This window comes from Balaenoptera ricei, chromosome 3 (assembly GCF_028023285.1).
Source record: "Balaenoptera ricei isolate mBalRic1 chromosome 3, mBalRic1.hap2, whole genome shotgun sequence".
NCBI classification, from domain to species: Eukaryota; Metazoa; Chordata; class Mammalia; order Artiodactyla; family Balaenopteridae; genus Balaenoptera; species Balaenoptera ricei.
Genome location: NC_082641.1, coordinates 177,094,972 through 177,383,329, shown reverse-complemented (window position 1 = coordinate 177,383,329; position 288,358 = coordinate 177,094,972). Strand labels below are relative to the sequence as shown.

At 44.7% G+C, this 288,358-nt stretch overlaps 3 protein-coding genes across 6 annotated transcripts; 2 read left to right on the top strand and 1 right to left on the bottom strand.

Moving 5' to 3' along the window:
• The first annotated feature begins 5,547 nt into the window (after positions 1-5,547).
• ADGRE1 (adhesion G protein-coupled receptor E1) lies at positions 5,548-54,041 on the top strand. The gene is made up of 22 exons (XM_059919860.1): positions 5,548-5,578; positions 8,780-8,842; positions 16,755-16,901; positions 20,538-20,693; positions 20,817-20,936; positions 22,615-22,761; positions 24,912-25,061; positions 25,958-26,098; positions 26,184-26,330; positions 27,042-27,130; positions 28,405-28,488; positions 31,548-31,725; positions 32,369-32,488; positions 34,461-34,660; positions 35,121-35,291; positions 38,280-38,474; positions 40,679-40,914; positions 44,282-44,348; positions 46,624-46,715; positions 50,574-50,742; positions 50,856-50,960; positions 54,011-54,041. Exons 1-22 carry the CDS (start codon positions 5,548-5,550, stop codon positions 54,014-54,016), a joined length of 2,814 nt encoding a protein of 937 aa, XP_059775843.1. The 3' UTR covers positions 54,017-54,041.
• A 27,244-nt stretch (positions 54,042-81,285) lies between these two features.
• INSR (insulin receptor) lies at positions 81,286-216,047 on the bottom strand. 4 transcript variants are annotated; one of them, XM_059918609.1, is made up of 22 exons: positions 215,492-216,047; positions 197,574-198,125; positions 133,805-134,126; positions 126,933-127,081; positions 126,114-126,258; positions 124,665-124,879; positions 123,594-123,720; positions 122,201-122,451; positions 119,816-119,983; positions 114,253-114,454; positions 112,475-112,510; positions 107,559-107,833; positions 105,822-105,961; positions 100,837-100,996; positions 97,465-97,564; positions 95,970-96,037; positions 93,161-93,405; positions 92,017-92,127; positions 91,769-91,928; positions 89,392-89,521; positions 88,930-89,064; positions 81,286-86,337 (listed from the first exon to the last, which is right to left on the bottom strand). In XM_059918609.1, exons 1-22 carry the CDS (start codon positions 215,589-215,591, stop codon positions 85,983-85,985), a joined length of 4,146 nt encoding a protein of 1,381 aa, XP_059774592.1. In that variant the 5' UTR covers positions 215,592-216,047; the 3' UTR covers positions 81,286-85,982. The 4 variants fall into 4 exon arrangements, with proteins under 4 accessions (XP_059774592.1, XP_059774591.1, XP_059774594.1 ...); XM_059918608.1 differs by having other exon boundaries at positions 97,465-97,567; positions 215,492-216,046; XM_059918611.1 differs by lacking the exon at positions 112,475-112,510.
• Positions 216,048-258,831: 42,784 nt separating this feature from the next.
• LOC132363491 (rho guanine nucleotide exchange factor 18-like) lies at positions 258,832-282,804 on the top strand. Its single transcript, XM_059919178.1, has 12 exons — positions 258,832-258,943; positions 263,793-263,945; positions 270,998-271,119; positions 277,481-277,746; positions 278,678-278,828; positions 279,491-279,605; positions 280,293-280,350; positions 280,680-280,724; positions 281,024-281,101; positions 282,010-282,112; positions 282,256-282,397; positions 282,755-282,804. The coding sequence occupies exons 1-12, from the start codon at positions 258,832-258,834 to the stop codon at positions 282,802-282,804; spliced, it is 1,395 nt and encodes a 464-aa protein (XP_059775161.1).
• Positions 282,805-288,358: the final 5,554 nt, after the last annotated feature.

Genomic DNA, 288,358 nt, shown 5'->3' with positions numbered 1-288,358 from the left:
GGGGGCCATGGGGGGTTTTAGAGTACAGGAGGAACACGTCAAGTTGGGTAGGGTTGCCCTGGAACCACCCTCCCTCCGACACACTCATTAAGAGTGAAGATGAGTAATGGATAAAGAAGATGTGGTACATATATATAATGAAGTACTACTCAGCCATAAAAAGGAACGAAGTAGTGCTGCCATTTTCAGAGATGTGGATGGACCTAGAGACTGTCATACAGAGTGAAGTAAGTCAGAAAGAGAAAAACAAATATTGTGTAATATCGCTTATATATGGAATCTTGAAAAATGGTACAGATGAACTTTTTGCAAAGCAGAAATAGAGTCACAGTTGTAGAGAACAACCTTATGGTTACCAAGCAGGGGGAAAGGGGGGTGGGATGAACTGGGAGATTGGGATTGACATATATACACTACTATGTATAACATAGATAACTAATGAGAACCTACTGTAGAGCACAGGGAACTCTACTCAGTGCCCTTTGGTGACCTAAATGGGAAGGAAATCTGAAGAAGAGTGGATATACGTGTACGTATAACTGATTCGCTTTGATGTACAGCAGAAACTAACACAACATTGTAAAGCAACTGCACTCCAATAAAGAAAAAAAAGAGTACAGATGAGTGACGTCTCTGGGGCTCCTCCAGACTGACTTCTGGAGTCTTGCGTGTCCCTCAATTTCCCCTTTGCCGGGAAAGTCACAATGGTTAGTCTTCCACAAGCCACTTGACTAGAATTGTGCATTTCCTTCCCTTTCTTCTCCCCCTACACCAGCCCTCGTCCCTGGAGGATCTGTGCCGTCCAGATTTCATAGCCTCGGTCACTTCTTTAGCGTTTGAAGGGTGACTGGCACCTTGCATCCTCAGTCACTCACCAGGACCCCAGACCCCATCTGCGGTCAGTAGAATAATGAGGCTCCCCCCAACCCCCACCAGGTTGGCCATACCCTAGTCCCTGGAAGCTGTGAATATATGACCTTCTACCGCAAAAGGGACTTTGCAGCTGTGATGAAATTAAGGATCTTGAGACGGGAGATTATTCTGGATGATCTGAGTAGGTCTAATGTAATCACAAAATCCTTTTAAGGGGGGTGGAAGGAGGGTCAGAGAGAGGAGACGGAGAGAGAGAGAGGGAGAGAGACTGCAGACAGAGGGAATGAGACAAATCTATCCATCTATCGCCTATCTATCTATTGTCTATCTATCTACCGTCTATCTATCTATCTATTTATCTATCTATCTATCCATCTATCGCCTATCTATCTATCTATCTATTGTCTATCTATCTACCGTCTATCTATCTATCCATCTATCGCCTATCTATTGTCTATCTATCTACCGTCTATCTATCTATCTATCTATTTATCTATCTATCGATTTATCTATCCATCTATCACCTATCTATCTATCTATTGTCTATCTATCTACCGTCTATCTATCTATCGATCTATCTATCCATCTATCACCTATCTATCTATCCTCTATCTATCTACCGTCTATCTATCTATCCATCTATCGCCTATCTATCTATTGTCTATCTACCTATCTATCCATCTATTGCCTATCTATCTATCTATTGTCTATCTATCTATCTATCTATCTATCTATCTATCTATCTATCTTTCTATCTATCTACCCATCCATCCATGGAGTGAATGGGTGTGTGTGTGAGAGAGAGAGGGAGAGAGAAAGAGAGAGAGGGATTTTGGAGATACTACATTGCTGGCTTTGAAGATGGAGGAAGGGGCTTTGAGCCTAGGGATGTCGGCTGTCTCCAGAAGCTGGAAAAGACAAGGAATGGAGTCTCCCTTAGAGCCTCCAGAAGGATCGCAACCCTGCTGACCTCTTGATTTCAGCCCCTGTAAGACTCATTTGGGACGCTGACCTCCAGACCTGTAATGTAATAAATTTGTGTTGTTTCAAGCCACTACGTTTGTGGCGATTTGTTTTGGCAGCATCAGGAAACTCATTCACCACCTCATCCCGCCCCCAGGCCCCCTGAGGAATCTGGGCTTGGTTGAAAAACCTTACCTCCAGAGGTCAATTCCTCCTTCGGTCCCAGACTCCCCACCTACATCCAGACATCCCCCCATTCTGCCGTTCCTGCGTCCTAAATTCCTCTTCGTCTCCACAGCCCTTGCCCTCCTCCAGGTCATCACACTTTTCTTCTCTCCATTTCCCCAACCATGACCACATCCTGTCTGACACCCATGCTACACAACACAAGTGTTGTAAAACAGCAATGTGACCGTTACTTCCTCGCTGAAATCTCTTTTATTGCCCTGCGGAGACGGTCTAAACTCTTTCACGTACAATGGAAGGTCCTGCCTGAAATGGACTTGCTGACTGTTCTAACTGAGTCACTGCTGGCACCATGCCTCCGATGAGTAGCTGTGACCACTTATTATTGACACAATGTCAATAATAACTGATAATATTGAGTATTAATTTTGCCAGGCAGGATTTTATGGTTTTATCACATTAAACCTCAAACCCTATGAGGTTATGATGATCCTTTTTTTTTTTAACTGACAGGGACAATTGCTTCTAAGTGTATCAGTTGTCTCCTGCTGTGTAACAAATCACTCTCCAAATGTAACAGCTTAAAACAACACATTTTTAATTTTCGTACAGTTTCTGAGGGTTGGGAATCTGGGGGTGGCTTAGTTGGGTGGAGCTGGATCAGGGTCTTCTCAGGAGGTGACAGTCAAGCTGTTGTCTGGAATCTGAGTTCCCCCTCATGTGGGCTTCTCCATGGCACTGCTTGAGGGTCCTCACAACATGGTAACTGATGTCCCTTCAGTGAATGATCCTGGAAAGAAAGAGGGAGGGGAAAACCACCATGATGCTTACGACCTCAGATGTCTCAGATCTCACACAAGGTCACATCTTCCTTTCTCTGTTCCTTAGAAACAAGTCACTAAGTCCAGCTCATACTCAAGGAGAGAAGAATTAGGTTTCCCCCTCTTGAAGGGAGGACTATCAAAGAATTTGAGTAATAGCCAAGCCTTGGAGATTTTCCTGTGTGTCAGGCTCTGTTCTAAGCATGTCACATACAGCCATTCCTCTGATGCTCGCCTCAAACCCATGAAATATGTCCTGCTTATCAAGCCCATTTTACAGATGGCCACGTTGAGGCATAGAGAAATTAATTGCTGGAGAAGGTGTGGAGGAAAGGGAACCCTCCTACACTGTTGGTGGGAATGTAAATTGGTGCAGTCACTATGGAGAACTGTATGGAGGTTCCTTAAAAAACTAAAAGTAGAGTTACCATATGATCTAGTAATCCTACTCCTCAGCGTATATCCAGAGAAAAACATAATTTGAAAAGATACATGCACCCCCAATGTTCACAACAGCACTGTTTACAATAACCAAGACATGGAAGCAACCTAAATGTTCATCGACAGGTGAATGGCTAAAGAAGATGTGATATATTTATACAATGGAATATTACTCAGCCATAAAAAAGAAGGAAATAATGCCATTTGCAGCAACATGGATGGACTTAGAGATTATCATACTAAGTGAAGTAAGCCAGACAGAGAAAGGCAAATATCATATGATATTACTTATATGTGGAATCTAAATAAATGATACAAATAAACTTATTGACAAAACAGTAATTGACTCACAGACATAGAAAACAAACTTATAGTTACCAAAGGGGAAAGGGAGGGGAGGGATAAATTAGGAGTTTGGGGTTAACAGATACACATTACTATATATAAAATACATAAACAACAAGGACCTACTGTATAGTACAGGGAACTATACTCAATATCTTGCAATAACCTATAATGGAACAGAATGTAAAAAAAAAAAAAAAATATATATATATATATATATATATATATATATATATATATATATATATCTGAATCACTTTGCTGTACACCTGAAACTAACACAACATTGTAAATCAACTATATTTCAATAAAAATTTTTTAAAAACTTGCCCAGGACCACACATAACTAGCAAGCGGTGGAAGACAAGATTTGGACCCCTGGTGACCTGGTGCTATAGAGTCTGTGTTTGTCCTCCAGAGCGTCTCTTAACATAGCTCCATTTATCTTCCTTCTTGGTGAACTTTACTGTATTTCTGTGCTGGCTTTTAATTGCAGCCTCACTGGGTAGGGTCTCCTGATGAACAGACGGAACCACTGATGAATCTGCTTCAGCGATCATAAGTCCAAAGTGGATATTTTGCCTTGCACAGAGCAAAAAAGAATATAAAAACAAGTGGGGCTCTTCTTCCCAAGAACTTGGGGCTGGTCTTTGCACCTAAGTTTTGGCTTGGAGCAGGTGTTCTTGGTGCCCGCCCACACGTGTGACCTTCAACTCTTAGGGCACACTAGACTGACATGTGCCAGCCACTGCATTTTGTTATCAACAGGGTTATGAACTGGACCCCATTCTATCTGCTTGGAGGCGAGGTCTTGGGTTGACACAAGCCTCAATCAGTGACTGACAGTGACTGGTGGATAAATACCCCAACTCCCTCCCCTGACATTTGGGATAACTCTGAAGAGTGTGCTCTAGGTTACCTTCCAGAGGCTCCCAGCCACATTAAGTTTCAGTTTCTTACTGGGTAACTTGCTTGATAACACTCACTGCAGGCTCTTTCCCTTCCCTCTCTCACTTCCCCCATCCCCAGCTGGAGTTTTGTAGGGTCAGCTCCCTGATGAACTACTTTCACGAGAATCCTTGTCTGAGCATCTGCATCTGGGGGACCCTAACTAAGACATTCCTAGACCACCGTGTTTATGAGATGGCACGTGTGTGTGTGTGTGTGTGTGTGTGTGTGTGTGTGTGTTGGATTGGTTTGGGGGCAGTGCTGGGAATGGGGTGTGTCACTGTCCAGTGATCAGATATCGTGGGGAGCTAAAGGCAAATGAAATGGTGAAAGCTCTAGACCTTGGAGTCAGAGGGTCCCGGATTCAAAGCTTGGGTCCAGGTAATCTTGGACAAGTCACATCTCCTCTCTAAGCCTTGGTTTCCATTTTAATTGTACTTTTTTGGTGAAATAGGTGAGGGTAAGAATCCCTAGTATACGATGTTGACATGACAGTGAAATTAAATTTTATTGGAAACGTGTTTAGCACACTGCCTGGTACCTGAGGGCTCTGATGATGGTTTGTATGGGGCAGGCTGGGAGGAGACCATTGAGTTTGGGGCTTGCTTCATTGGGTAGTGGAAGCTTATTTATCATTGGGTGCAATAAAATAAGGTGATGAGAGATGGGACATAGATGTTGCTGGGGGAAGAAAAAAGTGAGTAGGAAGGAAGGAGAGAGAGAGAGGGAGATAGACCCACACTGGGACCCATCAGCCAGACAAACTTCTCTTCACTGTGGAGAAAGGAGAGGATGAGAGGTTTGTCAGGCTGTCCTTTATGAGTGGAGGCGACTCAGCAAAAAGGACCACGATGCCCTGGCTGTGTTGAGCAATTCTGGCTCTGCCCTTCCCCTCTCCCCACACCCCCTGTTACTGAAAACCCCGGGAACAGCGAGAAAGTGCTCTTCACTGAATGACAGAACCTGCACGATGTGGAGCTTCCGTTTTCTCCTCTTTTGGGGTGCGTATGAACCTGAATAGGGGGTCTGGGGAGAGCCTGCACTGGAAATAGACTGCAAGGAAAAGGGAGGGCCTCGACCGTCCAGCCAAGAGATCATAATTCTAGGCTGGACACTGCAAACATCTTCACTGGGGAACCTTTGACCAAAATCAGTCGGCTCAGGGAATTCATCTGTCAAGGAAGAGTTTCGTTATAGTCATTCAGTTGACATGTATTTCCTGAGTACCCACTGTATGCTGGGTGCTGTTTTAGGCACTGAGAATAGAGCAGTGAACAAACAGACAAGGTTACTGCCCCTGTGAGGCTGACATACCGGCGGGAGGAGATACGAAGAAAGGAAGCCACTAGCAACCTCCCAAGTAGCACCGTTCTAAGTTCCTCAAATAGAGAATGTATTCAATCTACACTAAATGCCTCTGATATTGGGTCATTAATAGTCCCATTTTCTCAGGGTAGTGGGATTGCTGGGTCATATGGTAGTTCCATTTTTAGTTTTTCAAGGAACCTCCATACTGTTCTCCATAGTGGCTGTATCAATTTACATTCCACCAACAGTGCAAGAGGGTTCCCTTTTCTCCACACTCTCTCCAGTATTTATTGTTTGTAGATTTTTTGATGATGGCCATTCTGACCGCTGTGAGGTGATACCTCATTGTAGTTTTGATTTACATTTCTCTAATAATTAGTGATGTTGAGCATCTTTTCATGTGCTTCTTGGCCATATGTATGTCTTCTTTGGAGAAATGTCTATTTAGGTCTTCTGCCCATGTTTTGATTGGGTTGTTTGTTTTTTTGATATTGAGCTGTATGAGCTGTTTGTATATTTTGGAGATTAATCCCTTGTCAGCTGCTTCATTTGCAAATATTTTCTCCGATTCTGAGGGTTGTCTTTTTGTCTTGTTTATGGTGTCCTTTGCTGTGTAAAAGCTTTTAAGTTTCATTAGGTCCCATTTGTTTATTCTTGTTTTTACTTTCAAAATTGGGTCATTTGTAGAGACGTGGATGGACCTAGAGACTGTCATACAGAGTGAAGTAAGTCAGAAAGAGAAAAACAAATATCGTATATTAGCGCATGTATGTGGAATCTAGAAAAATGGTACAGATGAACCTATTTGCAAAGCAGAAATAGAGACACAGACGTAGAGAACAAACGTATGGACACCAAGGGGTGGAAAGGGTGGGGGTGGGATGAATGGGGAGATTGGGTTTGACAGATATACACTACTGTGTATAAAATAGATAACTAATGAGAACACTCTGCATAGCACAGGGAACCCTACTCAGTGCTCTGTGGTGACCTAAATGGGAAGGAAATCCAAAAAAGAGGGGATATATGTATACATATAGCTGATTCACTTCGCTGTACAGCAGAAACTAACAACATTGTAAAGCAACTATACCCCAATTAAAATAAAATAGTCCCATTTTACAGAGGAGAAAAATGAGGCAAAAGAGATTAAATAACTTGCCCAAGACCACTTAGCTAGTAAGGGGTAGAGCTAGGATTTAAAAACAGGCATCCTGGATCCAGAGTCTGTACATCTCTAAACTATGCTGCTCCAAATAACAAATAAACAAAAGCATTTCAGGGAGTGGCAAGCGCTATGAAAAAAATTGTCCCAGAGTGTGACTGGCGGTTACGTAGAAGAGGGAAGTCAGGGGAAGGTATTTCTGAAGAAGTGTTGTTGGTGCTGAGGCCTGAACAATGAGATGGAGCCATCCTGTCTGTTCTCTTAATTTTTTTTTTCTTCAGGTGTCAGTTTTTCTTGGTTTTGCTTATCTTTCATGTCATGGTTTCCCTCACGGGTCTCGTGAGGTTTGGTCTTTGGTTCAAATCTAAGAATGGGGGACCTTATCTAAGCAACAAGCGTGGGTTTTCTCTGTGTTGTACATTGGATCCGTTTCCCTTATTTCACTGAGGAGAAAATTTGGTCACAAAGAGATTAAGTAACTTTCCCAAGGCCACGTAGTCTGTAATTGGTGAAGCCAGATTTTTAAGCCCAAGCATTTTGACCCTGGCGCTGGTATGCTTAAACACAATGTTCTGTTGCCTTTAAAATAATGAAAGAGCAAGAGAATTTCAGTTAGTGATAATAAGAAAGTTGGGAGTTTGGGTCTGTGGGACTTGTCGACTGGCAGGTTTCATTAGAAGGAGCAGGTAATTTGTGGACCTCAAATGCTAAAATGCAGACTTGTTTCTTTGGGCTGTCAGCACTGGTGCTGGCCATTAGCACTCTATTCTGCCCTTAATAAGCAAAGAGTGGTGATGACGACATTGATGGTGGTGATGATACTGTTGGTGATACTGAAGATGAAGATAATATGATGATGATGATGGTGATTATGATACGATGTGATGATGGTGAGAGAGGAGCTAAATGCTGGGGGACTGCACTGCCTTTTAGATGTTAAAAAAATTGTCTTACCCTCCGATAAAAATTTAATACTACAGATATACTATATACTTATTTATATATTATATGTATATCTGTATGTGTCTTATACATGAAGAGTAAGATTTTTTTCATCTCTCCCCAAGAACCAAGTTTTGCTTTTGGGGGGAGATATCATTTCTTTTGAGAATGCATGTTTCAATGTATGGGGTTTTTTTTTTTCTTCTAATATTTATTGGGGTATAGTGGATTTACAATGTTGTGTTAATTTCAGGTGTACAACAAAGTGACTCTGCTATACATATACATATATCCACTCTTTTTTAGATTCTTTTCCAATATAGGCCATTACAAAATATTGAGTAAAGTTCCCTGGGCTATACAGTAGGTTCTTATTAGTTGTTTTTTTTTTTTTTCTTTTTGGCCGTGCTGCGCGGCTTGCGGGATCTTAGTTCCCCGATGAGGGATCGAACCCATGTCACCTGCAGTGGAAGTGCGGAGTCCTAACCACTGGACCTCCAGGGAATTTCCTCAATGTATGTTTTTGAAAATCATCTGGAACTCTTTGTAAATGAAAAAAAAAATGAAGATAATACAAACAAAATGGAAAATGAAAATGAAGTGCAGAAAAGCAGGAATGGTGGCTGTGAAGGTTATATAACATAATGTAAGCTTGTCATTCACTTGGGGCTTTCATCTAAGCTCATCAAACCTGTTTCTATGAGGCTACACCAAGAGTAATTTTTCAGGTTGAGTCCAAAGAGCTTCTTGATGGGTCATGGTGTTTTTTTCTTTTCTTTCTTCACAGGGTGTTGTGGTATATACACCTGGGGAATGTTCACATTACCCTCACTGGAACCAATGACAAGACGTAAGTTGGGGAATCTATATGCCCAGCATGGCGGGGAGGAGAATCTTCTGACCCAGGCAGCTGAGCCACAGGTGGACACTTGCCACAAACTAGTCCGTGGCTGAACAAGGGATAACATCCAGGTCTCCCGCTTCCCACCCAGGCTTTTTCTCTTGTGCCTTAAACTTGCTGTGTGACCTCAGGCAAGTCACACGACCTCTTTGATCTTCAGTTTCCTCAGCTGCGAGATACAGGTAACGAGGGTTCCTATGTCACAGGGATGTTGTGAAGCTTAAAACCAAAGAGGTAACGTTGTATACTACCTGGCGTGTGTGAGGAGAGCTTCATGAATGATGGGGCAGTGGAGATGGGGATGGGATTTATTTAAACTACAACTCAACGTGGGGGAAAAAAAGTGCATCTTTAGATGTTTCGTTCAGTATTCTCATCTTCCACACAAGCTCCTGCTGGATCCAGGAGGAGAAACATGGCCAGTTCTGTGTTCTCAGTGTCTCAGTTTCCTGGCTCAGCCTTATTTGGGAAACTCAGTCTTTATGGTACGAAGAGTTAATCTTTCAAATCTCCTCACCCTACTCTCGTTCCTCCTGAGATGGTGTGTGGGTGTTGGTGTAGGGGCAGCTTATGGCATCTTGCAGCAGTGAAGTGTGGGCTCTGAATGGGGTGTTTTGTCCACTGGGGGGAAAAAACATGGTAACAACTTGGAATAAACTAAATGTATGCTTACACCAGGGAATTGGCTGGATAAATTGTCGCATTTGTGAGACCAACCCAAGCTACTGTAACAAATAAACCCCAAACTGTCAGTGGCTTAAGAAAAAGAAATTTCATTCTTGTTTAAGAGTCCAATGAGGATATTTCTGGCTGGTGGGTGGTTTTCCTACGTGTGGTGATTCAGGGACCCAGATGCTTTCTGTTTTGTGGCTCAGCCATACTGGTATCTCAGAGACTCTGCAGACAACGGCGAAGCCACATTATTAAAACCCAGGCTCGGCAGTGACACACGTCAACGGCCGTGCATGGTCACATGACCACACCTGGATGCAAGGTGAGCTGGGAAATGTAGTCCATGGCAGGGTAGTTGCCTCCTACTGTCAATTCTACACCATGGAAAGGAGAGTGTGAAGTTTTTGTTCGATCTTGGGCTACCTAGCTATCTCGGGCACAGTTAGAGCCCATGGATATAATGGAATGCTATACAGCTGATAAAAAGCTTAAGTTTGGTCATGTGAACTGACTTGGAAAGTTGCCCCAAACATTATTTTCTTAATTTTTTTAATTATAGAAATATTTAAACGTTCAAAGGTAGGGAGAATAGTATAACAAACTCCCATGTACCCATTGCTCACCTTCAACACTTGGCAAATTTTGCTGCTCTTGGTTACAGGAGAAAGAAAGTAATAGTGGAGGGTGGGAGGGAGGGAGATGCAAGAGGGAGGAGATATGGGAACGTATGTATATGTATGGCTGATTCACTTTGTTATAGGGCAGAAACTAGCACACCACTGTAAAGCAAGTATACTCCAATAAAGATGTTAAAAAAATAAATAAATAAAATAAAATATTGCATATTTTAAAAAAAAGAGAAAGTAATAGTAGGACAGAGGTGTCCAAAAGAACTTTCTATGACAATGAACATGTTCTAGATCTACAGTAGTCACTAGTCAATGGAGCTACTGAGAACTTAAATGTGGCTACTGCAATTGAAGAATCAATGCTTCATTTTATTTAATTTTAATAGATTTCAGTGTAAACAGCCATATATGATTAGTAGCTACTGTGTTGGACAGCACAGCGGACTGTATGTTGCGTGATACCATTTGTGTTCAGAAAATTGTGTGAATTGATAAATTCATTTATATTTAATGTTATATTTACATGATTGAGTTTGTGAATAGGACCTAGCCTTGAAGGAGTCACTCTAAGCTTTTGACAGTAGTGACCCCTGGGTATAACGATGGGGCACAGGGAAATCTTCACTTTTAATTTTATATACTTCTGCATTGTTTGAATTTTTTTTACTATAATTATTACCTTCTTAAAAAAAGATAAAGACAAATGAAACAACAGATACACAGCACTATATATAAAATAGATAAGCAACAAGATCCTACTGTATAGCACAGGGAACTGTATTCAATATCTTGGAATAACCTATAATGGAAAAGAATCTGAAAAAGAATATATATATATATATATATATATATATATATATATATATATATATATATATATATATGTATATGAACTGAATCACTTTGCTGTACACCCGAAACTAATACAACATTGTAGATCAACTATACCTCAATAAAAAAAAAATTTTTAAAAACCCAAAGAAACAAAAATAAGGATCACCACCTGCTTTTGGTTAATTTCTATAGAAGCAGAGTTTGAGGTGAGGATTCTTGTGTGAGTAATTTATTAAGGAAGGGCTCTCAGGAGACACTTGTAGGGGAGGGAGGGAAGCAGGATTGGACAGGGGAAGAACTAGCCACTCAGAAGGTGTTTCAGGAGAGTTTCAGCCACAATCTGATCCCAGGGGGAGCTCTGGAGTGTGAATTACACCACAGAGGTTCACCTGCTCAGAGGCCATTACACTCCTGCATCTGTCAGGCAATACTTCTAGGCCAGCGAGACGTGGGGGGGGGGGGGGGCGGGGGGGGGGGATGCGATGCCAATCAGGTAAATTGGATGGGGGTAGGGCCGAGAGCGGCTGCTATCCCCCCTCCACCCATATTTTTAAAACTTTTTTTTTTTTGGCCTCACCGCGCAGCATGCGGGATCTTAGTTCCCTGACCAGGGATTAAACCCATGCCCCCTGCAGTGGAAGCGCGGAGTCTTAACCACTGGACTGTCAGGGAAGTCCCCCCTTTTTCTTAACTGTTTTTAAAAATTGAAGTATAGTTAATATTCAATGTTGTGTTAGTTTCAGGTGTCCAGCAAAGTGATTCAGTTTTATACACACACACACACACACACACACGTGTATATATATTCTTTTTCAGATTCTTTTCCATTATAGGTTATTACAAGAAATTGAATATAGTTCCCTGTGCTATACAGTAGGTCCTTGCTGTTTACCTGTTTTATATATAGTAGTGTGTCTATGTTAATCCCAAACTCCTAATTTATCTCTTCCCCCCGCCACCTTTCCCCTTTGGTAACCATAAGTCTGTGTTCTATGTCTGAGTCTATTTCTCTTTTGTAAATAAGTTCATTTGTATCATTTTTTAAAATTCCACATATAAGTGATATCATATGATATTTGTCTTTGATTTACTTCACTTAATTTGATAATCTCTAGGTCCATCCATGTTGCTGCAAATGCCATTATTTCATTCTTCTTTATAACCGAGTAATATTCCATTGTATGTGTATGTGTATATATATCTATCTCACATCTTCTTTATCCATTCATCTGTCCATGGACATTAGGTTGCTTCCATGTCTTGGCTCTTATAAAAAGTGCTTCCATGAACATTGGAATCCCATCCTTTCTTACTTGGCAAGGTGTGAAGAACTCGTGAGCTGATGGTGGTAAATCCCCAGGAAGAGGCTGGGTTTTCCTCTTCACATCCTCACTCCCTCTTTCATAACTCACCACTGTGATCATTGTTACCCACAGAGAAAGGGAACCTGGTTTGAAAGGATGGGTCATGGCCAGATCTCAAAGGGATCCATCGACTTCTCTTTCCTTGCAGGTGAGCGGACGCGGCGGTTGTCGACACATTTTGGTAAGAGACTCCCCCACCTTGGGCAAATGCCTCTGTCACTCGGTTTTGTCACCTGATTAATGACAACCCCTACCTAATGGAGTAAAGTAGTGATGACTCAGTTCCATGTGGAGTTGTTATGACGTGGGCTGTGGAGTCACGCTTCCTGGGTTCGAATCTTGGTTCCAGGGCTCATCGCCATGGGGACCTCGGGTATCTCGGTAAATTACCCAAGGCTTCAGTTCCATGAAAATGAGTGAGGGGAGTTAATCCCACAGGGGTTTAATGAGGGTGGAATGAGGGAAGATATAGGCAGTGCTTAGTCGATACTTGGAACATAGTAAGTGCTCAATTATGTTAGCCCTCTTCCTACTCCTCCTCCCCCTTTCCCCTCCCCTCCCCCTTTCCCCTCCTCCTCCCCCTTTCCCCTCCCCCTCCCCCTTTCCCCTCCCCCTCCCCCTTTCCACTCCCTCTCCCTCCTCTTCATCCTCCTCCTCCCTCTTCTCCTCTCCCTTCTTCCTCCCCTCCCTCTTCTTCCTCCCTGTCCCCCTCTTCCTTCCCCCCTTCCTCCTCTCTCTCCTCCTCCAAGCATCACAAATTAACTGGTTCTTCTTGGCTCAGCTGCAGCTGCGCCAAAGCTGGTAGCCAGTGGTGGAGCACAGCCAGGAGGATGAGCTGGTCTCCCCCCTAACATCCGTCCACTCTGCTTGGCTCTCTCTTGCATTCTGACTCGTGGTGTGACCTGGGAACGGTTTTACAAACTCTCTTGGGCCTCCCTTTCCACATCTGTAGAAAGGAGTCCTAACGTTTACCTTGAAGTACGGTGACCCACTATCCTGGCTTGCCCCAGACTGGAGGGAAGGGGTGTTTCCCAGGATGCTGGACTTTGAGTGCTAACACCAGGAAAGTCGTGGGGAAACCAGGATGGCTTGGTCATCTCGCCTCAAAGCATTATCGTAAGACTGCAGAACATCTAAGGGAGGGGCTCAGCACATGGAAGACACCTAGGAAATGGTAGTTGTAGTTAATATTTTTTAAAGTCTCTTTGCCTCCTTGAGTCTCATTTTCTATGTTGGTCAATTAAGTGACCATCTATTAAGATGTTTTGCTCACGGTTGAGGATCATGTGTATGTCTCAGTTGGATGGTTGACGTGGCTTCTGCCCTGGTCTCCTGTTTCCTTGCCCTTCTAAGAATGGCCAGAGGGCGCCTGTGAGCCCCTGAGTCAGGTCCCGCCCCACCTCTGCCCACAGCCCTCCAGGGCTCCCTCCTCCCTCAGGGCAAAAGTCTGAGTCCTCCCTGCTGCACACAAAGTCCTGCATGACCTGCCCTGTCTCCTCCCTGCCCTCCCCTCCTCCCTCTCTCTCCCTTGCTCACTCTGCTCCAGCCACCCGGGTTTCTTTGCTGTTCCTGCAACACGCCAGGCACTGTCCTGCCCCAGGGCCTTTGCATGTGCTGTTCCTTCTGCCTGGAATCTTTTGCTCCCTATATATACATGGCTTCCTCCCTCACCTTCTGTATGCTTCAGCTCATGAGTTATCTTCTCAGTGATTACCCTATTTTTGACATTGTATGCCTCATCAGATTATCATCTCCGTGAAGGTGGGGAATTTTGTATGTCTTGTTCCTCTGCTGAATCCACAGGGCTTAGAATATTGCCTGGCATATAGTAGGTGTTTGTATTTGTCAGGGTTATCCAGCGAAACAGAATCAATAGAATGGATAGCTACATATAAGTATACGTAAATATTTATTGTAAGGAATTGGCTCACACGATTCTGACAAGTCTCAAGATCTGCAGGCCAGAAAGAATTTGGAGAACTGAGCAAAGGTGAGTGTGGCTGGTGGGACCAGGTAGAAGATGAGCCAGAGAAGCTGGCAGGTGGCCGGTCACACAGGACTGTGTTGCTATTCTGGTTTGGGGTGGATTTGAGTCCTGAGAGATTGAGCTAGAGGAAGAAAGAAAGTAATGGGAAACTCAGAGTTGAGAGATCACAAATGGTAATACACAGTAAATCTGCAAAAAGAAATGTTGCCTTTGTAGAAGAAAGAGGAAGCTGGAAATGAGAAGAGAGTTACAATCTGAGGCATAGGGCAGGGAAGGGAAATAAACAAGGCAGAGTGCAGGCAGCTAAGAGTCTGGCTCTCAAGACCTTAGTAATGAAAATCTGTCCCTTTAGTTTTTGCAGCACTTTATAAAGAGCTTTCCCGTGATTTCCCATCCCACTAATAAGATGGGGGCACTTTTGTTGACTTCTCTCTTTCTATTACATCCCACATCCAATCCATCGGCAAATGCCGTTAGCATTACCTTCTGAATAAACCCAGAATCTTATGCGCGCCACTGTTCCCACCTGGGCTGTATCCACCATCATCGCTCACCTGGACAAGTGCAGTTGCTTCCTACCTGGTCATCCTACCTCTGCTCCGATACAGTTCATCCTCCAACCAGTGGCCAGAAGGATCATGTTAAAACCTAAGTGATGCTGTATTCCTCCTCTGCTCAAACTCTCCCATGGCTCCCATCTGTCTCTGATAAAAAGCTGAAGTCTTACAATGGTCCAGCAGTTCCTACATGATTTTGTCATATCACCTCCTCCTACGCACCCGTCATCGACTCTGCTCCAGCCACACCCGTCTTGTAATTCCATGACATCACTAGGCATGGTCCTGCCACAGGACCTTTGCACTTGCTGTTTCCTCTGCCTTAAATAGTTTCATAGCTCACTCACTCAGCTCCCTTAGGTCTTTGCTCAGATGTTACCTTCTCAGTGAGGTCTTCATTACCGAGCACCCACTATGCACTCGGGACACAGCAGTAAGTGAGACAGACACAAACCCCTGCCTTCTGGGAGCTCCCAGTCCGTCAGGACAACAGACTTGAAACAACCAATTGCAAAAGTTTTTGCGTAGAATTGTCTTAGAAATTGCCTGAAGATTTATTGCGTTTCCAGCCAGACCCACCTCTTCTTGCCTAGCAGTAGTGAAAACCACGCGCTTTGGATTTTGACAGGCCTGCTGCCGCCTCTCACCAGCTGTATGTCCTTGGGCAAGTCACTGAACATCTCTGACCCTCAGTTTTCCACAGCTGTATAATGGGAACTGGATTCGTTTTCTGTGGCTGCCTTAACAAATCCCCATAGACTTGGTGGATTAAAATAACAAAAACATTATCTTACGGCTCTGGAGGTCAGAAGTCCGAAATGGGTCCTACTGGGCTAAAATCAAGATGTCAGCAGGGGCTGCAATAAAATCAGTTGCAGGGCTGTAATGTTCGCTCATAACTCTTCTGTCTAGAGCTCTGATGCTCATTCAGGGACTTGTTAAAAATGAAGAATCTTAGGTCCATCCCGAGACCCGAATCAGCATCTGATTTCCCAAGATCTCTTGGGGATCCCAGATGAGGCAGATGCTACTGGTCTGTGGACCCCACTTGGAGTAGCAAGTATCCAGGGCAGCGCTTCTCATACTTTCATGTGCACACAAATCACCTGAGGATCTTGCTCAGATGCAGCTTGTGATTTAGTAGGTTGGTGGCGGGGCCTGGGATTTTGCATGTCCATCAAACTGCCAATCAATGCTGCTGCTGCTGCTGGTCTGTGGACCACACTTGGAGCAGCAAGGGTCTGGGGTCTATAAGGTCCTTCACTGAGCTCCCTTGTTGGCTGTATCAGTTTCCCAGGGCTGATGAAATTACCATAAACCAGGTGGCTTAAAACAACAGAAATGTATCCTCTCACAGTTCTGGAGGCCAGAAGTCTGAAATCAAGGTGCTTTCTCTGAAGGCTGTAGGGGAGAATCTATTCCAAGCTCTCCTAGCTTCTGGTGTTGCTGGTCAGGCTTGGTGGTCCTTGGCTTGTAGATGCATCCTTCTGATCTCTGCCTCCATCATCACGTGCTGTTCTCCCTGTCTCTGTGCCTTGCTTCTTGTGCTTAGAAAGACACCAGTCATATCAGATTAAAGGACCACCCTGCTCCAGTATAATCTCATCTTAATTTAGGTCTTAATTACATTCACAAAGACTCTATTTCCAAATAAGATCACATTCTCAGGGACCAGTGTTTAGGACTTCAATAACTTCAACATTTTGGGGAGGGGGGACACAATTCAACCCATAACAGTCACCTTCCTTCTCTTGCGCTGGCTTCCCTTGCAGCCCCACTCGGTGCTCTAACCCAAATCCTTTCTTCTCCATTGCCTAGATACGAATGGATGTGCAGATACCACCATGTGTCCGGCGTACGCAACCTGCACCAACACTTCAACAAGTTACTACTGTACTTGCAAAAAAGGCTTCCTGTCCAGCAATGGACTGAAAAAGTTCAGGGACCCACGAGTGGAATGCAAAGGTGAGTTCATGCCCCCTCAAAATCCCCTAGCATTTGGTTGGAAAATCAGCTGGAAGCTGGTTGGGCAGCAGATGTAGGCACTTTTTCTTTTTTCCCAAGCGTTATTTCCTCCCTCCTTCCCGCCCTGTCTCTCCCTTTCTTCCTTCCTTCCTTCCTTTCTTTCTTTTCTTTCTTTCTTTCTTTCTTTCTTTCTTTCTTTCTTTCTTTCTTTTCTTTCTTAATCCCTTCCTTCCTTCCTCCCTCCCTCCCTCCCTCCCCCTCCCCACCCCTCACTCTCCCTCTCTCTCTCTCTCTCTCTCTTTCTTTCTTTCTGTTCCTGGTCACAAAAACCTCCAATGATTAGAGACAAGTGTTAGAATAAAAAGAACAAAATTATGTTATTTGTCAATATCCAGAAATAACCACTGATTTCCTTCTGGTCGCCTCTCCATGCAAATCACAAGAATTTCTGCATGTATTGAGTGCCAGGCCCTGTGTGAAGGGCTTTATGTGCATTTTCACATTACGTCAAGTGTAGTCGTTGTGATGATCTCCACCATACAGGTGAGAAGACCGAGGCTTGGAGAACTGAAATGACTTCTTTAGGATCAGTCAAACTGGAATTCAAACCCAGGTCTTTTTGAGTGTAACAGCGATCTCTCAACCACTTACCTATTTGCCACAGTCCAGTTGTGAAGCGTTGGGAAATTGTATTTAATCTCTCTAAGCCTCACTATTTCCATCTGTAAAATGGGAGTATAAGAGTACCTACATTAAAGGATATTTGAGATTATATGCAGTAGTGTATGCAGTGTGCTAGGCACATGTACAGTCCCAAGAGCTACTATTAACATAAATAATAGAAACTAAAATAATTCCCAGAATAAGCTAAGTTTTTGGTTTTTAGTCCTTATATTTAGACCCAAACTCTCCTCTTGACTGTAAAGATCTGACTATGCCTCTGACATAGTTTGCAGGGGTCTGCAAACTTTTTCTGTAAGGGGTCAGATAGTAAATATTTTGGAGGTTGCTGGCTGAATGATCTCTCTTGACTACTTAGTACTCCAGCTGTAGTGCAAAAGCAGCCATAGATGATACATAAATAAATGAGTGGGGCTGTGTTCTAATAAAACTTTATTTATACAAACAGGTGGCAGGCTGGATTTGACTTATGGGCTGTAAATCATTTGCTGAGCTCTGAACAAGAGAACTGATTTGTATTATTATAGTTCCCAGGGAGCCCCAAACATACTTTTTATTAATTTTTTTAAAATTTTTGGCTGTGTTGGGTCTTCGTTTCTGTGCGAGGGCTTTCTCTAGTTGTGGCGAGCGGGGGCCACTCTTCATCGCGGTGCGCGGGCCTCTCACTGTCGCGGCCTCTCTTGTTGCGGAGCACAGGCTCCAGACGCGCAGGCTCAGTAGTTGTGGCTCACGGGCCTAGTTGCTCCGTGGTATGTGGGATCTTCCCAGACCAGGGCTCGAACCCGTGTCCCCTGCATTGGCAGGCAGATTCTCAACCACTGCGCCACCAGGGAAGCCCCAAGCATACTTTTTAAAAAAATTATTTTTTATTGAAGTGTAGTTGATTTACAATGTTGTGTTAGTTTCTGCTGTACAGCAAAATGATTCAGTTATATATATGTATATATATGTATATGTGTGTCTGTGTATATGTGTGTGTGTGTATATATATATATTTTTCAGATTCTTTTCCATTATCGTTTATTACAGGATATTGAATATATTTCCCTGTGCTGTACAGTAGGACCTTGTTGTTTATCCATCCTATGTGCAATACTTTGCATCTGCTAATCCCAAACTCACATTCCATCCTCCCCTCCACTCCCTTGGCAATGACAAGTCTGTTCTCTATGTCTGGGAGTCTATTTCTGGCTTGGAAATAAATTCATTTGTGTCATATTTTAGATTCCACATAAAAGTGGTATCATACGGTATTCGTTTTTCTCTGTCTGACTTCACACAGTATGATAATCTCTAGGTACATCCACATGTTGCAAATGGCATTATTTCATTCTTTATCATGGCTGAGTAATATTCCGTTGTACATATGGACCACATCTTCTTTATCCATTCATCTGTTTATGGACATTTTGGTTGCTTCCATGTCTTGGCTACTGTAAACAGTGCTGCTATGAATATTGGGGTGCATGTATCTTTTCAAATTATGATTTTGTCCAGATATATGCCCAGGAGTGGAATTGCTGGATCATATGGCAACTCTATTTTTAGTTTTTAAGAGGAACTGCCATACTGTTCTCCATAGTGGCAGCAGTGATTTACATTCCCACCAACAATGTAGGAGGGTTCCCCTTTCTCCACACCCTCTCCAGCCTTTGTTGTTTGTAGACTTTTTATGATGGCCATTCTGACTGGTGTGAGGTGGTACCTCATTGTAGTTTTGGTTTGCATTTCTCAAATAATTAGTGATGTTGAGCATCTTTTCATTGGCCATCTGTACAAACATACTTTTTAAAATCTTTAGGCTACAGTTCATGGGTTATTCAGTAAGCACAGTAGTCTTGTTGGTCCCTTGTTTTTAAATAAGGGGTGAGAGCATCATTCCCCGTCTACAAAATTGTAGATACTACAGCAAGGATCTTGTCTGCTCTATGTCTTTGACCTGTGGTACCTAACACATTGTGAATATTTGATAGATATTTGTCAAATGAAGGACCATGCTACCTTATTCTTTATGTCAACTCCAGACCTAATCACCCTGCAATTGATGGACACTAGGTCTTTCTAATGTTTCATTACTTAAAGCTGGAACGAACATTCCTATGATCTTATCTTGATATATAGTGGCAGGTACAGATTTCTCTCTAGGAGAGGCACAGTTTGCTGGGACGGAGCTATAGGATACTTGCCTTTAAGTTCTATTTGCACGACAAGTGCATCGTAAGTGTTTATTTAGGGTGACTTGACAGAGTAGGGCTGAAGGAGATTAGGGGAGGACCACCCCATGGTACCATGACTGCACAATTCTATGGGTGCTTCAATGAGTAAACACCTAGAGGTGGGTTTGGGAACTGTTCTGGTTATCTATTGCTGGGGAGCAGCAAACTTTGTGTATTAAAACACCAGCAATCATTTATCTTGCTCATGAATGAATCTTCCATTTGGACTGAGTTTGCTGAGGATGACTTGACTTTGTTCTACATGTCGTTAGTTGAGTCGGCTCAACTGGGGGCTAGAGGATCCAATTTGCAGGGGGCTCACTCAGAAGGCTGGCAAGCTGGTGCTGGCTGTTGGCTGGCTGCTCTGCCAGGGCTGTGGGCTGGAGGTCTTAGTTCCTCTCCACGTGGGCTGCCTTTTCATGGCTGGTTGAGTTTCCTCACAGTGTGGTAGCTGAGTCAAGCATGAGCATCTCAAGAGAACAAGGTGGAAGTGTGTGACATTTTTATGACTTACATGGTATATTTAGGACCTAGTGTCACCACCACCATAGTCACAAGCATGCTCAGATTCAAGGGGAGGAAATATAGACCCCAGGGCTTGATGGAGGGAATACCAATGAAAGGGCATTGAATTAAGGGCATATGGGATCGAAGACATTGTTTCAACCAGCTTTGGAAAATACAAAGTGTTTCACAAGATGAAGAAAATTTGTAACACTCTGACTCTTTTTCTCTCCAGATATAGATGAATGTTCTCAAAGCCACCCACCATGTGGTCCTAACTCAATCTGCAGAAACCTGCCAGGGAGGTATAAGTGCAACTGTTTGCCTGGTTTCTCTTCTCCCACTGGAAATAACTGGAACCCAGGAAAGCCAGGTCATTTCACCTGTACAGGTAATGCGCTCAGGATCTCAGGCATGCGTCTTTGGTGGACAGCTCCTATTGAGTTCGGTACCTGTGTTTCTAACCATAGACACCTAATCTTTTGTCTCTCCAATGTCCTCCACTGCTCCTCAGACATTAATGAATGCCTCTACAGTGGGGTCTGCCCAGAGCACTCTGAGTGTACCAACTCTTTGGGAAGCTACAGGTGCAGCTGCCAAGTTGGATTCACCTCTAACAACTCCATCTGTGAAGGTATAGAGAACCTGATCTTCTTTACCTACTCGATTAATTAAGAACTTCATATAGTGATCCTATGTGGCAGGGATTATGATCCTCATTTTAGAAATAATCCAGTCGAGGCTCAGAGAGGTAAAGTCATTTGTCCAAGAATACACAGCTATTAAGAAGAAGAACCTGAATTTGAACTCCCGTTGAGGGCCTACTATGAGTTAAGCAGTGGGTCAGGCAGTATTTGAGAGTAACGGGGAGCTCTATCCTTAGAGTGATTCACTCACCACCCTGTGGGGGGGAGATATTGACAACGTCTGGAGACATTTCTGGTTGTCACAACTGGTGGTGGAGGCGAGTGGTTTGTGTTACTGTCAACTGGTGGGTAGAGACCAGAGATCCTGCTGAACATCCTCCAATGCACAGAAAAGCCTCCCCACAGCCGAGAATGATCTGGTCCGAAGTGTCAGTAGCGCTGAGATAAACTCTGTCCTGGGGAGAGCTCAGACCCAAACTTCAGAACTTTTCCCTGAAAGGTATTTGAATGAAGACCTGAGAGTTATTCTTGATCCTCCCTCCCCTTCCATATTAAATCAGTCATCATGTCGTTGGGCAAAATTCCTGCTAAATATGTCTTGAATCTCTTCACTCTTTTCCATCCTTGGTTTAGGTTTCATCATTATTGCAACAGCCTCCTCACTAGTCTCTCCCTTTTTCTAGTGTTGGTCCCTTGAATCTATCCTCTGCACTGCAGCCAGAATATTCTCACCAAGAGACAAGGGCCCCATCTTCCTGAGTTTGCTGCAGCACTATTCTTTATTTAAAGGGAGGGTGACTCTATCAAGCAAGGCATGGAGTGATCAAGCCCTCGACATACCCCCTTGGTTTGGAGTTAGAGACATTTGAAGTCATGTCTGACTTTTCTGATCTATTTGTAGCAGTTAGCTATTGCTGAGTAACAAATCATCCCAGAAGTTGGTGGTTAAAACAACCACCATTTGTTTAGTTCTGGATTCCACATGTTGGCAGTTTATGTTGGGCTCTGCTGATCAGTTCTTTGGGTCTCCACTGGGCTTGTTCATGTGTTTGTGGACAGCTGTGGGTCAGCTTTGCTGATCTTGGCTGGGCTGTCTCACATATCTGGGGCTCATCTGGGATGATCCAACTCTCTTGCACCTTGTCTTTTTTTTCTTTTTTTTAAAATTAACTTGGGGTTTGTTCATATGGCAGAGGCAAGGGGTCCAAAGTATGAGCAGAAGCAAGTAAGTTTCTCGAGGTCTAAGTTTGGAACTGGCACCACATTGCTTCTGCCATATTTATTGACCAATGCAAGTCATAGAGCCAGCTACAGTCAAGGGCTGGGGAAACAAACTCCACATCTTAAAGAGAGGAGTGGCAATGTCGCATGGTACGGCACAAACCTCATCCGAAGTTGTGGACACAGGGAGGAGTAAAGGATGACAGCCATTTCTGCAATCTATGATCATTGTGGCTTGAGACTATTTGCCACCCTTTTGCTTGCATACGGTTGACCAGCATTATTCTCAAGACCATGCTTACCTACAAGGACGTTAGAGAGAAGGGAAAGTCTGGGTGTTGGGGAGCATCAGGTGGAGAACAGGTGGAGTGAATCTCCTGATTGCAGTCTCCTGTCCTCGCTGCTTCCTCTGCCTTGACCGGAGTTTCCATTTCCACTCACCAGATGTGGACGAATGTGCTGATCCCAGAACTTGCCCAGAGCATTCAAGTTGCCACAACAGTCTTGGAAGCTACTCTTGTGTCTGCAACCCAGGATTTGAATCCAGCAGGGGAAAGATGAGTTTCCAGGGCCTGGGAGAGACTTGTGAAGGTAGGTTCATGGGTCTCTTGGGGAATCAAGTCCAATCTGTTTGCAAAGACAGCAGTGGTGGGGGAGGATTTGAGGTGGGTCTCAGCTGAATTCAAAGCCCTCATCTGCAAAGCTGAAGCCAATAATCATTCATTCATTCATGCATTCATTCAACAAACACTTCCTGAACACCTACTACATGCCAAGCACTCTTCTAGGGATGGAGGATACAGCAGTGTGTAATGCAGGCAAAAGTACTTGTTCTCATGGAACTTATCATCCAGTGTGGGGAGAGATAGGGAGAAAACAAAGTACGTTCATGGACATATTGTGGGTCAGGGATAGTTAAAGGAGATGAAGACAAAGAAGGCAGGACAGGTGAGTAGGGAGTACTCGAGGGTGAAGTTGTAGTTTTAATAGCGTGGTAGGGAAAGGCCATGCTGAGAAGTTGATATTTGAGAAAAGACCTGAAGGGAGTGAGATACGGGTTATCTGGGGAAGGGTGTTCCAGGAGGGGGGAACAGCACGTACACAGTCCTGAAGGTAGGATCCCAGCCAAGGCACTAAGCTCTTCCATATATGTGCTCATTCAGTCGTCCCAACAACCTGATGCTATCAGTGGTACTTTATACCCATATTATAGATGAGGAAACTGAGCCTCCATTGTGGTGGAATCACCTCTCCCGAGGTCAGATAGAAAGGAAATAAGAGAGTCATGGTAGAACTATGCCTAGTGTGACTTCATACCTCAGCCACCATGATCTGCTGCCTCTGAATGAGGCTACACCTGCTGGTAACTCAGGGTGGGCTTGTGCAGGACAGATATCAATTTAATCACCAAATTTCCAGTCTCTGAGACTCAAGACAGCCTGGAAAGCTGTCATGTAAAAATTCCAGAGCCAGACAGAACCTGAATTTAAATCCCGGTTGTGCCTTTCACAAGCCATGTGACTTTGCACAATTTTGAAGCCTCAGTTTCCTCCTCTGAAAAATGGAAATATTAGTTTACACCTCACAGGGCTGCTGTGAGCCTTTGTTGAGTGGATGCATGTAAAGGATCTTCCTCATTGCCTGCCACAAAGAAAGCTCAACACGTTTGCCATTAACTTTTTATTTTAGTTAACGAATACTTAACATAGTACGTGCTCTGTCCCAGGTTCTGTTGTGAGTTTTTAAACATAGTGTATCATCTTATGTAATCCTCTGAACAACACTATGGGGTGGGTTCTACGATTACTTCCATTTCACAGAGGAGGAAACGGAGACACACGGAGATGAATTCTCTTGTCCAGTGTATTAGTCAGCTCAGGCTGCCATAACAAAGTACCAGAGACTGGGGGGCTTAAACAATAGAGATTTATTATCTCACAGTTTTGGAGGCTGGAAGTCCAAGATCAAGGTGTCAGCATGGTAGGGTTCTGGAAACAGCTCTCTTCCTGGCTTGTACACAGCTGCCTTCTTGCTGTGTTCCCCCATGGCAGAGAGAGCTCTTGTGTTTCTTCTCCTTCTCCCTCTCCTCCTCCTCCTTCTTCTTTTTCATAAGGGCACTAATCCCGTCATGAGGATCCCACCTTCATGACCTCATCTAAACCTAATTATTTTCCACATCCAAATACCATCCCACTGGGGTGTAGGGCTTCAACTTATGAATTTGGGGGGGTGACGTAATTCACTCCATAGCACCCAGTAACATGCAGATTATAAGGGGGCAGAGCCAGGCTTTGAACTCCAGATGTCCATGCTCTCTACCCCTCCACTCTGATATAGTGATTTCTTGGAGAGGTATTGAGATTCATCAACGAGTTTGAGGCTGAGGGAACACAGGTGAGAGAGAATGAGCCTTTGTGAACCTACAGGTAATTGATGAATCCAGATCATGAATTATGAAGAGATTAGAAGGAAAGGATGAGCTCAGCTGGGAACAGACTCTCAGGGTCTTACATAGTCTAATGAGGAGTATGTATTCTATCCTGAGCTGTGGGGAGCCTCATCAGAAGATTTGCATGGGTCATACACATGCCTCTAAATGTTTCCTTTTCATAGTGATGCAAATGTGTTTAAGAAGGTGAGCCCGGAGGAGCTGGGGAAACCCATTGTCTTTAGGTCAGTGGTAGGGCTATGAACTGCTGCTGTAACCTCAGCATCCTTCATCCTTTTGATTTTCTGCTTAGACGTGGATGAATGTTCCAGGAATTCGACACTTTGTGGTCCCAGTTCCGTCTGCACCAACATCCTGGGAAAATACAGTTGCTCCTGCCTACCAGGGTTCTTTTCACCTGATTTGTGGAGCCCTGAGAAACCTGAGGCTTTCAAGTGTACAGGTAACTCTTCCAGCCATTTTGGGGACTTCTCAGCGGATGTCAAACTACCCTGAAATGTAGTGGCTTATATCAACAATCAATTGTTCTTGCCCATGATTCTGTGGGTTGACCCTATGGTGTTTCCGGGGCACTAGGATGGTTGGCAGGTCCAAGATGACCTTGCTTACATGGCTGGTAGTTGGCACTGGTCTCTGGCTGGAAGCTCAGTTGGCCCTTTAGTTTTCCTTATGAACTTTTCCTCATGGCTGCTTGGGCTTCTTCAGAGCATGGCAGCTGGCTCAGAAACCCTCTGAAGGAGATTAGTTAGGTCAGGGTTCCTCAACTTTGGTACTATTGACTTTTGGGGCTGGATAGCTCTTTGTTCTGGGGGACTGTCCTGTGCATTATAGGATCTTTTGCCTCAATCCATTGGATCCCAGCGACCAACAAAAATGTCTCCAGACATTGACCAAGGTCCCCAGAGGGGCAAATCTCCCTCAGTTGAGAACCACTAGTTCAACATAATAGAAATTTCTTACTCTCATATGAATCCAATATGGATATACTTGGCCAAAGGGCAGCTTTCCTCCACAAGGTGATATAGGTGTCCAGTCTCCTTGTATCTCTTGGTTCTTCTATCCCTTAGGGCATTAGAATTCCTGGTTCCAGCCAGCGGTGGGGAAAGAGAGAAAAGGCACACCCACTTCTTAACCACCTTGGCCCAGAAGTGACATGTGTCATGTTCCCATAAGTGAAAGCTAGTCACATGATCCCAGCTAGATGCAGAGGGTTCTGGGAAATGTAGTTCCTGGTTGGGATGCCATGTTTTAGCGACCACTCTCTGCTTTGGAAGGCGAAGCATGATTTTTGTTGGCTTGGTGGCCCACTCGGCCTCATGCCCATTCTCTACTCCACAGATATTGATGAGTGCCTTGATAAGTGCCTTTTCAATGCGACATGCACCAACACCCCCGGGAGCTACTTTTGTACCTGCCACCTTGGCTTTGCACCAAGCAATGGACAGCTCAACTCCATAGACCAAAAAGGGGACTGCATAGGTGAGCGGAGGGTTTGCTGGACATCCCTGGAAAGAAGTATCTCCTTACTCCTCTGAGTTGTTTGATATTCTTGAGTTCTTCGCAGATATTGACGAATGCCTCCAGGATCCATCACCCTGTGGCCCAAATTCTGTCTGCACCAATACCCTGGGCTCCTACAGCTGTGGCTGCATGGTGGGCTTTCATCCCAATCCAGAAGTCTCCTGGAAATATGGCAACTTCAGTTGCAAAAGTAATCATCTCCTTGCATGTCTTGGCAATGGAATCTGTGTCTTGCTTTGGTTGTAGAATCCTCACTTTTCCCAACCTCTGGACCCTCTTCTTTTTTTTACCTCATCCACATATTCTCTCTTTTTCTGTTCATTTACTCATTCATTAATTACTCATTCGATAAATTATTTTTGAAGCATCAATCCATGGGGAAGTTTGAAAGGTTTAAATTTTTTTAAATTATGGATTATTTGATATATTAAAAGTATAGATAACTTATATGGAGGCAATGAAGTATAATAATAAAATGAGTATATCTGAGGCCCTTGGCAACATAAGAACTAGAGCATCATCAATGCCATTGCGTTTCCTACATGCTTCTTCCCTGCTCCGTATCCCTGACTCCTCCCCAGAGGGAACCACACGGAACTTTGTAATTCCCCTACTTAAAATATTCCCCCTCTAAACATTCCTTGCTTAGTTTGGTTTGCTTTGGAGCTTTATAACAATGGTATCATATTATGTATAGTCTTTTCTGATTTGCTTTTTTCACCTACTATCATGCTTCTCAGAGTCGCTGACGTAGCGTGTAGCTGTAGTTTGTTCATTTCCACTGTTGTATAATATGACAATGGATGGATTTCAAGCAGCGGGTGAAGAAATCAGACTTGCCTTTTAATCATATCTTGCTGTGGTTAAGTTTGATTTGGTTGTTTTTGTTTTTTCTTCTTAGGGGTTCCCTTCAAGTGTAAAGAAGATGTGATACCCAACAATGAGTGGGTCCAGCTATGCCAAGTGGGAGCAGCAGTGGAGCCTGAATATGTAAGTATTTTTGAAGGTTCCTAGTTCTTGAAGTTTTCCCAGAAGGCACTTAGGTAGAATGTTGTTTTGCAGCTTTAACAAAGTCAAAAAATACGGTGGCCTAGACCAGATATAAATTTATTTATCTCTTTGTAACAGTCTGAGTATAAGCTGCTGAGAGCTGACATGATGGCTTCATAATACTCTGCCATCACCAACACAAGTCTCCCTCATTTTAGTCCAAAATGGCTGCTCCAGCTCCTGACATCAAGTCTGCAATCCAGCTGGTGGGCAGAAGAGAAGGGGAAGTGAAAGGCACAGTCCTTCCCTTTAAGAGTATGACCCAGTATCACTTTTGCTTACACATAGCTTCAAGGAAAGCTGGAAAGGAAGGACATTTGTCTGTCTAAAACTTGGGGATTTGTTTACTACAAGAAGAAATGGTATTGGAGTCTCACTATTAGTGAAGGTGTATGTGCTGCATCTGTGTGATATGGGATGGGTGATACACAGCCTCCAGGCCAGGCAGAGGAATTTGGATGTCTTGATTCTCTAATGAAGTCATTCTAGTAAGTAAAGACTCCAGAAGCATCTTCAGGTATTGATGTCACTATATTAAATATGAGTTTGTAAATTAGCTTTGGAATTCCCATGCACTTTGGTTCACGGTTGTTTTCCTTTAAATTGTGAAATACACATAAAATTCACCATTTTAAAGTGTACAATTCAGAGCCATTTAGTACACACACACTGGTGTGCAACCACCACCTCTATCTCCAAAACATTTTCATCACCCCCAGAAGAAACCCTATGTACCCATTGACAGTTACTCTGTATTCTCCCCTGGCATCAGCCCCCGATAAACAGTAATCTAATTTCTATCTCCATTGATTTAACTATTCTGGATATTTCATATAAATGGAATCACACACTATATATCATTTTGTGTCTGGCTTCTCTCACTGAGCATCATGCTTTCAAGGTCCGTCCGTGTTGTAGCTGTGTCAGTGTTTCAGTCCTTCTCATGGCTGAATTATATTCCACTTGGACCACTGGTCTTTTCACCCCACTCAATAGTTTTGCTGTTGGTTGATGTTTTCTTTTCTTATTTATGGAAGAGAAAGATGCTATGATTCCAATTCTGATCAAAAGGTGAGTTTTTATCTCCCTGAGAATTCTAGAGACTTGTGACACATCAGGAATTCAGGACCACCCCATGTGGTGGGCTCGATGGCTCAGTTTGTACACTGCACACTTGACCTATGCTCACAAATGCTCTTCCCTCTGGGATACAGGTTTCCTACTGTGCACTGATGAATGCCACCTTCAGCATTCTGGATGATGTCTGTAAAAACAAAACCACCGTCGTCTCTCTGAAGGTAACAATGAAGTCTTCATAATCATGTTTCGAGTTTCAAACATATTGGGGGCACACTTCGGGTGCACAAAATCCTCTTTATCATGAATGGGTTGTGAGTTAACATTTAATCTACTCCAGTTGTAAGGTCTGAAAAATGAACATGCAGGACTATTGCCCTTTACTGTACAGTTTTGTGAGTTTTATTACCTGAGTAGGTTTGTGTAACTACCACCACAGTCGGACAACGGAACAGTTCCATCCCTCTCCCCTGACCCTCCTCTCCTCCCTCCACCCCCACCAACTCCACTGGGCTTCCTCTTTTTTTTTTAACTTAATTTTTTTTTTTTAACTTCTTGGCTGTGTAGCGGGGCATGCGGGATCTTAGTTCCCTGACCAGGGATCGAACCCGTGCCCCCTGCAGTGGAAGTACAGAGTCTTAACCACTGGACTGCCAGGGAAGTCCCTGGGCTTCCTCTTTATAGTCAGATATTCACTCCCTCCACCATTAGCTCCTGTGAATCCCTGATCTGTTTCTCTGTCGTTATTGTTTTGTCTTTTCAAGAGTGTTTTGTAAATGGAATCACACAATAAGTGGCCCTTTGAGTCTAGCTTCTTTCACTTAGCACCATGTTTTCAAGCTTCAGCCACATTGTAGCGTGTGTCAGTGCTTCACTCCTTTTCATGGCTGAGTAGTGTCCCATTTTCTGGATGGACCACAGTTTGTTTATCCACTCATCTTTGAAGGATATTTGAGCTGTTTCCACTTGACCAAGATGTCTTCATTCCTCCATCCCCACCCCAGCTTTTGGCGATTATCAATAGACCTACTAAAAACATTTATCTGTGTGTGTGTGTGTGTGTGTGTGTGTGTGTGTGTACTTGAACTTTCATTTCTCTAGGGTAAATACCTAGAAGTGGGATGACTAGGTGATTACAATTGCAGATTTTAAAAAATAGTTTCTCTTAAGACTTTAAGTTGCAACTTACGGATGTTGTTATTTCATTTATAAATCTGTATGAAAATAAGAATAACACTTTCATTTGTATTCTGGTGAATTTTAAATTAATTTATTAGTATAACATATTTATTCATGAAGTGTACACTCATTCACAGGGTTTTCAGATTAAATTTGTATAAACAATGAACCCTTTCAACAAATTTATTTAAATTCCCTCAAACATTTTCTACCATGTTTACAAATATTCTCATTTCTCCCCAGATTTTAAGGACTTAATGAGGAAGATTTACAAACCTAAAAGGCAAGGTCACTATGCCCTTAAGGGATTCATAAATCCACTGAGTCACATGCATAAATATAATAATTCAGAGTTTTTAAAAAATGTGTAATACGGTGTATCAACAGTCATGTTCTCTTAAATTGTTCATATTAAAATCACGTCTAATTGCTTTTTTGCCATGAAATCATGTGGTTAATTGGTCTGCTTCTCTAATGCGTCAAATTGTTCCAGCCCTTTAAACAACAGATTTCCAAATTATGCCAAAGATTACAAAACCTTCTAAAATTAACACAAAAGTATTACCACTATGAAGTTTTAGCTTGCTTGCAATTTTTTTTTCTTTCCTGAGGATATAAAATAAACTTCCTAGCTAAGAAGAATAGATTTAATGTCAAAGGGGATTTTGATGACATTTCATCAGCCACAGAATTGAGAACCACAGGTTTTCAGGATGATTCTAGCTGAGATTTTTCTGCTCTGTCGGTGGCGAGGGACCCCAAACTCATGACTTTCATTTGGGATATGGTTACAAAACTCAGTGCATCCTGTTTTTCCCAGACAAACATCTCTCAAGTTTCACTCTGATCCAATTTTTATTGAAATTCGTTTCATCTTCTTATCATCAAATTTGGATACATAGAAATTGATTTCCCTGCTAAGATTTCAGTTAATTTCCTTCACCATTGGATTGGATTCAACTAATTTCTTCCCTTCATTTATTAGGTTGTGAGCTTGTGAATTCTTTTCATATTTTTTTGTTGGGATTACATTTTTATAGTCAGTTTATTGACAATAATCAATAATCAAGGAAACAGTATCAGCATTAATATTAATATTATTATTGCTAGTCTTTCCTTAACTCTATTCCTTAGACATAACCAATGTTAATATTTAGATGCATATTTTTCCATATCGTTTTTTACTTTGTGAATGCTTGTATAACACACACACACACACACATTGAAACACACATTGAGTACCTACTGTGAGTGGTTTAGAGCAGTGATTAAGGATTCCACCTCTGATACCAGACTGCCAAAGTTCAAATCTTGGTTCTCCCACCTACTAGATATGTATCTCTGTTTTCTCATCCAAAATGGAAATAATAATAGCTTCTATTTCATAAGTATCTTCATAAAATTAAATAAGTTAGTATATATAAGGCACTTAATACTTGGCTCATAATAAGTATTAATTATATTTATTTTAAAATCTCAATTAGTGCCAGAAACATAAATACCATAAATATACAATTTTAAATTAAAGTACTTGTTCTTTTTAAACGAAAGGAGATAATATAGCATGTGATTCTGCAATTTGCTTTACTTAATCGTAGCTCATGGACCTTTCTGCTTGTTAATATATATAGATATACTAAGTCATTCTCTTATTAACAGCTGTATACTATCCCATGATTTGATTTTATCATCTTTTATTTAACCAATCCGTTGGACCTTCAGGCTTTCCGAATTCTTGCTATCACAAACCACACTGAAATGAACATCATTAGACAAGATCCTTGCACAATTTTTAAGTATTTTTTGCAGGAGGGATTCCTGGAAGGGAAATTGCTGAGTCAAAAGGGTATGTGCAATTTGTGCCATGACAAGTGCTGACTTACTGCACGCCATGAAGGCTACACCAATTTGCATTCCCAGGGGGGCTTCTTGAATCAGGAAAAGGAGGCTGAGTGAATGTCCTTTTACATTCTTCATTATCCTAGACTGTCAACCCATTCTCTTGATGAGAGAGGGGACAGCTGCTGTTTCATTGATAAGAGAAAGAGAGAGAGAAAGAGAGAGAGAGCGCGAGAGCGAGCAAACACACGTTTCCTTGCAGAGTACGGCTGAGAGCTTTGCCTCTGTGATTGAACAAACATCCACATGGTCCAACTTCACCAAAGAGAAGACATCTACCCTGGCCACAGTCTTACTGGAGAGCGTGGAAAGCACCACTTTGGCAGCTTTGCTGAAACCCTCAGCGAATGTCAGTCAGACTATTCAAACGGACTACTTAGGTAGGACATATCCTTCGTGTCAAGGTCACACCTAGGGGCTGATTTAGATGGGTGACTGTGGCAATGTGATTCTCCATGGCTTTCTCATATACCATTTCCCCAGCTGTTTCAAACCTCTGAACGTACAGCAAAGCAAGTCCAATTATCTTAACAACATCTCCCATTTATCGAGTGCCTGGCATTGTGTTAAGTCACTGGTCAAGTTTACACAGCTGGTGAGTGGCGGAGCTGGACCTCCTAGTTAGTGACTGTGGAACCTGGACCCTTCTTGTCCGCTACTCTGGGCATGCTCCAGACTCTTTCAATTTCCTCTGGCTTTGGAAAACCTGTCTAAATTTGGAGTAGTCAGAGGGTCATGACTCTACTGCTTTCCGTCATTGTTGACTTCAAACCCATCTTTCCCTGATGCATCCCCTAAGATGGGAGCCCTCACTCCTAGAATTACAACTGGGTTTCTCATTTATTTGCTGCTACCATCCTCCTGTCATTCATCAAGGGCCTCAGGATCTCTCCCATGACCAATCGTTCTGTCTGTCCTTTCCTTCTCTTGCAACCAGGGATGCGTCCCTTTCTTGGCCAGAAACCAAATTCAAGACCCACTTTCTGGGTGACCTCCTGCAAATTCTCCCTTTCTCCCTTTTAGACATTGAGAGCAAAGTTATCAACAGAGGATGTACTGAAGAGAATGAGGCCTTTCAGTTGAAAGCGAAAGGGGATGAGATGAGGATTTGGTGCTCCACAGTCGAACAATCTGAATCCACAGGTACAGACCCACTCCTGAGAATCAGAGAGGGTGGTTATGGTGCATTCAAGCAGCAAATATTTCTTTCTTTCTTTCTTTATTACGTTTTAAGCCTTTTTTAAATTAAAAAACTTTTTTTCTAACAGTCCCTTGTTGGTTATCTATTCTAAATATAGCAGTGTGTTCATGTCAATCCCAAACTCCCAATCTATCCCTCCCTGCCCTTCCCCCACCCCCCGTAACCATAAGTTCATTCTCTAAGTCTGTGAGTCTGTTTCTGTTTTGTAAATAAGTTCATTTGTACCATTTTTTTTTTAGATTCTGCCTATAAGCGATATCATATGATATTTGTCTTTCACTGTCTGACTTACTTCACTTAGTATGATAATCTCCAGGTCCATCCATGTTGCTGCAAATGGCATTATTTCATTCTTTTTTTATGGCTGAGTAGTATTCCATTGTATATATGCACCACATCTTCTTTATCCATTCATCTGTCGATGGACATTTAGGTTGCTTCCATGTCTTGGCTATTGTAGACAGTGCTGCAATGAACATTGGGGTGGGTGCATGTATTTATTTTGTTTTTAATTTTAATTTTTTTAGCAAATATTTATTGATCACCTCCTAGGTGCCAAGACTGTGCCAAGAAGTGAGGGAATCAATGATGGTAGAGGGAGACTTCCCTGATGGTCCAGTGGTTAAGACTCCACACTCTCAATGCAGGGGGCACGGGTTCGATCCCTGGTCGGGGAACTAAGATCCCACATGCCGCAAGGCGTGGCCAAAAAAAAAAAAAAAAAATGATGGTAGAGGCAGAAATAGCCCATGCCCTCAGGGAGTTTTCCATCTGCTAGGGAAGTCAGACATTAAATAAATAATCTCTGGGAATGGAGTCTAGAAGAGAGTGGATATATGTATATGTATGTTTGGTTCACTTTGCTGTACAGCAGAAACTAACACAATATTGTAAATCCACTGTACTCCAATAAAATATTAATTAAAAAAAATAATCTCACAGTACAGGAGTGCCAAGATATTTCCTGTCCAATCCAGCAGCCATTGGTCATGTTTTGTTATTGAGCACTTCAAGTGTGGTTAGGCTGTGAGGGTGACATACATACTGGATTTCAAAGTCTTGGTGCCAAAGATGAAGGATGTAAAATATCTTATTAATAATTTTTTATATTGACTACATGTTGAAATGGTAATATTTTGTAGCTATTGAGTTAATATATAATTAAAACGACCTTTTTTTTTTTTTTACTGTTCTGAAATGTGGCTACTGGAAAATGTAAAATTGCATATGTGGCTTACACGATATTTCTAGCAAACAGTGCTAATCTGTATCAGGGATTGGCAAACCTTTCCTGTAGAGCATGGTTAGTAAATATTTTAGGCTTTGAGGGCAATACAATCTGTCGCAACGATTCAGCTCTACCTTCGTAGTGCAAAAGCATTCATAAGCAATATGTAAATGAATGGGTGAGGCTGTGTTGCAATGAAACTTTTATTTACAAAAAACAGGCAATGGCCAGATTAGCTTGTAGGTCATTGTTCATCACTCCCTGATCTATATGCTCTCTGGAGGGCACAAGGAACAGGCTAGGGCACATCCCTGGAGACCACCAACATTGAAAGCGGAAGCCCACCAAAGAGACTGAACAAGAATAACCATAAATGTGGGAGGGGAACTTATTTCCCACTGCTGAGTTGAATTGTCCCTTAAAAACACAAATTCAAATTTATTTTTAAATGTAGCCAAGATTTTTTCCAGGTGATAGCACCTCGAGATTTTTTTTTTTTTTAAAGGTTCTGGTGAGGCTCACCTACCTGGAAGTCCACTGGTGTTTCAATTCTCAGAGCAAGCCAGTGGTGCAGAGCTGTGTGGGATATGAAAGTGTGTATGTGTGTGGATGGGGTGGGTCATCTATAATAACTACTGAGCAAATGATCCCCCCCCCCTTTTTTTTTCTTTTGGGGGAAATTGCAGGGATCAACGGGGTGGCTTTTGTCTCCTTGGCGGGTATGGAGTCCATTTTGGATGAGCGCTTCTTCCAAGACCCTCAGATCCCCTTGGCCAACTCCAAGAGGAAGTTGAAGTTGAATTCTCGCATTGTTGGGGGCATCATAACAGGAGAGAAGAAAGATGGGTTCTCTAAACCAGTCATCTACACCCTGGAGAACATTGAGGTTTGTGAAGAGGTTTCCATTGGACCCCCATCTGCATTCTGAGAATTCCTCATCCTCAAGTGGGCTTAACTCTCATTTTTGATGGGGACCCATTAAAGCAGCAAGTGTGAACAATTTCTGATAACTCAAGCCACTTCCCAAAATCCACCACTAGAAAAATGAGCTCTCCTATTTCTATGTGGCATTTTCCCATTCATCAGCGGGCAAGGTTTAGGCTACATTAAGTCATGTTGATGCAGGAACATTTACACGGATATTTACATTAGTTATGACCAAGTTAGTGGTAGAGACAGGTCTGGCACCCAAGACATTTCTTTTCCTTACTGCACATTGAAATATCAGCATTTTTCTCCCTTCCCTACAGAACATACCCACATCTTCTTGAGGTTGATCAAGTTGAATACTGAATGGATTCTTGAATAGAGGGATTCTCAGGTAACCAAAGCCTTTGAATTTTCAGCCAAAGCAGAATTTTGAGAGTCCCATCTGCGTTTCCTGGAACACAGATGTGGAAGGAGGTAGATGGACACCGTCTGGCTGTGCGATCCTTGAAGTTTCTGAGACGCACACTGGCTGCAGCTGTAATCGAATGGTGAACTTGGCCGTCATCATGGCTGCTGAGGAGCTCACGGTCAGTACTGGTACTTTGTACTCTAGCTCCCCAGATCCAATGGGAAAATATTGACTAAACATCCATGGTATGCCTCTCGTGGCACTGGGTGTTGTGGGAAGGGGTTATGGGGGATAGAAGGGGTGTGTGCCATACTTCTGCCCTTAGAGAATTCATGGTCTGGTTGGGAAGCCATGACTCTCGTATATAAAATGATAAATGACCCTAAACAGGTGCAGGCACGATGACAATCACGGACCCCACTTACTGAGCACCTCCTATGGGCTGGACCCTTTATTTATTTTTTATTTTTTTAATTATTTTTAAATTTTTATTTATTTTTGGCTGCGTTGGGTCTTCGTTGCTGCGGGTGGGCTTCCTCTAGTTGCGGCGAGCGGGGGCTACTCTTCCTTGCGGTGCGCGGGCTTCTCATTGCGGTGGCGTCTCTTGTTGCAGAGCACGGGCTCTAGGCGCGCAGGCTTCAGTAGTTGTGGCACGCGGGCTCAGTAGTTGTGGCGCACGGGCTTAGTTGCTCTGCAGCCTGTGGGACCTTCCCGGACTAGGGCTCGAACCCGTGTCCCCTGCATTGGCAGGCGGATTCTTAACCACTGTACCACCAGGGAAGCCCTGAACTCTTTGTTTTAAGTGTTTTTAGACCCATTTTGCAGGATGGGAGACTGGAGCTCAGCAGCCAGTCTAGTCATGAAACCTCGTTTTATTGCACTTTGCAGATACTTTTTTTTTTAAAAAACAAATTGAAGGTTTTTGGCACCCCTGTGTGCACTGAGAAAGTCTACTGGAGCCATTTTTCCAGCAACATTTGCTCACTTCATGTTCTGCATCATATTTGGGTAATTCTCACAATATTTCAAACCTTCCACCAGCAAAAAATTACGACTCACCGAAGGCTCATATGATGGTAGCATATTTTAGCAGTAAAATATTTTTAAATTAAGGTATGTACATTTTTTCGACGTATGCTATTGTACCCTTAATAGAATATGGTGTAGTGTAAACATAACTTTTATAAGCACTGGGGATAATAATTCGTGTGACTCACTTTATTGCCAATATTTGCTTTATTGTGGTGGTCTGGAATTGAACCTCCAATATCTCTGAGGTCTGCCTGTAAATGGTGCAAGAATTTGTGCTGTAGGAACTGAGAGTTGTGTCAGTGAGAACTGGGGATAGATCAGGGAGGAGATGGAACCTGAAATAAGCCTTGGTGAGGGGTTAGATTCGGTAGAGAGAATAGACATTAGTGCTGTGGTGAGTATCCTTGTCTATATTACCAGGTGGGAGGTAATCTCCCTGCCAGGGAGGTCCTAAATGCTATTTAGAGGAATGTAAGGCTTAGAACTTAAGAATATTGGATCCAAAGCAAGACTAGTCTAGTTTCAAGCCCCATCTCTATCACTTCCTAGCTGTGTTTCCATGGGCAAGTCACTCAACCTCTCTGAGCTGAGCCCAGTTCTTTCACCTTAAAAATGAGAACAAGAAGGACTTCCCTGGTGGCAGAGTGGTTAAGAATCCACCTGCCAATGTAGGGAACACGGGTTTGAGCCCTGGTCCAGGAAGATCCCACATGCCACAGAGCAACTAAGCCCTTGTGCCACAACTACTGAGCCTGCGCTCTAGAGCCCGCATGCCGTAACTACTGAAGCTCGTGTGCCTAGAACCCATGCTCTGCAACAAGAGAAGCCACAGCAATGAGAACCCTGCGCACCGCAGTGAAGAGTAGCCCCCACTCACTGCAACTAGAGAAAGCCCACGCGCAGCAACAAAGACCCAATGCAGCCTAAATAAATAAATAAATAAATAAGAACAAGTAAAAAATGATGATGTGAGAGCTCCCAGGCAGTCCACTGGTTAGGACTTGGCATTTTTCACTGCCATGGCCTGGGTTCAATCTCTGGTCAGGGAACTAAGATCCCACAAGGTGCAACCAAAAACCAAAAATAAAAACAAAAAATAAAAAGCATCAACATTTCATTAAAAAAAAAAGAAAAAAGAATGATGAAAATTAACACTTATATCATACATGTTTCCTGCACTGTTGTGAGTACTTTAAGTATTTTCATTGAATCCTCCTAGAACAATTCCATAAGGTGGTTACTATTAGTATCCTCTTTTTAACAGATGAGGAAACTGAGACACAGAGCAGTTAAGTATCTTGCCCAAGCTCAAACAGCTAAAACTGTAGTCAGTTCTCTTAACTGCTACATCACAATATCATAAAGAAGAGCTCATGAGATGGTGCCTGGCATATCTTTAACACACAGAAAGCACCCAAATAAACTTAAAATTAATTACAAATTATGGCCTAGAGAAGGACTCAACTTGTCATTTCTACTCCCAGAAGTTGGGGCATCTCTGAACACCTATTATCAGTCCTGGTTCAGAGCAGGAAACAGGAACCACTCAAGGTATTTCAAGCAGAAAAGTATTTAATACAGGGACTTGGATGCTCACAGAATCACAGGAAGGGATGGAGGACTTGAAGTCAGGGGGCTGCCATTTGGATTTTGGCTTCAAGATCACCCCTCTGCAGCCATAATCCAGAGGTCAGAAATTGCAGCTGTCATTTCACCCCACATCCACGAAATTAAAGATTAAAGATCGGATAGTCGGAAGGTGGAGTCCAGCCACAGCTCACTCCTGTCTGCAGAAAGCTGGTCTCTGCCTCCATCCTGCCTTTCAAAACCTTCATGCATACATCTCACTGCAGAACCTAAATGACATTCAGGACCTTAACCCCAAGAGATTATGAGAAATGTCATTCGTAAATGTCCTGCCCTCCTGGAACGGCGCATAGGACAGGGGTGAGAATGGGTGCTGATGGATGCCAAAGAATAACGATGAACAATATCTAGTTCACGCTGAGTGTCAGAGGGAGGAAAGGCCTCCAAGCTCTATATACCCAAGCCAGGAGTCTAGATAATTCTTTTTCCTGCCTGGGGGGTATGTTGGTCCTTCTCTGACACCAACAGTGTATCTCTTTCCTGACAGATGGAGTTCACCTTGTACATCATTAGCCACGTGGGCATGATCATCTCTTTGGTGTGTCTCACCATGGCCATCATCACCTTCCTGCTGTGTCGCACCATCCGAAACCACAACACCTACCTCCACCTGCACCTCTGCGTGTGCCTCTTCTTGGCCAAGATTCTCTTCCTCACCGGTGTAGACAAGACCAGCAATCAGGTCTCATATCCCCCTCAGGCTGTGTCCCCATCCAGCCCCATCATCTCCGAATCTGCCTCTGCTCATCCTTACCTAACTCCCTCTATGCTAGTTCCCACCTCAGGACCTTTGCATGTGCTGTGCCCTCTTTCAATACTCGTCCCCCAGCTTCTCACCTAGTTGACTCCTTCTTGTGATAGGTCTCAGTTTAAAATCATTTCCCTGATCATGTTATATATTGTAGCGGTCCCTCCTACTACTCTTTAAGCCATTAGTTCTCACCTGGGATGATTCCACCCCCGCCCAGGGGACACTTGGCAATATCTGGAGACGTTGTTAGTTGTCACCCCTGGGAGGGGATGCTGCTGGCATCTAATGGGTGGAGGCCAGGGATGCTGGTAAACACCTTACAATGCACAGGACAGCCGCCCCCCCCTGCCCCCAGCAGAAAATAATCTGGCAGTAGTGTTACAAATATCAGTAATGCTACAGTGGAGAAATTCTTTTTTCTTTAAATTGAAATACAGTTGATTTACAATGTTGTGCCAATCTCTGCTGTACTGCAAAGTAACTCAGTTATACACATATATACATCCTTTTTTATATTCTTTTCCATTATGGTTTATCACAGTATATTCAATATAGTTCCCCGTGCTGTACATTAGGACCTTGTTGTTTATCCATTCTATCTGTAATAGTTTGTATCTACCAACCCCAAACTCCCAGTCCGTCCCTCTCCCTCCCCTCTTCCCCCTTGGCAACCACAAGCCTGTTCTCTATGTCTGTGAGTCTGTTTCTATTTCGTAGATAAGTTCATTTGAGTCATATTTTAGATTCCACATATAAGTGATATGTTATTTGCCTTTCTCTTTCTGACTTACTTCACTTAGTATGATAATCTCCAGTTGTCACTCTATTTTGCTTCCTTTCTCAGCACCTATTTGAAACCATATTGATTTTTTGGGTTCTTTTACTTATGGTGTATCTACCTCCCCCACGAGACCGTGTGCCCCGTGAGAACAAGAACTTTGGCCAATTTACCCCCAGTAACTGTGCCAGAAACGGTAGGCTCTCAGGGTTTTTCCGAAGGGAGCGCTACTGACATTTCAGGTGGGGTGATCATTCTTGATGCAGAACTACCCCTCTCACTGCGGGATGCTTCGCTTTCCAGACCCCTTGAGAACTAAAGGCTAGTGGCGCACCACACTCTCATCACGTGACCAGGGGTGGGCAAACTTTTCCTGTAAAGAGGCAGATATAAATATTTTTGGCTTTGCAGATACTATGGTCTCTGCTGTGACTATTCAGCTCTGCTGTTTTAGTGTGAAAACAGCCATAGAGAATACATAAATGGGGGTGGCTGTATGTCAATGAAATGTTATTTACGAAACAGGCAGCCAGCCCATGGCTGTAGTTTGTGGACCCCTTCCCCTCCCCCATATCTTCAACCATCCCCTAAAGAAGGGTGATCATATATCTGTTTCCCCCCAAATTCTCCCAGTTTTAACACTGAAAGTTATACGTCCTGAGAAAACCAGGCAAAGCTGGATGATTGGTTACCCTACCAAAAGGATGGAACCACCTTGCGGAAGAATAAGTATTTGTGGAATGAATGAAGGGGCCGTGTTTGGGGAACTCCAATCAAAGCAGCTTCTCCTGATAATGTATACAACATCAAGTGCCAGTTACAAAAGATTTGTTGAGATTATGGATGTATTAGGAAATTTTGGGAAGAGTCCTTAGTACATTACCTTGTACTCTTGGTACAAGGTAAGTTTGTTTTGCAAAACTAGTTTCCTAATTTTAGTCATCTAGAGGAGGTAGCACTCATTAAAGCAGCTTCCACTGTTTGTATTATAACTAAGATAGATTAAATAGGAGGTGAGAAGAGACAAATTAAGTAGCCTATTTTTAAAATTTCTGCTCCTCTTCATGATACAGACAGCTTCCAAGAACAGAGACATGATAAAGAATTTAGCTTACCTCCATTTTCTGAGATTTAATTATAAATTAAAAGTTTGGGAATGCTTGTTCTGATGACACCTATTATAGCACCAGAAATAAACACCATATCACTAAACATTATCCCTTATGTGTGTTATCAATAAGCACCATAATACAATGATAAGAAAAAAAAAAAAAAAGGTAGCTTCTCCTTTGCCCTCTTCCTCTGAACCTGCTCTCAGGAGTAGGGGATCCTGAACGTGCCTGATTCTTCCCTGCAGGTGGGCTGCGCCATCATCGCGGGCTTTCTGCACTACCTTTTCCTCGCTTGCTTCTTCTGGATGCTGGTGGAGGCTGTGATGCTCTTCCTTATGGCCAGGAACCTGAAAGTGGTGAATTACTTCAGCTCTCGAAACATCAAGATGCGGTATCTCTGTGCCTTTGGCTATGGGCTCCCGGCGCTGGTGGTGGCTGTCTCCGCCATCATACAACCACAAGGTTATGGGATATATAATCGGTAAGTGACATCCTTCTCTCTCCCTGAAAATTATTATTAATTATTATTATTATTATTAATTATCCCATGATGATAATTATATGAACTCAAGAAGAGCAATAACAGGAGCAGTAGTTGTGACTCCCATTAATTGAGCTCTTACTTTATGTACTGTTGGTCTCAGGGCTGCCATATACAGTAGCACAGGTTGTGCACTGCACAAATCCAGGAGCCATTGTTTGCACTATAGTATCAGCGGATGGTGGCGATGTAAACAATGAACTTGATGGCACAGGTTTCAATTTGTGGACTCTGGAGCCAACCTGCTTGGGTCTGAATCCTGGCTCCACCACCATGTTACCTTGGGCAAGTTACTTAAACTCTGTATGCTTTCATTTCATTATCTGTTAAATGCAAGCTAATGACAATGCCTGTATCATAGTGTTGTTGTGAGTGTTAAGTGAGTTATTATCTGCAAAACATTTAGACAGTGTTGGGCACAGTGTAAAGCATTATACGTGTTATTTTTACCACCATCATTATTGCCATGGACTGTTTTAAAGTGAGGTAGGTTTATCACATGATTCTATGTGAGAAGATTTTAGGTAGTATGCTAGTGAGCCCTAATTAAACAATATTTTTGTATTTATTTTGTAGGGCATTAGAAAAAAATTGCTGGCATATCAAACTCATGATTTCATAGACATGATTCCATTGTATAGACATGATTCCATTGTATAAGGAAAAAGTTGAGTCAATTTTGAGGGAAAAAAATTAGGTAAGTGACAGGACAAGTAGTATGTGGTTAGGGTAGAGACTGTAATTCAGTGAGTTACTTCATTTCATCCTAGGATGGAACCTTGTTATTGTAATTTACAGATGAGGAAAGTGAGTCTCAGAAGGGTGAAAAGACTTTCTCACTATCACACAGTGAAAAAGTGGCAGGATGAGTACTTGAATCTGGGTCTTTCCAACCCCAGGGCCCCTGTTTATCAACCTGGTGCTATAGGCACTTTGCTGAGCTGTGTTTGGGGGATTAAATATCTAGGTTTCCTCCCTGCCTGCTGATGGCTTATACTTCAGGTGAGGTCATGAGATAAAGGGTGAGGGAATGGAATTCATGTTAAAGGAGTGTCCTTCGTAACCTAAACCCTGTAAGCTTTACAAACATATATTATCTCTGGTATTTCTCAAGAAAATTCCTATGTTTCCACTGCATACAGCAACACCATTCAATGACACTACAGTGTTAATAGTGCCCTCTAGATTTGTGCAGTGCACAACCTGTGCTGCGGTACATGGCGGCCCCAAGACCAACAGTGACTGAAGTAACAGCTTAATAAATGGTAACTACGGAGGAAACTGAGGCTCAGCACAGCTGCAGGATTTTCCCAGGGTCACATATCTAGTAAGTGTCCAAGTTGAGTTCAGGTCTGACTGCATTTTAAAAAAATATTCATTTATTTATTTTTGTTGAAGTATAATCGATTTACAATGATTCAGGTGTACAGCAAAGTGATTCAGTTATATATAAGGATATATACGTATATTCTTTTTCAGATTCTTTTCATTATAGGTTATTACAAGATATTGAATATAGTTCCCTGTGCTATACAGTAGATCCTTGTTGATTATCTATTTTATATATAGTAGTGTGTACCTGTTAATCCCAAATTCCAAATTTATCCCTCCCCCCTTTTCCCCTTTGGAAACCATAAGTTTGTTTTTTATGTCTGTGAGGTCTGACCATCTTGTCAGGAGATAGTGGTGACAATGCAAGGCCACCATGATGAAGTGCCTGATGTTGGTGTGGGTAGTATAAGCCCTGACAGACCAGAGAAGGATGAGGGCATATGGGAGCTGGAAAGTTCATGGAAGCCTTCCTGGAGGAGGTAGAGTTTGAATGAGCCTTGAAAGCTCTGCTGAGATGTACACATAAGTGAGGACAAATCTTGCCTAAGGGAGAGCTCAAGCTGTATTTGGAGAATAGATGGATTGGAGTGGAAGAAGAGGAAATTGGGGGGGGGGGGCATGGAATTTGGTGAATACCTTCTAGGTGGTAGGAACCACAGAAAGTTTTGGAAGAGAGGAGTAGCATTGGCAAGGATTTGAAATGATCTCAGGAGGCACTAGGGAGTAGAGAAGTGAGACAGGGAAGAGAAGGAGGAAATACAGGGTGCATTCCTGAGCAGGTCCTGCTGTGGGTAACTGGGGCTCAATCCCAGTAGGTACCTCTGGGGGACTGTGTAGGGCACATACCACAGTTATCCCACCCACGAGGTGAGGGAGCTGGCATATTTATCCAGCTCCCTCCCATCAGCCATTGGTTGAGGGCTGCTCCCTGGGGGAACAAATTTTCTAAAGCTTTTAGTCTGATGCCCTCAGGCAGAGATGCAGATGCTAATGAGGAAATTGGCCCGTATTTACTGAAGTAGTTATCCTTGAAAGGATATGGGCAGCATTTTCTCATGATGCAAACATTTTCTTGCCTTTTGATCACTCTACTACTGGTGACTTACATTCCAGGTAGAGAACATCTGGTTGGCCAAACTTGATTATTTTCCTTCTCTTGCTGGGGAAGGCACACTTCTGCTAAAGGAATATTGGGGTGCTGTTACGAAACATGGCGGAATAGTTGTCAGGTGGTGAAAACAGCAAATATCTACTAGAGGCATGATGGAAAAAGGCAATTAATTCTCCCTCCCTCCTTCCTTTCCCTTCCTCCCTTCCTTCCTTCTTTCCTTCCTTCCTTCCTTCCTTCCATCCTTCCTTCCCTCCCTCCCTCCCTTCTTCCTTTCTTCCTTCTTTTTCTCCCTTCCCTCCTTCCCTCCCTCCCTTTATTGCTTCATTCCTATTAACAAATAATTATGGAATGCCTCATCCATGCCAGGATTTGCACTGAGTGCTGGGTATTCAGAGATGAATAAAACGTTCAAAGTCCAAATTCTCATGCAGCTCATAGTCTAGTAGGGAAAGATGGACAATTTATAATAAATAAACAACTGAACAAGATAATTTATGATAGGTGCTATTAAAAAAGCAGCAAGCTCTGTTAGGAAAGGACCAGGGTAGTGGCTTTTCAGAGGTGATGTTCGAGCTGAGATTTGAATGACAAGGTATACTAGTGGAGAGTTCTGGATAAAGGGGTTACAGAGGTTATGAATTGAGAAATGAGCTCTACACAAGGTATTAAGTGAATATTTCAGGAACATTCACCCAGGAAGAAGGTCTGAAAGAGGAAAACTGAAATGTGACCTGGTCCATCATGAAAATTTTTCATGTCAGTCTCACCTCCCAATATTCTCTCCCATTAGCACATCTGGCAGGGTGTGAGTAATTTTAGGGTCAGGACTCTGAGACAATCACTGACTCCTGTTTTTCTCCATAGCTGCTGGCTGAATACAGAGACAGGGTTCATCTGGAGTTTCCTGGGGCCAGTGTGCACAATTATAGTGGTAAGCTGATTGCTTGTTGCAGTGTGTTTTGGAGGAAGATCAAGGAGACCCAAGGGATCTAGAAGTGCCAGTGGATATTGCAAAGCTCTGGTCACTTATTCCTCAAAAACGTTCTCCATTCTGATCCTTGATTCCTGAGATTTCCAAGTTAGAGTGTAATTTCTTTGATTTGTAATATATTTTTTTAAATGCCACCATGCAAATCCCCTGGAAGGGACCACAGTCTTATCAATCCTTTGTGTTTCAGTAAGAATGGGTCTATTGATCTCTTCTGAGTACAGATGTTGAATAAGAGAAAAGATAGGAAGAACTTAAGAGCAATTGGTTGGTGGGGGGGGAAGGGTTGGAGAGGGAAATGGCGGGAAAGAGGCAAAGGGAAGCCTGGAGATTTTTTTTTTTTTTTCTGTGTTGGGTCTTTGTTGCTGCATGCAGGCTTTCTTTAGTTGTGGTGAGCAGGGGTTACTCTTCGTTGCGGTGCACAGGTTTCTCATTGTGGTGGCTTCTCATGTTGAAGAGCATGGGCTCTAGGTGCACGGGCTTCAGTAATTGTGGCACGCGGGCTCAGTAGTTGTGGCTCGCGGGCTCTAGAGCACAGGCTCTGTAGTTGTGGCGCATGGGCTTAGTTGCTCCGCGGCATGTGGGATTTTCCCGGACCAGGGCTCGAACCCGTGTCCCCTGCATTGTCAGGCGGATTCTTAACCACTCCGCCACCAGGGAAGCCCCATGGAGATTTTAAAAAAAGTTTTATGGGGGTTTAATCGACAAAAACTATATATATGTAAGGTGTACAACTTGATGTTTTGACGTATGTATACACTGTGAAATGATCACCACAATCAACCTAATTAACAAATCCATCACCTCACATACTTACCATTTTTTCCCCTTTTCTTTCTTTGTTGTGAGAACCCTTAAGAGCTACTCTTCTAGCAAATTTCAAGTATATGATACAGTATTGTTAACAGAAGTCACCATGCTGTACATTACATCTCTAGAACTTACCTTGCATAACTGAAACTTTGTACCCTTAGACCAACATCTTCCCATCCCCTGGGAGCCACCATTCTACTCTCTGGGAAGCCTGGGGAGGTTGAGTACCATCTCCTTGCTTCCTTGCCTCCAATCTAGATTCTACAGTCCCGCAGGATGAGAGTCTTCTGACTCTCACTCATGGTGGCTTGTTTCCTTGAGTCATTTGTAATTGTTAATTGTGAGCTCATATTTGACTGATCTAAATCTTGGGAATTCTTGAGGTTTTATTCCTCCAGAGGGGTTTTGCTTACTTCTATCAGGTTTTGGGGGTCCATGTGTTAGTTTCCTAGGGCTGCCATAACAAAGTATCACAAACTGGGTAGCTTAGAACAACAGAGTTTTATTGACTCACAGTTCTGGAGGCTAGAAGTCTGAAATCAAGGGGTCAGCAGGCCATGCTCCATCTGAAGGCTCTAGGGAAGAATCTGTTCCCATCTACTCTCCAAATTCTGGTAGTCTCAGGCATTCCTTGGCTTGTAGATGTCTGTCTTCTCCCTGTATCTCTTCACATTGCCTTCCCTCTGTGCATGTCTGTCTCTATGTCCAAATTTCCCCTTTTTATAAGGACACCAGTCATATTGGATTAGGGCCCACCCTAATGACTTCATTTTAATTTGATCATCTCTGTAAAGACCCTATATCCAAATAAGGTAGCATTCTGAGGTCTTCGGGGTTAGGGCTTCAACATATCTTTTTTTGGGGGGGGGGACACAATTCAACCCATGATGGGGCACTGGTCTTGATACTAACTTCCCAGATGCATCCAGTGGAAATAAACCAAGATCATCCAAGAGCAAGCAAAGGCTGTTTATAAGGAGATTGCTATGGTAAAGGAGTCAACCACTTGCATTTGTCAAATCTCTTGCATTGGTCAGAGACTAAAAAGCAGGCAAATGAGTGGGAAAGCTTTATAGAGGAAAAAAGGGAAGGTTTCATATGTGCCCTGCTTGGAGGCTGCAGGCATGGGGACCCTATGGGTAGGCTAACTAAAAGCAAGGCATTCTATGTGATTGGTTAGGGTTACATACTGGCTTTCTCCTTGTGGCCCTAAATTGGAAGCAGGGGCAGAAATGAGGGAGGCTGTCAATTATTAGTCAAGTCCTGGTCATTTGGGGTCAGGTATTGTGTGGCTTCCTGCAGTGGTTACTGTAGACTGTGGGTCAGAGTTCTATTTTTATAGATGGTCTGGCCATTATCTGTTTTGTATATCCAATCTCTCCATCCCTTCTGCTTGACTCTGTAGATCAATTCCATCCTCCTGACTGGGACACTGTGGATCCTGAGGCAGAGGCTTTCTAGTGTCAGTGCTGAAGTCTCCAAGCTCAAAGACACCAGGTACCGTCCATCCTTCCTTTCCCCTCCTCTTCTAGTCTCCTTTCCTTCTTTCCCCAAAGGTTCATTGATTACCTTTTGTAAGACTGGTCCTGTGCCCCAAATGGAATAGCACAGTGTCTAGATCAGGCCGTCTCAAACCTCAGCACTGCCACTTAAAAGCTGTGTGACCTTAGGCAAGTTACATAACCTCTCTGAAACTCAGTTTCCTCATCTGTAGAACGGGGATGCTAACACTGCCCATTTCATGTGGCCTACGAAGCATTTAGTACAGTTCCTAGGAGGAGTGAGTGTTTCCTGTATTAGAACTATTAATATATTCTCTAATTCTTCTACTGTGCATACTTATATGTACATATTTACAAAACCAGAATCATACTATTTTGTTTTTATAACCATTTTTCTCTTAACAACATGAAATGAATATTTTTCTATTTAATTAGAAATTTGTTGACAATATCTTTTTTTATATATATAGTGTTTCAGTGTAAAGACCTAGCACAATTTATTTAAATCATCCCTTATTTATGGACATTTAAGTTGTTTCTTTTTTTTTTTCTTTCTTTCTTTTTTTTTTTTTTACTATTATAAACCATCCTATCTTGAAATACCCTTGTAGGCAAATCTTCTTACACATCTGTTGTTATTAAATACAATAATAGTATGGACAACAGTATGGAGGTCCCTTACAAAACTAAAAATAGAATTACCATATGACCCAGCAATCCCACTACTGGGCATATACCCAGAGAAAACCATAATGCAAAAAGACACATGCACCCCAATGTTCATTGCAGCACTATTTACAATAGCCAGGTCATGGAAGCAACCTGAATGTCCATCGACAGATGAATGGATAAAGAAGATGTGGTACATACATACAATGGAATATTACTCAGCCATAAAAAGGAACGAAACTGGGTAATTTGTAGAGACGTGGATGGACCTAGAGACTGTCATACAGAGTGAACTAAGTCAGAAAGAGAAAAACAAATATCGTATATTAACGCATACATGAGGAATCTAGAAAAATGGTACAGATGAACCAGTTTGCAAGGCAGAAATAGAGACACAGATGTAGAGAACAAAAGTATGTACACGAAGGGTGGAAAGTTGGGGGGGGGGGCGATGGTGGTGGGATGAATTGGGAGATTGGGATTGACATATATACACTAATATGTATAAAATAGATAACTAATAAGAACCTGCTGTATAAAATAATAAATTCAAAAAAAATACAATAATAGGCATGAAATTGCCTGAGCAAAGAGTAGGTTGGATTGTAACACTGTTAGTATATATTGCAAATCATTTTCCAGAAAATGTTTCCATTTACAATAGTGCTTGTTTACCTGCAGCTTTGCCAACACTAGTGTTTATCATTTTTATTGTTCTGTTGAATTAATATATGAATTTTACAAGCTCATTATTTTAGTTTCAGATATATATTTTTTATCTTACAGATGTGGGACTTTTTCATATTCTTATAGGCCATTTGTTTTCTTAACTTCATCATTCAACTAAAGTTCGTTTTAAGAACCTACTAAAACCAGACATTGTCTAGCTTTTATCATCAGTAAACTGATGACGTCCTTTACTTATTTTCCTGTCAGTGTCCAATCCCTCACTCATCTTGAATATTTTTTTAAAGTTATTTTTTAAAAGTGCAAAAAATTAAAACAAAGTTAATACATACAATGGTAAGAAAAATTAAGTAGTGAGAAAGGGAACACATATAAAGTCATTCTCTATCTCTCCCCTGACCCCCTGGGTCCCCAGATCCCTCCAACCCTAAGCAACCATTATCACTTAAGTTGACCTTCCTTCCAGAATATTCTATACTTATATATCCATTACATAAATGATAGGATACTGTACGTATTATTCTGCACTTTGTGTTTTCCACATATTACGTAGCTTACATCATATCAATACTTAAGGTTAAAAACAACTAACAAAAGGGAATTCCCTAGTGGTCCAGTGGTTAGGACTCCATGCTTCCATTGCAGGGGGCACGGGTTCCATCCCTGACTGGGGAACTAAGATCCTGCAAGCCACATGGCATGGCCAAAAAATAAAAACAAACAAACAAACAAAAAACAACTAACGAAGATATTTATTTTGTGCCAGACACTGTTCTAAGCACCCTTAGTGTCTTCCCATCTCATTATTTAATCTGTAGAGCAAGCAATACCCCTGTATAGGTATTGTATTATTATCTCTATATCACTTTGAGGAAACTGAGGCACAATGAAGTTAAGTAACTTACAAAGGCCATAAAGTTAGTGAATGGATCAGTCAGAATTTATTTGTGGGCAGTCTGACCCAGAGCCTGTATCCTTATCCACTCTAGTACATTGTGACTCTCATCTCATTTAACAATTGTTTTTATAATCTACTCTTTATCTCTATAGATTTGCTTATTCTGGACATTTCTTATCAATTGAATCATACACTCTGTGGCCTTTTGTGTCTGGCTTCTCTCACTGAGCAACATGTTTTCAACGTTCATCCACATTGTAGCAAGTGTCAGTGCTTCATTACTTTTTATGACTGAAAAATATTCCACCATATGGATGGACCACATTGTGTGCCTCCATTCATCTGTTGATGGACATTTGGGTTGTTTTAGTTGGGGGATAAGTAAATAGGGAATGGCTGCTTGATAGGTACATAGTTTCTTTTTGGGGTGATAAAAATGTCTTGGAACTGGATGGTGATGATGTTTGTACATTGTGAATGTGCTCAATGCCACTGAATTGCACACTTTCAGTGGCCAAAATGGTTAATCTTATGGTATGTGAGTTTTGCCTCCAATAATAAGGAAGGCTTCATAGTATTTCATATGATGGCTTCACGGTTCATTTAATGTGTCCCAAATTCTTGGACAGGTAGGTCCTTCTAGCCTTTAAAAAAATTTTTATTGAAGTATGGTTGATTTACAATGTTGTGTTAATTTCTGCTGTACAGCAAAGTGACTTAGTTATATATATATATATATATATATATATATATATATATATTCTTTTTTCACTTTCTTTTACATTGTGGTTTATCACAGGATATTGAATATAGTTCCCTGTGCTGTACAGTAGGACTTTGTTGTTTATCCATTCTATATATAATAGTTTGCATCTGCTAATCCCAAACTCCAAATCCATCCCTCCCCTGCCCCCCGCTTTGGCAATCACATGTCTGTTCTCTATGTCTGTGACTCTGTTTCTATTTTGTAGATAAGTTCATTTGTGTCATATTTTAGATTCCACATGTAAGTGATATCATATGGTATTTGTCTTTCTCTTTCTGACTTATATACTTTATCATACTTAGTGTGATAAAAATGGCATTATTTCATTCTTTTTAACGGTTGAGTAAATATTCCATTGTGTGTGTGTGTGTGTATATATATATATATACATAGAAATGTACACATATATACATATATATACAACATATATGTGTATATATACACATATATGGGAGATATATATGTATGTATGTGTATATATATATATACACAAACCACATCTTCTTTATCTGTTGATGGACATTTAGGTTGTTTCCATGTCTTGTCTATTGTAAATAGTGCCTTCTAACCTTTTATTATTACAGACAATATTGCATTAAATACATGTGTCCACACATCTTTGTGTCCATGTGTATCTGTAGGCCAGTTGCCTTTTCAATGTCTGTAGGATTTGATTTTCCTACCTCTAGGCTTGGAACCTCTGTTCCATGTTTATTCTCACCCAGGTGACGGGTCACATGGTGGCAGCCTCAGGCTAAACCTGGGAGAGTGGTGGCCCATGAGGACAACAGCCACCTCCTAGAACCTTATCCTCTGCAAATCTTCCCCTCCAGGTTACTGACATTCAAAGCCTTTGCCCAGATCTTCATCTTGGGGTGTTCCTGGGTGTTGGGCATTTTCCAGATTGGACCCATGGCCAATATCATGGCTTACTTGTTCACCATCATCAACAGCCTGCAAGGAGCCTTCATCTTCCTCATTCATTGTCTGCTCAACCGCCAGGTACGTAGCTACTGCCCTCCCAGTCCCCCTCCTTCCAGGGCTCATACCTCTGCCCACACATGCCCCTGCATGTAAGAGTGATTCATCTCCCCATGATGTGTCTCCACCTTCAGGTACGGGAAGAATACAGGAGATGCATGACCAGGAAGACCAAACCCAGCTCCCAGTCCGAGACCTCAGGGATCGTACTGTCATCTGTTCCCTCCACTGCCAAAACGGTGAGAGTCTGCATGTTGTACGCACGTTCTGGTCAGACAAAATGTCTGCTTCTTAGCAATACTAGACAGCGCTGTATGTTGAGTACCTACTGTGAGCTAAACACGTACACGGGTATTAACTCATTTGATAAAGTTTGGGGTTTAAGGGTGGGAGTTCGGAAGCCAGGCTGCCTGGGTTTAAATGCCAGCTCTGCCCCTCAGTAGCTGTGCAAACTAAAAAAGATAAAATCATGACTCACAGATATAAAATAAGCATTTGTCAAGGATTTTATTCAGCTCATTAATCAGTGAGGGAAGTTTAAGTGCCAGCTCTGCCCCTCAGTAGCTATGTAAACTAAAAAAGATAAAATCATGACTCACAGATATAAAATAAGCATTTGTCAAGGATTTTATTCTGCTCATTAATCAGTGAGGGAAGTTTAAATGCCAGCTCCGCCCCTCAGTAGCTGTGCAAACTAAAAAAGGTAAAATCATGACTCACAGATATAAAATAAGCATATGTCAAGGATTTTATTCTGCTCATTTATCAGTGAGGGAAGCAGCAGATGTTATAACTGGTTCGCAAGAGAACGCAAAGAACAGACGTGTATGTGTATTACATCATACATATAATGTGTACAATGTATATAATGTACACATAATACATAGCACACATATAATGTATACAATGTTCACAATGTATACATAATACATAATATTATTACTTTATATATATGTATGTTCTTTGTGTTCTCTTTTGAACCAATTATAACATCTGCCTGGTTTCCTCATTGATAATTATATGTAATATATAGAACATATAATTATATATTATATAATTATACATATAATTGTAAATATACAGACATTATATATAATTATTCACATTATAATATATGAATTTTATATTATATAATATATAAATATATAATATATAAATTTCATATATAATATCTATAAATTATACATAATTATACATAATTGTTTTTATACATAATTGTATTTTATACATAATTATATACAGCAATTATATATAATTATTAACATTATATAATATAATCATACATATAATTATAAATATACAGACATATATAATTAGTAGTATTATATAATATATTTAAAATTCATATATGTGTATTATTTATGTATTAATATGTGTGAATTAAATACATATATAATATCGATAATATTGAAATGAGAGTGCAAGTAAAGGAAAAACAGATTTTTCCATGAAATTATTTTCCATCACTGTCAGTTATTTAAAATTTACAGAATTGTAAAATAGCTCCACCATAGATCAGATAATACCCAAAGGGGTATCCTCTAACAACGCATCATTTTTGTTTGAAGCGCACATTTTCCTCTACACAATGGATCTCATCCAATCTCATGGCTACAAACACCATCTATTAGCAATGACCCCCAAATTATAAATAATGTGCAGTTTAGCCCCCTCTTCTGAATTCTAGACTCATATAACCTGCCACCTACCAAATGCCCCCACTTAGATGTCTGATATTGCAGACGTAACATGTTCCAAATGAGCTTCTGATTCCCCCACCTCTCATTTCCGCATAGGGTCCTCTATTTTTCTATTGCTCGGGAGTGAAGGTGTGAAGTTAACCTTGACTCTGCTTTTCTTCTCACTCTCTTCCATCTCTGATTCATCAGCAAATCCTGATGACTCTTTCTCAAAATGGATCCAGAGTCTGATCGCTTCTCTTTCCCTTCATTCCTTCCACTGTGGTCCAAGTACAAGTCTCTAGCCAGGATGATGGAAATAACCTCAAAAGCGTTCTTCCTGCTGCCTCTCTTGCCTTTTCCCTGCCCTACCTTTGGTCTATTCTCCCTACAGCAGCCAGAGGGCACTCGTGAGCCCCTGAGTCAGGTCACATTCCTTCTCTGCCTACAACACTCCATGGCTCCCACCTTAGAGTAAAAGCCAAAGTCCTCCTGGTGACCCACAAGGCCTTGTCTGATATGACTCTCTTTTCCTTTTTGACCTTGTCTTCTATTAATTGACCTCTCACTTCACTCTGCTCCACCCTCACTGGCCTGCTCAAGATTCTTCAAACATGCCAGGCTCACCTCCTCCTTAGGAACCTTGAACTGAATGCTCTTGAATGCCTTGAATGTTTTTGTCCTGATACCTGCATGGACAACTCCCTCACTTCTCACATCCTTCAAATCTTTGTTCCAGTCATTTCTTATCAATGAAATTTCCTCTGACACCTGTATTTTGTGCAGCCTCCTATTCCCCTACCCTGGTATTCATGCTTCCTCCACGCACCTTGTCTTGATTTTCTTTTCCATGCTTTCCACTTTCTAACACTATAATTTCCTTATTTATCTCATTTAATTTTTATGGTCTTCCATCCCCCATTAGAATGTCTTATTTTTTTTCACTGATGTATTCCAAGCACAAGTAACTAAGATCCAGTGGCTTAAATAAATAGGAAATTCTTTTTCTTGCAAGAATAGAAGCCCAGAGTTAGGTGTTGCTGGTATTGGTTCTGTTGCTTAGTGGTGTTGTTAAGGATCTAAGCTCTCCCTAGTTTTCCATTCCACTGACAGCATGTTGGCTTTTCATCAATTATTTTCATGGTTGCAAGATGGCTGCCATAGCTCCAGACATTGTGACCTTGTTCAAGGCAGGAAGAAGAGGGATGGGGCAGAGTGGTAAACTCTCCTTTCAACCTTCTCCCTTTAACAGGAAACAAAAGCTTTTCCAGAAGCCCCTTAGCAAATTTCCCTTTCACCTAGTTGGTCAGAACTGCATCACATGACCACTCATAGTTACAAAGGAATTTGAAAAAACAAGTATTCTGCTTTCTAGCTTCTAGAATGGGAATATCAATAGTAAAGAGGTTGAGAATAGCTTTTGAGTCTGCCAACAGTGCCTGCCACACTAGGCATAATCACTGTTAACATTTAAATGTTTATCCTTCTAGTTTTTGTTGCCATATTTATCTCTGTCTGTATTTATAAGACCCATGCCCACATAGATCTGACCCCTGGACTCACATTTGTACTAATCCTGCCACTGTTTCTGATTCTAATTTCTCTCACAGGGTTGAAGTCCTTTCTTGCTTTCAAATACACTATGAAACAACATTTCAGGAAAGCAGGTGCCTGCAGGAGCCTTCTCTGAAATTTCCTCTTCTCGACTTAATATGGAAATGCAGGATCCCGCCAGCCACAGAACTCTCTGGGAAATTCGGATCATGGATGGATATGTGGGATGGTCTTTCCATGGCTTCATGCCCTGCTGAGAAACAAGAGTTTCTGTTCCAGCTTACCATTTTATCTTCTGTGTTCTGCAACTCTTTGACTTTGCAGAGTTTTGCGGAGATAACAGATCGCAGTGCAATGGCTGGACCAAGAACTTCTGGCTACCATTTTGTTTTGTCCTAAGTCCATTGATGTGTGGCTTCAAGAGTGCCTCTCCAGCATCTATCACATGCTTGACACAGAGAGTAGCCCTCAATAAATGATGTGTCTTCCGACTGACTGGCTTACCTTTCAACAAAGAACCCTCCTGCTTTTATAGAAATGGTCAGTAAAATTGTAAGGAGAGCCTCAGGGGATAAATAAAGCACACACACTTATAGGCAGAAACACTTAAAAGAGTTATGTTGGTAAGTAGGAGCAGTCAAAGGGAATTAAGAGGTACAAACTTCTAGGTGTAAAATAAATGACAAAAATGTAAGGCTCAGCACAGTGAATATAGTCAATATTTTATAATAACTTTATAAGGAGTATAATCTATAAAAATATCAAATTACCATGCTGTACACCTGAAAGTAACATAATACTGTAAGTCAACTATACTTCAATTGAAAAAAAAAGAAGGAAGTGAAAATTCAACATGTAGATCTCCCCTCTGTGACCACTCTAATACCTCCCTAACCAAAGTGTGGTCTGTGGACCAGAAGAATCAGCCTCATCTTGTTAGAAAAGTAGGACATCAGGTGCCACCCCAGATCTGCTGAACCAGAGCCTGCATTTTTTTTTTTTTACTTTTATTTTGTTTTCTTTATTTATTTTTTGACTGCGTTGGGTCTTCTTTGCTGCGCACGGCCTTTCTCTAGTTGCGGTGAGTGGGGGCTACTTTTCGTTGTGGTGCACAGGCTTCTCATTGCGGTGGCTTCTCTTGTTGCGGAGCATGGGCTCTAGGCACGCGGGCTTCAGTAGTTGCAGCACATGGACTCAGTAGTTGCGGCATGCGGGCTCTAGGGCACGTGGGCTTCAGTAGTTGTGGCGTGTGGGCTCAGTAGTTGTGGCTTGCGGGCTCTAGAGCACAGAGAGCCTGCATTTTAATGAGATCCCCAGGGGATTTGTGTTGTACTCATGAATGTTCTAGAATATTCTAGAATATTCTTCTGTTTGCCATGCTGATAGCTCAGCTTGTCTTTAAAGCCAGAAAGGAAACATTTATTTTGGGACTTTACACCTGCCATTCCCTCTTCCTATGACATTTTTCCTCAAAATCTGATTCATTGTTATCCTCTCTTTGAGTCTCAGCTTAGTCATTATTTCCACTAGGAAACATTCTTTGAATCTCTCTTTTTTAAAAAAGTGAAGTATAGTTGATTTACTATATTATATTATTCTTTGAATCTCTTGAAGTAGGATTAGATATCATCTCTGTGTGTCTCCTAAGGCTTTGTTGAGCTGAAACAAATAGGCTGCCAGATATTTCTCCAGCAAAAATGGGTTTATTTGGTATCAGTGGAGAATTGCAATTCAGGGTCTGCAACATGCAACATGTGGTGAGCCACATACAAGTTCCTGTACGGCAAGGGAAAGAGAACTCTTTTAAAAAGAGGAAAAGGAAGTTAAGAGGGCTATAGTAAACAAAGAGTCCAAGGCTTTTATTGGCTGAGTCCTTGCCAGGGAAGAAGAGAAGTCTTTCTTCTTCTTGGGCTCTGCTATCAACACAGGACTTGAGAACTCCCTTTTCTTACCTCCCAAATCTATTTACTTTAGCTTTCTGTTTATTAATTTTTTTTTTTTACAACTTCATGCTTTCTAGCCCTGTACTATAATTTCCCTTTTTCTTGGGTGTCTCCAACAAACTCTGAACTCCATCCGTACAGAGAATTGTATTTAGTAGGTTCTCCATAAATATGTTGAATGAATGAGGGAATGAATGAATTCTCTCCATTTTGAAGCTGAGGAACCTGAGACCCAGAGAGCTTAAGTACCTTTCTCAGCATTACACAGGTGTAGGTGGCTGAGATGGGCTTTGAGCTCTTGATAACAGAGCTCCACTTCCAGACCCCTGGCCCCTCGCCTTCTCTTCCTTTGACCACAGGAATTCTTGGGGACACAGAGAAGAAACTAAATATTTACTTTGAATCAACTTACCACTTAGGATTCAATTAGCTCAGTAATAATCATGTGTTGGACAATTTGATAGCAACATTAAACTTGGTTGTCAGAGGCTTGGTTTTTATTATTTGTGGCAGCCACAACTTGGGAGGGAGCTGACACATGTTTACAAACAAGGGTTCATTTATGATAGGTGGGTCTTCAATGTTTGGCTTATCCAGAGTGTTCAGTACAGAGGTGACAGTTCTAGGGGGTGTTGAAATGAGACTGCACAGTTCTTACCTTTAGCCAATACAGGTAGATTGATTGCATCAGTGGCCTCAAGATGGGTCTCCATGTCTCCACACCCCTTCCCTGCAACTTTGTAACTCCTTCCCACTCTGACTCAGACTTGGCTTTGAGACTTGCTTTGGCCAAAGGAATATTAGCAAGTGTGACTCAGAGGTTTCAAAAGTGAGTGTGCCATCCTTTTTGCCCTTTATGTGATTAATCTTGCTTGATTTTGCATCCCTGCCTCTGCCATGAGGATATGCCCAGGATAACCTGCTGGATGTATGTGAGAAACATATGGAAGAGAGTTTAGTCATCCTATTATACCAGCTGAGGTTGTCCATAATCAGCCACCTAGCCAACTTGTAGCTGACTGTGGTCATATGAGTGAGCCCAGCCAAGATCAGCACACTGCCCCAGGCAACCCACAGACTTAGCAGCAACAATCAAGCCTCATTTTTTTCAGACACTTAGTTTCATAAGTGGTTTGCTATGAAACATTACTTGTGGCAATTGCCCCAACTGATACAGTAGCCAATGGGTTGTCAACCTTTTGCATTTGATTGCAACAACTTGAAATAGACAAAGAGAAAGGTTGGATCTCCATTTCCTCTTAGTTATTAGGATCTATAAATCTATACTGGTTGAATTAAAGTTCTTTCTGAAGAAGATCTGTGCAAGGATTTATCTGTTTCTGCAACAGTGTTACATGTTGGTCTAAAATACAGTCACCTTCAGGAATCCTATATTTCTAAAGTAAGTGGATAAAGTTGTGATCTCCACAATAGGATTTTTTCTTACTATAAACATCAAGCTTGGTGTATTTCTTCACCCCCATGTCTCATATGCCTCCACTAGAGGGAGAAAAGAGACTCAGGATAAAACCTGCATAGTTCTTAAATCCCATAAAGTGCAATAACATTGTCCTCTTACAATCCAAATAATTTATGGTGTTCCCCCCCCCCACCAAAATACAAATCCATCCAGTCAAGAAATATTTATTGACCACTGACAATGTGCCTTCCCACACCAGAACATTAAAGTAGTTGAAAAATAATTGAAAAGTTGAAATGTAAGGATATTAGAATGTAAAATATTATTTTAAATTTAAATATTTTATTTATCCCTTAACCAGAATTTATGAAAATTTTACCTTCTTTGTTTTGCTAGAGGCAAACTCATCAGTAATATTTTCAAAATCAAGTTCTAGGGAAAAAAATGAACCTTTAAAAAGTACATTTAAAAAGAGTATGTAAAAATACTTGCAAATGAAGCAACTGACAAAGGATTAATCTCCAAAATTTACAAGCAGCTCATGCAGCTCAATATCAAAAAAACAAACAACCCAATCCAAAAATGGGCAGAAGACCTAAATAGACATTTCTCCAAAGAAGATATACAGATTGCCAACAAACACATGAAAGAATGCTCAACATCATTAATCATTAGAGAAATGCAAATCAAAACTGCAGTGAGATATCATCTCACACCAGTCAGAATGGCCATGATCAAAAAATCTACAAACAATAAATGCTGGAGAGGGTGTGGAGAGAAGGGAACCGTTTGCACTGTTGGTGGGAATGTAAATTGATACATCCGCTATGGAGAACAGTATGGAGGTTCCTTGAAAAACTAAAAACAGAACTACCATACGACCCAGCAATCCCACTACTGGGCATATACCCTGAGAAAACCATAATTCAAAAAGTGTCATGTACCACAATGTTCATTGCAGCTCTATTTACGATAGCCAGGACATGGAAGCAACCTAAGTGTCCATCAACAGATGAATGGATAAAGATGTGGCACATATATACAATGGAATATTACTCAGCCATAAAAAGAAACGAAATTGAGTTACTTGTAGTTAGGTGGATGGACCTAGAGTCTGTCATACAGAGTGAAGTAAGTCAGAAAGAGAAAAACAAATACCGTATGCTAACACATATATATGGAATCTAAAAAAAAAAAAAAAAGGTTCTGATGAACCTAGGGGCAGGACAGGAATAAAGACACAGACGTAGAGAATGAACTTGAGGACATGGGGAGGGGGAAGGGTAAGCTGGGACGAAGTGAGAGAGTGGCATGGACTTACTTATATACACTACCAAATGTAAAATAGAGAGCTAGTGGGAAGCAGCCGCATAGCACAGGGAGATCAGCTCGGTGCTTTGTGTCCACCTAGAGGGGTGGGATAGGGAGGCTGGGAGGGAGAGGCAACAGGGAGGGGTTATGGGGATATATGTATGTGTATGGCTGATTCACTTCGTTGTACAGCAGAAACTAACACACCATTGTAAAGCAATTATACTCCAATAAAGATGTTTAAAAAAAAAGTCTTATGTCTGATTTAGCATTGGACACAACAATGACAAAAAAAAAAGATGTTAAAATGAGAAGTAAAAAGCAAGCTTAATAAAATTTTATAGCATTAATATTAAAAAATAATCTCTAGATTAGGTATCATTTCTTGCCTAAGTGTAAGCAATGTAAGAAAATATTGTAACTAAAAACATTAAGTAATCCCCCAGACTAGATTACCTCTGTAGAATTCAATAGAGAAATCCTGACAGAGATTGAAGTGTACAAAGATAAGGAAAAATCATTTTTCTTGCCACATGAAACCCAGTCTCTCACTCACAAAAACGTTTACTCTTGTCGTTTTTGTCTACCAAGAGTTTAATAGAGTACAATGTTAATCTAACAAAGCATCTCACTCCAGAAACAGGGTTGACACTTAAAGAGGCAAGTAGAACGGAGGGCTGTCCTGCAGTGAACCACTTCCCAGGGGCCGCAGCACTCGGCTTCTTCAGGACAATCTTCTCCATTTTTCACCTAGTTCTCAGGGCTCCTGGCTCTCTCTGTCTCCCTGACAAGCTTGTCTGCCCTCAAGGCCATATCCAGTCTCTCCCTTGCTCTTTTCACTTTCCGAGACTGTCGGCGAATATCTGCATATGTTACTCGTTGCCTGCAGAGGGTCTGTGGGAGGAAGAGACCCAATCCTGGGATCATCTCTGCCCCGTCTGAAAACTGGGTAGTGATGGCTTCAGGGCTGGTGTGCAGAGACCTGGCACCAGCACGACCCAGGGATTCACCTGCACCACGCAGGGCAATTACTCCGAAAATCATTGCGCTGTCCAACGTGCTGAAAGGTTCTCCTTCAGGGCTGTAGGCCTGGAGCCCCTGCAGTCTCCTGAATGCACAGACTTGCTGGGGCTTCTCCAAGGTCCCCTCGCATCGACGGCGCCTGACCGCATTGTCAGGATGAGAAGTTATCTTTGTGACTGGCGTCCTGAAAACGCAGCTGGTCAGCCTCATAGGAAGTGCAGTTCCGTCACGATGTCTCTGCTTGGCCTTGGCTAAATGGTCTTGTCTTTTCTTCTCCAACGTCTCAGGCATCATATTTCTTTTGCGCTTCCCCTATGAAAACGAAATGTAACATTTGAATAAAGTGGGGGATGAAACCACTGCCAGTCATGGAGAATGTTCTCAGCTCATTTGGATAACCACCCTCCTCTCTCCCTAGAGAAATGAATCTCAATTTACTCTGTGCATGACAGTCTTTCAGAGGGTTGTTAGAATTCAGATTTCTGGATCTCAATGCAAGTCAGTCTGGGGTGGGGACAAGAAATTGCATTTCTAGGTGATTCCAACTGATGCTGCTATTACAGGCACCACACATTGAGAACTGAAGCCTGGGACATCAAACAGATAGGAGTCAAGGACAGAAAGTTCCAGGTCATTACCCAGTATCAATTCCAGACTTTCTCCTCCACCATCCTCCTTTGAGGATGTTTTCCTCTTACCATCCCTGACACTGTCAACTCCACACATGCTGGTACCCCCTAATCCAACATTTTCTGGACAAAGAGATCACAGGGTTCTTTGAATACCAAGACATTAAACTTTTTGATATCTCTTTTTTACTTTGCTATCTCTTTTTTACTTTGCTTTAAGACATGCAATCACCTAGTTTTCATAGTTCTTTAGTGCCTCATCTTCAGTGAGATCATGTACCTCTCAATACTCTGATACTTTTCTTTCAAAGCCAAGTCCCATCTTCACTCAAATATTCTCCTGCTCATAACATAACTTAGAAAAACCACATTCTCATCATAAAGTTCCTTTTTTCCACTGTAAATGACAATTTTTACTCCCTGACTCCTGTCCTCCCCTCCTCCTACTCCTCTCTCTACTATCTCAACACAACAATTGATGCTTCTTAGAAGTCGGTCCTGCTCTCACATCTGTTCTACATCCAAACCTTCTTCTAGGCAATCCCATCCATTCCCTTGCCTTCAAATACCATTAATGAACTAGAAATGCTCACAGATTCGCCAATCTGGCTTCAACTCTAAGACCCAAATATCCATCTGCCTACCCACCATATCAGTGATAATATCTATGATTCAACTCACCGTGACCAGGTCCCAAGTTGAACCAGCCAATTCCCCAAATAGTTCATCCTTATCTCAATGTCTCCACAAACTCACTTGTTGGAACTAATATCGCATTTGCCCCTGAATGGCATTCTGGACACCCTACCACCCCACATTCTTATACCAATTAGCCATCCATTTGCCCTCCTGAATCCACCTGAAGATTCCCAACTTTTGAATAATTCTTGAGCACCTTTCATTTGACCTACAAAATGCCACAGAATGACCTTTCCTGTTCCCATATCAAAATTAATCTTACATTTTCTCTGTGTAAATTTTTTTAATTTTAATTTTATGTGTAATATTATCTACTTATTTGAGATTGCTTTTCTCACTAAATTGGGTACTCAATGAAGAGAGGATAATAAGAATTTTAATATTTCCACTGATATAGTCATTTATTGCTTTGGCTTTCCAAGGTGCTCAGATATCTTTTTTTAAGAGAAGTTATGCAAACTCCAAAAACTACTTTCCAAATTTTTCTAATAAATGCACACAACTACAATTATAAAATGAGATACTATCTTTTGTGGTGGACTGCTATCAATTGTTGCTAAGATTTCAATCCTTTCTCTCTGTGATCCATTATAAGTCTCCTCACAATAATCTGTTTAAACTGTAAACCTAATCAGTGCACCTTTCCTTTTAAATCTCACATTTCTGTCTTCCAAAGATATTTTTTTAAAGGGAAAACATAAAACTCACTTTATTCCTGTTGTCCTGACATTATAATTAATACTACCCCTTTCATTACTCAAAATGTAATGAAATGTTTGATAGAAAAATGACTTGATCTGCCTATTTATAGAGCAGCTGTTATATACCAAGTTGTGTACTAAAACACACTACTCGGAATTTAACTTAACAAAGTCATTGCCCTAGATTATTTTAATCTTGATGAGAGAAAAGGGTTATAGACTAAGGAATGTCTAGTAATAGCGTTAGGTATAATTAGGTGCTATGATAAACAGCAAGGCCAACACAAAGACAGAGAGGGAAGGAGCAGGACGGGAACAGAAGTAAGAAGGGAGAGTAGGAAAAAGAAATTAACTACAATGATGGATGACAAAGAAACTGGAGAGCCCTATTTGAAGCAGAGAACAGAATTTTTTTAAAAAGAAGAAAAAAAGACCAAACACATTGTGGGCAAATAATTGTCCATAGAGGAGAACGATTTAAACACTCTAGGGCCAAATACTACTTCCACTACCTAGTGATTTTGGTTAAAAAAAACATACACACACACACATTTCATCTATTATCCAAAATAAGCTTCATATACAAAAATATACACAATCTTGACTATTTCTTAAGAAACATTAAGACCTGGGAAATAACTTTCAATGAGATACCTTCTTGTTTTTAGAGCTAAATTCTGCTAACTTAGATTTTACAGAAGAAAAAAGCATCCTAATGGACACTCTTGCCATCAGTATGGATTCCACACTCACCAGAAGAGGCTGGCTTGGAAAACTGGTCCATTCAGGTTCCCCCATCTTTTGAGAGCTGTCCTCGGATCCACCCCTGAGATGCAGACAGCCTGTGTCTTGCTGGAAAGTGCAGTGACTTCTGCATCTGATTCCCCCTTTTATAGGGGAAGAGAGTGGACAACCCAATCAGGGGATAACCCAATCCAGAGGACGCACTGTATCTCAGATCAGAGGCATTGGAGAGATTCCCAAATCTTTCCACACAAACACAAGAATTTGGGGCTATTGACAATATTAGACACTATTGAATAATATGGAATACTATATGAAAAAATTTAATACATTTGTGAATGGGGGTGCTATTTGTACTTTCTATCAATAATTTAATGTTTCCTTTTTCACTTCTACAAAAATAGTTATGGACGTTTCTATATGCTAAAATTTCCACACAGCTTATGTTTTCATAGAAAAAACTACAGATTGTATAAACGTTTATCAATAAAAGAATGTCCAAAACATTTACTAACAAGTCTATGAAGTCTATATCACAGAATCATTGAAAAGAACTCAATGTTTTGTATATCTACATTTCACCTAATTACTGGTAAATTCGAGATTATTTCAACCATCTTACTCCTTCCCTACCCTCTGACATAAACAGTCTCTTTACTGTCTTTATTTCACTATAATTTAATTATTTTATTTTTACATTTTCTCTCTATAAACTTGCTAGTTGCAGTCATATACAGAACTTGTGAAGTTACTTTAGTGATCAAATTCTGACTCCTTTAATTAATATAGACTAATACAGTTAATTGCTCTTACCACCTCTCCCAAATGCTAATACCTTAGAACACTTTCCATTTCAGCTTTCCTGATTTTTCTGTTACTGTTGTCATGCATCTTAATTCTACATGTATTTTAATCTCCATGAGAGAGTTCCAGAATTGCTTTATGAAACAAACTTCACTTATATTTATTTCTAAATTATTCTTTCCTTTTCTCTTCATTTCCTCCTGCATTCCTGGCTTTTGATCTGAGATATTTTCCTTTGGACTTCATAACTCACTCTAGTATTTTGTCTAATTCAAGACCACTAACAATGAAATGTTTTACTTTAAGTTTTTAAAGAATCTTAATTTGGGGCAATATTGATGCTGGGTATAGAATTCTGATTTGATATGATTTTTGACCACTTTAAAAATGGTGCTCTGTTGATCTCTATCTTATTTATGTTTAGACATCCCCAATTAGCATTTTCTTGCTTATTTGGCCTTTGCATTCTCTAAAATCTTTGATATTCACTCTGATTTTTAGACCATAGTGTAGCTCATTATTGTTTCCCATGTATTTTCTTTGCTTAAAGAATGTTGAGTTAATTGCGTCTGTGGGTTGATGTCTTTCATCCGTTTGGAACATGCTTGTGTACATTTTTATTGTGATATCAATTCCTCATCAAATTCCCTCTGCTCCCCTTTTTAATCACATCCCACTTCTCTTTAAACTCTGTCCTGAGTTTTCCAATATTGTTCACACTGTGCTTTTGTTGGGATATTTGCTCTTGAACTCTCTTGCAGTTTTAATCCAGTCTCTTGCTGGAATCAACACCTTCATAATCACTTAAATGCTTAATTTCACTCTAACAAAAACAAAATATATAGCTTTATTTTTAAAGAAAAGATAGAGCAGTTTCACAATGAAGGGGTAAATTATTCCTTTTGATACAATTAAACGCAAATAGATAATAAAAAATTGTAACTTCCATCACGTTAAGCTATATTCGGAGTCAAAGTTCACCAAAATTTACTAGGAAGACAGAAGGGATGGAAAACATGAGTGGGAAAAAATTTTGAGTTCCATACATCTGGAGAGTCACATTCTTTTTTTTTTTTTTTTTGGCTGCACTGCACGGCATGTGGGATCTTAGTTCCCCAGCCAGGGACTGATCTCATGCTCCCTGCAGTGGAAGGGCAGAGTCTTAACCACTGGACCGCCAGGGAATTCTCTGGGTTACCCTCATCTGGTAAAGTACATCAAGACATTATATAAATATAGTAATTCTGTCATGAAACAGAATGCTAAAATTGCTCTAGAAAAATGAGTCAAACTCTAGAATAGACATCCATAAAAGAGGATTAAAAAATACTTTGTGTGAATCTTTCTTACTACTGGATATCTCATAAAATCTAGATACAGATCAAATTTAACTTTTGAACTAGATGGGCTGTAATGTTAAAATACTATTTCAAGGCTCAGAAACAAGAAAAGGATATAACATATCTTGTGCTTCATTCTGATGGGGACTACATTTTGGAATGATAATATTAAATTTCTTCAGTTAAATAAAAGGGTTAAAAAACAGTTTCCTCTATTCGTGTTTACGTTCCTCAATGTGTGTTCTACCAAATTTAAAATTATGTAGGCCACGTTGTTCTAATTCTATTGCTGTTGGCTGGATAAAACCTTGCGGTTCATCGCAGAGGTTATTTCTATATAGCATGTTATAAATTCTGTGCGCTCCTTATAACTCTTTCCTCTCAGTAAGATTAATTTCAACAGGGGCAGGGAGTCTCTTTAGTTTATTTCTGGGTCACAGATTTTACCCCAGAGTTTGCACATAATGTGCGTGCTCTATAAAAGGGGAGACCAAATAATTGTCCCTCTCAACTGGGATATATTGGGGAATGAAAAGGGCAGTATTAATAATTATGATAGGACAACAGGGTAAATATGTGTTGAAGACAGAAATGAAAGATTAAAAGTACACTGCTATATTTTAAATGGATAACCAAAAAGGACTTACTGTATAGCACAGGGAACTCTGCTCAAATATTATGTAACAACCTAAATGGGAAAAGAATTTGAAAAAGAATAGAAACATGTATATGTATAACTGAATCACTTTGCTGTACACCTGAAACTAACACATCATTGTTAATCGACTATACTCCAATGTAAAATTAAAAGTTTTTTAAAAGGATATTTAAGATTTTTTTAAAAAGTAAGGTAACTGATTAGGTTTTCATTTTAAACTGATGATGGTGTCTAGAATCTCATGATTGGATTACGGAGGGAAAGTTTGGAATCTTAAGCTATAATTGCTCATTTATTGCAGTGTATCTCTTAAAAGATGATACCTTTGAGACCTTCAAGATGGCAGAAGAGTAAGACGCGGAGATCACCTTCCCCCCCACAAATACATCTGAAATACATCTACATGTGGAACAACTCCTACAGAACACCTACTGAACGCTGGCAGAAGACCTCAGACCTCCCAAAAGGCAAGAAACTCCCCACGTACCTGGGTAGGGCAAAAGAAAAAAGAAAAAACAGAGACAAAAGAATAGGGACGGGACCTGCACCAGTGGGAGGGAGCTGTGAAGGAGGGAAGGTTTCCACACACTAGGAAGCCCCTTCGTGGGCGGAGACTGCGGGTGGCAGAGGGGGGGAGCTTCGGAGCCACGGAGGAGAGCGCAGCCACAGGGGTGCAGAGGGCAAAGCGGAGAGATTCCCGCACAGAGGCTCGGTGCCGAGCAGCACTCACCAGCCCGAGAGGCTTGTCTGCTCCCCCGCTGGGGCGGGTGGGGCTGGGAGCTGAGGCTCGGGCTTCGGAGGTCGGATCCCAGGGAGGGGACTGGGGTTGGCGGCGTGAACACGGCCTGAAGGGGGCTAGTGTGCCACAGCTAGCCGGGAGGGAGTCCGGGAAAAAGTCTGGAACTGCCTAAGAGGCAAGAGACCATTGTTTCAGGGTGCGTGAGGATAGGGGATTCAGAGCGCCGCCTAAACGAGCTCCAGAGACGGGCACGAGCCGCGGCTATCAGCGCGGACCCCAGAGACAGGCAGGAGACGCTAAGGCTGCTGCTGCCGCCACCGAGAAGCCTGTGTGCGAGCACAGGTCACTCTCCACACCGCCCCTCCCGGGAGCTTGTGCAGCCCACCACTGCCAGGCTCCCGTGATCCAGGGACAACTTCCCCGGGAGAACACACGGCGCGCCTCGGGCTGCTGCAACGTCACGCCGGCCTCTGCCGCTGCAGGCTCGCCCCGCCTCCTCCGTACCCCTCCCTCCCCCCGGCCTGAGTGAGCCAGAGCCCCCGAAGCAGCTGCTCCTTTAACCCCGTCCTGTCTGAGCGAAGAACAGACGCCCTCAGGCAACCTACACGCAGAGGTGGGGCCAAATCCAAAGCTGAACCCCGGGAGCTGTGCGAACAGAGAAGAGAAAGGGAAATCCCTCCCAGCAGCCTCAGGAGCAGCGGATTAAATCTCCACAATCAACTTGATGTGCCTGCATCTGTGGAATACCTGAATAGACAATGAATCATCCCAAATTGAGGTGGTGGACCTTGGGAGCAAGGATACATATATATTTTTCCTTTTTCTCTTTTTGTGAGTGTGTATGTGTATGCTTCTGTGTGTAATTTTGTCTGTATAGATTTGCTTTTACCATTTGTCCTAGGGTTCTGTCTGACCTTTGTTTTTTTTAGTATAGTTTTTAGTGCTTCTTATCATTGGTGGATTTGTTTTTTGTTTTGGTTGCTCTCTTCTTTTTTTCTTTTTTTTTAATTACTTTTTAATTTTTTTTAATAATTATTTTTTATTTTAATAAGTTTATTTTATTTCTTTTTTTCCTCTTTCTTTCTTTCTTTCTTTCTTCTCCCTTTTCTTCTGAGCCGTGTGGCTGACAGGGTCTTGGTGCTCCAACCAGGTCAAGCCTGTGCCTCTGAGGTGGGAGAGCCAAGTTCAGGACATTGGTCCACCAGAGACCTCCCAGCTCCATGAAATATCGAACGGTGAAAGCTCTCCCAAGATCTCCATCTCAACGCTAAGACCCAGCTCCACTCAATGACCAGCAAGCTCCAGTGCTGGACACCCTATGCCAAACAACTAACAAGACAGGAACACAACCACACCCATTAGCAGAGAGGCTGCCTAAAATCATAATAAGGTCACAGACACCCCAAAACACACCACCAGATGCGGTCCTGCCCATCAGAAAGACAAGATCCAGCATCATCCACCAGAACACAGGTACTAATCCCCTCCACCAGGAAGTCTACACAACCCACTGAACCGACCTTAGCCATTGGGGGCAGACACCAAAAACAATGGGAACTATGAACCTGCAGCCTGCAAAAAGGAGACCCCAAACACAGTAAGTTAAGCAAAATGAGAAGACAGAGAAACACACAGCAGATGAAGGAGCAAGGTAAAAATGCACCAGACCAAAAAATGAAGAGGAAATAGGCAGCCTACCTGAAAAAGAATTCAGAGTAATGACAGTAAAGATGATCCAAAATCTTGGAAATAGAATGGAGAAAATACAAGGAACGTTTAACAAGGACCTAGAAGAACTAAACAGTAAACAAACAATGATGAACAACACAATAAATGAAATTAAAAATTCTCTAGAAGGAATCAATAGCAGCATAACTGAGGCAGAGGAACGGATAACTGACCTGGAAGATAAAATAGTGGAAATAACTACTGCAGAGCAGAATAAAGAAAAAAGAATGAAAAGAATTGAGGACAGCCTCAGAGACCTCTGGGACAACATTAAACACACTAACATTTGAATTATAGGGGTCCCAGAAGAAGAAGAGAAAAAGAAAGGGATTGAGAAAATATTTGAAGAGATTATAGTTAAAAACTTCCCTAATATGGGAAAGGAAATAGTTAATAAGTCCAGGAAGCACAGAGAGTCCCATACAGGATAAATGCAAGGAGAAACACATCAAGACACATATTAATCAAACTATCAAAAATTAAATACAAAGAAAAAATATTAAAAGCAGCAAGGGAAGAACAACAATAACATATAAGGGAATCCCCATACGGTTAACAGCTGACCTTTCAGCAGAAACTCTGCAAGCCAGAAGGGAGTGGCAGGACATATTTAAAGTGATGAAAGGGAAAAACCTACAACCAAGATTACTCTATCTAGAAAGGATCTCATTTAGATTCGATGGAGAAATTAAAACCTTTACAGACAAGCAAAAGCTAAGGGAATTCAGCACTACCAAACCAGCTTTACGACAAATGCTAAAGGAACTTATCTAGGCAGGAAACACAAGAAAAGGAAAAGACCTACAATGACAAACCCAAAACAATTAAGAAAATGGTAATAGGAACATACATATCGTTAATTACCTTAAATGTAAATGGATTAAATTCTCCAACCAAAACACATAGACTGGCTGAATGGATACAAAAACAAGACCCGTATATATGCTGCCTACAAGAGACCCACTTCAGACCTAGGGACACATACAGACTGAAAGTGAGGGGATGGAGAAAGGCATTCCATGCAAATGGAAATCAAAAGAAAGCTGGAGTAGCAATTCTCATATCAGACAAAATAGACTTTAAAATAAAGACTATTACAAGAGACAAAGAAGGACACTACATAATGATCAAGGGATCAATCCAAGAAGAAGAAATAACAATTGTAAATATTTATGCACCCAACATAGGAGCACCTCAGTACATAAGGCCAAGGCTAACAGCCATAAAAGGGGAAATCAACAGTAACACAATCATAGTAGGGGACTTTAACACCCCACTTTCACCAATAGACAGATATCCAAAATGAAAATAAATAAGGAAACACAAGCTTTAAATGATACATTAAAGAAAATGGACTTAATTGATATTTATAGGACATTCCATCCAAAAACAACAGAATACACTTTCTTCTCATGTGCTCATGGTACATTCTCCAGGATAGATCACAACTTGGGTCACAAATCAAGCCTTGATAAATTTAAGAAAATTGAAATCGTATCAAGTATCTTTTCCGACCACAACGCTATGAGACTAGATATCAATTACAGGAAAAAAATCTGTAAAAAATACAAACACATGAAGGCTAAACAATACACTATTCAATAACCAAGAGATCACTGAAGAAATCAAAGAGGAAATCAAAAAATACCTAGAAACAAATGACAATGAAAACACGATGACCCAAAACCTATGGGATGCAGCAAAAGCAGTTCTAAGAGGGAAGTTTATAGCAATACAATCCTACCTCAAGAAACAAGAAACCTCTCAAATAAACAACCTAACCTTACACCTAAAGCAATTAGAGAAAGAAGAACAAAAAAACACCAAAGTTAGCAGAAGGAAAGAAATCATAAAAATCAGATCAGAAATAAATGAAAAAGAAATGAAGGAAACAATAGCAAAGATCAATAAAACTAAAAGCTGGTTCTTTGAGAAGATAAACAAAATTGATAAACCATTAGCCAGACTCATCAAGAAAAAAGGGCAAAGATTCAAATACATAGAATTAGAAATGAAAAAGGAGAAGTAACAACTGACACTGCAGAAATACAAAGGCTCATGAGAGATTACTACAAACAACTATATGTCAATAAAATGGACAGGCTGGAAGATATGGACAAATTCTTAGAAAAGTAAAACCTTCTGAGACTGAACCAGGAAGAAACAGAAAATACAAACAGACCAACACAAGCACTGAAATCGAAACTGATTAAAAATCTTCCAACAAACAAAACACCAGGACCAGATGGTTTCACAGACAAATTCTATCAAACATTTAGAGAAGAGCTAACACCTATCCTTCTCAAACTCTTCCAAAATATAGCAGAGGGAGGAACACTCCCAAACTCATTCTACGAGGCCACCATCACCCTGATACCAAAACCAGACAAAGATGTCACAAAGAAAGAAAACTACAGGCCAATATCACTGATGAACATAGATGCAAAAATCCTCAACAAAATACTAGCAAACAGAATCCAAAAGCACATTAAAAGGATCCTACACCATGATCAAGTGGGGTTTATCCCAGGAATGCAAGGATTCTTCAATATACGCAAATCAATCAATGTGATACACCATATTAACAAATTGAAGGAGAAAAACCATATGATCATCTCTATAGATGCAGAAAAAGCTTTCGACAAAATTCAACACCCATTCATGATAAAAACCCTCCAGAAAGTAGGTAGAGGGAACTTATCTCAACATAAAAAAGGCCATATATGACAAACCCACAGCCAACATCATTCTCAATGGTGAAAAACTGAAACCATTTCCACTAAGATCAGGAACAAGACAAGGTTGCCCACTCTCACCACTATTATTCAACATAGTTTTGGAAGTTTTAGCCACAGCAATCAGAGAAGAAAAAGAAATAAAAGGAATCCAAATCGGAAAAGAAGAAGTAAAGCTGTCACTGTTTGCAGATGACATGATATCATACATAGAGGATCCTAAACATGCTACCAGAAAACTATTAGAGCTAATCAGTGAATTTGGTAAAGTAGCAGGATACAAAATTATTGCACAGAAATCTCTTTCATTCCTGTACACTAACGATGAAAAATCTGAAAGTGAAATTAAGGAAACACTCCCATTTACCATTGCAACAAAGACAATAAAATACCTAGGAATAAACCTACCTAAGGAGACAAAAGGCCTGTGTGCAGAAAACTGTAAGATGCTGATGAAAGAAATTAAAGATGATACAAACAGATGGAGAGATATACCATGTTCTTGGATTGGAAGAATCAACGTTGTAAAAATGACTATCCTACCCAAAGCAATCTACAGATTCAAAGCAATCCCTATCAAATTATCACTGGCATTTTTCACAGAACTAGAACAAAAAATTTCACAATTTGTATGGAAACACAAAAGACCCCGAATAGCCAAAGCAAACTTGAGAAAGAAAAACGGAGCTGGGGGAATCAGGCTCCCTGACTTCAGACAATACTACAAAGCTACAGTAATCAAGACAGTATGGTAATGGCACAAAAACAGAAATATAGATCAATGGAACAGGATAGAAAGCCCAGAGATAAACCCACGAACAAATGGTCACCTTATCTTTGATAAAGGAGGCAAGCATATACAGTGGAGAAAAGACAGCCTCTTCAATAAGTGGTGCTGGGAAAATTGGACAGATACATGTAAAAGTATGAAATTAGAACACTCCCTGACACCATGCACAAAAATAAACTCAAAATGGATTAAAGACCTAAGAGTAAGGCCAGACACTATCAAACTCTTAGAGGAAAACATAGGCAGAACACTCTATGACATACATCACAGCAAGATTCTTTTTGACCCAGCTCCTAGAGAAATGGAAATAAAAACAAAAATAAACAAATGGGACCTAATGAAACTTAAAAGCTTTTGCACAGCAAAGGAAACCATAAACAAGACCAAAAGACAACCCTCAGAATGGGAGAAAATATTTGCAAATGAAGCAACTGACAAAGGATTAATCTCCAAGATTTACAGGCAGCTCATGCAGCTCAATAACAAAAAAACGAACAACCCAATCCAAAAATGGGCAGAAGACCTAAATAGACATTTCTCCAAAGAAGATATACAGATTGCCAACAGACACATGAAAGAATGCTCAACATCATTAATCATTAGAGAAATGCAAATCAAAACTACAATGAGATATCATCTCACACCAGTCAGAATGGCCATCATCAAAAAATCTAGAAACAATAAATGCTGGAGAGGGTGTGGAGGAAAGGGAACACTCTTGCACTGTTGGTGGGAATGTAAATTGATACAGCCACTATGGAGAACAGTATGGAGGTTCCTTAAAAATCTACAAATAGAACTACCATACGACCCAGCAATCCCACTACTGGGCATATACCCTGAGAAAACCATAGTTCAAAAAGAGTCATGTACCAAAATGTTCATTGCAGCTCTATTTACAATAGCCAGAACATGGAAGCAACCTAAGTGTCCATCATCGGATGAATGGATAAAGAAGATGTAGCACATATATACAATGGAATATTACTCAGCCATAAAAAGAAATGAAATGGAGGTATTTGTAATGAGGTGGATGGAGTTAGAGTCTGTCATACAGAGTGAAGTAAGTCAGAAAGAGAAAAACAAATACAGTATGCTAACACATATATATGGAATCTAAGGAAAAAAAAAAAAAAGGCCATGAAGAACCTAGTGGCAAGACGGGAATAAAGACACAGACCTACTAGAGAATGGACTTGGGGATATGGGGAGGGGGAGGGGGGAGATGTGTCAGGGTGAGAGAGTGTCATGGACATATATACACTACCAAATGTAAAATAGATAGCTAGTGGGAAGCAGCTGCATAGCACAGGGGGATCAGCTCGGTGCTTTGTGACCACCTAGAGGGGTGGGATGGGGAGGGTGGGAGGGAGGGAGATGCAAGAGGGAAGAGATATGGGAACATATGTATATGTATAACTGATTCACTTTGTTATAAAGCAGAAACTAACACACCATTGTAAAGCAATTATACTTCAATAAAGATGTTTAAAAACAAACAAACCAAAAAAACCCCACATGGTGAAGACAAAAGATAGAGGAAAATGCAACTCATCACAAAGGCTAATTTATTAATATTAATGAACTTATTAATTTAATAAGTTAATATTAATAACTTATTAATATTAATGAACCAAGCAATAAGAAAAAGACCAAGAATCCATGAGAGAAAAGGGCAAATTCTAAGAACACACACGTTCACCAAAAAATTCAAATGGCTCTCGTAAAAAGAAAAATATAAAGTGAAACACCAAAATTCCTTTCATCATTTATCAATGAGAATTTTTTTTAAGTTTAATAAGATCATGTAATGGCCAGGATGTGGGGGAAAATGGCACTCACATACCACAATAAGGGGGGAAGTGAATTAATCCAGTTCCCCTCCACATGGACCTTTCCCTGGGGCTGCTTGAGTATCTTCATGGCATGGTGGATGGCTTCTCCTAGAAAGGCAGCAACTTAAGAGACCAAAGAGTAAGCTTCAGTGTCGTAATAGGGAAGAACCTTTGTATTCTATTACAAAGGGATGTTGCCTATAAGCTTAAATTATACATAATGGCCCATCTCCGGGAACCCTGCTTCCCAGGTGAAGAGCAGTAAGCCAAAATATTCTACCTCTTTTTTAAGCTCACAGGAAACCTCCTGACCAGTCTCACCCGTGAATGGCTGCAGGAAGGAAGAAATTAACACATCCCCTCAGGAATCTGGCCAGAACCAGGAAACGTTGATATTTGCAACAACTTACTGCCTTTTTTTACTTTATCTCCTCACCTCCCACTCTTTGTTCTATAAAACAAACTAACATCCAAACCTGGGCAAGATGGTTCTTTGGGACATTAGTCCACCACCTTCTCGGTCTGCTGGCTTTCTGAATAAAGTCGCTATTCCTTGACCCAACACCTCCTCTCTCGATTTTTTTGGCCTGCCGTGCAGCAAGCAGTACGAGCTTGGACTCGGTAACACAAGAAATGAGCCCGGGGAATAACCACCTCGCCCTCCCTCTCCTCCCTCTCCCCACTCTCCACCCTTCCAGGTCTCCACCTTGGCAATGAGGGCAATGTTACTGTCAGAACGCACTGAAGCCAGAGGGCAAGGGTGCCTGTTGCAGCTCACATAGGTCGGCCTTTGTGGGCAGAGAACATGGTGAAATAGCATGGAGAGTGGTCCTGGGGAGGGACAAACAGAAGCCATCAGCTTAGCATTTGATCCAAATCCAAACTCCCTTCCTGATAAACAAACAGTGAATAAAATAGGAATTTGCACTACTTCCCCAATGTGATAGAAAAGCATATAAATTCATACTTCAATCACCAGGCATGGTGCTAAGGGCTTTCAGGTATTAACTCATTTAACCCTCTCAGGATCCCTATAAGGAAGATATCATTATCCCTGTTTTCAGCCGTCATGCGCTGCTAAGATCTCCCTTTTTGAGAACCTGTCATGGGGATACAATAAATTGACCACCTCCAGCTGCTGCATCTTCAGACCTGCTTCAGGGTTCACACCAAAGCCACGTTGTCCCTGGGCTGCTCCCAACTAATGCCTGAGCCTGATGCATGGGAGGACCAGAGCCAGGTCATTTCTGCCCAATGCAGGACCCCTCTGACAGGCACTCTTTGCCCTGGAGCACCCCATTGGCCTTACAGAGACTTTCTCAGCACTGCGCTGAGAGCTCCTTTTCCCATTTATCCACACATCTGAGTCTGTTTTGGTGTCCGCTTTTCAGAGAACCTGAGTTATGATGCAATTTTTCAGATGAGGAAACCGAGACAGGGAGGCACAGAGGGATTAAGTGACTTGCCCAAGGTCACGCAGCTCCTAAGAGATTAAAAATCTGACAATCTCACTCCAGAATCAGTACTCTTAAGCATTCTGCTACGAGAGAGAGACACAGACACAGAGACACAGAGAGAGAAAGAGAAAGAGAGAGAAACAGAAGAGAAGCAAAACATCTGAAAGTCTCCTTATCATCATGATTTTGTAATCTCTCTAGCCCATTTGAATTAGGATTTTCTGCCACTTTGATCCATTTTTCCAAAGGCTAAAAACAAAAACACCTGTAGAGCATCCTGCTTTTTAATTCCAAAATACACCCTGAAGATGGCAGTGTTTCACCACTCTAAACCCACAAACCAAAATGTTTCTAGAACCAAGGGTAGTAACCAGTGAGGCAGTACTTTGTTTTGTAACCTGCAGATACTGATTGTAGAGTACACATTGGTTAACTAACCCAGGAAGGAGTTTCTTTCTCTTTCAGCATATGTATCAACTAACCAGAGGACCCAAACCCAGAGCTACAAAATGCCAGATGAAATTGCCATCCCCCTCATCTCTCTGTGCACCAGAATACTGGTTGTGACTTTTACAAAATAGCAACAAAGTAAAAGCAAGAAATGGGAATGCTCTCTATAGTCATTAGTATGAGAGATGTTAATTCACATTTGTTTCGGTAACAGGTGGTCCCCATGGACATGGGGTGGCTAAAAAGAAATTGGGATCCTAGTATGGTGTCAAACAGCCTGGTTACAATGTATGAGAATCATCTACATTTCAGGCTCATTTCTTTGTTCACAACCCAGATAACAGAGCAAAAACAGTTAATGATTGCAGTGAACTGTCTGTTGGCGCTGGCCAGCAGAATCATCTTTTCATCTCTTTGTGGCTTCAAGCTCTTGTTAAAATGCCTCCCCTGATGACTAACATATGTCCATCCTCTGAAACCCACCATCACCAATTAGACATTTAAGTCAATTAGCGCTTGATTTCTTTCATCCTCCCATTTAGAACCATAAATTGATCTTCTAGAATCCAACTACAAAATGATTCACTCAGAACAAGGGAAATTTCTTAAACATCACAAACATGATAGCCTTGACATTTGTGAAAATCATGATCACTTGCCCAACAGTCACTGCTTCTGTGGTCATCTTATTTAAAACGGCAACCCCTCGGCCCCGCTGTAATGAACTGAATGTCTGTGTCCCCCCAGAATTCATATGTTGAAGCCCTAACCCCCAGTGTGGCTGTATTTGGAGGTGGTGCTTCTAAGGAAGTAACTAAAGTTAAATGAGGTCAGCAGGGGCCAAATCCTGGAGGATTTGTTTCCTTATAAGAGGAGACACCAGATAGCTCACTTTCTTTACCACTGAAAGGCCATGTGAGGATGCAACAAGAAAGCAGCCGTCTGCAAGCCCGGAAGAGAGCTCTCCCCAGGATCTGAATCAGCCAGCATCTGGATTTGGGACCTTCAGCCTCCAACACTGTGAGAAAAAAGATTTCTGTGATTTGAACCACCCAGTCTGTGGTAGTTTGTTATGGCAGCCCTAGCAAACTAATACGCTCCATACCCACTTTCCCTGTATTTTTCTCCTAGAACAGATCACTTCTAACATACTGTATATAACTTTCTTATTTCTGTTTTCATAGTCAGAAATGTACAACCTGAGATGCCTACAATTGAAAAGAAAAAAAAAAAGCTGAAAACAAATGAGACCAATATCCAGCTTAAGAAATTATAAACAGAACAACACAATAAACAAGTAGAATGAGGGCAATAATAAAGACGACAAAGCAAAAAATTTAAAACGAAGATACAGGGAGGGATAAATTAGGAGTTTGGGATTAACATATACACATCACTATATATAAAATAGATAGACAACAAGGACCTACTGTATAGCACAGTGGACTATACTCAATATTTTTTAATAACCTATAAAGGGGTGGGGGTGGGTGAAATGAGTGAAGGGGGTCAAAAGGTACAGACTTATAGCTATAAAATAAATAATTCCTGGGGATGTAATGTACAGCATGGTGATACAGTTAATGATACTCTTGTATATTTGAACATTGCTAAGACAGGAGATCTTAAAAGTCCTCATCACAAGAAAAAAAAATGTAACTATGTATGGTGACAGATGTTAACTAAATTTATGGTGGTGATAATTTCATAGTATATATAAATATTGAACCATTATGTTGTGCATCTGAAACTAACATAATGTTGTATGTCAGTTATACATCAATTTAAAAGAAAACTAGGATTCACATTTTTAAAAAAAAAGACTGGCACATGAGGATGCCTTCTGCCAGAAGCATCTTGACAATATCAACGTTGGTGATGAATATTAGCTAACACTTAGCAAGGACCCTCTATGCCCCATACACAAAATAACTCTTAATCTACACGATACCTCGAATCGGGTAACTCTGCTATTGTATTAGTTTTCTACTTTTTTTCTCAAGAAAATTTTTAAAACTTTTTATTGAAATAGAGTTGATTTACAATGTGTCAGTTTCAGGTGTACAGCAAAGTAATTCATATAGATAGATAATAGATAGATAGATAGATGATAGATTCTTTTTAGACTCTCTTTCATTATAGGTTATTAGAAGATATTGAGTATATTTCCCTGTGCTATACAGTAGGTCCTTGGTTATCTATTTTATGCATAGTAGTATGTATCTATGTATACACGCTAGGAATTAATCCCAAACTCCTAATTTGTATTAGTTTCCTATTGCTGTGTAACAAATTTAACAACTTGAAACAACACACACATTTATTGTTACACAATTTCTGTGGACCAGGCAGGAGTCTGGGCACCCCTTAGCTAGGTCTCATTGTCTCTCAACACTGCAATCAAGGTGTCCACCGGGCTGCATCCTCATACGGAGGCTCGACTGGGGAAGAATAGGCTCCCAAGTGCATTCAGGCTGTTGGTAGAGTTCATTACCCCCTGGTTTGGGGACAGATGACACCAGCTTTGTACCAGCTATTCGTTGGAGGCCACTCTAAGGTCCTGGGGCTGCCACAGTTCCTTACGAGTAGCCCTTTTCATAGCCTCTTCAAGGCCACCAGTAAAATCTCTCTCTCCAACTTGCTAAGATTGGACTCATACAATGTTCCATAAACATAAGAGAGATTGGACTCATACAATGTTCCATAAACATCTCATCACTTTTCCCACAGTTCATTAGTCATATATGCTGCCCATCCTCAATGGGAGGAGATTATACAAACTGTGGATACCAGAAAGTGGGAATTATTGATCGGAGGTCACCTTAAAGTGTGTCCATCACAGCTATAATCCCCAACGTGACAGGACACAGAAAAGGGGTGTCCTGGTGATGCTCTTTCAACTCTCTGAGGCTGGGGTCCCCCATCTGTGGAACACAGGGCTGTCCTGAGCATTCCACCATGGGCGGTTCATGCAACGACCCCACACACCATGGTACTCGTTCCCTGAGGCTTGAAAGTATGTAATTATCAATGATAGAAATGTGCTTAATGCCTTTTCAGTCTTATCCAATTTAATCTCATAACAACCCTACAGTGGAGGTTCTATGATGACCTCCTTTTAAAACATGAGGAAACTGGGGCTTAGAGAGGTATAATGAGTTGTCTAAGATCACCTGGTGAAAAAACCCAGGCAATTCACAGATCTCTGACTTTAAAGACTTGTGGTGAACCAGTTCATACCTCTGTGATACCCTTAACCATGGGAACCCTTCCTTTCCCTTCCTCCGTGGGTTACTGTTCAGCATTCTGTATTTTCCAGGACATCCAGGGAGGGGCTATGCTCAGAAATCTCACAAGGGTATCTCTTTGTCTCTCCCAATGCTGGAATGCCACGTTTACCCATAGGTGTATCAAACAGCCCAGTGTGAGACACAGTAACTTGCTGTGTGACCTTTGGGATTTCACTGTCCCTCTCTGTTTCAATTTCTGAATCTGCCAATGAGAAGAAGTTCCTTGAGGTCCCAACATCTCTGGTTGTGGTAGACTGGGTTCTCTGAGAAAAAGACTCTGAGATCTTTCAGCCTGCCATCATCTGACAGATGGGTAAATCATTCACCCAGCCAAGCCATCAGCTGACCCAAGAGATCACACACGGCAGTCTGGACTAAAAGAACTGCTTGGGTGGCTCATGGAGTAGTGAGAAATAATCACTGTTGCTTGTTTTAAGTCACTAAGTATTGGAGTGTTGGTTACACAGCAATAAAGAGAGATGGAGGTTTACATGGAGGAGGTTTGTCTGGGATAACTTGGGATCAACATAAGTAAGGGAAGTAAGTCTGAACGAGGGACAGATTAAACTTCGAAGCAGCTGCAACCAGCACCTTACCTGATCTCCTGCGGAGCATTAAAATGGTGGTGATTCATCAGAGTTGCCCCACATTGTACTAGTTTACCAGAGCTGCTGTAACAAAGCTCCACAGACCGGGGGACTGAACAGATGTTTATTCTCTCACAGTTCTGGAGGCTGGAAGTCTGAGATCAAGGTGTCTCCAGGGTTGGTCCCTTCTGAGGGCTGTGAGAGGGAATCTGTTCCTTGCTTCTCTCCTAGCTTGTGACTTTTTGCTGGCAATCTTTAGCATTCCTTGGCTTGCAGACCCATTACCCCCATCTCTGCCTTCATCTTCATGTGGTGTTCTCCCTGTGCGCATGTCTGTGTCCAAATTTCCCCCTTTCGTAAGGACCCCAGTCATATCAGATTAGGGGCCCAGGCTACTCCAGGTCCACCTCACCTTAACCAAATGAATTACATCTACAATATAATTTCCCAATAAGGTCACATTCTTTTTTAAAATTTTTAGTGGAGTATAGTTGCTTTACGATGTTGTGTTAGTTTCTACTGTACAGCAAAGTGAATCAGCTATACATATACATATATGCCCTCTTCTTTGGATTTCCTTCCCATTTAGGTCACACAGTACATTAAGTATAGTTCCCTGTGCTATACAGCATGTTCCCATCAGTTGTCTATTTTATACATAGTATCAGTAGTGTATATGGGTCAATCCCAATCTCCCAGCTCCTCCCACCTCTTTCCCCCTTGGTATCCATACATTTGTTCTCTACGTCTGTGTCTCTATTTCTGCTTTGCAGATAAGATCATCTTTCTGAGGTACTCTAGAGATTAGGACTTAAACGTATCTTTTTGGGGGGAGGGGGGCGCAATTGAACCCATAACATGCATTTAGGCACAGGGGTCAGGCATTTGTACCCCTGGCCGGTTGTCAGATGTGGCCGCCCCTAGGGAGGGGACATAACCTTGGACCAAGCAGCTCCCTTAAGCTGAGGAAAGTTCTGGCAAAAAGGACTCAGTTGTGAGCCCCCAGCAGACAACCTCCCTGCTAGCTGGAAGAGTGAGCCCCTGGGTTCCAAAGAGATGGCGTGGGCGGTACAGCATGGCATCAACCACGGTGGCCCCCTGTGAGTCTCTGATTATAACGAGGACTTCTAGAGGTGCCTGGGGTGGAAGATTCTGGGTGAGTCACCTTGAGGACCCAATCCCAGGCAGAACAGTCAGCTTCATGGGGCAGGGGGAGGGGTGAAACCATGCCCCAGGGGATTGGGTCAGCAGCCATCAAGGAGGTTGGAGATCAACAGCTAGAAAACTTGGATCTCATCACATCTCAGGGTCTAGACCACCCGCCAACCCTGTTATCCCTGATAAGAGTATCACCTCCCTCTTCTGTTGAGTATTTCAGAGATACCAAAGCTTCCATGTGCTTCCTTTTGCTTGTGTACTAAGATGGTGACAACTGTCTCATCTGTCATGCTGCTCACACTTGAGTCGGAGCCAGGGCCAGGGCCCCAGGGACCCTAAGCTGCATTGTCGTCACTTGGCCACAAGTTTGAGGAGTCTGTGTGGCCCACCTGGGCAAAGAGACCACCCACCCACCTGCTCACCTGAGGCTGAAGCATCCTTGAGATTCTTTCCTGGGCAGGAAAGCATTTTCCCTTTTCCACAAGGCTTCTATTGAATTTCACAAGCCCAGGGAGGCACAATTCAGGCTACCACCTAGCAGTGGCGTCAATTTTTTGGAGGACAGGGAACCTGGAGGGATATGGGGGGTGTGGGAAGGACACCCTGGAGGGAGCATGGAGGATAAACTTTACTTCATTTGATCCTCACTATGGTCATATGAAGGAAGGTCTATCATCCTCAATCATAGAAGGGTAAAGTGAGACGTGTGGGCAACTGTTGCAGGATTGACTCTCAGTTCATTCACGCTTCCCCCACCTCCCCGAATGTAAACCCTCAGGCAGTCCTCCCCTCCCCCCATGCTGACTCTGGGGTCATCTATGTGACTTCCTTTGGGCAACAGGACAGTAGCAAACACTGCACTGACCACTCACCCTGGGGGCAGGTCCATGTTCCCAGGATGACGTTTACAATACCTTAGCATCTAAGTCTCCAGCATGGTGGAATGCAGCAAGGTCTTGGGGGTCCCCTTGTATTCTTGTAGTGAGCTGCTTAGTATTTGGATCCTGGGGAGGTCTGGGGTCCTTGAGGTAGCAGTAACTTACCAAATAGTATAGAAATAGTTCAATATTTAAAGCATTGGTTCAGCTCTACAGGTGTGTATCAGTGTATCATCAGCCCTGCTGCTAACAATATTTAACCTCCTGCTTCACTGTTATGAAGAACCTGGAGGTTTGTTCCCTCTCAAAACAGATCCCCACAACATCCTGGGAGATTTCCCTTCACCCACCCCATAGTCACAACCCCACCCAGTTCATAGGTCCTCGCTTGGACACCACACAGAAACAAGACTATTCTCAGATAATTTATTCTGAATTTTCATATAAACAGGTAATTATCCCATATTTTACATGCAGAGCAATTTTGATATTCCAAAAAAAAAAAAAAAAAGGCAAATTCTGTACATGGTGCTACTTGGCTCTTGTAGGAAAACATTGAAAAAATAAGAATTGATCTCTTGGTGGGTTTTGCGTCTCCGAGTTGATTTCTGCATAAGCCGAGGCACATTTGATCCTGCATGGCTGACGTTGGACGGGAGGTGTCTGCCGCTGATACGCAGGGCCTGGGACCCCCAGGCCCACAAGGTAGAGAGTAAATAATCCATTCCTGTGTGTGTGGACACACACGCTTTGGGTTGGGGGAGGCTCTTCCTTTCTTCTCAAACGGGACCAAGAGCCCCAGATCCCTGGTCTGAGTTTTAACAAGGATTTTTAGGGCCCACACCCAGATTAAAACGCGGCTGGAGGCTGGTTCTGGACCTTGGCTGGTATGAGAAGATGACAGCGAGCTCAAAAAGTCATTGTTTCCCTCTGTTTCTGGGAGACCCCTAAGGAAACATTCACTTCCAGGCACAGCCTCTGAATGTCCATTGCATTCTCTCATGTCTTTGAAAGAACAAATGCCCATCTGTTCTTTCTATCCAACCTCAACTCTGGCACAAACCAATATTCTGAAGAACATTCCAGACGATTTTCTGAAGGGACACCATTCTACAGGTATCATTTATATACAATCAGCATGTCCCTGTTCCCCACTCCCAACAAAACCATCATTTCTGAATTGCCTATGTGCCAAGTGGCATCCGAACCCCAAACTTCCACCCGCCACAAAGTAGAAAAAAGATTGTCGTTTGGGGGACTACAGCACATCCCATCATGTACCCAGATGGCGAGCATGGGCCGAGCCCTGATGGTCTTCCTGCCCACTGACCAATGTTATGACGGCTACAAATAAACACCTCCCAACCCAACAAGCACATTTCATGGCAGACCATCCACTCTGGTTGGAGAAGAGTGGAAGACCTGTCCATCAGTTAGAGGCAGTCTCCAGTGGTCTCAGCGTTGTTGGTGCAGATCTTTGCACCAATTCCCACATTTTCTTTCAGTTGTGTTCAACGTCTATCCAGAGGACCAGCAGCACTTCTTGCTTCTTACTAGCTTAAAAGGACAGAAAATCACCCAGAACAGCTCCCAGAATACAAACATTTCCAGACGTGTGTTTGACATCACTGGTCCAGAGAGAAACAACTATGTGGATTTTGCCACATAAATAAAAAGGGGTTTTAAAATACTGAGACACCTTTCAACACAAACAACAAAAAGTGTCATCCAAAGCTGGCTTTGTTGCTTTTTTTTGTAACCCATCACTACAATCCTCCAGGACATCCATTTCTAGGACTAAAGTTCTGTTGTGACAGAGTCAACATTATCTGATGCAAAAGGAGGTTGTGACCCAAGCCTGCTTCCTCTTTCACTGCAGCAGCAGAGACAGCTAAGTGAAGTTAGGGAACTCCAGTTTACAACGGGCGGGCCCAGTACTCTACAGTACCTCTCCAGGGCAAGTGGAAGAAAGGTGACTCTGCAGGGGTGGTGCCTATAGGTATGGGAAGGGCAGCGAGGTTTGCTGAGTATGACACCACTCCTGCTGGCCCTGCCCAGACTTACACAAGGGTTATCAAAGTGCCCCAAGGTCAAACAGTATCAGCTTGAGGTCAACCGAACCAAAATACAGGGGGGTCCAAGGTTTTTGTTGCTAAAAGATGTGTTCAGCATCTTGGTGGGTTTGGGGTTGAGATTTCTCAACATGCTCCCTTCCCACTCAGAGAATAAAAAGAGACTCTGCATTGGGTGTTTGTGTGCGAGGTGCCCATGACAGTGATTTTTTCCACCCCCACCCCCCCAAAAAAGCATCTCAATCTGAAAGGAGTGGAAATAAACCATGGAGAGCCCAGGGCACCTAGGTGCTCACACCAGGGGGATGCCATGGGACCATGGGGACGCTGGCTCTGTACCAAAGCCTGTCTTTGCCCCAACAGGGGAACTTCCCTCACCAAAGAAGGGTAACTCAGGACTGGATCCCCCCCCTACGTCAGATACATCGTGATGGCCTGAAACTTGGTTCATTTCAAGGGCCACGGTATCAATGGATGGAACATCAAAAAAAAAAAAAAAAAAGGAAGATTAAATTCAGAGGAGAATATTATCAGCCAGAAAAAGGATCTATGCTCACATGAAAGCCATACTTCAGCCCAACTCCCTCCCTCAAAATTCTTACTGGTCCCTGGCATTCAGAATCAGCGGATACAAGTCTTCCCTGATTCAGATCGGATCCAGGCAGAATTCTGAAGTCTCAAAGATGTCCATTATTGAATCACATCCTAACAATACACTGAGGTAGATTGTGCTGGGAAAAAAAAAATCATTACCCCACATTCACCTGTTTATTTTTCTTTGAAAAAAAAAATTTACATGCACTCCATTTCTTACGAAAGTGATTTTTTACAGTGATTTTTATATATTAAAATAAATAATTTTCCCCTAATATAAGAAAACCTTTCTGAATTAGAAAAATGTGAAAATTGCTGCTAGTGTACTATATGGCCACTACAAATTTACTACGAAAAGAACAAAATACCTAGATCTACGTGTTTTGTCTTCTTTTTAATTTACGTACAGACCCTCTTTTATGTACAAAATAAATTTGGCGAAAATAATTTCTGTGCTCCTTGTACCCAATCACTGAGGCTCCCCAGAAATAGTCTGACATGCTGTCATTCCTCAAATCATATAAATAAGATAGCCAGAGGCAACTAGGATGTGTGTCTACCTGTGTTCTTCATCAAGAATTGAGAAGGTTCGGAGGTCACCATGGCATCTCTATCCTGTTCTTAAGCCCACAACTCTTAAGAGAAGAAAAGAAGGAAGCAATCAAAAACTTGTGAGAAAATGCACTCAATGGATAACCCATGGGTGATGATCTGGATGAACCAAAGTGATGAGTTCACCGTGGTCTTTATTTGAGCAGCTGTAGTTCTTTCCCCAAAGGGAAGCAACTGTGGCATCACGTTCCTTCGCAAGTTCTTGGTAGTGTGAAGGTCCTTAGCGGTTTCTCCTCCAGACTGTACTCTCTTAGGGACTGCAAGATCGGTAAGTACCTGAGAATTCAGCTCAGGCCCCACACCTGGCCCAGCTGAGGTCACTGGGCGCAAAGCAGCTTCTGGGAAGTCAGCTCTGAGGACAGTCAGATGCCCTGAGGGCGGAGGGGACCAACAGGCACGTCTTCAGATCGCTAGTGTTCTCCAAGTCCCCCTGTGCTGTCCCACTTTGGGATCTGACTGTGCTGTGTTTGCACGATCCCCGTAGGACGTGCACACACAGCTGAGGAAGCTCGAGAGGTACATACATACAGGGAACCAGAAGATTCAAGAGCCACAAGTGTGTTCGAAGGCAGGGCTCAGCTTACCAGAAACCAAACCATCCATCAAACACCATCACCCACATGCTCAGCGTGGCCTGATCACGACGTCCAGAAGGCTTAGCAGCTAACGTGGCTTTAGTCCCAGAAAAATGGATGCCTTGAAAACCAAGGAAAGAGGCCACTGGTGCCTGGCTCCGCCTCCCCACACAGGCAGACAAAGCCCCATGCCCTACCCGCCCCCCGGGAAATGGTCAATAACTTATGAGGCTGATGCTGGAGATTTTTTTTTTTAAATTAAATATGTTACAAATATATTCTCAAAACTCTTCATCATCTCAGTTCTTCTTCTTTTTTTTTTTTTTTTTTAATGTCCTGGCTTTGTTTGGTCTTGAAAAGATCCATTATCACTCCAAACGACTCCCATGTCTCCTGGAAAACATTTTTCACCAAAGTTAAGGGAGAGAAGACTCCTGAGGCTAAACTTGGGACTGAAGGAGAATCTTGAGGGCACAGTCTCCCAGTAGATAAGAAGGAAGGGAGCGGGGGGGGGAGCAGATCAGGGGCTCACACACTCCAGAAGAGCAGAACCTTCGTGGGCTGACCCCCAAAGCGGCCACTCAGCACGCATGATTTGCACACACACACACGCACGCACACGCACGAGTACACACGTGAGCCACACCCCAGGACTGCAAAACTATATCCAAAGTACAAAAGCAGCAGCTATTGGTCAATTTGAGGAACTGATTTTGTGAAGGAAAAAAAAAAATCCTTCTGGATGAAAAAAACTTTCCTGAAGCCCACTCTGCAAAGTTTGGAATTCTACTAGGACAGGGTTTTGGGGGGTTTTTTTGTTTGTTTTTTTTTTTTTGTTTTCTTTCTTTCTAACTTTTGTTCCACAAACAAGATTTATGTTTTACACTGTAGCTCAGACACCAGCAAAAAAAAAAAAAAAAACAAAAAACTTTGTAAAAACAGGTGCTTTCTTTCAATCTGCTAGGAAAAAAAAAAAAAAGGTAACATCCGGGCTTAAAACCTCGGTGGTCCAAAAGGACAGCAGCCGTGGAAACCCCTTTCCCATCTAGGTTCACAGTTAAGTTCTCAGATGACTAGTCAAATTGGCAATCAAACCAATGTGTTTTAAGTCAGAAGAGGAACAGAAATGGATGATAGGTATGATCTCTGAGCTCCGTTTGACACTGCGGCTGAGTCGTGTGAAAATCCTGAGTTTTCTGAAGGCCTTCAAACCAGAGGAAAGTGAACACAGGAACCATTCCCCCGAGCAGGGGCCGTTAGGAAGGATTAGACCGGGGCAGAGTCAGAATGCGTCCGTTTTTCTTGCCCCCGTTCATGTGGGTGTAGGGGATGTGCTCCTCATAGTTTCTCTTTAGCCCCAGCGCGGACCCTCCATCCCGGCCCCCGGCCTCCTCCCTCTGCGCATGTGACGACCGGTCCAGGGGGACACTCTCCATGTCCTCAAATTCCATCTCCAGCTCCTCGCTCTCGGGCACCTTGTTCTCCTCGCTGTGGAAGAAGGAAACTTCGGGGAAACTGGGGTGCAGCTCGTCCTTGAGCAGGTCGACAATCTCCAGGAAGGTCGGCCGCATCTTGGGGTTGAACTGCCAGCACATGCGCATCAGGTCGGTGCTGCAGGACAGAAGGCACGTGGGGGGGTGAGGCGCGGGGCCCCCCGCCAAGCGGCCCCCTCCCCACCCCTCGCCTGTGGCCCACACCCACGGGGACAAGTGCCCGGCACCGGAAAGGCGACAGTCAAGCAGAAACAGCGATTCTAGGGGCGCTGAAAGATGGTTTTCTAAAGAGAGTCAAGGGGGCTGTCTCATCCCCAAACCAGATCCAGAAGGGCCTCTCCTGATGTTGCTACATGCTGAAGACCATGGTTCATCGTGTTTTTTTCTTTTAATTTTTAAATTTGCATTATTTATTTATTTTTATGCTTTTGGCCGCGCCACCCGGCTTGTGGGATCTTTGTTCCCCGACCAGGAATCGAACCCGTGCCCGCTGCAGTGGAACCGTGGAGTCCTAACCACTGGACCGCCAGGGAAGTCCCCATCATTTTTTTAAAAATTGAAGTATGGTTGATTTACAATGATGTGTTAGTTTCAGGTGTACAGCAAAGTGATTCAGTTATATATATATATATATACACACACACACACATATATATAAAAGAATATATATATTCTTTTCAAGATTATTTTCCCTTATAGATTATTACAAAATATTGAGTATAGTTCCCTGTGCTATACAGTAGGTCCTTGTTGTTTATCTATTTTATATATGGTAGTGTGTATCTGTTAATCCCAACCTCCTAATTTATCCCTCCTCCCCCTTTCCCCTTTGGTAACTGTAAGTTTGTTTTCTATGTCTGTGGGTCTGTTTTCTGTCGGTTCCTCACTCTATATGTACATCCCTGCACCTGATGAGGGCAGCTGGGCGGACTGACCCTAGAGGGCCAGTTCTGAGTGGCGGTCCTGCAGGCCCAGCCCCCGCTCTCTGGAGGGTGGGGGGTGGCGGGCGGGTGGAGACTATGACTTTACCTAGGACAGGCCCCAAGGGCTTGGGATTTCCAGTTTACCTCCTCCTTTCCCCACTGTAACTTCTTCTAGGGCAGGGGTTGGCAAACTTCAGCCCTGGACCAAATATGGCCCCCTGAGTGTTTTTGTAAATAAAGTTTTATTGGCACGCAGCCACACCCATCCAATTATCCATCATCCACGGCTGCTTCCAGCTACAAGGCAGAGAGCCACCCAGCCCACAAAGCTGAAAATATTTACACTATGGCCCTTTAGAGAAAAAGTTTGCAGGCCCCCCACCCTAGGGTCTACATGTGATTTCCCTGGTCCTGAAACTACACCTAGCTGCTAATTGGCTTGGCAAGGAAAGGTCCTTCATGAAGAGATGCTTAAAAATATTTTACTCAGAGTTTCTAAGTAACTCTGCTTCATATATATATTTTTTGGCATACGAGGTTTCTTCAAACTACGTTTTCTAAACAGCTATCTTATTCTTTTGAGGATGAAGCATCAAAATGGCCTCCCTCCATGGATTTTTTTCAGGAGGGCAAAGTTTTTTCTTAAGAAACACTGATAAGGGAATTTATATGTAGTAAATGCTTATTGTAGAAAGTTAGAAAACACCCAAAAATATGGAGAAAATACAGCTTGCTCACAACTCTCCTTCAGATATAACCTCTTGTCTTTTCTATCTGGATACATTTGGAAATGTAATTTACACACATTTATTACACTTATTTTAACATAAGCTAATCCACTGAGTTATAAAATATATCATAAGCATCATCGGAAATGTCAATTTCTGTTTTGTATTATTTTATCAATTTACTTGGCAGTTCTCACATTGTTGGATGTTTTGATCATTTTTTTTTTTGAGATTTAAATAACATTGCTGTGAGTAGCTATGACAACAGGGTGATAAGAAAGATTATCTAACCATACCACTGACAGAATTGAATATTAAAACGCTCCCTTCTTTCCTGCCTCCCTCCCTCCCTCCTTCCCTTCCTTCCTTTCTTCCTTCCTTCTATTGCTAGTTTAGGAAGATAGTACTTTCTTTATTTTACTTTACATTTATTGGACTATTATGACGCTGGATAATTTGGTAAGTGTTTAATGATGTGCATTTGGTGTTTGTGTTGTACAGTTGTTCCTACAACATAAATTTAAGACAAATATTGGGAGGGGAATATGTCATACATACTCCTGAAAATTTTTTTTTTTTTAGTGTTTATGCTCAGTGATTTCTTTTTTCCACTCTTAATGAGATATAATTGACATATACCACTGTATTATTTTCCTGGCAAAAATGTTAAGTGTATAAAGAATAGAGAGCTAAACCTAAGTCTCCACTCCAGCTCCCCAGTTTCCTTCCCAAAGTAACCACTGCTGTGCAATTTCCTATACAACCTTCCAAAAATATGAAACGCAATAGAGCATACATCTAAAGATATAATGCACAAACACAAGCATGTATGTAGACACAATATGCAAACACAAGTGTGCATGCAAAGATGCAGCAGGCAAGCACAAGCACACATACAGACATCATAAATGGAATACAAACACAAGTGTGCGTGCAAAGAAAAAAATCTGCGAACACAAAGACATGTAGACACACGATACACAAACATGAGTATCCAGGCAAAAGGGCAAAGACTTTTGAATGAGCACCTCACACGCTGTACCCCATTTCTACACTTACACTCTCTCTGGACAATTGTCGGGTTGATCCAGATACCCTCCATCCATGACAAATTTTAACACCTGCTCGTTTGATAGGCCTTGGTAAGGTTGTTCCGCCAAGCTGGTAATTTCCCAAAGGACCACGCCAAAGGACCTGCCAATGACAGTCGAGAATAGTAACAAAGAAGCCGTTAAAATACACACAACACACACACACACCCCTTCTTGGTTTACTAGAACCTGGTTGGCCAGTTCACTAAACAATTCATGCTGCAGCTCAGAAATGCCTATAAGATTAGTGTCCACTGGAATGTCACAGTAGTTGTGCAAGGGTCCCCAGACATGCCATCCCTTCTTTTTCTAGATGGAGAAGCCCTGAGGGAAGGCAGTTTTTAAGTGACCCCTCTTGCACTGGTCATACTAGCAGAGCAACCTGGAATTCAAGTGCAGTGTTCTGTCCACCAACCCACACATGACTCACCACATGTCCGAAGAAGTGGTAAAGACCCCGTCCTTCAGGGATTCTGGTGCCATCCACCGCACGGGGAGCAGACCCTTTCCCCCTTTCCGGTAGTAATCCGTTTCGTAGATGTCTCTGGTCATTCCAAAGTCTGACAACAAACAGTAGTTCACATGTTCTTAGCCTTCCGCCTGTGGCCATCTTTTCTGCCCCACCCCTGGTAGAGCCCTCAGATGAAGGCACCTGCCCCAGGTGTGAGCTCACCTGCCTCAGGTGTGTGCTTACCTGGGTCACAGCCAAATCCAGTGAGAATGGATTCTGAGCGTACTCATGGGGATGTGGAGGGAGAGGATGGGCCACCATTTAAAGGGAAAGAAAAAGAACCACCAAGTAGCAAAGAAGTGATGTTCTGACCTGGAGCTTGGGAATGTCACCCTCAGCAATGCCTTCTTCCTACCCATGACCTCACAGGCATCCCAAACTGAACTTTTCACGCTCTGCAACCAACCTACTGTTCGCCACTGGATCTGGTCCCACCACCCACCCAGCTGCCCAGCCAGAAACCCAGTGCTGGGTCTTCCCTTGGCCACCCTCTTTCCTCACACCCCACAGAAAAGACAGTGGCGAGTCCTGCCCCCTCGCCCTCCACATCCCTCTCTAGTCTGTTCCTCTCCACAGCCCTGGACGCCCCCAGGCCCGCCACCATCTCTCACCTGCAGAACCCTCCCTCCATCCTGACCCTGACAGCCCACTGCCCAAGAGAAGCTACATAAATAGGATCATGTCACTTCCTGCTTCACACTGGCTATGTAGGATAACATCGAGATGACCTACCATGAGCGACAAGGACCTTCCCAGTGTGGCTCCTACTTCTCTCCTCAACCTCGCATCTCACACTGCTCTGCTCCCCTCTACGTTCACCTTATTCACACCACATCAGCCATCCTTCCAACCTCACAGCCTCTGCACGTGCTGTAGCTCCCCCTGAGACGCCATCTCTCAGGGCAACTTCTGACCCTGCAAGTCTTGGTTAAAACGTTGCCTCCTTACAGAGAGAGAGGCCTTTCCTCTCCATCATGGAACTGAACCCTTTACTTCCTTCAGCGCTCTCTTCCCAGTCTCCATCATCTTATTTACACGTCAACTATTTTACTGTTCATCCAGAACAGCTCTGCCCAGTAGAACTTTCTGTGATGATGAACGTGGTCTACACCACACTGTCCAATATTGTTCAAGGTTCCCAGTTCGACTGATGGACTTAATATTTTATTTTATTTTACTGAATTTAAATTAATGTAAGTTAGTTCACTGAATTTTAGTTACTTTATTTTGCTTTACTGAATTTATTTATTTATTTATTTTACTTAATTAATTTCATTTTATTTTACTATATATGGAATCTAAAAAAACAAAAAATTGTTCTGAAGAACCTAGGGGCAGGAAAGGAATAAAGATGCAGACGTAAATAATGGACTTGAGGACACAGGGAGGGGGAAGGGTAAGCTGGGACGAAGTGAGAGAGTGGCATGGACATATATACACTACCAAATGTAAAATAGATAGCTAGTGGGAAGCAGCCGCATAGCACAGGGAGATCAGCTCGGTGCTTTGTGACCACCTAGAGGGGTGGCATAGGGAGGGTGGGAGGGAGACGCAAGAGGGAGGAGATATGGGGATATATGTATACGTATAGCTGATTCATACTGTTATACAGCAGAAACTAACACACCATTATAAAGCAATTATGCTCCAATAAAGGTGTTAAAAAAATTAATTTAAATTATTTTACTGAATTTAAATTAATCTAAATTAGTTTACTGAATTTAAATTATTTATTTTTACTTAATTTCATTTTATTTCACTGAATTAATTTCATCTTATTTTACTGAATTGAAACTAACTTAAATTAGTTTACTACATTTTAATTATTTTATTTTATTTTACTGAATTTATTTTATTTTACTGAATATATTTTATTTGATTGAATTTATTTTATTTTACTGAATTTAAATTAGTTTAAATCAGTTTACTGAATTTATTTTATTTTACTAAATTTTATTTTATTCTACTGAATTTACATTAAACACAGTGGCCAGTGGCTACTGTGCTGGATGGTGCAAATAAGAACTGCAAGCTGCACAAGAGCAGAAAAATCACGGCGACTCATTCAACCTCGCCCCCGTAACACCTCCTGCAGCGGCTGGCACAAACGCTACTTAAAGAAGTGAACGAGTGAATTAATGAACCAATGCAATTAAATTACAGCATGAGGACTAGGTCCCCGACCGAACCCTGCCCCTTCCCAATATTAGAAAAGACTGAAGCACTTGCTATAGACAACTCCTCCTGAAATCGGAAGGCCTGGCCCAGACATTTCAAAGCAGAAAGGCAGACGCACCTCCAATTTTGACGGTAAAATCGTGGGCGACCATACAGTTTCGAGCTGCGAGGTCCCGGTGTACAAACTTCTTGGCGTTCAGGTATGCCATCCCGTCGGCGATCTCCGCAGCCATCTGAATCATCTCTTGCAGGGTAGGGGGAGGGCGGCCGGGGTTATTCTAAAGTCGAAACATGGGGCCGTGTTCAGCGACACCAGTGCCCGAGGCCGGCAGCGGGCACCCCACCGGGCACCTGGAGGCAGCTCACCTCGGCCTCAGGCCGCAGGGAACGGAGGTAGCTCTTCAAGTCCCCGTGAGCCATCAACTCCATCACCACCAGGGTCGGCTGGCCTTTGGACACCACCCCCAGGAGGCGGACCTGTGGAACAAGCATGGGGGGGGGGAGGGGCGGGGGGGGGCGGTTCTTGGATGAGAGTCTGTGGGAAGATGTCCACTCACCCGGGTCTCCCTGTCTGGGACCTACATCACACACAGCACCCTGCTCCTGAGTGGACTGTGGAAAGCCCTGGTCTGCCCGGCTAAAACACCAAGGTCCATGTCTTGTTGGGTTGGGGAGTGGGAGAATTCAGAACTCACAGTCTGGTGGGAGGCGGGGGAAGCAGGCAGACCTGCCCCCACACAGCACAACATGTCAAGGCAAACCCTCGTATCTCTGAACGCAAAGGCCCACTTCCAGGCCTTCGCATAGCTGTTTCCACTGCCTGACCCTCTGTCCCCTCGCCTGAGCTGACTGTCCTCAGCTGATCTGTCCACACGGCTCGGTCCCTACACTCTGAAGTCTTTGCTCAAATATACCTTCGCCCCTGCTGCATTCCCAGTTCCCCAACTCTGCCCTTCGCTCCCTTGTTGCCATAGTATCATATCCTTGTGGACAACATCATTAATCTACTGGGTTTAGAGTCTGTCTCCACCCGCGGGATTGAGAGCTCCAGGAGGGCAGACGTCTGCTGCATCCCGGAGAGGAGAATGCAGCTCAGTACAGAGCAGGTGCTCCTGGAATATGCGTGGGGCAAGGATGAAAGGATACAGGCTCAAGGAGAAATGAAGGGACCGTGGTGGGAGCAGAAAGGCAGGGAGAGTCTGTGTTGACTTGGGGGAGCAGGGAAGGGGTGGACCACTGTGTTTAAAGGTTACAAAGGAGCCAGGAAGAGGGAAGAGATGGAAGATTCTGGAAAGCAATGGGACAGTGAAAAGGGTCTTGCTCTGAGTGAGGTGGGAGAGGATGGGATTTGAGAAATGAGAAGGGAAGGGCCACCCTTGTTTTGGATGTTCAGCAGAGTCGGGGCTGGGCAGGAGGTCCACAATAGGACCTCTATTGCTCTATGCAATAGGAGGAAGGACAGGTATTAAAGGAAGACTTTTTCTGCTCCTGGAGCCAACTCGGGACTCACCACGTGGTGGCAGGTGAAGCCCTTCATGACCGAGGCCTCGTTGAGAAATTCGATCCGCTCTCGCAGGCTGGCGGACTCGTTGACCGTCTTCACCGCCACTCGGGTCTCCGCCTCGCCCTTGACAATGTCCCTGGCGTTGCCCTCGTACACCATGCCGAAGGAGCCCTGCCCCAGTTCTCGCAGGAGCGTGATCTTCTCTCGAGGCACCTCCCACTCATCCGGCACGTACACAGAGCAGGGAAACACTACACCTCACTTATCTACACAGTACCCTTGAAGGATCCCTCAGGGGTCCCTGGCCATCTCCCACCTGAGCTCCCCCTCCCAAACGTTCACTAAGTGACTTCTGTGATCCAGACCCTGTGCCGGGCAGTGGGCACAGAGCCAGGAACAGGACAGGCAGAGACTGGGGAAGGAGTCCAGGGTTCTGGCCAGTAAATGCTGAGCTGAGCCTGCATCCCCATCCTTTCTGTCTGATTTCAGAGCCCTGCTACCAAAGGATGCTAATTCCCATCTGAGCCTGTTCTTTCTGCAACGTACCAAGGGGATAGGGGATGACCCTATCTGACAGGTGAGTGAGCTCACCCAAGACCACCCAGTGCCAGTGGATCTGCAGATGGGATGCAGCCACATAAGTGAGAACAGAAGAACCACCCAGCCAAGCACTGCCCAGGTGGCGAACCCACCAAATGGTGTTTGTTTTAAGCCACTAAGTTTGGGGTGGTTTGTTACGCAGCAAATAATCTGCAGACAAATACGCAAAGTCCTCATAAGAAAAGCCAAGATGTTTTCTGCCCTCCTCTGCACCTGTTATGGGCTGAACTGTGTCCTTAGCAAATTTATATGTTGACATTCTAACCCTGGTATCTCAGAATGTGACTGTATTTGGAGATGGAGTCTTTACAGAGGTGATCGAGGTAAAATGAGGTCATTAGGGTGGCCCTAATCCACTCTGACTGGTGTCCTTGAAGAGGAGATCAGGACACAGACACACACAGAGGGAAGACCATGTGAGGACACAGGGAGAAGACGGCTGTCTACAAGCCAAGGAGAGAGGCCTCAGGAGAAACCAATCCTGCTGACCCCTTGATCTCAGAATTCCAGCCTCCAGGACTGTGAAGAAATCAAACTGTTTACTAAGCCACCCAGTCTGATCACAGCAGTCCGAGCGACACGATACGGTCACCAATGGCTCTTTCAAGGACATTGGATCAGACAAGCGTTCTGCACCCAAATGAACTCACAGATGCTCACTGGGGACCCCTCAGGGTTCCGAGCTTGGACCTTTCCCTGTGTGTATCCCTTGGCCCAGAACTTCCTGGCCTTAAAGACCCATGAGCCCCAATTTCTAGCTTTCACTTAGTACCCCTGTGCTCTCAGCCACTGCTGCATTCCCGGAAGGAAGCAGGACAGTAGCGCGGAGAGGTGGTCCTGAGGTTCAGCTTCCCCATCTCCGAGACGGTTAACAATGCCATTCTCAAACAGGCAGAGGAGGCTCTGCATCAACATTCGTCCCCCCCCCTGCTCCTGGGCTCTGTGCATATTCCCACTTGGAATAAACTCCTTGTCTAGTTTCTCTATTCTGATGCTTTGAGGTCTTGCTGAGCCTGCCAGGACCGCCCATCCCAGGGATGGCCAATTCCTACAGACAGTAAATGACGTGCCTGTGAGCCCACTTTTCATATGCAAACCGACCAATCCACAGCCCACACCCCAACCCCCTCCGTGATCAGCCTGTCACACTCTGGGCCACTATCCCCCTGCCCTGATCACCCCAGGGCCAGTTTGCAGACAACCAAGGACAGCCCCTATGCCCCAGACCCTGCTGAAACAGTTCAAACTAGCTCATCCTATATCTTACCCTGCCTGACCTCTCCTTTCCCATGGAAAAGACAATAAAGCCTCTTGCCCACGTTTTTCCCTCCTCTCCCTCTGCCGACCCTGGTGCTTCCCCATGTGGCCCTGCCTCCTGTTTCTCCGGACTCTGTGAGTCTAAACTTCTTCCTCACGATAGTCACTTGCAGGTCTGCATGTCTTTCTTATCAGACTTATTTAAAACAAATCCCAGGTACCCTTAAAAACACCACCCCTGTACCCCAAGGCAGCATCCTGCCAGGCGATGGTGTTCATGCCTTGAAAGTCGCTTTTTGAATTTGCTGCATGAAGCATTTTAGAAACTTGTAGTGCAACCGCTGCCTTCGCATCTGAAGGAACAGCCAAGCCTTTTCTTCAGGGGTCACTCACTGCCTTTTGGTACAATCCAGGGGAATACGGCCATTGATCCTGCCATATCAGCATCAGCGTCACACCCATGGCCAGCTGCCAGCAATAGCAGATGTGCCCCTGGTACACACCCAGCCTCCCACCTTCCCCATCTTGTCCCTGCTTCTTGCCTGCCCCATCCCTGATCCCCAGTCTCTCACCTTGGCTTCTGATTCCCACCTCTGAGCCTGGACGACCAGTTTGGTCACCACTTTCTGGCTCTGACCCTCGGCACTCTCTCTGGCACAGGATCCAAGCTCTATACCCCCACAGCTGGGGCACCAAGTTCATGGCCTCTCAGCCAAGCCCACGCATGGGTCCCAGACCAGCTAGATCAGCCCATTCAAACAAGTGCCAGACAGCAGGTGTCCGACTGCTCCCGGTAACAGGGTTTCTGCAGCAAGGGGCAGGTCTGCAGACTCAACTGAACAAAAGGACTCTTCTCAGCCCCCCAGGGTATCAACCCTTGACTGTCACTTGACAGTGATGGCAAAGGAAACTGAACAGCGGGATTCTGGTCACCCACAAGGGAGGGGATCATACTCACCATCACTGGCACTGAGGTACTCGGGGTTTGAAGAAGCATACAGTGGTCCCAGTGGCCCATCCGGCTGCCTGGATGAGAAAAATGGAGACATTCCATCTTGATATCCTCACAGAACTCTGTGGGTCATTAGCGGGAGGTTACAGCCTCCCCAGTGCAAACAGCCACCCTTATTAACAGCATGCACGTAATCCTGGATACAGTTTAGGGTGAGGATGGGGGACCCTTATTTTTTTTAGCAGAAGCCCATCAGATGGCTACTTAAGTGCATCACCATGGAACTGCTCACTCATAAACTACAATTTATGGTTGTCAATATAACATCTAAAAACTGCTCATCCGCTGCTGTTCTGGAACTATCTCGTTCCAGCTTATAAGAAACAACTGTTGAGTTTTCAGGAAATTTGCAAGCCAGTTGTTAAATACAACCACCATTTAAAATTAAATTACACAGGCTTACAGTTAAATACATTATATTCAAAGCAAAGGTAATGAATATTCAAAACCAATTATCATACTACCTCTTCCTTTGATGGACTGGACACTCTTCAGCCCTTCTGTACCTTATTTATTTATATGATTGCATCCATATGGCAGCAATACTATATATCTGTGATTGACTGCCTATCTCTTCCCAACTCTGCGTTCAGTGACAGTCATGTCTGTAGCTTGAAATTGGCCACGGTGGGAATATTCACAGCGGGGATAAATAGGCAAATGCTACGTACCAAGACCGATTTATTGTTCCGTTGTACATCCAGGCTTGAGAAAGTGAGGGCAAAAATGTCAGTGATGCGGATTTAGCTTAAACGTGTGTCATCTCTGTAACCATGACATTGCCAATGGCACGAAAATTGCGGAAATGTGCTTTCAGTATTTAAAAATTATTATCGGATTCTGCAAAAGTCATTCCTATTGTCGATGAACGTATATGCCTTATTTCATTTTTATTTTGCTCTTTAATGTAAACAAAAAAAAATCAACATTCATCTTGGAACTACAGCCGTTCATCAGTTGCACTCATAGGTTGGTTATAGATACAAAGGTTCAGGGGAAAAAAAATTGACAAAAACATTGGGTGAGGATCAACTGGCTGTAGGGAATTTATGATAGCGAGTATCGTATATTGTATTATGATCATTATCTGTAAATTGCGTGCTATGCATCCTTTAGATCAGTAAGATTTACAGTCTATTTATTTATTTATTTATTTTAAAAATATTTATTTATTTATTTTTCATTGCGCTGGGTCTTAGTTGAGGCAGGCGGGCTCCTTAGTTGCGGCATGTGAACTCTTAGTTGCAGCATGCGTGTGGGATCTGGTTCCCTGACCAGGGATCCTACCGGGGCCCCCTGCACTGGGAGCGTGGAGTCTTATCCACTGCGCCACCAGGGAAGTCCCTACAGGAAATTTAGATATAACTCTATCTACGTGTAGGGCTACTTTTCCCCGAGAGAGCTGGTTGTTAACCATTTACCAGAACACCTCCGTGCTCACCTCTTTCTCAGGAATAGATAAATACTTCCGATCACAACACTGAAGAGAAAGACAAAGATGAGGGGGCCGATGATAATTTTTGCAATATTTGATGGCACGTCTACTGAAATAGAATAAGAAAATATAGGTTTCACATCAAAATGTGTTCACATCAAAGGTCACACCGGAAAACACATCTACATGTCCAATGGGCCACACACACTTGTCCCCCTTCTCCATTCCCTGAACCCCTCCTGCAGTGACCCCAGACCACTGCCCATCACCAGCTTTTCTCCCTTCACCATCGAAGGCCACCTTCACGGGCACACAACCCAAGCCATCAGGCAGGTCCCCACACTCAGAAGGTTCTGCTCTCTGTTTAATGCTCTATTGTCCCTCTCTGGAAAGTCTTAATAATTTCTAAAGAAGGAGCCCTGCATTTTCACTCTGCACGGGACCCTGCAAATTAAATAGCTTATTTTAATCCCAACAGCACCTCTGGCAGATGAGAAATTCACCAGAAGTGCCCTGTGTTTGCTGGGGGTCGTCCCAAAAAACTAAACCAACTGAAGAAATGCTATGCAGCCTTAATTCTTTTTAATTCATACACAAGGCTGAGTTGTCTATAATTACAAATGCATCCACGTATTCCGACACTTCCAAGCCAAGGAAGAAAGTGAGTTCTGGGAAGCCAGAGAAGGAACCTCGTCCTTCAGGTCTTTAATAATAGTAGTTTACTGAACACTTGGGAACACGCCAGGCACTGTTTGAAGTGCTTTGCCTGGGAGATCTTAATTAATCATCCCATAAACCAGGGTGGGAGGTGCTATGACCAACGCCAGTTAACAGATTGGGAAACAGAGGCTCAGAGAGGTGAGGGGTCATGCCCAAGTCCAAGAGCTGATCCACGGTGGAGCAGGGATTTGAACTCGGGCCATCTGAGCAAGTTCTTGACCACCGTTCCATGCTGCCTTTGGTGGCCATCTCTATCCAGAGACATCTCATCCTCCTGGACCTCCCTGAATTGACAGCAAACTTCCTCCTTCCACCTCTGGTGGCTCCTGGCATGGAGAAAGCCTCCCTAAATATTTGCTGATTGAATGGGACATGAAAAATGGAAACCGTCTGGTCACGTGCCGTGGTCGGCAATGTCCCTCCTCCCCATCCCTTGGCAGGGGAAGCTGGAGGCTACTGATTGCTCGGAACCCAACACATCTCAGGGTAGAATCTGAGATCCATGCTGCCTGCCCCACCCCGTCTCTCTGTCCCAGATCCCACAGTCCTTAGATTCCAGTGGCCACCAGAATTAGGGTGTGGGAAGGGACGCACCCAGAGTGCAAAATTTGAGAGGAACTCTTGCGCTTGGCCATGCCAGGGCAGAGTCAGCCCCTGAGGGTGAGTGCCTCTTTAAATGTTGTACCCTAGGTGTCTTGCTTGCCTCCTTGTTATTTAAGAAAGAATTTTTTAAAGTAATCTAATGTGTCAAACATTTAATTCTCCAGATTTTTTGCTATTGTTAGTAAGCAGTGCTGGATTTCCTTGAACATTTATCTTTTTTGGACATCTCTGATCACTTCCTTAGGATGAATGTCTAGAGCCAGCACTGCTGGCTGAAATAGTAAAAGCCTTTGTAAGCTTTTCTGATACATACTATTAAAGGACTGCATTTTAGGACTCATCTACCATGAAACAGAATGTCCGTGTGTCTGCACTCTTGGACAACACTAAGTACATAATTAAAAAACAGAAACAAACAAAAACCTTGCCAGTTTGATGAGCTAAAAATTCGATCTCATTTTGCTTTGCTTTTTTTTCTTTTGGTGTGGTTTTGAGTGAGGTTGGACCTTTTTTTCCTTACATTCTGTATTTTTTCTATTTCTTTTTAAATAGGTTATTTACATCCTTTGCTTATTTTGTGTGAGGACATATATCTTTAACTCATAGGAGACATACATACATACTCATTTTGTATGAAAGATATTAACTGTTTGTCAATGATGTTACAAATGTTTTTCCCACTTTGATATTTTCCTTTGAATTTTATTCATGGTGTCCCTCCAAATCCTTGAAAACTCCTGAGTCTTAGGAATGTCTTTGTTATTGATGATCCCCTTGGAACATACCTCAGTTTATGCTAAGACATGAGATGGTTCGGGATGGGGGGGGGGGCTGGTCACCAGAAAACCAAGTGTGTGATTAGAGGGGTGGGGTGGCCTCCAGACAGGGGGAGGGGTTGGAGATGGAGTTCAATCATGTGGTCAGTGCTTCAACCGATCACATCTGTGTAGTGAAACCCCAATAAAAACTCAGTTCACCAAAGCTCAGAGGAGCTTCCTGGCTGGTGAACACATCAGTATACCAGGAGGTGACGTGATGTGTCCTGATTCCATGGGGAGAAGACACAGGAGCCGTGTCCAAGACCCTCCTAGCCTCCACCCTCTGTGGCTCTTCATTTGGGTGGTCCTGACTTACATCCTTTGTAATAAAACTGTCATTGTCATATAGCATTTTCCTGAGTTCTGTGAGCCATTCTAGCAAATGATCAAATCTGATGGGGCTGTGATAACACCCAAATTTGTAGCCAGTCAGTCAGAAGTGCAGGTGGCCTGGAGAACCCCCAAAACTTGCATCTGGCATCTGAGGTGAAGGCAGTCTTGGTGGGAACTATGCTCTTTTTAATTTGTAGAGTCTGTGCTAACTCCAGTGGAAAGCATCAGAATTGTAGTGCTATATATCTGGTTGGTGTCAGAACACTGACGTTCCCACCCAAGTTCCCACTCCTCCTGGTCTAGAATCTCCCTTCCTTCCAAGTGTCTGGTTTCCTACCACATGTCGGGCTGAACATCTTCTGCCCCCACTCATACATTCTTCCAGTTTCCGCCAAGATATCACCACTTCCAGGAAGCACTCCCTAACCAGCTCAGCTCTCCCCACCTCTCCTCACCCTACTGTCCACAGCGTGTCCAGCTCACCCAATGGCAGCACTTCCTGCCTGCAGGCCAAGAGCACACCCAAGGCTGAGCAGATAAGCGCCCACATCCTCCCTTGGAGGGCATGGCCTACCTAAAAACAAAGATGAAGACACCAGTAACAGGAGCTAATGTGTTTACCAGATATGCCCTGTGCCAGCCACTTGACATTCATGATGTCACTGAAACGTCCCTTCACCTCCAGAGGTGGTCCTAGTATTATATCCATGGTCAGATGAGGAAATGCAGGCTCAGAGAGGGCATGCCTCTTGCCCTGGTCACACAGCAGCAGCTGTTGGACCCAGGAGTCAAGACAGAGCCAGTACCCACAGCCTCCATGCTTCCCCAACCATCCTTTGAAATGTTCTGCCGTGTTCAGCACCAAGCACAGACCCTACCAGTCAAAGTGGCCATGCAGACTTACAATAGTCTGTGACGTAGAAATAGGTGGCTTCTGTCCAGGAGCCATTGCCCGCCAGGGAGGTGGCCCGAACTCGCACACTGTAATTCCCGGGTGGCAGACCACGCAGCCTGCAGCCCCGCTCCAGAGCAAAATGCTTGCGGGAGACGCAGAGGTGCAGCTCCTAGAAGACAAGGATCCCACTCAGAAATGACACGGACGGAGTTAGGCACAAACACTGCAATAGACAAGCGACTTTGAGACTCGAGGAGTTACAGAACCTTAGCTCTATGGGTAAGGCACAGAGAGAGAGGTTATCATTGATACATGATACATGATAACAGCCAATCTTCCTAAACCACAGCCAAGCATGTGGCTCAGATCATGTCATTTAATTCTTATAAACACCTCATGCTTAGCCTCATGTTAGAAACAAGAAAACTGAGGCTTGGGGTGGAGGTCTGGCAAACGTTTGCTGTAAAGGGCCAGAGAGTAAATATTTTTGGCTTCAAGGGGGCCAGACGGTCACTGTCACCAACTCAACCCGGCCATCATAGCTCGAAAGCAGCCAGAGGTGGATCCTGAATCCTGAATCTATAACATCCGTAAACAAATGAACGTGGCTGTGTGCCCCCAAAACACGGTGGATGCTGAAAGCTGAACTTTGTAGAAATTTACACATGTCAAGAGATGCTATTCTTCTTTGGATTCTTTTCAACCATTTGAAGATGTGGAAGTGATTCTTGGCTCACGAGCTGCACAAAAACAAGTTTTACATAAATAGTTTGCCCTCCCCTGATTGGGGAGCTGAAATGATTTGTCCCAGATCTCGTAGCTAGTAAGTGGTAGGGAAGCCCTTGAACCCAAAACTGTCTGGCTCCAAACCTCTCCTTGAAACCACCATGGGGTATTTTCACCAGGACTCCAGAAGGTCAGGAAAAAAGGGACCCAGATCACCTAAATCACCTAAGAGCCAACCGGTTGCATGGGCTTAATGTCTTAAGGACAAATTTTAAAACACCTTCCTTGCCTTTTGATTTATTTTACCATCATTAAAAGAGTTGGGATCTACTTAAATGTCTGGCAAGAAGAGAGGAGATAAGTAAAGCATACATGTCCCAGCAAGAAACACGTAAAAAGAAAGAAACCCAGAGCTTATTAGGAAAGGCGTGAGGCTCACTGGGAAATATGACCACGAAACCTGCGAACATCGGCCAGATTTTGAAAACTTTCCAAAACAGCTCCAGGCTAATAGTGCATGCAGAGAACTGGACTGGAAAATTTCAGGAAGGAGTGGAGAGACAGAGAAACATAAAAACTCCCGTGCTTATCATGTGACAATAACAGCAAGAAAACAGATCGTGCTGGCGGCAGGGGTGGGGAAGTCTAGTCCAAAGGTTCTTCCAAGTAGAATGAGTCACCAAGTGGAAAGGGACAAATAAGCAAATATAGAAACCAAAGGTAGCTGCTATCCGGGATAAAGGGGAAATACATCCTACAGTGCTGGTCATGTACCTCGAGGGGTGGGGACGGAGAAGGGAGCATGATGGAAGGATCTAGAGGCAGCTCTCTCCATAGACACCAAAAAAGCAAAACAAGAAGCAAATCTGATGAAGAGTGACGAAGCCAATTATAGAAGTTTGTGCAAACAAGAGAAAAAAAGAAAAAACAAACAGCTCAAAACTGCAAAAACGTACTGAAGCAAAGGATATAAGTTCACAAAAACTGAAAATCGGTTCTCTTTCCAGGATGGGGGTGGTCCCTGGTACCAGGGTCCCCCAAGGTGGGAAGGGAAGTGGTGAGGGGAAAAATGACTCTAATGCAAGGTGCAAGGAGAGGCAGAATCAAAAACAATGCAGCTAGAGGTGATTTTGGCTGTTAAACTAGCAAATAAGGGGAAAAACTGACCTCCCACCAAATGCTGGAGAGAATTTTGTAAAACTAGCAAAATCATATCCCAACAGTACAAACGGTATAAAAATAGTTTTTTTATATTACTTTTTACTTTATCAAAGTGATGTTAGACAATTATGGAAAATGGAGATAATCGCCCAGTTTTGCTTATAAGTTTTTTTGTCTTTTAACATATTGTAACCTTTCACTCCTAATTTTCCCTCTATCCCTCTGTTCCCCTAAAGAGCAAATAGGGCTCGTCTGTCTAGGATCAGGGTCGGGCTATGCAGGGCAGAGGTGATGGTGGACATTGGTGGTGAGGATTCCTACTGGCAACACTTGGGCTCCAGGAACGAGAGAGGCAGGCCAGTGAAGGCGGCTGCGAGAAGTTAGGGTTGGGTCCAATGCCAGTACGGTAACAACTGTCCCAGTTTACCCAGATTATCCTGGGATGCAGGACTTCAAAGCTCAAACCTGGGAAATTCCAGGCAAATGGGGATGAGTTGGCCTCAGTAGCAGAGACCTGTCTCCATGGAGACAGAAAGCAGATTAGTGATTGCCAGGGGCCGGAGGAGTAGGAAGCAGGGAAGATTGGGGGTTGATGGCTAAGGAGGTGGGCTTTCTTTGCTGGGTGACGAAAATATTCTGAAATTGTGGTGATGGTTGCACAACTGTGACTATATTAAAAATCACTGAATTGTATGTGTTAAATGGGTGTATTTTATGGTATGTGAATGTACCTCAATTAAGCTGTTATTTTAAAACCCTCATGCCTGAGCCAATCAGCACACAGCACTGTCATGGTCATATGATTGGGTGTCACGTGACCTCAGCATGGCTGGAAATGCTGGGACACAGACTCTCTCTTCCTCTAGGCTTGGCACTGAGAGGATATGAAGATTGGAACCACTAAAATCACAGGACAACCAGGAGCTGCTGGGATCACTGCAGGGACCCCTTGAGATGCAACAGATCCAAAGGAATTCTGGATCCAGCTCTGCCTGATCTCCTTCAACTGTTCAGTTATGGGAGCTAATAAGCTTCCCTTTTGTCATAAGCTACTTTGCATGGGGCGGTGGGGGGGGGGGCAGCGGTGTTTATTGGCTGCTGGTGGAAGATGAAGAATAACAGCTTGGAAGATCTAAAATCCAGAGCCTGTAATCTCAACCTCTACATTATACTGGACAATGGTCACCCCCAACATCATTTTAAAGGGCTGTACATCCACGAGTTTTATGGATATACCATCCTCTATGTATCCGTTCTCCAATGGACAGACATCTAGTGGCATGCACTTTTTGCTAGTGGTGAAAATCTTATGCATAAAGCTTTACCACCACCCCAAATTTGAATTATTTCCATAGAACATATGGGATTGATATGGGATAAGATATTAAATAAACTCTGCAAACTCTGCAATAATGGCTCCCGATGAATCGTGCCTCTCTTTATACACCCCTGAGGGCTCCCCTCCTATACTGATGCTGGGCTTGGCCACTGGACTCACGCTGGTGCACATTTTTCCTTGTTTCTTTTGACAACGCTCTGCAGGACATATAAAAACAGGCCGAGGGTCAGATTTGGCCCACAGATGATAGTTTGCAGATTTCAGTTCTAAATCATCATCAAAGCTGAATATTTGGACATCAAGAGATGTGGTCCCAGGAAGGATCAACAGAGAGAGGTCCATCTGTCCTCTCTGGCTTGGGGAAGCCAAGCTCTGCCCACCTGGTTACAGGATGAGTCTCCCTCAAAATTCCAAGAAGTCGGACGGTTTTGCTACAACCTCTGTTAGGGGTTGGCAAACTAGGGCCCGCAGGCTGAATCCATTCCACTGCTTGATTTTGTAAATAAAGTTTTATTAGCACACAGCTACTCCCATTCATTGTCGTATTGTCTGTGTCTGCTTTGGAGCTATTAACAGCAGAGTTGAGCAGTTGCTCCAAGACTGTACGGTTCCCAAAGCTGAAAATATGAACTCCCTGGCCCCTTACAGAAAATGACCTCTGATCAACGGGATCACCCTTAATTGCCGATGGCAGGCGCCAGAGCCCAAGGATCTGGGTTTGAGTGTTGGGTGTATGACCTTGAGAAAGTCTATTCAGCTCCCCAAATTTCCATTCTCTCAGCCGTCAGTGGAGACACTAGCAGATTTTCCCTTAGAGGGTCATTGTGAGGTATAAACGGATCATTGCAAAGGGCTCAATTGATGGCAGGGTACACCCTCTGGGTCAAACTCAGGAAGGTGACTTGACATCTGCCTGAAGTCACCCAGTAAAGGGGAGAAATATCCTTAATCAGGTCCAAGCCCCAGCAATGCCTCTCTTGACAGGTGTAGACCCCAAGCCCTTTCTGGGGATAGAGACCTGCCCCACAGTGGTTACAGGCTTAGAGCAGGGACCAGCAAATCCCAGCCTGCTTGCTGCCTGTTTTTGCAAATAAAGTTTTATTGGCACACAACCATACCCCTTCATTTACCTACTGTCTACACGGCAGCTTTCACAATGCAAAGGCAGAGTTGAGTATTTGCATCAGACCCCATCTCACCACAAAGCCAAACATGTTTCCTATCTGGCCCTTTACAGAAAAAAATTGCCAACCCCTGGATTAGAGCATCAGATAGTCTTGGGTTTGAATCCTGACTCTATTCTTATAAACCTTGGATGCAACTTAAATTCTGGATGCCTCAGTCAGTACCAAGCTCATTTGGGTTATTCTGAGGATTTATTGCACTTCATTGGTCCCGAGAGACATATTATTTTCACATTTTGACACTTCTGAAATTGGAACGCAACAGCTTTTCCTCTCTTAGCGGTCTATAAGAATAACAGGGCATCTTATCACATCTTAGATATGGTAAAATAGGATAAATGAGATACCGTGTATTAAGCATTTAGCATGCATAGGGCACACGGTAAGTCCTGGGGATAGTTTAGCTACAATAAAATTTGTAAGCTGGCATTTCTGACCCATCTCCCTGGAAAGTCATATATCAAGGTTTTGGGTCCTCATGACAAAGCACCTAATGAGAGAAGCACAAGAGCCAGAATTTAAGAAGAAGAAGGAGGTACCAATGACAGCCTTGAAGGCACATCCCCAGGCGTCAAGGATCTTACCTCTTCGCCGTATCGTCGATAACTCACTTCGTACAGCACGATCAGACCGTTGGGTTCCTTGGGCTCCTGCCACATCAAGTGAACGACGTTGTTTTCAAAGATTTCGTGGGTCACGGGGCCAACAATATCATCTGCCTTGGCTGTAAGGAGCAGTGGTTAGAGGCAGCGACCCGATCCCCGGATCAAATCCCACCTCCACCACTTAGCAGCTGAGTGACCTTAAACTGGGTATGTAACTTTCTTGTGTTCCGTTTCCCTTATTGGAGAACGGACATATAAAGCTTGTCTCATGGGATTCTCTACATATTTATGTCTGTCTGTCTATCAGTCGATTGATCTATGTCACACCCTGTTGAAACGGAGCAGGGCCCTATGGTCTGTGTCCCCCATGTCCTCCGCCTGCCTTTTGTCTGTGGACAAACTTTAGCCAAAGAATAAGTTTAATCAGAGAAGGGAGAAAATGCAGAAACAAAGGAAAACAGTCAAAGGAGACCAAATAATAATAGTTTAGTCATTAAGCAAAGTCAAGGACCTTTAGTTCCTTCTCAAGGGCTATAGATAATATTCTGAGCCATGTCCTGTGAGCGGTCGTATAGATACTGAAACCCTCACCAGGTGGAGACGTTGACTACATGATGACCAGACTGTACCCATGACATCAGCCGCCACAATTCCGAGAATTGGCCTCAAAGAAATGGGAACAAACCAACCCTGGAACTAAAGACTAACCATACTTAAAACAATCAAGATGATGCTGGTCAGACCACTGATGACCAATTTCAAGATGACTGTCAGAGCTGCCTGTGCTGTTTCTGCATGCGGCCCCCTCCCTCCGCCTATAAAAGCTCTTGCCCACTGACTGCCATTGGGAGGGAGTTGGCCTCCGGACAAGTGTCTGCCCGCCCCTCACCCCCAGTTGCCAGCATCCAAAATAAAGCAAATTTTCCTTTCCACCAATCTTGCCTCTTTATTGGCTTTTGAGCAGCGAGCAGCCGGACCCCCACTTTCAGTTACACTGTTGGTTCTGTTTCTCTGGAGAACCCTAATACGCTATATACGTATTCCTTAATTTTACTTTATTTTTCTCATGGCTCGTGTGTACTTTCTAAAGTTTATATAATGGTTATGATGACTCATATAATTACAAAATAAGATAGGTTAACACGGATGGACCTTGAGGGCATCATGTTAAGTGAAATAAGCCAGACAGAGAAAGACGCATAGTGTATGATCTAACTTATATGCGGATGATAAAAAAGCTGGACTCATAGAAACAGAGAGTAGAATGGTGGTTCCCAGGGGCGGGGGGTGAGGGAAATGGGGGGATGGTGGTCAAAGGGTACAAACTCCCAGTGATAAGCTGAATAAGTTCTGACGATCTAACGTACAGCATGGTGATTATAGTTACTGATGCTGTATTATATACTTGAAAGCTGCTAAGAGAGTAGATCTTAAATGTTCTCACCACAAAAAAGAAATGGTAATTATGTGCCCTGATGGAGATGTTAGCTAACGCTACTGCGGTAATGCTTTTGCAATATGCAAGTGTAGCAAACCGACACATTGTACCCCTTAAATTTACACAATGTTATACATCAGTTACATCTCAATAAAGCTGGGGGAAATGAAAAATGATTAAGGCAAATAAGTTAAAGTCACATATATGCTGCCTAGAGGGTGGAAGGCTTTTCCTTGGTCAGCCTGGGTCTCTTGGCCCCACGATGTGAGCTGACCCACCTTCGGGCATGGTCCTGGCACTGACATATGCAGCCACACTGCACCTCTCCTCGGGGGAATCTTGGTTGCAAGCCTGCAGCTCAATGCGATAGCCAGTAAAGTGACGCAGGCCAGAGATGACCAGAGACTCCTTGTTCACCACTTTCTCGAATGGTCTGTGCTCCTCTGAGCTCGTAGGTGCGCTGGTTGAGGACGTATTGGGGAATTCCGGAATGGTGGGCACGGCCGCTGTCACATTCCCCACATCACCAAGGGCCCTGCGTTTCCTCGATGGCCTGTCAACGACAGTAGGACACACACGGTCAGGCAATCACCATCTTTTAAAAAATGCTGCCGGAGAGTAAAAGGCTTAAAACCAAAGACTGCGGTGCAGTGAGATTCCAGGGGGAGTGTGGATTACAATGTTAATTTCCAGGAATTACAACCCAGAGCAGTTTTCAAGATGCCCTCATAGGCATCATGTCAGGCAGGTGCACCCCAAGAGGGGAGTGGGGGGGGGGGAGGGCTCCAGGACCATCCATAGGAGACACACCAATATTCCCCTCCACATGCTTGATTTCAGATTATCATTTTGCAGGTTAATAGCCCAGCCAGGGTCAGTGTTAAAAATAAGATGCCAAAAGCGTGTAAGAGTCTAGCTTTTCAGGAAGCCCTGCCAAATGGTCCAAGCTACTTGACAACATCACCAGTTTAATCAGGAGAAATGCTTCTTCTGATCCTATGACCCTTTAGGACACCTGCATAATCTAAGTGATTATACTTCAATTCTTGGTAAAAGAATCTTATCACTCAGGTTGCTAATGGTAACTCAAAAAATGTCTATGCGATTGGCACATTTTCCCCCTTAAAAAGATATGTGAAGAAAAACGTTAATAGCCTAAAAAATATATAAATCCAAAAAAAAGGTATAAAGAAAATTTGAATTTACTCATTATTCTGCTGTCCGCTGTGTCCTTTGGGCAATTATTTTTATTATGTATGGGTATGATGCGGATCAAGCTAGTTTTATAATCCACTTTGCTCACTTGTATTAGAAGCATTCTCAAATATTTTCCTGAAAACATAATGTTTGAAGTAGGACAGAATTTACATTTTTTCTTTTTCAATGTAAAGGTTTTCCCTCCTTGTTATGAAAGTACCACGTGCTCATTGCAGAAAACCTGGAAAACTGTAGAACATTCCATTTAATACGTGAGCCATAATTTACTTAGTCATCCTCTTATTTTTTAATGTAAGCACATTCTTAATTTTTTGTTATTATAAATATTAATTTGATCATCATCTGATTGTCTTATTAGCTCCTAGAAGTAGATTCTGAGAAGAGCAATCACTAGGTTATGCCTCTTTACACGTATGGCTAAACTTCTATCCTCCAGACCCTTTGTATTGACTGTGGTCTCACCAGTAACGCATGAAACTACACATCAGGATAATCTCAGCAACGTTGAGGGTTAAAAGGAGTTTTTGTTTTGTTTTGATTTTTCTTTTTCAGATTTTCAACCCGAGGAAAGAAATTTTTTAAGCATTACTCTACTGCTTTATTTGCACGTCTGTGTACTGCTGAGTGTAAAGTCTTTTGTCCTTCATTGATTCTTTTGTGTTTCACTAAGGACTTGTCCACCCTTTGTCTATCCTTTCTATGAAGTTCTAGGGCCTTCCTCATTCCTATTCCTGAGCTGTTCATTCACAAAGGACATTAATCCTTTATCGATTCACCCTGGTTTGCTGTGTGCCAGTGAGTTTTCTTGAAATGATTTGAAACAATCTTTCACATTTATCTATGTAAGTTTATATCTCAGCAATTTAAATAATTTTTTTTCCTTTACAGGTAATTTTAGATGGGATTACTAAGGTTTTAGGGCAATCATGAAAGGGACCTTTCCCCTGATTTATGTTTTAATTGTTGCTAGTATATATCTACTGCATTTTTGTTTCTTTCTATTGTACCTACTTTCCCAAACTCTCATTCTAAGAGTTTCAGGGCTGATTTTCTTAGGTTTTCAAGGAACATACTTGAAAAAGCGTCAGCAAACTCTTCCCATACGTGCTAGAGAGTAAATATTTACGGTTTTGCGGGACATGTGATTTTTGCCACAACTATTCAACTTCCAATGGCTTTCAAGCCATGGCAGCTTGAAAACAGCCACTGACACAATGTAAACAAATGGGCGTGGCTACATTCCGATAAAACTCATTGACAAAAACAGGTAGTCTGCCTACCCTTGCACTAGAATACCTGAAAATATCAATGATTTTATTTCCCACAATCCATTCCTTACAATTCTAATTTCTGTATGACTCCATTGGCTAGATACCCAGAGAAATGTTCCTTAGTAATGATGAGATTGGCTTCCTTCCAAAGCTAACAGGAATAGTTTTAAGAAAGATGTTAGCTTGGCTGTTGGTTTCATCTAGGTAATATTTATCTTGTTGCAGAAGTTTTCTATTCCTAGTTTTATAAAAGGCCTCTCCCCCTCCCTTTCTCTAAATTAGTAATTTTTAATAAATGTTATTGAATGAGATTATTGTGATTTTCCTCACTGGACCTCTTAATGAATTCGATTCTATTAGCAGAATGCCTGATCTTGAACCATCCTTGCACTGTGAGATAAATGATATTGCCAGCACAGTGTTTTATTTAGGACATGTGGATCTAAAATCCCATATTAGCTGGTCCTGGGTTTTCTTTCAACATAGCATCTTTGTCAGGTTCTGCTAAGGGGTTCTATGTTAGTTTTATCAAATGAACTGGGAAGACTTTCCATAGATTTCTATGCTCTGGAAAAGTTTCTGTATTACAGAAAATAGTTGCTCTTTGAGAGTGTGAAAGAACTCAACTATAAAACTCTCCAAGCCTGGGGCCTTGTTTTTTTTTTTTTTTTTGAAGAAATTAATTGACACTTTTTTTTTAAGTCTTTTCCCAAGGTTATTAGGATATCTTTCTGCTTCTTCTTGAATTAGCTTGGACAAGTTACAATTTCTCACCTCTCTGAAAGTTTCAAATCTAATAGCTCATGATTATCCATAGACTTCAACATAGTAAAATCTTTGTCAGATTTCAGTTTTACATCACCTTCTCCTAGTTATTTGTGGGTATCTCCCTTTGATTACATTTACCACAAGTTAAGCTATATTGATTTTCCCCTCCCTTCCTAATACATTATATCTTACATTTTAAAGCTTTTTCTTAATTTACCATTTAAGTCTACTAATTTGCAACAAAGTCCAGCTTTGGCAATATTCTACAAGTGAAGGTATGTGATGTTCACGTCTCCGTTATTTTCCAAATGGTTTTTAATGAAAGTTTCCATTTCGACTTTTACCCAACAGAAGTCTAAGTGATCCACTTTTAATCACCAGGAAGTAGAGTTTTCTGTTCAATCTTTTGAAGTTTACCTTTAGTTTTTTTCGCGCTGTAGTCAGAAATCAAACCCTACTTCGGGAGTACTCACTAAGATTTTCTTTGTGGTCTTTTTGTGTGAAAAGACCAATGACATTCTTGAATGGAAACCAAAGCTATTAAACCAAAGATGCACGCATATTAGCAAGGTTCAGAACATTTCTGTACAAGCACAGACGGGCCTTCCAAATATGACAGAGACACTGGGGCCTCGTGAATAACCACTGAGAAGTTGATATTTGAACAAAGGGAAACATAAATGGTCTCAAACAGGCTAAATATGCATACACCCGAAGGATTATACCCAAAAAGACCACGTGGTCATGAAAGACACCCCCCCATGACAAAGCACCAACTGACTTCGCTCTCTCCCTACATACACAGCACTTTATTATCCCACAATCTCTCATTAGACCAGTGGTTCTCAACCAGGAGTGACTCTGCTCATGGTCCTACCACCAAGGGGACATTTGGCCCATCTGGAGACAGTTTTGGTTGTCACTATTTGGGGTATGGTGTGACACTGGCTTCAAAGCGGTAGAGACCAAGGATACTGCTCATTCTACAATACACAGGGCAGTCCCCACAGCTGAGAATGATCTGGCCCCAAATGGCAAAAGGTCTGACATTGATAAACTCTCGTCTGGATCAAGGCCTCAAATTTCTAGACCTTTCTTTACTACAGATTATATTCCTAATGACCACTAGAGGGCAGATCGGGGCCGCATACGGCCTAAAAATAAATAAATAAACCCTCTGCTGGAAGAATAAAGTCCCTCCGCATGGCCCCTACCCTGCCTTTCCAGTCTCTCCTGTTCTTCCCAAGAGTCCAGGATTCTTTCCACCGACTTGCCTTTCCCCAAGTCCTCTCTGCCTGTACTCTCCTCCAGGACACGCCCCCCGCTTAATTCTTTTTTTTTTTTTCTTTTCTTTTCTCTTTTTTTTTTAATATTGAAGCATAGTTGATTCTTTAAGACACACGTCAAAGGCGAGCATCCTTGACTATCCTCAATGGAATTGAGGGATTCAGCACACCTGTGCTCACTCACACGTGTCATCCCGCACTTGTCACCCCCAATAAAAATGTTCCGCTCCCAGATCAGCCTTCCCCACTACCTGCCGCTAAGTAGTTTCGATTCTGGGTGCCGGGCACAGTTCTGCACACGCGGTAGGCTAGCTAAATAAATGTGTAGTTAGTAAATGCACGGAGGAAAAAATGGGCGGCACCTAGGAGGTGCCCAGAAAGTACGCCCTCGATTCTATGTTTTAGTAAGAGCGTGTTAGTTAGGATTTCCCCCCCCACATTCACGCCCAGATCCCATTTCAGGGTGAAGGCACTTAACGTGTGAATTTGTGAAGCGCCTGGTCGCGGCAGAGCAGCGCGATGCATGCATCGAACCACAGAAGGCCCCTGGGGTCTCAAAGGGGCACAACATGCTTCCTGACCCGCTGGCCCACTGGCCCCGCGCTGTGCAGCCACCGCGGGCCACGCCTACGTCCCACAGGTGAGTCGTACCTAGTGTCCTCGGCAACAGGGCCTGAAGAGGATTTTCTGTGAAAACAAAACCAGCCGCTTTGAGGACAGCCCTGGACCATGGACCACTTGTTCCCATCACTTGAACCACACCTTCCCCAGCAGATGCGGAGAACACAGCCAGGGGCTGGGGGGGCAGGGGGGAAAGCAGAGAAAACAGCCCCCAGAGACCTGGTCATCTGGGGTTCCCATGGGATGTCCAACTTAACACCACTTTTAAACCTCACAACTGACTCAGCCATTATCCTAAAGTCTGGCAGCGTTTTAACAGGTAAAACAGTAACTTTCTCCAGGCCTGCGCTGTGCTATTTAGTGCTCTTTTGGACTCGGGGTCAGATAAGAATGCAAGAAAGAGAAAAGAAGAAATGTTATATATTGATGGTTCTGGGGAAACCTCTACCAGGAGCACTGCTGGGCCTTTGAAGAGATGCATTTTAGAATCTTGTTTTATCCTGATGTAAATTTGGAGGGCGGGGGTGTGTCGATATACTTTGGAAATGGCCAATTGTATTGGACATTTCTGAGTAGCCTTCTGGTGAAGTCCGTGGCGGGAGGGGGAGGTCAAGAGTGGAGAGGGAGGGGCAGCTGAAACCCCTCAGCACGCATTTGATTAAAAACCTGGGCAGACTCATTCATAAGCAAAAAACAAACAAACAAACAAAACCACAGGCTTTGGACCCCTAAAAAGGAGATGGCAAGGGCTTCAGTGGGTTACTGTACAAATTCATGAACTCATTAAGATGCAGTGCTACTGCCACCTAGTGGCCGGAGGCCAGAGATGCTGCTCAACATCCTACAACGCACAGATGGTCCCACCCCAGAGAATGATCTGGCTCCAAATGTCAATAGCGCCAAGGTTGAGAATCCCCATATGACTCGTATAATCTCACAATCCTAAAAAACAGGATCTACTTTTCTCTCCACTCTTCAGATGAATAAACTGAAGGCACCGAGAGAGGTAAAATAACCTGTGACCCACAGAAATTTGCATTCTACCTAAGCGGCTCTGCTTGCGGGAAAGGTAAAGAAGTATGAAAAAACAGAATCAAAAGAAAAAAAAAAAAAACAGAATCATTTTTAAGGCAAACCCTCTCTGTAGATCAGATGGACATCAGCAAGCAAGCCCCTTCACTCACTAAAGGAAAAATATTTAAATAGGGGAAGCTCCGGAGTTTTTTAAGAGGTCATGGAAAGTTCTGGAAGGATAAGAAGGTTACACAGATTTTAAAAAGAGAATGCACTGAGCTTGAGACTCAGCCACAAATCAAGCATGGGGCCGGGCAGGCACTTCTCGGTCATCTAATCTAATAATTGAATCTATCGATTATTGATTATTATCTATAATCATCTATTAGATAATAATCAATTGTTGGTAATCTAATGGAGATCGTTTCAGAACTCAGAATGAGACCAGAGGCTGGGATAAAGAGTTCATGAGACATCAGAAAGCAGTGTCTTGAGGGACTTCCCTGGTGGTCCAGTGGTAAAGAATCCATGTGCCGCAACTAAGACCCAACGCAGCCAAAAATAAATGAAAGAAAGAAAGCGAACGTTGAGTTTTTTTAAAACACCCCCCCGCCCCGCTCTGCCTTTTTTGGCGATTATTCACTCTTCCTGGTACGGTACTTGTTGAAATCGCAAGATCTCTCCCTCCCTCCAGGGAAGTGGCTCAGCGTGGACTCTGCCCACCCTCTGTGTCTGCACTTCACCTTGTTCCCTAAATAAGGACCCCAGACCCCAAGCCAATGACAAGTGCTGACCTGGGGATGAAAACCACGTTGTGCAGGTAATCTTCGAACGTTTTCCGGAACGAGGACTCCTCCAGCTCCTTGAGGATCTGAGAGTCGGTCTTCGGGCAGGAACAGCATTCACCGGCAGAGTCTTCGTACTCACTCTGATTGTGCTTCTGGGACCCCTCAGACTCGAACGGTGGAGACCAGGTCCGGGAGGGCAGCTTCAACCCTGGAGAAAGCCAGAGCAGGGCTCAAGTTCCACCCCCCCTACCCACATACATACACGCAGAGCAAAGGGGGCCTTCTCAGAGCGGCCGGGCACAGGGGACAGAGCTCGGGGCCAGGGTCTTGGTTCAAGTTCTCCTGGGAAAAATAAGATCTCTCACTGGAGGGTCCTGACAACTGAGAAGGCGCCTGTGGATGTGCAGCAGGAAAATGTCAGACACCACAACCCCATAGGGCTGGATGCTGAAGGTGACCAGGCATGTCCCTGCCCTCACAGAACCTACATTCCAGTGGACGAGGTACGTGGTGGTGGGAGGAATACACAATAAACTAATAAATACATATGCCATGGGTCCGATGGTGGGGTGAAAGGACAGAGGGTGTCTGGTGGGGGGGGGGGGAATGTCTCAGAGAAAGTGACCACTAAGCAGTCCCCAAGGAAGTAAAAGAATGAGCCATGCACATATCTTGATGTAAAGCAATTCAGACAGCAAAGAGCGAGTGCAAAGGCCCTGAGGTAGGAATTTCCTTGGCATGTCAGAAGACGCCAAGGACCCAGTGTAGCTGGAAGGGGATACGGGAGAGAATGATGGGAGGTAGCATTAGAAAAGGACTGGGGACCAAGTCACAGTTGAATGAATGAATCATCAATCAACCAGGTAACTATAAAGGGATAAGAGGGCAGAGCAGAACTCCAGTGGAATTCTAAGGGGTCAGACTTACAGACCCACTGTTTATACTGAGCAACCAAACTCTGCAGCACAAATGAAAGAATCTACAATTCGTTCAGGAAAACGGAAGTCAGAGCAGAGCAGCGGTTCTCACCGGGGCAGGGGTGATTCAGCGCTGCACCCCACCCCCCTCTGCAGGACAACGGGCACGGTCTGGTGACATTTTGGTGTTCGTCAGGGATGCCGCTCAACATCTTACCTGACACAAGACAGCCCCCACCTCAGAGAATTATCTGGCCCCAAATGTCAACAGTGATGGATGAAAGACATGAAAGGAAATTGGGGGAAGAACTTTTTCCAAGAAGCACAGAAAAGAGAATTTTTAAAAAAGGAAAAAAAAGAACAACTTCTCAAGGTCATGGTCTTAAAAATACCACACTGTTTTTTCAAGTGCCACAGCTGGTGTGTCCTGACCCCTGAGGTCCAGTCCTGGGGATGCCTGCTGCCTGTCACTTCTGGTACAGCCTGGAGGATGCAGGCTACTCCTTAAGGGCAAAAAGCATGCCCCTGATGCTGGGTGCCTACTCGTGTCTATTGAGCAAGGGAAATTCCATCTCTTCCTCTCCCTTTCAGTGGCTCTGCTAGACAATGAGTTCAAAGTATCTTCCTGTGAATGGTGAGTACCCACTCGGAAGCTTTGCAAAATCCTTAAAAAATACTTCTTCTTAACGTTTATTAATAGACATGGAATAACCTGTGTGGGTTAGCTGTTAGAGGGGCTATTGATGGCATTATGGATAAAAAAAAAAAAAAAAAAAACACTTCAGATTTCCTTAGTAAAAGGGGGGGTGGGTCCTGATTTTTTTCTGGGGAGGAAGGGACTTTTGATCAGGCATGGACATAGCTCCTGACACCTGTCACCCCTTCTGCATGACACTTGGTGCCCCATGGATTTTCTGTGACTATAAAGTATAGTGAGGTATCTAGGACAGTCAAATGCATAGAGACAAAGTAGAAAGGTGGGCACCAGAGGATGGGGAAGGGGGTGGGGAGTCAGTGTTTAATGGGGACAGAGTTTGCAGTTTGGGAAAATGAGAAAGTTCTGGAGATGATGGTGGGGATGGTTGCACAACAGTGTGAATGTATTTAATGCTGCTGAACTGTACACTTAAAAGTGGTTCATATGGTAAATTTTATGCTCTATATATTTCACAATAAAAAGCCGTATAGTTGATAAGACTGTACTGTATAAATGAAATAAACGATTCAATATCAGAGGAGAAGCTAAAAGTTCTCACCAAAAAAAGAGATAAATATGTCAGGTGATAGATGTATTAATTAACTAGATGGGAAGAATCCTTTCAAAATGTGTATGTATATAAAATCATCACAATTTACACTTTAAATATCTTACCATTTACTTATCAAGTACACCTCAATAAAGCTGGGAGAAAAAAAAAAACACTCGTGATACTAAAGGAAGCTACTACTGGGCACGGTTAGTAAATTATTGATTTTGTGTGTGTTAGAAAGCTTATTAATTTGTGTGTGTATTTGGGTTTTTTAATTGTGGCAAAATATACACGACAAAAAAATTACCATCCTAATCATTTTTAAGTGTACAAGTCAGTGGCATTAAATACATTCACATTATTGTGCAACCATCCCTACCATCCATTTCCAGAACTTTCTCCTCTTCCCCAACTGCAACTCTGTCCCCATTAAATACTCACTCCCCAACCCCTCCCCCAGCCCCTGGCACCCACCATCCGGATTCCTGTCTCTGTGGATTTGACTCCTCTAGGGACCTCCTAAGAGTTGAATCATACGATATCCATCCTTAGTAAGTTTATTTTTTAATTACATACACTTTGGCATCATTACAAATAAAACCATGTCAAATTGTCATATTGTAATGATAGATTCAGACTTCCAGAATAAAAGTTGTTGCTCTAAAAAAGAAAGACAGAAAGAAAGAAAAAGAAAAAGAAGAAGAAAACATTGCCTATCCTGATGCTGCTGGCAGTTTCGGTTACTCAAATGCAGGGCCAACAGGTCACAGCTGAGCCAATGACTTCGCTTGCTCTCAAGTTATATAAAGCATCCAAGGAGATAAATCACGTTTGCAACTCTCTGCTCAGGCGGGGGATGAGGTCACAGGCATACATATAGCACATGATCTTAGAGCTGGGACAGCTCCCAGAGATTATCTGGCCTCCTGCCCCTTCTCCCCAAAAGGAGGCAGCCAGTGACAAGCTCAGTGACTTGCCCAAAGCCCTACAGCAGGTCAGAGAAGACCTCCGGCTCCCAACCTCAGCCATATCTCATCAGCGGTCCCAAGGTCTGAGGATACCAGTAACTCAAAACATCTAAAGAAAAATAAATACAGACCAACCAATCAACAACAACAAGACAACTAAAGGATAAATCAGGAGCTTGGGATGAACATACACACACTATTGTATACGAGATAGATAACCAACAAGGATCTACTGTATAGCACAGGGAACTGTACTCAGTATCCTGTGATAACCTATATGAGAAAAGAATCTGAAAAAGAATGAATCTAGGTATATGTATAACTTAATCCCTTTGCTGTACACCTGAAACTAACACAACATTGTAAATCAACTATACTCCAATAAAATTTTTAAAAAATAAAAATAGAAAAACAAAAGAGTCTAGGGATGGGGGGGTGGAAATACTTTATATAGACTCAAACAAAACAAAACAACTAAAGAAAAAAAAAAGACTTCTGTTTCTCCAGCCTGATGGGCTTTCTTAAAACCCACTTTTAAAATAATCTTAAACTAACTTATACACACTAGTTTGAGGCTTCAAATATTTTTCCCTTTTCCTGTAGATGGATGGAAGCCCATTAAGTAAATGAGATTAGAGACTGGAAAAAAATGTGTCATTACTATAAATTTTGAATGGAAAGCCCAGGAAGGAAGAGATGATCACTCTTTGCTTTCTCTGATCCTTACAACTTAAGGGTCTAAAACTAGGGGCGAAAATTCTTCCCTCACTTTGCCAATCACCGCTCCACACATCGGCTGTGTTTCTAGCTTCGGAGGGAAGTCTTGTGTGGGTTAACACGACTACACCCCTACCAGGGGAGGTGGATGAGGAAGGGGAGGAGGAGAAAATTCCAGAGGGAAATGACGCCAAGACATGGGGAGTGTCTGTTTTCGACAGGAGTCTTCAGAACGTGTCCTCACGCTGTGATGTTTAGCAATGCGAACAGGCAGGCAGACCTCGTCCTCTTATTGTGTTTTTCTTACAAATCGAAAGTTTGTGGCAACCCTGCGTTGAACAAGTCTATTAGTGCCATTTTCCCAACAGCGTTTGCTCACTTCGTATGTCTGTGTCACGCTTTGGTGATTCTCACAATGTTTCAAACTTCTTCATTTTTATTATATTTGTTACGGTGATCTGTGATCAGTGATCTTGGATGTTACTATTGTATCTGGGCATTTTTTTTAGCAATAAAGTATTCTTTAATTAAGGTATATGCATTGTTTGGGTTTTTTTTTTTTTTTAGTCTAGATTTCTTCTTCGTTAAATTTTTATTGAAATGGAGTTGATTTACAATGTTGTGTTAGTTTCAGGTGTACAGCAAAGTGATGCAGTATTTTCTTTTCAGATTCTTTTCCATTATAGGTTATTACAAGATACTGAGTATAGTTCCCTGTGCTATATAGTAGGTCCTTGTTGGTTACGTCACCTATTTTATATACAGTAGTATGTATATTTTAAATCATTTTTTAATTGGAGTATAGTTGCTTTACAATGTTGTGTTAGCTTCTGCTGTACAACGAAGTGAATCAGCTATATGTATATCTATATCCCCTCCCTCTTGGACCTCCCTCCCACCCTCCCCGCCATCCCACCCACCTAGGTCATCACAGAGCATGGAACTGAGCTTCCTATGTTTCACAGCATGTTCCCGCTAGCTATCTATTTTACGCATGGTAGTGTATATATGTCAATCTTAATCTCCCAATTCGTCCCACCCTCCGCTTCCCCTCTGTGTCCGCATGTCTGTTCTCTACGTCTACATCTCTATTCCTGCCCTGCAAATAGGTTCATCTGTACCATTTTTCTAGATTCCACATATAGGCCAGAAAGAGAAATACAGTAATATGTATATTTTAAGTATATTTTTTCTTAAACATAATGCTATCGCACACTTAATAGACTACAGTATAGTGTGGACATAACTTTTATAGGCACTGGAAACCAAAAAATTCACGTGACTCAATTTATTGCAACATTCGCCTCCTTGCAGGAGTCTGGAACCCAACCCGCAGTATCTCTGAGGTCTGCCTGTATGTGTGTTTTCGTCGGAGATAAAATGGAGTTTGTGTACCCATATGCACATGTTGGGAAGTGGAAGGGGAGAGATGCTTCCCCAAAAGAAGAACAAAGTGGATCAGATGTTATACACACTACTATGTATAAAATAGATAACAAGAACCTACTGTATAGCACAGGGAACTCTACTCAACATTTTGTAATAACCTATAAGGGAAAAGAACCTGAAAAAGAATATATATGTATAACGGAATCACTGTGTTATACACCTGAAACTAACACAACAGTTTAAATCAACTATACTTCAATTTAAAAAAATAATGTAAAAAAAACCTTGAAAAGAAAAAGGCCCCTCCCCCGCCTCTGCCTGCACTCACCTTTGAGGCAATAATCTAATTCATACAGTTCACCGTCTTCCTCCTGTCTCTCCCAGAATACCAAGTAGTGTGTGATGTTGCCATTGGGGTCAGAGGGAGGCTTCCACTTCAGAATAATCTGGGACGAAGAATTAGACACCGAGATGGGATCCAGGGGGACAGAAGGATCTGCCAAGGAGAAAGGAGACAGGTTCATTGTGAGGAGGAGGAGGGTGCAAGCCATCGGGTGGGCATGAGGGGGAAAAGCCAAGTTCGAGAAACCATGAGGATGTTCTCTGCAGTGTTATTTAACATCAGAGAAAACTGGCAACACGTGGAATGCTTGCCCAGTGAGAGCGTGGGTTACAAAATTACAATCCATGGGTACCAGAGACTATGTAGATTTCATGTTCCACCATTTTCGCAACAAACCTTTACGGCAGCAGTCCCCAACCTTTTTGGCACCAGGGATCAGTTTCGTTGGAGACAATTTTTCCACGGACTGGAGGTGGGGGTGGTTTCAGGATGATTCAAGCACATTACATTTATTGCGCACTTTATTTCTATTATTATTACATTGTAATATGTAATGAAATAATTATACAACTCACCAGAATGCAGAATCAGTGGGAGCCCTGAGCTTGTTTTCCTGCAACTAGATGGTCCCATCTGGGGGTGATGGGAGACAGTGACACCCGAAGTGTGTTGCTTATATCCAGTCTACTATGTAAAAGGCAGCTTAAGTGTCACTTGCCACTCACTGATCGGGTATTGATAGGAGTCTGCAAGCAATTGATTTATTATGGTCTCTGTGCAGTCAAACCTCTCTGCTAATGATAATCTGTATTGACAGGAGGCGGAGCTCAGGCGGTAATGCGAGTGAGGGGCAGTGGCTGTAAATACAGATGAAGCTTTGCTCGCTCGCCGCTCACCTCCTGCTGTGCGGCCTGTTTCCTAACAGGCGGCAGACTGGTACCAGTCTGTGGCCCAGAAGTCAGGGACCCCTGATTTACAGAGCTCCAACGACATGCCAAGCTTTCTCTGTTCTGGGCACTGAAAAGGCACTGGGGAAAAGGAGGATCGTGGGAATAGACAAAGCCACATCTTCTGGTTAACATTAGCCCCAGATTGAACCCAGTCCTGGGGCAAATTTCGGCAGTGGGATGCCATTCAATCTTATCACTGAGCTGGCAGCCCATCTAACATTCCCCCCAAAGGCACCACCTTTGGGCTCCACAAAAGCTTCCCCTCGAGAACGGAGGTGGCTGAGGGAGTCGGTGAGGGGTGGGAGTGGGGGGGGGTCTCAAGGCAGAGGACACAGTGTGTACAAAAGCCTGGAAGCTGGAAGTTTCCAGCAACTATAAGTCCTGCTGGAGGTATTGCTGCAGGATACAGGATGAGAGGGCGGTAGTCAATAAAGCTGGGGCTGGTTCATAAAGTTTGGACTCGATCCTACGGGACGGGATTTCTCAACTACTGACTTGCGGGGGCTGGATAATTCTTTGCCGGGGGAGGGGGGGCTGTCCTGTGCATTGTGATATGTTGAGAAGCATCCCTGGTCCCCAACCCCGCCTCCCCAGTCACGCCAACCAAAAATATCTCCAGGTATCACCAAATGTCTCCTATCCCAGTGGTTGGATAGGGCTTATGCTTTATGAAAATATAACTAAATTGCTATAAAATACTCCTCAAAAAATGGAGATGGGGGAACAAAAGATCAAGATGAAAAAAAAAATTAATTACATGGGACTGAGTGAACTGATGAGGATGAGTATAATTTTTGTGACTTTCTGTTTGAATTTAAAAAAAAAAATCCCACAAGGACTCAGAGGCAAAGAATATACAAATCAATTTTCACTGCAAAGTAAAGGAGCTGTTACAGTGGAGGATTACTGGACTGCATGTCAATATTATGACATAGTATGAGTGTGTTTCGTGTTGGGTAATTGCAATCATTGTTGCTTTTGTTGTGGTCATCCATGTACAATGCTTGGTGTCAGTCTATTTATCTCTTGTAAAAATAAAACACAGTGTGTGTGTGTGAAAAAAAAATGGAGATGGGGGAAAAGGCATAGTGATGAAACAAAAATGGCAAAATATTGATCATTGTTGAAGCTGAGAGATGGTTACAAGGTGGCGGTGGGGGGAATCTTTTTTTTTTTTTTCCTACTTTTGTAAATATTTGAAAATTTTCCATAATGGGAAGAAGAAATGTATGTTCCCCTCTGACGTCTTGTTGCTACTGCCTCATCTTCTGAAATTATAAACCTCAGTGCCTGGCTCGTTTAGAAGCCAATAACCATGCAAAAAACAAAAAAAGGCATTTCATATGGCATCACCGGGTCAGCCTGTTAAATGCAAGACGTCTGATTCACGCACAAGTTCATATCCACAAGAAATGCTTACTAGTGGCATCTGTCTGGACGTAGATGATGTCGCTCTTGGCCCCGTATGTGCGGCGTTCATCAGAAAAGGTGACCAAGGTCTTGACAAAGATGGCGTACTGGGTCCAGGGCTTGAGACCACGCATTAGCCACCCGGGGTGGTTCTGTGACTTGGGGTCGTTGGACCTCATAGGCGGGTCAATATCCACCACGGTCCAGCTGTTGGAGCCACACGCGTCCTGCCCATCAAACTCCGTCACGTTCTGATAAGGGCTTTCAAGACGAAATAGGAAAAAGGTGGTTACCATTTCTCAACTATAGCTCTGAAGACCAAAGAGATGTGGCCGGGCGAAGTTACCTCCTATAGGCTTGCACCCTGTTCACCAACAATCTTCTGCCACAAGGAACAAAGACACAGGAATAGCCAAAGAGAAAGGGACCGCTTCCCTTATGCCTCAATTTCCCAATAATAATTACAGTGGCCAGGATGATGATACCACCAGAGTTATTGATAAGATCACACGAGAGGATGTGTGTTGACTTCTCCACACACAGCCTGACACATAGTAAATTTTGAGGGATGGGGACTTCCCCGGTGGTCCAGTGGTTAAGAATCCGCCTTCCAATGCAGGGGACGCGGGTTCGATCCCTGGTTGGGGAACTAAGATCCCACATGCCGTGCAGCAACTAAGCCCGCGCACTCTAGAGCCTGTGGGCCACAACTAGGGAGCCTCCGCACCGCAACTAGAGAGGATCCCACGTGCCACAACTAAGACCCTATGCAGCCAAATAAATAAGTAAATAAATATTTTTTAAAAATCTTGAGGGATGCAACAATTATTCGTATTAATACAATCACCACTTCCATTGTCTTCCTTTAAAATTTCAGCACAGTCATATACTCAAAACGACTGGGTGTTATTGAAAGGCGACAGAGTTTCTATATGAGATGATGAATAAACTGTGGAGAGGGTCACACAATGTCATGAATGTACTTAATGCCACTGAGCTGTACACTTAAACGTCATTAAGATGGTCAATTTCATGTATGTTTTACCACAATTCTTTAAATGTTGGAAAAAATACAAAATAGATAAAAAATAAACTTTAAGACACCTACTAAGTAGACTAAGTGACTTTTTGTTGAGGATGTCTGGTGAGATGTACATATAAGAAACAAAATGGAATATTGCTATAGGAGGTTGCCCAATCTGGACCTCCAAAAGAAACCTGCCTGCTTCAGTTTCTGGCTTTTGACAATAGGGAATGTTATTGACGTCATACACCATCAACTGGTGAGATCCGACCAAGGAACCTATGATATTTATTCCACAAGTAAGGAGATAGAAAGGAACCTCAGAGGGGAGCCTCTGAGCACGTATGCAACAAACACACCTCTTTATCCTTCTACTTACGCCTCTTTGTAGAAGAGCATGAATCCCAGGAGGTCTCGGAAGTCGGGGGGCCAATACGGCTCCCATTTCAGCAAGATCTTGTCATAAGATGTCCGAATGTAAGAAAATTTAAGTAATTCATTTTCGCCTAGAAAGGTTAAAAAAAAAACCAGTATCAGAATTAAATAATTTATTTCAACCCAAAGCAGATGATGCCATATTTCCAAGAGTATCCACGAGAAGGAAGATGGCAACCTGCTATTCCTCTGAGAGGTCTTATTTCCACATGCCTCTCCTGTGTTCAGAGTCAAGAACAGGTCACGCAAGTTGGCCCTGACCGCAAGTCAGTTACTTGGCCAGATGTGCTCAACCAAAGAACCGCAGTCAGCACCAACAGAAGGACAAGTGGCTAATCGCTACTGGAAAAAGGGACTTTCAAGAATAGCGTTTGTCCTGACACAATTCTGTCTTGCATGTGGATTTTCATGCCCGACATGTCAGAACACATAACTCCAGTGCAAATGGACACATGCCAAGTGGGTTTAGGGAGCGTGCAGATCATTATACCTTGGAGTGACAATTCCTTGGAAGGACAATTCCCTCTGCCTGGATTGCAAGCCCTCCCTTAAGCTCCACCCCTTAAGTTCCAACCTTGCTCTCTCCCTCCCCTAAATTCTCACAGCTTCTGCCATAAGGAACCAACTTCGCATGAGGGCATTATGGAAGGCTTGGCACCTCAATGCTTCAAGAGAAAACCTGTCAGAGGAGGGCAGTCAGCTGGAAGTCTCCAGCTGTAGCAACTGTAGACCCTGCTGTAGCATTTGAGCCAAGGCCATATGTAAGAGAGGTGACATTCATTCATTCATTCAATGTTTATGTGGCATCTTCCAGTATCAGGCACTGTGTTTAATATTTGGCAAAGAGATAACATGTACAACATTCTTCCTCAGTATTTCAGAGAGCCTATCACACACATAGTTGTTTTAGCTCGTTGGGGGGAAGTGACACTCCCCCTGGGGGCCAGTGTGGTGGGGGAGGGGGAAGGCAGCCACGTTATCTGGTCCGTGGAAGGACAAGGGCATCACCACTTACAGGACGCCTGGTCCCCATTGGTCTTCAGGGCAATGTCGTTTCTCTCCTGGCGCCCCTTGGTTCCGGAAACTTCCTCCATCTTGTGAATTTCTGACAAGCAGAGTTTGGGATTATAGTGGAAGAAGAGTTTCCCCTGAGTGATGGTGAGGTTGTGTTTGCTCCAGTCCCACAGCTGCCTTAGGTTCTGGTTGTCCAAGGCATAGAAAGAGTAGTTCCTATGGAAACACACACATGCCTAATCATTCATCAGCTTGTCATCTCTGACTCCCAGATGGCGGGGCCATGGCTGGAGTTGATCTTGTTCAGTGCTCCATCCCCAGTCCTAACCACTTGCTTGACACATACTCATGACATGTTGAAAGGAGGGTTAGAGGGACAGGGGAAGTTGAGGAAGTCTTCAGGGCCAGGAAGGTATGTGAGATCAGTCTTGTGGGGGAGGAGGGTAAGACTGTGATGGATTAAGATACGGGTTTTGAAAAGGGGAAAGACTGAAGACACAGAGGCACGTGAACTGGGCCCAGGGAAGAGCAAAGTAGCCTGTTCTGGCCAACAGGTGACAGGCAAGACCAAAGAGATGCCATGGGCCAAACCCTCTAGTATACTGCATGCCAGACCAAGACCAAGAACATGTGACCTTCCTTGGTAGGCAGAGGGGGACCACTGAAGGTTTTATAACAACTCAGTAACTCAATTAGACCTGTGTCTTAGAACTAGGAGTGGGCCACCAGTACATGATGAATGGGAAAAGGGCAGCATCTAGATCTGTGTTATCCAACACTGAAATCACCAGCCACATCTGGCTATTGAGCACCTGAAATTTGGCCATTCTAAACTGTACCAGAAGTAAAAAACACAGATTTCAATGACTTTGCATTGAAAAAAAAAAAAGGATGTAAAAGATCTTCTTTATAATTTTTTGTATTGAGTCCATGTCGAAATAACAGCTTCAATGTAATGGGTTCAGTAAAATGCATTATTAAAATTCATTTCACCTATGTCTTTTAAAGTGTTTTAAATGTGGCTACTAGAACATTTAAAGTCTCATATGTGACTTGTATTATATTTCTGTTGGATGGCCCTGGTAGTTCTAGAACCAGCAAGAAAGTCATTGGAACAATCCAAATGAAAGGTGTGAGCTTCGGCAAAAAGATAGTTTTATGGTGAAATAATATTCCACTGTATATATATATATATATGTGTGTGTGTATATATATATGTGTGTGTGTGTGTGTGTGTGTGTATATATATATATATATATATATATATATATATATATATACACACACACACACACACACACATACATATATACACCACATTTCCTTTATCCATGCATCCGTCAGTGGACACTTAGGTTGTTTCCATGTCTTGGCAAAAACTCCTAAGTTTCTCTACAATAACTCACAAACTTCCTAATGAGGCCACAGATACAGCAGCAGGCCCACATACCCGATTTCCAAGGTCTCCCCTCGAATCAGACGTAACTTCCGGAAGAAGGAAAGTGACACGAGGGCATATGATCGGCGGATTTTCAGATACCCTGAAATTTCTTCAATGAGTCCAAGGTTGGCCTCTAGCTCAGCTGCCAGGTTGTCTAAGGAAAGGAGAGAATGAATATCCACTGGGTTTCTACCCAAATATTTTAACCTTTCCACAATTCCCCACAGTGAAGAGTTAACCTACAGGCTGGAAATGATTTTCACGAGCGCTGCTCAAAATACATCTACAAGGCTGAGTAGTTATGACAGAGATTGTCCTGCCTGCAAAGCTGAATATATTTATTATATTAAGACGCCAACCCTTGCTCCCTCCATCACCCTGCTTTGCTTGCCTTCATAGCATGAACCACTGCCCCTGGGTTTACATTATACGTTAATTTGTTTATTTGCAATATCCACCATGCACGGACTTTGCCTTGTTCACTGTGAGTATTCAATAAATGTTCGCTGAATAAATAAACAGAGAAATGCCTTTTTGCCTGTGACAGAATTTCTGGAAACATGGTCCCCAGACCTGCAAAAGAGGGCATGTTGCCTGCTTGTTAAAAATGCAAATTCCTGATGTCCCAACTCCCAGCTTTGAAAATCAGAATCTCGCGGGGAGTGGGGTCAGGACTGAGCTGTGAACTCCAGGTTTGGAAACAGATTCCTTGCATGACACCAGGTTTGGAAACAGATTCCTTGCATGAGTCTCTGGACTGTTTTCCTTCTGTGCTCACAGGGAGAGTGGATCCCAGCAGACAGCAACCCCTCCCCCCGGAGCACTCACTGCCCCCTCGAATGTTGATGATTAAGCTTCCGTTGATGATGGTGCAGCCTCGGAGCTCCTGGGCAGATGTCACTGAGTCAATGGTCTTCTCGCCTTCCAGGAGGTGGCACACCTTGGGACAGGGGCCCAGGCATGGAGTGCACATCAAGCTGCAGAAAGAGTGGAGAGGGAGAGAGGTCAGGGCACACAGGACCACACACACACACACACACACACACACACACACACAGCAGACAGTGTGTTGCACAGGGTCCCAAGTGACCATAAGGCAGGATGCTTTATCCACAGAACTGGTGACATCTGGGGCCGGAGAATTCTCTGTTGTGGGAGGCTGTCCTGTGTATTAAGGGTATCAAGCAGCCTGCCTGGGTTCCACCTGTTCCACACCAGCAGCACCCCTCCACCCAAGACATGACAGCCAAAAATGCCTCCAAACATTGTCCCCTGGGGGATGGAAGGGCAAATCACCCCCAGGTAAGAACAACTGCCTAAAGTGATAGGCTTAGGGTATTTCTCCAGGGAGGCAGGTCCTACAGCATTACCCCAGGAGACTCATGCTTTTACTCCAAAATGATGGGGCTCCTGCCTTACCCCAAAGCGATAGGATTCACACTGTACCCCATGGAGAATCACCTTCTACCCTGTGGAGACAGGACTCATGCCATTCCATGGAACTGATGGGACTCCTGGCATTACCATGGTGATGGGAATGATGCAGAGCTGATGGGCCTTACGTAGGACTCATTTTGCCGCTATTCGAAAGTGGTTGAGCTGATACTTCTACCCCAACTGGTGGAACTTAGGCTGCTACTGCAAGGTGATGGGATGTTTGCGGCTCTGTGTGGGGTCTGACGTGACCAAACAACGATATAGGACGTGACGACACAACCTATGAGCTACAACACAACCTCACATTTGATAGTGGGTAACTGGAGGCAGACTTTGGCTTTGCCTTCCTGCAGCCTGATGTCCTCAAATTTATAGCCCCCAGGAGTCCTTTGGGAATCAGCCCTCCCCTACACAGGGTCCCTGAGGTCAGTTCTTGGCTGGCACAGCCCTCCTAGGTCCAAGCAGGACACAGGATCCAGGGGAGGCTAAGCACAATCTTCCATCCCGCTGGGAATTCAGAGGTGGGCACACCCCCAAGCCAACCCAGTGAGGGTTTTGCTAGAACTTCCTGGAAGGAAAAATTGTCTTCCTTCTGCAGTAGCTAAGAGGGTATGGCTATATTGCTAGCATGGAGCAAGGGGCAAGGGAGAGGCTGCCTGAGACCAAAACTAACAGAGACAGAAATAAAGCCGAGGATGGAAAGAAACTGATCATATACACCCCTTGAGCTCCTGGATACAGCTGTACCTAAAGCGATTCCCTGAACTTTTGGTTACACTCATCAGTAAACTCCTTTAATCTTGCTTGAGCCAGTTTGAATTGGGGTTCTGTCGTATGAAACCTCAAGATTCCCAACTGTTACGTTCTCAAGATCTGTGTCCTCATCTGTGAAACGGAGGCAATCTTCACGGGGCAGGTAGTAATGAGGACTGAATGATATATACCACCTAAAGCACTCGGCACATAGAAAATAAAAATCGTTGGTTCGTTGCTATGATGATCACTTTTTATTAGTGGTATCATTGTTGCTACTGTCGTAAAGAACAGTAATTGTTGTTACCACACCCCTGCATATTCGATTCTTCAGAAAGATCTTGGTCACGGGTGACCACCTAGAGGGGTGGGATACGGAGGGTGGGAGGGAGATGCAAGAGGGAGGAGATATGGGGATATATGTATATGTAGAGCTGATTCACTTTGTTATACAGCAGAAACTAACACACCATTGTAAAGCAATTATACTCCAATACAGATGTTAAAAAAAAAAAAAAAGAAAATTGAAAGAACAGAAAAAAAAAAAAAAAAAAAGAACACATCTGGTCTTTGTCCCAGGTCCTGGTGCAGAGCTTCAAAAGCCCTTGGAATTTCCTGAGTTATAGGAGTATCTTTGTTGTGCTAATGAGGTGACTTGTAGGGGCTGGTCACCAGAAAGACCAGATATATGATTTGGAGGGTTGCATCAACCATTTGACCTCCAGAAAGAGAAGGGGGGCTGGAGATGGGAGTTCAAACCCATGGCCAATGATTCAACCAATCACACCTATGTAGTAAAACCCAAAGGAAAACTCTGGACACCAACTCAGTCCATTTTTCTGGCTGGTGAACACACAGCTATGCTGGAAGGGTGATATCTCTGATTCCATGAGGGGATAGGAGCCCTGCGTCTGGAACTCTCCCAGCCTCTGTGCACCCTTAATAATAAAGCTGTAATTGTAAGTAATTGTAATTGTTATTGCAACTGTAAGACTGACATGAAGCTTTTTGACTGCTGAGGCATCTATTTCAAAAGACATCTGTCTTGAGTAAATGTAACACCGGGTCTATGACCCAGCCACTAGCAAAACAACCAGATAAGGAATTAGGCTGCCCCCACCCATGAAGGGGGCTCTTTCAGAAAGCCCTGGGGAACCTAGATAACTGACCACTTGACTGACCCTGCTTCCCCCTTCCTGTTCCCTAATTCCTGCTTTTTTTTTTTTATAAATTTATTTTATTTTATTTATTTATTTATTTTTACATTTTTGGCTGCGTTGGGTCTTCGTTGCTGCGTGCGGGATTTCTCTAGTTGCGGCGAGCGGGGGCCACCCCTCGCTGCGGTGCACGGGCCTCTCACTGCGGTGGCTTCTCTTGTTGCGGAGCACGGGCTCTAGGCGCACGGGCTTAAGTAGTTGTGACACATGGGCTCAGTAGTTGTGGCTCATGGGCTCTAGAGCGCAGGCTCAGTAGTTGTGGCTCACGGGCTTAGTTGCTCCGCGGCATGTGGGATCTTCCTGGACCGGGGCTCGAACCTGTGTCCCCTGCATTGGCAGGCGGACTCTTAACCACTGCGCCACTGGGGAAGCCCTAATTCCTGCTCTTAAGCTTTAAATTCACCATAGAGTGAACCCATAAAACCCTAGACACCCCACCCTCATGCCCTAATAAAAGCAGACCCCCCCAAGTATTCCTCTCTCTCTCTCCCTTCCTCCCTCCCACTCTTTTTCTCCCCTCTCTCCCTCTCCCCACCCCTGCTCCCCACGACTTCACTGTGTGGCCCTCCAGGACCTGTGAGTAACAAATCTTGTTCTTCGAGGTTCCCTGATGGTTTCTCACTGAAGTGCATCCTGGGATCATAATAGGAACCACAGAGCTGGCCCAGCCATAAATAGGGGCCCCCATGGGGGAGTGTCTGTGGAGCTCGCTGCAAGTGATGCGTGCCCAGGTAAGCACTGCAAGCATTCCTAACCCAAGGTGCTACCATCAATAGGCTTGGACCAACAGAATAGTATAGACTTTTTTTTTTCCAGCTCTGTGAGTTGTCCTAGCAAATTATTGAACCCAGAGGGTTTGTGGGAGCCTCAAAATTTATAGCCAGCCAATCAGAAGTGTGGGTGACCTGAGGACCCCCAATTGTGGCTGGCATGTGAAGTAAAGCTGGTCTGATGGAGAACCAAGGCTTTAACCTGTGGGTCTGATGCTAAGCCAGGTGGTTGAGGTTGAGTTCTATTGCAGTACACCCAGTTGGTGTCAGAGCAGCTGGGGTGGAAACAGAATAATGACCAAATGTTTGGGTTCTTTTGTTGGTTCTACAAATATTCACTGAGCACTTATCATGTGATAGATGATGCTCTAAGCCAAAAGTAAGCAAACTACAGCCCACAGGCCAACTCCAGCTGGCCACTGGTTGTTGTAAATAGAGCTCTATTGGAACACACCCACACCCACTGGTTTGAGTATCATCAATGGCTGCTATCACTCTATAAGGCCAGAGTAGAGTAGCTGCAACCACAGAGACCTCAGAGCTGAAAATATTTACTATCTGGCCCTTTGCCAATGGCAGTTATAAACCACAGGCACACATGAGTGAACAAACAACCTACTTTCCCTGTGGGAAATCCACACGTTCTTTCCAGCCCTTCCCACCAAGAAGTGGAGTCTGCCTTCTCATCCATGGAATCTGGGCTTGGCCATATGAATTGCTTTGGCCAATGGGACGTTAGCAAATGTGATACAGCAGTGGCTTAAGAAGTCCTTACCCAGTAAAGCATGCACTTCCTGGCTACACATGGAGAGAGGTCCCAACTGCCCATGCAGGATATGAGAGGTTAGCTTGTACCATCTCCTCAGAGCTGACCCAGCCCAAGCCAGACAAACCTCCAGTCAATGCACAGACTCATTAGAAATCATAAATGAGTGTTGTTTTAAGCCACTAAGTGCTGGGGTGGTTTGTTACACAGCACAAGCTAACTGATACACTTGTGAAGCGTATGGTCTCATTGGGGGAAGTTAATAAATTGACAATTAAAATACCAGCTAGTGGTAAATAGCATGAAAAGAGTTAAAATGGAGTGTTGTGCCCAAGAGTAGCCAGATGGCTAGTTCAGACAGGATCGTCATACAGGGAAGGAGTCTCAAAAGAAGTGACTTTTAAGCCTGTGATCTGGATGACAAGGAGAAACCAGCCATGCGAAGATCAAGAGGCAGAGAATTCTCCACACCCTTAACATACACCCCAAATATCTAATCCTCCTCATCTCACTAAAGAGCACCTCACCAGGTATCTGGGAATGACCACAGATGGCGAGGCCTCTTAATGAACCCACATGGGTTCCCAGACCTCTGCTCTAATAACATCAAGAACTACTTCCCAGGGACTTCCCTGGCAGTCCAGTGGTTGGGACTCCACACTCCCAGTGCAGGGGGTCTGGGTTTGATACCTGGTCAAGGAACTAGATCCCGCATGATGCAACTAAAAGAGCCGCATGCCACAGTGAAGATCCCGTGTGCTGCAACTGAAGGATCCTGCATGCCGCAAATAAGACCCAGTGCAGCCAAATAAGTAAATAAATAAATACATATTAAAAGAAAAAAAAAAAAGAACTAGTTGCCAGATAAGCCACAAGAATGGAAGAAAACATATCTGGCCCTTTTTAATATCGAACCACATTAGAAAACACGACAGCACTGAAGTCTTTCACAAAATAAAATAAAAGCTTCAGAAGGAAAACAAAATTTTTTTTTAACCTACAAAGTAAAATACTGCCATGATGGGTCATAATTAACATCCCTCACTTTCCCCTCTTTCACTCAGTAAAGGTCCCAAGCAACACAGGACAAGCTGTCAATTTCCTGGGGCTTCAATCCTGGGGTCACTGGCATCAGCAAAACATCAAAGGAAGTTGTTCTATTTTTCAGATCTTTGTTATGATAAAAAAAAAAAAAACTTTAAAGCCAACGTCTTTTAGTGGAAGATGTTAATATCCATGTTTTATCTCAAACGTGAAAAAAAAAAACAAATAAATCAAGAGGAATATGATAATTTTCCCAATCTCACTGATAAACTGGCCCCAAAGAAGAAAAAATAGCTCTGTCTGGCATGCAAAGGTGATTTATAGAAGCCTATTTTTGGTCAACAAAGCCACTTGATAGGTTTTATCAAAAATGAGTAAAACAAAACATACTGTACTTGCAGGTTTCACAAACACTCAAAGAGAGGCTCCTAGGAACCGGAAAAAAGATTGTTTTCCTTCCCACCCTCCCCACTCAGGGAAATAAAATTTCCCACCAGGACCCGCTCACTTGGCTAATTCTCAAGTCTGAAGAGGAAGATTTTTTACGTAAGCAGGTCAGCTCAAGGCCCCTCGACGTACGTCTGTTTCTGATTTGTTTTTGTGTTGTTTTGTGGGTTGGTTTGTTTTTTTCAGACCCTCAACACAAAAATCAGGAAACAGATTTTTTAAACTCAGTTACAGCCCTGAGACACCAAAATAGCTCATCTGAGAAGCAAACAGCATGAACAAAAAGTCTGAGATGTGGGTAGGAAATCTGACTCACCGCCGGGGAGAGAAAACCTTGCTTTTTCTCACCTAAATAGTAGGAAGTGGTTTGATGGCATTGTCCTTCAAAAGACAACAAAGCCTTGAGAACAATCTAGAATTGAGTCCTTCTTCCTGGCACTCCAGGTTAATCTCAGGACACCACCCAGATCCAGCTTGGAGAAAACATTTAAAACATCTGAGCTCTAATCTTGGTTGTGAGATTCAGGCAGCTACATCAGTGGGAACAATCAGACCATCTAAAGGGCTGTATACAAAACCAAAGACTTCTATTTTCTTTTTTTTTATTGTATTTATTTATTGTTTCTGGCTGCGTTGGGTCTTCATTGCTGTACGCGGGCTTTTCTCTGGTTGCGGTGAGCGGGGACTACTCTTCGTTGCGGTACATGGGCTTCTCATTTCGGTGGCTTCTCTTGTTGCGGAGCACGGGCTCTAGGCGCACGGGCTTCAGTAGTTGTGGCATGCGGGCTCAGTAGTTGTGGCTCGCGGGCTCTAGAGCACAGGCTCAGTAATTGTGGCGCACGGGCTTAGCTGCTCCGCGGCATGTGGGATCTTCCCGGACCAGGGCTCGAACCCGTGTCCCCTGCAGTGGCAGGCGGATTCTCAACCACTGCGCCACCAGGGAAGCCCAAGACTTCTATTTTCAATGCTAAGCATAGAAAGCTTTAAATTTTCGGTATGCAAGATGCAGAAAATATTTACCCTCTGGCCCTTTGCAAGAGAAAGTTTGTTGACTCCTGCTCCAAAGGCCAGCACCAAAACCAGGAAGCAGGGATGGCATCCGAGAGACCCACGCATGTCACTAATCACCAGCAGCTTCCTCACTCACAGTCAATTAACTCTAGTTTTCCACACAGTTTTAATAGGCGGCATCACCAACACCAACCCCATGCCCCTTCCCCTCTTTACCACCTGCCCCCAACCCCGGAACCCATACCCAGGACTCACTTGCTGGAATTCATCGTGTACCCGGAGGGGCACTCAGGGATGCACTTGTTATTGTGAATGACATACTGGTGGCAGCCCTGCCTCCGAGAGTTCTTGCATTTGTTGTGCAGGTCCTGGCAGAAGCTGAAGTTCACACAGCGCCAGTCTTGGAAGTGGTAGTAGGGGGGCGGGCAGGTCTCCACGCACCTGCCATCCAGGTAGAAGTTGCGACAGGCCACACACTTGGTGGGGTCGTCAGGCTCAGAGCAGTTGCCCAAGCACTCACTGTGGCAACAGAGACCCTCAGCGGTGCAGCCGTGAGACTTACAGATGGTCGGACACACTGGAGAGAGAAAGAAAACAGCTGGTCAGTGGCTTTGCCCAATTCCTGTCTGCACGACAGCAAATCTGGATGAGGAAGTGCAAGCCAAACAAAATAATAATGGTAACAGTTCACTTCTACAGCACTTGCTCCGTGCCAGGCACAACTATTAACTCATTTCAGCCCCAAGCCAGTGACATGCTTGTAGATGTTTAACAGCTTCTTCAGGGAGCAGGGCAGAGATGCTCTGCTTTATAGCATTTGCCAATTTCCATGGTGTAAATACTCCCACCACGGTTCCTTTCAAGCTACCCACCTATAGTTACTGAATGTGGAGCCAGTAAGAGATACATAGTATCACAGCATTAAATAGTACATCCATTGCATAGATACAATAGTAGCAAATAACCTCAAAAGCATAAATCATAGAAAAACGTAGTGAGATGATTAGGAAGTGGTGAGTTTGGAGTATTTATTACCTTTGTTTTAAACATAATTTGTTTAATTGTAAGTTGATGTCATTTAAATTTTAATAACAGCTTGTTTAAGAACCAAATTTCCTGAAAATTACACAATTGGCTTTAGCAAGCCAGCTCCAGCACACAGCTGCAGTACTGGTGCAAATAGATATATCTGGGGCTTCCCTGGTGGTGCAGTGGTTAAGAATCCACCTGCCAATGCAGGGGACACGGGTTCGAGCCCTGGTCCGGGAAGATCCCACATGCTGCGGAACAACTAAGCCTGTGCGCCACAAGTACTGAGCCTGCGCTCTAGAGCCCGCGAGCCACAAGTACTGAGCCCACGTGCCTAGAACCTGTGCTCCGCAATAAGAGAAGCTGTGACAATGAGAAGCCTGCGCACCGCAATGAAGAGTAGCCCTGGCTCGCCGCAACTAGAGAAAGCCCACGCACAGCAACGAAGACCCAACGCAGCCAAAAATAAATAAATTAAATTAATTAATTAAAAAAAAAATTTTAAAGAACTCTTTAAAATAAATAAATAGATAAATAGACCCTGATCTCCATTTTCTCCATTTTACAAATGGGGAAACTGAGGCGCAAGGAGGTTAAGCAAATGGCCCAAAGGCCATTCATTGCTTCAACACACATTTGCTTGCACTGATCTAGATATTACAGCTGCTGCAGGAACATGGTGGCCACAGACCCTGCCTTTGGGACCACATGGTCCAATGGAGGAGACATATTCATTATTTAAACGTATAACTGCATACACAGCAAGCACCATGCTGGAAGTAAGTGGAGGTGGCATTTCTGCTGTGACCTGCAGGAGATCATGAATGGGAAAGGAGAGGGCTCTGCGGATGGCGGGCAGAGGCTGTGCACGGATTTTGTGGCTGGAGTTTCTTGTTTGATGCAACCGAACTTGTCCACTGAAGGCTGGACTCTGCCCTGGCTTCCTGCAGCAGCTTGGAACACATCCCCTTTCTCCCGATGTCTCACTACTCATGACTTCCTGATTCCCCTTAATTTTGGTCCCTCAGCATCTGACCTGGGCTTCCATTGACCAGCCCTCCCTTTCCAGGCTGCCAGCAAATTTGTCCCTGGACCGATGGCTTCCCTGAGGCAGGAAAGACCTCGGCCACAGCAGAGCCTGTTCCCTGGGTGCCTTCTCTGCTCACTCCGTGCACACCTTGAAACGTGGTTTGGAAGCTGGGGAGTGTTCTTCACTCCAAATCCTCAGGCTCTTTGATCGCTGCAGTGAACATTCCGGCCCCCGTGGACCCCACCAACCAGACCCAGGGAACTGAAGAGGCTTCTGAAGCCACACTCCCACATGCACATCGCTGTTGGATGGAACTTTCTGTGATGATGGAAATGGTCTCCATCGGCACTGTCCAACACGGTAGCCACTTCCCCGTGGCTGTGGGGTGTGGTTAGTGCAACAAGGAACCAATTTTTTTTTAATTGCAGCAAAATATGCATAAAACTGACCATCTTAACCATTTTTAAGTGCACAGCTCAGTGGCATTAAGTACATTCACATTGTTGTGCCACCATCCTCACCATCCACCTCCAGAACTTTCTCATCTTCCCAAACTGAAACTCTCTCCCCATGAAACACTGACTCCCCACCCCCTCCCCCAGCCCCTGGCCCCCACCATCTACTTCCTGTCTCTGTGGATTTGACTCTTCTAGGGACCTGCTATGAGTGGAATCAGATCGTGTTTGTCCTTTTGTGTCTGGCTTATTTCACTGAGCATCATGTCCTCAAGGTTCATCCGTGTTGCAGCAGGTGTCAGAAGTTCCTTCCTTTTTAACAAAGGCAGAATTCTTGTTGACAACATCACCAGTGGGTGCTTGACTATATCTTGATAAGGAGGAAAACGTCTATACACAGTAAGATGAGCTAGCTTGAATAACTGTAGCTGCTTACATTTATACAATGAAAATCGATCATATATGTCAAAAAGGGGAGAATCCAAGCTTTGCATAGGTTCTCAGGCAAAATTTTCTGGAATTTTAATTCTCTCCAAGCTTGTCATGATCCAAAGGTGCCGGGGAAAAAACAGTCATTGAGTAAGAGATGTGGAATGTGCAAATCATGATTAATAAATAGATCTGGTTTTGCCATTAAAAAAAAAAAAGTTTCCTTCCTTTTTAAGGATAATACTATTTCATTGTGTGTATATACCACATTTTGTTTATCCATTCATCTGTCAATTGACTCTAGGGTTACTTAGACCTTTTGCTCATTGTGAATCATGCTGCAGTGATCATGGATGTACAAATATCTCTTCAAGACTCTACTTTCAGTTCTTTTATGTATATACCCAGAAGTGAATTGTTGAATCATATGGTACTTCTATTTTTAATGTTTTTATTGAAGTATAGTTGATTTACAATGTTGTGTTAGTTCCAGGTGTACAGCACAGTGATTCAGCTTTATATATATATATTTCTATTCTTTTTCAGATACTTTTCCTTTTAGGTTATTACAAAATATTGACATAAACCACAGCAATATCTTTTTGGATCCATCTCCTAGAGTAATGAAACAAAAATAAACAAATGGGACCTAATTACACTTAAAAGCTTTTGCACAGCAAAGGAAACCATAAACAAAATGAACAGACAACCTACAGAATAGGAGAAAATATTTGCAAACAATGTGACTGACAAGGGATTAATTTCCAAAATACTTTTAATTTTTTGAGGAACCACCGTACTACTTTGCACAGCGGCTGCACCATTTTACATTCCCACCAAGAGTACACAGTAGAAGCTTCCAGCTTCTACTGAGGAACCAAACTTTTCATTGCATTTCAATTTTAATTTTAAAATTGGGGGGGTGGCTACTGGCTCTTGTGTCAGACAGCAGAGGCTTAGCGAAAGAAACTCCTTGCCAAAGCCTATGGGTCTCATGTGGTCTAGTGCCTGCAGTCTCTCTGAGTCCTTCTCCCAAACCCAGGCAGTCGCCACTCCAGCATCCTTCCTGCCCCTCACACACCCAGGCTCAGCCCTACCACAGGACCTTTGCATATGCGGCTCTGGCTGCAGTACCCCCTCCCCTTATCCTCCCATAACTAGCTCCTTCTGAACCTTCAGGTCTCAACCCCTTAGAAGGACCTTCCCTGACCTCCCCACTGGAAGTCACTTTCTCCTTCTTAAACCAGGTTCTAACACATGATCCTATGACATTTTTCTTACAGCACTTATCACTCTCGAAAATTATCTTGGGTGCTTGTTGACTGTCCGTCTGGAGGGGAGCTTAGGGGGCAGGGCCACTCGTGCTCCGTTCACTGCACTGGATCCCATGACACCCACTCCTAGGACAGGGTCATTGAATAAGAGATGTGGAATGTGCAAATCATGATTGCACCCAACAGGAGCTCAGTAGACCCATGTCTGAATAGACAGAAAGGAGGCAAAAGAAAGGCCTTTGGAGCAGTTCTAAGCCCCCAGTTTTTAGCCAGTGGCTCAGGAATTCATCCAAGAACTCTGAGTTGCAGGAGTTTCACAAACACCATGAAAAATTACATGGAAAATTTGGAGCATCCATGCCTAGGTGCATAGTCTGATTTTCTACATGGATCAAGAAAGAATGAAGAAGCTGTAATAAGAGCAGGATGGAGTTAACCCCACCAATGTCTGTGTAGGATTTTCAGCGTTTACATACCCCCCCCCCCATTGGATTCTTACTTAATTCTAACAAAGACCCCGGGAGGGAGCGGGGTAAGTAACATTGTCTCCATCTCACAGAGGAGAGAAGACTTGCTCAGCTGAGATGCAGCAGGGCCAAAACCCGAACTTCGATCTTTTGGCTCTGAACCCGACATTCCTGGGTCTCAAGAAGGACACGGCCATCCACAGGGTCCACCCAGTCAGGGGGAGGAGTGACATGCATACAGCTCTCCACCCACAGGCCTGCCACAAAGTTTTCTCTAAAGAATCCATGACAGCCTCAGTTTTCTTGTCTGTCAAATGGGGATGATAACAAACCCTTAACTCCTTCTCACACCTAAAAGAGGGGATGCGGGTAAAGAACTGGATTCTTTGATAGACACAGTGTAGGCTGGATATCAGTTAGCTACTCTGGGCATTATTATTATTTCCATTGTCATTAATAATCTGTCTACGAGGACCCAAGGAACTCCATGGCAGGAAGCAATATAGAAAGCAGACAATTATTTAGGACCCACAAAGACTCCACCCTCTGGGAAAGCACATGTGCGAGCAGGAAGGAGCCTGTTTCCTGGGCTGGGGCTGCATCTGAGGGTCAGCCCTTAAGTTCAAAAGAGGTGTCAGCAAAGACCTCACAAAAACTTCCCAAACACATAAGCCTTCCGGCCTAGACAATGCTAAGAAAAACGATCCAACACTCACAAACAAGGCCAGAGGTTAACCACAGGGTTATTCAGTCTTCCTCTGGAGCCCTGCCTAAGAGGCCCACCTGAGAACAACTTCATTCTCCAGCAAAGGAGCTGGCAACATTTTCCCATAGAGGGTCACAAAACATATGTTCGGGGCTTATGTTCGGTGTCACAACTAGTCGACTCTGCCGCTGTGGCGTGAAAACAGCCCCAGGGAAGGCTTATGGGGACAAATGCATTGTGCCCAATAAAACTTTACTTACAAAAGCAAGCAATGGGCTGGATCATTTGCCAACCCAGGCAAATGATCAGAGGTAAGTTTCAATACAGTGAAACTTACCTGTGATTGATTTACTTTTTTAAAAAAATAATATTTATTTATTTATTTGGTTGTGCTGGGTCTTAGTTACAGCAGGCAGGCTCCTTAGTTGAAGCTCGAGGGCTCCTTAGTTGCAGCATGCAAACTCTGGTTGCGGCACGCATGTGGGATCTAGTTTCCTGACCAGGGATTGAACCTGGGCCCCCTGCCTTGGGAGCACGGAGTCTTAACTACTGCGCTACCAGGGAAGTCCCTGATTCACTATTTCTAATTAGCGCCTCAACTCTAGGAAGCCAGATGTCAACTTACAGATGGATATGTTGTAAATCATTTTTTATCCCATAGAAGAAATAGCCTCCAAAAATGACAGGTTTATTGCTCCTGGGACATTAAGTGTCCCCATATCTAACTTTGCAATCCTAGTTCAGTGATTATACATGCTTTGGCTTTACCATCCAGCCGGTGCCCTCACTAAAGGGTTAAAAGTGTTGACAGGTGTTTTTTTGTGTGCTTTTTTTTTTTCTTCTTTGCATCAGAGTTGTGTTTTTTAACTTTTGAAGACTATACTTTGATAACAATAAGTCTGCTCTGGGTGTCTCCCATTCCGTTTCCAAGTACTTTATCTTATTTAATAGAAATGCCACTGGGGGTGTCCCCCACCCAGATTGAATTATGAAAACCACACATCTGGCAAGATGAAAATGGAGGACGGGTCTGACTCTCCTCTCCCAGTGCACCTTGCCCTGCCCTTTTACAGACACCAAATGAGCCACAGCCACAGTCCCAGCAGCCCTGGCTCAGAGGGCCACCACCCCCAGGCTGTTTCTGCCAGAGAGGATGGCAGCCTTCTCAAGAAAATGCCCAGCAGTCCGGGAGCTATGGACCTTCCCAGGACAGGTACATGACGTGTGTGTATGGCACATCCACACGCCCAGACCTCCCTCCTCCAAACACACAAGTTCCTTGTTCATCCATCTTCCATCCGCCACCCCCCACCCAAGCTGCCTCGGGCTGCTGGCCTCAATTTCCTCCCAATTCTCCCCTAAAGTTTCCAAAAGCCCCCTGGTCTCCAGTTCCACTAGCAGAAGCAGCCACTACCCTCCTGAAACTCTCACCTCAAGTGGCTTTTTCACTACACCCCGCTGAGAAGATTGAAAACTGAACTCTAAATAAACCGGCAGGGCGGGAAGGAGGGAACAGAATCAGCATCTTCTGGTTGGACCCTCTGAAGTAAGTGGAAGGCTCCTCACCAAACGATGCTTTCCCCAGACAGAGATCTACAGAAATGCCAACTGGTTTAAGAGATGCGGTATAAAGCAAATCAGACAGGTGCAATTTGACCTCAGTATTTCTACTGCTAGGAATTATCCTGCAGACAAGGGACCATATGTGCACTTAGACACCTAGACAAGGATATTCTTTACCCTACAGGACATTAACCATTGGGGTTTATAACTGCAAAAGCCTGTAAACAACGTAGAAGTCCCAAGAAGGAGACTGTGTAAATAAATTAATGTGGATCAAGGAAGTAGAATAGTACGCAGCTGTGAAAATGGAAGTGGCTCTATGCATTTTGATGTTGGAGTCACTTCCAAGATAGCATTAAGGGGAAAAAAAGAACATAGCTTGTTCGTGGAAAAAGCAAAGAGATGTACATTGTGGGAATACAAAATGGACAGCTAGTGTGGGAGACAGTTTGGTCGTTTCTTATAACGTTAAACATATACTTCTGGTCCTTACCACAGAACCTAGGGGTTTACCCGGGTGAAGTGAAGAACAAAACAAAACACTTACGTATACACAACGACCTGTATGTGAATGTTTATAGTGGCTACATTTGTAATCACCCCAAACTGGAAACAAACTAAATATCCCTCAACTGGGGAATAGATAAACATTGTATCTCCATGCAACAAACTCTAGGGAGCCCTCAAAATAGAATGAAGTGCTGATTTCCACAACACAGGGATGAATTTCAAATGCATGGTATTGAGAGTGAGAAGCTGGTCTCCAAAGCTACACATTCTAGGATCCCATTTTATATGACATCCTGGAAAAAGCAAAACTATAGGGATAGTGAACACATTAGTGGTAACCAGGGGCTGGAACTGCAAATGACACACAGACATTTGGAAGATGATGGAAGCATTCCATATCTTGACTGTGGAAGTGGTTACATGACTATATAATCAGTCAAAACTCACAGAACATTACACCAAAAATGGGTGAGCTCTGCTGTACGGAAATTACATCTTAAAATGAGGGGAAAAGAAAAGGACAAATAGGACATATGTCCATCTGGAAGGGACACAAGAAATGTGCCCCGTGACTGCCTGTGGGGAGGGGAATGTGGATGAAGTGGAGGGTGGGTAGCAACATCCTTACATATCAACAGAAGTTGATTTTTATTTTTTCCTATGTATGTGTACACCCTTCTAAAACTGACCTCTATTTAAAAATACATTTTTAATATAACTGAATCACTTTGTTGTACACTTGAAACTAACACAACACTGTAAATAACTATACTTCAATAAAAATTTGAAAAATAAAAATACATGTTTAGAAACTCTGCTAGATGATTAAGAAATGGTTTTGATCCATTATACCATTCTGCCCCCAAATATTCCTGTAGTGACTGTGTCAGAATAGCCGACAGGCATCAACGAGAGCTTTACAAAGTTTCTCTTAAGATCTTTTTTTGCCTTAGTACAAAATCAACAGTCAAAGCAACTAAACACCAAGTGTGCTCTGAGGTTGGAATCTGGACCAGGTAGAAATATTATTGATGATGGACAACACCGGGACAACAGATGAGATTTATATAACAGACTGTGGATTCGAATACTGCGTCAGCGTTAATGCCCTGATTTTAAGCATCATACAGAGGCTGTGTAAGAGCATTTTCTTGTTCTTAGAAAATACCCCCGAAAAATTAAAGGCAAAGGAACAATATGCGTGCATCTGACTCTCCGATGATTCAGGGGGGAAAAAATTAATATGTATATAATGTGTACATAAATATATCAGAGAGATAATAAAACAAATGGGGTAAAACTAGTGAATTTAGATACAATTCTTGCAAGTTTTCTGTCAACTCGCAAACTACATCAAAATTAAACGTTACCGGGCTTCCCTGGTGGCGCAGTGGTTGAGAATCTGCCTGCCAATGCAGGGGACATAGGTTCGAGCCCTGGTCTGGGAAGATCTTCGAGCCCTGGTCTGGGAAGATCCCACATGCCGCGGAGCAACTGGGCCCGTGAGCCACAACTACTGAGCCTGCGCGTCTGGAGCCTGTGCCCCGCAACAGGAGAGGCCGCGATAGTGAGAGGCCCGCGCACCGCGATGAAGAGTGGCCCCCGCTCGCCGCAACTAGAGAAAGCCCTCGCACAGAAACGAAGACCCAACACAGCCAAAACTAAATAAATTTTTTAAAAAAATTAAACGTTACCAGTTTATAACCAAGCAAGGTTAAAAGCTGCATTACTGGGAGAAAACAAAGGCCCTGCGGTAAATAACATGCTTATAAAAATACAGCCACTTTTGGTTCCTTTGCCTTTTTAAGTTCAAATCAATTTGGTTTTTCTCAGTTAAGTAGATATATGGTAAAAACAAAACAAAAACTTTTTTAAAAAAACCACTATTAAATGTTTCCATAGCACGACATATGTTAATAACATCTTGCTACATTCCTTTCCAAAGCCCGTGGTTAAAAAAAAAAAAAAAAAAAAGATTTATTATTCCAAAAATTACTGCTTTCCAGAAATTTCCAAACGGAACAGTTGCGTCATGGGCCTGCAGACACATTAACCACAGGGCCTCGTGGCTCTCCCTGAAAGTGTGAATATTATAAACTCCATAAAGTAATTTACTTTGTTTCCATCCTAAGCCTTTCTGTCCCGCGCCCGACCCAGACCCTGACAGACGAGGTTCGCATCCCCGGAGCCCCGGGGCGCGGGCAGCACTTAGTCGGGAAATTCCTCCCCTTGGAATCTAGTTGATTTAATGGTGGGATTGGGGGTGGGGGGGCGCTGGGTGAACTTTTGACGGCTGGGTGGTCAACAAACGCCCTTTCGGGTATGCGCTCCCTGAGAAGCGGCGACCGCAGGAGGTCGCGTCCTTGAAGCTAGGAAGCTCCCCCTTTCCTCCCCTGACAATGCCGCCCCCGCGGGCGCGAGTAGATTCGCTTCCCAGATGCGTCTGGAATCGAGTGGCGGAGCTCTTCGGGGAAATACGGCGCATGCAGGCCAGAAAGGAGGCGGAGCCCCGAGGCGGGGGGGGGGCCACCCCGCTAAGGCAGCCTCAGGATTGGTTGGTTCCAGGCATCTATGTGTGTGTTCGGGAGGGGCGGACGCTGGGCAGGAGAAGCCCCGCCCCCGCGAGCTAGTGGCGGCCGCGAAGCACAAAGCCCGAGGCGCACTCCGCTCCGTGGAATCCAGGCCGGGCAGTTACGGCGGCCGCAGCACCGCCCTCGCGCTCAACCAATGGGCGGGCGTGCTGCCGGGGCGCTGGCCCCGCCCCCGGGCGCTCGGGGCTCCGCTCGTCCGACTGGCGCTCCGGCCGTGACCGCCGCCGGGCGGTCCGCGCTGGGGGCTCCGGGAGGGCCTCTCGAGGGTGCAGACCTTGAAGGGCGGGCCTGCAGAGGATGGAACTTTGGAAAAAGTTAAAGAAAAGGAGCAACCGAGTGTGCGGGCCGCCTCAAGCAGCCACCGGGTGGCTTGGGCCGCGCGCGGAGCTGGGCTTGTGCCCGGGAGAAGATCGGGTCACCGCGTGGCAGGCAGCGCCTGGGATGGCCGAGGGGGGGCCCTGGCCCCAGGCGTCACTCGGGAGGGGCCCAGAGAGGGGCAGCGGCTCGCCAGGGTAGCACAACACCGTCTCTCAAATTGGGGGCGAGGGGGGCGTGGCAAGGGGAGAGTCCCACTCTGTCGGCCCCTACCCACAAGGTTTCGACCCCTCACTCGCCCAGAATACCAAGGACCATACTCATAAATTACATTCTTAATAAAACTTACAAGGTTTCTTTTCGGGGTGCCCTCCGGCCACTGTTCCCCCAGCATTTGAGGATGTCCACCTATACTTGCAATTCCAGTAGACCGAAGCAGCAAATGGGCATTCACTAACGACACCCCCCCCCCATTCCACGTGAATACACTTTAAAATGTGTATTCCGTTTGCAGAATACAACATTCAACCCATATCGGTTAATAAGCTCTTATTAACCCTATTATTCAAACAACCATCTCCATTACAGATGGAGAAACTTAAGCACAGAAGGGCTGCTTTGCCAATGCCAGCTCAGCTAGCAAGCAGCAGGGCCAAACTGGAACCCAGCTCTCCCAGGGAGACTGGGACGGCGTGTGGCATCAGGGACTTACACTGTGGGTTTAATTCAGTGTTTCCCACTCTGACCCACCTGGATTTGGCACCTTCCTGGCATTGGGGTGCAAAAAGGGATGGTGACCTTGTCTCTGTTCTCCCAGGATGCACAAAAGAGACAGACAGGTAAGGCGCCTGAAGGGGAGGCTTATTACTGCATCTGTCTTCTTACTGCATCCCAGTGCCAGGCACACACAGCAGGTGCAGTGAAGCTCATAGGGGGAAAAAAAAAGTGGAGGGAATCAGGTGACTGGCTTTATCCCAGCAGGAGAGGGACAGTACATGCAAATGTGTGAATCATCAGGGCTGCCTTTAACTATAAACAGTTCAGAGTTGATGAAGGGCAAAGTACAGAGGAAAAGGTATGGGACATCAGGCCAGGCAGGACGGTTAGGGAACTGAGGGGCTTGGACTTTGCATCACAGGAGGAGCCGAAGAAGGGCTTCAACCAGAAAAGACACCACCAGATCCACATTTGGGGCCAATTTTCTGGCTCTCTGGTGGGTGGCTGAAGAAGGCAAGAGGGAACAGGGAGGAATAGGCTGGCTTCTGAAGCCATCAGGGAGGTGGAGTCATCAGGACTTATCACATGGATGACTCCCAAGTTTCCACCTTGGGCAGGTGCACAAGACTCACAAGATGAACTAAGAAGAAAAACTAGGTGCTCAAACTTGGACCATCTGGGTTTGAGGTGTGGAGTCCAGGATGTCAGGGCTTCCGCACATGATTGATTGTTTGCAGTTGCTAAGTCACACCTCAAACAACCCCAGCCTGCTCCTGAAAACCACTCTTGCTAAAGTGCCTGGGCCCTTGTTTGTTGGGGACATTTTAGAACTTTTCCCTCATTTATGTATGTAATACATACACATTTTAGGCAATAAACTGTAGCAATGACTTTTTAAAAGTTGTTGAGTTTTAAGGGCTTCCCTGGTGGCGCAGTGGTTGGGAATCTGCCTGCCAATACAGGGGACACGGGTTCGAGCCCTGGTCCGGGAAGATCCCACATGCCACAGAGCAACAAAGCCCATGCGCCACAACTACTGAGCCTGCACTCTAGAGCCCACAAGCCACAACTACTGAGCTCACATGCCACAACAACTGAAGCCCACGTGCCTAGAGCCCATGCTCTGCAACAAAGAGAAGCCACCACAATGAGAAGCCTGCACACCGCAACAAAGAGTAGCCCCCGCTCACTACAACTAGAGAAAGCCAGCGCGCAGCAACAAAGACCCAACGCAGCCAAAAATAAATTAATTTTTTAAAAAATTGCTAATATTTTTTAAAAAAAGTTGTTGAGTTTTAGCCTACTTGTGTTTTCTACCTCTTAAGCCAATGTAACTTTTACAGGCTATTTAGAAATTAATGGCAAGAGAGCACAACTTATGAGATGTGGGCATAGCTGTTCTCAGGGGCAAATTCAGAGCCTTAATTTCTTGCAAAAGGAAATGATTAACCTAAATAAAATAAGCATTTAAACCGGTAAATGAAGTTATTTTAATAATATTCCCCAAATTATTTATTACCAGAGCTGGCTTTATAATTTTTTCATGGATTTTAAGTTACATTTCCATTTTCCTTCTTTATTTTATGTACTTGTTCTTCCCACATCCTTTTTTTTCTTAGTTACACTATATATATAGTGTAACTCTATATATAGAGAGAGTCTTCCTGCTAAAACAGCACTGTCCAATAAACAGTCTGCATTGACAGAAAAGTTCTGTATGTGTGCTGTGCAATTTGGTAATCACTAGCCACATGTAGACACTGGGTGTTGGAAATTGGCTAGTGTGACTGAGAAACTGAATTAATTTTCCTGTGGCTAATGGCTACCCTATTGCTCATTGCTGGATCTAAAAGATCCAGCTCTTGAACTTGTCAGTTATGTTTGTTTTCTAATCAGTTAGTCCCTGCTAATTTATTATTTCCTTCTTCCTGTGTAGATCTGTTTCATTATTCGTTGTCTCACTTTTGTGATTTCTCTATATAATTATTTAAGTCTGCATTCACATCTCCCCAGTCTTCTAAAGCATCTATCTTTGCAGTGCTGAGATCCACCTTTGACCAAAGTTAAGAGTTGTATTTTGTTTTTAATTATCACATGGCGGGAGTTTGTCTTGCATGCTTGTTTAGTTAAGCTTTTAAAAATTAATTTCCAGTTACGTGTACTTGCAACCAGAGATTAGGCAGTTCAACATCTGCTTTTTGGAATGCGTTGGGTTTCGTTTTTTTTTGTTTTTGTTTTTGTTTTTGAGATTTAACAGATGATTAGTTTTTCTAGATATTCCAAGAGCACTTTAAAATGTGTATTGTTTGCAGAATACAAAGTTCAGCCCATATCTTTTACCACGATCTTATTAACTGTATTATTCAAACTCCTTGTTGCCTAATTGAGGTTTATCTACATGATCAAGGCTGTGTTTGTGTCTCCCCTGAGGTTTCTTTTTTCTTTTTTTTTTAATTTATTTTTGGTTGCGTTGGGTCTTCGTTGCTGCATGCGGGCTTTCTCTAGTTGTGGCGAGTGGGGGCTACTCTTCATTGCGGTGCGCGGGCTTCTCATTGTGGTGGCTTCTCTGTTGCGGAGCACAGGCTCTAGGCACATGGGCTCAGTAGTTGTGGCACACGGGCTTAGTTGCTCTGCTGCATGTGGGATCTTCCCAGATCAGGGCTCGAACCTGTGTCCCCTGCATTGGCAGGCGGATTCTTAACCACTGCACCACCAGGGAAGTCCCTCCCCTGAGGTTTCTTAATTCTCCTTGTATTTCCTACAGTTTGTTCTCTAAAGTTGGTTCTATGAATACTCTACCCTCATTAAAGACTGTCCCTTCACCAGTGCAAAACCTCTCTCCCCTTTCCTCCCTGATAATGCCTGCTACCTTGAATTCTCTGCATATTTTTCTCATTCATATTTGCCCACAGGTTTAAGTTTCCTGTGTCATTTTTGGAATTAGGTATAACCATTTTCTTTTTTTTTTTAATTGAAGTATAGTTGATTTACAATGTTGTGTTAATAGGTATAACCATATTCTAGTGGGGAGAGTTGAGAGAGAGAGAGAAAGAACCACAGCCTCCATGGGAACAAGGAAGTGGGAATGGGAAATGTCAGAGTCTGAAATCTGTCTCTGTGGAAGGTCTTAATTGCAAGAAGCGTTTCCCTGGGGACAATCTCAGCCATAAAAAGGTCCACTCATATGACTGATGGCTTCTCAGTAACAAGTACACGGTGGTCTTGAATAGTGTAAAGGTCGACAGAAGCCAGTTTCCCTGGAGCTGCTACACCCACGGGCTGGCAGAGTTTAGGCATAGTGACAGGGAATGGAGAAAATTTCCTCAACTCCTAAAGGACAAAAATAAACAGTAGAATGTACTGCCTCTCTGTGGAGACACCATGAAATGGAATCATCAGAATGAAAAAAACACCTATTTTAAATTCCATCGTGACCAAAAAGAGACAACGTTCGGCTTATTTCCTTATTGAGTTGGTTCCTAAAGCCAGTCTGGCTGCTTTATTTTTCCATCTAGAAGAAATGAGAAGTTTGGTGTGGTGTGTCCATTCCAGGAGCCCCGTGGCTGTTCTTGGGACACTCCAGTGTGTACACTTCAGACACTGCTATTCTGTTAGAAAAAGATGGAGTTCTCTGATGGGGGTGGGGGTACCCATTTGCTGCCCATGTTTATTTCGACTTAAGAAAAGAATGTGTGTTTGTCCCTTTGCCACTGGCTCCTCAGACTTTTACTGGGTCTTTGGATCCACTTTGCAGCCCTCCATCTACCTGAGTAAACACCCCGTACACCTGGAACTTCCTGGCTCTGCTTCTATTTACGATGCCAAACCCCAGCACACACTTGGGAGAAATGCATGAAGGAAATTAAAGCTGTGCAAATGCTTTCCCATCCGACTGAATGCAAGGTATCATCTAAGAAAGTTCTAAGAAAGATGGATAGCATTTCAACTCCCAAACTAAGTCACCTGATGGGGAGAAAGCTTACTGGTAAAAAAGCCTCTTTTACATGCATACTACGACCACGGAGGAATTTTCTTTCCCCACCAGGATCAACAATATCCACACCCTCACTCTCCGGCCAGTATTTATTCACAGGTGGATTGTTTTCTGCACCATGGAGATGCCCTAGAAACCTCTTTGACCCCTACAGACAGGTTCTCTGACTACTAACTTTTAGTTTCTTAATTAAAACGTTGACTAGGCAGCAAAATACACCCTGTTGCCAATCCCATCACCGTCTTCCTTCTAGGTCCCTCAGTCAACAGCTCTGAGCTCCTACTGAGTGACAGGCACCACCCTGGGCGCTGAACACAAGCTGGTGAATAGAACAGACACAGTTCCACCGCCTCCTGGGGAGACAGAAATCAGTGCACCAGCACAAGAACATTTAGTTACAAATCAAGAACATTTTGTTACAAATCATGCTGATACTCCAAGCTAGTTCACAGTGGGGCTGTAACAGGCCTAACCTGTTAATTTCCTCAGAAGGTTATTCTGTAAAAGCTAAAGAGTTTCTTTCTTGCCCTGAACAGCCAGAGAACCAAATGCCATCTTCTGGCTGAACCCTCTGCCTTACCTTGGTCACGCCAGTTTCCGCCTCCATCTTTGCCATGTGATCAAGCTGATGGACAGACGGACAGTCACCCATGCTTCCCACTCCCTCGGCCTCCAGGCCTGGGATGGGGAAGGTGTGATGGGCTCAGATCGTCCAAATGTGCTCTCTCGAGGCTCACCCATCAGACCTGGGATCCACGGCTTCAAATCACGCATGTGTGGAGCACAAAGAATTATGAAGCCAGGCAGACCTGGGTTTGGAGTGGATGCAGCCGTTTCCTCATCACATGACTCCACTTTTTGTGCCTTGGTTTCCCCACGTGTACACGGGGACAGTAATAGTACCTTGGGCTGTCTTGAGCATCAGATGGGATAATGCATGAAATGTGCCTGGCACAGCATCTGGCCCCTTGCGGGGTTTTCAAAGGTGTCATCAGCACCAGCAACAATTTCAGACATCTCCTCTCTCAGTCTCCTCCATAAAATAGCTATAACAATGTCCAACATCCTATGGGGAAGAGGGGGAGCATTGGATGGATTAAATGACCAAATTTAAAGCGTGCCCCCAGAAACATTTGTTTCCTTCCCCTCGAGGCGTTCTTGGGGAAACTGTGTTCATCCTCACTTTTGCACGTTGCTCCACAAATCTGCCAGGTATGGGAGGAGGGACAGACTGAGACATGGTTCGCTGGTGACCCTGGACTGATGGCTCGTCCTGCAAATCCAGCTCGTCACTGCGCTCCATCCAATTCAACAAATGCAAATATATACCTGTTCTGCGCCAGGCATGGGAGGCAGCAACGAATGGGCTGTCCCTGCCCTCCAGGACTCCCACAGCTGAGCACGGAAAGGTCCCAGCTGGACACTTCTGTATGTCCGTCGGGATCTGAACCCACAGTCTCTGCACATTCCCATCAACCCCACACTGCCCTCTTCCTCAAAAGGAAATAGCCTAAAAGAAGTGCCCAGGGGGACTTCCCTGATGGCGCAGTGGTTGAGAATCCGCCTGCCAATGCAGGGGACACGGGTTCGAGCCCTGGTCCGGGAAGATCTCACATGCCGCAGAGCAACTAAGCCCGTGCGCCACAACTACTGAGCCTGCGCTCTAGAGCCCGTGAGCCACAACTACTGAAGCCCGTGCGCCACAACTACTGAGCCTGAGTGCCACAACTACTGAGGCCCTCGCACCTAGAGCCTGTGCTCCGCAACAAGAGAAGCCACCGCAATGAGAAGCCCGCGCACCGCAACGAAGAGCAGCCCCCGCTCGCCACAACTAGAAGAAGCCCGCGCGCGGCAGCGAAGACCCCACACAGCCATAAATAAATAAATAAATAAATTTTTAAAAAAAGAAGTGCCCAGGGCTCTAAATAAACCACTGTGCATGCTCTTTCTAAAGCCCAGCTATGTCGTGAAATAACTGCACTTCCCAATGATATCGCAATGGCCTCTGAAACCACTTGGAAGTTTCTAGAAGGGCTCTCCCACAGTAGCAGAACACTGGGACTGAAAGGGAAAACACAAGATGCCCAATTTTCCTCTCAGAAATCAAGATTTAATAGCCTCCTAAGGAAACCATAATTGGAGGGCTATGGGGTGCATTCCTCCCCGAGGCCTGTGATTATGGAACGCCAGGAAAGGTTGGGAATTTGGACCGTGAGCAACTTTGGGCTCAAACATGAGTCTGACCCAAAGCAAGAGGTGTAGCTAAGTCCCTTCACGCACACACACACACACACACACACACACACTGAAAGAGAGCTGGATGGGGCACAGAGAGATTGGAAAGAAACTCTCATGCAGAGAAACAAAGCTACAGTCAACTAAACTATGGGTCCGGGGTGGGGGATGGCCAAGATAAGGACTGGCCCATTGGTGCCCGAGTCAGCCACCCCTCCAAGAGAAAGCCCGGAGGCAGATGCTAAGCTGAGGGAGGGTGGTCTAATGGGGGGATGTGAGACAGGTGGTCCTTACACCCCACTTGGTATTTTATTTAGGGTAGGGTGTGCCAGTGGTTAGAAACTAAGGCCAGAGAATAAGATCCAAGGTGGGCTCTGCCATTCCCTGATTCTGGGCTCTTGGGTAAGTGTCTTAGCTTCTCCAAACCTTGTTTTCCCCTTTTGTAAAATGGAAGATCATTAGGCCACCCACTTTGTAGAGTTGCTATGAGGTCCATTCTGTGCCTCGGTCGTGGCACAGAAATAAAAACCCGTTCCAGGGAATTCCCTGGCAGTCCAGTGGTTAGGACTCTTGAGCTCTCACTGCCGAGGGCCCAGGTTCAGTCCTGGTCAGGGAATTAATATCCCACAAGCCATGCAGCATGGAGAAGGAAAGGAAGAAAGGAAGGAAGGAAGGAGGGAGGGAGGGAGGGAGGAAAGAAGGAAGGAAGGAAGGAAGGAAGGGAGGGAGGGAGGGAGGAAGGAAGGAAGGAAGGAAGGAAGGAAGGAAGGAAGAAGGAAAGAAAACCTATTCCTTCAAAATCCCCAGGCAACCTCAGGGCCTTTGCACATGCTGTTCTGACCACCTAGAATTCACTCTGCCCCCCACGCCACCCCGTGCCACCCATGGCAACTTCCCCTTCATCCTTCTGGTCTAAGCTCAAACCTTAGCCTCAGAGGGGCTCCTTCAACCTCTTTATCTAAAGGAGACCCCTCTCACCTCACCCCATCTTGTCACCCTGACATAATTCCTTCCAGGACTTATTGCCACCTGAAATTATCTTGTCCATCTCTCTGTGGACATGTTTACTGCTGCCTGGCCCACAGGAGAGCAGGCCCCTTGCATTTTTTAATTCACTGCCAGACCCCAGAGCCCAGCACAGATGGAGAGCCACACAAACAGTAGCTGCTGCTTTTAATAATGTCCTCATGTGGGCTAAGAATTCTACCAGCCCACAGTAAACATGGGGGCCAGTCACAGATCTGAAGGGTGACAAAACTGAGGCCTCCCTAGCGATGGGTTGGGCCCCAGGGTAATGCCACATCTCAGCTCCCTGTTACTATCTGAGAAGTGAATTACAGCCTTTTCTGCTCACCATATTTATAGGGAAAACGGAGGTCCACAGCAGTCAAGCACATCATCAGTGGCACATAATAAAACAAGAATCTAATTTTAAAAAAAGAGTAACAGTTTTACACATGTTAAATGGTTAAGAGATACACAATCACGGCAAGATATGACACTTGATCTTGAAAGGGCCTGAAGTTTGCTTGTACGGAAGTGGGTGTCGGAGGGTTGTAGCCTGTGAGTGATGGTGAAAAGATGGAGAGGGAGGGTTGTCTGAAATCGGATGCAAAGTCAGAGCCTCAGATGCAGATGGTGAAGGCTCGTAACCCATGAGGGCGCTGAGGGGGCTGGTGGGTGTCTGAGGTGCATGCCCGCGTTTTGCGTCACCTGGGTGCAGTTTTCAGAGTTCAGCTCCCCGGGTGTTTCTCGGAGATGAGATCGCACAGGAGCAAACTCAAAAAAAAAATTTTTTTTTAAACATCTTTATTGGACTATAATTGCTTTACAATGGTGTGTTAGTTTCTGCTTTATAACAAAGTGAATCAGCTATACATATGTCCCCATATCTCTTCCCTCTTGCGTCTCCCTACCTCCCACCCTCCCTATCCCACCCCTCTAGGTGGTCACAAAGCACAGAGCTGATCTCCCTGTGCTATGCGGCTGCTTCCCACTAGCTAGCTATTTTACGTTTGGTAGTGTATATATGTCCATGCCACTCTCTCACTTTGTCCCAGCTTACCCTTCCCCCTCCCTGTATCCTCAAGTCCATTCTCTAGTAGGTCTGCATCTTTATTCCTGTCTTGCCCCTAGGTTCTTCATGACCTTTATTTTTTTTCTTTTTTAGATTCCATATATATGTGTTAGTATACGGTATTTGTTTTTCTCTTTCTGACTTACTTCACTCTGTATGACAGACTCTAGGTCCATCCACCTCACTACAAATAACTCAGTTTCGTTTCTTTTTATGGCTGAGTAATATTCCATTGTATATATGTGCCACATCTTCTTTATCCATTCATCTGTTGATGGACACTTAGGTTGCTTCCGTGTCCTGGCTATTGTAAATAGAGCTGCAATGAACATTTTGGTACGTGACTCTTTTTGAATTATGGTTTTCTCAGGGTATATGCCCAGTAGTGGGATTGCTGGGTCATATGGTAGTTCTATTTTTAGTTTTTTAAGGAACCACCATACTGTTCTCCATAGTGGCTGTATCAATTTACATTCCCACCAACAGTGCAGGAGGGTTCCTTTTTCTCCACACCCTCTCCAGCATTTATTGTTTGTAGATTTTTTGATGATGGCCATTCTGACCGGTGTGAGATGATATCTCATTGTAGTTTTGATTTGCATTTCTCTAATGATTAATGATGGCAAACTCAAAATTTGCATCGTGCTCAAATTGGTTCTGTATCGTGTTGGAATAAATTCAAGTCTTCAAATCGAGCCTTAGAGCAGGGCTGACCATACAACCTCGGAAACAACACAGGCCAGGTGGGAGCGTCCAGTGTAATGTCACCCACACTGGAGCCTGGACGCATGACCCACCTGAGGCCAGTGTGGGTCTCAGCACAAGCCTGGCATCGCCATCATAATTAAGCCTTAATTCCTCCAAGCACGCCTTGCAGAGAGCAGTGAATGTACAACACACGTCCCTCCCCGGGGCAGCCTGCAAAGGCTAGACATTTATTTGGAATCTCCAGCTTCCGCTCTTAAATGTGTGCGCACGTTGAGATCGACTCTGCAGAAGTCATGTATTTGACTCCATAAAAGAGCCGTGTGGGTTTGAGGATAAAAATCACACGTGAATAACTCGCAGGTTAAAATCCAGAATGTTCTGCATCACCCCCATCTTTGAATACGAATTCACCTGCACCCTCCAATGCCAGAGCAAGGTCTGGGATGCCGTCAGCATCCCCCAAACAAAAAATGCTGTACCTTTCAAGGAAGAGGCCACTCAGTAGGTTCACCATTGATAATAACAAAGGGCTGGAAATGTCCGTGGATTGTGGGTTGGATAAATACATCACTAATGACCGTGGCCACAGAAGAAAAAGATTCTGACAACTTCCAGGAACTGCTGTTAACGGAGAAAGCCGAGCCACAGAGCAACAGGGAAAAAAGGGTATTTGTGTAAAAGGGGGGCAGGCAGATGTGTGTGACAGCCACACACGTGTACACATAAAATTCCACGGGGTGAACAAGAAACTCAGAGTGGGGGTTGTGTCTGGGGAGAGAGTGGACGAGGAAAGGTCTTACTTACTTTTCCTTGTAAATCTCTTTAAAATGGGTTTGACCATTGCATTTTAAAAAATAGGTTGGATGGAGGGAAGGGAAGGGGCAATATAGGGGTAGGGGATTAAGAGGTACAAAGTACTATGTATAAAATAAGCTACAAGGATATATTGTACCACACGGGAAATAAAGCCAATATTTTATAATAACTATAAATGGAGTATGACCTTTAAAAATTGTGAATCACTATATTGTACACCAGTAACTTATGGAATATTGTACATCAACTATACTTCAATAAAATTTAGAAAAAGAAAAAAAAATAGTGCATTAATATACTGAGGGGGGAGCTTCCCTGGTGGCACAGTGGTTAAGAATCCACCTGCCAATGCAGGGGACACGGGTTCGAGCCCTGGTCCGGGAACATCCCACATGTCGCGGAGCAACTAAGCCCGTGTGCCACAACTACTGAAGCCCACGCGCCTAGAGCCCATGCACCGCAACAGGAGAAGCCACCGCAATGAGAAGCCCGCGCACCGCAACAAAGAGTAGCCCCCGCTCGCCACAACTAGAGAAAGCCCGCGCGGAGCAACAAAGACCCAACGCAGCCAAAAATAAAAAATAAAAATAAATTTTTTTAATTAAAAAAAAAAAATACTGAGGGGTTTGGTGTTTTTGTTTGTTTGTTTTGGTGCTGCTTTACATTTTGTGCCCCATGGTCCCCATCCAGAGACTTCAGTCAAACTGCCCTTGAAACAACCAGGTAATTCTAGAAAAACTGACCCCTTTGGAGTCAAGTTGTTGCTTTATTTAGCAATAAGCTAAATTCCATTTTCAGGAGCTGCAAGGGGAGGATTTTACTCCACCCTCTGATTTTTCCAAAGCCAGCCTTTGAGAAGGATGTGCATGCCAAGCTTCCTCCATGAGTGACCTGGGGCATCAGGGCCAGGTAAGTTCCATGTTTTATTATTAGCAACAAATTAAATTAACTAACGACAAAAGCAAAGCACACAACCCAGTGACCCTCTGAACCAAAACATGCACAAGCACATTTACACAGGGGCCAGAGTTATAAGCGGAGCAGCTGTGTCCTCTCCCACGGATGGAGAGCTATGGGGTGGGCAGTCATGGGGTAGGACGCTGTCCCCATCGACGCAAACTGGACCAATCCACAGAGCTTATCGAGGGAGGGGGGCCTGGGCAAGAGGCAGCAAACACACCTTCCGCCCAACAGGGCTTTGGAGGGGATATTGGGTAATGGAGGCAGGGCAGGACACCGCTATCACCCCTTCCTTTATCCTTGCCAGTTTCACACCTGGTAACTCCGGGGTACTTTCCTAAGTCACCAACTTGGACCAAGAAAGATCTCAGACTGAGAATGCCATCTCTGTGGTCTTAGAGTACAGTTTCTCAACTGTTGACATCTGGGGCCAGATCATTCTCTGTGATGGGGGACTGTCCTGGGCACTACGGGGTGTGGGGCAGCCTCCCCGGTCCCCACCCACTAGATGCCAGGAAACCCCCCCGTCGCCCCCAGTTGTCACGACCACAGATGTCCCCAGACATCGCCAGAATCACCCTCGGGTGAGAACCACTGCCTTAGAGCCTCACCCGTGGCAAAGACAGAGGGAAATCATAAAAGCAGATGGGGCTGAAATGTCCATCTAGCCCTGACTTACAGCTTCAGAGGCTCCAGCACCCCTCCCCCAGGCCTCCCCGCAGTCACACCCCAGTTTCTGGTCATCCCCACACTCTACTTCTTGCAACTCCAGCTCAGCTCCCAACAATGCACACATGCGTGGAAGCACCATCCACCTGTCGGAATTTTGTTGAGAGCCAGCCACGCGCCAGGCCATGGGTGTCCTGTGGCCACGGCCCTCACGATGTTTCCAGCCTAGCAGACAGCCAGACAGCTCCTACTTGCTTCTGGGCCACCCCCTGCCAGCCTCCAGCAGCCCCAGTCCCTCAGTGATTTCCTGCAGCACAGGGGGACCCCAGGCCAGCAGTGAGGGTCCTTTCTCAGCTCCATCTAAAATATGAGCCTTGGAACAAATGCTGAGGATTCCTCAAACCCCTATAGGGCACTGCAAGAACCCACCCTCGATGAAGTATGCAAAGAATTATTATTAAACATCCATTTTCCTTTTGTTTCTCTCACCGGGGAATACTCAGGATAAATTCTCCTTTCTGGGTTTTTAATACATGGAGACAAAGAGTGTCTCAGGACGATTTCAGAAGCAAAGGTTGCAAATCATTTGCCCACCTTTAGAGTCAGATAATCTTTAGCCTGGTGCATGGGCTGCTAAAAGAACTCACGAAGAAAAGGACACCATCAGCAACCCAACTCCAGCGGGGAAAGGCTTCCAACAGAAAAAGTTAAATAGAACCGCTCGATGTGAGAAGAAGGAAGTAGACACTTTGGGGTCCGCGTTTGTTGGACATTTCCGAGCAATTTCGAGGGTCTTGTTTCATTCCATTCCCCAAGGTCATCTTGTAAAATGGGTTGGGTTTTCTCATTTCTCCTAGAGACTTGACTGAGGGCACACACAGCCAGGGGGTGGAAAAGCAGAGCTTTATCCTGTACTTACTTGCATGTGGTGGAAAATCCACTAGCTGCCCACGGCCTGGGCACACATATGCGAGATGTCAGTGCAGAGTTGGGTTTTAAAACCCAAGGAGCACCATTGACAGATGACTGGATAAGCCCAGTGTGGTCCACCCATGCCATGGATTATTATTCAGCCTTAAAAAGGAAGGAGATTCTGACACCTGCTCCAACATGGATGAACCTTGAGGACATGATACTCAGTGAAAGAAGCCAATCACAAAAGGACAAGTACTGTCTGATTCCACTTATACGAGGTCCCTAGAGGAGTCAGATCCATAGAGACATAAGGTAAGATGGCGGGAGCCAGGGGCTGGGGAAGGGGGTGGGGGAGTCAGTGTTTCATGGGGACAGAGTTTCATTTTGGGGAGATGAGAAAGTTCTGGAGATGGATGGTGGGGATGGTTGCACAACTGTGTAAATGGACTTAATGACAGTGAACTGTACACTTAAAAATGGTTAAAATGATAAATTTCACATTATGTATATATTACCACAAAAAAGGGAAAAAAAAAACCCTCAAGGAGCAATTATGGTAGCCAGCCCTATGCCAGGCATTGTAGTAGGGGACTCTGCATTCTCCCATTCGCCACATCAGGTCCAAAATTATCCTTATTTTGTAAATGAGAGAACAGAGGTTCGGTCATTTGCTCAAGGTCACACATCAAGGTCATGGTGGATGGAGCCAGGATTTGAACCCAGGCAGTCTGGTTCCAGAGCTGTAACTATTTTTTTTTTAATTTATTTATTTTAATTTATTTATTTTTGCATGTGTTGGGTCTTCGTTTCTGTGCTAGGGCCCTCTCCAGTTGCGGCAAGCGGGGGCCACTCTTCATCGCGGTGCACGGGCCTCTCACTATCGCAGCCTCTCTTGTTGCGGAGCACAGGCTCCAGATGCACAGGCTCAGTAGTTGTGGCTCACGGGCCCAGCTGCTCCGCGGCATGTGGGATCTTCCCAGACCAGGGCTCGAACCCATGTCCCCTGCATTGGCAGGCAAATTCTCAACCACTGCGCCACCAGGAAAGCCCCCAGAGCTGCAACTTTTAATGTCCACACTGTACAGTCTTCAAACTCAGGCTTCCTGACTGTTCACATCCACCAATACCCCCTGCCTTCCAGTAAATTCCTTGCACTTCCTCGCATGAATCTCCAATAGCTGCCTTTTGGCCCGTGACCATCTCGACAACACGTGGGACTTGTGACGATCACAGGACCCCCAGCCAGACCACACTTGCTCTTTCTCTAGTTTGACTGGCCTTGAGCTGGGCCCTGGTGACACACAGGGGGACAAAGGGTTCCCAGTCCAGTGGGGAGCAGGACAGAACTGATACCAAGTAGAGCTCAGACTCTGAGGTCAGGCAGATACGTGTTCAATAACCAACTCTACCTGCCCGTATGCGAGGTCCTGCAAATTCCTGGGCCTCAGTTTTCCCATCTGTAAAACAGAGGTAATGAATAACCCTCCCTCCATAGCAACTGATTAGAAAATTAAACACGTGTAACCATGGAAAGCAACTAGTCCAAGTCCTAGAAAAACCAGAAACCCTTGATCAACAGAAGATGCTACTATTGTATATCATATTATTTAAAATCAAAATTTTAAATCTCTAACAATCCTTGTTATGGTCAACAGGAGAAACCTACGAGCTCAAACAGGACCCAGAGTAAGGAGACAGAATTCTCTATGTCTGAGAAGGCGTCCTGGAGGAGATACATGGGAATACGGGTTTTTTAAGGAAACAATGGCTAATACACAGGACAGAGGCACTTGCACTTCCTAAGACCCAGGCCAGTCGTCTATTAACATTCTATCAATCAGCTCCTTTTAAGGATGGCAACTTGGTGAAAGGGTTTTCTCATTGTGATGAAACTACGGGGAAATTCAGTCTAAGAAGCAAACCAGGTAGGAGAGGAAACATTTTCCCTGAAGGGAGGAGGTGACCTCCTTTCCGACCGCAGCCCCTAAACTCATTCCTTCCAAGGCCTTGTCATTTACGTCCACCGCAGCGCCTGAGAAAGCAAGGCCTGGGTCAAATTTCCCCCTGTGCCCGCCTTCCATACACGTTTACTGAACAAATAAACAAATGGGTTGGAGGTGACAGAAACCTCAAGACGTTGGGTCATCCGCTGCCAGACTGGAGGGAACCGGTTGTATGCACTCAAGTTAAAAAGTTAAAAGACTCCCCAAGGTTACCGAGCTGAGGCTGTAACCTGGCCTGAGGTCTTTGTTCTTCTCTGCTGGGCTTACCCAGGTTAGACCCTGACCTTCTTTGCACGTGGGCAAACGTTTGGAGGTTTTAAACCTACCATAGCTGAAGCCCAGGGAGACAGAGCTTCATACCAGGCACTGTGTTAGGGAATTTTCAAACACTGTCTCATGAAATCCACCCAACAACCGTACACATCAGATGATATTATTTATCCCAATTTTATAGATGCGGAAACAGAGGTGTTAAGTAAGTCCCAAGGTCACACAGCAGAGAAGTGGTCAAACCTGGATTTGAACCCAGGACTAGGGCTCCCGTCCATGTGTGTTAATGTCATCACCAGTCAGCTCGGGCACCCTCTCTTCCAGGGTGTCGAAAGCTTCTAACCAGGATGCAAAGGAACCCGCTCCACGTCATCGCGCCTCCAAAGACAGAGAAAGACTCAAAGCGCGACACTTTGCACGAATGGTCAGCAAGCCAGAAAATACTGAGCCTCCTTGGCTGAGGACATTTCCCCTTTCTGCTTCCCCCCTCTTCCTCCAATGCCCTGTTCACACCACGAGGCACAGCTCCGTTGGGAATTAGGATGAAAACTGAGAGAGGTTTCTGAGCCTCATTTTAGGGGAACGTGGTGAAGAAGAAAACGTAGCCCTGTGCCGGCACATGGTAAACACCCAAGAAAGAGTCATGGTTCTTCCACATGACACCATTTGCGAGAGGCTGCATCGGAGTCTGGGTGGGTTGAAGGAGGGAGGACACACAGAGACCACGTCCTCAATAAGCCAGCAGGGTGCCCGGTGGTCCACTGAACAGCACTGGGAAAGGAAAGATGGCAGAGGCGCTAGGAAGGAGAAACCAACATCTGACCCAGCTTGACCCTTTGGGCTGCAGCCTCCACGGAGATCCCTGGCCTCCGATGACCTTGAGCGGTCTTGGCCCTGAATCCTAGCCCTGAACCTGTTTCCTATTTACTCTGCTAAATCCTGACACTTGACACAGGCAGCTTCCCTAGTGGATGGTGATTATGCCCTCCCCTCGCTCTTGCAGGGAGGCAGCTCCATCCTTGGGGAGAGCCAGGCTGGAGGAATTGTGCTACAAGGAAACCTGTCCACACCAGGGACGTGGTGCCAGCTTCCACACAGGGCAAAGAGGAAGGTCAAGGTACAACACTGACTAAAACCCCAGGGGTTACTGTGTGCCGGATGCTTTGCTTAGGTCATCATAAGCATTAATTATCTCATTTAATTCTCACCCAAACCAAGAAATGGAACCGTCTAGAGAAAGAAGCCCAGCATGAAGATTCGAGGGGGCCTTTGGGGTGATGACCATTGTTAGGGATGAGTCAAAGAGAATTCAACGGGTCTCCGGGCTCCGGTGTAAGAGTCTGCTGCCGGGTGAAACCTAGGGTGACCGCCTATTCTGGTTTGCCTGGGATTGATGGGTTTCCCAAGAAGCAGGGCTCTTAGTACTAAAACTAAGAAAGTCCTAGGCAAACCAGGACAAGTTGGTCACTCTAGTGACCTAATTCTGGCTTCTAGGTATTGGCCTCTGGCCAGCTTTAAGAGGAACAGGAGGCTGAAGTCAGTACAGGATGTGCTTCTTCTTCATCAAACTCCTATTCACCCTTCAAAACCCAGTGCAGAAGGACCCTTCCTCTATAAGGCAGAGTATAGCAGGAAAAGCTGAGGTTCTGGAGCCAGACCCTAGGTTCAAATCCTAGGTCCATGAAAAGATCGTTATGAGGTCCATGTACCTGGTAGATGGTGCTTAATAAATACTGGCTTGTGGATGTTCCCAGGTGCTTCAGAGCCCTTAATCTGCTGTATCTGTTACCTGTCCTTGTCCTCCATTAGACCCAGAGTTCCCCATCTTCCCTTCCCTGAACCACCGGAACAAACTAGCGCGCGCGCACACACACACACACACACACACACACACACACACACAAGATAAAATCTCGTAACGTGCAAACCAGTTAATGCAAATCTTCACTGCAGTCTTTTCCCCTCACCCTCAAGCCCTGACACCAAGCAGGGCTGTTTTTCACTTGGTTTTTCCTCTCCCAGTGATTTCACAAGAGCCCACAGAGAGGCGTGCAGCGAAGTAAACAAGAGAAGCTCTGAAAACCCATTCATTCATGGGCAGCTCAAAGGTGTCGGGCAGCCCAAGAGTGCCGCCGCCGAGTCTTCAGCTGTGGGGACAAAGAGGCTCCGTGAAGCTGAGGAGACTTGCCAACGGCCCCACTCCGGGCGACCAAGCCACATCTGGACCAGAGGAACAAGAATGCACAAAGAAAGACACTGTCGCAGCCGAAGGATACAGGTCTCAGGCAGTACCCGGGGAGGGGCAAAGAAAGCAGAAAGACATGCAGTCCCGAGGAAACGCACTGCGGTTCAATAGAGCGGGGAGTGTTTTGATGAAGCTCACGTATGAAAGTGGAGATGGTCCAGGCTAACCCATCACCGGTGGGCTTTTGCACAAATAAACCAGGACCTTTTACACAGGGGCCTGGGGACTGTGCAGAAGATTCTAAACGCCATGAAATATCCAGGTTACACTTATCTCTAAGTTGGCTGGCTGAAAAAGGTCTTCGGCCAAACTGCACCAGAGGAGTGGGGAGAGAATGAGAAACAGCAAGGTTAAGGGGCAGAAGGGGGTGGTGGGGAGATCACAGCTGACCGAAGAGAGAAAAGAAGACCATGGAGAGACAGGTGACTGTCCCATCAGGGCAGCATGAGAAAGGACAGTCTGTCCCCATGCACTGCCTAACGCTCAGATAGCGCTTCCTACATGCCAAGCACTGTTCCGATGGCTAAACATTTATTCCTCCCAACAACCTTAGGCACTACTGTTATCTCCATTTAACAGATGAGAAGAGAGGCACAGAGAGGTTAACTCACTTGCCCATGGTCACACGGCTAGTGAGTGGCCGGGCCTCAGTCGGACAATCCAGCGTTGCCATGAGCCAGTTGCCATCGTGGGTACGAGATGATTCTTTTTTATTCCGCCCTACTGTGTGTGATGTACTCAGGGGAAAATGCTGGGAGTCCCCTTCCCTGACTCTTCCTCCAGATCAGTCTAGGGGTGCTCAAGTTCCCAGCACCCACCCTGAACCAAATAAACTTGACTGGCATCCTGGACTTTTCTTAGTCTCCGATGTCACCGATCAGGTGTTTAACAGCTGGCTTCCAAGGCGGGGTGGCGGTGGGGGGGGCATCTGCCTGTTTGCTCCCCGCTTCTGTGTCCTCCTTGTCGCCTCGTGCAGCACCTGGGAAATCCATAAACCCACCCGCACTGGATTGTAATCACATTTCCTCAGATTCCTTGGTCCCCCAAGGGTGGAGATGTGGTTTTCGTCAGCAGGCAGCGCTGCGATGCCAAACCGCTGATTCTACACACACGCGGCTGACAGCTGGGTCCTGGTTTCCATTTTGCCGTGAAAAGGAGTCGAAAACAACTGCAGAGTGCCCTCCCTCCCCCGCATTCCATCATCCCCGTCCAGTGGTCCTCAAACGGGGGTGAGTCTGCACCCCCCACCACCACCAAGGGACATTAGCGATGTCTGGAGACGTTTGTGGTTTTCACAGCTGGGGCGATGGGTGCTCCTGGCATCGAGAGGGTGGAAACCAGCTCCTGAACACCCCGCACGCAGGGCACAGGACAGTCTCCAACATGGAGAATTATCCCTCCTTGAACGTCGTTAAGCGCCAAGGCAGAGAAATTCTGTCCCAGAGTAAGAAGATGCCCTCTCAACGGCATCAAAGCCAAGAGCTCGATGTTTCCAATTCTGAAACAAGCTAAGGGGAAAAGTATGTCTTTCAAATGGCTGGCTGCAACACTTTTTTTAAAAAATGCCCCAAAGCGGAGGTAAATCCCAGAAACCAGCCCAATTTTACCCCTGCTCCTAACAGGTTTCCAAATTGCAAAAACACTGATTAAAAAAAAAAAATCCCTTAAGCTGACAGGATGCCCCCCACCACCCCGCCTTCTACTACTCTTAAGCAACATCTCAGCAATTCCACTTGGACACTGGAAATATATGCCAGAGGAGACTTATTACGCTAATTTCCTTTAGTAAACAGTTCAAATCTTACCTTGGAAACCCATGAAACAAGGAAAGCCAGCCCCGGGGCCATGCAGAATCCTTTCCTCTCAACGCTAAGCATCAGACTTTCTGTGACTTTTGCTCTTGAGGTGGTAAATATGGATGTTTCAAGAATGGCATGAGTTTCCCAGCATATGTTTTTTTTTTTTTTTTATTTACTTTCAAGAGGCTTTGGTGTGAAAGATTAGACGACCAGGAAATAAGTGACGGAGAAGGTTAGAAAATTAATACATTCACTGTTGGCTGCTGGAGAGCCCCTCTGGGACAAACTGAGCTGCGTGTTAAATAACCACTTCAAAATCGAGGGAAAACTTGCATTCCTGCCTAAGAATCGCTTGTGTTTTCCAAAGCACTTCGAGTTTACTATCGATTCTAGCTGGCTCAGAATGATTCCTGACATCAGTCTCCCCTTTCACCAAGAGGACTGCTGTTCTTACACGTTCTCTTGCAAGTTACACAACAGTTTCTCCACTGAGCCACACAGGATTATGGATTAGAAAAGCAGTCCACCTCCGTGATAACCCTACCAGCAGTATGATCGTTTTGGTTTTGTTGGTTTTTTTTTTTCCTGAAAACCATCATCTATCGCCAGCTATTAACATAACATCCTGAAAGGTGTTTTTCTGTTTCTTAATATACCTGGAACAAGGTAGTCTGACACCTGTACCTTCACACGAAGATCCTATTTCAACACAGGAATTAGGGTGCCATCACCTAGAAAAACCACTGGCAAACCTGGACCAGACTGTCCCAAAGCTGGGGTCTCTCTCAGGGCATAAGAAACAGCTACAAAAGGACCCAATAGGTCCTGCTCACAAAGGCAGTTTTTCTCTGGCCACCACTGTGTAGGGCAGCTCAGAAACCTACCCATGGGGTCTCAAGAGCTCCCAGGTCTGGAGCCCACCAGGACCCCACCTCCATGGAAAGCTGCCCCAGAATAGATCTGGCCATTTGGACTCTGCTTGAAAACCGGGCTTGGGTCTTAAAGGCTATTTTAACAGCTTAACACATTGAATCTGCTGTCCTCACAAGTGGACAAATGCCATCTGTATCTCTCGGATATATGAGACAGTCAAGAGTTCCTGATTGCATCCCATTTACTAAGCGAGGCTCAAAACAGGAAGGTCAAGAGTCTTAACCATTATATAATTATCCTCTGCAGTAAAACAGTTGAAGCATTCCACTCCAATTAGAAGCCAGCCGGGCTAACCACATTCAAATCTGTCATTTAACACTGTTCTGAAAGTTCCTGCCCTAATGAGGTTAACATCCATAACCGACATAATTATTGGTAAAGGGCAGCAAATCATCGCTATCTGCAGGTGCTATGACTATAGCGGTGGAAAATTGAAGGGAGCCGACTGCACGGCTTTTAGAATTAGTAAGCACTTAATAAAGTAGCAATGAAATGAGAAAACACAATCCCTGTTCCATATTCTGAAAAATTACCACTTTCAATGCTTTTTTTGGGGGATACGGGGACGAAAACTGATTTTTTTTACGTACAGTTGATTTACACTGCTGTGTTAGTTTCAGTGCACAGCAAAGTTAATCGGTTATATATATTCTTTTTCAGATTCTTTTCCATTATAGGCTATTTCAAGATATTGAGTGGAGTTCACTGTGCTATAGAGTAGGTCCTTGTTGTTTATCTATTTTATATAGAGTAGTGTGTATCTGCTAATCCCAAGCTCCTAATTTATCCCTCCGCCCCCCCCATCCCCTTTTGTAACCATAAGTTCATTTTCTATCTGTGAGTCTGTTTCTGTTTTGTAAATTCATTTTTTTTTAGATTCCACATATTAGTGATACATGATATTTGTCTTTCTCTGTCTGACTTCATTTAGTATGCTAATTTCTAGGTCCATCCATGTTGCTGCAAATGGTATTATTTCATTGAGTGCTTTTTTAAAAATCTCTGTCACATTAGATAGAGAGAGAGAGAGAGATATAAATAGATGATAGATTGATAGATAGATAGATAGATAATAGATAAAGTAGGTAGACGAATGTCTAGATGAAAGAATGGGTGGGTAACGGCTGGATGAGTAGGTGGGTCGATAGACAGGTGGACGGGTAGGTAGAAAGCCAGCCAACCTACAATTCTATTCTATTCTAAGAATAGAATTATTTTATGATTTTTCTTCAGGCAGAATCTAATTCTTATGTGCGTCATTTGTAGGTTGGCTGGCTTTCTACCTATCCATCCATCTGTCCAACGACCCACCTACTCATCCACCAAAAGAACCCCTGGGAAACAGAGAGATACAAGAAAATATTATCAAGATGTCACTTCCCTCCAAATCAATTTATAGGTTTAACATCCCACAAGAAAACTCTCCAAGAGCCTCTGGGTTTTCTTTTTTTCTTTTACTTTCTCTCCTTTTTCTTTCTTGACTCTTGGTTACATTTTTTTACATTTTAAGAAGAATAAACAAAGCTAGGGTGCTTTCCAAAAATGGGAAGGAAGAATTACCTGGAAGACCCTTTTAGGATCATTTTACAATCATTTTCATTAGGACATGAAGGCCAAAAGGAATGCGAAGATGGATGGTTTAGAATACATGGCTCTAAGAACAGATTTCTGCTATGTACGTATGCCACCCACCCCCAAAATAAATAAATAAAGGAAATGTGAGTCACCTGCCCATGAGGTGGACCACAGCTGTACAAATTTATGTCACATTCTCACCTCTGAGCAAAGGTGTAATAGACCCCAGATGTTTGATATACATGGTACAAGAAAAACTTTTCAGAATAGAAGCAACGGTGGCATCACAGATTGGGGGGTTGACAGGAGCCCAAGTCCAAATTTAGGAGACTTAAGAGATAGGAGTGTAATGGAATATTACTTGGCCATAAAAAGAAAAAATAATGCCATTTGCAGCAACATGGATGTACCTAGAGATTATCAGGCTGAGTGAAGTAAGTCAGACAGAGAAAGACAAATACCATATTGCTTATATGTGGAATTTTTTTTAAATGATACAAATGAACTTAGTTACAGAACAGAAATAGAGTCACAGATGTAGAAAACAAACTTATGGTTATGGGTTGGAGGGGGGAGGGATAAATTGGGAGCTTGGGATTGACATATACACACTACTATATATAAAATAGATAACTGGGGACTTCCCTGGCGGTCCAGCAGTTAAGATTCTGCCCTCCCAATGCAGGGGCACAGGTTCGATCCCTGGTCGGGGAACGAAGATTCCACATGCCATGTGGCATGGCCAAAAAGATAATAATAATAAAAATAAAAATAAAAAATAAAAAAAGAGGGACTTCACCTTCCAATGCAGGGGGTGCGGGTTTGATCCCTGGTCGGGGAGCTAAGATCCCACATGCCTCGCGGCCAAAAAACCAAAACATAAAACAGAAGCAGTATTGTAACAAATTCAATAAAGACTTTACAAATGGTCCACGTCAAAAATAAATTAATTAATTAAAATTTTAAAAAATAAAAGAGTGGATATATGTGCCACTGATTCACTTTGCTGTACAGCAGAAACTAATACAACATTGTAAACCAACTATACGCCAATAAAAATTAAAAACACACACACACACCAAAGAGACAAGAGTGTAAACCCCAGACCCTGATCGCATGAACTCTATTGAGGTTTCCAACCCACTTCTTTTCAGAGATAGAGCCTGTATCCATTTGCTAAAGTACCACAGATGAAGTGGGTCAAACATCAGAAATTTACCATCTCATAGCTCTGGAGACCAGAAGTCCGAAATCAAGGTGTCAGCAGAGTTGGTTCCTATTGTGGGACTGAGGAAAGGATCTGTTCTTAGCCTCTGTCCTTCACTTAGAGATGACTGTCGTCCCTCTATCCCTCGTCACATCATCTTCCTGTACACGTTCGCCTCTGTGTCCAAATTTTCTTTTCTTATAAGGACACCAGTCGTATTGGATTGGGGCCCACCCTAATGACCGCATTTTGACTTGGTTGCCTCTCTGAAGAATCTATTTCCAAATAAGGTCACATTCTGAGCTCCTGGGGGTTAGGAATCCAACATATCTTTTTGGGGGGCACACAACCCAACCCAGAACAGAGCCCTTCTGGGCCACAGTGGCGGGTGGTGCATGCCCCCTCCAGACCACAGCAAGCCCACCGGGGATGGAACGCAAGAACCCACCTCTCTTTCCTCCACTTTCCAGCCCCCCCTTGCCCTGAACACACTTAACAGTGCCTACTTCTTTCCCCAAACAGACCCAAATTCCTCATTCCTTCATCCACCGAATGTCACTGCTGATGGCCGTGTTGCAGCCACCAAGGAAATGCTGGAGACGCAAAAGACGAAAAGGGCACAGAGCTCTCCAAGTGAGACAAGATACCTGCAAGCCTGCCACGGGCTTCCTGGGCTTCATGACCCACTGGAATGAAATCCCAGCTTTTCCCTGAGGCCCACGGCTTTTTCCTTTCTTTCTTTCTTTCTTTGTTTCTAATTTATTTTTTAAACTGTGATGAAATATACAGAACATAACATTGACCATTTCAACCATTTTTAAGTGTAGAGTTCCGTAGCATTAAGTACATTTATGAGATTGTGCGACCATCACCACGTCCATTTCCAGAGCTTTTTCATCTTCCCAAACTGAAACTCTGTCCCCATTAAACACTCACTCCCCATCCCCTCCCCAAACCCTTGGAACCCACCATCCTACTTTCTGTCTCTATCAATGTGACTACTCAAGGAACCTCTTATGAATGGATTCATACAGTATTTGTGTCTTTTTTTGTGACGGGCTTATTAGCATGAAGTCCTCATTTGTAGCATATGTCACAATTTCCTTCCTTTTCAAGGCTAGATCACATTCTACTGTAAGGATATACCACATTTTCCTTATCCATTCATCCGACGATAGACATTTGGGTTGCCTCCACCTTTCAGTGATTGCAAATAATGCTGCTATGAACGTGAGTGTACAAATGTCTCTCCAAGTCTCAGCTTTCAAAGATTTGGGGTATATCCTCAGAAGTGAAATTGCTGGATCAGATGGTAAACCTATGTTTAATTTTTTGAGGGACCACCATATTGTTTTCCACTGAGGCTGCATCGTTTTACACTCACGCCAGCAGTGCGCAAGGGTTCCGGTTTCTCCACATCCTCGCCAACACTTGTTATTTTCTGTGTTTTTGATAGTAGCCATCCTAGTGGCTGTGGAGTGATAGCTCATTGGCCTACAGTTAATCAACGGCATCTATCGCTTCCCCAAGGGAATGTCAGCCTCATGAGGGCAGGAACTCTGATCTCTACTGTTCCCAGCTACACCCTCAGGGCCTAAAACAGTAACTGGCACTTAGTAGGTAGATGGAAAGCAAAAGTCAACTAAAGAGCAGCTTGGACAGGGAAGACGGATTTGAAGGATATTTAAGGAGTGAAAGAGACAGGCTTCCCTGACTGATCAGGTAAAAGGATAAGGAGAGAAGGGTTTCCAGCTCCAGGCCCAGGTCAGGCTGTGAAGGGGAGGGGTGGGGGGAGTGGGGTGGGGTGGAGCTGTATCTTGGCGGGGGAGCTACCCATCTTGGTAGCAGCTGGGTCTCCTTAAGCGTGGTCCTGATTTTTCTCTGAGCCTCAATTTCTTCCTCTATAAAAGGGGAACGATGATGGTGTCCACGTCATTGGGTCACCAAAGAGTTGGTGAGATAATTCACGCAAAGGGTCCGGCTTACAGCACACTGCCTTCCATCCACGTTAGCTCATGGCCTCCCCTAGGAGAGATTAAATCAGGCCCTTCCTCACACAGCGAACCTCTCCAGCACTCCCAAGAACCCCAGAGGTCTGTGCAGAAGAGAAACTATCTAGGGAATGTGTTTTCAACAAAGTGAACGCCAAAGGAACACGTGTCTATAGCCGGAGCTATGGCCTTTAAAAGCCTCCAGCTTCCCTGCCTGGCTCGGGTCACTCACTGCCTTGGCTGGTCCAAGACCTTGGGCGGCCTCCGGAACAAGAGCCAGGAGCCGCGAGCCACACCAGCCTGCTGAATTGCAGAAACTCAGAATTGCCCACTTAATCTGCACAGCCTGCGCCCGAGGAAACTGAAGAATCTCCGTGGAACGTTCTGGCTGTTCAGCAAAGAGGGGGAAAAAGTTCCTGATCCTGAAATTGCTTCTGCCAGCACTGTTCTGGTTCAAACTCTTCCCACTGTCTTGATAAAGTTCAAAGTCTGGGTGTATATCTACCACCCAGCAACCTGCCGCCTGTCCTTCCCCCTGCCACCGAATTCTTGGTCTTCGAATCCTAATGGCTCATGGCGGTGAATCTCATTGACCACGACCTGCCAACATCTCTCAAACTTTTCCAACAAAACTTTTCTTAGGCTGTGTCTCAGGCTCGGCCATGCACTTCTTGCATGAAAGGTATGAGAAGTCTGAATAACAAGGAATTAATTGGAAAGAGTATGAGCGAACTCCTGGGGTGATGTCATCTTGTTTATGGTGGTGGTTACACTTGTTAAAATTCACTGAGCACTTAAGATCTGTGCATTTTATTATATGTTACATGTCTCGGTTGTTAAAATTAACTAAAAGGAATTACAAAACAGCAGCAATATGACTACAATTTATAAGTACAATATAAGTAAAATGATAGCAACAAGGTAACTGCAATTTATAATTACAATAATAACAATGTAACTATCCTGTCTATCATTCCTGCATTATCTCATTTGGTCCTCACAACCACGTGATATATTTCTGCAACAGTCCCCCCCTTACCCATGGGGGACACCTTCCAAGACCCCCAATGGATGCCTGAAACCAAGGAGAGTACCAAACCCTATACATACTATATTTTTCCTACACATACATACCTACGATAATGTTCAACTTATTAATTAGGCACAGAAGAGAATATCCCAATGGCCAGCATCACTACTCTTGTGCTTTGGACCCATTATTAAGTAAAATAAGAGTTACCTGACACAAGCACTAGGATACCATGACAGTCAATCTGATAACTGAGATGGCTACTAGGTGACTCATGGGCAAGTAGTATATGTGGATATGCTGGACAAAGGGATGATTTCTGTCCTGGGTGGGACAGAGTGGCAAGATTTCATCACGCCAACTCAGAACCGCATGCACTTTAAAACTTATGTCACAGCAAGATCCTTTTTGACCCACCTCCTAGAGAAATGGAAATAAAAACAAAAATAAACAAATGGGACTTAATGAAACTTAAAAGCTTTTGCACAGCAAAGGAAACCATAAACAAGACGAAAAGACAACCCTCAGAATGGGAGAAAATATTTGCAAATGAAGCAACTGACGAAGAATTAATCTCCAAAATTTACAAGCAGCTCATGCAGCTCAATATCAAAAAAACAAACAACCCAATCCAAAAATGGGCAGAAGACCTAAATAGACATTTCTCCAAAGAAGATATACAGATTACCAGCAAACACATGAAAGAATGCTCAACATCATTAATCATTAGAGAAATGCAAATCAAAACTACAATGAGATATCATCTCACACCAGTCAGAATGGCCATCATCAAAAAATCTACAAACAATAAGTGCTGGAGAGGGTGTGGGGAAAAGGGAACCCTCCTGCACTGTTGGTGGGAATGTAAATTGATACAGCCACTATGGAGAACAGTATGGAGGTTCCTTAAAAAGCTAAAAATAGAACTACCATATGACCCAGAAATCCCACTACTGGGCATATACCCTGAGAAAACCATAATTCAAAAAGAGTCATGTACCAAAATGTTCATTGCAGCTCTATTTACAATAGGACATGGAAGCAACCTAAGTGTCCATCGACAGATGAATGGATAAAGAAGATATGGCACATACATACAATGGAATATTACTCAGCCATAAAAAGAAACGAAATTGAGTTATTTGTAGTGAGGTGGATGGACATAGAGTCTGTCATACAGAGTGAAGTAAGTCAGAAAGAGAAAAACAAATACCGTATGCTAACACATGTATATGGAATCTAAAAAAAAAAAAAATGGTCATGAAGAACCTAGGGGCAGGACGGGAATAAAGACGCAGACCTACTAGAGAATGGACTTGAGGACATGGGGAGGGGGAAGGGTAAGCTGGGACAAAGTGAGAGAGTGGCATGGACATATATACACTACCAAATGTAAAATAGATAGCTAGTGGGAAGCAGTTGCAAAGCACAGGGAGATAGCTCAGTGCTTTGTGACCACCTAGAGGGGTGGGATAGAGAGGGTGGGAGGGAGGGAGACACAAGAGGTAAGAGATATGGGGACATATGTATATGTATAACTGATTCACTTTGTTATAAAGCAGAAACTAACACACCATTGTAAACCAATTATACTCCAATAAAGACGTTTAAAAATAAATAAATAAATAAAACTTATGAATTGTTTATTTCTGGAATATTCCATTTACTATTTCGGACCTCAGTTGACCACAGATAACCAAAACCATGGACTGTGAAACCACGGATTGGGGGGGTGGGGGGGACTAGTGTATTCCCATTTTACAGATGAGAAAACTGAGGTGCCCCCAGAGAATTCCAGTAACTTGCCTGGGATCCCACGGCTAGTAAGTGGCAGTCCCAGGTTACAAGTCATAGTAGCTCGCTGTGTGCCCTGGCATGTGCTAGGTAGGGGTATTAAAAAAATAAAACATGACTACAGGTTTCAAGAAATGTCCCCACTAAAGCCCTGAAGCCAAGTGCTCTGAGACACTGCCAATGACAGAACATCACCAACAAAGATAGAAACTCCATCACACACACACATACACACACACACACACACACACACACAGCCCGCTGAACTTCCCTACCATCCTTGACATTCAATACCTTCATACCAAGGCTGTCCAGTCCCTGCAAATTTGAGCAGCCCAGGAAAGCTATCTTTTATTTATTTTCTCCCAACTATTAAAAGATCTATTTATTCTGACTCTTAGCAAAGTGCACTGTTGGAAGGAATGTAAATTGATGCAGCCACTATGGAGAACAGTATAGAGGTTTCTCAAAAAACTAAAAGTAGAGTTACCACATGATCCAGCTATCCTACTCCTGGGCATATATCCAGACAAAACTCTAATTTCAAAAAGATACATGTACCCCAATGTTCATAGTAGCACTATTTACAATAGCCAAGACATGGAAGCAACCTAAATGTTCATTGGCAGTTGAATGGATACAGAGTGTACATTTCTGTATGTGTGTATGTGGCGTCTTGTTTTTAACAAAACAAATTAGACAACTATTTTTTAAAGCACGGTTGATATACGACTGCTTTCTCCTTCACACGCCTTAATCTGAACTGTGGTATCATAAATGACTGCTTACTATGTGCTAAATATTTTATGTGTGTTACCACGCAACTCCACGAGGAGTTTTATCTTTTACAGGTGGGAAAGCAGAGGCCCCGAAAGAATAAACAGAGTTGTTGTCAGTTAACAATGGGCTGAGATTTAAACTCATCTGAGCCCTTCATCACAACGACAAAGTGTTTCCTTGAACTTGACTTCTGAGTTGTTTTATCTAAAACAAATTAAATTTGACAATTTGATGTTTGTGGACACAACCCTGTTGATGGAAACTTCTGAACAGCTTTAAAAATACAGCCTGGGGTGGGGGTGGAAGGTAAACTGGGAGATTGGGATTGACATATACATACTGCTATAATATAAATAGATAACTATAATATACTATGATATAAAATAGATAACTAATAAGAACCTACTGTATAGCACACGTAACTCTACTCAATACTCTGTAATGGCCTATATGGGAAAAGAATCTAAAAAGGAGCAGATAAATGTATATGTATAATTGAATCACTTTGCTGTACACCTGAAACTAACACAACAGTGTAAATCAACTATACTCCAATAAAAATTAATTTTAAAAAAATGCAGCCTTGGATACATGAAAAGATGCTCAATATCACTAATCATCAGATAACTGTAAGTTAAAACCACAATCGGATATCACCTCACACCTGTCAGAATGGCTATTATCAAGCATAGCACAGGGAGATCAGCTCGGTGCTTTGTGACCACCTGGAGGGGTGGGATAGGGAGGGTGGGAGGGAGGGAGACACAAGAGGGAAGACATATGGTGATATATGTGTATGTATAGCTGATTCACTTTGTTATAAAGCAGAAACTAACACACCATGGTAAAGCAATTATACTCCAATAAAGATGTTAAAAAACAATAATAATAATAAACAGGAAAAAACAAAATGGCAGCTTCTTAAAGAAATTCGGATTTTGAATGAGATATTAAAAAATCATGCATCATTAAACATATGAAAAAAAAAAGAACACAAATAACAAATGTTGGCAAGTATGTGAAGACAAGGGAACCTTCGTGAACTGTTGGCAGGAATGTCAATTGGTGCAGCCACTGTGGAAAACAGTATGGAGGTTTCTCTAAAAATTAAAAATAGAGTTACCATATGATCCAGCAGTTCCACTCCTGGGTATTTATCCAAAGAAAATGAAAACACTAATTAATTCAAAAAGATCCATGCACCCCAATGTTCATAGCAGTATTATTTACAATAGCCAAGACATGGAAGCAACCTAAGTGTCCATTGACAGATGAATGGATAAAGAAGATGTGGTGTATATACACAATGGAATACTACCAATGAGATAATGCCATTTGCAGAAACATGGATGGATGTAGAGATTATCATACTAAGTGAAGTAAGTCAGACAGAGAAAGACAAATACCATATGATATCACTTATTTGTGGAATCTAAAAAAAAATTATACAAATGAACTTATTTACAAAACAGAAACAGACTCACCGACATAGAAAATGAACTTATGGTTACCAAAGGGGAAGGGGGGAGGGATAAATTAGGAGTTTGAGATTAACAGATACACACTACTATATATAAAATAGATAAACAACAAGGACCTACTGTATAGCACAGGGAACTATACTCAATATCCTGTAATAACCTCTAGTGGAAAAGAATCTGAAAAAGAATGAATATAGGTATACGTATAACTGAATCTCTTTGCTGTACACCTGAAACTAACACAATATTGTAAATGAACTATACTTCGATAAAGAAAATTTTTGTTAAGAGCATGAAGGAACTTTTGAGGGTGATGGAAACATTCTGTATCTTGATTGTGGTGGTGGTTACATGGTGTGCACTTTTGTCAAAACTCATCCATGAAAACCGACTAGTGTGTGTGTGTGTGTGTGTGTGTGTGTGTGTGTGTGTATTAGTTAGCTAGGGCTGCCATAACAAACTACCACAGATTGGGTGGCTTGAACAACAGAAATGTGTTTTCTTATGATTCTGGAGCCTAGAAGTCCAAGATCAAGGTGTTGGCAGGGTCAGCCTCTGCATGGCTTACAGATGGCCATCTTCTCCCTCTGTCTTCACATGGCTATCTCTGTGCACATGCAGGTCTGTGTCCAAATTTCCTTTTCTTAGAAGGACACCAGTCATACTGGAACCCAAATGACCTCATTTTAACTTAATTACTTCTTCAAAGGTCCCATCTCCAAATATGGTCATATTTTGAGATCCTGGGTGGGGCTTGGGACTTCAACATATGAATTCTGGGAGGACACAATTCATCCCATAAACATAAAATATGTGTAATATTTTTCCACATTAACTTTTAAAAACAAATATCCAAAATTTTAAAAAACCAAGATCTAAATAAAGGTGAGATTTATGTGCACCCCAAAATCACAGGTCCCAGAGGATAAAGTCAACCCACCTTCCACGTGTGTATCCCCTACCTCTCAGCCTTGGACTGGACACAGGGCAGGGCTGGAATAAAGACATGTCTCTCAATTGTTCATCCTGATACCTTGGCATATGAGACTGTCACCTGCAATGTTATGAGCTGAATGCTTGTGTGCCCCCCAAATTCACATGTGGAAGCCATACCCCACAATGTGATGGTATTTGGAGATGGGGCCTTTAGAAGGTAATAAGGGTTAGATGAGGCCATGAGGGTGGGGGGCTCATGATAGGATTAGTGGAAGAAGAAGAAGAAAGATAGAAGAAGGAGGAGGAGGAGGGGAAGAGGGGGAGGAGGAGGAGGAGGAGGGGAGGAGGGGGAGGAGGGGAGGAGGAAGAGGGGAGGATGGGGAGGAGGGGAGGAGGAGGGGAGGATGGGGAGGAGGGGAGGAGGAGGAGGGGAGGAGGAGGAGGGGAGGAGGAGGAGGAGGGGGAGGAGGGAAGGAGGAGGAGGGGGGGAGGAGGGAAGGAGGAGGAGGGGAGGAGGAGGAGGGGAGGAGGAGGAGGGGAGGAGGAGGAGGGGAGGAGGAGGAGGAGGGGGAGGAGGGAAGGAGGAGGAGGGGGAGGAGGGAAGGAGGAGGAGGGGAGGAGGGGGAGGAGGAGGAGGAGGAGGGGAAGGAGGAGGGGAGGAGGGGGAGGAGGAGGGGAGGAGGGGGAGGAGGAAGAGGAGGGGGAGGAGGAGGAAGGGGAGGAGGGGGGAGGGGGAGGAGGGGGAGGGGGAGGAGGAGGGGGAGGAGGAGGAGGAGGGGAGGAGGAGGGGAGGAGGGGGAGGAGGAGGAGAAGAAGAAGGGATACCTATCTCCAGGAACGTGCACCTGAGGAGAGGCCATGTGTGGACAGAGAACCTTAACAATGGGTTTATGGAGGTATCACTATCCCATTTTACAGAAGTGTTAGAACCAGGAGAGCATAAAGGTAAGAAGGAAGACTCCAGGTACTGGCTGTGTGATCCTGAGCAAGCTACTTAATCTCTCTGTGCTCGGTTTTCCCGTCTGTAGAATGTGGATAACAGCAGCATCGATTTGGGGTCGTTGAGAAGATGAAACGTATCAATACGTATACAGGCATACCTTGTCTTATTGCTCTTTCCTTTCTTCCACTTTGCTTTATTGCGTTTTTTACAAATCGAAGGTTTGTGGCAACCCTGCCTCAAGCAAGTCTATTGGTGTCATTTTTCCAACAGCATTGGCTCACTTCGTGTCTCTGTGTTACATTCTGGTAATGCTTGCAATATTTCAAACTTTGTCATTTTCATTATATTTATTATGGTGACCTGTGATCAGTGATCTTTGATGTTGCTACTGCAAAAACATTATGACTCACTGAAGGCTCAGATGATGGCTAGCATTTTGTAGCAATAAAGGATTCTTTAATTAAGTTACGTATGTTGTGGAAATTCCCTGGCGTTCCAGTGGTTAGGACTCGGTGCTTTCACTGCAGTGGCCCGGGTTCAATCCCTGATCGGGGAACTAAAATCCCGCAAGCCGAGGGGAAGAGCCAAAAAAAAAAATTATGTGCATTTTTTTTGTTTGTTTAGACATAATGCTATTGCACGCTTAAGAGACTACAGTATAGAGCAAACATAATTTTGTATGCACTGGGAAACCAAAAAAATCCATGTGACTGGCTTTTTTGGGATATTCACTTCATTGCAGGGGTCTGGAACTCAACCAACAGTCTCTCCGAGGTGTGCCTGTAAAGCTCTAAGAATAGCATCAGGCACAGAGTAAGCCCCCAGGAAATGTGGGTTGCAGAATGAGGCAGCTTTTGTATCCAGATCTGATTCCAACCGGAAGAAAACGAAAGCCTCTGAAGACCTATGTGGAGGGACCAACACGATGTGTCGTACATTGAGGAAGAGAGTTTGGAAACGTAGGCGATGCAGCAGAGGGAGAGTGGGGGCCCACGTGAGTGATGAAGGGTGTCTGTGTACAGCAAGAGTGCAGACAAGGGGCATGGCTGAGGACAAGCCAAGTGTGTCTGAAGTGGGCAACTGCCAGGGTGGGAGCACAAGAGGACTTCCAGGGGGGATGGGGAGAATCTCTCTTGAACAGGGTGCTAGTTACACGGGTATACAATTTTGTCAAAACTCTTTGAACAATACTCTTCAAATGTGTGCATTTTATTGTTTGTAAATTATGTCTCAGTCAAGCTGCGGAAAAACAGAAGTTGAAAACAATCAGAAAAGTAAACGAAAGTAAGTACACAAATTTTTGCCACAGCATTCTCCCATGCCAATGATAAACTGTAAACAACCTCAAAATGTCCACCAACGCAGGAATTAAAAGTGTGACATAGGGGCTTCCCTGGTGGCGCTGTGGTTAAGAACCCGCCTGCCAATGCAGGCTCAAACACGGGTTTGAGCCCTGGTCCGGGAAGATCCCACATGCCGCGGAGCAACTAAGCCCGTGAGCCACAACTACTGAGCCTGCGTTCTACAGTCCGCGAGCCACAACTACTGAGCCCACGTGCCACAACTACTGAAGCCTGCGCGCCTACAGCCCGTGCTCCGCAACAAGAGAAGCCACGGCAATGAGACGCCCGTGTACCACAACGAAGAGTAGCCCCCACTCACCGCAACTAGAGAAAGCCCGCACACAGCAACGAAGACTCAATGCAGCCAAAAATAAATAAATAAATTTATTTTTAAAAAGTGTGACATAGATTCATATTTACATGGAAAGAGCCTTAATAGATGTAAGAGGGGAAAAAAAAAACAGGTAACATTGGTATCATATGGCATCATATCATCTCATTTTCTTTAATGCATAATAGGATTCCAACTGACACATATATGTTTGCAGAGAAAATTATGGAAGATCTTGCATCAAAATTAAGAAGTCATGGCTCTTGGACACAGGATATTAGGGTGACCTGATACTTTTATCTATATTTTTCTGAAATAAACATAGATAACTTATGAAATAAAGATTATGCATTTTAAAAAAGACACAATAAAAGGTTTTGAAATGGGCAAGAATAAACCATAGAATGTAGGGATGCCCTTTGGGTGGTAAAACTATACAGAAACGCAAGGCAATGCTTACTGTAAGTCAGGACACTTGTTGCTTTGGGAGACGTGAAAGGGACTGGGGCGGACATGGCCCATTGAGGGGATTAAGTGGGAACTGGCAAATTCTTGAACTGGGTGAAAGAAACAAGGTTATTTGCTCGAGGGCAGTAGTTCTCAACCAGGGGACATTTGGCAATGACGTCTGGAGACATTTTGGATTGTCACCACTTGGTGGGGTGCTACTGGCATCTAGTGGGGGGCTGCTGTTTACCATCCTACAATACACAGATGGTCCCACCATGACAAAGAATTATTCAGGTCAAAACGTCAGTAGTGCTGAGGTTGAGAAACCCTGCCGAAAAACATTACATTTAAAAAAGAAAAAATAGAAGAGACGACATGAATAGTCAATAAACATAAATATTAAGAGAGGACCAAATTTGCTAGTGATCAAGAAAATGCATGTTAAAGCCGTGATATACCCTTCCCACACCCTCCTCACTATGATCCAAACTTAAAAGTCCGACCTTGTTAATTTGGGGGAAAGATGTGGGGGGAAAATAGTGACTTTTATTCACTACATCTGTGTTGAATATTTAATAGTTTTTAAGTTTTAAACCTGCCTATAATTCTATGTTAAATGATACAAAATTTATGATGTAAAATCGACACTGAATACGTTGCATGTTGTATATCTTAGGAGCTACGAAAATTAAAGGTTTTGCAGACTCACAGACTCACAGACATAGAGAACACACTTGTGGTTGCCAAGGGGGAGTGGGGTGGAGAAGGGATGGATTGGGAGTTTGGGATTAGCAGATGCAAACTATTATATATAGGATGGATAAACAACAAGGTCCTACTGTATAGCACGGGGAACTATATTCAATATACCATGATAAACCATAATGGAAAAGAATATGAAAAAGAATGTGTGTGTGTGTGTGTGTGTGTGTGTGTGTATACATAACTGAATCACTTTGCTATACAACAGAAATTAACACAACATTGTAAATCAACTAAACTTCAATATAATTAAAAATAAAAGGTTTTGGTTTAAAAAGAAAAAGAAAATAAATACAAGGGAGGACTCCTTTACGATCAGCAAACCCACCCTCAGTCTCTGGCTGCAGCCAAGACAGAGAAAATGAGGTTTTGGATAACAGACCGAATCCTCTGGGTGGATCTTAAGCCTATGGCCAAACCCACCCTCCGCAACACCACTCTCAGTCATGAACAATAAAAACGTGTAAGAAACACAGATTCCAGATGGCAGATTAAAACCTCTATTAGATTTCAAATGAAAACTCCTACTGTAATATTTCGAACGTGACACACAGTCCCATAAAAATAAAGATGAATCACAAGCCATTTTAAAGGAAAGGTTTGACTGCATTACGTCACGGCAAGTCACACTGACTCTCAGCATCCTCACGCTGAGAGCAAGACCCAGAAATAGAAATGAGGGCCAAACAGGCAGGTGCGCCCACAGGTCAGGTTCAGCCCTGGCCCAGCCCTCACTCTTTTAAGCCAGCATCACAAAACCATAAGCACATGATGAGACAAGGAGAGAGAAAGTGTGTTTGGAAAAACTAGTTCCAGCTGTCTTGAGAGGCAAGGCAGCTGGGATAACAGAGGGAGCATGGAATAAGAACTCTGCAGAAACAATTCCTAACTCTCGTAGGGCAGAGACATTTTGCCAGTGAAGTTAAGCCTTTATTTTCACACTCCACATGCATGTGGGTCCCAGGGGAATGTTTCCTTGTGGCATTGTAGATTCTGAGCTTTGATTCTAAGTTCACTGACTCTTCCAGCTTCTGTACAACAATTACAGAAGCCAGGGTAAACAGACACTCAGCTACCAAGAAGCCACAAGCAATTATAAAATGCAGAAACTCTACAGGTCACAACAAGTTAAATTTTTTTTAAACCCTATCAACTGGAAATTGAGACAACCCATTAAAATGAACAGTTAATTGTTTTTAAAACCCTAACTCACTCAACTGGAGAGGCAGTGTGGCATAGTCAAAAAGGCCCATGGTTTAGAAAAAAGACCATGAACTAAATTCTGGTCCTACCCTGCCCCCATCCCATTATCTGTATGACCCTGGGCAAGTCACTTTACCACTTCTGGAGCTAAGCCAGGCTGTAAAACAAGGACTATTCTTAGGGTGCCTATGAAGACAGGATGAGATAATTTATATAAAGTGACTAAAAGGTAGTAAGCAGCTTTCATGATAATGATTATCAAAACTAACGAATCAAAATTAACTTCACAAACTCTTTAGAAAACAAAAATGTTATATAGCCAAAATCTGTGAAGGCAGCCAAAGCCATGTTCAGGGGTGAATTCATGGCCTTAAAAGCTTTAATTGTATTAAAAGTACTGGCTCTTTCCATACGATAGAATTCTCCTTATTTAAATTTTAAAAAAAGTATGGTATTAAATTCTTCACTCATTCATTCCCCAATTTATTCCAAAAAGGATTCAGGTGCTTGCTGAGTCATCTAAACATTTCACACCAGAGGGGAAAAAAGAAGCAAAATCATGACTCAGATTAATCTAAAAATGAAAAGAATTCAGATTATAACAGTAATTAATGAATTGTGAGAAAAGAGAATTGATAAATAAATCCAAGATCTGATTTGCTGAAGAAAAAAAAAAAACAGCAAAACTGGCAAATCTAAATAGATGTAAAGGAGAATATGCCAACAAGATATTTAATAACATGCTATTAAATCTGAACATAGGAATCTGAAATGATCCCTAATAAAATACAAATCACAAAAGTTGACTCAAAAAGATCTCGCCAGAGGTTAAAAAAAAATCTAGACTGAATTCTATAACAAGCTAGTATGCAAATTTTTTAAGTTACTAAAGAATTGCTTCCTCAAAAGTTTATTGCACCATGTGATTTCTCTAACAAATAATCGGTTTTTCAAGGAAGTGTTAGTCCTGATGCCATAATTCTAAAACATTTAAAATGGAAACTTGTCTCGTTCATTTTATGCGTCTAGGATATCAGATAAAAAAACCTGATGAAGAGATTGCAAAATAAAACAGACCAAAGACATAACACAGTTTCTCTCGTGAACACAGGTGGCAAAGATCCATAAAAACAAAACAAAGCAAACCTAGCAAATCAAATTCAACATTATATTAAAAGCATAATTCATCACAACCAAGTAGGGTTTACCACACAAGAAAGCAGGGATGATTTTATACTAGAAAATCTATTTAACACGATTGTCAGATAATACCATTGTTAAATATTTAATATTAGTCTTGAAGCCCTGGTCAATGGAATAAGATTTAAAATGAAATGAGAGGTACAACATTTAGACGACATTTTTTTTTTTAATTGTAGAGAATAAAACTGCACACAATGAATAAAAATATTTAAAACCTACTAATCAATTTCACTAAAGGAGCTGTATTCAGGATAAATATGCTTATTCACAGTAGCAACAACTAACAACCAAAACTCTGTGTTATAGGAATCAGAAATCATCACAGCAAGAAATATATGGGATAAATATTTTTAAAAGCACAATATGAAAAGATTTGAAAAAACAGAGACACTGATCACATACCTGCATGGAAAGGAAAAATATTAAGGTATCAATTTCTCAAGTTAATTTATAGATTTACAGATTAATGCAATTTTGGAATCAAAATTTCGGTGGATTTCATGTGTACTGGAGGAGGTAGATTTGGAGATTCTTAAATTCAACAAGAAGAATAAACACTTTGAAAAAGTGTAATAGGAAAAAAAATTGAATCTACCATCAATAAAACATGTTCTAAATCTATAGTAATTAAACCAGCATGGTACTGAAGAGACACAGATGAATGAAATAGAATTGATATCTCTGAAGCAGATCCTGGTTTTTTATTGCATTTAATAAAAGATAAAGAAAACATCAAAAGTCTTTAGGAAAGGAATTGATTATTCAACAACTGGAATCCAGGAAATTAAATAACTACTCGGGAAAATCATTTTAGATTCTCAGTTATGCCATACACAGTCTTGGGTATTTGATCAAGCTAAGTCCTGGCTAAAATGTTTCATGAGTCCCATTGTTGTTTCCCACCCTGGGATTTTGTGGTAGATGGCAAAAAAAAGAGGCCACAAATGCTTCCCCTCCAATCCACAGGTGGCATCTATATCCACCCTCTTCCTTCAAGCTTGTCTTAGCCATGTTCCTTGCTTTGACCAACGGAACATTAGCATACGTGATGCAAAAAGAGATTTGAAAAGCACTTGAGTGCTGGGGATTGATCTCTTGCTGCTCTTGGAACCTGGAGACCATCATAGCATCCAAACCCAAGCTAGGGAGGGAGAAAAAATTGATGTTTTTTCTGCAGGGAGGAAAAACAAAGCATCCCAGCTGACAGCCAGCACTGAATTTGGTGCTCAGTGCTGAGCCAGGAAGACAAACTCAGGCTGAGGTTCCCTCCCTCATTCCCTTACCCATCCTGAGTCTACTTCTTCTCTACCCACACCCACTCTATTCTGCTTACACTGAAAGCACTCTGTTCCCTTTTCCCCAGAGAAAGAGGAGAAGCTGAGAAGGAGCTGACACATTCCTCACTCTTGGTCACCCACAGACATGATGACAGTCACCCCCAGTCGACACACCTACCCCTTCCTTGTTCCTCTTCTTGCTCAGATGTCCCTATAATGGCCTCTTTGTTACGTTCAACTTTCCTAAGACACTCCTTCCTCTATTCCAGAGACTCTCAAGGGCTTACAAAGGTTGAAAAAAACTTCATTGTTATACCTTATCTTTAAGGGGGAAAAAAAATCAAACTCAAAGTAGAGAAGAGGAATGGGGTTTTTTAATTTTTATCAAAAGAAGAGGTATCAGTTAAAAGTAAGGAAAAAACTTTGAGGCTGGTTCCCTTACCATTTCCTCATGATAGATGAGGAAACAGAGGCTGAGAAGAGCAAGTCCAAGGTCACACAATAGACTCAAGATCCAAAACCAGGTTTGTCCGGCTCTCGAGCTATCTTTAACCATGAAATGAAATGCTTCAGAGCAGTGCTACCCAATAGAATTCTCTGTGGTGATGGAAATGTCCTACGTCTGTGTTGTCCAAATGTGGTGAGTATGACCAAGGGAGAAATGCTTCATTTTTATTTCATTTTAATTCATTTTAACTTAGCCACCTGTGGCTATTGGGACTACCTTATTGGACAGCACAGCTCTAGAATGCCACCAAGTTGGTTCCACACCACCATCAAAGGTGGGACCCTCAACATCCTTATCCTCCCTGAATCCCATTCACCTACCCAGGAGAAGTGGCAACTGAAAGATGATAAGACCTTAAGGGGAAAAGAGCATGAGGGTTATGACCAAGCCTAGCAAAGCCCTCTATAAATACTCTAACGTCCTCTAAAATAAAACAAATAGACAATTTGTTACCTGAAAACTGGGTTCCCCTCTTGGGTAGGTGTTGAACCAATGGACACAACCAAGCCAAAGATCGGGAGAAGGAAGGATTTATTATTACTTGCCCCACGTAAGGAGAACACCGGGGATCTTTCCCAAAGCAATGTCTCCCCAAACAGCAGAATTGGGGAAGTTTTAAGCTAAGGGTACATGCATATTTATGAGGGGACTTGAGCAGAGGAGAATTCAGGATAGAATTGGGCCAAAGGTTGATGGAGTCCAAGCTTTAGTTGACTGAAGTCAGGACATCATCCTTCCATCCTCCAGCTGGGTGGGGGCTTTAGTTCCTGCAGAACTCAAAGGTATATTATTATGTATATAATACATATACATAATATGTATGTATATTATGAGGAACCAGGACCCTGCCCTAAGGCTGCGCTATTGTTTCTTGATGGCTCCTCCCTTGTTTCTGCATTCCCTCCCTTAAGATCATTCATTACTGGGCGTTCCCTGGTGGTCTAGTGATTAGGATTCCAGGCTTTCACTGCTGTGGCCCAGGTTCAATCCCTGGTCGGGGGTAACTGAGATACCGCAAGCTGCCAGGCCAAAAAAAAAAAAAAAAAAAAATTATTAATTACTGAGACCTATTCAAGGCAAGCATTACAGCTGGGCTTATATCACAAAAGGGCTTAGGCCAAAATGGGTTCTCTTATGTCAAGAAAGTCATCCCTGGTTCTCTGTCCAGGGACCCCCCCTACCCTATCTGCTTACAAAACAATGCCATGCTACACTTATTCAGCTGGCAAGAGCGGGTTCTGAAGAACGGATTACCATTGTCTACTCCCGGCTGGCTAGACCCCTTTCCAGAGCTACTTCTCGGAGTCGGGAAAAACTTAAGACATTCGTTGACCTCTGTACAGGCAACATTTGCACTTTTCATCAAGGGGGAAAGAATTGATGTCATTTTCTGACTTCTTTGATTCTGAATTTGTAACTCTTATGAACTGGGTCTATGTTAGCTTTCTTCATCCTTCCTTCCAAGACCTTGGGGCCAACATGCCAACACATCCTTCACTTTAGGTCCCGCATCTACCAAATGCCCACTGCTGTTATTTGCATTCCGCAATAGGAGACACTATAGCATAAATATAACCCTCCCAATGGCCAGGAGTCCTCAAATCAAGTCAGGCAGTGTGCCAGGCTTGTGGGTCACAAAGACATCCTTTCAAAACTGTGAAAATCCGTGAAGAATTATGCCCTCATCTGAACCACATGGGCCTCTTTAAGACAATTCTCCAACTTTTTCTCCATCAAACTCATCCCTACATGGGACATCTTTCCTTTCTCAGATTCACCTACTGTTTTACTTCTGACATGTCTCTCAAGGTCTTCTGACTATGCTGTCTTCCGTACCACCACGAATCCTGAGGTCAACTTCTTGGGTTTTTTTTTTTTTTCTCGCCCTTGTAAAATTCCTCTGCAAATAACCTTCATACCTCCCTCACTTATAAAAATAATTTTCTTAGCAAAACTTGCCTTGGTAAAGAACACAGAGTTTTGTTACAAAGTTCAGTCTGTGCCTTGTTTATCACAAACTGAAAAACGGAGGCCAGTGAGTACTATTCGACTGCATAACAAGATTTTCAGATTTTTGAAAAAGAAAAAAATAATGATTGAAGAGCACATCACCACCCATAGCCATGCTCCAGAGAAGAAGTGGCCAAAATGATCACCTCTCAAAATGGTCTGTTGCAAATAGTGCTGGGGTGGGGGTGGGGCAGATGTCAAATAAAGTCCACTGAAGGAATAGAACCTGAGTCTGACCCTGGTTCTGGGTCCAGGGGACAGAGGACCATGCCGAACTGTGCCATGATAGAGCAGTCAGCAACATTCACAGTGGGGGACATGCCCCAGATGGAACGCCCAGTCCTCCCAACAGGAAGAAGGGAAAGAGAAGAAAGGGATGGAGGGGGACCCTGTAGACAAGGGTTTTCACCCTCAGCACTAGAATTGTAAGTCTGTACCTTCACTAATAAATGTTTGGATAGTATTGTCCCCAGGATGCCAGGTGACATTTGGCCCTGGATCATTCTAGGTGGTAAGGGCTTTCTCTGCATTGTAGGGTTTGAACGGCATCCCTGGCCTCTACCCACTCGATGCCAGTAGTACCCACCCCCCAAAACTTGCGACATCCAAAAATATCTCTAGACATTGCAAATGTCCCTTGGTGGCGGTGGGGGGGGGCAAAATCACCAAGGGAATCACTGCGGTATGCCCAAAGAGATATATCCGTTTTTTTTTTAATGGTCAAGACTAAACTATATTGTCTAGAGAGTCACACCCGAGTGATAAAACTATACAGAAAGAAAGAAATGACCAGTAGAAAAGACAGGACAGTGACCATTTTAGAGGGGGGGTGGTGGCTATGTCTGGGATGGGAACCGTAGTAGGGCCTCTGGAGACAGGATTGCTGGCAAAGTACTATTGCTCAACTCGGGGAGGCGAGTTATAAGGTTGTTTGCTTTAAAGAAATTCATTAGGCTGTCCATTTGGTTTGTGTGGTTTTCTGAATCTGTGTGTTCTTTGATAATAAAATGTTTATTTATTTATTTGTTTGTTTGGTTGCACCGGGTCTTAGTTGCAGCACGTGGGATCTTTCTTGGTTGCCAAGTGCAGGACCTTTAGTTGCGGCATGCAAACTCTTAGTTGTGGCATGCAGGATCTAGTTCCCTGACCAGGGATTGAACCCGGGCCCCCTGCATTGGGAGCATGGAGTCTTAGCCACTGGACCACCAGGGAAGTCCCTAAAATGTTTTTTTAAAAGAAATAAAACCAAAAGCAAAAAAAAAAAAAAGGGAAGAAAGGAAAAGAAAGAAACCTTGACTCTATACAAGAACATAGAACATACTTAAACATAGTACTACCAAATGACCCGGCAATTCTGCTCCTAGATATATCCCCCCAAGAGAATTGAAAAGAAGTATTCAAACAAAAGCTTGTACACAAATGTTCGTAGCAGCCCTATTCACAACAGCCAAAAGGTGGAAATAACTCAAATGTCCGTCAGTCAGTAAATGGATAGACAAGACATGGTATATCCATACAATGGAGTATTACTCAGCAAGAAAAAGGCATAAAGTCCTCGTATATGCTACAATGTGGCTAAAGCTCCAAACCACAGGTAGTGAAAGATGCAAGATGTAAAAGGCCACATGTTGTATGATTCCACTTATATGAAACATGCAGAACAGGTAAATCCACAGAGACAGAAAGTAGATTAACGGTTGCCAGGGGCTGGTGGGAGGGGGAATGGGTTTGACTGCTAAAAGCACAGAGTTTCTTTGTGGGGGTGATGGAAAGTTCTGGAACTAGATAGTGGTGATGATTGCACAGCACGGCTTATGTGCTAAATGTCACTAATAGTAAATCTTATGTGTATTTTACTACAGTGAAAAAGATTGTTTTTAAAGAAAAGAAATCTTGAATGCTTCAGGTCAAGCCTGCTTTGCATATCTCCTGCTATGATATCCGATTTCTCTGCACACATGAAAACCTTAACCTTGTCACCACTAATGAGATACCTGTGCCAGAGTCCTGTTTGCTTGCGGACAAGCGTTGCAAGTAGTCGATAAACAATGCTGGCGCTGCACACACTGGGTGCCAGTGTGACTACGTGCCAGGGCTTGAAACCCTGTCCTTATAAGATCTTCCAAAGAAAACAGTTTCTTCCATAGGCGAGCACTTGGAAACACTCCATAGGTATAGCCTGTCCATCAAACTCCCTTCCTAGACTGCAGCCATCACTCAAGACCCAAGACCCTCCTTGATGGGACAAAAAAGAAGCAAAAAAACTTGTATAATAAAAAAGTCAAATGATCCTTTACCCAAAACCCTCCAGGCATTTGACAGCTGTGGGCTTTATCTACCAGCTGCCCCTCCAGAGCCAATTTGATGACCATACTTCATCCTGTGCCTCTGTGTCCTGGGACTTGAGTCTGGGTTGGGAGATCTCAGTCTACTTCCTAAACCTGGAATTGGAGGAAAGTAGCCCAATCTACTGCTACACAGATGGCCCCACCCATGACAGACAACAGGGTCCCAGAGGAAAGCAATTATTTTTGTTTGTTTCCCACTCTTGACATTATTTATCTCTAAGTGTAAGCAGACATTTAGCCTGAGCTAGCAAAGACTCTAAGTCCAAGACAAAGAGAGGGGAGAAGGGGAAGGGGAGGTGGGGAGATTGAGTGGAGAGGGGAGATGGAGAGAGGGGAGAGGAGATAAAGGATACAATTTTCAAACCCCACCACCCACATCAGTTCTCTTTCACTGGGAAAGGGAATGTTCTATCAGGCACAGGTGTGTGGAGAGAGAAGTACTGACCACAAAGAGTACTTGGGCTCCCAGCCTGACAGGAGCTGAGGTCCACAGGACCTCCCTGGGGCATTTCAAGTGTTTAGCCACAAAGAACAGATTTTAATTCTGACAAAGGGTCTGGTGTCACAGTGGGAAATAACTGGTCAATGAATTTCATCAAGTAGGAGGGAGAAAAAGAAAAACTCGTCAGACCAGTTACCAAGTTACCAGACGGCCACATTTCCATAATTAAGTATTTAACCCCACCCTACCTTCTTCCAAAGGATTGGGTCGATTTATTTCTCTAAGTGAAAAGGTAGCTAAATGGGTATCCCTAAGTCTCCTCCAGGAAGCCAAGCACTTGTTAGAATTGTAAGTCTGTACCTTCACTAATAAATTTGCCTACCTAGCTTATTTCCTTATAGTTATTTCTTTGACTTTGTCCCAGGCTCAGCAAGGACTTTGGGGTCCCAGCAACACACCTGGCTCAGCACAACTGTCCACTCAATATCAGTGGAAACAACACATCCTGAATATAGTTCCAATGTAACCTCTGTGATCACTCCATCACACCTGCAGGTAAACTTCTGGCACTCAGAGCACACGATGGCACAAGCCTCTCTTCACAGCATGAGGCAAACTCCTTACTCTTGCCCACAAGACCTCTGTGCTTTTGTCACTGCCTTTCCACCCATCTGGAACACCCTTCCCCCTTACCCTCTTTCTAAGCATCATTTGCCACCCAAACCAAACCACATCTCTTCAACCACTCCAATCTGAGACAATGTCTCTCCTTCTACAGATGCCCGTGACAACTTATCATCAATCTTGGGGAAGGTAGGGGAGGCTCAGAAACATAGTCTCTAGAGCTCTTGTTCTTTCCTGCTATACAAAATCTAATCATCTCCAAAAATAAAGTTCATTTAAAAAATTCCAGGGACTTCCCTGGTGGCGCAGTGGTTAAGAATCCGCCTGCCAATTCAGGGGACACGGGTTCGAGCCCTGGTCCGGGGAGATCCCACGTGCCACGGAGCAACTAAGCCCGTGTGCCACAACTACTGAGCCTGCACTCTAGAGCCCGCGAGCCACAACTACTGAGCCCGCGTGCCACAACTACTGAGCCTGCGCTCTAGAGCCCGCGAGCCACAACTACTGAAGCCCGCGCGCCTAGAGTCCATGCTCTGCAACAAGAGAAGCCACTGAAATGAGAAGCCCACGCACTGCAACGAAGAGCAGCCCCCGCTCGCCTCAACTAGAGAAAGCCCATGCACAGCAACGAAGACCCAAAGCAGCCAAAAATAAATAAATAAAATAAATAAATTTTTAAAATTCCAGGGAATTCCCTGGCAGTCTAGTGATTAGGACTCCACACTTCCCCTACAGGGCACAGGTTCGATCCCCAGTCGGGGAACTCAGATCCCGCAAGCCGCACGGTGTGGCCAAAAATTAAAAATTAAAATTAAAAAATAGAAATTAAAAATAAATTTAAAATACCAATCATCTCAGTGATAAAGAAGTTACGAAGACCACAGAATTTTTTCAGGATAGTTCTTTTAATTCTCTCCTAGACTTTCAAAGAGATCTTTGACGAAACAAAAAGGAATAAATATGAATGAAACAAACAGCCCACTGTACTACACGATCTACCGTCTTTTTTTCTAATTGTCGTTATTATTCAAGATCCCATGCACATGTTGGACTTTTCTGTTTTCTGCATGGACTACAATGGCATAGCCACAAAGGAATTTAATTTATCAATATTCTGCTGTGTTATCTAGAGAACATGATGATTTCCAGGTGTCCCGGCACCAAATATGTCTAGAACCACCAGTCTGATGACTCAGTGGAAAGAGGGGGGTCTATCTTGCCTTGACATCTCCTGCTGGCTGGGCTCACTCAGATGGTTAATTCTGCCTTTTATCTCCCCAGACACACTGAGAGGTCCTGAGGGGCAAGAATGACACTTCATTATTTGCAGTCCCCTCCACTCCGTGTCAGCAAGGAGGAGAAGGGCTGTGTTGGCCTGATGCTGGGATATTTCCAACTTCCACTGAAAACAGTCTCTACCCCCGAAAGTCCCCCTCATCTTTACAAGGTGCGCATTCAAGAACAGACGCTGGCACGTTTTTTTTTCTTTAAAGAGCCATACAACCTCTGTTACTACAGTAGCCACGGGCAAGACGTAAATGAATAAAGCATGACTGTGTATATGTGTAGTTGATTCACTTTGTTATAAAGCAGAATCTAACACACCATTGTGAAGCAATTATACTTCAATAAAGATGTTTAAATAAATAAATAAATAAATAAAAAATTAAAAAAAAATAAAGCATGACTGTATTCCAACGAAACGTGATTTAGGGACACCGAAATGCTAATTGCATATACTTTTCACCTCTCCCAAAATATTATTCTTTAGATTTTCCCTTCAACCTTTTTATTTTTTAAAATTGATTTTATTGAAGTATAGTTGATTTACAATGTTGTATTAGTTTCTGGTATACAGCCAAGTGATTCAGTTATACATATATATACATTCTTGCTCATATCCTTTTCCATTATGGTTTATTACGGGATATTGAATATAGTTCCCTGTGCTATACAGTAGGACCTTGTTGTTTATCCATTCTATATATAATAGTTTTCATCTGCTAATCCCAAACTCCCAATCCCTCCCTCCCTCCCTCCCCTCCCCTCCCACTTGGCAACCACAAGTCTGTTTTCTATGTCTGTCCCCTCAACCTTTTTAAAGTATAAAAAACATTCTTAGTTCACGGGCCATACAAAAATGCTGGAGGGCTGAATTTGGCCCGTGGGTCGTAGTTTGCTGACTGGTCAAGGGCTTTAGACCTGACAAGCCTGAGATCAAACCATTTCCCAGCAAGGTCTCCTAGAGTAAGTTTCTTAATTACTATCCAAGCCTGAGTGTCCCCTTCTGTAAAATGAGAATAACATCTTCTCATAGGCTATGGTGAGGATTCTATGAGGCAGAGCTTGTCAAATTCTTAGCACAGGGCTTAGCACATAGTAAGTGCTCAATAAGCATTAGCTAGTAATAAGTGGTCAAAGATGTCATTGTTTATCTACATGACAGGTCCTGGGGACACAACAATCAATGCCGTGGTCCCTGTGTTCAAGAGAACTTAGTCTGATGGAGGAGGCAGCTAACTTAAGCCAGGATGAAAGAAGACACCCAGATGGCCAAGAGGTCCAGGAAAGGATGCTCAACATCACAATTCATTAGAGAAATGCAAATCAAAACTACAATGAGGTACCACCTCACACCCGTCAGAATGGCCATCATCAAAAAGTCTACAAACAATAAATGCTGGAGAGGGTGTGGAGAAAAGGGAACCCTCCTACACTGTGGGTGGGAATGGAGAACCGTATGGAGGTTCCTTAAAAAAACTAAAAATAGAACTACCATATGATCCAGCAATCCCACTCTTGGGCCTATATCTGGAGAAAACCATAATTCGAAAAGATACAGGTACCCCAATGTTCATTGCAGCACTATTTACAATAGCCAGGACATGGAAGCAACCTAAATGCCCATCGACAGAGGAATGGATAAAGAAGATGTGGTACATATATACAATGGAATATTACTCAGCCATTAAAAAGAACGAAATAATGCCATTTGCAGTGGCACGGATGGACCTAGAGATCATCATACTGAGTGAAAGAAGTCAGACAGAGAAGAACAAATATTATACGATATTGGGCTTCCCTGGTGGCACAGTGGTTAAGAATCTGCCTGCCAATGCAGGGGACATGGGTTCGAGCCCTGGTCTGGAAAGATCCCACATGCCACAGAGCAACTGAGCCTGCGAGCCACAACTACTGAGCCCACGTGCCGCAACTACTGAAGCCCGCGTGCCTAGAGCCTGTGCTCCGCAACAAGAGAAGCCACCACAATGAGAAGCCCCCGCACCGCAATGAAGAGTAGCCCCCGCTCACCGCAACTAGAGAAAGCCCACGCGCAGCAACGAAGACCCAATGCAGCCAAAAATAAATAAATAAATTTTAAAAATATATATTATATGATATTGCTTATATGTGGAATCTAAAAAAATGGTACAAATGAACCTATTTACAAAACAGAAATAGAGTCACAAATGTAGAAAACTTATGTTTACCAAGGGGTAAGGGTGGGAGGGATAAATTGGGAGATTAGGATTAACATATACACAGTACTATATATAAAAAAGATAACTAATAAGAGCTACTGTATAGCCCAGGGAACTCCACTCAGTACTCTGTAATGACCTCTATGGGAATAGAATCTAGAAAAGAGTGGATATACGTATATGTATAACTGATTCACTTTGCTATACAGCAGAAACTAACACAACATGGTAAATCAACTAGTCTCCAATAAAAGTTAATTAAAAAAAAAAAAAGAGGGGATGAGAAGGGCTATAGGAAAAAGCAGCCAGAATGTTGGCAGGGGCAAATTCTAGGGCATCTCCCCACCCCAGCTTTCTTTGTTCTCTGCAGTTCCCCAACTTTCCACAATGACCCAGGAAAGCACAACGGTTAAGAGGTCAGATTCTGAGCCAGAGTACCTGGGTTTTGGGTTCAAATCCCAGCTCTACTACTTACTAGCGATGTGACCCTGGGCAAGTGGCTTAACCTCCTGGGGCCTCCAGGACCTCATCTGTAAGGAGGAATTGCTAGGAGAACTTGCTGCAGTATGGTAAGCAAAGCAGTTAGACCAGTGTCTGGCACAAAACAAGCATTCACTGTCGAGAAGATTCTGATTATTACAGTACCAAAGGCAAAGTTAAAAAAAAAAAAAATGGAGGAAGGGGAAAACAGTTTCAATCTGAAGCTCAAACCTCTGCCTAAAAGCAAACCCTTCAAGAGAGAATGCACGTGCACTTAAATAGGTAGTGTTTAATACAAATAGAGCACCTCAGCTTTCAGAGACTCTGAAACATGGATGGAAACTCAAACTCACGAAGGAGAGACTCGCCTCCCTTTGCCTCCTGCATCTGCCGTATGTGGCATCACCGACCAGTTTCCTGGCACCCATCGTGCCCCAGACTCACCCACCCCTCTGACTGGCAGCGAGCAGCTGGGGTGGCCTCCCAGGAAAAAAAAAAAATGCCAGTGGGTTTGGCTGGGGCAGCTGGTCAAGCAAGCCCCGTGGTTTCTGGTCCCCCCCACCACCAAAAACCCAGAGCTTGGGGTCCCCAGAGCCTTGGAAGCTGAGGCACCAGGTAAGCAGAGCGATCTTTCCTCTGGGGCCATAGGTCCAAGCACTCAGCTCTCATCAGCAGGTCACACGGTGGGCTTTCCTCTGCCTGCCCCAAGACCAAAGTCAGAAATGGAGCCAAGCTTTGGCAGACACTTACCCAGTGGCTGGTCTGCCCAGAAAGGGTGGTGGACTCATGGCGTCTAGGAGAAGCTTCCAGAAAATTCACAAAGTGTCACGGGCTGGGATAAGTGTACCCCGTGCATCATTTCATTTAGCCCCCAAAACTGCAACCCTGACAAGCAGGTGCCATAATTATCCTCACTCTTCAGATGGGGAAACACTGGTTTGGTCCAGCTCGTGAGCCATGACCGGCGAAACAGGACTCCGAACAATTCTCGTAACCACTTGGAAATGGGTCCAGTGAGGCTGACCTTCGGGTCTTTATGACACACCTATGTGGGGGGAGGGGAGATATTTTCTGAAGACTAGTTTAGGGCTTCATCCCATGCTTTCACCCACAGATCCCCCTCTTGTAACTCTTCCTACAAGTTCATTCAGTCACATATTCAATGTCTATATTTGCCATCAGAAGGTCCTCTTCCAAGGAGGCAGGGGCTTGCCCCTCCTGTGACCCTGAGGACCCCAATGCCTGGCACATAGTAGGTTCACAATAAACACATTTTGTGACCCAGCTCACAAAGACTCCATCTCCACTCTGCCCATCCAAGGCTCCTTGCATTTGGCCTCCGTTGGCATCTCCACCCCAAATATGTAGACAGAGTGATGGAGAAGAAGCATCTCAAGACACACACCACAGTGCCCTTCCTTTTAAATACTTTAACCACTGAGAACCTTCTTTTTCTCTCTCTGCCAAAAGCAGCATTGTTTTGGGATCAGGTGGAAAAAGGGACATTTTAGAGAATGTTTAAACTGGGTTCAGAGGACAACCCAACAACTTCATCCCAAATGCTGACCAGACCTTGGATGTTTCCAGAACCTGGCAATCATGCAAGAAAAAGGCTCAAGGAGGTGCTGGAGAGGATTCTAGGGGAACTGAGGACTTGCTGGACAGTTTTCACAGGTCTGTGTCTGTTGCCTAAGACAGGGAAGTATCTTCTAAAGGCTCATTTCGGTCTGTTTAGCATTCAAAAATCCCATGATAAGCCTTCCAAAGCCACAGCAACAAGAAACATAAGCATTTTAAAAGCCAGAAATGTACACTCAGGTTCACAGCAGCATTATTCACGATAACCAAAAGGTGGAAACAACCCAAGTGTCCATCGATGGAAGAATGGATAAACAAAATGTGGTCCATCCATACAATGGCATATTATGCAGCCCTAAAAAGGAAGGAAATTCTGACACCTGCTACAATATGGATGAACCTTGAGAACATTATATTCAGTGAAATAAGCCAGACACAAAAGGACAAATACTACATGATTCCACTTATACGAGGTCCCTAGATAAGTCAAATCCATAGAGACAGAAAGTAGGATGGTGGGGGCCAGGGTCTGGGGGAGGAGATGGGGAGTCAGTGTTTCATGGGGACAGAGTTTCAGTTTGGGAAGATGAGAAAGTTCTGGAGATGGATGGTGGGGATGGTTGCACAACAGTGTGAATGTACTTAATACCACTGAGCTGTGCATTTCAAATGGTTAAGATGGTAAACTTTATGTTATGTGTATTTGACTACAGTTAAAGAAATTGAAGGGGAAAAAAGCCTGAGCTGAGTTGTACTTGATAGACAAGAGTGTAGGTTCAAAAAACAATCATTTCTTGACATCTGTGACCAGGACAGGACAACGCTTCCCCTAGGGGACACCACCACTGATTACAAACCAGGAGCAAACATCGATGCCAGATGCCAGGAACAGGTATCCGGCAGGTCTCCGCCACAGCCGTACGTGTAGAGCCACACCTTCTCCAGTGATGAAACCCCCAGTGCTGGAGAAACAAGCCCTGCTCTCAAAAGCACAAGATAAAAAACTTAAAAAATAAAATAAAAACACCTGCTCAAAACATCAGGGACATTTTTGCAGATAATACCATCCTGGATATTTTGACTAAAATGAGTACAGAAATAAATCCACAGAGGAATGCCTTAAATTATATCTCAAGATAATGTAAGCCTGGAGCATTTCAAACAAGAACCTGAATTTGGAAAACAGAGCATTGAGATAAAAGACTATTCACTGTTCTCCCTGGTACCCCAGCTAGAAGTAGCTCACCCGTCTTTAAAGAGAGGGGGGCACACACACACACAACACAACACACACACACACACACAATTTTTGTGTCTCAGACATGGTGCAAACCCCAGCCATCTTTTCTTAGCTGTGTGGCCTTAGGCAAGTTAAGTAACCTCTCTGGTCTCTAAAACAAAGATAACGGAGCTCCCCTTGCAGCTGTGTGTCCTTGTAACATGGTAGGTCCTACACAGCCTCTCCTCCCCTCACCATCAGAGAACACCACCCCCTCACCTCCAAATTCATCTGGATGGTCTCTCCCATCCAACTTATTCACCCACACCCCGACCCCCACCCCCACCTCGAAGTCTCCCTGTTCTACGAAATTCCAAACCCACAGGTGGTCCTCTACTTGAGCCAAGACTCTGCCCCAGCTTTGATCCTTCTTCTTGGTCATAGCTTGGCTTCTCTGTGTCCCTGACCTACCGACGTTCTCAAGATTTTTCCACAATATAATAACCATCGTTCCCTCCTATATCTACAAACCACCAGATTCCCTTTTCCTTCACCAACCAACCACTCAAAAGAGAGGTCTCCACTCTCTCACCTCCTGTTTCCTCCCTTCCAGCATTCACAGAATGGAAGGACTCCCTGGAGCTCGAAGGAGTCCTCCCTGCTGAGTCTAGAGATTCTACTCATGACTCCCCCTGTGTGGTTTCCCCATAGCTTTGGGCTCAGGTGAGAAGACCCTCCTTTCTACCTTCCCTTATCTTTTGTGATACAACCCTTCAGCCACCCGCTCACTTTCTCCCGCCTCCATCTCACATTTGCTAAGTCTTCCCAGGGAATTTCACAACGTGTGAAAAGAGTCAATAAAACAATAAACAAGTAACGAGTGTGTGTGTGGAACTAGACTTCCTGGATGTCAAAACATTATAAAACTATACGTATTAGAATAGTAACAGCCCCGGTGCAAGGAAAGGCAGACATATTTATGGATACCTAGAAACAGACCCCAAATCAATGACGAACAGGTAAATTTCTGCAATACCTGGGGTTGAGACCCCAACTAGTTATTTGGGGGGAAATGGATACCCTTTTGAATCATGCACACAAACAGGTCCCAAATGCCCAGGACAAACATTTTTTTAATGATAATAATTAAAGTTAAGATAGAAAATTTGGAGGAAAAAAACGTTCATTTTATGCATAGAAAGGGACTTTCTATGCATAAAATAATGAGAGGCATGCAAAAACCCAGCTCTGAACTCCATAAACATTTTAAGCTTCTCTGGCAACTGACAGCCAGAGTATATCCGTCACTGAACAAAAACACCTGAAAACATAACTGGCAAAGAATTAACAGTCTTCGCTATGAAAACGACATGCAAATTAATACTTCAAAAACCACTAAGGTACTAAAAGATAAATGGACAAAGGATATGAACAGGAAGAGAAAACCCAAATGATAAATAAACATGTTTTAAAAGGTTCAACCCTGATAGCAATCAAAGAAATGCAAATAGAAACAATGACAACACACAAGCCCCTCCTTCCAGCAAATTATGAAAGATTTTTCAAACAACACTCAAAGCTAGCCAAGGTGTTCCCTCTCAGCCAATGCTAGGAGGAGTGCCCGTTGGTACGTTTCCGGAAAGCCATTTGGCAATCGGTATCAAGAAACTTTGACCCAGAAATTTCACTTCTGGAAAAGCAAAACCCGAAGGAAAAAAAAAAAAATGTTCGATAAAGCTTCGACACCAAAATGTTCATCCCCCTTTGTGGAAACTAGAAATAATCTAAATGCCCAACGACAGAGAAAGTTAACTAAATTCAGACACAACAGAGCCACTAGCAGGAAGTATCCCCCAATAACTGTGAAATAAGGATGTTTTGCTTTTATCCTTTACACAGTTCTTTTTCCAAATGTCTACCACAAGCAGTCATACTTCTAGAATCAGATAAGAAATACATTTGCTTTTTTTTTGTTTTTGACAATAAAGCCCATTCTCATCTGGTCTCTCAAGCAAGAGGAACATTCGACCATCTAGCTCAGGAATTGGCAAAATCTGGCCCAACACTTGGTTTTGTAAATAAAGTTTTATTGAAACACAGCCACGCCCACTTGTTTATTGCACCTCCTTGCAGGGTGGCTGCTTTCCCGCTCCAATGGCAGGGCTGAGTAGTTGCAACAGACCGCAAAGTTTAAAGTATTTATCATCTGAGTCTGCAAAAAACGTTTGCCACCACCTGAGCTAGTGAATGTCTCCAGCTTCTTTCTAATGAATAAGCCACGAGAAATGGCTTAGAACCCCCGAGAACCTCAACGTACCTTTCTGGCAGTGGCTGTGCGTCCAACACCGCTCCACAAATTGCCCGTTGATGACGGTGGCAGGGCAGTTGGTCTTGCCCTTCGCGGTGCCTGGACAAATGTCCCCACACTCCTCATTGTCGTCTTTGTTCAGCACGATGTAATTATCCTCCACGGAATCCAGGATGCGAGACCAGTCGATAGTGGCCAGGTAGCAGAGTTCATTGTTCTTCTCGATGCGGACGGAGCCCCGGGTGATGTTCATCAAGTTGTAGAGGCCAAGCTCCTTCAGGTGAACCATCTCGAAGATGACCAGCGCGTAGTTAAAGAAGAGGCGGGAGCCCCGGATGACCGTGAGGTTGGGGAACAGGTCCTTCAGGCTCTCCAGCCCGTAGACCCGGAAGAGCAGCAAGTAATCAGTAATCATGATGAGCTTGGGGAAACTGAGGTCTCGGAAGTCCTCAGGTCTCGTTTTGAACATCAATAGGATCTGCAAATGTCCTTCGATGACCGAGCAGTTGGCCAGCTCGTGCAGCCGGGTGAGGTTATTCCGGATATCCATGCCGGGGCACACTAGAAGGGCAAACAAGCAGAGAGCAAGACAGGTGAACAAACACCCCACGGATGGTTCATAAGAATCAGTGGCAGGGCCAGCCACATGGGCATGTGACCTGGGTCCCACGCCCGCTCAGAAGGGCCCTGCCCTTAGCTTAATGCTCTTCCGTCTTGAAATCCTTAATTATTTTTGAGTGAAGGGTCCCAAGGTTTCATTCTGAACTGGACCCTGTAAATTCTACAGCCAGCCCGGTTCAGTGGCTTTCTCTGTAAGGTGTCTGTGCCTAAGTAATTACTCCTGAAAGGCAAATCATAATAATAATAATTCCTTTGGCAGTACCCATCAGAAGCCTTAAAAGCATCGCATCAAATATGATGCAATGAAGACATTGGGATTACAGGGGATTGAGTAATGCAGCAGGTGTGGAAGGAGAAAGGGGAGCCGTCCCCAGTGAGTCGGCGTGGAAGATCTTCAGGAAATGGATGTATGGGGATAAAGGTGCCCACATCAGAAATGGGGCAAGGGTGGGGCTTCCCTGGTGGCGCAGTGGTTGAGACTCTGCCTGCCAATGCAGGGGACCACGGGTTCGAGCCCTAGTCTGAGAAGATCCCACATGCCGCGGAGCAACTGGGCCCGTGAGCCACAGTTACTGAGCCTGCGCGTCTGGAGCCTGTGCTCCGCAACAAGAGAGGCCACAACAGTGAGAGGCCCGCGCACCGCGATGAGGAGTGGCCCCCGCTCGCCACAACTAGAGAAAGCCCTCGCACAGAAATGAAGACCCAACACAGCCATAAATAAATAAATAAATATTTAAAAAAAAAAAAAAAAGAAGAAATGGGGCAAGGAGAGCTGACTTTGTTTTGTCAGTTCTCCCGCTTTCCTAACACTCCTTCCCAACCCGCCCTCCTGGCAGGCAGCCAAGGTCTAATTACCTTTTACCTGGGTGTGGCAAGGGCTTCCCAGAGAGTCTGATCTCCCCTGCACAAACACTCTGCACACCCATTCTCCTGCAGGTGGCCCCTCCCTTGCTCTGACACCCTCTATGTCTCCCCATGACCCTGCACTTTCCTCTCGCGGCCCTCAAGGTTCTGCCCCTCCATCTCCTGCACCACGTGAAACAGGCCTGCCCACTACTCTCCAATTCCAAGGGGGCCTTCCAAGCCTTCCCTATAACATGACCTATGAAGAGGAATGAGTGAAATAATGCAGGCACCCAAGCAGTGGCTGGCACACAGTAAGTGCTCAATTAATTTCAGCTATTTTGTTATTGTTTATTTCTCCCAAACATATCACGGTGTCACCTCTAGGCTCTGTGCCTTCATTCCCCTAGACCAGGGTGGGCAAATATTTTCTATAAGGGCTCAGATAGTAAATATATTCAGCTTTGCAGTCAGTCTCTGTTTAGACTACTCCACTCCGCCATTATAGCTCAAAAGCAGCCAGAGACAATGAGTGGATATGGCTGTGTTCCAATAAAACTTTATTATAAAAGCAGGCTGTGGGTTGGTGTTTCCCCCGGGATGGTAGTTTGGTGACCCTTGCCTTAGTCCAACAAAGTCCAACAGAACTTCTGCAGTGATAGAGATGTTCTATATATGCACTGGCCACTATGGAAGCCACCGGCCATTTGTGGCTGTCTAGCACTTGAAATGTGACTGATATAAGACTGAGGAACTGAATATTTGATTTTACTTTAGATAGTGTAAACAGAAATAGACACATGTAGCTAGTGGCTACTGGACTGAACAGGGTAGCCCTAGTCCCTTTGACTGTCAAAGTCCTTTATACCTTAGCTCCCTATTTCGAAATGCAGCTCATCATCCTTCAAGATCCAGTTCAAATGCCACCTCCTCCAGGAAGCCTTCTCTGACTTCCTTTCCTCCATATACTTATTTGGATCTTTCCCTCCTCCTGTGTTCCTTATATTGGAGTTAACATTCAGTAGAACTGAATTCTTTAGACAGCCTCTCCTTGCCAAAACACAAACACACACACATACACTCACTCACTCAGAAATTAGAAGGCAGCTTCAACGGGACCAGGATGGCAGTTCCAGCCCCACACACTCATGCCACCCAAGGCTGAGGCTCCCAGCTTCAGTCACATCAACAGCATCTACATACAGAGGTCTGGACAGGTACCACGCCACTGACACCTCCCAACAAGTTTTATCCGCACCCCACAGGAGGGAAAACTGGATCTCTAGGAGGCAAAGCCAATCAGCCAAGGACATACGACCCACCAGTAACATTCAGGGTTGCCAGATTTAGCAAATAAAAATGCAGGACGCCCAGTTAACTTTGAATTTCAGATGAGCAGCAAGTACATTTTAGGATAAGTATATCCCATGCAATGTTTGAGACATACTTATCCTTAAAAATTACTCATCATTTATGTTAAATTCAAATTTAACTTGGTGTCCTGTATTATATCTGGCAGTATACAGCTTAGACTCAGCCACAGGTCTGGGCTTCTCAAGCCTGAGCCTCACACTCTATGTTTTACACACACACACACACACACACACACACACATGAAATTGTGAAATTGATACAGGTACAAAGAACACCAGCCCACCATCCTCCCCAAGTTGTGTCAGAACCAAAATCAGATATGAATATACATTCAAAGATTAACCAGCTGTTGGACATCCAGGAAATGTAAATCCAAACCACAATGATACCACTTCACTCCTACCAGGATGGCTAAAATTAAAAAGACAGACAATTACAAGTGTTGACGAGGACGTGGAGAAATCAGAACCCTCATACATTACTGGTGGGAATGGAAAATGGTACAGCTGCTGTTGTGGAAAATAGACTAGCAGTCCCTCAAAAGGTTAAACAGAGAGTTACCATATAACCCAGCAACTTCACTCCCAGGTAGATACCCAAGAGAAAGGAAAACATAGGTCCACACAGAAATGTGTGTGCAAATGCCCATAGCATCATTATTCATGATAGCCAAAAAGTGGAAACAAGCCAAATGTCCATGAACTGACAAATGAATAAACAAAATGTGGCATGTCCATGCAAAGGAAGATAATTCAGCAGTAACAGGGGAGAAGCATTGACACCTGCTACAACAGGGATGAACCTTGAAAACATCAGGCTCAGTGAAAGAAGCCAGTCACAAAAGACCACGTGTGGCATGATTCCATTTACATGAAATGTCCAGAATAGGCAAATCCATAGAAAGTAGATTAGTGGTTTCAAGGGGCTTGGAGAGGGGGAAATGAGGAGTGACAGCTAAAGAGTATGTGATTTCTTTGGGGGGTGATGAAAATGTTCTAAAATTGATTGTAGTGATGGTTGCCCAACTCTGCGAATGTACTAATGTACTAAGAACCACTAAATTTAAACTTTAAATGGGTGAATTGTATGGTATTGAATTAGATCTCAATAAGGTTGTTATTAAAAAATTAAACGACTATAACTGTAGGGGACAACAAAGAACTGCTTTTTTTTTTTTTAATCTCCAATGACTCTAACTCAACTCATGAAAGCTGTATGTGTCTCTATTAGTCTAAGACAATAGAGCAATTTACTGCATGAACAGAAAATACCCAGAGGATGTTAGAGATGGTGCCAGCAATAGATGTCAGACCTTGTACTGGCTTTTAATACCTCTGGGTGGGAACTGAAAGATGCTTCAGGTCCTTAGTAAGTGACACCTGGTTAATCACCACTCTACACACAGGTAGGGAAGGACCATGACAATCGCGGGGGGGGGGGGGGGGGGGGCGGGGGTCCTGGTGACCGCTAATAACAATTACCATGTAAAGCACTTGGCCATGTTCTGGCAGACACATTCTCTTGATGAATTCTCAAAATAATCCCAGAGGAGGTGGATAAACGAAATGTGGTCCATGCCCATTTTTGTGACGAGCAAATCAAACTCACACAGGCTGAGTTTTAAGGGGTAATGCTATGATGTCCACCCAGCAATTAAATGCAAAGTTTATGCTTGAACTATGTTACAGTTTCTCCGTCTTTGTTCTTTAAAAACATACCAAAAAAAAAAAAAAAATACCAAATTAAGAAGCAGGTGAATCTGACTTAAATAAGGAAACAACGAAATAATGTTCATGCAGTGACAACCTGGAGGAAGCTTGTTAAAGACAGTTTCCTTTGTTCACTCCTTCAGCAACTATCTGCTGAGGACCTGTTTCTGCTGTTCCAAGGGCTGGAAGTGCTTCAAGAAATAGGACAAGCAGGATAGGACAACAGGATAGGGAGATACATGTATACATAGAGCTGATTCAGTTTGTTATACAGCAGAAACTAACACAACATTGTAAAGCAATTATACTCCAATAAAGATGTTAAAAAAAAAAAAAGGAATAAGACAGAGGCTGCCCTGGATCTCACAGACTACTAGTTGCTATTAACTACCCAAATCAACTGAAAGTATAACTGAGGAGGATATCTCAGTTATTCAAGGACAGCTTCAGGGGCTAGAAGAGATCATGAAAATGAGCTATTTGACTAAGTCCAGGACAATCAAGGAGGGCTTCTCGGAGGAGGTAACACCAGGATTAAAACCTACACAGATAGTGCAATAAGTTCTGCCTACTTCATTGGAAGGTCAAGAGCTGTAGCTTGTCGCTGTAGGTCACAAGGGTGTGTAGGGCCTAGAGCAGCCTTATCCAATAGAAACATGATGCGAGCCACACAGAATTTAAAATTTTCTCTATAAAGGTAAAAAAGAAATGGTGAAACTAAATATTCTTAATTTAACCCAATGTAGCCCAAAACTTCACTTCAGCATGTAAGCAATACCAAAAAAAAAAAAAAAATCTATGGGATTTTTTTCACACTATGCCTCCCAAATGCCACGTGTTTTATACACTTGCACCAGGTCTCAATTCAGATGCTTAATTTTGATCAGAAATACTCAATCTGTATATGCAGATTGCACAAAATGAATCCCTGAAAAGGTAGGTTCTTTGTATCCCCAAGTTGTTCCAAGCAAAAGAGTTGTTCAATAACAGAATCAAGCAGTGATTTTTTTGACATTTCAATCAACTAATGTTAAATAAGACTTTACATTTACATTTTTTACATTTAAATGAATTAAAGTTAAATAAAAGTAAAAATTTAGTTGCCCTGGCCACCATTTCAAGAGCGCCATGTGGATAGTGGCTGCCATATTGGATGGCACAGCTATAGACCATTTCCATCAAAGCAGACCGTTCTGTTGGACAGTGCTGGTCTAGAAGTTCCCCCTCGGCCAGCAGAATCTAAGAATTTTCCAGAAGGAGAGAAGACTGACATGAGAGCCATCTTGGAAAGTGTCTCCTCTCCCCTGGTTTTCTCTCTATCATGAAAACAGCAAAGAGGTACTAAGGATCTGGGAGAGAGGGATCTAGAAGATTCTGAAACTCCTTTACAATGCTAAGAGTTATACTTTCTGCTTTCAAGCCTGAACGTACTCATTCCTTAGTCTCGACATTCTTCAAACGCTCCCTGGTGACCTATCTGGGGCCACACGTTCCTCCCAGCATTCCTTCCTGTCTTAACACGGCTTCTTCCAAAATTCAGGCATCCTGGCCAACAAGCCTTGGGTTCAGGTGTCAGGTCATCACCCACAGCAGTTTCAGGGCATGCTAGAAACCCAATAGATCTGGCTTCCCACTCCAGCATGGGCACCTGCCAGCTGCATAATCCTGAGCCATAAACTCAATCTCTGTGTGCCTCAGTTTCCTCACCTGTAAATGATGATGATCGCATGACGAAAGGTATGAAGAACAGAAGAGAACTGGGGTCTGGCCACGTGTACATATTAGTTCTCCACTCTAAGATACATGGAACCAATTCCCAGATTTATTCCCTTCATAAATTAGAACTTGGGCACACCGAGGTACCAGCTACCCTTAAGATTCTCCGCCTGCCTGCAAGACTGGCTCTTAAAATTGACTTCAGCCAAGAAATCCCCTGGCGGTTCAGTGTTTAAGACTCTGTGCTCCCAATGCAGGGGGCACGGGTTCGATCCTTGGTCGGGGAAATAAGATCCCACATGCCATGGGTTGCGGCCAAAAATAAAAAATAAAAATTGACTTCAGCCGGAGTGTGTGAGATGGATTCTGCTGGAAACTGCTGGAAACGGAAGGGCAGTAAATACCCCGAGGGTGCAGGCAACAGGCAAACTGTCGCCCAGATAGATTTTCTAGAAGAGGAAAGAAATTGAGGCTCAGAGAGGAACATGTCCTCCTCAAGGTCACAAAGCAAGGAGGAGACAGAGCTGGGATTTAAACCCAGTATATTAGTCTACTGGGACCACCCTAACAAAGGACCACAGACCAGGTGGCTTAAACAAGATACATTTATTTTCTCCCAATTCTGGAGGCTAGAAGTCTAAGATCAAGGTGTCAGCAGAATTGATTCCTTCTAAGGCCTCTCTCCTTGGCTTGTAGACGGCCGTCTTCTCCCTGTGTCCCCACGTGATCTTCCCTCAGTGTGTGTCTGTGTCCTAATCTCCTCTTATAAGGACATCAGTCTTATTAGAGACCACCCTAATTATCTCATTTTTACCTTGATTACCTCTCTAAAGACACTATCTCCAAAGACGGTCACATTCTGAGGTGTTAGGGTTAGGACTTCAACACGTTAATTTGGCGGGAGGGTGGGGGGGGGGGGGACACAATTCAGTCCATCACATAGGTCCCCAGGGCACCAGCACCTGTGCCCTTAGCCATCACACAGGGTTCCTCAAAGTGTGCTCTGTAGACCAACAGCATCAGAATCACCTGGGGCGGGGGGGGGGGGGCAGGTGTATGTTAAAATGCAGATCCCTAGGCCCAGCTCTAGACCAAATGAATCAATATCTCTGGGAGCCAGGCCCAAGAATCTGCATTTTAAACAAGGTCCCCAAGGATATGGTAAGGCCTCAAGTAGGACAGACGTACCGTCTACCCAACCTGGGCCACCTCTCCAGCAGGGGCTCTTTCCAGCTCCCATTCTTCTGCCCAACCCACTCCTCTGAGCACTTTGCCCCAGGATCAATGCCATCGGATGCCTTCCCTGGGGCTGTTGATTGTTGCTAGAGGGAACCGCATAAGCACGGTGGACCGGCCCCCACGAATTTCAAAGAAAGCTAGACCCACACCCATTTATTCTACCTGAGTTCCTAGATGCTGTGTTTCAGAGCCCCTTCTGACCTCAGTTCTTGTCTTGGTCAGCTTGGGCTCCAATAACCAGATGCCATAGACTGGCGGGGTTAAACAACAGACATTTATTTCTCACAGCTGTGAGGCTGGAAGTCCAAGATCAAGGTAGCTAGCATGGTCAATTTCTGGTGAGAGCTCTCTTCCTGGCTTGCAGACGGCCGACTTCTCACTGTGTCCTCACATGGTCTTTCCTTGGTGCATGCGTGCAGAAAGGGAGAGATCTTTCTCTGTCTCCTTCTTCTTTTACGGTCATCAGTCCTATCAGTTTAGGGCCGTCCTCTTATGACCTCGTTTAACCTTAATTACCTTCTAAAAGCTCTCTCTCCAAATACAGTCACGTTGGGGGTTAAGGTTTCAACCCATGAATGGGGAGGAGGGAGGTGGCCATTCAGACCATAGCAGTTCTTTTTCAGCCAAACCTTTTGCTCCTAACTTCAAGCCATCCTATGCTCTCCAGGACCTGCCCCCTCTGGGCTAGACTTTGCTTCCTGCTTTGGACAAACATGTATCAATTCCTTCTCCAACCCATACTTAGAGTATGGTTTCATTTCCAATGCAGTCAATGTTTCACTAGAATGCACCATCAATGTGCAGACCAATGTCTATGGGGACCCAGACAGATATACCCGGTCTGTACTGAAAGGGAAGGAGAATGGGGTGGGTGATGAAGCCAGAGAGGGGACGAAGGAGGCCTCTGACCCAGTTCCGTAAGGAGGAAGCAGGCATCCATGGGTGAACAGGGGGAAGAAGGGTGCTTGGGGCACAGGAAGCAAATGCAAGCACATGAAGAAGAGGGAACCCCAAGGAACTGCAGTCATGAGCTTGGCGAAGTGAGATTGCACAGCACACAGCTGAGGCCAGGCTCCACTGCCAGGGGAACGGACCGAGCTGGCAGCTATAGAACGACCAAAGCAGGAAGTAGAAAAATCTCTCTGGCAGCAGGGAAGAGAAGGTACTGGACGAGGCACTCTGGAACCACCTCTATGGCATGGCCTAGGGGGCCTATTATGGGGGTGGGTACAAGGAATTAGCATCAATGGGACTTGGTCCCCAGGGAGGTGGAGGAGAGGGGGAAGAAGTGAGGGTCTTCTCTTAGTGAACCTGGAGAGGACCAGATAGGACCAGTTGAGGGTGGCAAGGACAACAGGCTCAGTTTGGGGCATGTGGAGTCTGTAGGGGCTTTGGTATGCTCCCAGATGTGGGTCCAGTGGGCACTGGGAAGATGTGGATCCGGAGCTGGGGAAAAGGGGCGGATGCTGGCTGAAGGGATGACAGGAGGTGATAAAACCAGGAGGAGAAAAGGATGGAAGCAAGGCGTGCCTCTGGCGAGCACAATATTTAAGGCCAGGGAACCAGAGAGAGGACCAAAGACCCATAGTCATCCTGACACCAACACCTTCTACAAGCCTGTCTGAAAGCTCTGGAACATTTAGGCTAATTCCTCCAGTCAGTTCCATAGTTCTGTAACCCCAAGGACCTCACACATCAAACCACAAGATTATAAGGGGCTTCCATGACATTTCAGGAGTCCTACCTCCTCGTGTACACAAATAAGGATGGAGAGTGTCCACAGAAGACACCAGAAAGAAAAACCAAGAGAAGTCTTGCAAGAACAAAAAAGTAGCAGATGTCCTCGATACAACGTGACTGGATATAATTAGGAAGGAACACCTCAGTGAGAAGTCATCCCTTTTCTGATCTTCTGTAAGGAAACAGGATACATCTTTGAAAACAGATTAGCAACAAGAAATCAGAGAAAGGCCATCAGAAAACAGGTGGAGCCCTGCCCTCTATCCCTTTGTGTCCAACCACTACCTTTTTCCGCACTGTTAACAAGCACAGTTTTTGGAAAGTACCTACGTTTTCCACATTACCACAAAGGCACAGGAGAGAAGCAAGAATCTCCCGCTAACAGGCTGCTCTTCCTGAACACAAAACAGAAGCTAACCTATAAACCTGATGGGACACCACACCCTTAAGGAACTGAAAGAAAAACTCAGATTTGAAATCAAATTTTATTCCTCATCAGCCTGCCGTGAACTCCCACTGGAACTCATATCCAGTCTGCACTGGGCAACACAGAACAGCAAATCTTGCTCTGCCAGAAACAAAAATATGTTTCTAAAACCCCTGAAAGCCACTGGGGCACTCCCTGGCACCAGGGTCAGCAGAACACGGGGGACCCCTCCTCAAGACACAGGCCAGGGGTTTTGTGCCATCTTATGAAGTTTCCGAGAGGTAAACCAAGGATTTGTGCCCCGATGAAAGTACGACAAAAAGGGCGTATGCATTCAAAAAGGATTCTACACGGACGCTGACAAACCCAATTTCACAAATTTTAAACCTCAGTGATAGGAAACCACCTACAGCAGATTCTCTTTGTTTATGGAAGCTATTTTCTACAATGTTCTCAAGAACACTAATTTGCAAACCCATCAATACCGTAACCTTGTTGTATGTGTGTTTCTGTTTAAAAACACCTTATTTAATATACATTGTTGATTCACTAATCACTATATAGTTCACGCCTGAGCAAAGCTTATCCAGCAAATGTATCTTCTCCGGAAGGTACATCACAGCCTTCTAGTACTTAGGACCCTAGACAGCACTTCAGAACTATGCACGCGGACCATGGTAAACAACAAAATCACCAACAAAAAGCACAAGTAAGTGCGAAAAACATGGCACTAAATACACCACAAAAAAGGACATATTTGGGGAACCTTCCTACACTGTTGGTGGGAATGTAAATTGGTGCAGCCACTATGGAGAACAGTGTGGAGGTTCCTTAAAAAACTAAAAATAGAACTACCATATGATCCAGCAATCCTACTCCTGGGCATATACCTGGAGAAAACTCTGATTCAAAAAGATAAATGCACCCCAATGTTCATTGCAGCACTATTTACAGTAGCCAAGACAACCTAAATGGAAACAACCTAAATGTTCATTGACAGATGAATGGATAAAGAACATGTGGTGCTTATACACAATGGAATATATTACTCAGCCATAAAAAAAAAAAAGAATGAAATAATGCCATTTGCAGCAACACGGATGCACCTAGAGATTATCATACTAAGTGAAGTAAGTCAGACAGAGAAAGACAAATATCATGTGATATCACTTATATGTGGAATTTTAAAAAATGATACAAATGAACTTATATACAAAACAGAAACAGACTCACAGACATCAAAAACAAAGTTATGATTACCAAAGGGAAGGGGGTGGGATAAATTAAGAGTTTGGGATTAACAGATACACACTACTATATATAAAATACATAAACAACAGGGACCTACTGTATAGCTCAGGGAACTATACTCAATATCTTGCAATAATCTATAATGGAAAAGAATCTGAAAAAGGATATATACACATATGTATAACTGAATTACTTTGCCGTACACCAAAAACTAACACAAAATTGTAAACCAACTATACTTCAATTAAAAAAAAATTTTTAAAGGACATTTGTTTTAATCCTTGGGGATTTATGAATTCACAAGAGGAGAGATGCAACAGGAAGGCAAGATGTCACCTTGTTTGATCTGAGCTGGAACATGCATGTCAGATGATTCCAATTTTTTGCCACTTGGTGCATGTCCAGGAATAACCATTAAAGCGCTATTTATTTTGGAGTTACAAATAAATTTTAGTGAATAGGGTAATTCACAAATATGGAATCCAGGAATAATGAGAATCTTATGAGTACTTAGGTTTTCAATTTTAAGAATATTGATCCAATTATAAGATACTTTCAAAAATATTTTAAGTTAATTTTTATTGGGGTATAGTTGATTTACAGTGTTGTGTTAATTTCTGCTGTACAGCAAAGTGAATTGGTTATACATATACATATATCCACTCTTTTTTAGATTCTGTTCCCATACAGGTCATTACAGAGTATTGAGTAGAGTTCCCTGTGCTATACGGGAAGTTATTCTTAGCTATCTATTTTATATATGGTAGTGTGTATATGTCAATCCCAATTTCCCAATTTATCCCTCCCCTCCTTCCCCCTTGGTAACCATAAGTTTGTTTTCTGCATCGGGGACTCTATTTCTGTTTTGTAAATAGGTTCATTTGTACCATTTTTTTACAGGTATCACCTCACACCACTTAGAATGGCCATCATCAAAAAATCTACAAACAATAAATGCTGGAGAGGGTACGGAGAAAAAGGAATCCTCCTACACTGTTGGTGGGAATGTAAATTGGTGCAGCCACTATGGAGAACAGTATGGAGGTTTCTTAGAAAACTAAAACTAGAGCTACCATATGATACAGCAATACCACTCCTGGGCACATATCCAGAGAAAACCATAATTTGAAAAGATACATGTACCCCAATGTTCATTGCAACACTATTTACAATAGCCAGGACGTGGAAGCAACCTAAATGCCCATCGACAGAGGAATGAATAAAGAAGATGTTGTACATATATACAATGGAATATTACTCAGCCATAAAAAAGAACAAAATAATGCCATTTGCAGTGACATGGATGGGTCTACGGATTGTCATACTTAGCAAAGTAAGTCAGAAAGAGAAAGACAAACATGAGATACTTTTTAAAGTCTAGCGAAAACTATAGGGATGGAGAAGGATCAGTATTGCCAGGGGTTCGAGGTAGGGATGGCATAACGATAAAGGGATGGCCGGAAGGAGTCTGGGTGATGATGGATGGGACACTTCTGTATCCTGACTGTGGGGACAGCCACACAACTCTATGCAGGGGCTAAAATGCAAAAACTGTGCCCCCCCCCAAAAAGTCAGTTTTACTGTATGACCATTTTAAAAATAAAAATGTTTAAAGATACACACCGGGCTTCCCTGGTTGGCGCAGTGGTTAAGAATCCGCCTGCCAATACAGGGGACAAGGGTTCGAGCCCTGGTCTGGGAAGATCCCACATGCCACGGAGCAACTAAGCCCGTGCGCCACAACTACTGAGCCTGCGCTCTAGAGCCCGAGAGCCACAACTACTGAGCCCACGTGCCACAACTACTGAAGCTCACGTGCCTGGAGCCCGTGCTCCGCAACAAGAGAAGCCACCGCAATGAGAGGCCCACGCAACGCGACGAAGAGTAGCCCCTGCTGGCCGCAACTAGAGAAAGCCCGTGCACAGCAACAAAGACCCAACACAGCCAAAAATAAATAAAATAAAAATAAACAAATTTATTTTTTTAAAAAGTCACACAAGAAAAAATAAACTTTAAAAAAAAAAGGAAAAAAAATTCACTGGCCAGTACACTTATGTTAAAAAAAATTTTTTTTTAATAAATAAATAAAGATACACACCAAACTGATAGTGTAGTCATTTCCCAGGACAGAAATGCAATGGTTTTAGGGACAAAGGGGGACTCTGGTTTTTTCCTCTCTATACTTTCATAATTTTTTTTGCAATGAGAATGCACTACCTGTTATTATTTTAATTTGAAAATCATAAATACGGCTTTTTAAAGATTTTTTTTGACGTGGACCATTTTTAAAGGCTTCACTGAATTTTTTACAATATTGCTTCTGTTTTATGTTTTGGTTTTTTGGCCGCGAGGCATGTGGGACCTTAGCTCCCCTACCAGGGATCGAACCCGCATGCCCTGCATTGGAAGGGGAAGTCTGAACCACTGGACCACCAGGGAAGTCCCATAAATACGGTTTTTAAGTTGCAAAACATAAACCAAGCCACCCCGATGTGTTCCTTAATAGAAATTAACATAAGGGGGGGTCTCAAGAGAACATCTCATAGCGGATACCACTTTCTTTTGGTACTGGAGACAGGGCCAAGAGCACGGAATCCTCATTCAATGCCAAGAAGGCTGTTTAAACAAATACATCCAAAGATCACACACACACACACAAACACACACACAAGGAGGGAACATCACTGTTATTTTCTCACCATCGGAACCCATACATTCAGCACAGCAAATGGTATAAATTTCTTTACTACAGCTTGCTCTGTAAAGGGGAAAACACAACATCCCTGGGCGTTTCATTTAACTTGATTCATTCAAAGTTGTATCGGGGACCACACAAGCTATGAGGCATATGTCATCATGATCCTCAAGGAGTTTGTTCTAAATCAGGAGTTGGCAAACTTTGGAAAGGGCCCAGGTGTAAATATTGTTGGGAGCCACGCGATCACAACTTTTCAACTCTGCCTTTAGAGCACAAAAGCAGCCACACATGATACATGAACGAATGGGCATGGCTGCGTGCCAATAAAACTTTATTTACAAAAAAACTGGCGTGGGTGGGCAGGATTTGGCCCCTGTTCTAGATAAAGACTTTGACCACATATAAATTAAAAACTGAGTGAGACAGAGAGAGTCAAGAGTAGGGAATGGCCCTCTATGAAGAAGGGGCTAATATCTTAGTCCAGGAAAGGAACAGAGGAAAGGAAGAGAGAGGATGGGAGAAGTCAGACACAGGTGAAAACTCACCAGGACACCGTGCCTTCCAGTGGGAGGCAAAACCCAGAGAAGTCAACTGGGGTGAGGCTACAATTGGGAGGTGAGGGATGACCTTCTCTAGTGCCATGGGCAAAGCGATGGAGACACAAGCCAGATGCCGTGGGCAGAGCAGTGGGTGAAAAGGTGAGAGAGCAAGGGCGGTGAGGACCCATTGGGGGGGAGGCTTGGCAGGGGAAGGTGAGAGATAAGTGGTGAGTAATGGGGCCAGGGGAGTATTGAGTGTTTATAGGCTGAAAAGAGAAAGGCTCCTGGGTGGATGGAGATCCCTGAACAAACAGAGGGGAGAAAGCAGGGGACCCAGGTGGGTAAGTGTCCTAGAGAAGGAAAAAGTTATCTCCCCAAATGCAGTAATTCTCAACTCAGGACAGCTGGCAATGTCTGGAGACACTTGGTGGTCACGACTTGGAGAGGGGAATTGCTACTGGCGTCTAGAGGTGAGGGACGGTGCTCAACATCTTAAAATACACAGGACAGCCCCCTGCAACGAAGACCTATCCAACCGCATAAGTCGAGAGCACAGAAGTCGAGAGGTTCTCCTCTAATCAAAAAAGAAAGGAAGTCAACGATGGAGTGGAGTGAGGTGGGGACCCCAGGGGGCTCACCCCAATGACCTCTATGAGTAAGTGGGGCAGGGGCGAGGGGTGGGTCACCAGGGGGGAAGCAAAGACTGGGAAGAACCCCGGGGAGGTGACCCGGCGAGTGGAAGTTCTGCTCTAAGGGTCCCGGAGCACACAAGAGAACACACAGGAGAAACATCCGATGGGATCTGAAAGCAACATCTCACACCTCACCTAACCAACTCACTGCCCACCCCCCTACCCCCGCCAAAACTCTGTGGGTTTTCACTGTCATTAATCTCACTTCGCCTTCATCCTCTGACTTTGGGTCATCTCGGGCCAGAGTGGATGGACCCGAGGAGAAATGGAGGGGAAAGCCATTGCTTTCAGTTCAGCCAAGCCACAGAGACTCCATGGGGGGATGAAGTGGGATGGCACATACCATGTGACATCTCTGAGTCCTCAGTCCTTAAAAATCCCATTGATCTCCCTCTACCCCACCCTCACCCCAGCCAGAATGCCATATTGGTTGCTGTTGGAGATAAGCCATCTGTGAAGTTTCACGCCCCTCCCCAAACCTCCAAAGGGCATCACACGTCATCTATTCAGTAGTATTTTGTTAACCTTTACCACAGGGGTTGGGGTGGGGAGGCTCAGACTCCAAAGAACCTTTTATTCAGAAACCTTTTATTAACAGACTGGGGTTCTAATCTCAGCTCTGCCATCTCGTCAAAGTTCCTCACCTTCCAAAAGGACAATAAACCTTACCTCAGAGCACTGCGGTAAGGATTAACTGAGATGACCTATGCAAAGTGTATAGAACAGCGCCCGCTGAGCGGTTGCTTATATTCTCGTTAGTTAGGAGTTATCTGGAGAATAAAGCAACTGTGACTTGGACTCCTGGGATAGGAGTTGAATCTAGAACAAATATTTATCAAATACCTACTAGGTGCCAGGGACTGCTCTAGGCTCTGGAAAGGTAGCAGTGAACCAAAGAAACATAAACCTCTGCCCTTGTGGAAACTGTAAACAAGTAAGAAGCGGAAAATCCACCTACGGACCCCTGAAAGCCCGGGCACAAATCCACCATTAATTACCAAAGCTACCAGGAACAGAGGAGCAAGGAAACATACAGGGGTGAGCACGGACACACACAGGCAAAGCCTAACAACTGGTCTCGGACCTTTTTAACAAGACCCTAAACCAACTGCCACCCTTCCTTCACGGAGCACCCACTGTATACCAGGGTGCTTGGAGACATTGCCTAACTGGCAAAGGTGCTCAGCAAACCCGGTTTGGCAACTCCAGAGCCTGCGTGTGCTTTCTCACGCCCCTCGCTCACCGTCAGTGAACTCAGGAGCTTCGGTTTCTTCCCTCCTTGAACCCCTTCCTCATCATGACTGATCTCCTTTTATGGCGAGATCTGAAGAAGTAACCCAACAGATATTTTGAAAGCAGGGCCTCAGGCATCATGGTGGGAAACCACAGCTATATTCTCTTAAACGATTCTTCTGTCCTTGACCTGCAGCCAGGAAGACCTGCTGTCAAGCCCAAGAAGGATGCTGGGATTTGCCTCTGGTAGCTGCCAGCCCAGGGACACTCAGGAGGGAGGCTTTGGGGGCTGGAATGACCACAGGTTAGAGACCTCCCGGAGCTGACAGGTAAAAGGGCAGAGGAGGGAGGTTATTAGGGGGACATGGGCCGTGGGCAGCAGTCCAGAGCCTTGGGCCCTGGCACCACTGGAGAGGTTCGTTCTTCCCTCTGGCACTGACTTTGGGGCAAGTGACTTATGTGTCCTTCCCGAGTCTCACTTTACTCCCTACGAAATGGACCAACAACGGTATTAGCCTCGAGAGGCCTCCGCAAAGGTCCAGAGAGAAGGGGCTTCCCTGGTGGCGCAGTGGTTGAGAATCCGCCTGCCAGTGCAGGGAACACGGGTTCGATCCCTGGTCCCGGAAGATCCCACATGCCGCGGAGCAACTAAGCCCGTGCGCCACAACTACTGAGCCTGTGCTCTAGAGCCCGTGAGCCACAACTACTGAGCCCACATGCTGCAACTACTGAAGCCCACGCGCCTAGAGCCCGTGCTCTGCAGCAAGAGAAACCACCGCAATGAGAGGCCAGCGCACTGCAATGAAGAGTAGCCCCCGCTTGCCGCAATTAGAGAAAGCCCGCGCGCAGCAACGAAGACCCAACACAGCCAAAATAAATAAATAAAATAAATAAATAAATTTAAAATTAAAAAAAAAAAGGTCCAGAGAGAGGGACTTCCCTGGCGGTCCACTGGTTAAGACTACCCCTTCCAATGCAGGGGGTGCGGGTTCGATCCCTGGTCGGGGAGCTAAGATCCCACATGCCTAGCGACCAAAAAAGCAAAACGTGAAACAGAAGCAACATTGTAACAAATTCAATACAGACTTCAAAATGGTCCACATCAAAAAAATCTCAAAAAAAAAAAAAAAAAAAAAGGTCCAGAGAGATAAGACTGACCAGCCCGTGGCATTTGGTGACACTAACTACAATAATCATTAAAGCCGACACTACTTCTGCTACTACAGCTGCGCTGTTGCCAAGGCGCTAGAGTTTGCCTCCGGATATCTGGAAACAGAACCCAAGAGTGTAAACATGGACCTTAAGTCGGGGTAGCCATGGGTCTAGATACGAGAAAGAGGGGGGGGGGCGTGGATTCTACAGTTCCCCGCCCCGGGCAGCGTCACCTACCAGCAGGGACCCCCAAGGGACCCCCTCCCCAGTCCGTCACCCACGACTCTGGCTCCAAACCGTCTGTGCCCCGGGAATTTGGCTGTCCGAGAGTGTCCAATAACCCCACTTCTCGGAGGAGACTCAGGACGCGTGGCCCGTCTCCGGAGCCAGTTGGGCTCGGAGAGGTCCAGGCACAGGTCCGAGGAGCGCTCGGGGGAGGCGCCCGCGAAGGGGCGAGCACTGGGGCAAGGTTCCTCCAGCCCGGAGCCCGCACGCGGAGCGTGGAGCCGCGAGCCCAGGCGGGCAAAGGCCAAGGTCAGCGGCTTCCCGCCCCCCGCGAGGCTGGAGCTACAGTCCCGGCCACCCGCCCTCCCACGGAGGAGGGCTCTCAGTCCACAGCAGGGGTTCCATTCTGGCAAAGGGTCCCCTCCCCACCGCGCTGGTCCCCGCCCACTCCCGGACCCCCAGACTCACCCTCTCCAGGGTACAGGTGGCCCGCGGCGCCCAGCAGCAGCGCGGCAACGGCCACCAGCAGCGGCACGGCCGCCGCCCCCCGCCCGCCCCCGGCGCCCATGGCTACGGGAGCGCGGGGTCCGGATGGATCAGAGCGCGCGGCGCCGGCCCGAGGGGTGCATGCTCCAAAGCAGCCGCCCGAGAGGCGCTGGGGGCCGCGCGTCCTTCTCTTCCACGCGGGCGGCCCAGGGGCCGCAGCCTCCGCCCGGGAGGGTCCTTGAAACAGCCCCAGGAGGGGTGCGCGGCCTCCGCCGCTGCAAATCCGGCAGCGCGGCCCGGTGGAGGCGGCCCCGACTCCGGGCCACCGCGGCCCGGGCCCCGTCCCGCGATCTCAGGGCCCCGAGCCCCGCGCTGCGCCCCTGCCTCCCGGCTCTCGGCCCCGAGCGCTCGGGGGCTCAGATCTTCGGACGCGCGGACAAACGGACGCGCGGACAGGCGGGCGGGCACCTGGGCAGGCGGGTGGCGAGCGGGCGGCGGGAGCGAGGGCTGCTCGGCCCGTAAACAACGCGGCCCGTCAGCTGGGCCCCGTGCGGGCCGCGGGAAAAGGCGGCGCGGATCCGGATTCGGAAGGGACTCGGCGCCCGGGAGAGGCCCGAGACGGGTAGAGGGAGGACCGGCAGGGGGGAGGCGCCGCCCCGCCCCACCCGCCAGAGTCCCTATCCTGGGCCCCGCGCTGGAGGCCCCCGACGCGCCCTAGGCGAGGGGGCGCCACAGATCCCTGCCCAGCCGGAGCGCCCCTTCCAGCCCCGTGACTCCCGTCTCAGAGTCTGGGGGCGCCCCAGATGCCCGACCCAGCGAGACGGATCCTGTGTTTAACGTTTAGCTATTTTGTTCATAATGGGACTTTGGAAAATTCATTTTGATTTTTTTTAAATATTGCATTAAAATATTGTTTATCTAGGTTACTCGGTTTTTTATTACTCCCTTAAATATTGCGCTCGCCTCCCCCTCGTCCCAGTCCCGCCAGCGAGTCTGGTCCTCGAGCGCGCGGGCGCCCTGTCCTACCCCGACTGCTCCCCCGCCCAGCGCCAGGCCCCTGGGGACAGCCACGTGCACGCGCGCCCCGTGCGCTCAATGTACTGGTAGCCTGGGCCCCTCCGCGCGGTCTGTGGTTCAAGTTGGAGAAATGACCCCTTGGAGAATGTGCAGAACCTAGCCAAAGTGCAAACCAGGCGCTGGAGACCTTGGATATGACACAAGTGGACACACGCAGTTTTCAATACTGCAGACCCAGAGTCCTCTCTCTGGATCAGCCTCACCTGTATGATGCATGTAACCAATAACTGCAGGTCAGATTTGGGGAGTTGCAGGAGAAATAAAGTATGACAAAGCACCCAGCACAACTCTTGTCTGAGGGCATTCGTTCTTTCTCTCATCTATTAAAACAAATATTAATTTGCCAGGAGCTGGGCCCACTGTCCTTTTAACTCAAACCTATTCCTGCCTTCCCATCCCTCCAGAGTCTGGCTTCACCTCTCTGTTCCAATGAGCCTTCCCTGACCACACTTTGCAAACGCTCCCCATCCCTTCCTCCCTTTGTTCCCCTCCCTGTTCTTGACCGCATGCCAGTATCCTTACCTGAAATTCTGAGTTCTTGTGTGTCTTCGCCCCTCCCCGGGAAGGCAGAAATCTTGTCTGTCTTGTTCACTATTTTATACCCGGTGCCTGACATATCCATTGCTTCATAAATATTTGTTGAATGGAAGAATCAACATGCAGTAAGTAATGGGGATTTGCAGGGAGCAAAATAAACACACCATCCATTTCCTTGTAGACCTCACAATCCAGTGGGGGAGAAGGCCATTAATTATACATCAGATGTGTTATAAGGTGGGGTGGGGAGACACTGAAGGATCCTCCGAAGAAGTGATTTTTGAACTGAAATCTGAGGATGAGGAGGAGCCAGCCCAGGGAAGCAGCAGGGAAGTGTTCCAGGTAGAGGGAACAGCATGTGCAAAGGCCCAGAGGAGGACAAGCCGGTGTTCTCACAACTGAATCAGGCATTGTAGCTGGAGCACAGAAAGAAAAGAGGGGAAGCCGAGCTAGAAAGGGTAGAATCTTGATATGCCATGTGAAGGGCTGTCCCCACCACCACCTTTATCCTGAAAGCAACGGGAATGCATTAGAGGGTTTACACCAAAAGGTTAACACAATCAGATTTTCTTTCCAATAATATCTCACTGTGGACAATGGGGCAAGAATGGACCCACGGAGAACAGACGAGAGGCAACTGCAGTCCCAGAGTACCAAGAATTGTGGGTCTGATCAATGTTGTTCCCCTTCTTTGGGGCGCTTCCCTCTGATCCACAGGGGCCCCCAAAAGCCACCAACAATTCCAGGCCAGTGGCATTTGCTGAAATTCCAGGGGACGTGATGCCCTCTGGAAATCTTTCAGGACACAAGACTTCCATGTTGGGTATAAAGTCAAGAGAATCATTGTAGTTGTGACTTGCTGGATGGAAATGAAGACACACCCACTTCCCGAAGAAAACTCATTGTTTCTTTTGTAAACCACCGTGCCCCCCCCCCAAAAATACAATCATCTAAAAGTTGAAAGTCAACCTCTGCCTTTTATTAAAATCAATGGAATGGAAGTAGAAAATCACCATTTGCTAATCTCCAAAATAATTGGTTCTGGCCAGAGCCATCACGAATGCTAAGTGATGGTTGGAAGTCTGAAAAGTAACAGAGTATCTCCGCGGTCTGCAAGTATCTCTGCAGGACGCTTGTCAATAATAAAAGAAAGGAATAATAGTAGTTTCATGGAGGAGAAAGCTGGCTTAACTAAATGATCAAAGTTGCTCTTGGATTTTCTTCTGTAATAAAAGATATTACTGGAGCAATTGGGGAAGACTGAAAAGGGTGTGTCAATTTGACAATGGTATTGTATCAATATTAATTTTGATCATTGTACTGAAGTGATGTAACAGAATGTCCCTGGCTTTAGGAAATACACACTGAATGAAGTATGTAGGGGTTAAGGAGTATAATATCTGCAACTTACTCTCAAATGGTTCAGAAAACAAAAATGAGACAGAGACGGAACAAAGCAGATGTGATAGAAAGTGTGATAAAATTGGTAAATCTGTGTTAAAAGGATTGATTGCACTATTCGTGCAGCTTTTCTGGAAGTCTGACATCATGTCAAAATTAAAAGTTTTGAAAAACCATTTGGGACTTTTTGTTTGGCTTTGTTTTTCTCAGATTGGCTTTGGTCTGATATTTAAGCACACCATACTTTGAAGGCATGATGTAATGAGAGAGATCTTTTCATCGTTCATGAATATAAACACCAAATACTCTACTTTTGTTGTCCATCAAGGAGGGCTAAGGGAGGCCCACCACCACCCTGCTGGGGTCTTCCTTTAGCAGGTCCCTCCGGGACAATCTCACTCAATCTAGCAGTTTTTTGTTACATTAAAGCAGGAAACCAAATGTAAATCCTGACTCCTGTGTTGTCATGGAAACCTGCTTTAATACATTACATTTAGGAGTGGGGGGGGGGGGAAACTGCAAACTGATTTCACTTGTGAATAACAGTGCAAAAACACAGCAGTGAGAATTTACCAACAGAGTCAGGCAGAGGATTGAAAGAACACAACACCTATACCAGGATTAAGTGGACCTTGGGCCAGGAGGGCAAAGATGGTTCAATGCTAGGAAGTCTAGTCATCAAGATCACAGTATTCGTAGGTCCAAGGAGAGAAGGTGCAATAACATCTCCATGCTACTAAAAATGTATTTGATGAATTCCATAGCCATTCAAAAATGAAACCATAAGACTCTGCAATGTGGCAATTTTGTTTTATAATTGCAAAGTAAGGAAAATCTCTTTAAGCAAGATGCAAATCTCAAATCTAAAATCTAAAAATAGGGACTTCACTGGTGGTGCAGTGGTTAAAAATCTCCCTGCCAATGCAGGGGACACGGGTTCGAGCCCTGGTCCGGGAAGATCCCACATGCCGCGGAGCAACTAAGCCTGTGCACCGCAACTACTGAGCCCGAGTGCTGCAACTACTGAAGCCCGTGTACCTACAGCCCATGCTCTGCAACAAGAGAAGCCACTGCAATGAGAAGCCCACGCACCACAATGAAGAGTAGCCCCCGCTCGCCGCAACTAGAGAAAGTCCGCGCGCAGCCACAAAGACCCAACGCAGCCAAAAATAAAATTTAAATAAATAAGATAAAATAAAACCTAAACATAACAAATCTGGCTATGAAAAAATTAAGTTATATGAATAGTAAAAAAAAAAAAATCCATGCATAAAGTTGAACGTCAGATTTTTAAAAGTGAGAAAAATATATGCAACTTAAGTGACAGATAAAGGGCATGCATTATAAGATGTTACATAATATATAATACATAACACTAATTTTTTCAGTGAGGAAAAAAAAGCCCAAACTCTTATTTGCAAAAATAAAAATGGCAAAGGACATGAATAAGCAGCTCACAGAAACAGACCACTGAAAAGAAAAAAAGAAGGAATACCAAAGGTATTCAAACATATAAAAGGATGTTCAGCCTTCTTCATAGTTAGAGACATGCACATGTCATTTTCACTGAGTTTGCCAACTGTCAGGAAAACGGGCAACACAATGTGAAGATTTGTGAGAATACATTCTCATCAACACTGGTATAAATGAGTTCAACTAAGGAGTGTGTCGGGGGGAGGTTTGGCAAAGACTTTCAACATGTAAATTGCATTGATGCTTTTTCCCACTGGTCTCACTTCTAGGAAATTATATGCTGCACAAATATCCTCCCATGGGTGTAAAAAGAAGTATTCTCAAAGATAATCATTGCAGCACAACCTGGAATCACCCTAAATTACTTTTCCCCCCAAGAAATAGGGAGACCTCTACATTCTCCTCAAAATGCCTCATCAATTCAAATATTTCAAATTTTCCTTGTTCTTTCTCTCTCTTTTCTTTCTCCTCTGATACCACTCACATATGATTTGCATTGACAAGTTATAGTAACTCATAATATTCTCATATTTTTTCCTGGGTTTTATTTTTCCTTTAGGGGAACTTTGAGGATATAAAGGCAGGGTGTGAAATTGGTATAAGAAAACAGACATCCTGTACTTACACAGCTTGATGTCTGCCCATCCTGGTCTCATGGGGGTTTATTTCAACACTTCCACATAGCTCTGTTATTTGTAAAGTCTTCATTTCCGACCCTTATTCAAATACACTGGGCTATTGTTTTCGTTTGCTTTTTCTTATTGTGGTAAAATACACATAACATAGAATTTACCATTGAAACCATCTTAAAGTGTACAATTCAGTGACATTCAGTACAATGTTGTGCAACTTTTACCACTATCTTGTTCCAAATCTTTTTTCATCACCCCGAACAGAAACTCCATACCCATTAAGCAATCACTTTTCATTCTCCCTCCCCTCAACCCCTGGCAACTGCTAATCTACTTTCTGTCTCTACGGATTTGCCTATCCTGGACATTTCCTATAAGTGGGATCATATATTATGTGACCTTGTGACTTTCACTACTTAGCATAATGTTTTCAAGGTTCATCCATATTGTAGCATGGAGTAGTGCGTCATTCTTTTTTATAGCTGAATGACATCCCATTATCAATAGATGTGGATATGGATCTTGAATCTTCAGACCCATTACATGATCCCATTTTGCACCTACACTTGAAACCACACTTTCTGAAATGTGCAGCATGGCTGAGATGAAACCCATGGGAATTTTTGAGCGTTGGGCTTCTCCTGGTTTCTGATGCTTTTGGGGCCATTGTCCAAACTGAGGCTTCATCTTAACCAGTTTCAGAGAATTTAGATTGTGACTGGACCTGACAAATAAAATGCTTAGGAGATGGATAAGCTTCCGAGACGAACTATTTGTACCTGAATAAGACAAAAATATTAAGGAAGTACTGCCAACTAAATCTAAAAGGATTAACACTGTGGTGTTTGCCCCTCCTCCCAATGTAGTTTTCAAGAAAGATGAAAGACGGGATGAAGCTCGTGTAAAATATTTTTATTTCTCAGAAACATTTCCTTTCATTGTTGCAATGTCCAGGACTCTTTTCCGCTGGCTTAGAGTGACAGTTACCCAAATCTAGATGGAAAAATATATACATAAAAATTATAATTGAAAGGAAACTGTTTCCCAGACTCACAGACATAGAGAACAGACGTGTGGTTGCCAAGGGGGAGGGATAGAGTGGGAGTTTGGGGTTAGGACATGCAAGCTATTATATATAGAATGGGTAAACAACAAGGTCCTACTGTACAGCACAAGGAACAATATTCAATATCCTGTGATAAACCATAATGGAAAAGAATATGAAAAAGAACGTATATATATGTTTAACTGAATCACTGTGCTGTACAGCAGAAAGGGACACAACACTGTAAATCAACTATACTTCGATTAAAAATAAAGTAAAATAAAATAACTGTTTTCTAACATAAATATAATAATGGAAAAATATTCAGTGGGGTTCTGTGACCTTTTTAGAAAACAATGAGTTAAATCCACAGGTACAGAGATGACAAAATCTCCAAGATACATATTATTTTTTTTTCAAGATACATATTATTACACAAAAAGAATTAAGTGCAGAATAGTGTAAATGGAGTGCTATCATTTGCATTTTAAAAGAGGAGTGGACTACAGCAACACAAATTAGCATATACACATTCACAGATGTGAATGATCTCTCAGGAAATATCTCTCAAAGAAGACGCAGGAGCTGGTAATCCTTTTTTATCTGTTCGGATTGTTTTAACCATGTATGTGCATTCCCTTTTCAAAAATCAGCATAAGACGGAGACTTTTTTCAGAATAGCATCATCATATCTACGAAGTGAAATAAAATAAAATACAGAGGAAAAATTTTAACAGCAATAGCTCTGACCCATATTTTTTTAAAAACTATAGTACTTTTTAAGGGGACATAAAATGACTTGAATAAATAAATAAATATGCCTTATTTCTGGATAAGAAAACGGAGTGTTGTCTAAGGGCCACCCCTCCCCTTCCAAGAAAATAATTTACAGGTCCAATTTAAATCAAAATCTGTATCTAAAAGAATATAGGGAGATGGCCTTCCCTGGTGGCGCAGTGGTTAAGAATTCACCTGCCAATGCAGGGGACACGGGTTCGAGCCCTGGTCCGGGAAGATCCCACATGCCGCGGAGCAACTAGGCCCATGCGCCACAACTACTGAGCCTCCGCTCTAGAGCCCGCAAGCCACAACTACTGAAGCCCGCGCCTAGAGTCGGTGCTCCGCAAGAGAATCCACCGCAATGAGGGGCCCCCGCACGGCAACAAAGAGTAGCCCTGCTCGCTGCAACTAGAGAAAACCCGTGGGCAGCAACAAAGATACAACGCAGCCAAAAATAAATAAAATAAAATAAATTTACTTTAAAAAATGAAATAATGCCATTTGCAGCAACATGGATGGACCTAGAGATTATCATACTAAGTGAAGTAAGCCAGAAAGAGAAAGACAAATACCATATGATATCACTTATAGGTGGAATCTAAAATATGACACAAGTGAACGTACCTACAAAACAGAAACCGACTCCCAGACATAGAGAACAGACTTGTGGTTGCCAAGGTGGAGGGGGGTGGGGGTGGGGGTGGGGGAGGGATGGATTGGGAATTTGAAATTAGCAAATGTAAACTATTACATATAGGATGGATAAACAACAACGTCCCACTGTATAGCACAGGGAACTGTATTCAGTATCCTGTGATAAACCATAATGGAAAAGAATCTGAAAAAGAATGAATATATGTTTATGTATAACTGAATCACTTAGCTGTACAGCAGAAATTAACACAACATTGTAGATCAACTATACTTAAATAAAATAAATTTTTAAAAATAAATAAAATAAAATGGAAAGCATGGGGGAGGGATGTTTTGAGGGCACCATTCAAGTCCACTGTGCCACTTATTTGAATGCAATCTTGGACAAGTCCCTTCATGTCTCTGGACCTCAACTGTGCGACAGCCTCATCTTTAAGACGGCACCTACCTTGTACCTTCATTCTGCAAATATTGAGCTCCTACTGTGGGCCGAGACTGGGGATCTAGAGGCGAAACTAGAGCCATTAAAACTCCCTTTTTCTCATACAGCAGTGGAGGGAAACACACAATAAGCAAAATATGTGACTGACATATACAGACTCAGTCGGACTGGGATGTATGCTGTGGAGAAAAATGAAACTGGGATAGAAGTTACCAGTGGGTGAGAAAGAGGTGAAATTTTCAATAGGAGGCCTTCTCTGGTATGACAACATTTGAGCAGAGATCAGAAGGGAGTGGCGGCAGATCTCGTGCGGGTATGTGGAGGAAAGGCATACGAGGAAGAAGGCACAGCCTGTGCAAAGGCCCTGAGGCAGGATGATGCCTGGCATGTTGGAGGAACAGAGGGAGGCTGGTGGGGCTGAAGCTGAGTGAGCAAGCGAGCAGAGATATCAGACAGGTAAGGAGTGATACCCCAGAGTCTCATAGCTCATCATGAGGACTTCAGATCCAACTCCTAGGTCATCATGGGGATTAAATGAGTTGGTACAGGCCATGTACTTCACACAGAGCCTGGCATATAGCAAATGTTCAGCCAACACCAGCCAAGGATTCTTTCTCGAGACCATCAGCAAAAACCAAAACGGAGCCTTCTGTAAACTGCATTGGAAAATGGACCATCATAAACGGTCCCAGTAATAAAATAACGGTCTCCCACCAGCGCATACCAGATTACCAACAGCCAAGAAAACTCCTAGAACTCAGCCTCAGCTGTTCTCCAAGTGGCCCGACCTCTGAGTCCAAGGAGTGGGTCCATCTGAGACCTCAAGGCATGTTCCCATCCCAGGAGAGCCCAAAGGTCAGTTTTGAAGTCACATCCTCCTTCTATCCATCAGGCAAGCCCCAAACAAGCAGAGGCTGAAAACCCAACTCCATTCTGAGTAAGTTCCCACACACCCAGACTGCCCTGCCCTAAATGGAAAGACACTTCTCTCTCCTTGGCTGAGAAATGTGACTATGTTCAAGGGCACAGGAAAAAAAAGAAATAAAATGATTCCAAGTGGGGTGTTCATTCAGTTAGGAGAGGTTCTCTGTTGACATTTTGGGCAGGATAATTCCTTGCATAGGGGCTGTCCTGTGCATTGTACGATGTTTAGCAGCATTCCTGGCCTCCACCCACCAGACGTCAGCAGCACTCTCCTTTCCAGTTGTCAACAATGTCACCAGACATGGCCAAATGTTCCCTGGGAGGCAAAATGACCACCAGGTGAGAACCACTGTATTAGGATAGTGCCAGCTGCTATAACAAATAAACTCCAATGTTTTCGTTCTTCCGTGCTCATGTATGTGACTGTTTATTTCTAGGCCTCAGTTTCCGCATCTGTAAAATGGGTACTCTGGGTTGATGGATGACGATTCAGGGATGTAACCCCCTTCCATCTTGTGCCATCCCTAGGATCTCTGCACATGTTTGCAGTAGCATCCCTTGAAAGGCAGGGGGAGGGAAGGAACAACCCAACTGTCCATCAGCAGGGGACTAGGTAAATAAACACTAAACAAGATTCAAGTCATAGAACAAGGGTTGGTTTTTATACAAGGCTTTATGGGCACAGAGTCATGCTCATTCATCTTTTATACTGTCTGTGACTGTTTTTGTGCTAAAGCAGAAGGGTTTTAATTGCGACAGAGACCATTTGGTCCATAATGCCTTAATATTTACTCTCCTTCCCTTAAAGAAAAATTTGCCAAGTCCTGCTGTGGAATATTATACCCTCTTTAAAGTAGTGGAATCTGGGATGAAGTGAGAGCGTGGCATTGACGTATATACACTACTAAATGTAAAATAGATAGCTAGTGGGAAGCAGTCGCACAGCACAGGGAGATCAGCTCGGTGATTTGTGACCACCTAGAGGGGTGGGATAGGAAGGGTGGGAGGGAGGCACAAGAGGGAGGGGATATAGGGATATAAGTATATGTATAGCTGATTCACTTTGTTATACAGCAGAAACTAACACAACAATCTAAAGTAGTTATACTCCAATAAAGATGTTAAAAAAAAAAAAAAAAAGTAGTGGGACTTCCCTGGTGGTCCAGTGGGTAAGACTCAGGGGGCCCGGGTTCGATCCCTGGTCAGGGAACTAGATCCCACATGCATGCCGCAACTAAGACCCGGCGCAGCCTAAATAAATAAATAAATAAATAATAAAAGTAACATGAGAAATCTTGTTTTCCGGGTAATGACATGGAAAGACGAACGCTATCTATTACGATGTTTTTTTTAAAGTTGCAAAAATTATGCATCGTACAATTCCATTTTGGCAAAATGTACGGGTATCATTTATTCATTTGAGTCTATGTATGCCCATTATCTTCATTATGATGATGGCTGTATGTCAGAACTCATCAAATTTTTTACTTTAAGTATGTGCGGTTTATTGTTTGCCAGTTATACGTCAACAAAGCCACTAAACGTAAAAACAATGAGATGCATTTAGTCCAAAGTAGTTCGCCTGCACATACAGCTGGCAAAGAGGGTCACTACTTTCCGTATCCTTTATCTCCTTCCGGTACTACGAAGTGCCCCCTTCCTGAACTCCGAGCTTCCACTTCTGCCCCCTAGAGGCCTTTCTCAGCACTGCAGTCATGGGACCGTTCTTTATGTGGTGTCCCTCCCAGGACTTCACAGGACCGGCAAGGCCACTCGTGGGCCCCCCTGCTGACCTCCCATCACACTCACTCTGGCTCCCTATGTTCCAGCCATCGGAGGTCTTTCAGCACCATCCATCAGCTACAGATAGGCTGTGTTCACTGCTGTGTCCCCCACATCTGGAACGAGGTTTGGCACACAGCAGGCATCCTAGGAATTGTTTCCTCCATAAATATTTGTGGATCCCCACGTTGGACCAGTTCCTCAAGTTGGTACTAGAAAACAGTGGTCTCTGCCTTCGTGGAGCTTCCAGTTGAATCAAATAATCACACAAATAAATATTTTAATATATTATAGTATATCATAAGTATATTAATTCATTATGTTATATGATAAACTTAATAAATAAATTATTGCAAATGCCACTTATTTGTCCATTCAACTGCACCTTGCCAATGATCAATTCTAGAACACAACTGGTCTTTCACTCCTCTGTGGCTGGTGTCTCAAATGGAAAGAACCTCTTCTCCTTCTAGAAAACTCCTATTCATCTGTCAAAGCCCAACTTAAAGTATTCTTTCCCTGACTCTCCTCTCTCCTCCACATCATGAGATGAATACCTCCCTCCACTGTGCTACTGTGGAAATAAATGAACTGCTGAAGCATTTAATTCAATAAGTCAGAAAGAGAGAAACAAAACAAGCTGAGGAAGGAATTTGTAATGACAGAGTAGATCTTCATCAGTGAGAACACATAAAAACACTAGAATAAAGAAAGGAATTCAGGAACTGAAGAGCCGTATCTCTAGCCCATTTATTCAAGAAACAGAAAAAGAAAACAAATACAATTATCTAAAACCAGATATAGAGGGGTTTTTTTAGTAAAAGAATATGACATACAACTCTAAGCTGAGAAATTTGAAGATCTCAGTAAAACTGAGCTTTCTACAAATGTATACATTACCAGCATTAACTCAAGAAGGAGTAAAACACCTGAATGAATAAATAAAAAACGATAGGAAAAAAACCTAAAGATATTATCAAAAATAAGCCCTCGCCAAAAGGTCAAATCTCAAATGCTTTCACCATTCAACCTTCAAAAGTTCAATCTTCAAAAGGTCAAGAAATAGGTAAAGATTTCTAAGCTAGATGGAAAATTTCCTAATCATTCTGTAAACAGCCCAACCCTGATACAAAACCTGACAACCTAGGAAAAAATGTTTAAAGACTAAGCTCATCAAAAAAATAAAATAAAAATAAAAATAAAGAGGAAAAGTACTAAATACGACCCAGGTTCACAGACTCTTATCCATAATTCTGAAAAACCAAAAAGTTCTGCAATGTGCTTTTTTTTTTTGGTAAGTTTGGCATCAAAACTAAGTTGATAGCCAACTTGACCCAAGGTGATGTGAGCCTCTTTATAGTATTTATGACACAGAATGTGAATATTCATGCATCTTTGCTGCTGAAATATTAATGTGCTTGATTACAAGGTCTCCTACAACCCACTAGGGGTGTTAAGTGACAATTTAGTATATGCACTCTGTTGCATATGTGTGTGTGTGTAAAAACAGTAATTTGCCGTGACCTTAGAGGTTTATGCCAGGAATGCAAGGATGAATCTATGTTGGCAGTTGGGTCACAGGAAGCATCAGGGTGCATTTCTCCATCTCCTCATTCAGCGATATCACGTTGGTAGTTTGAAATCATCCGTGGGAAGAGTCTTCACACCACAGAAGTTGGCAAGTGCTTCTGAAATTTCCACCCATTTACCAGCACTCTACTGAACATTGAAAAGTCTTTTAAATAAAATTCACTATTGGTAAGTGAAAGAAACGATAGTAGATGTTCATTTCCAGAGAAGTCAGAAAGTTATTTGGTAAAATCTTGATGCATTCCTCATATAAAAGTTTAGTAATGCAAGGACATTTTTATTGTCCAGGAAGGCATTTTAGCATACAGTGAAACACACAGGCTCAGAAGTTCTATTCCCTGTTTTTAAACCTTGATTCTTCCATTGGCTGTTTTTTCTTGGGTTCTCTGAACCTAAGTTTCCTCCTGTGAAAATGGGAATAAGAATAGTATCTACCTCTGAGAACTGGAAGAATTAAATGAAACAATCCTATAAAACACGTAGAAAAGTGATAAGCAAATAGTAAGAACCTAGTAAATGGTAGTTATTGCTATTGTGTTTTTGTGTGTGAAAGTTTTTTTTTTTTTTCATTGGAGTATAGTTGATTCACAATGTTGTGTTAGTTTCAGGGGTACAGCAAAGTGAGTCAGTTATACTATTAGTTATACATATAGCTATTCTTTTTCAGATTCTTTTCCCATTTAGGTTATTACAGAATATTGAGTAGAGTTCCCTGTGCTATACAGTAGGTCCTTGTTGATTATCTATTTTATATATAGTAGTGTATATATGTTAATCCCAAGCTCCTAATTTATCCCTCCCCCGCCCAACCTTTCCCCTTTGGTAACCATAAGCTATTAATTGTTAAATATGAAAAAAATAACACTTTCCTAATAACAAATTATTTTATCTCAACCAGTCTATTATGATTAACAGAGAAACACAAGTTTTCTTGTCACAATTAAGGAAAGACTATGTTGCCATTATTAGTTAACATTTGGATGTTCTAACCATCACAATAAAACAAGAAAAAATAAATATCAAGAGAAAAGGAGATCAAATCATCTTTATTTACAGGTAATAGCCTTATTTGCCCTAGAAAATCTAACTGAAAAACTATTTGAGTTAACAGGAAGTCGAGAAGGCAACAGGGTAGAAAAAAATACACAAACACTAATCACTTTCCTATAGACCAGCAATTATCAAATAATATAATGGGGAAATGACTCATTTTATAATAGCAACCCAATATATGTATGAAATGTGAATGAAATCATTAAAAATTTAATGTGAATAAATGTGAGTGAAATCATTAAAATCTTAAGGAATATAAAAAATGAAACAAATAAATATTCCTGAATGGGAAGAATATTATGAAGAACTACTATGGTACAGAAAACAAAAAATACAGATTTATAGAAAAAAACAGAAGATCCTTAAACAGACCCAAATATAGATAATTATTTCGTATTTATAAATGAGGAACTTCAAATCAGAAGGCAAACAGCTACTTATTCAATAAAATGGATCTGGGACAACTGACTAAACTTTTGGGAAAAAAAGTTACATTTGACCTTCATTTCAACCCTCACAACCAAATAAATTCCAGATGGATAGAGAAGTAAAATGTAAAAAAAAAAAAAAAAAAAAAAAAAAAATTGCAGTAACACACCACTAGAAGATAATACAAGATGAATATTTACCAAAGGTATCGAGAATAAAGGAAAAGACTGAGAAATTTGACTAGATAAAATTTTTTTAATTCTGGGGGCCAAAACCATTTTCAAAAAGTTAAAAAAGAAAGGAAAAACTAGAAAAGGCTATTTGAAACATATATGCCAGTGGATTATTTTATATGTAAGAAATCTTAGAAATCAATAAGGAAAAGATGAAAGACTCATGGCCAAGAGACACATAAAAAATGCTCAACTTCGTTAAGTATCAAAATTTTACAAATTAAAATGAGATGCAGTATTTGCCAATCAGTTTGGCAAGACAAAAAAAAAAAACCTTATGTATTCTACTGTGTATACACAGTATACACTGTATACTATAGTAGCTTTATTTATAGTTGCCAGAAACTGGAAACAACCCAAATGTCCCCCCACAGGATAAACAAACTGGCATAATCCATACACTAGACTACTTCTCAACAACAAAAAGGAACAAATGACAAACACACAACTAGAGGAATAAATCTCAGATTCATTCTTCTGAGTGAAAGACTCCAGGCTCAAAAAGCTAAATATTGCATACTTCCATTTATACAACATTCTGGAAAAAGCACAACTGTAGTAACAGACATCAGAGCAGTGGTTTCCAGGGACATGGGTGGAGGGAAGAAGTTGAATACAAAAGAGTCTGCAGGAATTTGGGCAGATGACAGAATATTCTACAGGTATTTGTCAAAACCTTTAAAATTATAGACTGAACTGGGAGAATCTTACTGTATGTAAACAATACCTCAATAAACCTAAAATTTTAAAAAGAATTATCTTAAGGAAGAGTATATGCAAAGAATTGTGTATACGGATGGTTGTCATAGCATAATACATAAAAATGAATCATTTAGAAAAATCTAACTGTATAATAACCGAGGACTGACACAGTAGACCGTGGAATATCCATATGGGGTCCTGGATTGATTCCTGGAACAGAAAACGGACATTAGTGGAAAAACTGATGAAATCCAAATAACGTTTGTAGTTTAGTTAATAGTAATGTACCAATGCCAATTTCTTGGTTTTGATAGAAGTACCATAGCTGTATAAGATGGTAACTTTAGGGGAAGCTGGGTACAGGATATATGGAAACTCTCTATACTGCTTTTACCATTTTTCTGTAAATCCAAAATAATTTTAAAAATGAGTTTTTTAAGACTGTTTAAACATTCATTATACAGACATAGATAAGAACTCTGGACATGTATGCCAAAATGTTAACATAAAATCACAACTGGCTTTTATGTTATTCCTTCTATCTGCACTTGGATTTTTTCACAATAAATATACATGTATAATTTTTTTTACAGTGTTACAATAAAAAACAAGAAGCCAGTATGACCTTCCATGAAGCTTGGTCTCGTAAGCTCACCTTGTGAGTTTTTTATTCATAAATCACCTACTATGTGTCAGATACAGAGTCAACCTTTGGACAGATGTTGTCTTCACAAAAAATCCAAAGTGATAGATGGTATGTTTTCTGCCCCAAGTCATCAATTTCATGAGACAAGTCCATCTGAGCCCATGCTCTAAGAACTGCATTGATGAGCTGTGAATAAACAGTAATTTCCTTTAAAAACGAGTGGGCACAAGTTTTCAATAGTTTTCCTTCTCCCCTGCCCTCACCATCTCCATGGACAATAGCCTCCAAGCCCCTAAAATTTGTTCAGATTGTTGGAATAATTGACTCAGTTTCTTGCTGGCTGGTGGACAGGGGACATTTTCAGTTTCGTGCCATATGGTCCTAGGGCAGCTCACAACTTGGCAGCTTGCTTATTCAAAGCCATCAAGGTCGAGAGAGAGAGAGAGAGAGACTGCTAGCAGAAGACAGTATCATATCATCCTAACATCACATAATCTTGAGCACATAATCACAAGCATCCCGTCACTTTTGCAATGTTCTATTGGTGAGAAGCAAGTCACAGACCCAACTCCCACTCAAAGGAGAGGCTTACACAAAGATGCGAATCCCAGAAGGCATTCACTTCGGTGGGGTGGAGGGGGTGGGAATCTAGAATCCGCTTGCCTCTATAAATCAGATCATTTCTTCAACACCATATTAGCTAAGAATCTCAAACACAGCAGCCAAGAGATTCCATCAGGGATTAAGGCTGGGAACATCAGAACATTATGAGCTGCCTGAGCGCACACAGCTCACAAGTATAGCCAAGGCTGATATATACATATGTATGATTCTGACACTTATCCCAAAGATTTTTCTGCGATCAATTCTCCCACAGCAGCTGGATGTCCTAAATTCAGCTCAGTTCTGTCTACCTGGAGATGGCGGCAGATTCCATAGGTTAAGGGCTCAGTCCTACAAAACTGCCCCCGCCCCCAACTTCAGATGCCAATTGCAAGTTCAGGTTGTCACTTGTGCTTCTGACCCATCAGTGTATAAATAGGAGGTTCTCACGACCCCCTCCTTACGTTCGATTAATTTGCTGGAGCCCCTCACAGAACTCAGAGAAACAGTTTACTTACTAGATCACTAGTTTATTATAAAAGGAGATAACTTGGGGCGGGGGGTGATGAACTGGGAGATTGGGACTGACATATACACACTACTATATATAAAATAGGTAACTAATGAGAACCTACTGTATAGCACCGGGAACTCTACTTAATGCTCTGTGGTGATCTAAATGGGAAGGAAATCCAAAAAAGAGGGGATCTATGTATACGTATAGCTGATTCACTTTGCTGTACGGCAGAAACTAACACAACATTGTAAAGCAACTATACTCCAATAAAAATTAATTTAAAAAAGAAACAGAAAAAAAAAAGAAAAGTTATAACAGGATTAATATAGGGGTATAAGTTTTCTTCTTGTCTCTTGCCTACCCAGTCAAAATGTGAAATTTATATAATTACCTGCATACATTTTAGTTTTCTTTCTTTGGGGAAAAAAGATAATGAATTCTAGATAATTCTCTCTTAACCATTCTAAAACTTTCTTCATTGAACTTTAGCCTACCAACGTTCATAACAAAGGCAAGTTTTATGTCGACTCACAGTATGTCTCAGAATAGGACCAAAGTTATTTTTTATTTTTAAGATTTGAAACTGTGCACTGAGAAAATTTTTTTAAATATATCTATTACTGAATACAGAAAAAAAAAAAAGAAAAAAGAAGTAACTTAGGAGCAGCCGGATGGAAGAGATGCACAGGGCAAGCCATGGGGAATGGGGCGGAGCTTCCATGACCTCTCCAGGAGCACGACCCTCCCAGCACCTCCACGTGTTCACCAACTCGGAAGCTCTCTGAACCCCATCCTTTTTGGTGTCTATGGAGGCGTCATTACATAGGCATGATTGATTACATTATTGCCCACTGGTGACTTACTCAACCTCCAGCTTCTCTTTCCTCCCCAGAGGTCAGGGGGTGAAAGTTCCAAACCTCTCATCACAGAATTGGTTCCCCTGGTGATCAGCCCCATCCTTAGGTAACCTGGGAGTCTTTCCAAAAAGCACTTCATTAACATAACAAAAGACACCTTTATCACTCTCAGCACTTGAGAAATTCCAGGCATTCTAGGAGCTCTGTGCCAGAACAAAGGATGAAGACCAAATATATATTTCTTTTTTGGGGGGGATCTTAGTTCCCCAACCAGGGATTGAACCCGGGCCCTCGGCAGTGAGAGCGCGGAGTCCTAACCACTGCACCGCCAGGGAATTCCCCCAAATATATATTTCTTATTATATCACAATGTGCTACACCAAGCTGGTGCAGTTGTAGCTTCCTCCTCCAGGAAGACTTCCCTGATGTCCAATGTCCCTCCCAACTGTGGTGGGAAGAAGTGTCAATTAGCATTTTCTGAGCTGATCTCAGACGCTCCTCAGAGGGGCTAAAAGCCTTTTCCTCTCTGCACTTGCCCTGCCCCTACTCTGTCCACACAGTGACCCTGTTGGGACCCTCAGTCAGAACCATCTTCCTAAGCTCACCCCAACCTCCCAGACCTGGGAGTTTTGATTTGGCCTCCAGCCCTGGCCCAGCTGACTCACTCACCCTCGCGGTGATGGGCAGGAGGACTCGGGGGTGGGGGGGTCAATATGAAATTAGCTCCAACCTTACACATCCAGCAAAGCCATGGGTGTACAGCTCTGGACCACACCCCCAGACTCAAGTCACGTCCCAGAATGAGATATCAAAGAAGCTTCCTGAAGGGGCAGACCCAGGAACCTGGGCCAGAATACCTCCCCATTCTGATTTGCTCTGTTTTTTAATTCTGGGAAAATAAATACACATAACATGAAATTTACCATTACAGCCATTTTTTAAGTGCACAGCTCAGTGGCATTAAGTTACATTCACATTGTTGAGTAACCATCCCCACCATCATCTCCAGAACTATCTCATCTCCCCAAACTGAAACTCTGTTCCCATGAAACACTGGCTCCCCCTCCCAGCCCTTGGTACCCACCATGAAACCTTCTGTCCCTATGAATTTGGTTCTTCTCGGGACCTCATATAAGTGGAATCACACAGTATTTTTCTTTTTTGTGTCTGGCTTATTTCACTGAGCATGATGTCTTCAAGATTCATCCATGGTATAGCAGGTGTCAGAATTTCCTTCCTTTTTTAATACGGGATAATATTCTATTGCATGTATATCACATTTTGTTTATCCACTCACCCATCAATGGCCGTTTGAGTCGCTTCCACTTTTTGGCTATTGTGAATATGTAAATCTACATATTTTTAATGATTATAATATAATATAGTTGTCTATATTCACTATACCATGCATTAGGGTCCTAGGACTTTTACTTACTACTTGTTGCAAGTTTTTACCCTTTAACAACATCTGTCCTATCTTCCCACCCTCCCCCCATCCCCTGATAACCACCATTCTACTCTCTGTTTTTACAAATTTGGCTTTTTTATTTATGCTTTATTTTTTATTTTTTTATTAAATTTTTTTTGGCTGCGCTGCACGGCATGTGGGATCTTAGTTCCCCAACCAGGGATCGAACCCATGCCCCCTACAGTGGAAGCATGGAGCCTTAACCACTGGACCACCAGGGAAGTTCCAGTTTGGCTTTTTAAGATTCCACATATAAGTGATATCATATAGTACTTGTCTTTCTCTGATTTTTCTCACTTAGCATAATGTGTTCAAGGTCCATGCATGTTGCGGTACATGAGAAGAGGTCCTTCTTTCTCATGGATGAATAATGTATTTTTATTCCACATCTTTTTTATCCATTCATCCATTGATGGGTACTTAGGTTTTCCATATCTTGACTATTGTGAATAGTGCTGCAATAAACATGGGAGTGCAGATACCTCTTTTATATTTTGTTTTCATTTCCTTTGGGTATATACCCAGGAGTGGAATTGCTGGATCATATGGTAGTTCTACTTTTACTTTTTGAGGAATCTCCGTACAGTTTTCCATAGTGGCTGCACCAATTTAATTTCCCACCAACAGTGCAGGAAGGTTCCCTTTTCTCCACATCGTGGTCAACACTTGTTATCTCTTATCTTTTTGATAACAGCCATTCTGACAGGTGTGAGATGATCTGATTGTGGTTTTGTTTTGCATTTCCCTGATGATTAATTCTGCTGAGCACCTTTTCATGTACCTGCTGGCCATCTATATGTCTTCTTTGGAAAAATGTCTAGTTAGTTCCTCTACCCATTTTTTTTTATCAGATTGTCATATAGTTTTGGTTCACTTTTTGTTTTTGTTTTTGTTTTACAAACCTCAGTTTTGACAAAGGAAAACAGCACATTGAAAGGGAGTTAAATAGAGAGGGTCTGAGCCAGCTACCGACTGTATGATAGGGGGAAATACCTACCCTCTCTGAGCCTCGGCACCCTGACCTGGAAAATGAGAATACCTCCCAAAGAGGGAATGAAAGTTCAATGAGACAGGCATATAGTATGTGCTCAGCGAATATTCACTGGTATCATGATTATTTTTTAACTTCAGCCTCTACGGTGTAAGCTTACTGGTCTGTGCCTCTCTTTTATAGTTGACACATAGCAGGTTCTCAACTAACATTTGTTGAATGAATGAATCTTTGCATTAATGGAGCTGTATGCCCAGAGAATCTTCCTTCCTTCCCTCCTTCCTTCCTTCCTTCTAGTAAGATTTTTTTGAGCACTTGATAATAATAATGGATAACTTTTGAGCCCACATGTGCCAGACACCATATTCTAAGCACTTCCCATGGCTTTACTCTGAATTCAGAAATATTATCATACCCATTTCATACACCAGAAAAAGGAGGCACAGAGATGTTAAAGTGCTTGCCCACATGGATGGTAAGTAGTAGAGTATGAGATTCAGTTGGAAATAGACCAGGCAGGACCCTGACCACACAAGTTTCCATTCTCTAATTGCAGAGAGAGAAAGAATAAGCCCAGTAACAAGAAAGAAACTCAGAGAGTGTCATAGGGACTTCCCTGGTGGCGCAGTGGTTAAGAATCTGCCTGCCAGCGCAGGGGACACGGGTTTGAGCCCTGGTCTGGGAAGATCCCACGTGCCACGGAGCAACTAAGCCCATGTGCCACAACTACTGAGCCTGCGCTCTGGAGCCCGCGAGCCACAACTACTGAAGCCCACGCGCCTAGAGCCGGTGCTCCACAACAAGAGAAGCCACTGCAATGAGAAGCCCGTGCATGGCTCCGAAGGGTAGCCCCCGCTCACTCTGCCTGTGCGCAGCAAAGACCCAACACCGCCAAAAATAAATAAATGAATAAATAAAAAAATTTTTTTTAAATTTTTTAAAAATTAAAAAAAAAGAGTGTCATAAACATAATAAAGAAAATAAAGTCAAGTGATGTGATAGTGAGTGATGGGGTGGTGGTGGGGGATTCACTTTGGAAGGGAGGTAGCATTTGACCTAAGACACAGAGAATGAGAAGGGACCAGCCATGAAGATCTAGGAGGGAAGAGAGTACCAGGGAGCAAAAACAGCAAGTGCAAAGGCCCTGAGGCTGGAGAAAGGTCCGTGCAAAGGACAAAAATGTAGCTGGTGTGTCTGGAGGGCTGTGAGCAAGAGGAGAGGGGTCCAAGTTATTGGGAGGAAAATACAAAACAGCATTTATAGCATCTCAGCCCTGGGCCTGACGCACAGCCCACACTCAATAAATGTAACGATTGTTCTGACTGCATTCAAAGAGGTAGGAGCTGCCTTTGCTGCCTCAGAGGCTGAACTTTGGGAAGTTCCCTGGCCTTTAGGTGTGGCGGAGGCACAAGTGTCAGCCATGGGAGCCTCTCCGAGGCCTAGCTCAGGAACACCCTGCCTGGGAAGCCCTGACCAGTCGGTACATCATTCTTCCTCAAGTCCTCAAACACTGCCCGGAGGTCACCCACACCCACCTGCCAGGAACAGGGCTGGTGAGTCAGCACCCCTTCCCACTCTCCCAAGACGCCTCCGTCAGAGGTCAGTGACTCTTTTTCACACAATAGTGAAACTGAGGGAAGGAACAACCGAAAAGAAGAAGACAGAGAAGAAGGCGGAAGAGAAGAAGGAGGGGGAAGGGGAGAGGGTGGGGGAGTAAAGAGGGGGAGGAGGAGGATGGGAGAAGAAGAAGAGGAAGAAGAAAGAAAAGAAAGAAAGAAAGAAAGAAAGAAAGAAAGAAAGAAAGAAAGAAAGAAAGAAAGAAAGAGAGAGAGAGATAAAGAAAGAAAGAAAGAAAAAGAAAGGAAGGAAGGAAGAAAGAAAAAGAAAGGAAGGAAGGAAGGGAGGCAGGGAGGGAAGGAGGGAGGGAGGGAGGGAGGAAGCTTTGTTCAAAACTCATCTTTACCCAAAATACTTGTAGGTATTAACTATATTTAAAGCACACTGCGATGACTGATGATCAGTGCGGGGGTTTCATGGATGCTTGTGTCTACCAGGGACTTAAAATCCTGAATCATGGCCTTTGAGCTGGGTTCCTCCTTCCAGTGGGAAGCACCATGAACCCTAAGCCCCTGGTCTTGAGGCTGCACAAGGCTACTCTGCTTGATCAGAAAACATGACTGTAATTCTTTGCAAGTCTGTTAGGAAGTGGAATCCACTTCCCCAGACCTGGAATCTGGGCTGGTTGTGTGACTTTATGACTTGGTCTGACCAATAGAACGTGGTTGTACTATCTAATGTTCCACTAGCGAAATTATGGAGAGTTCCAGTTGCTCCATGATTTTGCCAACATTTGGTATCATCGGAAATTTCCTCTTTGGCCATTCTGGTGGGTGCGTTGTGGTACCTCATGGTGGTTTTAATCTGTGATGGCTGAGGACGCTGAGCATCTTTTCATGGGCTCACTGGCTATTCATCTGTTCTTTTGTTCTTAAGCATCTGATCACTGAGGACGCTGGGCATATTTTCATGGGCTCTTGGCTATTCATCTGTTCTTTTGCTCTGAAGCATCTGTCCAGTCTTTTGCACCTGAGATACCTTTTATGTCTCTAAATTCAGCCCATGCTTCAGGATCCTGTCTGTCCCCAAAAAGACTTACAGGAGAGTTTCTCAGCCTCAGCACTACTGATATTTGGGGCTGGCTCATTCTTTGCCATGGGGAGGGCGGTGTGCTGTCTTGTGCCTTGTAGGATGTTTAGCAGCACCCCTGGCCTCTACTCACTAGATGAGAGTAGCACCCCCCTCCACAGGGGTAACAATCAAAAACACCCCTAGATCTTGAACAATGTCCCCTGGGAGCAAAGTCACTCTGCAGTTAAGGACCACTGGCTCAGAGTGACCCATGCTTGAATTAAGTCCCTCTGGGTCTCCCTAGCTCTGAAATTTGGACACTACTGACAATGCCCCTCAGGGTGTGCTGAGGGTTTGGCACCATAGCCTCCCAGGTGCACCATCCAGGTACCCACTGGCTGCCCAATGGATCACCTCTGTTTTGTTAAGTATCATCTAGTTCCACATGTGAACTCAGCAGTGAATTCATGGAGCTGGATCCTGCCAGCAGAATCAGACCCTGAACATCCCAGAATTTGTGGTCCCAGCTCTTGCCCCCTGGGAGCCAGGGCCCCCGTCCAAGAAGATTGTTCCCACTCCAGACAGCTCTGGATCCCTCCATGGGAACCACTGGGAGGCCCGGAAGCTGCAGGGAGGAATTTCCTCCACTGCATCCTGGTTCTCTGAAGGCAAGTTTGGCTTGGGGGGTGGCCAGAGGGTTCAGAGTCAAGGCTGGGGAACAGAGGAAGTCACGGCCAGTCAAGTTCTTCCCTCAATCTGAGGGGGTCGGGAGATCCCTTAGCTCAGGAAAGGCTAGCTCTGAAGGCGCATGGGCACCATGCATGGACACACTCAGACCTGGGTACACACGCAGGCGTGTTGGGGACACATGTGTGTTCATGTGGGCACATGCGCAGACATGCTCAAGCATACATCTGTGCATTAGTAAGCACATAGGCAAGAATATGCTCCAAAACATGCATGCAAACACACACACCAACATGCTCAGGAGCATGTGGACACCCGTGTGATCACACACTCACAGATATGCTCCAACACACCAACATGGGCGCACACACAGGCGTGATCAGGTATGTGCATGTGCCTGTTGGGCAGATGTGCACAGATTCCTATGTGCAAGGTACACCCGTGTGGGATGGCACACAGGGACTCGTGTGGGCATGCACCTTAGCCTCGGGCCCACATACAGACGTGCGCAGCACATGCAGGTACATACATGGCACATGCAAATACATGCGGGACACATGCAGAGATGTGTTCAGACCCATGCACAGACCAAAACAGTGTCACCCACGTCCTGGTTGCTCATGCCACTACCCCCAGTGCCCAGCTGCATATACACTTGTCAGATTCAATCAACAAATGTCTACTGAGCACCTTGTGTATGGGGCGGGGGGTCTGTGCTCTGCTCTTGGGATCCAGTGGGGACTTAAAAAACAAGCTGGTCTTAACTATTTACAAAAGTCAAGACATGGAAGCAACCTAAAAGTCCAACGACAGATGAATAGCTAAAGAAGATGTGGGACATATATACAATGGAATACTACTCAGCCATAAAAAAGAATGAAATAATGCCATTTGCAGCAACATGGATGGACCTAGAGATTATCATACTAAGTGAAGTAAGTCAGAAAGAGAAAGGCAAATACCATATGATATCACTTATATGTGGAATCTAAAAAATAATACAAATAAACTTATATACAAAACAGAAACAAGGCTTCCCTGGTGGTGCAATTGTTAAGAATCCGCCTGCCAATGCAGGGGACACGGGTTCGAGCCCTGGTCCGGAAAGATCCCACATGCCATGGAGCAACTAAGGCTGTGCACCACAACTACTGAGCCTGTGCTCTAGAGCCCATGAGCCACAACTACTGAAGCCCACGCACCTAGAGCCTGTGCTCCACAACAAGAGAAGCCACCACAATGAGAAGCCCGCACACCGCAACTAAGAGTAGCCCCCACTCGCCGCAACTAGAGAAAGCCTGCGTGCAGCAAAGGAGACCCAGTACAGCCAAAAATAAATAAATAAAATAAGTAAATTTATTTTTTAAAAAAACCAGAAACAGGCTCACAGACGTAGAAAACAAACTTATGGTCACCAAAGGGGAAAAGGGGGAAGGATAAATTAGGAGTATGGGATTAACAGATACACACTATTATATATAAAATAATTAAGCAACAAGGATTTACTAGATAGCACAGGGAACTATACTCAATATCTTGGAATAACCCATAATGAAAAAGAATCAGAAAAAAAAAAAAATATATATATATATATATATCTGAATCGCTTTGCTGTACACCTGAAACTAACACAATATTGTAAATCAACTACATGTCAGTAAAAAAGAAAGAAAAACAAACAAAAAAACAAGCGGGTCTTGCCCTGCAGGAGTAGAGAGACCAGAGGGGAGCCCAAAGCTCAAATCCAGCCACCTGCCAAAATAGACTTGAAGGAGGGAGAAAAGTCTGGGGGACACGTGGATTCCCAGGGTTCCACAGATGTGGCAGGGTCGGGGCATGGCAGGAGACCCAAACTCCATTTGGGGAGTCAGGAAAGGTGATGTGGGAGCAAGACTTTGACAGATGGTGTGTTTCGCTGACACTCACACATGCCGCACTGGGGACACGTGCTTACACTGGAGGGCACACACAAGCTTGCATCCCCACCTCCCTCGCGCCCCTGCATTCCCCCACGCCCGCCCCACACGATATTTATCCCCAAAGTAAAGAGAAGCAGCCCGGAGGACTCACGTGGGGCGGGGGGGAGGGGGGGGGGACGACTCACAGAGAGGCAACTCCAGGCCTCTCCCCAGCCTCCATCTCGTGGGATCTCCCGCCTCCTCGGCGCCCCCAAGTCGGGGTCTCGGGAGTGTCTGGCACCCAACACGCTCACACTCAGGATCTGACATTCCTCGCAGCCAAAACTCTCAGGATCATCCTTGCGGCCACCAAACGTTCTTTCACCCCCCAACTGTCTGCCCTCCATCTTGAACTGTAGCCGACCTCAAATCTTACCACCCGCTCAGTCTTCAAAATATACCCAGAATCCAACCACTTCCTTTTCCCACGCTCCCTCACCTGGTCTGGCCCCAGCATCGCTCACCTGGACCCGTGCAGTCCCCTCAGCCCTCGACCCCGGCTCCCGCTCTCGCCCTCACAGTCTGTCCTCCCCGCAGCCGCCACCAGAGGGCGCCTGTGAGCCCCCGACTCAGGTCTCGTCCCTCCTCTGCCCACAGCCCTCCAGGGCTCCCACCTCCCTGGGGTAAAAGCCCAAGTCCTCCCCGTGGCCCACAAGGCCCTGCACGGCCTGCTCCTGTCCCCTCCCTGACCTCACCTCCTTCCTCTCTCCGCCTTGCTCACTCTGCTCCAGCCACAAAGGCCTCCTTGTTGTTCATCCAACAAGGCAGGCACAGCACTGCCCCAGGGCCTTTGCACGGGCTGTGCCCTCTGCACAGACAGCTCTTCTCCCTGATATTCAGTCTCACTCCCTTTACCTCCTTCAGTCTTCATGTCTGTTCTCTGTCCCCTGCCACTTGAAAGGTCACTCCAGACAAGGATGTCTGTGGGCTTCGTGCTCTGCTGGTGTCTCCGTTCCAAATGGTGTGGGTGCACAGTAGGTATTCCATAAATATCCCTTAAAGCTGAGTAAATGTTAGACATCATTGTTGCTGTTACTAACCTATCTACTTTCTGTCTTTCACTCCCCTGGGGATGAGGGCTTTCTCCTCCTTTCTTTTAACAAATGTTTACTGAGCACCTACTATGTGCCTAGCGGGCAAAGCAAATAGACAAAAATCCCTGCTCCCAAAAAACTTGCATTCAAGAAGGCAGAAGGCAGGTCAATGTGTGCAGAGCAAAAAATGATTTCAGATACAACAGAAACTAACACAACACTGTAAACCAACTATACTCCAAAAATGTTTTTTTAATTTATATATATATAATATATATATATATTATATGTATAATAGATTACTAATAAGAACCTGCTGTATAGCACAGGGAACTCTACTCAATACTCTGTAATGGGAAAATAATCTAAAAAAAAAAAAGAGTGGATATATGTATATGTATAACTGATTCACTTTGGGGTTTTTTGTTTGTTTTGTTTTTGTTTTGTTTTGTTTTGTTAATGTTTTCAATTTATTTTTTGGATGAAGGAACTAAATCATGCCGTAATAAAATGTAATAAAGCACCCAGTGAAGGTACAGAAGAGTATCTGCCAGCCTTAGAGCTGTGATAATCTGATTCACTTTGTTTACACCTGAAACTAACACAACATTGTAAATCAACTATATTCCAATAAAAAAAAATTTTAATTAAAAAAAATGTAAGTCAAATCTAAAGAGTGCAAAAAATATGATTTCAGAAAGTGGCAAGAAAATGTAGACAATAGAGAAGATAAAACAGGGAGGGAGTCTGGAGAGTGGGAGGGGGACAGGCAGAGTAGCTGCAAGAAGGGGAGGCGACCACTTTAAGTCAGGCTGGCGCTGTCATTTCAATTCCAGCTGTGATGGGCGAAGGCAGGAAGGAAGGAATGCCCACAGCAGAAACACCTGCTCCAGCACGCAAGACACACCCCCAGGGCGACGTGCACACACACGTGTCCAGATAACCAGCCCCCCAGCCCCTCACCGCAGACCTGGGCTTCTTTGACCCCTAGGTCCTTGAGGGCGTGGGAAGAGAGGTCCCCACGGCTGGGATGCCCCGCCCTTCCTCCAGGTTCCAAGACGCCCTGCCGTGGGCTCCCCCGGAAGGAAAAGGAAGAGCGTCAGCCCGGCGCAGCCTCTCCCTTGTCGGGTGGGCCAGCCACTGGGGTGGGGGAACTTCTTCCCAGCACTCTCCCTTCCAGGGTGACCAGAGGGGTTGCTGGAAAATTCCAAGCATGGGAAATAGAAACGGGCAAATGGCGGGAAGCAGGCAGGGACGTCACACCCATAGACTGGTGGGAAGTGAAGCCATGCGTCCCAAGTGCGGAGCCCCGGAGCCTCTCCCGGGGCCTGTGTGCTAGGGAAGCAGGCTGATATCCAGGAGGCATCCTCACTCCATACCCTCCCTCCATATCTACATCCAATCCAGCTCATTCTGCCTCCTGAATCCCCCTCAAAGCCACCCATTTCTCTCCCTCCTGTGCCCTGGCCAAGCAACCACCCTCTCCCCGCCCCTGCCACCGACCTGCTTTCCATCCTGCTGGTTGCACCCTCCCTCCATTCTGCCCCCACCCAGCCCCAGCCAAAGGGATTTCTTTCTAAAACAAACCCCAGACCTTGCCACCTGCCCCCAGCATAAATCCCCCCATGGCTCCCCATTGCCCTTGGAGCCAAGCCTAAACTCTTTCCAAACCCACGTCCTCCAACCCAGCACACCATGGCCTCTGTCTCTAGCATCCTTCGTTATAGCCTCTCCCCTTCGTGGTTCTGCTTGCAGCAGACAGGTGGAATCACTTTGGGTTCCCCTGCAGCTTTGTCACAGGGTCCCCCAGCCTCCCCCATCCTTCAAGGGTCTGCTGAGCGTCGCTTCCTGAGGATGGCTTCCTGGACTCCCAAGTCCAAGTTCACCTGGGCTCCCGCTAGAGCACAGGCCATATTGCTTTGTTCTTGCCTGTATCTCTGTCTCCCCAGCAGACTTGAGCTCTGCAGGGCAGGGGCCTCCCACACCTGGCACGATGTCTGGTTCAAAATAGATGCCTAACAGATAACACAAGATGTCCTGTACAGGGAGGTGGGTTTCAGGAGACTGGGCCAGGCAGGGGACAGCCTGCTGCTGTCCTAACCACTGTTCCATGGTTGAGAGGGATGGGTGGTTACTAGGCACTTACTAGTAATTCTTCATCGTTCACACGGAGGGTGGACCTAGGGGATCACTTTCTCTGCTCTCTTAGCCGAGATGAGCTTCATGGGCCAAAAAAAGAAACTTCCTCAGTGGTGCCCAGGGCAGAATCAGCATCTAAAAGTTCAAAGCTTAACTTTCCCTAGCAGGGGGGCTTGATTAACCCTGGTGTTGGGAAGCTCACTACCTCTCACCATTGATGACCCTAATCATGAGAAGGCAGGTTTTGGCAGCGTCTCTCCCCAGCCTCTGTGCACCCCACCCAGCAGTGGAGGATGGCCCTTGCCCCACCACAGACACACCTCAAGAGGCGGCTTGGGCTGGAAGAAGCCACAGAACTCATGTGTCCAGGTAACTAGCAGAGACAGGCAGGACTATCCATCTCAGGACTCATCTTACAATTGGAAGCATGTAAGGAAATGAGGCTGTGCTTCTGTGGGCATCTCGTTGTGAGAACGTTGGGTTCTTGGGTTATATTAAGATGTGGTTTTCCTGTTGGAGCTTCTCATGTCCTCTGTGGTTTCTCCGGGGGTTCAGCAGCAGGGGAAGGAGTTAGGTCCTCAGTAAGGAGTGGGCATGAGAAGGGGTCCAGCCTCCCCCTACCCCGTGTTGCTGTCTGAACTCAGAATCCAGCCCCCAGGGGGTCGGGGGTCACCCCAAATGGTCCCTGAGTAGGGTTGCCACAATTCACAAATAAAAATATAAGATGTCCGGGGACTTCCCTGGAGGTCCAGTGGTTAAGACTCCGCGCTTCCAATGCAGGAGGCACGGGTTCGATCCCTGCTGGGGGAGCTATTGTATAAGATCCCACATGCCACGCTGTGTGGCCAAAAATAAATAAATTATATATATATATATATATATATATATATATATATATATATATATATATAATGTCCAGTGGCCTCTACTTTATTTGGCAAGCCTGAGTATACAGGTATGTAGGGAGCCTCTCCTGCCTGAATAAACTATGTGCCCTGCATATAGGTAGGTCTATTTTTGTAAAGGGGTCAGGTACGGTTTTGCTTTAAAAATACAAATGGATTAAAGGCATTAATGAAATAAATAATCATACACACACACAGACAGGGTTTTGCCTGCTTTGCGTATACACACACAGACACACACACACACACACACAGGGTTATGTAGTTAAATGGGCACCAGAAGAGGACTCTTCCAACAGAGGGATCTGCAGGTGCAAAGGCCCTGAGGCGGGAAAGCTATTGGCAGAAATGGAGAGAAAACCTACCTGGTGCCTACGGTGTACCATATCCTGTTCTGAGTGCTTTATCTGCATCACCTCATCTAAACCTCTGTTAGAGAGGCGGGATTGCAGCACAGGCAGATGTAGGTGCTTGTTCACAGAGCAAGTCATTGGCAGAATCAGGAATTGAATCCAGACCCCACACTCTTAGCCCCTGCAGACCCTATCACCTCCATTTTCCATCCAGGGATACAGCAAAAGCTCCAAGAGCAACCATCCAAATTTTCTGATGTTACAAAATATAGACAACAAACTAGTAGTTACCAGTTGGGGAAGGGAAGGGGAAGGGGCAAGATAGTGGTAAGGGATTAAGAGGTACAAACTACTATGTATAAAATAAATAACCTGGGGCTTCCCTGGTGGCGCAGTGGTTAAGAATCCGCCTGCCAATGCAGGGAACACGGGTTCGAGCCCTGGTCCAGGAAGATCCCACATGCCACGGAGCAACTAAGCCCGTGTGCCATAACTACTGAGCCTGTGCTCTAGAGCCCGTGAGCCACAACTACTGAGCCCACGTGCCACAACTACTGAAGCCCGCGAGCCTGGAGCCCGTGCTCCACAATGGGAGGGGCCACCGTAGTGAGGGGCCTGCACACCGCAGCAAAGAGTGGCCCCCACTCGCTGCAGCTGGAGAGGGCCCTCGCGCAGCAACTAAGACCCAATGCAGCCAAAGATAAACAACTAAATAAATATTTTTAAAAATAAATAAATAAAATAAAATAAAATAATCTACAAGGATACATTGTACAGCACAGGGAATATAGACAATATTTTATAATAACTTTAAGTGGAGTATAATCTATAAAAATGTTGAATCCCTATGTTGTACACCTGAAACTAATATAATATTGTAAGTCAACTATACCTCAATTAAAAAAGGAAGGAAATCAACATTGGTAACAATGTAGGTATTAAATTTTTTTCTGATGTTATAAAGGGGCCCTAACACAATGAGAGACCACTACACACCAACTGGAATGTCTCAAATTAGTAAATGACAACACTAAGTGTTGACAAGGGCTTGGAGCAACCAGAACTCTCAAATGTTGCTGGTGGGAATGCAAAATGGTGAATTAATAACACTATTTTGTAAAACAGTTTACATCTTTCTTATAAAGGTAAATACACATTTACCATATGACTCCCAGCAATGCCATGTCTAGATATTGTCCCAAGAGAAATGAAAACTTGTCTTCACACAGAAACTTTGACATAAATATTTATTGTGACATTATTCATAACTGCCAACAACTAGATACAATTTAAGTGACCTTCAATGGGTGAATGGATAAACAAACAGTGGTATATATCATACAGTGGAGTACTTCTCAGAGACAGAAAGGAATCACTGATACACACAACGACCTGGATGAATCTTGAATGCATGAGTGGAAAAGGTCAGACTCAAGGCTAAAAAACTGAATGATTCCATTTATATAATAGTCTGGAAAAGACAAAACTATAGGGTCAGAGAAGAAATCAGTGATTTTCAGGGCTAGGGAAAGAGAATGCCTACCAAACTCCCAATCCATCCCTCTCCCACACCCACCCGCCCTTGGCAACCACACATCTGTTCTCTATCTGACTCCATTTTTAATGAGACTTCTGTTTATTAATTTTCCAATGGGCAGCCTCAGCTGTGATTGTTTATGGTCTATACATGTTAGAGGAAGAGTAACTAAACATATGATAGATGTGCCAGTACCCTTTTCTCTGCATCTCTGTCAGCAGTAGGTGTTATCACTTTTTAATGTTTTTTTATCACTTTTAAAATATTTTAGGACAATTGATTGAAAATTTTTTGTTCAGTTTTAGAAAATATCAGATTTTCCATATCATGGACAAGTTAAACCTGTAGGATTTCACAAATTTTCTGATTTCCACCACAATTTAACTACAATAAGATGATAATTAAATACATGTTTTTCCCTCTTTTTGGTTGTTGTTTTTGCCCCTCACTTGGGTGTGAAGTGATAGCTCATTGTTACTGAAATTTGCACTCTCTGGGCTCCCGGGCATTATATTTTCTCATGTACTTTGGCTCTTGGGTCTGAGAAGTACCTGTTCACATCCTTTCTAAATTTTCTGTTCATGTTCTTTGTCTTTCTCTTATCAATGTGTAGAAACTCTTTATATTTATATATGAAAGTCCTAACCCTTCTCAGACGACTAATTGATTTTTACTTATTGGTTTTGTTTATAATATCAATTTCCTAAAATTTTGTAGGTTTATATATAATCATATATTTCTTTCATTTATGCCTTCCAAGTTTCCTGTCTTAGTTTAAAAAACAAAACAAAACAAAAAAACAGTTTTTAACCCTAAGTTGTAAAAGTAGCTTTGAAGTTCATTCTACCACATGTGTTGGGTTTCTTGTTTTTGGTTTTTTTTTAAATATTTAGTTATTTGGCTGCGCCAGGTCCTAGTTGTGGCTCAAAGAATCTTCTTTGCTGCCTGTGGGATCTTTAGTTTTGGCGTGCATGTAGGATCTAGTTCCCAGACGAGGGATCGAACCTGGGCCCCCTGCATTGGGAGCATGGAGTCTTAACCACTGGACCACCAGGGAAGTCCCTGGGTTTTGTTTTGTTTTTACATTTTATCTTTAGCCCTTCTGGAATTTTTTTTTTTTTTTCTGCAGCACAGAAGTATTTCACTCAATCACATTTCTATGAACAGTGGGAGAAAGAAAGGTAAACCTAAGGTCCACCTGTGTTCCATACCCATGTCCCTCACTAACTCAGCCATGGTCTGGCCCCTCGGCCTCAGGTGTTCTATCCCTGGTCTGGTTTTTCCTTTTTAATCTCTCTGTGGTCTTAGCTCAGCCAGAGAAGCCCCGGGGAAACACTGCCTTCTATTGGCTATCAAAGTGATAGCACCTACATCCTGAAGAAAAAGCCATCTCTTAAAGCTAAAAGCAGGATCTGTTCACATGCCTGGGCTTAAAACTCTCCAGCAGCAGATACCAAAAGGATTGAAACTAAGGACTCAAACAGGTATTTGTACACCCATGTTCACAGCAGCATTATCACAGTAGCCAAAAGGTGGAAACAACTCAAGCGTCCATTGACGGATGAATGAATAAACAAAATGTGGTCCATACACACATGGAATATTATTCAGCCTTTAAAAGGAAGGAAATCCTGACACACGCTACGACAGGATGAAACTTTTTCTTTTGGCTGAGTTGGGTCTTCGTTGCTGTGCGCAGGCTTTCTCTAGTTGTGGCGAGCAGGGGCTACTCTTCGTTGCAGTGCACGGGCTTCTCATTGTGGTGGCTTCTCTTGTTGCAGAGCATGGGCTCTAGGCACGCGGGCTTCAGTAGTTGTGGCGCGCGGGCTCAGTAGTTGTGATACACGGGCTTAGTTGCTCTGTGGCATGTGGGATCTTCCCAGACCAGAGATCAAACCTGTGTCCCCTGCATTGGCAGGCAGATTCTCAACCACTGCACCACCAGGGAAGTCCCAGCGTGATGATACTTGAGGACATGAAGCTCAGTGAAATAAACCAGACACAAAAGGACAAATTCCTCTTATATGAGGTCCCTAGAGGAGTCAAATCCATAGAGACAGAAAGTAGGACGGTGGGGGACTTCCCCTTCCAATGCAGGGGGTATGGGTTCGATCCCTGATTGGGGAGCTAAGATCCCACATGCCTCACAGCCAAAAAACCAAAACATAAAACGGAAGCAATATTGTAACAAATTCAATGAAGACTTTTTAAAGAAAATGGTCCACATCAAAAAAAATCTTAAAAAAAAATAAGAAAGATAGTAGAATGGTGGGGGCCAGGGGCTGGGGGAGGGGATGGAGAGTCAGTGTTTCATGGGGACAGAGTTTCAGTTTGGGGAGATGAGAAGGTTCTGGGGGTGTATGGTGAGGATGGTTGCCCAACAATGGGAAGGAACTTGATGCCACTGAGCTGTGCACTTAAAAATGGTTAGCCTGGTAAATCTTACATTATGTATATTTCACCACCAAGGAAAGCAGGAAAGGGTAGCACAGGCGGGGAGGGGGGTGCGGGGGGGAGCCTCGTGGAGGTGAGACGGGGTAGTGGGTGGGGAGAGGGGAGCCAGGGGCACACGGCTGAGGGGTCAGCATCCAGGAGGCCAGTGGGAACCTCAGCATGGAGGCGATGGGTCATGGGGTTGGAGACTGAGAGTCTACAACATTCTCAAGCACTTGGGCCGTAAGAGGGAGGAGTAGGACAGAGCGGCAGGGAGAGGGCAGTGGAGTCAGAGGAGAAGCCTGAGTGAGTTTAAATTCTGCAGGAGGGGGAGCCCAGGAAGAGAAGAGTACGAAGAGAGATGGAGAGAAAACCAAGGTACAGGAGAGAGAGACAGCAAGAGAACGAAAGAGGAGGAAAGACAGTGATAAAGGTGAAGTGAGACAGAGAAAGATGGACAGAGGCAGGGAGCAGCCCCTCCTGGGCGTACGATCCTGACCCCACCTTCCCCCAACGCCGCCCTGTGACGGTGTCTGTGTGGGTCTCTGGGGCTCTCGCATCCTCTGCCCATTCGGTGCTTGCTTAAACCCCTCCAATGGTGCCCATCCATCACACCTACAATCTGGGCTCCCAAGGTCCTGAAGGTCTGAGCCCCGCCAGCCTCACCGCCTCTGTCTCCACCAGCATCTCCCAGCCACGCTGGCCTCCCCCTATTCCTCAAACACATCAGTCTCAGAACTGCCTCCTAGCCTTTGTCCCTGCAGTTCCTGCCACCCGGAATGCCCTTTCCCCAGACCTTCATTTATACGCCTGGCTCCTGGGCACTCAGGTCTCAGCTCCCATGGCCTTCCCTGACGCCCTTCCCCCTGTCCCCAGCTAAAGCAGCCGCCACCCCCACCCAATCTCTGTCACATCACGATGTTTACTTCCTGTCACAGCAGTTAACAACATCTGAAGTTACCTTGTGGGTCTGTTTCCTGGTTCACAGTTTGCTTTCCCAATGAACCGTGAGCTTCCCCAGAACAGGGGCTGCTTCTGTCTTTTTCACCATAATCCCACACCTACAAAAGTGCCCAGCATACAGTAGGCGCTCAATCAATGCGTGCTGCATTAAACAAATAATCAACTGGTTGCAGGATGTGTCGTGCATGAAAATCTGTATGCCTTCGTGTCTCCTCGGTTCCAGGTGTATCTTGCATTTGCACGTTTCTGTGGACAGTCGTGTGTGGGTCCCAGACGACGAGCACGGGGTTCTGGGTCAGCGAGGGTTTGTGTTGAAGGCCCCTGGGTCTGTGTACTTGTGGCTTTTATGTGGGGGTGGGGAGGAGGGGGGGTTGTGTCACAAGACAACCAGTGTGTCCGTGTCTCCACGTGTGTTCTCACAGGTGCCCAGCATCTGCCCTTGTGTGCATGTATGTGTGTGTGAGTCATTATGTGGCCCCATGTATGTCTAGGGGTGTGCATTCTGTGTGTATGTCCTCGTGTCCATCCTGGGTGTCCGCGTGATGGCACGTGCTCACGTGTGACCATGTGTGCATGAGCACAGTGGTCTGTGTTAATATCTCCTTGCCTGCCCCTCTCTGGATGCATCTCTGCAGGTTCATGTTTCCAGGAGTCCAGGAACCTGCTGTGCCTGTGTGTGTCTCTGGTGTCCTGTGGAGGGGGGGGCTCCTGCATTCATGTATGAGGTGTCACACGTGCAGGTGCAGTGGTGCACTAGTAAATGGCGAACAGCTGGCTCTCAAGCGCAGGACGCTGATTTGCCCATTTGCATGGTGTAAATACCCTCACTGTGTTCAACTTCAAAGTACCAATGTGATGTCACCAAATACAGAATTGCAGGGCTTCCCTGGTGGCGCAGTGGTTGAGAATCTGCCTGCCAATGCAGGGGACGCAGGTTCGAGCCCTGGTCTGGGAAGATCCCACATGCTGCGGAGCAACTAGGCCCGTGAGCCACAGGCCTGCGCGTCTGGAGCCTGTGCTCCGCAACAAGAGAGGCCGTGATAGTGAGAGGCCCGCGCACCGCAGTGAAGAGTGGCCCCCGCTTGCCGCAACTAGAGAAAGCCCTTGCACAGAAACAAAGACCCAACACAGCCAAAAATAAATAAATAAATAAAAAGATGAGTTTAAAAAAAAAAAAAAACAAACTTACTGTGCAAACTGCAGATCTGCTTCCTAGGAGAATTAGTCATGACTTCACTTCAGATGATGGTGAGATTGTCATGTCTTTCATTACTTCACTCACTTGGTCATCATCCTCAAGATGACCAGGAATGAGGGGGAAAAAATAAATACAGAATTGCAAAGACACAGTCCAGTAAACAAATATATATCTTGATAGATAGATGATAGATAGATCTATATAGACATATAGATATGGAATAGTGTATAACGCCTTTATATACTATTTCCATCAAGCAGTTTCAGTAGATATAAATAACCACAAGAGCATGAGTAAGACAACATAATAAAGGCCATATATGACAAACCCACAGCCAACATCGTTCTCAATGGTGAAAAACTGAAACCATTTCCTCTAAGATCAGGAACAAGACAAGGCTGTCCACTCTCACCACTATTATTCAACATAGTTTTGGAAGTTTTAGCCACAACAGTCAGAGAAGAAAAAGAAATAAAAGGAATCCAAATCAGAAGGAAGAAGTAAAGCTGTCACTGTTTGCAGATGACATGATACGATACGTAGAGAATCCTAAAGATGCTACCAGAAAACTACTAGAGCTAATCAGTGAATTTGGTAAAGTAGCAGGATACAAAATTAATGCACAGAAATCTCTTGCATTCCTATACACTAATGATGAAAAATCTGAAAGAGAAATTAAGGAAACACTCCCATTTACCATTGCAACAAAAAGAATAAAATACCTAGGAATAAACCTACCTAAGGAGACAAAAGACCCGTATGCAGAAAACTATGACACTGATGAAAGAAATAAAAGATGATGCAAACAGATGGAGAGATATACCATGTTCTTGGATTGGAAGAATCAACATTGTGAAAATGACTATACTACCCAAAGCAATCTACCGATTCAATGCAATCCCTATCAAACTACCAATGGCATTTTTCACAGAACTAGAACAAAAAATTTCACAATTTGTATGGAAACACAAAAGACCCCGAATGGCCGAAGCAATCCTGAGAAAGAAAAGCAGAGCTGGAGGAATCAGGCTCCTGGACTTCAGACTATACTACAAAGCTACAGCAATCAAGACAGTATGGTACTGGCACAAAAACAGAACTATAGATCAATGGAACAGGATAGAAAGCCCAGAGATAAACCCACACACAAATGGTCACCTTATTTTTGATAAAGGAGACAAGAATATACAATGGAGAAAAGACAGCCTCTTCAATAAGTGGTGCTGGGAAAACTGGACAGCTACATGTAAAAGAATGAAATTAGAACACTCCCTAACACCGTACACAAAAGTAAACTCAAAATGGATTAAAGACCTAAATGTAAGGTCGAGACACTATAAAACTCTCAGAGGAAAACATAGGCAGGACACTCTATGACATAAATCACAGCATGATCCTTTTTGACCCACCTCCTAGAGAAATGGAAATAAAAACAAAATAAACAAATGGGACCTAATGAAATTTAAAAGCTTTTGCACAGCAGAGGAAAACATAAACAAGACGAAAAGACAACCCCCAGAATGGAAGAAAATATTTGCAAATGAAGCAACTGACAGAGGATTAATCTCCAAAATTTACAAGCAGCTCATGCAGCTCAATATCAAAGAAACAAACAATCCAATCCAAAAATGGGCAAATGACCTAAATAGACATTTCTCCAAAGAAGATATACAGATTGCCAACAAACACATGAAAGGATGCTCAACATCACTAATCATTAGAGAAATGCAAATCAAAACTACAATGAGGTATCACCTCACACCAGTCAGAATGGCCATGATCAAAAAATCTACAAACAATAAATGCTGGAGAGGGCATGGAGAAAAGGGAACCCTCTTGCACTGTTGGTGGGAATGTAAATTGATACAGCCACTATGGAGAACAGTATGGAGGTTCCTTAAAAAACTAAAAATAGAACTACCATATGACCCAGCAATCCCACTACTGGGAACATACCCTGAGAAAACCGTAATTCAAAAAGAGTCCTGTAGGGCTTCCTTGGTGGCACAGTGGTTGAGAGTCTGCCTGCCAATGCAGGGGACATGGGTTCGAGCCCTGGTCTGGGAAGATCCCACATGCCGCGGAGCAACTGGGCCCGTGAGCCACAACTACTGAGCCTGCGCGTCTGGAGCCTGTGCTCCGCAACAAGAGAGGCCGCAACAGTGAAAGGCCCACGCACCGTGATGAAGAGTGGCCCCCACTTGCCACAACTAGAGAAAGCCCTTGCATAGAAACGAAGACCCAACACAGCCAAAAAAAAAAAGTCATGTACCACAATGTTCATTGCAGCACTATTTACAATAGCCAGGACATGGAAGCAACCTAAGTGTCCATCAACAGATGAATGGATAAAGAAGATGTGGTACATATATACAATGGAATATTACTCAGCCATAAAAAGAAACAAAACTGAGTTATTTGTAGTGAGGTGGATGGACCTAGAGTCTGTCATACAGAGTGAAGTAAGTCAGAAACAGAAAAACAAGCACTGTATGCTAACACATATATATGGAATCTTAAAAAAAAAAAAAGGTTCTGATGAACCTAGGGGCAGGAGAGGAATAAAGATGCAGATGTAAAGAATGGACTTGAAGACACAGGGAGTGGGAAGGGTAAGCTGGGACGAAGTGAGAGAGTGGTATGGACATATATACACTACTAAATGTAAAATAGATAGCTAGTGGGAAGCAGCCACATAGCTCAGGGAGATCAGCTCAGTGCTTTGTGACCACCTAGAGGGGTGGGATAGGGAGGGTGGGAGGGAGACACAAGAGGGAGGGGATATGGGGATATATGTGTACATATAGCTGATCACTTTGTACACTTTGTACAGCAGAAACTAACACACCATTGTAAAGCGATTATACTCCAATAAAGACGTTAAAAAAAAAAGAGAGAGCATGAGTAAGAGAAAAATGTAGCAAAATAATTAGGAAGTGGTGAGTTTTTATTTTATTGCGGTAAAACGTCGTGACACAAAATATACCACTTTAACCATTTTGAAGCGTGCAGTTTAGTGGCATTAAGTACAAGGTGATGGATTTAAGTGGTTATTACTTTTGTTCTGAACAGAATTTATTTAACCATAAATTCATATCATTAAATTTTTATGATGCCTGCCTTTAACAACTAGCTGGCAAAATTCCTAAACGTTTAAGAAGAGGCTCCTGTGAGCCAGGACAGCTGGCCCTGCCTGTCTTCACGTCCCATGACAGGCTCCTTCTAGCCTCAGCCTCCGGGTGTGTGTCCCCACGCAAGTGGTTCCCGGACTCTCCATGACTATATTGTGTGTGCCTATGCACCCACATGTCTCTGAGTGCAAAAGAGCCTAGGTGTGTCTTGCACACACCCAGGTGTGTCTGCCGGCAGACCGCTCTGTCTGCACACCCCCATGTCTTCGAAACCCACAGTTATCTACGCACCTGCGAGCTTGGGGGCCCGTGTCTCTCCGCAAGAATCTCCACTTGCCTGGGTACCCACTCCAGTGGCGTGCGGGAGGCAAGTCTGAGCATCTCTTCCTAACCCCACACCAAACAACCTCAGGCTGGCAGTTGAAATCAGCCACGATGGGAGTATTTACGCCACAGGGATCTGCAAATGCTCACATCATGGCTCTTTTTTTTTCTTTTTCTTTTTGTGGTCAAGAGAGGTGGGTGTTAACCCTTTACCAACACACCATGGGGACCCATGTGCCCCATGTCACCTTGTGTGTGCCCACATGCCAGTGCATGTTCATGGGTGTGCATGAGTGCCTGTGTCTCCCTGGATACACGTGACTGGCGTGTCCCCGTGCATCTGTGTGTGTGTACCCACGTGCTCGGGTGAGGCCCCAGCACCCCGTACCTCTTCGGCAGTTGGTTCCGCAGGAAGTTGTCTGGGTGGGGCGAGGGTGCTGAGGTCCCCCCCTGTCCCCTACCCCAGCTCCTCAGGACACCTGCATGCACAGGTCTGAGCGAAAGAGGAGGGCTCCTTCTTCTAAAACCCGGTCCTGTGCTGGACTCAGACCCCTGCCTCAGCCCCCGGCTGGAAGAGGAGGCACTGGCCAGGCAGGCGGCAATTGTGGAAGAGGAAGTTAGGGCAGAGTTGGGTCACCCTGCGGTTTACCCCGGGCTCTGGCCCACAGATGCCCCCCTCCCCGGGCAGGCTCAAAGCCCTAGCCATGGGTCCTGGGGGATGCGGGAGCTTGTAGCCCGGCTGGATACCCACAGCAGCGAGGACAAAGCTCCATCTGGTGAGTGACCATCACTGGGGAGTGGGGGACAGATGGACCAACGGGGACAGAGGGGTCTGCGGAGGAGGCCTGAGGGGCAACAGACAGACCATCCACAATTTCTGTCCACCTTCTGGTCAGCCCACTTCCCGAGTGGGTGGGGGGAGGCTGCTTGTTCTTCTGCAAAAGTCTGTGATCGCAAGAAGTTATACCTCAGGGGGGGTGGGGTCCATGATGGGCAACAAAGCCAGACAGAAAGATGGAGCCCCTTGTAGCCAAAGTCTGCACAGGGAACAAGGGACAGGGGATGAATGGGGGGTGGTGTGGATTAGGCTCCCTGTGGCAGAGTCGCCAGGGATGCTTTGCTTCTGAAACTAGAGATCTGGGGTGAAGAGAGAGGTCACAGACCTCCCTGAAACAGAATCCGAAGAGTGGCGTTGGGGAGTCTGACATTCAAAACAAATTCCCGCTTAAGACTGAGGTCTGAGAGCCAGTCCCGAGGAGAGCCTCACCTTCATCTTCCAAGGTCATCCAAGAAGGAGGACCCTCCACCCGGGCAGCCCTCCTGGTTGGAGCCCTCCCGGTGGCCCACCTCACTCACCCGGCTGCCTGGGGTGGGGCGAGGTTGGGGGGGAGGGCTGTGGTTCCTTCTGGGCACACCCAGGCCTGCTGCTTCCTCCCTGCCCTGGTTGCCAACGAGGCCATCAGGCGGGTTTCAGGCACTCTGGGGTCAGGGGAAGGTGGCCCAGGAGCAGCCAGGAGGGGGTGAATTGGACTGGACGGCTGGGGCCAGGGACGATGGAGCTGGTGGGGTTAGGCTACGGGGCACATCGGGGAAGGCCCTGAAGGCCGCACTCAGAGAGCGGACTCTCCATGGAGAATTCCACTGGCTGGGTCACCCGCGGTTCTAAGGAAAGGCTTTGACAACCAGTGACAGCCAAGGGAATGCTGTCCCTACTACCAGCCACCTTTGAGCTCCCTGGCCACCACCGCAATGAGTCTCTGTGGGAGGGCTTCCTGGCAGAGGCAGGCTTTTCACTGGACCTTGAAGCACCAGTGGAATGGCAACCGCAAACCCATCAGTGTATCCAGTCTGGGACATTCCCCACATGCGCCCTGGCCCCCCCAGCCCCTGACACAGGGCTGGACACCTGCCAGCGCTCAATACTGTTGTGGGTGAGAGGGTGACCGTGTCAGCCAGTTGTGGGTTCAAATCCCTGCTCCCCTGCCTCTGTGTAGCTGTATGCGAGTGACTTCACCACTCTGGGCTTCCGTTTGCTCCTCCGTAAAAGGGTCGTCGTAGACCTTGCATGTGAAATCATGGCGCAGTGCCTGGCACGCAGTAGGTGCCCTGAAACATTGTCAGCCTTGCCTGTTCTCTCTTATTCTGTCCCTGTCCCGAAACCTGGCTTCCCTGAGCAATCCCTGCCCATGCCACAAGTGTGCAACCTCAGAAACTTTCTGTGCCACACCTAGAAAGAGGGACTAATGGTGGGTCTCAATGTCTATCAAGTATGTGGGGCAGACTTGTAAAAATCATGGCAACCACCTCCTTGGACTCTGCTTGAGGTGGGCTCTTCCTCAAGAGGGGTGGGGTTTTAGCATCCACAGAAGCGTTGGAACACAGCAGTGAGGTTCATTTTAGAAGATCCCTTGGGACCACACCCCCATGGAGAAGCAACTGGGTGGAAGGGGATATACTGGGGGTAGGGAGACCCTCTCAGGAGATGAAGGTGGCTGGACCAGGTCAGGGCAAGAAGGGTACAGATGCAGGAGGAGGACCGGGGACAGGACTTGGGGACCATTTGGTGGCTCTAGAAGGTGTTCAGGCTAAGAGGGAATCCAGGACAAGGTGCTGATTTCCGCTTGAAAGAGGGGATGGAGGTGATTTGAGAAGAAGCTGTGTCTAAGATGTTTGTTACTTACCCTCCTTGTGTCTCAGTTTCCTCATCTGGACAATGGGAGTGATGGAAGTGTCACTACTATCATCCCACCATAGAGTGGTTGAGAAGACTAAATGAGCTATTGATGTAAAACCTTTGGACTGGTGCCTGGCACAACATAAGCTCTTGTTAAATGTTGGCTTGCGTTGCTATTACTTCATCCCTGACCTTTAGGCTGGCATGACCCACACAGCTAGTCCCCTAGTTGGCACCCCCTCCCAATGCCCATCATCTTAACCTTTCCCTACACCTGCCCACATGGACTCCAGGCCCACAAGCTCTTCCAGAATCTCGCCTCTCCCCATCAAGAGGTGGAATCAAGGTGGAGTCCCTTGTGCCTGGACTTGGGCAGACCTTCATGGGTCCCTCAACTAATAAAGTCTAGCAGAAGCAATGTGAGATCATAAAAGACAAGGCCACTTATACCTGGCTATAGCGCTCTCTCTCTCTCTCTCTCTCTCTCTCTCTCTCTCTCGCTCGCTCGCTCTATCCTTGGGAGCTCTGAGCCTCCAAGTGAGAAATCTGGCTTCCCTGAGGATGACATGCAGGAGAGACTATGAGAAAAGACCACATAGAGACGAAAAGAGATGCCCATGGAACCCCAGCTCTTTGAGTTTTCCCAACTGTGTGAGCAAAGATGCCTTCTGATGGCCTAGCCCCAGCCCATGTCTGGCTAAGATCTCATGGGTGACCCCACACCAAAACCACCCCAGTCAGGCCACTTACTTCCAAATTCCTGTCCCACGGAAATCTTGAGAAATACTAAATGATTGCTGTTGTTTTAATCCACTAGGTTTGGGGGTGATTGGTTATGCAACAGGGAATAACCAGAGCACCCTGCATTGCACCCCCAAAACACAGTAGCTTCAAACAATAGCGACTTATTTAGCTCATGGGTTTTTTTTTTGGTTTTTGGGTTTTTTGCCATGCCATGCAGCTTGTGGGATCTCAGTTCCCCGACCAGGGATTGAAGCCTGGCCCACGGCAGTGAAAGCCCGGAATCCTAACCACTAAGCCACGAGGGAACTCCCAAGTTCATGATTTTTTTTCTTCCAGTTTTATTGAGACATAATTAACATACAGCCCTGTCTATGTTTAAGATGCACAGCATAATGATTTGAGTTACATACGTTATGAAATGATTTTCACAATATGTTTAGTGACCATCCATCATCTCATACAAAGTTAAAGAAATAGAAAACAAATTTTTTTGTGATGAGAAGGCTTAGGATTTACTCTCTCGACAGCTTTCATGTATAACATACAACAGTGTTCATTACATGTATCATGTTGTACATTTCATCCCTAGTAGTACTGATTTATCTTACAGCTGAAGTTTGTATCTTTTGACTGCCTTCTTGCCTCAGCCCTTCTCTGCTGGGTTCACTAATGGGTTCGTGGGACACTGTCATGGAGGTTTCCCTGGAATCTGCCCTTTCTAAGGGTCAGGACACTGTTGTGTCAAGAGAGTACCCTTACCAAGGGTACCCTTACCAAGATGGCAGTCACCATCAACAAGATGGTAAAAGACCTCACTAAAATGGCAGAGACTTTCACCAGGATGGTAGATGCCCTCACCAATATGGAGGCTATCCTTGCCAAGACGGCAGGTACTTCTATCAAGATGGGACACATTCTGGGACTTCCCTGGTGGTGCAGTGGTTAAGACTTCGCCTTCCAGTGCAGAGGGGGTATGGGTTCTATTCCCTGGTCAGGAGCTGAGATCCCACGTACCTCGTGGCCAAAAAGCCAAAAACATAGAACAGAAGCAATGTTGTAGCAAATTCAATAAAGACTTTTTTAAAAAAATGGTCCAGGGACTTCCCTGGTGGCGCAGTGGTTAAGAATCCGCCTGCCAATGCAGGGGACACGGGTTTGATCCTCGGTCCGGGAAGATCCCACATGCCGCAGAGCAGCTAAGCCCATGCGCCACAACTACTGAAGCCCGCACACCTAGAGCCCATGCTCCTCAAAAAGAGAAACCACCGCAATAAGAAGCCCACGCACCGCAACGAAGAGTAGCCCTCGCTCGCCGCAACTAGAGAAAGCCCGCACGCAGCAACGAAGACCCAATGCGGCCAAAAATAAATAAAATAAATTCTAAAATAATAATAATAAAATTTTTAAAAATTAGAAAATTGTCCACATCAAAAAAAGAATCTTTAAAAAAAGAGATGGAACATAAACCATACCCTGCACCTCCATTCAAACTCTCCACCAGCTCTTTCTACTATTACCATCCAGGACCAGAAGACCACCCTTTGGCAGGCCAAGGGGCTATTTACAACTCACAGTAACTAGCACCAGGTTAGAGGAGGCAATCCAAGTGGTAAATGCCATCAATGCCTCCTTCTGGCACAGACACACAATAAAATCAGAGCACTTTAACCTGAGACATTCAAGGTCACTTGGCCCTCTGCCTCCAGTGACTCCCACCCATGCAAATCCACCCAGCCTTCCTCCTCTCCCCACAACATAACAATCAGCTTGACAGCTCAAGGTGGGAACCACTGGTTCCTAACCTAGTACTCAAGCAACACCATGGTCAACACTGGCCCTGATGAAATAAGAGAATTTGGGGGGTTAACCACAGTAGAAGGCACCTCCCAATTCTACTCACTACATAGTCAACCCTCCATATCTACAGGTTCTGCATCTGTGGATTCAGTTAACTGCGGATCATGTGCTATGTTTATGATCTGCGGTTGGTTGAATCCATAGATGCGGAGGGCCAGCTACGGGACTTGAACATCTGAGGATTTTGGTATTCACCGCAGGTCCTGAAACCAATCCCATGCAGGTACCAAGGGATGGCTGTATATCAGAACTTTCCACTAAGTGGGTACCCTTGATACTGCCCATGGAGGGGATACCTGGAAATGTCCCTTCCCCGTGATGTTTTACACCAGATCAACCCGTCCCTGTGCCACGTTCTCCTGTACTTTTCACTGCAGTATCTGTATCTTCTGTGGGTCTGTTGCTATTGTCGGTTTTTCTTCTGATTTTAGGTTACAAGACTCTATCTTCTGATGTGCTTCAATTTTGATTGAATGCCTGATATTGTTTATGAAAAACTGTAGATATCATTGGTGGTTCTTCACGGTATTTCCCTCCAGAGAGGTTTTACTTTTGCTTCTGGCAGATAGCGAAACTAAAGGCAGGTGACTTTAGTCTAATCGGGGATTAAGCTGACTTGAAGCTGGATTTTGGTCTGGATGAAGGTTGGTCCATTTCTGGTCTCCCCTTGCTCCTAGGGTATAGTCTTTGGTGACTCCAGCTCTCTCCTCTTTGTGAGCCCTGACTTCCAGTGTCTATTTCTCCAGCCCCAGAAGATTGCCAGAAGCTACACTCAGTTTCTCAGCCCCTTTCTGGTCTGCTTCCCACTTAAGAACTGCATTTATATCAACAATTTGCTTGTGAGGAAAAAAAAAACCCAGCATTGCATTATGTCTACCTCACCTCTCTAGGATTCTGACACCTCAAACCTTGGCTGCCAATGCCTTCAAATTGAGGGTGTTTTTTTTTTTCTTCTGATTTTATCCAGCTTTTTAAGCTGGATTTACCCTGGTGGAAAGGTAAATCTGCAATAAGGTAGCCTGCCATCATTAGAAATAGGTATCCCTGTTTTTTTTGTTTTTTTTTTTTATGGCTGTGTTGGGTCTTCGTTTCTGTGCGAGGGCTTTCTCTAGTTGCAGCAAGTGGGGGCCACTCTTCATCACAGTGCGCGGGCCTCTCACTATCACGGCCTCTCTTGTTGCGGAGCACAGGTTCCAGACGCGCAGGCTCAGTAATTGTGGCTCACGGGCCTAGTTGCTCCGCGGCATGTGGGATCTTCCCAGACCAGGGCTCGAACCCGTGTCCCCTGCATTGGCAGATTCTCAACCACTGCACCACCAGGGAAGCCCAACCCCTGTTGTATTTTTAACACAAGATTTTTATCAAGCCTCCATTGCTGACTGTGCTTGACTCACTGTGTTTCTCTGTTTCTGGGCTCCTGGGTCCCTGCCTTTGTTGCCATCAGTTTGATGGAGGTCTCTCCTGGCTTCTCACTGCTTTTAATTTCCCTGAAGTTCTCATATCTGCTCTCCACCCAAAGGTCTGGAAGATCCAAAAAGCATTTGTGGTCTGTCCAGGGAAAAGTATGTGGTGGGAGATGAGGAATTAAAACCTGGAGCACAGCAGAGGAGGTGATTTTTTAAATCTCCCTGAGCTGTTATCTGGATTTCTATGTATGTATCTGGCTGTCTGTGTATAATTGTGTGTGTGTGTGAGCATATGTCTGACTATTTGCGTGGGTATGTTTGCCATTGTCTACATGCACTGGGAAGTGTATTGGGTGGTGTTGGTGTACAGAGTGTGTGTTTTTATGTCTTTTTGTGAGTGAAAAATTTGAAGGCCACCTACTCATAATAGGATAGCGGAAGTGATGAGAGAGGTGCAGATGGGGTCACCAAGGCCAGTGGGGAGACCATGAAGTGGCTAAGGACAGAGCCCTGGGAACACAGAGTTTAAAGGTCAGGCAGAGAAAGGAAGAGGAGCCGAGTCAGGAAGGGAGACTGAGAAGGAACAGACAGAAGAAGAAAAGGCATGAGAGGAATGGATTTCAAGAAGAAAGTGGTCATACTTGTCCAGTAAAGGTGAAACTGAAAAGCGCCCATTAGATTTAGCCCCAGAGAGAGCTAGAAGACTGGAGGGGATGGAAATAAGACTTCAGTGGATGATGGAGTCGAGTAGGTATGTGTAGGTAAAGACAGACTTGTGGCTAACCCTTTGAGAAGGGAGGGTGGAGGCTGAGAGGTCACTGAAGAGAGAAGGGACAGCCAGGAATTTTTCAGACATTAGTGAAAATGCAAGTAAGGAGGCTTCCACCACCAGGGGGCAGCACTTGTACAGACAGGCGCTGGCTGGCACCCACACAGATGCACACAGAGATAAAGACACAGAAGTAGACACAAAGAAACCCAGGCAGACACAAAAACCCCCCCACAAATACCAGATGCAGATCTCCCCAAGTCCCAGATGAGTCATGTAGATACAACCCCACAGATACTGATGGGCATTCAGATACACACACACACACACACACACACACACACACACACACAGAGGATCACAGAGATTTTTTAAAACTGCGTGGATAATATTATTCAGCCATAAAAAAAGGAAGGGAATCTTGCCATTTGTAACAACATGGATAGACTTTGAGGGCATTATGCTAAGTGAAATAAGTCAGACAGAGAAAGACAAATACTGTGTGATCTCATTTAGATGTGGAATCTAAAAAAAAAACACCACCACCAGGGACTTCCCTGGTGGCTCAGTGGTTAAGAATCCGCCTGCCAATGCAGGGGACACAGGTTCGAGCCCTGATCTGGGAAGATCCCACATGCCGCGGAGCAACCAAGTCCGTGGGCCACAACTACTGAGCCTGTGCTCTAGAGCTCACGAGCCACAACTACTGAGCCCGTGCGCCACAACTACTGAAGCCCGCACACCTAGAGCCCGTGCTCCGCAACAAGAGAAGCCACCGCAATGAGAAGCCCGCGCACCACAGCTAAGAGTAGCCCCAACTCGCCACAACTAGAGAAAGCCCGCACATAGCAACGAAGACCCAACACAGCCAAAAATAAATAAATAAACAAATTAATTAAATTAAAAAAAAAAAACACCACCACCAAACTCATAGAGATCAGATTTGTGGTTATCAGAGGCAGGGGATGGGGGTGGGGGAATCGGATGAAGAGGGTCAAAATGTACCAACTTCCAGTTATAAGATAAATAAGTCCTGGGGATGTAATGCACAGCATGGTGACTATAGTTACCATTGCTGCATGGTGTGTTTGAAAGTTGCTAAGACAGTAAATCCTAAGAGTTCGCCTCAGAACAACAACAACAAAACATTATTTTCTCTTTTTTTTTTTTTTTGGTATCTGTATGAGATGATGGAAGTTAACTAAACCTACTGTAGTAATCATTTCACCGTATATGTAACACCTTCAACTTATACGGTGCTGTATGTCAATTATATCGCAATGAAACTGGGAAAAAAAACCCTAAAATGCTTATATACACCCCCCCCATAGACAAGTTGACACTCAAGACTTGAAAACACACACTCTCTGCTGACACACAAATGCACTATCAAAAGCACAGAGGCAATGACACACACACACACACAAACACTCAGACATTCATGAATACCCAGGTCCACCTCCGGACCCAGTCTATACATCTTTTCTGAGGACCCCTCACTGCACCCTTCAGCTCCTCCGGGGAATGTCTTGTCCAGCCAGGGTGAAAAGCCTATAGGGCAGGGGAGGTGGGGGGTAGTACTAAGGACTTGGCCTCCTCCAAGGCTGGAGTCCCTGGGGCGCCCCCCCCCCCGCCCCAGCCCCAAGCTCCCATCAGCTGATGCATCTGGCAGCCCCTGCAGACAGTCTCCGCCCCTCTTGCTGGCAGCCCCGTCCTGGCAGATATTCCCAGCCGATTGCCTTCGTCATCCGCTGTTCACTCACATGCTCGCACACACGGCCCCCATGGCTAGCCCAGCACTCAACCACTCCTGGCCGGCCCTCTCCAAGCTCTGGCTGAAGCGGTGGAACTTCAAGAGAGGTAAGGGGGCAGGCGGTGAGCAATGGGCACCGGCCACCCAGGCAGGGCTCCCTGGACAGCCCGCCCACCATCCCACCCCAAGCCTTTCCTCAGCCCAGGGGCACAGAGTCTGCCTGAGCCAGGCCCAAATTTCATGATCTCTGGTTCCCTGGGACCCCAACAGAACATCACAGACTTGTGATGGGTCCCTCTTGTCTCAGAGGAAACGTCTCCCCAGGCTCAGCCAGGAACTTGTCTTGGGAGGTAAATCTGTAGGAGGAGAATCCACCCTAGAACTGGGGTAGCCTGGTGGCTTCCTGGGGGTTCCTGACGCTATTTGTTCCCGAATGGCTGCAGGACAGAGGTTCAGAGAGGCAGCAAAAGGAAGGAGGTTTGAGACTTCCAGAAATGCTGGTAGACACCTCCCTAGAACACACACACACACACACACATTGGCTGGTAGCCCCCCTGGGTCCCAGGACTTCAGTTTACTACGTGGGGGCTGGAGAGACCCTTGTATCATATCCCCCAAGGTCTGGGTGAATTGCTTTTGCAAAAAGGCATTTCTTAAATCTCGGCAGGAGTTTAGTCCTGGGAGATAGCCAGATGGTGTCCAAGGCCATGGGGCATGGGGGATAGTGTGATAGGAGCCCCCCGTACCCCCTGCATAAGCCGAGTACTTGTTCATGAATGAGTTTCCATGCAGGAGAGCAGTCAATAAGAAGATTCATTAGCTTGTTCATTACATACACTCTGATTGAGGACCTGTCGTGTGCCAGGCGCTGTACTGGAGGAGCCTGGAATATCGAGAATATCGGGGGACCTGGAGGCTGGGGCTGGGGAGGGAGAAGGTGGCGTGCAGACTGAGATGCAACAGAAGAGCAGTCATAATAGTGGAAATTGCTGCCAGTTTTTGAGCCCTTGTGAGGTTCAGCTCAGAACGGAGGAGTGATGATCTCAGGATCACACAGCAAGTACATGCTGAAGGAGCCAGGATTTGGAACCACGTCTGTCTCAAGGCTGCCTCTGTGGTGTGTTCTGGCCAGTGAACAAAGCTACCAGTGTGGGCAGCTGGAGGGCTTGGGGAGGGTTTTTAAATCCACCAGTGGACGGTAATGTTAGAGAATTAGGGTATCAGTCACGGATCCCACCCGGGACCCAGATCCTTATGAAGGTCTACCCACTCTTGGCCGCCCAGCGCACCCTGTCTCCCTGCCCGGGAAGGTTGAAGCTGTGACTTATAGGCCGACAGGTTGGGGAGTGAGCTGTGGGAACCAGTGGTAACTCTTCAACCCTTTTATGGCTGACGCGGCAGGGACTGCTGTTGGAAGAGTCTGCCTAGAACTTGAATACAGGCTGATAGGCGGCTCCTTAGCGAGAAGCATGGGGGTGGGGAGCAGAGAGGGACTCCTTAACCGAGTCCTTCCATTCTTTCGCCTTTCTGTGCCCTTCTTAAGCTCTGTAACTGGCTGTCTGGGCACCAGATGGGACCTCCTGGGAAAATAATGGAGTGGATTTGGAGAGGCAGACAAGACTATGGAAGTGGGGTTGGGACCTGCAGGAAGCTCCCTGGGGCAGAGCCCCACTGGCCCTTCCCCTCAGTTGCTCAATTACCCATTTCGGCCATACTTTTTCACTCATTCCCTAGTACATCATAAGTGTATATGTAATGTGTGCATTCTGTGTCTCAACTTGGTTTCCTTCTTGCCCGGCTTCTCTGCCACAATTCTGCCTCTTTCTATCTACGTTTCTCCCCTCCTCATCCCCTCAGAATACCATCTCCTGAATGTAATGCATCACTGCCACTGGACACTGACACAGCACTTATCCCAACTCTCCACCCATTCATCCATCCCTGCACCCACACATACATCCATCCATTCGTCCATCTAACCATCTACTCATCCATCCATCCAACCACCTACCCATTCATCCGTTCAACCCTGCAGACAGTCAACTATCCATCCATGCATCCACATATCCATGCATCCATCCATCCACCCGTCCATCCATCCACCCATCCATCCATCTAACCACCCTACTATTCATCCATCTAAATATCTACTCATCCATCCATCCAACCAGCCAGCCAGCCAACTATCCATCCACACATCGATGCATCCATCCCTCCATCTAACCACCCATCCGTCCATTTATTTAACCATCCACTCATCTAAACATCCATTCATCCAACCACCCAGCCAGACAACTTTCCCTTCAGCCAGGCAGCCAGCTAGCCAACTATCCAACCACCCATCCATCTATTCAACAATTCATTCATTCATCCATCCAACCATCCACGCTTCCATCCAACCATATATTCACCCATCTATCCATTCATCTGCTCACCACAGGATAGCTGTGTGGTTGTGAGCCCTTGCTTTGGAGCAAGAAATACCTGGGTTCACATCCCAACTCTGCCTCTTGCCAGTCTAGTATGACCTTGGATGAGTCAGTACATCTCTCTGAGCCTCAGTTTCCCCTTCCATAATGTAGGGACTCAGAGGGTTGTTGTGAGGATAGAAGAATGCAAAGAACATGACAGGCTTAGCACAAGGCAAGGCATATTGGAACTGATCAACACACATAAGATTTTACCACTTGGGACTTGGGGGTGTAAAAGTGGGTTGGATACAGAACTTGCCTCACAATCTGGAGCGGGGGACAGCAAACTTTTTCTGTAAAAGGTCAGAGAGTAAGTGTCTTCAGATTTGCAGGTCATATGGTCTCTGATACAACTACTGAACTCTGCAGTTGTAGCATGAAAGCAGTCAGACAATACGTACACGAATGGGTGTGGCCGTGTGCTACTAAAACTTTATTTATAAAATCAGGTGTTGAGTCAGATTTGGCCTGTGAAACTCCTGGTCTAGAGGCGAACAAGTAAGCCAGTTAAAGTACAACAGGGAGTAGAAAAGGGGTGCAGACGAATCCAAAGTCCTCTGGCTAAGACGGGCTGCAGAGGATCAGAGAAAGTCCTTGGTTGCCAGGGCAGGAAGAGTGGAAAAGGGTGGTGGGAACAGCACAGAGGCACACAGGAGAATAGTGAGTTAGGGGCTCAGGTGTGTGGGGCGAGTTGAGAGGGTAGACTGAAAAGGGCTCGAATGTCGTTCTAAGGGGAGTCTCGGGGTGAGGACCAGAGGAAGGGGGGTGACTCTCTGAAATGTCATGCCAAGAAGACATACCAGCTACTGGGACAGAAGAAGCCAATTGTGGTTGGCAATCGTTTGTGCAGGAAAATCTCAACAAGAGTTGTGGTTGTGTAGAAAGAGCTATAATGGAGACTGACATTAAGATAGTAGCAGAGGCAAAAAGAAAAGAGGATGGAGTAGAGAAATGTCGTGGAGGTGAAATTGACAGGGCTTGGTGTCCTGAGGGGTAGTGAGGAGGCAAGGCTCATCTCCGGGTCTCTGGCAGGATCACTGGGAAGAGGGTGCAGTCACACTGATATGGGGACACAGAAGGAGGAAGGAAAACAAGGAGTTTGGCCTCGACAGCTTGAGATTGGAGTGCGGGCGGGAATATCAGGCAGTCACCACTGGAGACAAAGGCAGAGGCCACTGGAGACAAAGTCTGGAGCTTGGAGGAGATAATCTGTCACCAGAACTAAGGCTCAGTCTGTACCTGGGGTCAGGGTTCAGCACATGATGAGGGTTGGGGTTCAGATTGTGGCTCTAGGATGGGAACTCAGTCTATGACACCAGGATCAGGGCTCAGTCCATGACACCAGGATCAGGGCTCAGTCCATGACACCAGGATCAGGAGTCAGTACATGACACCAAAGTCAGGGCTCAGTCAGTGACACTAGGTTGAGGTTCAGTCTATGACACTGGGTTAGGGGCTCAGTCTGTGACACAAAGTTTGAGGCTCAACATGTGACACTGGGATCAGAATGGAGTCTGTCATCAGGGTCAAGCTCGGCCTGTTCCTGGGTCAGAAGCTTCCATGCAAAGAATAAACTCAGCCCTGGCCTTTCACCTTTAGCCTTTGGATCCCGGACTTTTAGGGTCACAGATGCAAGGCATAAGGTTCTGCCTTTGGCCTCTACAGGCTGCGGGAGGCCTCAGGCCTCTGTGAGACCCCTGCCCAGGAAAGCAGGCAGACCCTGCATCCTCTCCTGAGACCCCCTGAGGCCTTGGCTGAGGGATGGGGCGGCCCCTCCAGGCGGCTCCCCCTCCCCTTCCAAGCTCCCATCAGCCTCCAGGACCCAACCCCACATCTGGCTTTTCTCGTCCTTCACAGCCTGCTTGCTGTGTTTCTACATTTCCCTGAGTCATAGAAGCTGCCTCACGGGAGATGCAAGGTTGAATGAGGGCAGCAGAACAGAGGCCCTCAGTCAGGTTGGGAGAGGAGCTGGGCAAGTAGTGATGGTTTCTAGAATATTCGCAGTGATGGGAATTCCCTGGCGGTTCAGTGGTTAGGACTTGGTGCTTTCGCTTTCACTGCCAGGTCCGGGTTCAATCCCTGGTCAGGGAACTAAGATCCCACAAGCCCTGTGTTGTGCAACCATCACCACAATCAATTTTAGAACATTTTCATCACCCCCAAAAGAAATCTGTATCCTTTAGTCATACCCCAAAGTTTCCCGTTTCTCCCCAGCCTTAGACAATCACTAATCGACTTTCTGCCTCTATGGATTCACCTACTCTGAACATTTCATATAAATGGAATCGCATAACATGTGGTCTTCTGTGACTGACTTCTGTGATGTCACATCATGTCTTTAAGGTTCATTCATGGTATAGCAGGTGTCAGAACTCCATTCCTTCTTTTTTTTTTTTTGCTGTGTTGTGCGACTTGTGGGATCTTAGTTCCCCAACCAGGGATTGAACCCCAGGCCTTTGGCAGTGAAAGCGCAAGTCCTAACCACTGGACAGCCAGGGAACTCCCAGAACTCCATTCCTTATTATGACTGAATAATATTCCATTGTATGGATGGACCACATTTTGTGTATCCAGTCATCTGTTTATGGACAACTGGATTGTTTCCACCTTTTGGCTATTGAGAATAATACTGCCATGAACGGTCATGTACAAGTTTTTGGGTGGATCTACGTTTTCCATTCTCTTGGGTATAGACCTAGGAGTGGAACAGCTGGGTCGTATGGCAACTCTATGCTTAATTTTTTGAAGAATTGCCAAAATGTTTTCCAGATTCCTTGAGTTTTTTATGCCCATGTGATACCTTTTCATTCATCTGTTTATGAAATGTGTTTATTTCTGCCTTAGCTATTTTCTGCTATTCTTGCTACCTTCCAAAAGCCCCAGTAATTTTGCATTCACAATTTTGTATTCGTTTTCTTAAAGAAGGCTCCCCAAATTATACAACTGTCGGCACCCCCAAAACTTGGGGCAGTGTTTGTACTTACACAGCTGGGAGGAGAGGGAACGTAAGTGGGTACAGAGAGCCCACCCCATGTTGGGATAGAAAAGGACAGCATCACCCCTTCCCCTCTGCCAGCTGCAGTGGTCATAGGCAGAGTGGCCCCAAAATAGATCACCCCACCTGTACCCTTTGGAGGGTGAAAGTGGGCTACTGTTAATCATTACTTGACTCAGTAGCATACACCAGGACTGTCCCCAGCAAGCTGAGACATGGGGTCACCCAGCCACAGGGGACCCAAGCTAAGGAATGGATGAGGACCTAACTGCCACTGTCCAAAGGCATTGCCATTCCGCTCCCCACCCCCACCTTGGCCCTTCCTGAAGCTTCTATCGCTCTTACCGCAAATGTGCTGGTCAGTCTCTCTGGGTATCACCTCCATTGGACTCCTCGCCTCCACCTTCACCCATATCCTCCAGCCTCAGCTCCAGGCACCCTCCCCTCAGCTCCCTGGTTTCAGCAGGACCCAGGATGTTTTTGCAGGGGGTGTGGAGGAGTGAAGGGAGTCCAGATGCCAAGGCAATGCAATGCAGTGCAGTACAACGCAATGCGTGGGAGAGAGGCACCATAGGTGGGGGGTGGACGAAGATTTCTGGAGCGAAGAGGATGAGGTCTTTAGGCAGGCGGCCCTACAACAGGAATGGGGGGCTCTTAGGCAGTGGGTCCTGCAGCGGCAGGGACAAGGCACAGAAGGAAGATCCTGGAGGACATCAGTGGCTGGCCCAAGACATTTGACCTTCTTCCTGCAGGCGGTGGGTAACCTCCGTGGGGATTCGGATAGGCAGGGGTGACGCGCTCTAGCTGCAGTGTAAGGGGCAGGGGGAGAGAGTCGGGGGTGCCTGTTTCTCGCACGGCAAAAGGCTCCACCCAACACCCAAGATCAAGCCAGGGCACCCTCCTGACCTGGAGGGCAAGGAAGGTGTCCAAGCACCCCAGGATCGGGCCCTGAAAGGTGGGCACCATCACACCCACCTTCCAGGTGAGGAAACTGAGGCTCAGAGAGGTGACTTCCCCAAAGGTGTGCAGCCATTAGGGGCAGGTCCAGGCAAGGACACAGTCTGGTTGACCCCAAACCCCTTGTTTTCTCCTCGATACCATGCCACCCAGGGGTCCCTGGAACTCGAAGTACAATATAGGGACAGAGACAGCCGGAAGTTCTACCATTAGAGACCCTCTAAATGTGGGCACTGGGTACTTGCATTTGGTCTTAGGGACCCATTCTAGAAAATGAGGGCTTTTTGCTAGAGCAGGCATGACAAATCGATTTCATCTCATGAGCTAACTCGGATCAGCTGGAGATGGCTTCCAAAAATGATGCACTGGGAAGCATTCCTAGGGGACCATGGCTCAGGAAGAAAGAGCCCTGGGATTGAATAGAAATATCTGTCCCAGGCTCAGCATGAGTGGTGTCGAGTGCTGTCGTGTATGTTGGCTTAAAGAGGGAATTCCCTGGCGGTCCAGTGGTTAGGACTCACTCTTTCACTCCCGAGGGCCTGGACTCGATCCCTGGTCAGGGAACTAAGAGCCCACAAGCCACAGGGTGTGGCCAAAAAAAAAATATCATTGGGACCATCCTCCCCTGCCATCCCATTTTGCAGATGAGAAAACTGAGGCCCAGATGCAGCACTCAGGCCCTGACTCTTCAGGCCTCCCACTCAGCCATGACACCTTGTCCCTCCTTTCCCCACAGGCTCTGAGCCCAAGCCATGTGTCCAGCCCTTTGACTCTGGAGCTGCAGACTCAGCCACCAAGAGCAGCGGTGGACCCTGGAGGCCTGAGGACCCAGACTTCTCCGTCATGGAGGATGAGCAGGCATGTGTCTGACTGCTGAGACGGGCAGGAGCTGATGACGCCTGTGGCAGCAAGTACACTTTTTTAGCACCTGCAGGAACTTTGTGTGCATTATTTCAGGGAACTCTCATCAAAACATGGCAGAGTAGTTATTATCTCATTCTACAGATGAGGAAATGAATCCTTTCTGGAACAAGAAGAGGGAGGGTGGGATGAGTAGAGGGGAGGGTTGATGGATGGATGGAAGGAAGGAAGGATTGACAAAAGAGATGGATGGATGGGTGGATGGATGGATGGATGAAAGAATGGAGGGAAGGGAGGGAGGGAGGAGGGAAGGGTGGCTAGATGGGTGCATGGGTGGGTAGAACAATCAATGAAAAAGGAAGAAAAAGCTCCCATGGGGACCTCTGAGCTAGAACAGCCCTGCAGAGTGGTCCTAAATCAGGCTGAGATGGCCAAGCCATTACGTCCCCACATCAATCAGTCGTGGCCTGTGGACTGCCCAGGAAGGGATGTGACTTCCCAGAAGGAAACTGACAACCGACAGCCATCTGCTGGCAGCCCACCCCCGGCATCTGGGGCAGCACATCCTCACTGAAGGGGGTTCTGGGTGGCATTTTATAACACCCACCACACTAAGGAAGGAAGGTCCATTACAGTCAAACCATATGTAGGAAATTCTGTGTATCTGCCCCTGTCATTTTATAGAAGAGCATACTGGGGTCCAAGCAGGGAAAGAATTGGCCTAGGTGTCAGGGAGAATCCAGGGTAAATGAAGACAGGACCAGGACTCAAGTTTAGTTCTGGATCCTTCCAGGGCTCTGGACCTCTTGGAATAGGAACCCTGGGCTGCAGGCGATCGGGCAGATAGGATGGCAATGGAGGAAGCGTGTACCTGGAGAAGCAGGGAGCCCTGGGTATATACGGGGAGGCTCTACCCCACCACCACCAAATAAGCCCCGCCACCGGCATCCGTGTCCTTATCTAGTTGGTCACCAGAGCTGGAAGCAGCAGAAGGCAACATCCTTGCCCTTCCCTCCCCAAGCCCTGTGAACACTACACCTGTACAACCCTCAATTCTGTCCATGTCTCTCCTTCCTTCTCCACTGCCCTGGTGGAGGCCACTGTAATTGCTCACCCAGGTGATTTGCACAGGTATCTTCACTGCTGCAACAGCCCTGCCCCTGTCCAAGCCTATCTGGGCTCTGCATCTTGCATAATCTTTCTGAAGGCAAATCACAGCCCCCTGGCCTCCACACCACCATTGTTTGGAACTTAAGAGATTAAATCTTTCCTTGGCCTACCAGGCCTGCTGATCCAACCCCATTCCCTCCCCCACACACACCCCTCCAGCCATAAGGAAATCTTGCCAGTTTTGGGGGGAAGCACCGTGAGCTCTCAAGCCAGCAGGCTTCTGAACATCCTGTTCTCTTAATGCCTGAAATGCCCTCACCCAGAGCCTCTACCTAGCTAACTCCTACACATTCCTCAGGGCTTCCCTCACTGTCACTTCCTCCAGGAAGCCCTCCCTGATTTCTTCCTTCCTTCCTTCTTTCTTTCTTTCCTTCCTTCCTTCCTTTCTTTCTTCCCTTCTTCTTCCTTTCTTTCTTTCTTTCCTTCTTTCTGTCTTTTTAAAAAACATTCAGTAGGACTTTTCATTGAAAAAGATATATATACTGGTAAGATGTAAATTATTTTAAAATATATGCAACTTGACCTATATAGCCAGCTCAAGAAATCATTTACATGTCACATAGACACTATTTTATGTGGTTGGAAGTAGGGTTTGGGGGTTTTATTTTGTTACAGAAACTGTCTAACGATGGTCTAACCTGTCCTAATTGATTTGTCCTTAGTAGATTTTGCACACCAGTGATTACCCCAGGGTTTGTCCTTTTTAAAAAAAGGAATTTTCTATATGATCTGGCTTAGAATAAATCTTATTTTCAAACTTAAAAAAAAATTAAATTTAAGTTTAAAATAATAATAACAAAAAAGGGATTTTCTAAGTAGAACTCCAAACCAGAATTTCTGTCTCTTCAAACAGGGTCAGCTGGCCCCCCTTCAGTTCTTCTCCAGCCCATTTTCTAGAACATTCGCTCATCCTTGATTATAATCGCTGGATTTAGTCATCAGTCTACTCCAATTAGGTCCATCTGGCAGGGTCATCAATTCGCCCAGAGGAAGGGCCCTGACTCCTGAAGTATAAAAACAACAACCATGGTTTCAACAACCAATATCTGTTTCCATTGATCGAGGGCTTGCAATGTGTAAGCATCATCTCATTTTACCTGCCCAGCAATCCTACAAGAAGGCAGCATCATGCCCATTTTAGAGATGAGAAGACTGAGGCCCAGAGAGGGTTAGAAACTTGCCTGAGGTCACACTGAGCTAATAAAAGACACGCGAGGGATGCAAACCTTGACTAAGGCCTTTCTATCGTTCCAACCATCCGAAAACTGTCTGTCCCTATTATTTATTTGCTCTTTTGTTTGAAATCAATTCCTTTTTTACACGATGAAATGGAACCAGAGAAATGATATGCTTGAAGTTGCTTTGGTGTGCTATTTTTTCTTAATGTACAAGGAGATAAATAACTATTTACATTTTTTAAAAACGTTGATCCACGTACTATCTCAATCTGCACGCAGCAAGCCCTTTGGTAGAGTGGGAATTCCTGGGACATCTCGTCTCTGGGTCTGCCATTGAGGGGGGACCCATCCCTCAAGGTTCCCCAGGGTTCCAGGGAGCAGGAGCCTGGATTTACTGTATCCTCTCTGGGGCATCAGGGCCAGCATACAAATGTTCAGGGAGATGCCTGGGAAGGCCCTCAGTGGGCCGGCTCCCATTTCTGACCCAGGAAATGTTGGAGGAAAGATACAAGTTCCCCAGCAAAGGACAAAGCCCCCTCCCTCCCCCTCCATCGCTGGTATCTGCCACAGCTGCCCACCATCCCTTTCCACCCAAAGCTCTGGCGGGGTTCCCACTTCTGCCTCCTGTGAAGGAGGCCAGATGTAGGAGAGGGAGTGGAGACGGCCCGGCCCAGGCCAAGAGGCTGTCCTGATGTATTTATATGTACAGGAGGATGAAAACCAGAGATGCAAGGAAACTTTTGGGGCCGTGGCAGAGGAGACAGGAGTTGGCAGAGGTTACCGAGGCACCAGGGATGGGATCGGAGTGATCTCGGGGAGGCTGCCGCTAAAGTCATAGGAGCACCAGGGGAACCTGGACCAGCCAGGGCCAGAGGTGTGGGTTTTTTGGACGGAGACTGAAGAAGAGGGACCCTGGTATATGAAAGATACAGGGAGGAAGCAGCAGGCAGAGAAGGAACAGCCAGGGAGGTGGGGGGAAGCAAGATAGATCAGTGGGTGCAGGCACTTCCCTGGCAGTGCAGTGGTTAAGACTCTGCACTTCCATTGCAGGGGACATGGGTTCGATCCCTGGTCGGGGAACTTAGATCTCACATGCCACGCAGTGCAGCAACCCCCCCAAAAAAAGATCAGTGGGTGCAAAGGAAAGATTCAACACCATGGAAAACAGTATGGCCGGGGCTCAAAAAGCCAATCAGAGAATTGCCGTACGATCCAGCAACCCCAGTTCTGCAGATCTACCCAAAAGAGGTGAAAGCAGGGACTCAGACAGACGTTGTACAACCATATTCATAGCAGCATAATCCACAAGAACCAAAAGGTAGAAGCAACCCAAATGTCCATCAAAGACTGAATGGCTAAACAAAATGTAGTTTTGTTTATATGCATACAATATGGTCCATCCATACAATGGAATGTTAGCCTCTAAAAGGAAGGAAATCCTGGCCCATGCTAAAATACGGATGAACTTGAAAACATTATGCTAAGTGAAATAAACTAGACACCAGAGGACAAATATTGTATGATTCCACTTATACGAGGTCCCTAGAATAGGCAAATTCAATAAGACACAGTAGAGTCGAGGTGACCAGGGGCTCAAGGAGGTGAGAATGGGGAGTTACTGTTTAATGGGTACAAACCTTCTTTGGAGGAAGATGAAAAAAAGTTCTGGAGATGGACGGTGGTGACGATTGCACAATAGTGTAAATGCACTTAATGCCACTGAGTTGTACACTTAAAAATGGTTAAAATGGTGAATTCTATGTTATGTATACTTTACTACGATTTTTAAAAAGAAGGAAGGTGTCAAAACTGTAGAAAGCTCCAAGTGGCGGAGGTGAGAGAAAAAGCCAGACCCTGCAAAGCTCTTCCACCCTCATTCCACGGCAGGTGTGGACACTGCCACCTGGATCCTGCCAGCCAAGATCCACAGCCGACCAAGAGCGTGGCTCTTGGCTGGCAGGTGTTTTCCACTTTCAATTGGCTGCTTCTCTGAAAATTCCCCACACCAAGTGTTAGCAGGGACCTTCCTATTCCCCCTCCCCTAGTAAAGACTGGCCATGACCGGCCAAATGGTCCGGGGATAAATAGGGTTGCAACATTGAGCAGATAAAATTAAAGGATGCGCAGTTAGACTTGAATGTCAAATATTGTAATGTTTGGAATCTACTTACACTAGAAAAAAAATTCGTTGTTTATATGAAATTGGAATTTCACTGGGCGTCCTATATTTTATCTGTCAGTCCTATCCTGGGGGCCTCTTATAGAGCTCATGAAGGGGGCCAGGTCTTCTCAGTGGGCCCTTCAGGCCACCAATTGGGACAGTCCATCAAGGGCTGCCTGAGCTCACATAGATGTCTGGGGTCACATCTCAGGGTTGGTTTTGCATGGAGCGCTGGTAGAGGACTCCCCACCTACCCACAAAGCCCTGTCTGAGGACAGTGCTAACAAAGGCCTGGAAAAGGACAGTCCCTGTCCTGCAGATCCTGACAGCCCAAAGGAGGGACACCTTATTTAGACTGGAGGAGTCAGGAAGGCAGCCTGGAGGGCATGCCCAAGCTGGGTTTTGACGGGTGAATAGGAGTTCATCAGGCTGCCTCTGGGTGGCTTGGGAGAAGAGGTTCTCCAAGGAGAGGAAAAAGCAGGTGCTCTGACTGGGGGGAAAAAAATGACAAATAGAATGAGTGGGAGGGAGAGAGAGGAAAAAGAAGAGTAACAAGGGTAAGAAAGAGGATAGAGCTTTGGATCCAGACAGATCTGAGTTTGACTCTGTCTCTGCGGTTTACTGACTGTGTGGCCCGGGACTGTGTGGTCCTTTCTCCTCCCTGAGCCTGTCTCCTGATCTGGAAAGTGGGACAACAACGCCCCCTGGTGGAGCTGCGGTGGGGTTAGGGCTAACACCCGTGTAGTTCTGGGTGCAGATTGGTTGCTGCTTTGGTGGATGTGGCAATCATCGTCCACCCCTGTGTATCTTCCGTGTCTAGCAGCGCCTGGCACATCGATGCCTCATGGGTGGGTTGCAACGTGAGGCTGCAGAGGGGCCAGAAGCGGGAGGCAGCCGACCCTGGAGCCCTTTGCACTGTGCTCACGAGCTCAGGCTTCTGCTGTCCGGGAGCGGAAGTTATTGCAGGGGATTTAGGAGTGCAGAGGTTCCAGGCTACCCTCTGGTAGGACGGAGCAGGGCCGGAAATAGTGGGAGGCAAGCGAGGTGCGGGGTCCAAAACTGTCATGTCTTAACATTTTGATAATTTGCTCATCATGGAACTCTTTGCACTGTATTGAGTTCTTTTTTTAAATATTGTATTAAAGTATGATTTTCTTGATTCCTGAGTTTTGGGGCACCCCCTACAATTTTGTGTCCGAGGTGAGTGCCTCACTTGCCTCACCCTAGGCCTGGGAGGGAAACTTAGGCTACAGGAGACCCATGAGTAGACACCCTAAGCAGCCCCGGGAAAAGACTAGGAGCCCCTTGGGACTTCCCTGGTGGTCCAGTGGTTAAGACTCCGTGCTTCCACTGCAGGGGGTGCGGGTTCGATCCCTGGTACGGGAATGAAGATAGCACATGCCGCGCAGTGCAGCCAAAAAAAAAAAAAAAGACTAGGAGCCCTGACACTGCCAGAAATTCCACCAGTAGCAGTAGCACCGAGGATAATTTACCTCCGTGCAGCGCTTTTACAAATTGCGTTCACAGGCATGATCTAACGTGAGTCTTAAAACAAGCTGGGTGAGCCGACAGGACAGAGGTTATTTTGTCTGTTTCATAAGCCCATCAGACAGAAATTCAGTAAGGGAGGTGGAATCAGGTCTGCCAGCCCAGATTTCTGGCCCCTTTTGGGGGGATAAAGCCTTGAAGGCCTGGGTTAGACATTGCACTGAGGGTACCACCCCCATTCTACCCCACCTGCCACTAGATGGGCGCTGAACCCAGGTTGGATGGGAGGGGGATGGGCAGGGTCTGAGAGTTGGGGGCCTCTGCTGCCCTCGGTCAATGCCTTTTCCCCATCCGTCTCCAGGAGGATGGAATTCCAGGGCTGCTCGGCGGTGGCGAGAGCTCGGAGGACTTCAGCCTGGACTTGGGGGACCTTCAGGGCAGTGAGTATATCCAGGACCTGGGTCTTGAGGTCCCTTCACAAAACCAGTCTAGGGGGGCCAGGGGCAGTGGGCCCCCTAGCGAAGAAGTCGGAGAAGACTCGCCCTTCTCCAGCCTGGCAGGGTCCCAGGGCCTGCCTCGAAGACGCAGCTGGGAGAGGTCGCGGAGCTGCTCTGAGACCTGGCAGAGGTCAGTCGTCCTCCCCCCCCACCCCCAGCTAACGCCTTCCGGGACACACCCCCAGGGCGGCCAGGCCACGCTGCCCCCCTGCCTCTCTGTCATCTAGCACAAGGGCCACCAGAGGTGTCTGCATTGTCAGAAGGCAGCCCCAAAGGCCCTCTCCGGAGATGCAGGTCTGCACACAGAGCCCACGTGCGCACACGAATCCGTGTGCATGGGTAAGCACGCACACGCTGAAGGAGCGTGCACCAGCCCAGACTGGGACTGTGGGAACCCAGCCGGCAGGCTCGGACCTACATGTGCACACCCGCCCGTGCACCCTGGGCGTACACGCCCACGCTCAACGCGCAGGCGTGCACCCTCCCCCTGCTCAAACCCAGAGACGCATAAACATGTCACTTGCACATGCGTGCACAAAGCCATAGATGCACTTGTGATCAAAACACAGATGCGTGCTCAGTGCCACCCACAAACCACAGTGGCAGCCCCAAACGGTAGAGAGGGGAGCTTTAGCTGCCCCCTCCACCCCTCACAGGTCCCCCCAGATAGAAATCCAGTCTGTGGAAAATAAACAGTGGGAGGGAGGACTTCCCTGGTGGTCCAGTGGTTAAGACTCCGAGCTTCCAATCCAGGCGCATGGGTTTGAGCCCTGGTCGGGGAACTAAGTTAATACCACATGCTACTGGGCCAAAAAAAAAAAGGTAAAAAAACCCAAAAAACAAAAAACAGTGGGCCTGCGATGGACATGGAACTTCAGCATCAAATCCCCCAGCCAGACTCCCCACCCACCTCTCTGGTACTGGGAGAGCTGGACCCCTCTCTGTGCCCTGCCCCCCCAGAGGGCTACCCACAGGTTCCCTCCAGGCCCCCATGCCTCACATGCTGGAACTGGGGCAGCAACCAGGTGGAAGAGACCCGACTCCCTCCCTTCCTCCACCAGGCTCAGCCTCGAAGCCTCAGCTGCAAATGAGGGGCCCTGTCTCCCTCGGACACTGGCCAGCCTTGCTCTGAACCTGCCAGGAGAGGGCCTGCAGGCCTGGACCCAAGGGTGTCTGTCTGGGGGCGGAACCCCCCCAGAGGCACCAAACAAGGTGGGTGCAACCTGAAGCCACCCCAGATGATAACACACCTGTGGGCTCAGGCGCTGTCTCTGCAGGTGCCAAGGAGTGCCTTGCCCATAGCTGGTGGGACTGCTTTATCATGGCAGGTACAGCCCGTGACTGGGGAGTCGCTGGGTCCTGAGATTGCAGCCCAGACCTGAAGGTCCTTTGCTGGGTTGGGCTCCTTGGCCATAAGTGCACCCCTGGGCTGGGGAGCAGGGGCATGTCTCCGCATCTTTGCAGCTGGAAGGAGGCCCTGCCTGCGACTGGAGTTTGGAAGCAGGGAGGGCTCGTCTGAGGTCTGAGATTTTAGCCCAAACCTGGGGAGTGCATGCTCGGAGCTGTTGCCTCGGCCTGGGGCATCTTTGCCCATGACCATGACTTGGGGGGAAAATACTGGCCATGGCTGGAATTTGTGGCTCAGAATTCCAGAGCTCCAGCCTTGGAGCTGGTGGTCCTTGGCAGGACTGCAGCCCCTGGCTGGGGAGGGTATGGCCCCAGCCCTCAGCTGCTGTGGAGTCCCAACCCTGTGCTCATGCCCCACGGCTGGGGGCAACCCCTGTCTGCAGCTGAAGGCTGGGGACCCTCGACCCGGGGAGCCTGCCTGCAGCCTGGGCTGTCTCCAGGCTTAGCGAGATGCTTATTCCCTGCAGGAATGTGACAGCCCCGAAAAAAGAGTGAGGTCACGGTCGGTTCCCGTGTCCTTCGATGAGACCAGTTCCCTGGAAGTCTTTCCGGCTTTGGAAGTGCCCGCTCCAGCGGTTCAAGGTAGCCCAGCCTGGGGGTTTCCTTCATTGAAACCAAGTGGAGTAGGGGGTTTCTGCTGGAGGGTCCCCTGGATGGGGCTGGTGGAGGGGGCTTAGGGTCCCCTGGACAGGAAATGGGCAGAATGCTGGGGGAGGGGGTGGGGTGGTTCCTGCATCATCTGCCCTTCCCCCACCCCTCCGCCCCCCCCTCCGCCCCCGCCAGGGATCCTCCAAGGTGGACACAACACTGCAATGACCCGCAGGGCTCCCTCTTCTCCCTCTGACTCTGTCTCTTTCTTTATCTCCTTCTCTGTCTCTGAATTTCTATCTGAAGAGCTTGTGTCCCTCTGGTGTCAGGCAGACCTACAGACCAAACCGGAATCTACCACTTTCTAGCAAGTCTCTAAGCCTCCTCAGCTTTCTCGATGAGAATGGGACGATTAGTGTATCTCCTTAGGGTCGCTTGGAGGGTTCACTGACCGCATATGTGTAAAGCGTTTAGCCAGTCATTAAGCACTCATGACACGCCGGGGACACTTCCATCCCTGGCTCTCTGCCCTCTTTTCACCTCTCCTCCTCTGAGAGTGGCAAACCACATCTGGACCGTCTCCACTTCTGCAGGGGTGGGTTCAGGGGGCACCATGCCGGGCTGGTCCTGCCCCAGGGCCCCCTTCACGCCTGTGCCTCTTGGGGTGGGGGCTGATTCCAGGCCTGGATCCACCGGTGCTGGAGTGCATGGAAAAGGACCACGTGGAGCCAGATCATGTGTGAGTGTCCGCCCCTGGGTCAGGGAGGGACCCCCTGGACAGCCAAGGAGTCCAGGCTTGGGGAGGAGGGATGCAGGGTGTAGCATCACTGGCTGTAAGTGACCGGCCACTGTCCCCCTATAATAATCTCGATCTTCTCTACCACACCATCCTTCTCCCAGGAGAGGGACCCAGGCCCCTCAGAAAGGTTCTCGACAGCATGGGGAGGGGCTGGGGCTCCAGTTTAGGGGCTGCATCAGGACCCGGGAGCGGGTCGGGCAATCACGGCTCGCCTTGGGGAATGTCTGTCATGTGGGGCGACTGTGGGCTGTTTTTATCTGCCATGGCAGGCTGATTGTCCAGCAGGTGCTTCAAGAACTCCGACAGTACCATGGGTAAGTGGAAAGGGGGCTAGGTGTGAGGCAACAGGTATGTGAGGACAGATGCGGAGGACAGGTGTAGGGGAAAAGTGTAGGGGGAAAGGTGTGAAGACAAGGAGAAATGGGAGGAAAACGGTGACAGGGGAGGTGGGAGGAGGCACAGGTGAGCCCACATGTGGAGGGATGGTGGGATCTCAGACATGGCACGGGGGGCACACCTATCCACAGGAGCCCAGAGGGAGAGGGGCAGGAGAGGGGGCATCTGCGGGAGGAAGGAAGGGCTGCTGCTGTGCCTGTCCCCTCTGATCCTGCAGGGCCCGGCAGAGGGCTCACTTGTCCATCAGCCCCGGAGGAGCCCACTCAAACCTCACCTGGTTTGAGTTCCTGTCCGAGTGAGTACGCAGAGCTGTTGGCGGGCCTCCACTGGATTCCCACAAGAGGTTACTGTGGGCCCTGAGCTGGGGGCAGGAGCTGGGGCCCCCATCCTCTCACTGGAACCGCCAGGGCAACGGTAGGGGTGGTAGGGGGGCTCGTCATATGCCCTGGGAGGGCAGAGGAAGACTTCTTGGAGGAGGTGACAGCTTGAGCTGGGTTCCGATGGAAGAGTAGGAGTTCAGCAATACGAAGAAATGAGGATGGGGAAAAGAAATCGGTGCCTTCCTCAGGAACAGTGTCAGGGTGGGGCTGGGAGGAGGGGAGGGAGGGGGAGTCAGCAGAGGCCAGATCACACCTGGGAAGCAAAGGAGCACAGCTCTGTCAGGGGTACAGACTGGAGGTACAGAATCTCGCTCCAGGGACTAGATTCTGCAGGGACTGGGTTTCTTTGTCAATGACTTAACACATATTTATTAAGTGAGGGTGTGCCAGTCATCCAGGAGAGGCACGATCTGGGGCTGGAGCATTGGATGGGAAGAGGGAAGCCGGGTTTGACAGATATCCCACAGGAAGAATGGGCAGGATTTTAGGCTGATGAGATAGGAAGGGGGCATGAATCAGAGGGAGGAGGCTGAGATGGACACGGCCCATCAAGGGACCTCGAGTTTGAGACCATGTCACCTTCCCCTCTGCAAACCTGGTCCCCATGGTTCCTGAAATTTGCAAACCTCTGTAAATGTTCGTTCAGTGAATGAGTGAGTGAGAGAAGGAGGGAGAGAGTTAGGGACCACAGCAGGGGTGAAACAGGATGAAGGGGCCTCAGGGAGACAGATTCCAGGTGGATCCCAGAAGCGACCTGCAGGACTGGCTCAGAAGGGCCTTCTGGGTCTGCTGCGTCCTCCTCACCAAATTTTCTGCCCCTCAGGAGCGAGGACAGAGCGGGGAAGATGGAGAGAAGTGACAGGAGTGCCAGGGTGAAGCGCAGACTTAGTTCCCTCCGATGCCGAGTCACCAGGCAGAAGGAGAAGGTCAGGGGGCCGGGCCGGGGGTAGGGGGGGAATCCCCCTCTGCCTTCTGCAGCTTGTCAGGGTGCCCCTGGCTCCAGATCTCTCTGATTCGAGGCGAGACTGGATGCACAGGGCATTCTAAGGCCCACCTCTGTCCCCAACAGGGGAAGAGCCCAGTGCTTCTGAAAGACAAAGGTCAGGATGCTCGAGAGCGGAAAGAATGTGTCAACGGGCACCAGCTGGCTCAAGGAACCTTCTCTGGCCACTCCAGCTGCCCGCTGTGTGGCAAACCTTTTCTGAGCTCTGGTAAGTCTGGTGGCCCAGCCCATCCCCCTGGATGGCAGCCACTTTCTCTCCTTCACTTCCCCTAAATCGCTCTCATGGCCTCCTTCGCTCTTTGCATCCTCGTCCTATTTCACCCTTTCTGAGCTCGGACCAACGCTGGCTTCCTGGATGTCACCAGGGATCCATCCCTAAGAGCAGGGACCATTTGATTAGCTCGGCCCCCCCGCCGCCACCAAATTCCCTTTAAGTCTCGGCTTTCGTCGTTGCAAAAATCCTTTGGCAAAATCCAGACTCGGGCAGTATATTAGTTAGCTAGGGCTGCGTAACAAAGTAACACCATCTGGTTGGCTTAAACCACAGAAATGCATTGTCTCACAGTTCTGAAGAAGTTCGACATCAAGGTGTCAGCAGGGCCAGGCTCCCTCTGAACGTGCTAGGGAAGGGTCCACCCCAGGTGTCTCTCCTGGCTTCTGGAAGTCCGGTGGCTTGTGCCAGCAGAACTATAATCTTCACATGGCATTGTCCCTGTATGCCTGTCTACGTCTGAAATTCCCCTTTTCCTAAGGACGCCAGTCACATTGCATTAGGGGCCGACCCTACCGTAGTATGACCTCATTGAACTAAATAAAATGGCAATGATCCTAGTTCCAAATAAGGCCACCTTCTGATGTACTGAGGGGGATTAGGACTGTAACATATGAATTGGGGTCGGTGCAGGGAGGCACGATCAGCCCATAACAGGCAATTTCCTGCTTCCCGGGGCTGTCTGGGGGTTAATGGTGTCTGCTCAGGAAAAAGTACTGGGTTCCAGAGGCCTTGGAGGGAGATGACTCTGGCCTTTTCTGAGATTTAGCATATCACCTTTTTGAAAACAAATCGGGCTTTGTAAGGGAGACAGAGGAGGCACCGGCAACTGCATGTTAGTTGCAAATTCAGGCTAGTGCAGGGTTCCTCAACCTTGGCCCTATTGCTATTTGAGGCCTAGTAATTCTTTGTTGGGGGAACGGGGAGCTGTTTTGTGCATTGGAGGATATTGAGCACCATCCCTGGTTTCCACCTACTAGATACCTATTACCCCCCATCCCATGAGTCATGACAACCAAAAATGTCTCTAGATGTGGCCAAATGTCCCCTGGGGGCTAGGATTGCCCCGGTGAGAATCACTGGGGAGTGCAATAGAGAACTGGCCCCAGGATGGGCCGTGCGGTGAGAGCTGTCCCTCCACCTGCAGGGCAGGTGTCTTCCTGTGACCTGAGCCGCAGGTTTTGCATTTCTTCCTTGCCCGGCCCCACACGTGGGCGTCTTCCTTCTTCCTGATTCCTCCCTCTTTCCGGAGCACTGTTTTTGCTGGTGGTGGGACTGTTGGCCGGCCGCTCTTGTCAGGGGTCTCCCCTTCGGAGCTTTCTCTGCATTGGAAGATTTCCAACCCGCTTTCCGACACATGAGCTGTTTTCAGCGGAGGCCACCTGGGCTTTGCAAAGTCTTCAGCATCTTAAAGTCCTTTTAAGCAGCAGGTGACTTCCTGTTTCTGCTGACTTCCTAATCTCTTCTTCTGGGGTTCGGGGGGGTGAGGTCTGCTGGATACAGAGACTTCCCTGGAGGGCCAGGATCAAGCCCCACGGAGCTGTATCTCAGGCATCAAATTCAAGGGGCAAGTGGGAGGTTGGCAGGAGGAAGAATGAGGTCAAAGATCCAGGACTGGGCCGTGGACAGTACAGAAATGCATCCACGCTATAATGGCAGGGTTGAGTATTTCGCAGCATGCTCGCAAAGCTGAAAATATTTCCCTTACGGCTCTTTATAGCCAAAGTTTGCCGATCCCCGAGCTAGCTTTCCCAGCAGCAAGGAAGACCCAGGGAAGTGACTTACAGTAGCCAACAGATCAATGAACCCCTTACACATCTGACCTTGAAGATGAGGTTTCCAACAGGGACTAATTTCCTGAAGGTCACTTTACAATCACAGAAGACTTTGTACAAATAGTTAGAGAGTAACATTACTATACTGAGCAGATACAATATCCCAAACACCAAGTCCTTTAAACAGATTTCCTCATTAAGCTTCACAACTCTGTAAGATAGGCACTAGTATTCCCCCTTTCTACAGATGAGGAATCTGAGGCCCAGAGGAGTTAAGTTCTTGCCAAAGGTCACACAGCAGGGTCTGAACTCAGAGCCTGAGCCCCTGATCACCAATCCACTGCCACATGATGCCATTTAATTTTTCTTTAACATTTTTTTTTTGATGTGGACCATTTTTAAAGTCTTTATTGAATTTGTTACAATGTTGCTTCTGTTTTATGTTCTGGTTTTTTGGCCACAAGCCATGTGGGATCTTAGCTCCCTGACCAGGGATCAAACCCACACCCCCTGCAATGGAAGAGGAAGTCTTAACCACTGGAGCACCAGAGAAGTCCCTATTTTTTGCTTAATAAAATTAACTTTTAATTCTTTTAGTTGTACCAAAGGCAAAATTTTATAGTTTAAAAGAAAATTAAATTACAGATACATGAAAACCAAAAGTTTAACATACCAAGGACACTCTGTTGTTTGACGTGCTTAATGTCCATATTTGGGGCAATTTTTTAAGGTTTTCCCACCAAAAAACGTCATTAATAATAGCTCTGTACAATAATATTTAGAATAATAGGAAGATGAAAACACTTTCATACCATATTTTTGCCAACTGTTCTAAAGACAGCAAACACGTGCTCAGTTGGTTTTCCTTCGCTTTGAAATAAGCTACCGGTAATCCTAAACCAGGCAAAAATGTATTGTTCCTGGATGGAATACAAGCGGTCATCCTTGCAAAAATGTTTTGCAATGAGTCCTTGGCTTCTATGAAAGCCCTAAAATAGTAAACGAGAGACTAGAGTTTATTTTCAGATTCTGTGACTGGCTTCCAATAATCTTTTATCAGTAGACTTACAGGCAAAATACCAGGTACTAAGAATCAGATTCCATTCTTTGGTATAAGCATGAAACTGTCGTGGATTGCTGTCTGTGGCTAGCATAAACCAACGAATTACCACGGGTAGAATGCAATGCAAGGCAGGCAGGAGGGATAACTTAATGTTTTGTTTGTTACTTAAAAAAGACCAGACCTGGGACTTGTAAGTGGAATCTTTTGCTGCATTTTGGCATTATACCCTAACTTAGAGTATACAAATATCTATCTGAGGACTCTCTTAACCCTCCAGCGGGTGGCAGATCCCTTTTCTCCCTGAAACTTTTCATTTTATTTTTTAACTTTTTTTATTTTTCTTCTTCTTTTTTTTTTTTTTGGCTGCCCTGGGTCTTCATTGCTGCATGCGGGGTTTCTCTAGTTGCAGTGAGCGGGGCCTACTCTTCGTTGCGGTGCGCGGGCTTCATTGCGGTGTGTGGGCTTCATTGCGTGGCTTCTCTTGTTGCAGAGCACGGGCTCTAGAGAGCGTGGGCTTCCGTAGTTGTGGCTCGTGGGCTTTAGAGCGCAGGCTCAGTAGTTGTGGCGCAAGGGCTTAGTTGCTCCGCGGCTTGTGGCATCTTCCCAGACCGGGGCTCGAACCCGTGTCCCCTGCATTGGCAGGCGGATTCTTAACCGCTGTGCCACCAGGGAAGTCCTTTAATTTTAGATTTACAGAAAAGTGCAGAGAGAGCCCCCTCACGTGGTTCACCTAGCTTCCCCTCATGTTAATATCTTATATGACCACAATATGTTTGTCACAACTTAGGAACCAACACTGGTACAGTACTATTAACCAAACTCCAGACTTTATTCAGATTTCACCAGTTTTGTTTTGTTTTTTCCATTAGTGTTCTCCTTCTGTTTCAGGATCCAATTCAGATACTACATTATCTTCAATCACCCTGTCTTCCCAGTCTCTCTGGTCTTTGAGGGTTTCTCCGTCTCTTCTTATTGTTCATGACCTTGACAGTCTTGAGAAATATTACCCAGGTGTCTTGTATGATGTCCTTTAATCTGGGTTTGTCTGATGTTTTCTTATAATTAGAAAGGGGTTATGGGTTTGGGGAACCTTCCTGGCTCATCAGATCGGGGGGACGTGCTATTGACATGACATCCCTGAAGATGTTAACCTTTAACACCTGCTTAAGGTAACATCTGCCAGGTTACTATTTTCCCGTTTCCCTACTCTCTTCTTTGGAAGCGAGTCCCTCAATCCAGCCTACTCTCGGGATGGCAGGAGTCAAGTTCCACCTCCTGGAAACATCATTTGACTTTCGGGACAACCCTCTGAGGTCAGGGAAGGTTGGAGTTCGTGTCACAGAAATGACGTGACTAGCGCTCAGCGTGATGCCTGGTACTTAACAGGCAATGGTAGCACCTACTGACATCATCATTATTTCTTGTTGTTGAGGAGGCAAAGCTAGCATCTAAATCACAGACCCTAACCCTGGGCTCTGACCACAGCCCCACACCTGTCTAAGGAAGCGTGTGAGGCCAGAACAGCTGTGTCTCGCTCCCAGCAGGCTGAGAGCAGGCACTGCCCAGGTATAACTCGTCACAAGCCTACCTCCCATCGCAGGTATTCAAAACCAGATGTTACTGACTTAAGGAAACAGCCCCACAGTAAGTTAAACACAACAGTGAATGAGTCACGCGCCAGGTAATTATGGAAGGTGCGTCTCCAGGGTAAAGCTGAGATGCTTTCCTAGAGACCAGCCCCGCTGATGGAACACCATTCCAGACAGTCCTGTTCCTGGCCTTGACCTCTGAGGTCCCTCCGTGGTCTGACCCCGCCTACCCCTCCACCCTTCTCTCCCACTACTCAGCTACCGGGATTGCCCAGCGCCGCCACCCTGAAGTCTTGTGGCTGCCTGTGCCCATCACCTGCGCCTTGCTCATTCAGCGCTGTTCCTGGAACTCCCTCTGCCACATAACTCTTACTCATTCTCTAAAACAAAGCGAAGGGCCACCTCCCCAGGAAGCCAGCATAAGGTGACTGTAAGTTCTGAGCGTCTCTGAGGCCAATTGCTGTCAGCCAAGGGCCATTTTGTCCCCCTAAAGAACATTTGGCAATATCTGGAGACATTATTGGTTGTCAGGACTAGGAGTGCTACTTGCATCTAATGGGAAGAGACCAGGGATGTTGTTCAATATCCTCTGATGCACAGAAGTCCCTGACGACAGAGAATTATCCAGCCCCAATTGTCATTAGTACCAAGACTGAGAAATGCAGCTATAGACATATAGCTCCTTAGCTCTTAGCAGAGTCCCTGGCCCATGATAAGGACTCAATAAAATGCAGAAAATGGTTGGATGGATAAAAGGAAGACAAGAGATACCTCTCCTTCCTGACAGGCCCCTTGAAAAGGTTTTAGGGGAGAACTTTGTCAACCTGAAGGTTTCTATAACCAAGGGGGCTACAGAAATAAGGATCATGCCATTCTTCCTGCTTACAATCTTCAATGGCTCCCCATTGCCTTTGGGATAAAGTCCAAAAGTCATAGCAATTCAGAGAGTGAACATTTACAGATCCATCGAGACCTCGAAATACCTGTGTCTGGGCTTCTGACCTCAATTGGCGGGGGGGTATCTGATGGCCTCAACTGGGGTGGGGTTCTTGCACTTCTGGACCCTCCAACTCCCTGGACATGCTCCCTCTCTTGATCATGAAGCCTAAACTTAAAGTGAAGGCAGGTCGCTTGGGGATTTTGCCACCCAGTGTCTGAACTGAGAGATCTCAACCACAGATTGTGTGTGTTTTGAGGTGAGTTTGGTTTGGGGCGACCTTGACCTGGTTGAACAACTTGGGCCTTAGGTGAAAGGTGCTTGGCCCCTCTCCTGGTTCCTGCCCACCCCCTCCACTTATGGGGGACCTGGGTTAGACAAGAAGCCTCAGGACCTGGATGGCTGATGGCACCTGAGGGGTGCTGACACTTGGAGAGACATCTGGCATGGCTATAGGTGTCTAAAAACATCTGTGTGTGGGTGTCTGGCATGTGTTTCAGACTCTGAACACCTGTTTGGGGGTATCTGATAGCA

Coding starts and splice junctions, on each gene's coding strand:
- ADGRE1 (XM_059919860.1), top strand. CDS start 5,548: ATGTGGAGCTTCCGTTTTCTCCTCTTTTGGG. Junction 16,902..20,537: donor CCCACGAGTGGAATGCAAAG/GTGAGTTCATGC, acceptor TTTTCTCTCCAG/ATATAGATGAATGTTCTCAA. Junction 34,661..35,120: donor ACACCCTGGAGAACATTGAG/GTTTGTGAAGAG, acceptor TTGAATTTTCAG/CCAAAGCAGAATTTTGAGAG.
- INSR (XM_059918608.1), bottom strand. CDS start 215,591: ATGGGCGCCGGGGGCGGGCGGGGGGCGGCGGCCGTGCCGCTGCTGGTG. Junction 114,455..119,815: donor ATTAGATTATTGCCTCAAAG/GTGAGTGCAGGC, acceptor GGCTTTCTCCAG/GGTTGAAGCTGCCCTCCCGG. Junction 107,834..112,474: donor CCTGTTGCCGAGGACACTAG/GTACGACTCACC, acceptor TGTCGTTGACAG/GCCATCGAGGAAACGCAGGG.
- LOC132363491 (XM_059919178.1), top strand. CDS start 258,832: ATGGCAGTCACCATCAACAAGATGGTAAAAGACCTCACTAAAATGGCA. Junction 258,944..263,792: donor TATCCTTGCCAAGACGGCAG/GTACTTCTATCA, acceptor TCTTGCTGGCAG/CCCCGTCCTGGCAGATATTC. Junction 281,102..282,009: donor TGGTTTGAGTTCCTGTCCGA/GTGAGTACGCAG, acceptor TCTGCCCCTCAG/GAGCGAGGACAGAGCGGGGA.